Here is a 284,345-nt window from a genome sequence, read left to right as displayed (position 1 = left end):
GCCAACCAACGTCGACCCTAAGGGTTTTAGCAGAGCTCTTGGGAAGTTGTTGCTTCAGCTTCTAAGCAGGTAACACAGAAGACTGTCCCTGTAGCGGGACAATTTTCCCACCATGGAATAGGTCAGCACAGAGGAAAGAAGAGCTGAGAGATGGAGGAAAAGAAAGACACTCACGATGTCTTGAGGTCCAGCCACTTCTAGACGTTTCAGCTGAGTCATCTAACTGCTCTCTGGGATTCCGTCAGCATCTGCAAGGCTTCCATCGCTTGTCACAAACAGTCCTAACCCCCTGCTCCCTGCTCCTGCTTCATCGCCCGCTCACGCCTCTCCATTCTCCCCCTCTCGTTCATTCTCACCTCCTACCGTGAGGCTCCTGAGTATGCAGGTGGAGGGGAACCAGCCTCTCACCACCTGCTGCGTGAACTTGGTGGACAGCGACTTGCTTCCCTGAGCCTCTGTCACCTCATCTGTAAACCGGGGCTAATGACACTGACCTACAGGTTTTGCCAGAAGGTGAAGTGAGGCCCGTACGCCAAGCGCCTGCCACACAGTGCTGCGTGCTAAGTCGCTCGGTCGTGTCCGACTCTTCGCAACTCCATGGTCTGTAGCCCACCAGGCTCCTCCGCCCATGGGATTCTCCAGAAGAGAACACTGGAGTGGGTTGCCATCCCCTGCTCCAGGGTGTCACACAGTAGGTTTTCCATAAACATATTACTGCTGTTTTTAGATTTTTTTTAATGTTGACCATTTTTAAAATGTTTATTTTTTTTAATTGATTGATGATTGCTTTACAATACTGGTTTGATTTCTGTCCTACATCAACAGGAATTAACCATGTGTACATACGCCTCTCCCTCCTAAAGCTCCCTCCCACCTCCCACCCATTCACACCCATCTAGGTTATTCGGTTCAGTTGAGTCGATCAGTCGTGTCCGACTCATTGTGACCCCATGAATCACAGCACACCAGGCCTCCCTGTCCATCACCAACTCCCAGAGTTCACTGAGACTCATGTCCATCAAGTCAGTGATGCCATCCAGCCATCTCATCCTCTGTCGTCCCCTTCTCCTCTTGCCCCCAATCCATCCCAGCATCAGAGTCTTTTCCAATGAGTCAACTCTTCACATGAGGTAGCCAAAGTACTGGAGTTTCAGCTTTAGCATCAGTCCTTCCAAAGAAATCCCAGGGCTGATCTCCTTTAGAATGGACTGGTTGGATCTCCTTGCAGTCCAAGGGACTCTCAAGAGTCTTCTCCAACACCACAGTTCAAAAGCATCAATTCCTCGGTGTTCAGCTTTCTTCATAGTCCAGCTCTCACATCCATACATGACCACAGGAAAAACCATAGCCTTAACTAGACGGACCTTTGTTGGCAAAGTAATGTCTCTGCTTTTCAATATGCTATCTAGGTTGGCCATAACTTTCCTTCCAAGGAGTAAGCGTCTTTTAATTTCATGGCTGCACTCACCATCTGCAGTGATTTTGGAGCCCCAAAAAATAAAGTCTGACACTGTTTCCACTGTTTCCCCATCTATTTCCCATGAAGTGATGGGACCGGATGCCATGATCTTCGTTTTCTGAATGTTGAACTTTAAGCCAACTTTTTCACTCTCCACTTTCACTTTCATCAAGAGGCTTTTTAGTTCCTCTTCACTTTCTGCCATAAGGATGGTGTCATCTGTATATCTGAGGTTATTGATATTTCTCCCGGCAATCTTGATTCCAGCTTGTGTTTCTTCCAGTCCAGCATTTCTCATGATGTACTCTGCATATAAGTTAAATAAGCAGGGTGACAATATACAGCCTTGACATATTCCTTTTCCTATTTGGAACCAGTCTGTTTTTCCATGTCCAGTTCTAACTGTTGCTTCCTGACCTGCATACAGATTTCTTAAGAGGCAGGTCAGGTGCAGAGCCCCAAAATCACTGCAGATGGTGACTGCAGCCATGAAATTAAAAGACGCTTACTCCTTGGAAGGAAAGTTATGACCAACCTAGATAGCATATTAAAAAGCAGAGATATTACTTTGCCAACAAAGGTCCGTCTAGTCAAGGCTATGGGTTTTCCAGTAGTCATGTATGGATGTAAGAGTTGGACTGTAAAGAAAGCTGAGCACCGAAGAATTGGTGCTTTTGAACTGTGGTGTTGGAGAAGACTCTTGAGAGTCCCTTGGACTGCAAGGAGATCCAACCAGTCCATCCTAAGGGAGATCACTCCTGGATGTTCATTGGAAGGACTGATGCTGAAGCTGAAACTCCAATACTTTGGCCACCTCATGGGAAGAGCTGACTCATTGGAAAAGACCCTGATGCTGGGAGGGATTGGGGGCAGAAGGAGAAGGGAACGACAGAGGATGAGATGGCTGGATGGCATCACCAACTCGATGGACATGAGTTTGAGTGAACTCTGGGAGTTGGTGATGGACAGGGAGGCCTGGCGTGCTGCAATTCATGGGGTGGCAAAGAGTCAGACACGACTGAGCGACTGACCTGAACTGAACTGATGTGGACTATTTTTAAAGTCTTTATTGAATGTGTTACAATATTACTTCTGGCTTATGTTTTGGTTTTATGGCTCCAAAGATGTGTGGGGTCTTAGTTCCCTGGATGGAACTTACACACACTCAGGATTGGAAGGTGAAGTTTCAACCTCTGGACTGCCAGGCAAGTCCCCAGTGTATTACTATTTATTACTATTATTAAGAAAAGTAATTATTAATAGTTATTATTTCTTAGCATTAGTGGCCCAAGAGGTGGTGTTTGGTACCAGAGCTCTGCACAGGACCAACCCTTCTGTGCCATGTCCGGGTGAAGGTGTCAGAGTTGATTCATGGGTCTCCCTGGGATGGCCAGCACACTGGTCCATGTACCCCGACAGGTGGGAGCAGTTGGAGAGCAATTAGCTGGGGTTGAGGGCAAGGGGGCTTGGAATCATCGGCGATAAGCTATAGTCCTCCCAATCACCACGTCAGCCAAAGTTCCCAACCTGCAAAAAGCACAAGGATCAGCTGAGAATCTTGTCAGTGTGTGGATTCTGACCCAGGTGGCCCTGCAGGTTCGGGAGCACCGGTGTGGGGCCTGAGATAGTTCGTCTAGCTGGCTGCCAGGTCCTTGGACCACACGTTGAGTAACAAGGGCTCCCAAACACGTGTCCATATTTGGCTTCGTGTTGGAATCACCTGCGTGCATGCATGCGTGCTCAGTCACTGCAGTGCGCGCGTGCATGCTCAGTCACTTCAGTTGTGTCCGTTTCTTTGCTACCCTACGGACCGCAGCCCGCCAGGCTCCTCTCTATGGGAATCACCCGGGAACTTAAAAAACTACTGGTGTCTGGTTGTGCCCGAAAGGGCCTCCTCAGTTGCTCTGGGGTGTGGCCAGGGCCCCTGTATTTGTTGAGGTGTGCTCAGGGGCAAGCGGGGATGGGATCCATGTTCCTAAAGGAACTGCGGTCTCTTTCCCCACACGTCCTCAGGCGAGAGAGATTTGCTTTAAACACCAGAGGGGGAAACTGACTTTTTAAAAATCCTTCTAGTACCCTCCCCCGCCCCCCCCCCACACACACAAGAAGGAAATAAGTGACTCATAGCTTGAACCGTCACACACTGAAATATCAGCACAGATGACACATGCAAGTCAAGCAGGAAGGCCGTGCAGAGCCTTTAACCTGATTAAGATGCCTCAGTGGTCCCGGGGCAGGCGAGGTGCAGGCCGTGAGCTCTGTTCAGGAAACAGAGCAGTGACATTTCACTTGGGGAGAAGAGAGCGCCTCCCCAAACCGGGGCCTCAGCGAGGCTCGGAGTACGTTCAGGGAGCCTTGAATGTTAATGTATGCGCGCTGGAAATGTCTCGTTCCCAGAGAAATGTTATCCCTGGCCCTCTGGGCTTGGAGGTGTCCCTTTGTTTCTGGGGTCCGACGTGGGCCCTGTCGCTCTCCTTCTCGAGACCCTAGGATCCAGCCTCTGTGCGGAGCGCGGTGAGCCGAAGGCCAAGCCTGCCCTCGTCCTTGCCGCAGGCAGAGTGGGGTCAGCCCCCGGGGCGAGAGTCACCTCACCTGCACTCAGCTGTCACCCCCGTGTCGGCCAGAACTGGGAGCGACCGCCCTCAGGGTAACAGGAATGAGTGGAGCCTGTATCAAGAGGGCAGATTCTTCCCAAAATGTCTGCCTGAGACCGGGGTTTCCAAAAGCTCAGCGAGAAGACCCTGTACCTGATGACAGAAATCAGGCCGGTTAAAATAGAGCACCTTTGCCTCTCACTGGAGTCACTCCAGGGAAACACTGCTCAGCAGGGAGCAGTGAAGTGCTGGCCGCCTGCTGTACGTCTTTGATTAATGTTAATAATTTTTAAGTGAGTTCCTTATTTCTCGAGTAACACAGCACAGGGGGCCTTTGTCTTCCATTCCTCAGTGGGGGTGTCTTCACCCCTAGGATCGCTCTGTCCTTAAACTTCTGTCTACACCGGTCGCCCCGAGATGCAGAGCTGAGGGGGAGCTAGCTCATTTCTGTTCTGTACAAGAAAAACATCTGTGGGCCTTTTCCCCAAAAATGAAAAGGAAGACGTTATCTTGTGATGAACTAGTTTCCAGCTTTTGTCTAAGTGTTGTTTAAGAAGACCTTCGTGGGAAACGGCGCCAGCCGCTTCGAGTGGAGTGTTCGCAGGTCTTCTGGCTGAGGCTGAGAGAGGTGCTGGTAGGGCCCCCGTTGCTATGGAGACGGTGAGGAGGTTCATTATATGTAAATTCCAGGCAGACGGGAGGTTGTGCGGGTGAGTTCTCTCAAAAAGGGGGAAATTTCGGGAGAAATAGGGAAGCAAATTGGCAGAGAAACTGTGATTGGAGAAACTCAGTCTCAGGGGCTCTGTTCTCCAGGGAGATGTGGACGGAGGCAATCATATTTCTCTTTCTCTCCCCAGGGAAGTAGTAAATTCTCATCTAAGCTTTTCTTCTCATAAACCAGGGGTCCAGGCAGGGATGTCAGATGGGATAAAAATATTTATGCTAAGAAAGAGTTTGTTTGCCTGAAATCCACATTTAGTCTGGTGATCCTCAGTCCAGGGGACCACAGCCTGCCCTAGAGCTTTTTCAAGACCACACCAACACCCCACCTCAAGTCCCAGTGTCTGCTCTCAGATCTTTATGGAGTTAACTCGTGTGTGTGTGTGTGCATGTACACATACGCATGTGCACACAAGCGTGAACTGGAACATGACAGAGTGTGAAACTGACCAGGGCATGAATCGGCCTTGTAAGCATGGCGTGAGTCTGTGTATTCTATGCCTCATACAGTATAAATCACATTTCAGGGAAGACAAGACAGGTACTAAAGAACAAAGATAAGCCTAGGACACCACCACCCAAAGAAGCTGACCTCTGTCAGGGCACTTTGGAGTGGGCACACTCCCACCGCTCTGACCCCGGCCCCCTTCCCTCCCACCACTCTGACCCCAGCCCCCTTCCCCACCCCTGCACAATGGTTTTTTTCCACCTTAAGCCCCCAGCTTGAAGCTGCAGCTTTTCTTCAGATGGTCCGTATCACTCAGCTGATTTCCTGCCAACTAGCCTGGAGCCCATCCACCCAGGGCTGTGCTCCCACATCCAAGCTCAAGTGCTCTGCCCAGCAGAACTTGAAGGAGGCCACAGATGGTCCCCAGCTTCTCAAGCCTGGGTCCCTGCTGTGCTCTTTACTTCTATTATTATTACATCAGCTGCATCTCAGCTCATCAGGCAGTAGATCCCAGAGGTTGGGGGCCTCTGAATGTTTTAAGGAAAGGCAAGAGAATCCCACTTGGCTGGGTGGATGGGTGGCCCTGAGGAGAGAAGGGACATGCTGTGACTTCCAGGAGGGAAATTGATCTAAGTCACTAGTGGGCCAAGACAGAAGCTATAGAGTTCTATCAAAGCCTCAGGTCAAAAGGGCAAGCTGAAGCTAGAGACAGAAACACAAGCCGTGGGTGATCAGTGAGTTCAGATGCTGGAAGAATTCCAAACAAGGTGGCGGGCGGGAGGCGGGGCTGGGAGAAGCGCAGTTCAGAGCCCGAAGTCAGTGAACCTGGAGAAAACGCTGACATGCCCTTAAACGGAGGGGGTGTGGCCAGATGCAGGGCTGGGTGTGCCAGCTAAAAGGAGCCTGCGAGGCTGGCCATGTGTCCTGGTGCTTCGCCTCGGACGCTCATCCTTCTGCCCCCTTGCTTTGTCCTTTCCCAGTCTGGTCCCACACTTTGATTCTCAAGCAGCTCTCAGCTGCTGCCCTGCCCACGTTCCCGACTCCACCACCTTCAGCCCCACTCGCCACTCTCTAATATAGAACTGAATCATTTCCTTACATTTAGAAAAGAAACACCCTCTAGAGAAATGCCCCCGTCCTCTCCACCTCCACCCGTTCCAAATAATAAATCTAGAAGATAAAAACTGAGCCCATCAGAATAAAGTCACTTGCTGATGAGCTCTGACTTGGGAAAGCTAAATATTTATGGATAGAAGGGCACAGGGGAAATCCACTTGGGGGTAATGATTTCTAAAGTTTGCTGTCTACTTATGGCCTTAAAAGTTTTCAATTTCTCAAGTTGCAGGAAAAGATCAATCGTGGAGAGGTAAAAATTTGTTTTGGAAAAGCCGTGAAAAATGTCTTTGCTCTGACATGAACTAACAGAGTTTTGTCTCGTGTTCCTGGTGGGCATGGTGAGGAAGATGGGGCTAAGATAAAAGACGGATGGTGCTGGTGGCTTATGTTGCTGACACATAGTCTTAAAGATGATAATCAGCTCGCCTGGGAGAGCTCAGGGGAAGAAGGCTACGCGGGTAGAATGAACACGTATGATCTATTAATAGGACACATGCTTGAGAAGCCGTTCTCTTATCTGGAGGCAGGCTCGCGTCTGTTCCTTCATTGAGTCTGCCCGTTAATGGTGTTGCTGGAGCTTCTATTAATCTAATGACTGTGCTTTGGAATAATAATGCTTCTCTCCTGGCCTGTCTCTCCCATTTGACGGACAGCTTGGATTCATCAGAGAAAGGGCCCGAGAGCTACATCAGTCATTATTAAACACAAATCGATGGAGGCTGTTCTGTGAAGGAAGCTGCGGGTCCGTGATAGGCGGCCACATGTTACCTCTCAGCTGCCAGGTCCGGTCCAGCTCCCGAGCACCAGGGCCTGGTGAGGCCACGCTGGGCCTCTGGGGCCTGGAAACCTGTGCGTGGTCATGGGAAGTTAGTCCTGCTAAGAGGGCAATCGGGAAGGGATGCAATGTCAGTGATGCTCCCAGCGGGGAGCTCATAGGCAGCCCTGGTTCTGAGCTCCCCAGGTGGGCAGAAGTCAGCCTGAATCCTCAGCTCCAGGCTGCTCGGTGCCCATCATACACCCCACACACCCACTCTGAACCAGCACAGTGGGAAAGACTACTTGGACCCCCAAATGGAAGGAAAACCAGGAACTGTTGGTCATCTGAGGGTCTAACAGCAGGGGTCCTGGGTACTTGCAGAGTCACAGAGTCACTGACCACCAGCCGGGCTGGCTCCTCCCCACACCTGCCCTTCCTCTCTGTTGTCTTGGCCCCAGCTTCCTCCCGGCACAGTTAGGGGAGGGGTCCTTCCACTACGCTGATGACCAGAGAGGCACTCATAACTGCACGTCCTCCCGTGCATCAGCGAGCTCCCCAAGAACTGGAGGAAGGTGTAGGTGTCCCCAGCTCCGCTCCATGTTGCTGGTCCAGGGCTGGCACCCAGGCCTCGGCCGGGCTCACCCATTCCTATTCAGACAGGTGGCGCGTGTGCGCATGCTCAGTCGCAGACAGGTGGCGCGTGTGCACATGCTCAGTCGCGTCCAACTCTGCAACCCCACGGACTGTAGCCTGCCAGGCTCCTCTGTCCATGGGATTCTGCAGGCAAGAATGCTGGAGTGGGTTGCCGTTTCCTTCTCCAGGGGATCTTGCCGACCCAGGGATCAAACCCACATCCCTTGCATTGCAGGCGGATTCTTTACCGCATGAGCCACCAGGGAAGCTGCCAATGAGTATGTATGATCCCTGCAGAAATCGATGGTGGGCTACAGTCCATGGGTCACAACTCCCAGTCTGCCACTATGACCTCCGTTTCCAGGACAGGAAAAGAGACTTACAGAAATGAAGTAGCTTGAGCAAGTTGGCATGGAGAGCATCACGGCCACCGCTCAGCCCACGTGCGCAGAGTGTGATGCCCGTGTCCACCTCCACCACGGCAGTGACCCCCGTCGTTCCTATAGTTCAGGTCCACTCCCTCTGCTGGCCCAAGGCTGACTTCTGTCCTCCACGCTGCAGTGCAAAGCCCCCGCCTTCATCTAGCCTTTATGCCTGAACCCGCCCAGAGCTGTGGTCACTCTGGTCAAGACACAGATCTGAGTGATGGACCCCTCGCCTCTGCTCTGTCGCCACCCCCTACAGCCCCACCACCCTGGGTTCAGAGGGTGTATGTCTCTCATGGCACCAGGCACAGGCTTGGCGGCTGCAGACGGAACAGCCTCTTCTTGGTCAAAAGATGCGCTTCCTCTGAAAATTGTGCCGGAGCCCGATCACGTTGGTGCCGGAGTTTCCCTGAGGATTAGGACTGACGAGCCTGGGCGCAGGGCCTGGCAGAAGCTGCTGGAGGGGTAAGTGGATCAGGGGCATGGGGGCCGTGGTCTTGGCTCATTCAGATAAGGCAAGTCCTCTCCCGAGAAGAGATGCTGGTTTAGGGATACCAGCCTGAGCTGGGGAAACTTCCTGCTTGTAAAACTCAAGGGCTCCCACGATAGCGCCTAACTAATTAGCCAGTGGTTCTGTGTAAATTTGCCTTTTATCAATTCAAAAGACCAAACTCCTTGGACAAAAGTCCAACCAAAGTTCAGTTTTAAAGAAAGTCTCAGAGAGAGTATCTAGCTGGGTTTGTTTAGACTTTTATTAAAGAAAGATATACAGGGGTTCCCTGGTGGCTCAGTGGTAAAGAGGCTGCCTGCCAATGCGGGAGACACAGGTTCAATCCCTGATCCAGGAAGAGCCCATGTGTCATGGAGTGACTAAGCCCGTGTGCCACAACTACTGGACCCACATGCAGCAAACACTGAAGCCCACGCACTCCGGAGCCTGCACTCCACAAGAGAAATCACCGCAGTGAGAGGCCTGTGCACTGCCACTGGAGAGCAGCCCCCACTGGCTACAACTAAAGTCTGCACAGCCCCACATATAGAAATAAGTAAAAACAAATGGGAAAATTTAAAAAAAAAAAAAAAAGAAAGAAAGATATACATATCCATATATATGTATATATTAAAGATATATATTATGCATCATACTTTACATATATATTTTACATATATTAAAGCCTTATATATACATGATATGTCTGTATCTATGTATGTGTTCTCTGCATGCTCAGTCATGTCTGACGCCTTTGCGATCCATGGACCCTGCCATGGGGTCCCCTGCCAGGCTCCTCTGTCCGTGGGATTTCCCAGACAAGAATACTGGAGCGAGTTGCCATTTCCTCCTCCAGGGGATCTTCCCGACCCAGGGATCAAACCCGAGTCTCCTGCATCTAATGCATTGGCATAGATTCTCTATCACTGAGCCATCTGGGAAGCCCATCTATGTATATACACAGACCATCTATATATCTTGTATATATAAATAGATCTTCAGTCTATGTTGAACTTCAAACACGACGTTCAATGAATTTTCACCACCTGAGCTCGTATAATCAGCATTCCCATCACGAAGAGGAAGATCTCAGCTCCCCAGAGTTCTCCTCACTTGCCTCCCAGTCACTGGCTCTCCCCTCGTCCGATGTCTAATACCACAAATTAGTCAGGCAGAGGTCATGTGAGTGTCATTTTTAATTGAACTATAATTAACACACATTAAAATGCACAGATCTTAGGTGTTTGGGTCGATGAATTTTGACAATTGCATACACTCAGGGACCACTACCCAAAACAAGAGTCAGCCCAGCACCGCTCAGTAGCAAAATAACAAGAGCCACACACGTCATTTAAAAATTTCTAGCAGCCACATTAGGAAAAGTAAAGAGAAACAGGCAAAATCAATTATAATACCATATATTTTTATCCCAACACATTAAAAATATTATCACATCAACATATAATGAAGATTAAAATTATAATTAAAAATTTTACTTTTTTTGGTAGCAAGTCTTTGTAAGTGTATATTTTGTACTTAGAACACGTATCAATTCAGATGCTACCTTTTTAGCTGTTAATGTGAAACACCATCCTACCAAACTATGGGCTTCCCAGGTGGCGCTGGTGGTAAAGAACCCACCTGCCAATGCAGGAGATTTTGATCCCTGGGTTGGGAAGATCCCCTGGAGGAGGGCACGGGGTATTCTTGCCTGGAGAATCCCATGGACAGAGGAGCCTGGCGGGCTACAGTCCATGAGGTCACGAAGAGTTGAACGTGACTGAAGCGACTTAGCACACGCACACCAAACTACAGCATTAACAGCGTATTGCACTGCTTCAGTGTTAAATTTCACTAAAGTTAAATCAGATTTTAACTTCATTTTCTCGCTTGCACTAGCCACAGTTCAAGCCACGTTTTGTGTGGCTCATGGCCTCCACACAAGAGTGAATGTGCTTCGTTGTATAATAAACGGCTCGCCAAAGGGATGGGACCGTCTCACACTTGTAACAGCAACGTCTGAGAGTGCCATCTTCTCCGCATGTTTGCCAGCATTTGCTGCTGTTCATCCTTTTTGTTTTAGTCTCGTATCTACTGTGCTTATAATTTGCATTTCCTTGGGACTACGATGTTGAGAAACGTTGATGTATGTATGGGCTGTATTCTTAGACCTTTGGTGAGGGGTCTGATCAAGTCTTTGGTTCTTTTTGAAAACTGGCTTGTTGTCCCTTTGTTGTTCATTTGTAGGAATTCTCTACGCGTTCTGGATACAAACTGTCTGTCAGATATACGTGCTGCCAATATTTTATGCATTCTGCACCTGTCCTGATGGTGTCTTTTTATAAGCATTTTCTGACCACAGTCTTGTGATGAGCAGAAACTTTACATTTTCATCATATCTAATTTACCCAATTTTTAATTTTGTGCTAGTGCTGTTTGTGTTCTAACAAGAAAACCTTTGTCAGGGTCATAAGATTTCCTCCTAGGCTTTGATAACTCTCGGAGTAGATCCAGCCTAATGCCTGTGCTCAGATGGCTTATGAACTAAGCATGATTTTACATTTTTTAAATAGCTGAGAAAAAAAATCAAAAGTAGCGTTTTGCTACATGCAAAAACTATATACGCGATTCAAATTTCAATACACATAAAGTTTTATTGGAACACAGCCTCATCCACTTTTATGGGCTGCGTGTGGCCCACTTTTACACCACAGAGGCAGAGCTGAGGAATTGTGTCCTTGAGACCTAAAATAGTTGATATCTGGCTCCTTATAGGAAAAGTCTGCCCACCCGTTCTAGAAGCTCCTATGGCTCTGGGTTTCGGGTTTGGGTCTATGATCCATCCTGAGTGAAGTTTTGTGTTTGGAGTGAGACAGTGGTCAAGTTGCATTCATACAGATACCTTTAAACGGTTGTTTGAAATATGTGACTGATCTGAAGACTCAAGGATGCAGCCCAAATTCCTGGACCTGGCAAAAAGCACCTCCTTCCGCCCCTCTGGCAAGGGGCCATGTGCCCTGCCCTCCTCACCTTACCCCCTGGCTCCCTAGGGTCTGGTGTCCAGGCTGAGGACCCGGTGACAGGGTCTCCTCTGGGCCTCTCAATGCCCAAAGAAGCTGACTTAGAACTGGCACGGCTTTCAACGCCTGTGGGTTTCTCCAGATTACAAGAACCACTTCAAGTCTGGGTTTTTTATATTAAAATTGCACTCCTCTTTGTGGTTGCCCACCGTTCATTTCCTCCCTGGTGTGACGTTCCTCTCCAGATGGGGATCACGGCCTTACGAGGGCTCTCAGCAGAGCCGAGAGGCTCCGCGGCAGCTCAGGTCCCGGGCATCCACCCGTCAGCTCCCACTTTTCTCAGCCTTTTATCTCGCAGAGCGATCTGCTGCTGCTCTATAACCACAGGAAGACGCAGTGGAAGCCTCGCAAAGGCTAATAATTAGTTTGAATCTCTTTATAGCCTGTCCAAGTCTGCCCCAAGAATGGAGTTCAAAAAGTCACCCCGACTCACAACCGCCCAGAAATGTTTGCCTGTCGCTGAAAATTCCGCCGCTCTCCGGGGCCGCCTTGCCTTAAAGTGCTTGTTATGCAAAGCATTTGGAGATGAAATTTGACTTCAGCGTTCGGGGAAGGGCTACGGCGCATTTATTAACCGGCTTTGTTTGCTTTGCCTCTCGGGTTCCGCGCTCCATCTCCTCTTGTTATCTTTCGTGCAAGGCCAGGGCCGGTGGTTTCTTTGCCTTTGTAAAGCCTGTTTTTAATAGAAAGCGCACACGCGCGCGCGCGCGCGCACACACACACACACACTCCTTAGGTGTGAATCTAAGGCAGCAGGCGCCCTGCCAGCCTCTGCCTCCCCACTCTGCCCAGATGACGATCATCTAATTATGATAACACTCTCCACCCACGTGCCATCCTTCATCTACAACTGCAAAGGCTTTCCCAAGCTGCCCTATCAGGTCCTTCCAAGAGGAGAGGCCAAGCTCCCCACTGCCCCGGCCCCCCACCGACCCCTGAGACATTTCATGTCACTGACCACCTCCCACCTCGCAGGGCTGCTCCAAACCCGTCCCTCCGCCCTGAAGGATCCCGACGCTACCCACCACTCACCGTTCTCAGCGTGCTGGGCTCTGCTCTCAGCGCCTTTCAGGATCCAGCACAATTAATCTTCGCTACACTTCGTACGCCCGTGTGTCACGTGGGGAAAATGAGGCACTGGGAAGGCTTGGGAAACTGCCCAGGGTCACCAGGCCAGTGAGAGGCAGAGCTGGAATCCAAACCCAGGTGTGTGTGTGTGCGAGTGTGAGCATGTGTGTGCATGCTCAGTCGGGTCCCACTCTTTGCAACCCCATGGACTATAGCCCACTGGGCTTCTCTGTCCATGGAATTTCCCTGGCAAAGAATACCAGAGCGGGGGACTTCCCTGGGGATCCATGGCTGAGATTCTGCGCTCCCAATACAGGAGGCCTGGGTTCGAGCCCTGGCCCAGGAACTCGATCCCATGTGCTGCGACTAAAGGACCCGCACGCTGGACCCGCACGCTGCAGCGGGTAGGAGCTCCTGTGCGCCACAGCTGAGTCCTGGTGCAGCCAAGTGAGGAAATAATTAAAATAAATATGTATATAAAGAAAGAAGACTGGAGCGGGTTGCCATTTCCTCCTCCAGGGGATCTTCCTGACCCAGGGAATGAACCCATGTCTCTTAAGTCTCCTGCAGAGTCAGGCAGATTCTTTACCACTGGCGCCACCTGGGAAGTCCAAGTCCAGGTAGGGGAGCACCGAAGACCACGCTGTCGTCCGCTTTGTCTCACACGGCAGACGGTGCCGTGTGGTCATGACTTGCCCTCCTGGGGAGGAGACTCAGGTGACACACAGCTGGGGGCAGGCATCCACATCCAGACCTGGAGACTGCCTGAATGCGAGCGATACACGGGCCTCATCTGCTCGGCCGCGTTGTCCAAGGATTTCTCTGTGACTCAAGGGAAAATTGAAAATGCAGGTTTTCACTGGGTGTTTTTTAATTTGCTGTATGTTGGGCACAGTTGACTTACATCCTCATGTTTGTTTCAGGTATTGTTACTGTTGTTTTTTAGTTGCTAAGTCATATCTGACTCTTTTGTGACCCCGTAGACTGTAACCCACCAGGCTCTTCTGTCCAGGCGAGAATACCAGAGTGGGTTGCCATTTCCTTCTCCAGGGGATCTTCCCGACCCAGAGATCGAACCCTCGTCTCTGGCATCAGCGGGTGGGTTCTCTACTGAGCCACCTGGGAAGCCCCTTTACTGAGCGTTTTGAAATCATAACTACACTCCAGGGCGCCTCACCTAAGAGTGTGTGGTCAACTCTGTAGCTCGCTCTTTGTGAACAGAGCTTCAGAAAGAAACGCAGTGGAGCAAGACGGCTGTAAAAGTGGTGGCACGTCAGTTTCACATTAAAATAAGTATGTGTTTTCACACGCAGGTCCTCAATCTGTATGCAAAGCGGAATGAACCCCACATCGAAAATTTTATCTAGACTTTTCCCTGCCTTAGCACACAATCCTCCAAGGATTTTTCTGTGAAGACAAGTAAAATTACAAGGTTGTTTTTTTTTAGTGAAGTCACAAATTATAGTAGTATAAAGGGCACTTAAAAGGCCAATGATCGTTGTGGCAAATGAACATTTATTAACACTGGAGGACAGAGACATGGCACAGGAAGCTGCCGACGCGGGGCTGTGTGAACGACCTTTCCTCCTTGCCCCCAGTCCAGCTACTGAGACAAGTGCACTTCCCGTGACCTTGGGGACGGGAGGAGATGGAAGGGGAGTCACAGACCCTCCCCCAGCCCTCCCAGCTCACGACATCTTCAGGCTGGAAATGTTTCTGAGACTCTGCTCCTAACCTCTTGGAAATCTGTCGACATCTTTCACTTATTCAACAACATTTAACAAAGGTCTGAGCACCTCCAACATGCCAGGCTCGGTGATACGATGGTCAAAGACACAGGTGGGGTCCCTGCCCTCCCAGAGCCTGCATCTGGTGGGGAGAGCTCTGCAAGTAGAGTGTCCCAACACAGATGAGGAATTCAGGGACCAGTCAGGAACGCATCCACTGCAAAGAGCAAATTCCTAACTAGAGAGGCTCAAACCAAACGAAGGTATTTTTTCCACATAACAAAATGTGGGCGGTCCAGGTGGGCGGCTGTAGGTATTGGTTCAGCCACTCAGTGAAGTCAAAATCCACATCTTGGCAAGTATCTGGGCCTTTGCCTCAGGACCACAAGGTGGCTGCTACAGCTCTAGCCATCTGTTCTCGTCCTCGGCAGAAAAGGGAGGCAATGGGAGTGCACTGTTCTCTTTCAGCAGGAAAGCAAAAGCTCTCTCAGTACCCTCAGTGGCATCACATGACCATCCCAGCTGCAAAGCAGATCAGAAGAGCCAGTGTTTAGCGAGGCACATAGCCAGTCCAAACAAAACCAGAATCCTCTTACCAAGGGGGAGGGATGGGCAATGGGTTTAGGTAGCCAATTGCTTCAGTTGTCTATTGCTGTATAAAAACCACCCAGACATAAGCATCTTTTCTGACCACGGTGATACTAAACTAGAAGTCAACTACAAGGAGAAAGCTGGAAAATTCACCAACCTGTGGAGATTAAACAGGATCACAGACTCGATGGACATGAATTGGAGCAAACTCCGAGAGGTAGTGGAGGACGGAGGAGCCTGGCGTGCTGCAGGCCACGGGGTCGCAAAGACTCAAACATGACTTAGCCACGGAACAAAACAGCAGAAAGAAAAACAACCAATGGGTCAAAGAAGAAACAAAAAGAGAAATGAAAAAATATCTTGAGACTGAAAATGGAAACACAGCGTACCAAAACATATGGGATGCAGCAAAAGCAGTTCTCAGAGGGACGTTCATAGCCACAAACACCTACATGAATAAAAAATGAATGTGGAATCGGCTGCCCTTCACGTGTTCTTTTTTATTTCAGTATAGATGATTTACAATATTGTCCCCATCTCTGACATACAGAAAGTGACTCAGGTATACACCTATACACACACACACATACACACATACACATCTATCTATACACACATATACACATCTGTGTGTGTGTGTGTATATATGTTTTATATTCTTTTCCATCATGGTTTATCACAGAGTATTAAATACAATTCCCTGTGCCATTTGCTCTTTCCGTGTTCCTCAGTGGACTTGGAACACCTATGACGATAACGACTTCACTTTTCTGCAGACCACCCAACGACCCCGTGGTGGGACACGCCGGTTTTCCTAAACGCAGACAGTAAGCAGCGCCCCAGCCCCACCCACCCCAGCGCCGCGCAGCCTCACCCAATAGCAGGCGCCCGGTGCCTCCTAGACGCTAAGCGCTCGCTGCGTTTTCAAATGTCCTTTTTGACGGGAGGGAGAGTCTGAGAGGCAGGACGTGCTCGGGGTAGCAGATGAGGTTTCATTTAACACGTTTTCATGTAAGGCTGGTAATGCAGTTTCCTCTCATTAAAGATGGTTTGTTCCTAGCAGCGCACCATTCAAGCGGCGTTAAATTTTAAGACCTAGTTAAACTTGTATTTCTTCAGGCTAAGTGGAAACTCGGGTAGATTATTTTTTCCCAATTAAAATAATAATAAAACTGATTTGGAAAAAGATAAAATTAAACAAGCTTGAAGAGATCTAAACATATCTGTTTGTCAGTTTTACCATTACAAATAGAATTAGTCCAAACATTTAAGTGGCTTCCAGGAGCCTACCTCCTATGGGTTCCCTCTGTGTATATTCTCCATGCAGAATGTTATTAGCTATAATTTATCCTCCACTAATTTATTAGATTATGTCTATATACTGCTGTACTTATTTTAACAAAGAGGTTTTTAAACAAATAGAAGTAAATGTAGATTTAATTTATTTCACCAGGCAAGGAATTCTCCAGAAAATCAATTTTCATTTGCACAGGTATTCTGGTTGCCTGGCACTGCCCTCCCCCCACCATTATTACCCTTCTGGTCCTTCCACGCTGGCGTTTACATGACAAATAGCTTCATTTCTCTGCCATGATTCTATTACTTACAGGAAAATATGTTTAAGGAGTATTAAAGGTCTAAGTTAAACTGACAGAAGTCACCAAAGCTTGTGTTGAGGCTTTAACTTACTTGGGTGAAGGGGAACTTCGGGGAAAGGAACACATCACCTCTGATGATGGGAGTGCGTCTGTCTTTATTTGCAGCCCCCCATGTTTTGTTAACTTATGAAAAATATTTAAGGCTTTCTAAATGGAAGAGAATATTCATTGGAAGGACTGATGCTGAAGCGCCAATACTTTAACCACCTAATGTGAAGAGCTGACTCATTGGGAAAAGCCCTGGTGCTGGGAAAGATCGAAGGCAAAAGGAGAAGAGGGCAGCAGAGAATGAGACAGTTAGATGGCATCACAGACTCAAAGTGCATGAATCTGAGCAAACTCCAGGAGACAGTGGAGGACGGCAGGGCCTGGCGTGCTGCCGTCCACGGGATCGCGAGTCTGACACGACTTGGCGACGGAACAACAGCAAGTAGAAGAGGGGTCTCGGACCAGCATGGGAGCGTCTGAGAACGGATTTTCTCTCTTTTCTCTGAAACTGTGCTTCTCAGAACCAGGGTGTGTGTGGGGTGCCCCTGCCAAGGTTCTAAGGTGGTTAGGTCTTAGGTCTACTTCTAAATGCTACATACAGCTCATCCCATTTTTTTTCCTACCCTCAGGGCTCATTGACTGACATAAATTAGATCATCTTTTCTGTCCTCTGCCCAAAACCCTTCTAACAGTTTTCCATCTTCCTTTCCAAACTCCTTACCGTTGCTCCTTATTATGAGTGAGAGAGCTGGCTGGTACCCCCTCTCTAGAGCCAGACTTGCATCTCTTTCCAGTTCTGCATTTAGGGTTCACCTTGGTGGATGACATCAGCCAGGATGTGAGTGTTTACATCGTGGAAATTGGCAAACACTGCAAATTGAGACTGTAGGGGGTTAGGGGAGGAGGGTTAGTTTTGTTTTTTTTTAAGAGCCAGCTGAAAATATTGACCACTCCATCACTGGCTCCCCTTCCTCTGATCCCTGCATTCCTCACAGTGTTCTGACCACACTAACCTCCTGGAACTCCTCCAGCATTTTCCTCCAGAGTGTCAGGCCCCCGGCACCCAAACCTCTCGCTCTTTGTGGCAAAGGCTATGGCTTCCCTGCTTATAGCCCATTCCCTTCGCCCATCTGTGCACAAGCCTCCCAACTTCAAACTTGCAGCACACGTTTATCCCAAGGATGTGCTCTGTTCACCCCTGGCTGGTGGTAGAGACAGCCTCGCTGCCAGGAATTGAAGCACCAGCCCCAACCCTAGCACTGATGAAGGTGAGCAGGGGTCAGTGGGTCCACAGCCCGGCTCCCTGGCCCTTGAATGGGAAAGGTCCGGATGCACTTTCTACACACGTGTGCCCGTGTCAGCGGCTCCTCTTCCCTGTTTCGCTTCCCCAACCCTCTGTGGTCTTTCCCAGGATCGCCTCCTAAAATAAACTTCTTGTACTTTCATCTCTGTCTCGTGGTCTGCTTCGAGGGGAATCCAAACTAAGATCCTCAGCTGGGTTTCTCAGGTGGCTCAGATGGTAAAGAATCTGCCTGCGATGCAGGAGACCCAGGTTCAATCCCTGGGTCAGGAAGATCCCCTGGAGGAGGGCATGGCAACCCACTCCAGTGTTCTTGCCTGGAAAATCCCATGGACAGAGGAGCCTGCTGGGATATAGTCCCTGGGGCCACAAAGAGTCGAGCATGACCGAGGCAACTGACATAGTCACTTTCAACTGTCCCCTGGCTGGCTGCTTCCTCCCCTTCAGATGTCAGCTCAGCTTTCTACTCCAGGAAGCCTCTCCTGATTACCAACCCATCCAATGCCTCTCCACCCCCACCCCACCCCTCATCAACACCAGGGCTGGTTTTGAACTCAGACCTCTGTGGCTCTCAGACCAGGGACTCCCAGAGTTCCATCTCCCGGGGAGGCTGTTAAAAGGCAGCTTACTGATTCGTAGCTTTCCAGCAAGGTCTGGGAATCTAGAACCTATATTTTATTTTTAACATGTTTTCCCCCAAGTGATTTTTATTCATACTAAATAGTCCCCAGAAGAGAGCTCTCAGAGGTGGTTCAACAGTGAAATGCAATGTCTTTGTAGAACTACTTTATCATGTAATTTACTGCATATTCATTCACTCAACACGTATTTGTGGAACTGAGGTTACGATGCCTAACAAGACAGGCGTGGCTCTCTCTCTGTGTGGAACTTCCATGCACACTTGTTCTCTTGTGACTGGAAGAGGAACTCAGTCTGTTTGCAGTTCAGTTCAGTCGCTCAGTCGTGTCTGACTCTTTGTGACCCAATGGACTGCAGCACGCCAGGCTTCCCTGTCCGTCACCTTCGTTGTCTGTTTACAAAGAAATATTAAATGTACAGAAACATCTGTCAATTGAGGGAAGGAATGGTCACTTTCCTGGGCCGCCCATGGGGGCTCCCTGCGTCTGGTGCCTCCTCCAGAAGCCTGCCCTCTCCAGGGCTGACTAGCCAGCACTTGGCAGTGCTGCTCGGGCAGCTTTCTCCAGGCATTCCCACCAGCTCATCTCCCTTCTCAGAATCAAGTTGTCCTCCTGATTACGACCCACTGCCCACTGCAAAGTGCATCTCTTAGAATGTTGGTCCATCAGAATGTCAACAAGCATCACAGAAAGAGGTTCCACCACCGAGTGACTCTGGAGGACGTGGTGTCTTGAGAAGCACAGCACAACGGAGTCCCACCTTGGAGATTCACAAAGCACAGCTGGGCATTAAAGGCTCTGAGAAGTCCTGCCGCGAAAACAACAAAAAGTCAAAACGCCGTGCCGCTTCATCTGTGTCTCATCCAGAGCTGCTTTGTGAATCTCAACAGGGAAAGCTCACTGTCTCATCCCAAACTGGCCTCCAACTCTCAATCCAGGAACGTTTATTGTAGGACCTGCTTCATGCCATGCAGCACAATGTAGGCTGGGATCCTGATAATGAAAGAAATGGACACAGCCCTCACCCTCAGGGATCTTACATTCAGCAGGGGAGATGACCTGTCTATTCAGTTACAGTTGTTTTCTGGGCAGTGATGGAAAATTCCAGTGTGGTGAGCCTGCAAGCCTGTCCATGGATATAAGCTCAGACTCAGCACTTGCTTTGAGGAACAGGGCAGTGCTTCTCAGCCTTCTTTAGGGGACCCTTCGGTTGTTGAAGGACGTGACAGTCCGCCCACTCCATTCTCTGCCATTTCCATGTTCTTCTAGAAGAACGTTTTGGTTGTTATGACATACAAAAAGCAACACTCAGATGAGTATTCATTTATAGGCAAGTCATTTCACATCAGAAACGAACAAAGCGCTTGCAAATTATGATTGTCACAAAGTCTACTTGAAGATGTTTATGGAGTACAAAGTCTGAAGGTCTGAGAATCCTGGGTTTAAACCATCCATGAGTTTCCCAAAGTTTCTCCGGTGTCCCGCTGCTGAATGGATATAATCGCATTCCTCCTCCTTCCTGGTTGAGATCTTCTGAAACAAAAGGAAGCAGATTGATGTTCTCAGCATCCAAGACCCCCTATATAATCAGTCACTCTTATGGGGGACTTGAGTGGTTTCCCAGCTCTTCCCAGGCTGAGACCCTACCCTGGAGACCCCAAAATTTGGTGTGGAGCAGGGTTGGGGGAGAGCTTCAAGTCAGAGACCCAAAAATAATAATGAGAGACTGCTCTGGAGTGGGGAGTGTCTCAAATTCAGGAAATCAGAGACCAGTCTTGTGGCATCCCTGTGGTGGTAACCTCCCTGGAGGCCATCTCTGGGCCCTGACTTGGACATCTGTTGACCATGGGGCTTTAGTCCATGCTAGGTAGGTTAACCACGTGATTGACGGTGGGGACTTTGGGTCACAAGAGGTCAGTGACACGGGGAGTCAGCCATGACCGCGTGATGCAGCCCAGTGGGACATCAAGGGGGCCACTCATCACTGCTGGGAGGGGTCAATGCCATCCATATTTCCATCTTACGAAGGGTACAACTGGGAGTGCCGTGTGGGGACCCCTCCTGGACTTTGTGCCCTTGGCTGATTCTAATCTCTATCCTTTGCTGTAATCAACCATAACCATCAGCATGAGCTCTCAGGAATTATTCTGTGGTTATGCATCAAAACTGAGAGTGATCTTGGTGTCAGAAGTGAGGAGAGTCTTCTTGACTGCCCACTCACGTCAAAAAACCCCAAGTGGGACTTCGCTGGTATGCCAGTGGTTGAAAACCCACCTGCCAGTGCAGGGGACACAGGTTTGATCCCTGGTTTGGGAAGATTCCACGTGCCCAGGGGCCACTGAGCTCATGTACCACGACTGCCGAGCCCAGGAGCTCCAGAGCCCACGCTCAGCCACAAGAGAAGCCCCGCCCCCATAACCGGAAAAAGCCCCGTGCAGCAACACAGACCCAGGGCCACCAAAAAGAAGCGGAGACCCCCGAGCTCCCAGGGTCACGAGCCCCTTGCCCCTTCCCAGACCTCAGGGCCCCCAGCCGTGGCCGCTCCCTGGGACACCGCCTGCTCCTGATGGACTCCATGCCGTTCGCTGCTGGCCTGTGCAGCCCGAGTTCCCGACCTGCTCCTGGCCCCCACCCCCATGTCAGTCTCCCCAGGCCATCCTGCCTTTGTGCCTCTGCCTTTTGGAACCTGGCTTCTGTCTCCCCCGCACCCGTGCTGGATTTCTCCCCCATGAACAGGGACAGGGGCATCTCCATGGGTCCCAGCCCTGCCCTTCCATCTCATCTCCTCCCTTCAGCCTAGAGGACAGCTGAACTGACCTCCCGCCCCTCCTGGTAGCGCCATCCGAGGTGCCATGAGACAGAGACGTCTGCTGATTTGGGAAAAGCCCAGCGGGAGCTTTCTCTCTGGATTTCCTGGTTCTCTGCACCCAGGGAAGGTCTCTCTAGTCCCAGACTGAACCTTCCATTTCCCGCTTTCACAGAACAAGCTTGTCCAATGTTTTTAGCCTCCATGGGCTCCAGGGGTGAGGAGATGCCCTTTATCTTGTCACGACCACGGTTCCCTCTCTGGGCATCAATGGAGACCCTCGGGTCTCACGGTCTGCTTTCTGGAGGGAGCACAGAAGGGTCTCTGTGTTGCAGTCCCAGTATGTTTCAGACCAGGCGACGCTTGAGTCTTTCTCAGCCATCCTCCTGGGGCAGCTTCTTGCTGACATGAAAACAAAAATGAAACCCAGGCTTCCCTAAGTGGGGATCACGAGAGAGAATCTGTCACAGGGTCTCTTGGAAATTAATTAGGCTTGATTGTGCTTTAGATCTTTGCTAAGGAGCAGCCGTGGTCCTCTTGACCCCAGTACGCCCCGCTCTGCTCCCACATGGGTTCCCGAATGAGGCTTCATGGTCGGCATTTACTTCCCAGGTTAGAAGGGTCGTGGTTCCGGCAGTTCCGAGCCAGCGCTCTCACGCCAACTGCTGTAACTGTCCCACTGCCAGGCTTCCGGATCCCTCTCCATGAGCTCAAATTGGCTCCAAAGGTTGGAGCCTCTTTCCATCAGCACCATCATGGCGCTCCGTTGTTTTTTTGTTTTTTTAAAGAGCTTCACTGGGTTATCCATCTCATGGAAATTGGAACAGGGTGTTGACTTCTTGCATCATGAATGGCGCTGTTAGACAACTGATTCTGTGGGCTCCGTCTGAGCACATCTTTAACCACCGGCCTCACGCATCTGATTCCTTTTGGTCAGGATTTGTCGCTTTCTCTGAAGGGTGCACTGGGGCTGAGTCCAGGGCGGTGAAGGGACCTGACGGGGAACACCCTGACTTATCTACTTTTAGCCGGAGGCAGCAGCAGATGCTCTTGGTCCACTCCACGCCAGGCCGTGGAGATAAGTGGACCTTCCATCTCAGGCCAGGCATTTCCCAGTGACACACCCACAGGTGAGGCCCTGATTCCCTAAAACCTCAAGCTCTTCATCTGTAAAATGGGGATAACCACAAACCTCCCTTCCAGAGCCGCTGGGGGGCTTAAAGGAAATACCGACCCGGCAGACCCGACGCTGTGTCTGCCCGGGGTGGGCACCAGCCAGTCTCCACCCCTGCTAAGCCCCGGCCCCTCACCCCCTAGGCATTTCCCTCTTTGGTCTGATGTCTGGGGCCTTTGCATATCTGAAGGGCGTGATGTCAATCAAAGCATGGTTATAATTAAAAGCATCCAGCTTGGAGCTCACCTGCCTTAGCTACATCCGATTCTTAACCTGTGAGGACTCATGGAGCATCGTTAGAGAAATAATTGTGTTGTCAGACGGCAGTCGTCAAAGCAAGACACATTCACCCTGCCTGCAATTCTTCAATCGTCAGCAAAAGCCAGAGAGAGAAGTAAAAAATGTATGAGCACTAAATGAATTGATTTTCATAAAATTAACATTATATCGTATAATAACATTTCCCAGTGTAAAGACGTTTTCCTATGAATATTTATAACCTGGGATTAAATCATACCTTTGTGATTGTTTAATCTTTTTTTTTTTCAACTTTATTCTGGTTCAAAGATAAGAGTTAGTTATGGGTATGTTTTGGGGTTGAATTTTTTGTTTTTTGGCTTTTATCTTCAAGAATGTTCTGGTGACATTCTGTGTTCTTCCAAGATCTTGTACCTATAATAACAGTCATGAACATCACACACAAGAATCTGTCTTGGAGTTGGTGGGACTGAAAACTCGGCCTCAGTACCCAGCTTGAAATAGCTCTTCTTTTTTCCTGTTTCATTTGCAATTATGTCCCTCCTTTGCCAGGGAGAGAGAACCAACATGCTGAGCCCAGCCGCCCGCTCCGCCCCGACCCGGGGGTCCTGCCCTCCGGGCGTGGGTCTCAGGCAGAGTTGGGGAGCAGAGGTGAGCAGCAGTTCGGGCCAGCCGACTCCCGAGCTGCGGGCGCAGGAACTGCGCACCAAAGCCGCAGGCAGAGCAGGAAGTGGGCCCTGCAGCCACATCCCGGGGCCTCGAGGAGGGGGAGCCGCCCCTTCTTCCTTTCACAGCAACAGATTTTTTTTTAAAGCATCACTTTTTAAAAAAATCTCAAACTCACCGGTATTTAAAGTTGGGGCGTCCTGTGAACACGTGAGCTCGTCACTCGAGCTGAGTGATGGTGAGAGTCACACGGTCTACCCAGCCACGGGGAGAAGCCGCCACAGGCTAGGTGGTCCCAACAGCAGACGCGCAGCGTCTCCGCGTTCTGGAGGCCGCAAGTCCGAGAGCAAGGTGTGGGCAGGGCTGGGTTCTCCTGAGGCCGTGAGAGAGGGTCTTCCCAGGCCCCTCCCAAGCTTCTGGGGTTTGCCCGCATTCTTGGTGCTCCTCCGCACGGCCGAGGATCGCCCTGAAATCTGCCCTCACCTCCACGTGGGGCCCTCTCTGTGTGAGTCTCTGCGCCAAACTCCCCCTTAGTGTAAGGCCCGCACTCCTGCTGGATGAGGGTCCACCCTAGTGGTCTCGTCTTAACTTGATCCTCTGCAAAGAGCCTATTTCCAAACAAGGTCCTGTTCACAGATGCTGGGGTTAAGACTGCAGCATATTTTATGGGGGACATGACTCAACCCAATACCACTCCCCCACCCTGCCCTCCCCACCACAGTGCAGACCACCAGCTCCCTGGCCTGACCTAGGGAGCTCAGCCCTTCATGATGCACCCTCTCTGACCTCTTTCCACCCCTAACTGATACCATCTCCTCCTCCAAGAGGCACTTCCTCAAAAAAACCCCCACCAGCTCCATGGTCAAGTCAGACTCTCTTACAATAGGATGTCAGCGCACCATGCAACTGCCCTAGGACACACATCTGCGACTTTACATTCGTTTAGGTGATTATTTGGTTATTTTCTAGTTCCAACTGAATTGTAAGTGCCTTGATGATGGGCACCAAGTCTGGGTTTTTGGGTTTTTTCCCCACCATTGTTTTCCCAGAACCTAGCGCAAGCCTGGCAAGCTTCCCTGGTGGCTAGTGATAAAAAGAATCCTCCTGCCAATTCTGGAGACACAGGAGATGCCAATTCAATCCCTTAGTCGGGAAGATGCCCTGGAGGAGGGCGTGGCAACCCACGCCAGGTCTTGCCTGGAGAGTTCCATGGACAGACGAGCCTGGAGGGCTACAGTCCATGGGGTCATGAAGAGTCGGACATGACTGAGCGCTAGAGCACATGCATACACGCGCACACACGCACACGCACACACACGCACACACACGCACACACACAGCACAAGCCTGGCACATAGTAGGTACTCAATAAAACACGTATTGAATGAGTGAATCACTTCACTCACAGTTTATTAACATAGAATAGTCTTCACACTGTAATAACACTCATGAATGAATGAATGACTATATGCGTCCACTCATCGGTGACCAAGTCCCCATAACGGAGGATTTCAGGGGAAACCTGGGAGCCATTCACGTTCTCTGTCAAAAAGCAAAAAGAAAAGCAAGCACTGGCGGTGTTCGGGTCCCTGAAAGCTGTGAGAGATCGGCTCTCCAGCAGGTTAATAAACAGCAGTGGGCCCTGGAAGACGCCAGGGAGCTGTTTTTTCCGCTCAAGGACACGATTCATCGCTTGTGGGGATTTAGTAAATGGCCCCCCAGTGGACTGAACTCGAATTTGCTTTCCCAAGTTGGGCTTGACCCGCCCCCTCCGCGGGTCCCCTGACGGAGGCGGGGAGGGCGGATGCGGCTCCCTGCCTGCATCCCAGAGTTCTTTCCCAGCAGGTTTACAATCCTGGCTGTGTAGGTCCTTCCTGGCGAATACACCCATGCCAGAGGGAGACAGGCCCGAATAACGGGCCTTGGGGTATTAGCCCCAAATATCCACAAGGAGTCCCATTTGTGCATCTCCACTGGAGTCGGACGTGACCTGGTCCACTGGCCGAGAAGTCGCCCTCTGCTCTGGCCCCCTTTCATCGGCATCTTTTCCATTGTCACACCCCGTTGTTCCTGCTTCCTGGGGTCCCCACACCCTCCTCTAACATCAGCAGCCCCGCGTGGCCTGCACTGAGCTCCTGAACGCGCTCTCTCATCTTCATGGTGGCAGCAACCTGGTGAGGTACCCACTGTACACATGGGGCAGCTGAGGCTAAGCCATCTGCCAGGGCTTGGGTTCCGCCTCAGCCCAGGGTCTCCCCGCAGGTCCCACGCAGACAGTGCCGAGCACAGGGTGGGGACGAGAGGGTCCAGGAGAGGGTCTACAGAGAGCAGAGACAGGTGGGTCATCCGTGGCTAACACCTGCCCTTGGCAACCGTGTGCTTTCCCAGGCCTCCTGTGGGGGCTGAAAGGGGTGTTTGTCCTTCTGCAGAGACCTAAGACGTGAGGCGCTGAGTTCTTGGCCATCGGGCTCGCTGACCCCGCAAAGGAATCTCTCGAAGTTCAACTGCACCCAGAGCACCCATCAGCTCCTCCTGTCCTCACTCTTCATTGTTGCTACACTGAGACCAACAGCCCACCAGCCCGTTGGAGGAAATGGGTCCCACACCAGGCCCGGGAGACTGAAACCAGCCCCAGACGGCCGCCTCGGCGCTGATCCTGGCCCCGGAACAGAGCTACAGACACGGAAAAGCGCCTCTGGAGCCCGGAGTGTCTTCCTGGCGTCCGCGTCCTAAATGGCAGGTCAAACATGGGGACCACCTGACAGGCGGAAGCAGCGCCCCGCGCCTACTGTGGCCTTCTGTTCCCAGCCCTGCGCCAGAAAGTAAATGTTATGCAGTAAATTCTTTCCCAGCACGTCAGCAGTGCATGACCAGAGCATTCTCCCCCACCGACAGGATCATCCGTCAATGCCAGGAAGCGGGATGCAGGTTTCCGAGCTCCCGGCAAGACGCGGCAGCTGAAAGCACACACCTGTCTCAGGGTGGCTCTGCCAGCCCCGGAGGATGACAGCCTCGCCGAGAGATTTCCACGGAGGAGAGCTCCGAGTCTGAGCCTCTCCTCCGCCAGGTGAAAAGAAGGGTCGCTGTTACCCTGGAGGGTGACCTAGGGCTCGCGAGAGCTGGGTGAGGCTCCTGGTTCTTCGGGGGCTTCACGGACTGAGTGCCACCCCCAGGGTTAAGGTCAAGCTGTTTCCAGGTCAGGAAACCCCCTCCCTCAGCGTGCCTGGGTCACCGAGCAGAACCTGCACCTCCTGCAGCCCCGTGGGTATCACCCCAACAGCCAAATGGCTGCCTGCACCACCGCTACCCCGCCGGGGTTTGGAAAGCAGGTCGTCTCCCTGGAATCTGAGACGCCCTGTCTCGTCCCGGGGAGAGAGGCAGCCACAGCTAATGAGAAAGCATGCTAAAGAGCATCTGAAACACCAAATGAAAAATGACACTCTCCGGCTCAGCAAAACCAAGAAGAGAGACCACTCCCGAATTTCTCTGAAAGCTGGCTTTGTAGCCTCCAGGCAAGGCTGTCATTTTGGACTAAACTCAGCCAAGGAGAAACGAATGCTAATGGTTTATCATTGGCTCCCAGCTCGCCTGACTTTGCCTTGTTAATACATCCTAAGTAATTCCCCTCCACCGCACCCCCCGCCCGCCCCTGGCCCCCACCCTGAGTTAATGATGGCTTGTTTCCTGCCTGGGCACTTTGCAGGCATGACAGTGAGAATCTTGGGAGAAGGTTCCACTGTCGCCATTAAATTAATAAATAAGATGAAATCGTCCACTTTTCCTGGCCCGAAACCCCATCTCAAAGTATTAAATCCCTTCCTGCTCTTCAAATATATGGCCAGCATCCCTGTCTGTGTTTTGTAAGGACAAAATAGTAAATATCACCTCTCTTCTCTGGCCATCAGCTGAGAACGCGAGGCAGAGAGCATCGTAATTCTTCTCCTTATGAAGGTGAGAAGCATAACCCCGAGGACATTATCTGAGCCTGACCCGGAGTCTCGAGTGTTTCTGGCACGGCCGGCCTTCCAGCCATTGCAGAGAGCCTGTGTTCACCCCCGGCTGGTCTGGGGATACCCTTGGGCTTATGTCTGTGAATCTCTGAGCATCTTCACCCTTTCTAAAATGAAAACAGGCTAAACTTAATAGGAGTCTAAACTATGTGGGCCTGAAGTCAGAATCTAAAATAAAATAACACCAAAATAGAAAGTGGGGGAAAAAAGTCATCTCCCTGGGCTTCTGTTTCACTTTGGTGTGTTCTCGTTCTGTTTCCCTGGGCTTCTGTTTCACTTTGGTGTGTTCTCGTTCTGTTTCCCTGGGCTTCTGTTTCACTTTGGTGTGTTCTCGTTCTGTTTAGTTTTGGTCTACGAGATGCTAACATCTGCCTGATGTCCTCCATTACCTCCAGGACGCTCTGTGTGCCCCAGGGTTTTACATGTTAACTTCTGTTTTTGCTTTCAGGGAGCTCATTTTGGATCCATGTGCCAGACTCACACTGGAAGCTGTTTTCGTCTTGGGAACGCTGGGTGTAGAATCGGGGACCTGGATTCCCAGGGCAGCTTTGTAATGGTCTTTCCAACAAGTCTCCCCATTCTGAGCCTGCATCCCGAGGACCCAGAGTCCTTCCCAAACACTGATGCTCAGTTTGCTGTTCTCACCCAGCACCTGGTGACTCCAGGACCCCACCAGTGTCACCCTCGAGTGTCCTTCAAGTGTCGTCAGCTGAGACCCCCTCCCCAGCTTCCTCTTCTTCTGGGTTTGGGTGTAACCCACCAAGCTGGGTCCGCTAACCCTGACTCTCCACCACCGCTGGGGGCTTCTCTGACACAGCCCGCCCTGGTCCTCTCTCCCTGGAATGTCTCCACGGCTGGTCCCCCATCCCGGGAGCCATCCACCTCTCCATCTTCTGCTGGACACACGCATGCTCCATCTGCTGCCACCATAAACCTTTACAGCTTCTCCTCCACATCAGAATTTCAATCAAAACATCACCCCTGGCCCCTGAATTGCCTCTGGGTCCCCACCCATCCCCAGACAGGACTGGTACTGCTTCTTCTGTCCTGGTCAATCGCCACATGCCCAGTCCTCCCCAGGGCATCTCAGCCCTCAGGAACACCCAAGACCCCTCTGGCCCCGACAGGTCTGGGTGTTCCTGGGGGGCTTGCAGCTCCTGGTTAGTGGCGCCATCAACCCGCTCCTCAGCCTGAATGAAGCTTGGGCCCGCTGCCCGCGTCTGTGGTTGCCCTATGACGTTTTCCGATTCCATGCGTTTGATGAATTGTGTGCTGCGGACACAACTGTGTGCTGCCTGTATTTGCACAGAGTCGGTAATTAGCTGTGGAGGGTTTTGTTAAACTCCCATGTGCGAGATACTGGAGAGAAATAAATTGCCTCGGGTCGTCTGTCACTCCTGAGCCGCCCCACGCCAGCCTCTCTTTCCTGCTTCGTCACCGCCCTGAGCGTTGCTAGTCCGGTCTTGACGGCTGGGTCTTTCCAGCCTTTCCAGCCTCAGCATCCATTTCCCCGGGCTCAGAGCAGTTCCTACCAACTCCATCCTTTTTTTCAGAAGGGTCTTATTTACCAAAGTTAATTCCACTCATATTGCGACGTGCTTGAAAATAAGTATGAATCTTGTTTATTTTCATTTGCAGTGTTCCACCAGCGAGTGGCAATTGGAACTAAATTACACGTGTTCAAGGAATGTGCTCGCATATTTCCAAGCTGTTGAGAAACATCTTGCTGGACTAAGCTGGGTTCAAACAGAGCCATAAACCAAACCATTGTTAGCTTTAGGACACCCCAGAGAGCGGGGCCGCGGGGGCCACGGCAGGCCTGGCGGGGGTGTCGTTTGTTTTACTTGCAAAAGCTGGTCACAGTTTTACCATCTGTCTCGCTCACATCCCTGGCAGGCAGGCTGGGGATGGCATCAACTTAATGGTTCCTAGCCCATTAGAAATGCAAACCTTTTTATTTCCTTGTAAATAAATCTCTGCTTATTTCCAAAGCTGCCCGTAAGGAATGCGGCTGCCAAGGAAGGACTTTGTACTTTCTCAACAAGGTTATTCTCCGTTTCTTCCCGGGAAGCTGCGGGGAGCGGGGTACGGGGGAAGGGAGGGGGCGGCAGGAAGTCCAGCAGCCAGTCTTTTTGGTGGGCTTGCCATGAGCTGGGAAAGCAAGATGGGCAAGGTCCCTGCCCCCATGCGGTTTGCAATCTAGCAGGTGAGGAAAGTGCTAGATTGCGGGGAACAGCCAGGAGCCCCAGGGAAACCAGAGTGGAGACACCTCTTCAGGCTTTGGACCCAGACAAGGGCTTTCTGAGAAAGTGATATTTCAGCCAAGGTCAAAAATCCTGACTCTAGCAGCCAAGTTCGGGGATTTTCTGTTGGACTCCAGCCAGGGACTCCCACCAGCTTCATCACTTAATATGTGTAGATTTCCTGGGGTGCAGTATCAACTTGGAAAACCACGTCCCTAGAAATGTGTGGAAAGATTCAGATTTTTCCATCAGCCTTAACGTCAGGCAAGCTCATCGTCATCTCTGACTGACGGCTTCATGCCAAGGACCCTTAACGCTTATTTCGCAGTGTTTCTGCCCCTCCTTGTTGCTGCTCTTCGGTCGCTAAGTTGTGTCTAACTCCATGGACTGAGGCACGCCGGGCTCCCCTGTCCTCCACTGTCTCCTGGAGCTTGCTCAAGTTCACGTCCATTGAGCTGATGATGCTATTTAACCGTCTCATCCTCTGTCGTCCCCGTCTCCTCCCGCCTTCCATCCTTCCCAGCATCAGGGTATTCTCCAATGAGTCAGCTCTTCGCATCAGGTGGCCAGAGTATTTTTAACCACCCCCAAAGTACTCAGACTTGAATCTCAGGTTTTTATACTCAAAATAAAATGTTTAGTGACCCTCTCAGTTGATGACAAAAATGACCCCATTTCTTCGCCCTTCCTGAGACCTAACCCCTTCGCCTCTAGCTCCGCAGCATCTCCCAAGGGCCTAGTTCCCCGCCCCTTGAAGCGGAGCTGGTCATGTGGTTTGCTCTGGCCAAGGGGATGCAGCAGGAGTGATGGAGTGCTTGTCGGGAGCCCAGGCCTCAAGGGCCTGGTGCACAAGTCCTCTCTCCCCTTCTGTGTCCCTCGCCCCTGCTGTTGCCATGACGACACACCCAGGTTCCCTGCCGGAGCGTCGGAAATCCCAAAGCAGCACGGCCGCGTCACTGCTCTCCCAGCTAGGGCCCCTGAGGACCCGCTGCCAACCACGCGCCGATGCATGGGGCCTCGGCTGGGACCACCCAGCCCACCTACAATCATAAATGGTTAGACTGGGCGGCTTAGACCACAGAAGTTTATCTGCTCACAATTCCAGAGGCTGGGCGTTCAAGGTGCCAGCAGGGTTGGTTTCTTCCCAGGCCCCTCTCCTTGGCTTGCAGGTGGTCGTCTCCTACTCATGTCCTCGCCTGCTCTTTCCTCTGGATACGCTGCTGCCATGCTGTGTGTACTCAGATGTGCACACAGACTCTGCAACCCCATGGACTGTGGCCCAGCAGGCTCCTGTGTCCACGGGATTCTCCTTTGGAGAATTTCCTCCTCCAGGGGATCGTCCCCACCCAGGGATGATGGAATTCGCGTCTCCTGCCTCTCCTGAACTGGCAGGAGGGTTCTCACCAGAGCATGTGGGAGCCCTTCCTATGTAAGTGTAGTGTCTTAATCTCCTCTTCTCATAAAGACACTGGTCATATTGAATTAGAAGTCTCTCCTAAGACCTCATTTTACCTTAACCACCTCTTTAAAGACCCCATCTCCGTGTATATTCTGAAATCCAAGAGGCCGGGATTCTAGCATATGACTTTGTTGTTGGTGTTCAGTCGCCCCTCATGTCCAACTCTTTGCAACCCCATGGACTGCAGCTCGCCAGGCCTCACTGTCCCTCACCATCTCCCAAAGTCTGCCCAAGTTCATGTCCATTGCATCGGTGATGCCATCCAGCCATCTCATCCTCTGATGCCCTCTTCTCCTTCTGCCCTCAATCTTTCCCAACATCAGGGACTTTTCCAGTGAGTCAGCTGTTCGCATCAGATGACCAAAATACTGGAGTTTCAGCTTCAGCATCAGTCCTTCCAAAGAGTATTTGGGGTTGATTTCCCTCAAGATTGACTGGTTTGATCTCCTTGCTGTCCAAGGGACTCTCAGGAGTCTTCTCCAACACCATAGTTCGAAGACATCAATTCTTCAGCGCTCAGCTTCTTTACCATCCAGCTCTCACAACCATACGTGACCACTGGGAAGACCATAGCCTTAACTATCCCCTGAAGCATATGACTTTAGGGGAACATAATCCAGCCCATCACAGCATGTCTTGTTTCATAGCATTATTATGGCAATTAACAACACAGATGTCCTCAGTAAGGACCAGGCACTGCATCTGCACTGGGATTATAAACGAGCACAAGAAAGGATTTGAGCCCTGCCCAGCAGCCCACGGTCTGTTGCTTTTCTTCATCTGTCACCCCGTATGCAGAGCCAGCCACGGACACGCCCGTACACACATTCTAGCCTGCAACCATCCACTGTCGGCTGGCAGACTCTAGAAACACGGGCGTAGGGAGAGAAAACACTAGACTCCCCTCGTACCCTCACATTCAGTCACATAATAAGCAGTTACATTTTGCTGCCCCAGGCAACAGCGTGTTCTGTTTTAATTAACTTGCCTTTTATTGAATTTCCATATCCGTCACCAAACGCCAACACACCTTCACACGCGTCTGTAAAGTCAGCGATCACAGCACCAGGCACTCTGGGGCACGGGGACCTCCGATCCCGGGGAGGAAGGGTCTGGCCAACACCGGCTAGTGTCTTCACGGTTTGATTGGCGCGATTGGGGTGGGTGCAGCAGGAGAGGGTGTGAGAAGGAGAGGAGGGTCATAGACGACGGGGGAGGCGAGGTCAGGGCCATCCGCAGTGGCCCAGGGAGCAGAGCATCTGGGGCTCGGTTACGATGCATAAAGGATGAGACCCGCCTTGCGCTGGCAGCTTCATGGAACATGCACTTGATTTCCGCTTGTAAGAGCAAGAAACCTGAGGCAACAGGGAGAGGTACCAGGCACAAATCAAATCTGCACTGAGGAGTGCCTTCTCCAGTCTCCACCCGGGCCTTGTGGGGATAAGGCTGTACTGACAACAAAGCAGAGAACAGCACCATCGGAGCAGATGCATAAATTCCACCCCGGCCTGGAAAAACCTCCCCTTCTGTGGCCAACCTAGACAGCATATTAAACAGCAGAGACATCACTTTGCTAACAAAGGCCCGTATAGTCAAAGCTATGGTTTTTCCAGTAGTCGTGTACGTATGTGAGAGTTGAACCATAAAGAAGGCTGAGCACCAAAGAGCTGATGCTTTTGAACTGTGGTGTTGGAGAAGACTCTTGAGAGTCCCTTGGACTGCAAGGAGATCCAACCAGTCCATCCTAAAGGAGATCAGTCCTGAATATTCTTTGGAAGGACTGATGCTGAAGCTGAAGCTCCACCTGATGCGAAGAGCTGACTCATTGGGAAATACCTCGATGCTGGGAAAGACTGAGGGAAGGAGGAGAAGGGGCTGACGCAGGATGAGATGGCTGGATGGCATCACCGACTCAAAAGACGTGAGTTTGAGCCAATTCCGGGAGGCAGTGAAGGACAGGGGAAGCCTGGCGTGCTCAGGCCACGGGGTCACAGAGTCAGACACGACTTGGCGACTGAACAACAGGCCAAATGGAAGGATGCCAGCCCCACCAGCAGAGGGTTCTGCCTGTTGGCTTCACTGCCCCACCCCCAGTACCTGGGAACAGGGCTTGGTACCCAGCAGGCACCCAGCAGGTGCTCAGGGAATGTTGATTTCAACAAAGGCACGCGACCGCACCATCTCTTGCTCCTCCCATCACGTGGGGCCTGTCTTAGGTTGGGTTTCCCTGAAGCAGATTCTGAGATGAGGGTTTGAGTGGTGAGGGGGTGAGTGAAGTGGGTGGGGAGAAAGAAATTTTCCCAGAGGAAGACCCCAAGATCTGGTGGGGAAATACAGATGGGAGGAACTTTTTAAAAATTGAGGTAAAATCGGGACTTCCCTGGTGGTCTAGTGGTTAAAACTCCACGCTTCCACTGCAGGGGCTAGGGTTCAATTCCTGGTGGGGGAAGTAAGATCCTGCAAGCTGTGAGGTGTGGCCAAAAATACTAAGGTGAGATTCTCGTAAGATTAATCATTTTAAAGTGAATGATGCAATGCCGTGTAACACATTCACGGTGTTGTGCAACCATCACCTCTGTCTGGTTCCAAAACATTTCTATCACCTCAAAAGAAACCGTGGACCCATCAAGCCATCACTCCCCATTCCTTTCTCTCCCCGGCTCCCATCCCCCACCAGTCTACTTTCTGTTCCTGGCGATTTACCTACCCTGAACACTTCATATAAAAGGAACTGTCAAATAGGTGACTACTCGTATCTGGCTTCTCTCACTCATCATCACGTTTTCAATACCTCCTTCCTTTTATGGCTGTGTAGTACTCCATTGTATGGATATACCACAGTTTTCCCATCCGGCCACCCACTGACGGACACTTGGGTTGTTCCTATCTCTTGGCTCTTGTGGACAGTGCTGCCACACACACTCACAAACACGTGTGTCCGTTCAGGAGTTTATTTCTGAGACCACACAGGCAGCGAGAAGCAGATCTTAAACCATCTAGGTTCCCTGGCTCCCGACCTAACGTGTACCCTTGGACTGGGTTAGACTTGGATGCAGCCAAGAGATACAAGGAAGGAGGCAGGCAGCCAGGTCCTGGCTGTTTCAGAGGTGATTTTAGCAGTGAATCAGAACCAGAAAATTGCCGTAGAGTCGGATCCTTCCCAGATGTTCAGACAAGTCTAATATCGTACAAATAAAGCCACCTGGCAAAGAGGATTCAGAGAACCAGAGAGGGTTTGATCTTATTCTTTCCTTTAAGAGCTGAGCAAGCACATGTGCACGCAGGCACACACACACACACACACACACACACACGCTCCATCCTGCCGTATGCTGAGCCCTTGAAACAGCCCCAAACATTTTAAATACTTGGACTTGATCCTCAAAAGATTCTTCCCCTGTAAAACCCATTCAGGATGCTCCTTTGAGCCTGGGGATTTTCTTTCATCTTCCCAAACCCAGGAGAGATCCTACAGTAAATGACAGCTGCTGAGGAAAGATGAGCATTGTCCCCAGAACAGAAAGAACCCGGCATTTCCAGCTTTAAAACCTCTGCATTTCACGGGTCCCTGGCACTGTCTTTGTGGCTGTATTTTGAAAGAAGCATTATCACCCCCAGGGGCCGTGGCAGGTTGCAGGCTTTGAGTTACGGCTTCAGATCTCGCTATATGTTGGTTGTTATGCAAAATTAATTATCTTGGTCATTTGAATGTTTTCCCCTAAACATAATATAATCTCATTACAGACTACTCCATACCAGAATGAATCTTGAGCCAAATTCCATTTAGGAAATTGAAGGTAATTTAGAGTTATATGATTTGCAAAAAAAAAAATAGGAAGAAGAAGTCCCTTTCTGTGCTAAATGCTAATTTGCTGTCTCTGTAATGTCGAAGTGACATTCGTTTGTTGGGGAATTGCTATAATGTAGGGGACTTGGGCAATGGGTGGGGCAGCCCAGAATTGTGGAGTGAGTTCTCTGGAAGTAGCCTGTGCAGAATTCTGGGATACAGGCTGCAGAGTACAGAGGCCACCGGGCTTCCCGGGGATGGCGTTTGTCAGCTGGGGAGCCGGCAAGTGCATGGGCAATGCCGCCCTTCCAGCGGAGACTGCTGGGCCGGCCTCGCTTCAGCTGGCACCGCGGGGGTCAGTTTGCAGGGGCGGGGGAGGCTGAGCTGCCTTAACAAAGTACCACCCACTGAGCAGCTTAAACAGCAGAAATTCCTTTTCTCACAGTTCCGGAGGCTAGAAGTCCAAGATCTAGTTGTGGGCAAGACTGGTCTTTCCTGAAGCCTCGTTCCTTGGCTGCCTTCTCCCGGTGTCTTCACGTGGTCGGTCCTCTGTGTGCGTTGAAGTCCTCATCTCCTACTCCTGTAAGGACACGGTCAGATTAGGTCCACTCTTGCACACGTGCGTGCTAAGTCGCTTCAGTCGTGTCCGACTCTTTGTGACCCAATGGACCATAGCCTGCCAGGCTCCTCTGTCCATGGGATTCTCCAGGGGGGTTGCCACGCCCTCTTCCAGGGGACCTTCCCGACCCGAGGACTGACCCGAATCTCTTGCGTCTCCTGCGTTGGCAGACACGTTCTTCACCACTAGCAGCACCGGGGAAGCGCAGGTCTACCTTCTAACCTCATTTTACATGAATTACCTCTTTAGAGACCCCATTCTCCAAACACAGTCATATTCTGAGGTCCTGGGGTTAGGTCTTCAACACACGAATTCACGGGGGACACAGTTCAGACCCTAAAGGACTGTGCAGCCAAGGCCGTCCGTCCAGCCATGAGCTCATCTCGTCAGACACCCAGGAGCCGAACCTGGCTTCCCTGCTCCCACCCTCCCCTGCTCCTGATGCTTTCCGCATGGAGTAGCCCGAGTGAAGATGCTCTTAATACATCTACTAGGTCATGACCTCCCCCCGTCCTCAGGTACCTTCCCTTTGTGTTGTGAGTAAATACAGACCCTCCAGCAGCAGGGTCCCCAAGCGGCCCCTGCCTCACTCTCCAGCTCTGAGCTCCGGTCCCTGTGCTAAGGGCGCCTGCACCGCATGTCTCCCCCTTGAGCTCCTGAGCACTTTCTTCTCTGCCCCAGGGAGACACCTGTCTCTGCTTATCGTCTAACCAGCTCGCTCCTCCTAACCTCTGGAGTCCCTGTTTAAATATCACTTCTGCAGAAAAGCCCTCCAGTCTCCCCCATCCTGACTGAAAGAAGCTCTTCCACTGCCTGAAGTTGGGGGAGCAGGCACCCCATGGAGACTGGCCAACAGAAGAGAAAATGAAGACCCAACATAGTCCCCAGCAACTTCACTCCTGGGCACATATCTGAAAAAAATAAAAACTCGAATTCAAAAAGATTCATGCAGCCCAGTGTTCATAGTGAGTGAAGTCGCTCAGTTGTGTCCGACTCTTTGCGACCCCATGGACTGTAGCCTACCAGGCTCCTCCCTCCATGGGATTTTCCAGGCGAGAGTACTGGAGTGGAGTACATTTCCTTCCCCAATGTTCATAGCAGCACGATTTACAACAGCCAAGGTACGGAAGCAGACTAAGTGCTCGTCAACAGATGAATGGACTGAGAAGTGGCGTGGAATACTACTCAGCCATTTAAAAAAGAGTGAAAACTCGCTGCTTGAAGAAGAATGGATGGACTTGGAGGGCAATGTGCTAAGTGAATTAAGTCGGACAAAGGCAAATACGTGTGGTATCGCCTCTATGTGTAATCTCTTGTGTGATTGGAAGAGGGTGCTTGTTATGACCAGTGCATTGTCTTGGCAAAACTCTATTAGCCTTTGCCCTGCTTCATTCCATATTCCAAGGCCAAATTTGCCTGTTGCTCCACGTGTTTCTTGACTTCCTACTTTTGCATTCCAGTCCCCTATAATGAAAAGGACATCTTTTTTGGGTGTTAGTTCTAAAAGGTCTTGTAGGTCTTCATAGAACCATTCAACTTCAGCTTCTTCAGCATTACTGGTTGGGGCATAGACTTGGATTACTGTGATATTGAATGGTTTGCCTTGGAAACGAACAGAGATCATTCTGTCGTTTTTGAGATTGCATCCAAGTACTGCATTTCGGACTCTTTTGTTGACCATGATGGCCACTCCATTTCTTCTGAGGGATTCCTGCCCGCAGTAGTAGATATAATGGTCATCTGAGTTAAAATCACCCATTCCAGTCCATTTTAGTTCGCTGATTCCTAGAATGTCAACATTCACTCTTGCCGTCTCTTGTTTGACCACTTCCAATTTGCCTTGATTCATGGAACTGACATTCCAGATTCCTATGCAATATTGCTCTTTACAGCATCAGACCTTGCTTCTATCACCAGTCACATCCACAGCTGGGTTTTGTGTTTGCTTTGGCTCCATCCCTTCATTCTTTCTGGAGTTATTTCTCCACTGATCTCCAGTAGCATATTGGGCACCTACTGACCTGGGGAGTTCCTCTTTCAGTATCCTATCATCTTGCCTTTTCATTCTGTTCATGGGTTTCTCAAGGCAAGAATACTGAAGTGGTTGGCCATTCCCGTCTCCAGTGGACCACATTCTGTCAGATCTCTCCACCATGACCCGCCCATCTTGGGTTGCCCCACAGGCATGGCTTAGTTTCATTGAGTTAGACAAGGCTGTGGTCCTAGTGTGATTAGACTGACTAGTTTTCTGTGAGTATGGTTTCAGTGTATCTGCCCTCTGATGCCCTCTTGCAACACCTACCATCTTACTTGGGTTTCTCTTACCTTGGGCATGGGGTATCTCTTCACGGCTGCTCCAGCAAAGCGCAGCCGCTGCTCCTTACCATGGAAGAGGGGTATCTCCTCACCGCCGCCCTTCCTGACCTTCAACATGGGATAGCTCCTCTAGGCCCTCCTGTGCCTGTGCAGCCACGGCTCCTTGGAGGTGGGGTAGCTCCTCCTGGCTGCCCGCCCTGACCTCGGATGCGGGGTAGCTCCTCTCGGCCGTTTCTGCACCGCCGCAATCTGGCACTCTCGGCCGCTGCCCCTGACCTCAGACGTTGGGTAACTCCTCTTGGCCGCTGCCCTTTGGGCATGGGGTCCTCCCAGCTTCTGCCCCTGACCTCGAATGTGGGGTAGCTCCTCTCGCAGCTGCGCTTAGCGCGCTGGTCACAGCCACGAAATTAAAAGACACTTACTCCTTGGAAGGAAAGTTATGACCAACCTAGATAGCATATTCAAAAGCAGAGACATTCCTTTGCCAACAAAGGTTTGTCTAGTCAAGGCTATGGTTTTTCCTGTGGTCATGTATGGATGTGAGAGTTGGACTGTGAAGAAGGCTGAGCACCGAAGAATTGATGCTTTTGAACTGTAGTGTTGGAGAAGACTCTTGAGAGTCCCTTGGACTGCAAGGAGATCCAACCAGTCCATTCTAAAGGAGATCAGCCCTGGGATTTCTTTGGAGGGAATGATGCTAAAGCTGAAACTCCAGTACTTTGGCCACCTCATGCGAAGAGTTGACTCATTGGAAAAGACTCTGATGCTGGGAGGGATTGGGGGCAGGAGGAGAAGGGGACGACAGAGGATGAGATGGCTGGATGGCATCACTGACTCGATGGACATGAATCTGGGTGAACTCCGGGAGTTGGTGATGGACAGGGAGGCCTGGCGTGCTGCAATTCATGGGGTCGCAAAGAGTCGGACACGACTGAGCGACTGAACTGAACTGACTGATGTATAATCTAGAAAGTACAGTGACCTGGGGCTTGGCTCCCCTGCAGCTTGGTGGTAAAGAACCCACCCGCTAATGCAGGAGACATGGGTTTGATCCCTGGGTCAGGAAGATCCCCTGGAGAAGGAAATGGCAACCTACTCCAGTATTCTTGCCTGGGAAATCCCACGGACAGAGCCTGGCAGGCTACAGTCCTTCGGGTTTCAAAGAATTGGACACGACTTAGCAACTAAACAATGACAACAAGAGAACGTAACAAAGAAAAAGCGAACTCACAGACACGGGAAGCTAACTAGTGATTAGCAGCGGGGAGAGGGGAGCAAGAAGGGGCCCAGCAGGGGTGGGAAGCAAAGGGGTTATTACAGGATTACAGGGAATCGTGTGTGAAACTTCTGGAAATTGTAAAGCCCTATAGAATTTAACAAATTTTTCATTAATTAGAGAAAAGAGAATGAATGAGCGAGTAAGTGAACGAACGAACAAACCTCCAAACACAGTATGATAACTTTCGCTCCAGTGAAAGTTGACAGCGTCAGCCATGGGGTCGTGATCTCAGCGCTGGTGCAGAGGAAACACCCTCGGGAACTCAGGGGTGTTCTCGCCCTTGGCCACCCAATGGGGCCTGCCAGGAGGAGCTCACCTCTCTCACTTCTTTTCCCCTTCAACCCAGTGCAGGTGAAAACCCACAGCCTGGAGAGCCCTGGGACCTCCACCCAAACTTCCATCCCTGTAGAAATATCAACTTATAAATGTAAACCGTTGAGAGTGAAGCTGAGAAACATTTCAAGCCGCAGTGGGAGTCCCCTTTAGATTTCTCCCTGATTTCTTTCTCTGGATTATTATTACCTGAAAACCTAGTCAAGCCAATCTCTCCTTCCTCCTCAGACTGATGGCTGCGAGTTAATGAACAACCCTCCAAGAATGTAACATCCTTGTTCAGACTCGGGCAAGTGTAGCTGTTAGTGAACTGTGAGTAGGACATTAGTAAACGATTCCTGGAAAGAATAGATCAGAATGTCATTCCCTGGTAACTGACATGATCAGAAGTGTGGTCCTCACCCTGAGATGAGGAGGGGTCTGGGGCTCGTTTATTGGGAAGTTGATTCCAGGAAGAACTGAGGAAGAGAGGGTTCAGTGGGCTGAATCACACCACACTCCCTGGTGAGATATCTGAGTCCTATTTCCTGTGACCTGTACAGCGTGGTGAGGTTCAGGGTCTTGAGGCACAGAGGTTGTCCTAGATTATGTGTGTGCTCTTAACACAATCACGTGTATCCTTGTAGGGCTTCCCAGGAGGGGGTAGCGGTGAAGAACCAGCCCGCCAATGCAGGAGACATAAGAGACGCAGGTTCCATCCCTGGGTCGGGAAGATCCCCTGGAGGAGGGCGTGGCAGCCCACTCCAGTGTTCTTACCTAGAGAATCCCACAGACAGAGGAGCCTGGCGGGCTACAGTCCATGGGGTCGCACAGAGTGGGGCGCGACTGAAGCGACTGAGCACACGTGCACATATCCTTGTAGGAGGGAGGCATATGGAGATTTGACTACAGAAGAGAAGGCCGTGTGTTGGCAGAGGCAGAGACTGAAGCGATGCAGCCACAAGCCGAGGATCCTGGCAGTCACCACACACTGTGGGAGAGCTGTGTCTGTTGCTTTTAAGTCAACAAGCCTGTGGTCATTCATTATGGGAACCAATACTGTGTGGAACCAAGAAGCTTCCTGCTACGGGCAACTGGGGCTCAGTCCATGGGCCCATCCCAGATCCGTCCCAGCTGGGGGATGAGCAGCTGGGCGACTGAGTCACTGTTGCATCAGTCATTGGGGGAAGCCCATTCCTGGGAGGCTCCCCTCTGTCCCACGTGCAAACCACGTGCCAGCAGCCAGAGAGAGTGCCCAGAAAGAGCTGCAGCTACCACAGTTACAAGCCAGCCGTGGGTCAGACTGCACAGAAATGAGGAATGCCAAGGGCTCACGGGTGGGGCGCCGACAATGTCTACTACACGCAGAAAATAAAAGAAAAACTCAAGAGTGAAAAGCCAGGGACTTCCCTGGTGGTCTGGTGATGAAGAATTCGACTTCCAATGCAAGGGACATGGGTTTGATCCCTGGCTGGGGAAATAAGATCCCACATGCCATGGGCCAACTAAGCCCATGTGCCACAGGGATTAACAGAGAAGCCCACACGCTGAGAGGAAGACCCAGCGCAGCCACACACACACACAAAAAAAACAGTGAAAACCCAAACTAGGGCACAGTGTTGAACCTGCACCAGGACGTTCTTCAGCGAACACACCGGGACGCTGACTGAAGCTGAACACCAACCCGCAGCTCCAACGTTACCTGTTACAACATCCCGGGATGGCAAAGAGAGCTAGCGCGGGTTGAGGGTTTGCCTCGTCTTTTCACTGACTGGACCACGGTTCTCTTTAAAGGGCTAGGTCAGTTTTCTGGGGCTGCTGTAACCAATTGCCACCAAGTGGATGGCTGAAAACAGAAGTCTATTTAGTCCCTCGTTCCGGAGACTAGAAGTCCCCGACCCGGGCACTGGCAGGGTCAGCGCCTTCTGGAGGTTCCAGGGGAGGCCCCACTCCGTGTCCCCCTCCCCTGGCTCCTGGGGGGTCGCTGGAGATCCTCGGTGTTCCTGAGCTGGTAGGTGCCTCCCTCCAGCCTCTGCCTCCATCTTCGTGTACCCTTTCCCTGGGCATGTCTCTCTCTGTATCCTCGCCTCTTCTTATAAAGACACTCATCCTTGGATTAGAGTTCACCCCAAACCCAGGATGATCTGAAGACCCTTAACTAGGGACTTTGCTGATGGTCCAGTGGTTAAGAGTCTGCCTTCCCATGCAAGGGGCTCAGATTCCGCCCCTGGCCGGGGAGCTGAGATCACACCTGCCTCAGGGCAGCCAAGGCCACATGCCACGACCGCTGGGCCCACACTGCGCAGGAAGCACCCCGTGCTGCAGCCAGCAGACCCGAGGAAGCGAAATTAGAGAAATGAAATGTCCTCAACTGACTACCTCTGCAAAGGCCCGATTTCTGAATACGTGCGCATTCTGAGCTTCCAGTGGACATGAATTTAGTGATAGTGAAAGTCGCTCAGTCATGTCTGACTTTTTTCGGCCCCGTGGACTATACAGTCCGTGGAATTCTCCGGGCCAGAATACTGGAGTGGGTAGCCTTTCCCTTCTCCAGGAGCTCTTCCCCACCCACAGATAGAACCCAGGCCTCACGCACTGCAGGTGGATTCTTTACCAGCTGAGCCACCAGGGAAGCCCAAGAACATTGGAGTGGCTAGCCTAGCCCGTCTCCAGCAGATCTTCCTGACCCAGGAATCGAACCAGGGTCTCCTGAACTGCAGGCAGATTTTTACCAGCTGAGCTATCATTTACCCACTATGAGGAGTTACCAGTATTGGCATTTTTATGGACAAGGGAACTGAGGGTGCCCAAGGTCACAGAGTTCGTGTGTGGAAGACAGATGGTCTCAGCCCAGGTTTCTAGGACGTGCACATGCTCACGGCCTCACTGGACTGTCGCTAAGGAGGCTGTGGAGCTCTGGAAGCTCCGAGAAAAGGCTCCTAGCAAAGCAGGCTCAAGGTGGACCAGGCGCAATGCAGGCTCGGTCAATATTAATTGCACAGCTGGAATGAACGTTCCAAACGGGCCCCAAATTCCAGGTTCTAAACACAACTAGTGCATTTCCTTCCTGCCTCCTGAGGCTGACTTTGCCCTGGAAAACCAATGGCTGCGGAGTGGGGGTGGATGGGTGGGCGGCATGATCTGGCCAAGATCAATGGTCCACAGTGTGGACTTCTGTCCACCGCCGTTGTCCTTGGCATTAGAAAAACCCTCGGCGGCAAACCATTCTGTATTTTATTGCCTTTCTACCTGGTTCTCAAACAGTTTCAAGCACACTGGCGCATCTTTTATCCTTAATGATCTGTCCTCCCGAAATTTATTTTTGGAAACAAATGAGTAAACGAAACCAAACCCAGCTTGATCCCAATAACTCTGAACCAAACAAATTGGGTCTTCTTCCTCATTTCTGTGCCGCTCGCAGGGCTTTAAAGGGTCTTACGAACCATTAATTTGTTGGCTCCTGTGGAAGTATTTATGCACAGCCATTAAGTAGCACAAACTCCGGAGGACGGTTGGGATTCTTTATGCATCGGCCCCTGCCCCTGACTGCCTGTCTCCTCTCCAGAGAGGAAACACAAACAAGACTTTCAGCCGTGGGGCGGCCAGTTCATCAGAGCTGGGTTTTCCATCTCCAGACAGTCACTTGCCACCCTTACCCTCCTCTTCAGTCAAAAACAGCAGACTAAACACAAAGGCTGAAGGTTTTCTTAGGGGAGAATCTAGGTGCTTGAGTAATGAATTAGTCACACACTAAAAAGTGATTTCCCCACCCAGAAACGGCAAGTTCGCATCTAAATGGTATCCTCTTAGTCGTGGTACGAGGAGGAAACTCTTACAGTGCAATTCTGACGCCGACAGCGGGCGTGGCGTTAAATGCGACAGGCTAAGACTGTGGTCAGCGCAGACACTGACGTCTCAGAAGTCCCCGGGCCACCTGCACTTCCTTTATTTTTCTTTATTTCAGTTGTATTGCTAATTATCTTTTTTATAAATATATGATTGATTGATTTTTGGCTGCGCCATGGGGCATTCAGGATCTAGTTAATCGGCCAAGGGTCACAGCTGTGCCCCCAGCAGTGGGAGCGTGGAGCCTTAACTCCTGGGCCACCAGAGAAGTCCCTACCCGCACTTCTGACCATCTGGCTACAGACTCAGGGCCCCTACCACTGCCCCAGGTTTGATGATTCACTAGAATGACTCCAAGAACACAGGAAAGTGATGTACCGACTATTATCTTTTTTTTTATAAAGGATACAAATGAGGACCAGTCGAAAGATGAGACCCGAGGGTGAGGAGTGGGAGAGCCCCAAGGGCAAGCTTCCGTGTCCTCAGACACTGCACACTCCCCAAACATGCACACCCGATTACCAACCACTAGAGCAATGGGCTTCAGTGTCCAGAGCTTTTCCTGAAGTTTCATTGAAAAGGCATTATTCTTTGAATCATCACATATGTGACTTAACTCTCTCTCAGCCCCTGACCTGCCCAGAGGAGCGGCTGATGTCACCTGTCACCTCAACTCCCTAATCACAAGGTTGGTCTTTCTGTGCGGCCTGTCCCCATCCTGCATCATCTTTCTGGCATGAACTCAGGTGCGGTCTGAGGCGCCCACCAGGAGCACCAGACTCGCCTGTCATGAAGCCTCCCCCCAGGAAGCAAGATCAATTAAACTTATTCTTTTTTAGTATTTTATTTATTTATTTGGCTATGCCGGGTCTTAGCTGCAGCATGAGGCATATTTTTAGTTGAAGCACATGGGATCTAATTCCCTGACCAGGGATCGAACCTGAGCTGCCTGCTTTGGGAGCATGCAGTCTTAGCCACCCGACCAACAGGGAAGTCCCCAGACTTACTCTTCTGCTGCTGCTGCTGCTGCTAAGTCGCTTCAGTCGTGTCTGACCCTGTGCGACCCCATAGATGGCAGCCCACTAGGCTCCCCCATCCCTGGGATTCTCCAGGCAAGAACAATGAAGTGGGTTGCCATTGCCTTCTCCAATGCATTAAAGTGAAAAGTGAAAAGTGAAGTCGCTCAGTCATGGACTCTTAGTGACCCCATGGACTGTAGCCCACCAGCCTCCTCCATCCGTGGAATTTTCCAGGCAAGAGTACTGGAGTGGGCTGCCATTCAATACAATTGATGGGGTCCAAATTAGAAAATATTCTCTCTCCTCTTGAACTGATAAAAATCTGTTGTCACTGGGTCAGTTTTCCAGTGCCTAAAGAGAGGGGATTCTTGCTTGCTGGAATCTGATCTACAGGACAGGCTGGAAAGGGTGGGAAAGGCTCCTGGAAGCCAGGGCTTGGGAAACAGTTGTTGGGGCATGAGTGGACAGTGGAGGAATGGGAGTGGGGGGATTGGGGCGTTGAAGACTGCTCAGCATGGCTTTAGCTTGGACTCCCCGTAATATGTTTGGAGAAACATAACACAGGAATGAAACTCATTTGGATTTCTTTTGACTGTGGGCCCGTGCTTTTAAACATCTTCTCCCTGCAAAGATTGAGCTGCAAGGCAGATCCCCCTGGGATGTATCATGATTCTATCCATATATAGATCTTCTGATGGGGACATTTTCCCCTTTCACGTGACAAAGCCTCACCTTACAAATGGCAGCCTGTGCTTCGGCCTTCAAATCCAGGCAGGAAGGGCGTGAGCCAGGCCTTGGGGACCAAGGATGAAAAGGCGAGGCCCTGGACCCAGGGACTGGTGGTTTGGTCATGGACGTTAGTCGTGCTTTTTCCTGTATGACTCAGTGCCCCCTGGAACTGGAGGGGAGACTGGCCTTGGGGAGGGTTGGAGGTGGTTCAAGTGGAAAAAAGGTGGTGAAGGAAGTCACCAGGGGTGGGGCCAAGGCAAGAGGAAAGGGCGCCACCTAGGGGTGGGAGGAAGAGGTGCCAGAAGAGTAGCCGGGAACCGAGGTCAAAGTGGAAGTAGCTCAGTTCAGTTCAGTTCAGTTCAGTCGCTCAGTCGTGTCCGACTCTTTGCGACCCCATGACTCGCAGCACGCCAGGCCTCCCTGTCCATCACCAACTCCCGGAGTTCACTCAAACGTCCATCGAGTCAGTGATGCCATCCAGCCATCTCATCCTCAGTTGTCCCCTTCTCCTCCTGCCCCCAATCCCTTCCAGCATCAGAGTCTTTTCCAATGAGTCAACTCTTCGCATGAGGTGGCCAAAGTATTGGAGTTTCAGTTTTAGCATCATTCCTTCCAAAGAAATCCCAGGGCTGATCTCCTTCAGAATGGACTGGTTGGATCTCCTTGCAGTCCAAGGGACTCTCAAGAGTCTTCTCCAACACCACAGTTCAAAAGCATCAATTCTTCAGCACTCAGCCTTCTTCACAGTCCAACTCTCACATCCATACATGACCACAGGAAAAACCATAGCCTTGACTAGACGGACCTTTGTTGGCAAAGGAATGTCTCTGCTTTTGAATATGCTATCTAGGTTGGTCATAACTTTCTTTCCAAGGAGTAAGCGTCTTTTAATTTCATGGCTGCACTCACCATCTGCAGCGATTTTGGAGCCCAAAAAAATAAAGTCTGATACTGTTTCCACTGTTTCCCCATCTAATTCCCATGAAGTGATGGGACCGGATGCCATGATCTTTGTTTTCTGAATGTTGAGCTTTAAGCCAACTTTTTCACTCTCCACTTTCACTTTCATCAAGAGGCTTTTTAGTTCCTCTTCACTTTCTGCCATAAGGGTGGTGTCATCTGCATATCTGAGGTTATTGATGTTTCTCCCGGCAGTCTTGATTCCAGCTTGTGCTTCTTCCAGCCCAGTGTTTCTCATGATGTACTCTGCATAGAAGTTAAATAAGCAGGGTGACAATATACAGCCTTGACATACTTCTTTTCCTATTTGGAACCAGTCTGTTTTTCCATGTCCAGTTGTAACTGTTGCTTCCTGACCTGCATATAGGTCATGTCCAACTCTTTGTGACCCCATGGACTATATAGTCCATGGAATTCTCCAGGCCAGAATACTGGAGTGGCTGTCCTTTCCCTTCCCCAGGGAATCTCCCCAACCCAGGGATAGAATCCAGGTCCCCCACATTGCAGGCAGATTCTTTACCAGCTGAGCCACCAGGGAAGCCCAAGAATACTGGAGTGGGTAGCTTATCCCTTCAACAGCAGATTTCCCCAACCCAAGAATCGAACTGGGGTCTCCTGTGTTGCAGGCGGATTCTTTACCAACTGAGCTATCAGAGAAGCCCAGAAAAGCAGAAGGATTGGCCAGCATCACCCACCCCAGGAGAACTGAGGTCTTCGTGCTCCTGAAGTTTTCATTCTTGTTCCATGTCAGTTGCTCAGTCGTGTCTGACTACTTGTGACCCCATGGACTGTAGCCCGCCAGGCTCCTCTGTCCACGGGATTCTCCAGGCAAGAATACTGGAGTGGGTTGCTATTCCTTCTCCAGGGGCTCTTCCTAGCAGGAACGAATTTCTCAGAGTCTGGGCCCCTGGTCCCTGGAATCTGTGTAGCTCTCTGCCTCTGGTGGGAAGGTGGGTCTAACACTGTCCCCACCCCCACGGTTCAGGTAGGAAAGGGGGACTCCTTCACCTAAACTACATTTTTTTCCTTTAAAAAAAAAACTGTTATTACTGTTATTTATACCACTTTTGGCATAAAGTTTAATTAACATCAGAGAAGCACTTCATATTTATAAACCGCCTTTCCTCTGACACTTGTCTGACACTTACCAAAGGCTCTGGGAACTTTAAAGAAGCCACATAGAGCTCGGCCTGACTCCACCCTCCTGTCAAAGGCAAGCGTGGAGAGGGGAAAGAAACGGACCACGGGGCTTACTCAGCATCCCCACCAACTTCCCAGAGCAAACCAGTGATGTGGGAATTATATCCCCTCCTCACAGGCACAGAAAGAGCTTCCCAGAAGCAAACTGCATGGATTCTCTGTGCAAGGTCGTGTGACCCAGGCCACGCTTTCCCAAAACACTTCCCACCCACACGGACCTATGAGGTCTCCAAATGAAGTTCACCAACACGTGCATTCTTCGTTCATCTTAAAGCAACCCACATCAATATCCTGCATAATTAATCCACATCTTTTTTTAAGTTTTTTTTTGGATATGGACCATTTTTAAAGTCTTTATTGAATTTGTTACAATATTCCTTCTGTTTCAGGTTTTGCTTTTTTGGCCAGAGAGGCATGTGGGATCTTAACCAGAGACTGAACCCGCACCCCATGACTCGGAAGGCGAAGTCTTAACCACTGGACCACCAGGGAAATCCCTTTTAAAATAAATCCCCAAATCACCTTGGGAGTTGCACAATTAGTGTCCTCATCACAAGAAAAACATTTTCTAACTATGTGAGGTGGTGGATATTAACTAAATTTATTGTGGTGACCCTTTGCTACATAGTCACATATCAAATCATTAAATTGTACACCTGATAGTAATACCGTAACATATGTTAATTCATGCTCAGTCAGTAAGTCATGACCAACTCACGGCAACCCCATGGACTGCAGCCCGCCAGGCCACTCAATCCATGGGATTCTCCAGGCAGGAACGCTGGATCTTCCTGACCCAGGGATCAAACCCTCATCTCCTGCGTTGGCAGGTGGGTTCTTTACCACTGAGCCACCAGGGAAGCCCTATATGTCAATATATCTCAATAAAACTGAGGGGAAAAGAACTTAGGTGAGATTCTCTAAGAGTAAACATCGGTCATGAAATCAGAACAAGTGATGACGATCCTCAGTTCACAATCTTTACAAAAACAGAGCTGCAGGGCGGATTTGGCCCATGGGCTGGTGTTTGCTGACTCCCTCCTCTGGCAGATGATGATCAATCAAGAAAAGAAAAACATGGACGTGGTCCTGGCCTCTCCTGGCTCCTGAGAGCCCCTCGTCAGCTCTCTTCATTTTGCCTTTTGTTCTGTCTTGAGTTGGGGACCTCAGAATGGGATCCTGAAACAAAGACTCGAGGGCACATCATTTATACAGAAGTGGTTCCCGGACTCCCCAGGAGGGCAGCGAGGAAATGAGATGGGAAAGAGAAGGCAAGGACTGAAGGGTCTGCCACTGACCCCGTTACCATGGTGAGCGGCTGGCGCTGGTCTCACTGGGACCCCTGGAGACAGAACACGCCTGGGAGTTGCCCTTCCAGCCCAGGCATGACTTGGAGTAATTACCCTCCAACCCCACCGGTAACTAGCTGGGCGCTGCTCCTATGAGTCTGCGAGACTGCCTGGTGGTTCCCCTGATAATGGTGGGGACTTTGTACGTGGAGTGTGAGGTACCAGGGGATGGAGTGGGACCCTGGCGGCATCGTCCGCTTTAGCATCTTCAGGAGCACACACTTCCTTCGCAAAACAATTCTCCTTTTCGCCCTGTAAGCAGCAGCTCTGAGTTACTGGGCTCACGTAAGGAAATGACACCCTCTCCATTTCCCCCTAATATGTGCAAAAAAAATGTAACACATCTTGAAATATATTTTGACAAGCTCAAGGCTGTGAGCCTCTGGAGAGCAGGAGCGATAGCAACAGGTCGCTTCGCCCTCTGGTTATTCACAAGGCCTCACTCCTTCGACAGCCACACCCCCTTTGCCTTCGACAGTGAAAGAGGGAGGGGGCTGAGGTGGTGGCGGCGGGTCAAGATCGCACCTTTGTCTCCGTTTCACGGAAGAGAAACCAAAAGAGCTGCAGCTGTGGGCCCAGGGCCACACGATGAGTAACAGCGGAACCGAGCCATCATCACAGGCCCTCGCTGCACCCGAGGGCTGCCTGCAGCCCCTGCAGCACGAGCTGCGCCGGGAGCAGAGCTGCGCCGGGGCAGAGGCAGGACAGACGGAAGGGAGACTGGCACTCAGCCGGCCCCCAGGACTGTCTCTGTCCGCTCGGCCACAGGACTGAGGGGTCTTCCGTGTGCGGAAATGGACGCCTTAGCCCAGGCCTGTGCGTGGCCTGCCGCCCACACCAGACACAGAGCTGTCCAGAAGTCGTGATTGGAGACTGGGGGCCAGCGGGGAGGGCACCGGCTCACCAGGATTGGAGGCGTGGGAGCGTCCATCCTGGGCGCAGGTGGTAGCGGGCATGTGCCCCACGAAGAATGGCAAGGTCACAGTAAAACCAGCTGAAAGTGGGTGCGTTTCTATTATCAAGGTGCCACCACTGTTCGACACGACACCAACGATAAACTCCTCTTCCTTGGAAAGTATCTTCCGTTGGTCTAAGTTCTAAACAGTGGCTGTGGTTACCGGTTGGGTATTTTTCAAACTGAAGTATAATTGATTTACAGTATCAGGTAAGTTTCAGGCGTACAGCACAGATTCTTTCCCCTTATAGGTTATTATTTAGCACTGAGATACGCCCCTGTGCTGTACAATAGGTCCTTTTTGGTTACCTATTTTATGAGTAGCAGCTCGTATCTGCTAGTCCCAAACTCCTAATCCATCCTTCCTCCACGGCCCCTGTCCTCCTGGGTAACCACAGGTTTGTTTTCTGTGCCTGTGAGTCTCTTTCTGTTTTGGAAATAAGTTCATTTGTGTGCTCTAGTTTTCTTTTTTCTTTTTTAGACTCCACATATAGGTGATACCATATGATATTTGTCTTTATCAGACTTATTTCACTTACAGTGATCATCCCTGGGTCCAGCCGGGTAGGTGCAGATGGCATTATTTTGTCCTCTTTTATGGCTGAATAGAATCCTGTTGTGGGTATGTGTCACATCGTCTTTATCCATTCAACTGCCGATGGACACTTAGGTTGCTCCCACGTCTCGGCCGTTGTGAGCAGCGCTGCTGTGAATCCTGGGGTGCAGGTATCCTTTCGAATTAACAGTTTTCTCTGAGCACATGCCCAGGCATGGGATTGTTGGATCATATGGTAGTTCCATTTTTTGTTTTTTAAGAAACCTCCTTACTGTTCTCCATAGTGGCTATACCAATTTGCATTCCCATCTTGGGTTTTAATAATACATATGTGAGCCTTAGATTAGCACATTTTTATTACTTGAACTTTAATAAATGTTGTATTCTCCTAGGGAGTTAATTTAGTTCTGCAGTCTGCCCCCAACACACTCCAACCCAGCGACACAACAGGCTCGTTTTAAAAGTCGGTTCCTGTGAAACGAGACAAGGACACCTATCCTAGGCTCTTCCACCAATGGGACCGGCCAAGGCAACTGGGCAAAAAGAAGAAGAAATACAAGGCATCCAGATGGGGCGGGGGGAGTAAAACTACCTCTATTTGCAGATGATATTCTCCTGTACATAGAAAAATCCCAAGGAATTCCCTAAAAAATCCTGTACATAGAAAACTCCCAAGGAATTCCCTAAAAAAAAAAAAACCTGAAGTACTAAGGTCAACAACATTGAGATCAAGATCAACATAAAAACCAACTGTAACCCTATGCACTAGCAATAAACCATTTGCTAACAGAATTATGAAAAACATTTATAATTACATCAAAAAGGAATAAAATACTTGAGACCAAATTTAACAAAAAAAGTGAAGACATACACTGAAAACTATAAAAACATCATTGAAAGAAATTAAACAAGATCTAAATAAATGGAAAGACACCCCATGTTCACACTCCTCAAACTGATGCATAGATTCAACATAATTCCTATCAAAGTCTCCTTTTTTGAAGAAATTGACAAGCTGACCCTAAAACTCATATGGGAATTCAAGGGGCCCAGAATATCAAAGAATATTTCGACATTCTTAAAAATGAAGAACAAAGTAGAAGAACTCACACCTCCCAATTTTAAAACTTAGCTCAAAGCTACAATAACCAAGATGTGGTGGTAACTAGCATAAAGTTAGACAGAGATAATGAAATAAAATTGAGTCCAAAAATAAATCCTAATTTATAGTCAATTGATTTTTGACAAAAGGAGCCAAGACAATTCAATGCAGAAAGAATCGCCTTTTTAATTACAGTGTTGGGGTGAAAAGATATTCTGGTACAAGAGAATAAACTTGAACCCCTACCTCATACCATATACAAATATTACATTAAAGTGGAATATAGACCTAAATGTAAGAGCTAAAATTATGACCCTCTTAGGAGAAAACATGGGAGTAAGCATTTATGGCCTTGGGTTAGCCAATGATTTCTTAGATATTTCACCAATATGGTGAACCCCGAAAACAATTTGCAAAGTGAAAAAGCCAGATACAGAAGTGCACACGATCACAAGCTGTAATGTTTTTCGGGGCAGGGAGGAGAGTAAGTATAAATCTTGGTTCATATATGAACTATTTTCCTGAATTTGAACACTATCTTTAAAACTGAAATTCACTTCTTATAACTGATAACTGTTTTAAAACCAAAATACAAACAAATAATGATTGGTACTGACTCTTGATACGGGCTTCCCTCATAGCTCAGTTGGTAAAGAATCCGTCTGCAATGCAGGAGACCCCGGGTTGATTCCTGGGTTGGGAAGATCCGCTGGAGAAGGAACAGGCTATCCACGCCAGTATTCTTGGGCTTCCCTGGTGGCTTGATGCAATTATTACTGAAAGTAACTCTGAAATATAGAGGAGATAGGTAAAAATGATCGGCTCCAGGCATCAGATATGCTGGTTTCCTGGGTGTCGCATGTGTCATAAATAGTTGGAAAAGCACACTTTAAAGAAACCAGTTGTACCCAGAGTAATATGGGTATTTAAGTCCAATGGATCTTCATAGTTATCAATAAGATATTGATCTATTTCAGGTACCTAGTCAAGTACTTCAACCTTGTATGGACCATTTCCACATCATAATTTAATCTCCACACCCCCAAATACAAAAGCCAATGCTAAAAGAGACAAATGTGTATATATGGAATACATAAGTACGTGTGTGTGGTTGTTCTTATTTGGTTTGGCTTTTATATATTTTTTTTATTTTGTCTATTTTTTGGCTGCACTGGGTCTTCGTTGCGGCACGTGGGATCTAGTTCCCTGACCAGGGATCGAAGCCCAGGCCCCGTGCATTGGGAACGTGGAGTCTTAGCCACGGGACCACTGGGGAAGTCCTTGTTTGGCTTGGTTTTGATTTTGCTCTTCCTATAGCAGCTCTCAGGGTGGGTGGCTCAGACAATACGCCAGAGGAGGCCCTTCCACATGCACAGGGATTAGGGTGTTTATTTCGTGTGTTTATCTCGCGGCCTCAGTCCTCTGGGCTGAGTAGTTTTGAACCCTGTAGGTTCTTCCTAACATTCGCTTCTGTCTGATCAACCCTAACGTGGTTCGTTCTTGCTCTCACTTCCAATCACTCTTTCCTTTCTTCAAAGAAGCAAAATTTCTTTCATCCTCCCTGGAAAGGCTCCTCCCCTCCTCTTTGCTCTCTCCCTGACCCTGTATCAGCAGTGGTAGCCTTCCTCTGGGTTACACAAAGAGCTCTGCCGTGTCAGTAGAAACATTTCCCACGGACACGATTCTCTGATAAAGAAAATCAAAGGTCAGAGACACATATCTCCCGAACACTTCACGCACAGTTAAGTTCCAAGCAGATAACAACGCACTTAATTTTACAGAATGTAAACAATTCGAAGGTTATGCTGAAAGGATAGCATACGTACATGCACAGACGTGTATAATTCTTCTAAGTGGTCATAACAGGACTGTCGTGCGTAGGTGTTGACACCGACAAAGCGACAGGCGCTTTTCACATGAGTTGGGAACGGATGACGTCCTCCTGGTTGGCTGGAGTGGTCTTGCGAGTGCTGTGCCCAGCTGGACCCTGGGGAAATACACTGAAGAGAGACACGTAGGAGAACCCGCCAGATGCTCCATAAACACCCCGACTACTATAGAACAGTTTCAGAGCCACTGGTGTGTAGACGACCGTGTTTAAAGTGGCCAATTCTATAAGCTACCACGTTCATATTTTTAATGAGCCCTGACTTTCCTGCTCAAACGCTGTGTGTTGAAAACAGACATAACTCAGAGCCATTTACATTGCTTGGGTGTTTCTAGCTGCTTTCTCTAAAAGCAAAGAGAAGGGAGGGGGGGAAGCAATTGGCAGGCATGGTGATTGATGAGCAGGGCAAAATATTTTCCGTTTTCAAACAGAGAGACCTAAAGCAAGCATTGAGCCACGGTTAAGTTCTGTGCAGAGAGGAACAGACTCCCAACTTGATGGAGCACCCTTCAGGCCTCAGGTAACCCAGAGCGCTCCGAAGCCTAATCAGTTACACGCTGGTAATACAGCCCCTGAAGACAAACAAAGCATCCATTACGTGCTCAATGCAATCGCTCACATGCACTTCTGGTCATTACTGAGATTATTCATTATTTATGTAGAGCCGCCAGCGCATACACCGCGCTGTAAAATGGATGTAACGCGCCCATTACCCTAATGCTGATTAACTGAGAAGGAAACGGTGGTCAGCTTTCAGGGACTGTCGTCCGTCCCCTTGGAGAGGAAAGATGGACAGGACGCGGCACGCGCAGTGATGGAGCGAGCCCACGTTTCCTCCACACGTGCCTCCTGCAAGATGGCGCCTCCACGGCCCATCACGAACCCGGCCTCCCAGGCGCGGACCAGAAAGCCCTAAGCTCACTGCAGCGACGGGCCCACCGTCACCTTGCACATTTCATGCAGAAATATCTCTCCGCCGGTACTGTTTTCAGAGCGGAATTCAAGGTATATCTTTTCCTCCCATGAGATATATAGATGGCTTTCATCATATTTCATAATGCAAGCAATTGGAAACTATTGAACACACATTACCAGCCTATAGGTGGGGAAGTTTTCCTCCTGGATTGAAGCCATGCTTTCTGAAAGAATTAAAGGGTCATTTAAGGTGCTCAGCATACAAGAAAGTAAATGAAATTTTCAGGGGGTGTTTGTTATTGTTTTTTAATGAGGGATAATGGATACAACTGACGCCTTTCTGGAATCATCTAAGGGAGATGGCAAAAATCAACCTGAAAGTAAGAGGAGTGAGCTTGAGGGGCAGCGAGAACAATACCAGCATAAAAGTATAAAGTACGTAAAACATAATTAAAAGCCTGGTAGGTTGCGGTTTGCTCCTGATACTACTTTGGGGGGTTCACGTACATACAGTGGCAGTGAGGCGTGGCGTCTGGGAAAAAAGCAATATATTAATTCTCAGGTCAATAGTTTGTGAAATACCTTTTTGCTGTCCCAAGAGTGTGACGGTTTCCCTGATAAGGAATGATTCTCTGGGAGGTGAAGGCAGGTTTCACTGGAGGAGCCTGCTCTCTGGAGGGGAGGGGGGGGGGTTGGGGGGTCAACAGCAGAGGAGAGGTCATTTAGGAGCTAGGATCGCATCCTCCCCGGCTTCCCATCCTTAATCCATTTTGTTCTCAGCACAACACAAAAATGTCTCAAAACACATCGCCGTGACCGGAGCTGAGATCCAGCTCCAGGTAAAGCCCTTCTCTCGTTTTTCCCACTTCTGACCTCCTCCTGGGGCTCGGGAAACCCTGAAGCTGCCTCCTGCACCTACAGTTTTTCGGGGAGGAGCTCAGAATTGAAGATGGGGACCGCTGGCAGACATGCTGAGACCTGCTGCAGGAGACCAAGGGTGAGAAAGGGGGCCCAGCAAACAGCCGGCAGACCATCCGGGGAGCAGGAGGAATTCCGCGCCCCGCTTCTGACCACGCAGCTCTGACCCGGGCCTGCTGGTCGCGCCCTTGCCCTTCCGTTTCGAAGCCTCACACCTCCCCCCGCAGCCCACAGGCGGCGGTTAACCAACCCCCGCTCCAGAGCTCCCGGGGATCAGGCTGGACCCCAGCCGGGACCACCTCTGGTTCAGCACAAAGGGGGCTCAGGGGGGACGCTGACAGGACCAGATGCAGGGCCGGGGCTGCCCCGCAAACCTGAGTGCCGCAGCCTGTCCCCGGGAGAGGGGCTGAAGCCCGGCTTCCCCAAGCTCATCCGTGCAGTAGATGGTGATTGAGAGCCTGCTACAATACACACACACACACACACACACAGAGATACACACACAGACACACTCACACAGACACAGACACACACACACTCATATACACACACACACTCACATACACACAGAGACACTCACACAGAGACACACACACACAGATACACACAGACACACACACACACAAACACACACACACTCACATACACACAGAGACACTCACACAGAGACACATACACACAGATACACACACAGACACACTCACACAGACACAGACACACACACACTCACATACACACACACACTCACATACACACAGAGACACTCACACAGAGACACACACACACAGACACACACACAGAGACACACACACACAGATACACACAGACACACACACACACACAAACACACACACACTCACACACACACACTCACATACACACAGAGACACTCACACAGAGACACACACACACAGACACACACAGAGACACACACACACAGATACACACAGACACACACACACACACAGAAACACACACACAGACACACTCACACAGATACACACACACACAGACACACACACACACAGAGACACACACATACAGACACAGTCACACAAAAACACACTCACACACACACTCAGACACACACACACTCAGAGACACACACACACATAGACACACTCAGTCACACACACACTCACACACACACACAGACACACTCACACAGAGACACACACACAGACACCCAGAGACACACTCACACACACACACAAACACACACACAGACACACTCACAGAGATACACACAGAGACACACACAGACACAGACACACACACACACACACACTCACATACACACAGACACACTCACACACAGACACACACATACAGACACAGTCACACAGAGACACACAGACACACTCACATAGTCACACACACACAGACACACTCACACACAGACACACACAGACACTCACAGACACACACACACACGGACACACTCACACACACACAGACACACACACACAGCCTGCTACCACACACACACACTCACACACACAGCCTGCTAACACACACACACTCACACACAGACACACTCACACACAGACACACACACACACACAGACACACACACACACAGACATAGACAGACACAGTCACACACTCACACACAGAGAGACACACTCACACAAACACACTCACACACACAGACACAGTCACACACTCACACAGCCTGCTAACACACACTCACACACACACTCACACACAGCCTGCTAACACACACACACACACACACACACACGAGGCTGTAGAAACCCCCAGCAGAGCCCACAGGGTCCTCAGGGCTGGGCAAGACCATTGCAGACGCTCGCCCAAGTCAAGAAGGAGGCAGCCCAGGAGCCCTGCAGAGGCTGGAGGCCAGCTCTTGATTCCCGCGGCCGGAGAAGGAGACGTCTTGCTCGTGGTCCCCAGGGCCTCGGAGCCCCTTCCCACCCCCACCCTCCGGGACTTCCTGAGGGGAACACGGAGAGAGGGGCAGCCATAGGAGAAACTGAACATGTTTATTCCAGAAAACCTGATAGGACTGCTGTGTTACTGGACTGGGTGACATTTGAAGGCAGATAGAGCTAAGGTTTCATTTGTCCTCCTGACGGGTGCCTTGTGTATACAGCAAAGGATTTCTCTGAGTGACCCTGTGACCCCAGCAGGTGCTCAGATCGTGATGACTTGGACGCAGGGAGAGACGGGAGCTAAACGGCCTAGTTCCTCCCCACCTCTCCTGCCCCTGTTTCTTGTAGAAAGGATTTACTTTTATTACAAAAGAATTGCATGGCATGGAAATACACAGTTTCTGCTATAGAAGGATATCCAGAGAAGACCATTTTGACCCTCCTCACTCCTTCCTGATTCAGCCCCTTAGAAATGACCATTTTTGACCAAATAAGACTTGCAGATCCATCTGATGTCATACTGTCTCCAATCCAGTAATTTCACAGTGCTTTCCAGTTCTTTGGAAAGCAAAAATCTAACTGAAAATTCAGATACATCCTGACACTTTTTTTTTAGGTCTCCTGAATAGTTACTGGGGCTTCCCTGGTGGCTCAGCAGTAAAGAATCTGTCCGCAATGCAGGACACCTGAGTTCGATCCCTGGGTCAGGAAGATCCCCTAGAGAAGGGAGTGGCTACCCACTCAAGCATTCTTGCTTGGAGAACCCCACAGACAGAGGAACCCGGTGGGCCACAGCCCGTGGGGTCGAAAAAGAGTCGTACACGACTGAGCGACTAACACACACACTTAGCTGTTACGCTTCCTTTTCATTGTTCTCATGGATTTCTTTCGCTCTTCCCTGGATCCCACGTCTTCCTCTTTCTTAGATTTCTTTTTCATTTCGTGGTATTAATAGTACCTTCTCAAGTAACTGCTTTTTCTCCCCCTGCCCCTGCCACACGCATAGCCACGCCCATCATCAACCACCCCCAGCACAGCGGTAGGTGAACCCTCATCAGCACATCATAATCACCCAGGGCCCACGGTACACATCCCTGCTCCCCCTGGCAGGGTACACTCTGTGGGTGAATGTGTTGATTTTTACGTTTTCTTTCCTCCCCACGTATATACCTGTATATTTACAAGTGAAACTGATATTTGGGATGTTATACAAAACAGTCTGGGGCTGGAGAAAAGGATGGTGGAGCAGAAATAAGATCGGTCATGAGCTGATAATTAAAACCGTCTTAGGGTTACATGAGACTTCATTATATCATGTTCTCGGTTTATTTTTGAGACTTTCTATAGAAAACAATTTTTTAATACTAAAAAAATGAGAAAGCAATTGTGTTTCTGGAGAAGTGCTTGGGAGGTAGTTTCCCAAAGCCCCCGCATGTCTAAGAATGTGTTTATTTTACTCTCATATTTGATCGATGATTTGGTTGAATACAAGACTCTACATTTAAAGGAAGTTTCGCTGAGAACACTGAAGCAGCCCTTCATTATCTCCTCGCTGGAAGGTTGCTGATGAGAACCCTGAGCCCCATCTGATCCTCAGCATCAGCGTGCTTTTTCCCCCGTCTCTCGTGGACTTCAGAATCTTCTCATTATCCATCTTTCCCTTTTCCTTCCTGAAATTTCGTGAGGATGTATCTAGAGGCGGATGTTTTCACTCATCACATTGGTTCTCACCAGACCCTCTCATTGTGGAGAAGGAGGTCACTCTTCAGCTCCGGCAAACATCATCATCATTTCATGGCTAACCCCTCCCTCCAGCTTCTCTTTTCCTGCCTGCAACGCTCTCTACGTGGACAAGGATCTTCTCGAGTTAATCATTTGCGTCTCAGCTCTCTGATTCCCTTTTCCTGTCATGGTGGGCTTCCTTTGTTTCGGCTTCCAGCCCAAGAGACACACTATACAGACATCTTCCAGCTCTTCTATTACATTTCATTTATTGATCCTATCTTTTGGCAGTTGTATTTTTAATTTCCATGACCTGTCCTTTCTTCAGGCAGCCCATTTCGTAGCAATCTGATCCTATTTTTGGGTGTGATTTCTGCTCGCCTCTCTCTGAGGACACTTATTAGAGAGTTTCTTGGGTCACTGTGCTCTGATTCCTCCCTGGCTCTCCCCACTTCTCCACCCATGGTAGACACTTGTCCTATCTGCTCAGCGAGGTCCCTCACTCTCAAGCTGCTGATTTCTGCCCATGTCTTCGAAGGCCCAGGGTGACTGCTGCTTCCCAACCTCCCCATCGAGAGCCTGGCTGGGCTCTCAGGGCAGATGCAGTGCCCAGCAGACGGCCCTCCCTCCAGGGAAGCATCTCTGAAAGTCTGGCCCACCGACCTGTGTCCTCCCATGCACCAGTCCCTGACAAGCAATATAAGAACAGAAATCAAGACTGAGCACTTAAAAACCTTTACAGCTTTTTAACATTTCTACAATGACCGACTATGATCAGCGGGCCTGTATCTTGAGCGTCTTATTTTTTTAAATCCCATTTTCTAAATTTATTGTTGTTATATTACCCAGAAGTATCAGTTTGTAACAGATCAGAAACTTTGTTTAAGGTTGGGGGTGAGATGTCTTTTACTGCAGATAGTTCAGAAGGCACTACCCTGGGGGGGTTCCCGGGGGGTGCTGAAGAGCCCTCCTGCCAACGCAGAAGACATAAGAGACACAGGTTCTATCCCTAGGTTGGGAAGACCCACTGGAGGAAGGCATGGCAACCCACTCCAGTATTCTTGCCTGGGAAATCCCATGGACAGAGGAGCCTGGTGGGCTACAGTCCATAGGATCACAAAGAGTCAAACATGCCTGAAGCAACTTAGCACACACCCATGCAGGGGGCCCAAGCAGGGAGAAGTCCAAGCAGGCTGCCCCTCTGCTAAGTGTCCCGTGGGGAGCGGTCTCTTTGGGCCGCTGCCCCTATTCCAAGAGCCCTTGACCCTCTGAGCAAGTTTCCTTAGACATATTCCTCTGGCTTCACCTGGGGGAGAAGCTGAAGGCGCACAGGAGGAGGTCAGAGGCGGGAGTGACCAGGGAACTCTACATTCAGCAGTTCCATCCAATGTCACGTAGCGTCTGCACCTCCATCGACCCCTCTCCCCTCAAGCCTGCCAGATCTGAAGGGCTCCCGTGAGAGGACCACCCCCATCTTTGCTGCCTCCTTCTCCCCTGCACACTCCGAGCTGGGGCTTCTGTTCACCTGCCTCCTATTCCCCTGTCCTGGCACCTCTGTAAGCCCATCACCTGTGCTTCTTTGCTGTCATTCCTGCTTTCCAAAAGAGGAGGTGAGTGTTTGCATTTAGTTCATAGTCTTGAACTGGAGTCCTTCGAAGACGTTTGAATTACCTTCGTCTTGGGGTCACAGAGGAATCAGGTTTTTAAATGGCATGCCTGGGCAGAAGGGAACTTTCTGGCTGATGATAATGGTCTACCTTATATCTACGCTGTCCCATGAAAAAGGAAGGCAATATTTTAAATTTCTAGTAGCAACATTAAAAAAGAAATGTGAAATTCATTTTGATAATGTATTTTATTAAACCCAACTTGTCCAGCATATTATCATTTCAACAGGCAATCAGTATCAACATTAGGAGTGAGATGGTCGGCATTCTTTTGCACACACCATGTCTTCAAAGCCTGCTGCAGTTTTTACACGTACAGTGCCTAGTTTTCCTAAAAATACTTCGCATGTATTTAGCTTCTGTAAAATTTGCAGTTGGAAAAGTAGATGAATATTCTCAAGTTGCTCCCAACATACTTACAAGTTTTCCAGTGACAGAATCAAGTATCTGTTTTTTCAGTTCAGTTCAGTTCAGTTGCTCAGTTGTGTCTGACTCTGCGACCCCATGAATCGCAGCATGCCAGGCCTCCCTGTCCATCACCAACTCCCGGAGTTTACCCAAACTCCTGTCCATCAAGTCAGTGATGCCATCCAGCCATCTCATCCTCTGTCGTCCCCTTCTCCTCCTGCCCCTAATCCCTCCCAGCATCAGGGTATTTTCCAATGAGTCAATTCTTCGCATGAGGTGGCCAAAGTATTGGAGTTTCAGCTTCAACATCAGTCCTTCCAATAAACACCCAGGCTGATCTCCTTTAGGATGGACTGGTTGCATCTCCTTGCAGTTCAAGGGACTCTCAAGAGTCTTCTCCAACACCACATGTTCAAAAGCATCAATTCTTTGGCGCTCAGCTTTCTTCACAGTCCAACTCTCACATCCATACATGACCACTGGAAAAACCATAGCCTTGACTAGACGGACCTTTGTTGGCAAAGTAATATCTCTGCTTTTTAATATGCTATCTAGGCTGGTCATAACTTTCCTTCCAAGGAGCAAGCGTCTTTTAATTTCATGGCTGCAGTCACCATCTGCAGTGATTTTGGAGCCCAGAAAAATAGAGTCTGACACTGTTTCCACTGTTTTCCCATCTATGTCCCATTAAGTGATGGGACCGGATGCCATGATCTTAGTTTCCTGAATGTTGAGCTTTTAAACCAACTTTTTCACTCTCCACTTTCACTTTCATCAAGAGGCTTTTTAGTTGCTCTTCACTTTCTGCCATAAGGGTGGTGTCATCTGCATATCTGAGGTTATTGATATTTCTCCTGGCAATCTGGATTCCAGCTTGTGCTTCTTCCAGCCCAGCGTTTCTCATGATGTACTCTGCATAGAAGTTAAATAAGCAGGGTGACAATATACAGCCTTGACGTACTCCTTTTCCTATTTGGAACCAGTCTGTTGTTCCATGTCCAGTTCTAACTGTTGCTTCCTGACCTGCATACAGGTTTCTCAAGAGGCAGGTCAGGTGGTCTGGTATTCCCATCTCTTTCAGAATTTTCTACAGCTTATTGTGATCCACATAGTCAAAGGCTTTGGCATAGTCAATAAAGCAGAAATAGGTGTTTTTCTGGAACTCTCTTGCTTTTTCCATGATCCAGCGGATGTTGGCAATTTGATCTCTGGTTCCTCTGCCTTTTCGAAAACCAGCTTGAACATCTGGAAGTTCACGGTTCACATATTGCTGAAGCCTGGCTTGGAGAATTTTGAGCATTACTTTACTAGCGTGTGAGATGAGTGCAATTGTGTGGTAGTTTGAGCATTCTTTGGCATTGCCTTTCTTTGGGATTGGAAAGAAAACTGACCTTTTCCAGTCCTGTGGCCACTGCTGAGTTTTCCAAATTTGCTGGCATATTGAGTGCAGCACTTTCACAGCAACATCCTTCAGGATTTGAAATAGCTCCACTGGCATTCCATCACCTCCACTAGCTTTATTCATAGTGATGCTTTCTAAGGCCCACTTGACTTCACATTCCAGGATGTCTGGCTCTAGGTGAGTGATCACACTATCATGATTATCTGGGTAGTGAAGCTCTTTTTTGTACAGTTCTTCTGTGTATTCTTGCCACTTCTTCTTAATATCTTCTGCTTTTGTTAGGTCCATACCATTTCTGTCCTTTATTGAGCCCATCTTTGGCATGAAATGTTCCCTTGGTATCTCTAATTTTCTTGAAGAGATCTCTAGTCTTTCCCAATCTGTTGTTTTCCTCTATTTCTTTGCATTGATCGCTGAGGAAGGCTTTCTTATCTCTCTTTACTATTCTTTGGAACTCTGCACACAGATGTTTATATCTTTCCTTTTCTCCTTTGCTTTTCGCTTCTCTTCTTTTCACAGCTATTTTTAAGGCCTCCTCAGACAGCCATTTTGCTTTCTTACATTTCTTTTCCATGGGGATGGTCTTGATCCCTGTTTCCTGTACAATGTCACAAACCTCCATCCATAGTTCATCAGACATCCTGTCTATCAGATCTAGTCCCTTAAATCTATTTCTCACTTCCACTGTATAATCATAAGGAATTTGATTTAGGTCACACCTGAATGGTCTAGTGGTTTTCCCTACTTTCTTCAATTTCAGTCTGAATTTGGCAATAAGGAGTTCATGATCTGAGCCACAGTCAGCTCCTGGTCTTGTTTTTGCTGACTGTATAGAGCTTCTCCATCTTTGTCCGCAAAAAATATAATCCATCTGATTTCAGTGTTGACCGTCTGGTGATGTCCACATGTAGAGTCTTGTCTTAGATTTTAATTGAAAGTCAATGGAACTTAAAATTTGGTTCCTTATTCACAGCAGCCACATGTCAATCCCACGTCAAGCCACATGTCAACGGCCCAGTGTGGGTGGTGGCCGCTGTGCTGGGTCACACAGTTCTGTGTCTTTACAGGGTTACACGGTGTAGCTGCTGCTTAGTCGCTTCAGTCATGTGACCCCAGGGACTGCAGCCCGCCAGGCTCCTCTATGGGATTCTCTAGGCAAGAATACTGGAGTGGGTTGCCATGCCCTCCTCCAGGGGATCTTCCCCACCCAGGGATTGAACCCGGGTCTCCTGCATCGCAGGCAGATTTTTTTTTTTACAGCCGAGCCACCAGGGACGCCCTACATGGTATATACATTTATCAAAACTCATTGCATCACATTGTTAAAACCTGTATGTAAATTTTACCTAAAAAACTATCTGGTTAATGATATGCCTGATGAAATATTTAAAAGTGAAATATGTTGATGTCATCAACTTTTGAAATGCATTTAAAAAAAGGATTGATGCCTAGGGGAATAGATGGGTATACATGTAATAAAGAAAATATAGCAAAACATTCATTATAGAGTTCGGTGGTGGGATACATGGGGTTCAGTCTACAATCCTGCTAACTTATGAATGTTTAAAAAGTCTAATGAAGTGTTGGGAGACAAAAAGAGACAACATGTCTTCGACAAGCCACACCTGCATGTAATCCCATCACTCAATCCGAAACACGTGATATTGACAAAAAGCAGCCCGATTCAGAAGAGAAGCTATGAATGGCTCCATTTATATGAAGTTTTTGGACTTCAGAGGCAAAGGATTTGCTTGAGGTCAGAATGTAGTTTATTCTTGGCAGAAGGGGGCTGAGAACTGGGAGGTGCGTAAGGAGGGGTTCCGGGGTGCAGACAAAGTTCTATCTTTTGTTAACTTGAGTGTGTTCATGAAAATTCATCATGCTTTTTGCAGAATTTTTGCAGTTTTTGTTGATTTAAGGCCCACCTGCCCTTGATATCCTGCATGAGGAAAACCAGTGTTCCTCTTTAAAACCACACAGCCTGATTCAAAGGTTCACCGAGAGCAAGAGAGATTCTACCCTGGTCCCGGGCGGGCGGGTCACTGGGGACCGAGGACCAGGCTGCTGGCAGTACTGTTCTGTATTTTAGGAACTTTCTCTCTGCGGCTCCTGATGACTTGGTTTAACATGCTCTGCAGAAAGCAAACTTATGTCTGCCTTCCTGCCGGGTCCATGTGCATCCATCAGCCGTGTTCCTCAAACCGCGGGGACTCCGCTTTCTCCTGCGCCTGGACCACCGCAGCATTATGTCTTTCTGCTTAGTTGCTTCATTTCTTGAGTGCCCTTCCCTCCGGGAACTTAAGGAACTTTACTCAGAGAACTTACAACACTTAGAACAGAACAGAAAGTTCTCCAGCTGTATCCCCTGAGAATCAAGTGGTTGGGAGGAGGGAGAGAAGGGAGGGGTAGACTGAGGCAGCGGAGGGGGAGCTGGGGAAACTGCAGCATCCGCAGCGGGCAGACTAGAACCCAGAGTTCTCCGGACCGGACCGTGCTGGGTTTGCCCAGATTCTTAAGTTCACGATTCAGAAACACCCTTGGGTGGGAGAGCAACATACCCAGGGGGCCTGTGTCACAGCTCTGGGGGTAAATGATTAAACCGGTGGCATCCAGAAGTCACAATTTCCCCTCCAGGTGTTGGGTCTGAGAGCACGAGTGGGGGATGGGTTGGCGGAGGGCGGACTCTGTCACCAGCCAGTGTCCAGGCGGGGTGGGTGTGTGCTGACCGGCCGGTCCGGGAAGCTTCCAGAACTCTGGCTGAGGGAGGAAGGGCCCCGGGGGTGCCCTGCTGCCCACTCTTGCGTGGAACCAGCCCTCCCTCCCCCACCCCAAATCGCAGCGATGCCTCTGGGACGTCTTCGGAAGGGGCCTGGCGCCTGGACCGCTCGCCTTGAGCCCCGACACCCTCCACGGGGCGTCCCTTCCCACGGCCGCTCCTGGGCTCCGGGCGGGGTCGGCAGCCTTGGGGTCGCAGCTGGGTGGGGGCTGAGGCCCAGGCGGGGGTCCAGCCTCTCAGACCGGAGTGGAGCGGGCAGGGCCGCCCCAGGCCTGCGGTGGGGCGGGTGCGGGGGTCTCCTGGCAGCCCCGGGGGCCCAGAGCCCACCCAGCGCACCCCTTCGCGCCCTCCTACCCCGGCGGCACCCAGGCCCCGCCCCTCCCCCTCTTCCTTATCTCTTTTCTAACCTTTTGCATTTTTTTAGTCTCATTTCCTGTCGGGTTTTGCATTTCCCTCCCCCTTCCAGCCTATGACACACTTTCTCTCCTTTTTTCTCTCTTTTGCCTCCCTTGGCCTCCGAACTCCTGCCCGGGTGGCGCGCAGCAGCCCCTCCGCCCTGCAGCCCCTGGGCCGGCTGCGCCCCTCGGACGGTCCGGGCGGCGGGGCCCGAGGGCCGGGGCCCCGGGAGGAAGCCGGAGGCCTGCGCGGAGGAGGCGCCGCGGCTGGCGGAGCATGAGCGGCCCAGGTAGGCGCGGCGGACGCGGGGGTGGGGACCCGGGTTGGGGACCGGGGAGGTTGGGGGGGGGGGGCGGGAGACACCCTGGGGCGGCGGCCGGTCCAGGTCGGGGGCGCGGTCGGGGTGGGTTGGGGGCGCCGAGGGGGTCCGGAGTGGCTTGTTTCTCACCCCTCTGGCTCCATCTCCACCTCCCTCCGCCCGCCGAAAACTTCTTTCTTCCACTTTATCTCACCTCTGGGTTTCTCTCGGACAGTACGTCTCTGACTGGCCCCGCCTGGCGACGTCCCCCACCCCCGGGTCCCCCGCCCCTCCGAGAACAAAGGGATGAAAAGAGGGGGTGGGGGGCGGTGGTCGGGGGCAGGGGGGCTGGCCGGGCGCCCCTGGGGGCCCCAGAGGGAGGAAAAGAACCTTTTCTAAGACCTTAAAGGACAGGAAGTCTCCAGACCACAGCCAGGCCTGACTCGCAGGCTCCTGAGAAGGTGGGGCCCCGGGGAGGGGAGCGCGGGGAGCGAAGTGGGGCCCGGGCGCCCCCGCAGAGCCAGGATGGGTCCCTAGAGGCCTCACGCCTGGAGTACCCGCCTCCTGGACACCGACCTCCCCAGGGCGCTGAACGGGCTGGAAAGCCGCCCCGCTTCACCCCTCAGATCCCCGCCCGCCAGGGTGTCCTGAACCCTCCCGGGGCGGGGAGAAGGGTTCTCTGGGGGAGACAGTTTTGGCGCAGGGAGCGGGGCCTGCTTGCGTGTGTCTGGGCTCCCAGCTTCCTGGCACCTGCTGGGCAGAGTGCGAACAGAGGGCGGTCGGCTCAGACCTGGTCTTGGGCCAAACCCATCTCTGCCCAGCCTCTGATCTGTAGTAGGAAAAGACCCCTCCTGACGTTTGCCGCCTCTGCTGAAGGTGTAAGGCTGCTGCCGCTGCCCAGGAAGGAAAGACACACTGGTCCAGCCCCAGACGGTTAGGGGGTGCCTCCCCTGTGGTTAATGAGCACCAGAAATCTCAAGCCCTGGGTTAATGCCGGGGCAGGAGTTTAGCTAATATGCTGCCCTCTGTCTTTGCCCTGAGTCTGCACTTCCCTCAACCCCCAAGGCCAGGTAAAGAAGCGCGGGTCGCATTTTGGGCTGTGGGCCCTGGCTGACCAGCGGGCAAAGGGAGCCTGGGACTCAGCCTCCCCCATCCCGGGCAAAATGGTTTGGATGTCTGTGCATTTTAATTAGCACCCAGATCAAAAAGGAAGTCTGGTGGCCCCACCAGCCCCGAGTCTGTTCCTTTGTGTGATTTTTTTTTTAATTGTGGTAAAATACACATGACAAAAACTTTGCAGTCGTAACCACTTTTAAGTATACAGTTCAAGGGTAATAAGTGCCTTCATGATGCTGTACAACCGTCACCACCATCATGTCCAGAACTTTCCATCTTCCCAAGCTGAGCCTCTGGTCCCTGTAAACACTGATCCCCCACCTCCCTCCTCCAGCCCCAGGTACCACCCTTCTACTTCCTGCCTCTCTGAATCTGACTCCTGGGGGGCGGGGGCTCCATCTGGGTGGGATCCCACCTTTGCCCTTTAGTTCACTGGGCATCATGTCCTCAAGGTTCCTCCAGGTGGTAGCAGGTGTCAGAGTTTCTTTCCTTCTTAAGGCTGAATAATACTCCGTGGTAGGCATGGACTCTGTGTTGTTTATCCATAAATCCTTTATGTGATCTTTTAAAACGACTTGTAAACCTGACTCTTGTTCTCAAGGTGACAGCCCTGGATTGAGTCAGTTAGTGGGCACCTTTCGGGACACAGCAGAAGCAAGGTGGAACCCAGATGTCCCCCTCTAAGTAGTCCAGGCCGTATGGTTGTGCTGCCGTGCCCAGGGGCTGGTGGAGACTCAGACTAGAGGGGGAGGATAGAGAGGAGGGTAGATGGCAGAGGGCGAGCGTGGGACCCACCGGGGATCAGTAGAAGGTTCGGGCCGAGACAGCGCTGGTGGGTCCCGACTCCCTTCTCCACCTTCCGACATGCGTTTCTCCATCCTCCCGATGGAAGCCTTGCTTTGCGGGACTGGAGGCTGTTTCTGGTTCGGTGATTATGGTGCTTCATGCATGAAAAGCCACATCGAGTCCAGTGTTCAGATGATTGTGATGCAAAGGGACCCAAGGCTGATAAACGGAGCTCCTCCTGCCAGTTTAAAGCTGCTGTCCAGCCCCTCTTGCTTTGCCCTACCCTTGGCCTTGAAGACAGTGCCCCCTGGCAGTCAGGACGATGGTGAGGTCCCACGTGGGTCAGGTGCCCAGATGACCACCCCAATACCAAGTGTGACCAGATCTGTGAAACGTGTTAAAAAGAAGTCAGGTCAGTGACTATGCTGGCAGTCCAGTGGTTAAGACCCAGCGCTTCCACCGTAGGGGTTTGTTCGGGTTAGATACCTGGTGAAGGGACTGAGATCCCACATGCCCTGCGGCCAAAGATTAAAATGTTCAAAAATTTCCGGAAGAATCAGATTGAGTAGAGAGGCAACAGGAGGTCCACGGTCCACTCTCTGTGTCGGGGGCCTAGTGGCAGGTGGGAAGGAGCCTCGGGCTGTGGCCCAGACGTGGCTTCCAGTCATGACTGCCCACCTGTGCCGGCCCGCCATCACTTCAGCAATCTGGGAGTCATTTCTTCCCGATGAAATCAGGGTATTAATGGGATTATTTTCAGGCCTGTCAGCTACATTAACCATAAAACGAGAAAGCACGAGATGTACATACAGCGACCTTTGCCGTTGTTATTCCTGAGATTCAAGGGGGAAGAGAGGATGGGTGCCGAGGTCGGGGCCTGGGGGTGGAGTGTGGCTTCCCCCGCCCGCGCTGGGTGGACCCGCTTCCTTGGTCTCCTTGTCCGCAGTCCCCATCTTGCAGGACAGCCATGAGCATGAAGGAAATCTACCCTGTGGACACACTGCGCTATCCAGTAAGTCTAGAACATTCTGTCCGTGGAATTCTCCAGGCAAGAATACTGGAGTGGGTAGCCTTTCCCTTCTCCAGGGGCACCTTCCTGGCCCAGAGAGCAAACCTGGGTCTCCTGCATTGCAGGCAGATTCTTTACCGTCTGAGCCACCAGGAGAAGCCCTAGAACATTTTGAATGGATTTAAATATGGAAACAGAAAGAAAAAGAAAAGACAGCTGTCAAGGAAGCCCCTTAAAATGCTTTTCTGCTCAAGAAAAATTGCATCAGCGGATTCTCAGCCACCGTGCTCGGGAAGAACAGAGCTTGTGGGCATTACATGCAAAGAACACACCGGAGCAGCATCCCCCGAAGTCTCCTTGAGCAACTCCTGCCTGTGGGTCGGTGGTTTTACTGGGGTGACTATTTTCAGCAGGGTAGCCCCTTCGGTTGCGATTTGTTCAGGGCCCTGAGGTTATAATGGTTGCTGTCACGTTGGTGTGATGGTCAAGCGCCGAGGGGTGATGAAGGTTCTCTGTTCCTGCCTTCTCTGGCGCGCGCTCTTTGCCGGTCCAGCCCGGCAGTCCAGCTCCGCAAGCTCATCTCTTCTGTCACGGTCCTCTGGTCCTCCCCAGTCCCTGCTGACGGATGAGGGATGAGCCAGAGCGAGGGCTCCGTTCTCCCCGGGGGGTTTCTGTGTCGAGGCCGTAACCTTCCTTCTCACCCCACACCCACCTCTGAAACGTGCGTCCTCGCACTCTGGAGCGCCAGGGGCGAGACGGGGCCCCGAGCTCTGTCCACGCATCTCCCAGCCTGCAGGTGCCCCTGCAGCACCCGTCCGACTGCTGTGTACAGTCAATGCCTCCCCGGTGCTGGTCCGGCCTCCAGCGAGAGGCCAGATCCTTCAGTGGAAAGATCTAGGGACGTGGAGCCGGCAGAAAGGGCGTCCATCCCGGGTCTGCCGCGTACTAGCTGCGTGACCTCGGGGAAGTCACTGAACGTCTCTGAGCCTCAGTTGCCGCATGTGCAGACTGGGTGTGGAAGTACCACCCCTAAATTAACATAGACCAGAGTGTTTCCGAATGAGAGTGCTTCTGCTTTTAAAGGCTCACCTGTGACTTGGCTATTTCTGACAGAGTTGCGGGTGGGCGGTACAGCAGAGTGAAGAATTTAACCCAAAACTGAACTCTCGTCGGACGGATCTGTTTCCTTAATCTACAGAGACCTCTCAGAAAAAATCAGGGAGATGCAGGAATCAGCAAACTTCTTCTGTAAAGGCCCAGGTAGTAAATATTTGAGGCTCTGACAGCCAGAAGGTCCCCGTGGAAACGGCCCAGCGCTGTCCTTGTAGCGTGGCCAGTGGGGCAGGGTGGCCAGTGCGGGGGGTGGGGGCACTCCATCGTAGTTTGCTGACTTCAGAATTCGGGAACTGGACCCAAGAGAAAAATGCTTGAAGGGTGTGAACAAACAGAACGTGAATGGACCGATCAATTTACGATGAATAAATGCAAACTAGTACAACAGAGATACGCCTTTCTTCACTGTCGGACTGGCAGAGGTTAAAACACTGGAAAGGGGAAGCAGGCAAGTCTCATACGCCGTGGATTTGACAGTGTTTACTAACATGGTAAGTGAATAAACCCAAGAATTCCGCTTCTAAACATTATCTCACAAATAGACGCGTCCATCTTTTTTTTGCATGCAGATGTTAGTTGTACCATTGTCTGTAATGGGGAAAAGCTTGAAACCACACAGTTGCTCTTCAAAAGCAAAGTCCATCCATACGGTGGAATTCTGTGAGGCCAGGAATGAGATGGGGGCATAAGGGGTTTTCTAGAAGAAAAAAACAAAGCAAAACCGTAGCACGTAGAAGAAACTGCATCTAGACACGTCTTGGTGAGATTTCAGAACTCCAAGGATAAGAAGAAAATCCCCAGAGACCTTATAAAGAGTAAGGAGTCAGATCAGATCAGTCGCTCAGTCGTGTGCGACTCTTTGAGACCCCATGAATCACAGCATGCCAGGCCTCCCTGTCCATCACCAACTCCCAGAGTTCACTGAGACTCACGTCCATCGAGTCAGTGATGCCATCCAGCCATCTCATCCTCTGTCGTCCCCTTCTCCTCCTGCCCCCAATCCCTCCAAGGATAAGAAGAAAATCCCTAGAGACCTTATAAAGAGTCAGGAGTAGGTCACCTATAAAAGAAGAGTAAAATCAGTCTTGTGTCAGCACTGCTGAAGGCAGAGAAGCGGTGACTTCAGGGAGTTGGTTTTGGAAAGTCAAATATTAGACTAAAAACCAAAACAAAAAACATAAGAAAAAAGAAAGAAACTGCTCTGGTGGGACGTCTGGGGAATGGGGGTTGGGGGATGGAGGGGAAAGTTCTAGTTGTCATTTTGTGCCCTTTTCTTTGTTTGTTTTACCTTAGCAACTGTTATCCTTCTGATTAAGGAAAATAGAAGGAAAAGCCGTGTTTGGAAGAGCCAGCAAGGGTTGGTGTCCCCCTCTGCTCTGTCCAGCTGATCCTAGCCCTCCTGGTTCCCACCTGGATGGACTGCAGGAAGAAACCACCTCTTGCGGTTCTCAATTCAGTTGTGTCACAGGAAGGGAAATCAGAGGGCCTCCCCGGCCCTGTTGAAAGGCAAAATTGATTGGTTTAAAAAAAAAAAAAAAAGAGGATTGGTTTTCTATTAAGGCATAGCACGCACATGGTCCCTGTGGATGGCGTCGCACACACACCCACGTAGCTGGTTGCCCAGATCAAGACTCGGGTCCTTTCCAGGCCTGGGGTGGGGGGCATCCTCATTCTCCTTCCCAGTTGCCAAGCCCCCAGCCCCTCGCCTGTCCTTGACTGTCACACGCACGGCCTCGCACAGAGAGTGCTCTGGTGTGTCAGCATGATCCATCCGTGTGCGTAGCAGCTGGGTTTTCCTCCCTGCGTAGTTTTATGCTGTGAGTGTTCACCACGATTGTGTCCATCCTGCCGTGGACGCGCTTTGTGTCATGTGCAGCTTCGGGCTACGGTGAGAGGTCCTATGAACACTCTTGGAGGAGTCTCGGTGGTGATGACCCACTTTTCTTTTTTAATCTGAGGCCAAACAGAAAGCTTGAGCCAGCATCATTGGATGTTATGTCAGTAGATGAATGTTGATAGGAAGTAAAACCGTGTTGCATTGACATTGGTGCTTTGTTTCTTGCTTCTGAGTAAGGATTCGGTCTTTTACGGAAGTTTTCTAAGAAGAAATGGCCTTTAAAAAAGGGATTCCAGAGGAGTTGGTTGGGGGGCGGGGGGAGCGGGCGGTTGAATAATAACGATACTTCGCCCTTTTCTCTGAGTCTCCCGGCTTCGGTTCTCAGATGCTTTTCAAAACCAGCTTGTGAATCTGCATGGCGCCTGGGGGTGCTGAGGTAGCAGAGGGTAGCAGGTAGCAGAGACGCACGGAGATTCCCGATTCCTCCGGGAGTGTCCTGCAGCCTCCACAGTCCCGTGTTCCGTTCTCTCCAGGGAGGTTTTCTCACAGGTCCTGGAGTCACGTGGGTTCCGGGCCTGCGGAGGTTTGCGATTGTGAAGGAAAGGGGCCTGGCGGGGACAGGGCGGTTTCCTCCAGACGCTCCAAGTAGGGGAGACCCCCCCCACTGACTGCGCCGAGCGGAGGGCTGCTCCTGAGGAAGGGGCCAGTCTCTTTCCCCTCAATTTTGTGTAGAGACAGTCCACGATCAAGGCGTGGGCAGGGCTGGCGCCTCGCGAGGCCTCTCCTGGGCGTGCAGGTGGCCACCTCCTGGCTGTGTCCTTACCTGGTCCTCCCTGTGTGCGAGCCCCCCCGTGTGTCTCTGGTCCCCTCCCCTCTTCTCGCAGGACGCCAGCCCCGCTGGCTTCAGGCTCACCCTGACAGCCTCATTCTAACTCACTCTTCAAAGGCTGAATCTCCAGCTGCAGGTGGTGGGGCTGGGGTTTCACCATACGAGTGTGCAGGGACGTGACTGAGCCTTGCACACCTTTGCCGAAGGTCTCTGTGAGAGTGTTGTCTGCACTGTCCCCAGTTCTGACCCCTTGTCTGTCCTGGACCCGCTTCAGTCAGGCCTTTGCCCGCAGCCCTGAGTTTAACGACCCCTTACCAAGGTCACGCAAGCCCAGGTCCGCTCGCAGTCCTCATGGGACCTAAGACGCTCGTTCAGGCTGGCCGCTGGCTCAGCTGCTCCGTCACTCCTTGGAATGTGGCATCAGTTCCCTGCCTTGGTTTTCTCCTGCCTTTCTGGCCGCTCTTTCCCAGTCTCTCCGAATGCCTCCGTGTCCCCTGACCTCTGAGGTCAAAGGGCTCGGCCTCTCCCTCGGGGCCCCTCCCTGGTGGTCTCAGGCAGACTCACGGCTTGAGAGCCGTCTCTGTGCTCACACCCCAGGTTTACCCCGCCCTCCGAGCATCCCCTGCTGAACGCTGGACTTCGGTAGCCAGTGGTCCTGACTGCCCGGACGTGGAGTCGACCCACAGCTGAACTTCGGAGCCTTCCATCCCTAAGTCCTCTCTTCCATGCAGCTGAGTGCTCAGGCCTGAAAACCTGGGGGTGGTCCTTGGTTTCCCCATTGGGACTAGGAGTGTGTCCACTTGCTCAGCACAGAGGACCCAGGGGATCTGGTTGGGTCCCTGAGATGGTCATTCCCAGGCCTTCTTGCTGCACCTCTCAGGGGTTACTTGTTCCCCCAGCCAGTGGGGCCACACCACCGTGTGCTGGGGAGACCCGTGGGGTCAGAACAGGGAGGCGAGACTTGGGTCCTGGGCCACCAACCCACTGGGCCATCTTGGCCAAGTCCCTTCTCCCCTCCGGGCTCAGTTTCCTCACCTGTGAGAGAGGAGACAGGGCCTGGGATGACCAATGGGTTTCACCTTGAGGGCGAGCTCCGGGCAACTAGTACTGGCTTGCTTGAGAAAGTGCCACCCCCCGCCCCCCAGCTCTGCGGAAGAGAGTAGCTCTGTGATCGATTGCCCATGTCTGCTGTGGGTGTGAAACTGACAGCTGGAGCCAGGGGTGCCCCCATTAGTCATTCCTGCCCCTGCTCCCCTAGACCAGGAACCCGCCAGCTTTAAAAACCTGTGATCGCGCCGTGACCTTGAGCAAATCACTTCCCTGTCCCAAGACTTTGTTTCTTCACCAGCAAGATGGAGACAAATAACCCCTGCCTTCCTACCGCACAAAATCGCTCTGAGGAGCAGATGAGATAGTCCGTGAAAAATGGCTTGGAAAATAACAGACCGCTATATAAATGCAAGGTTTCATTGTTATTAATTGACCTCTCCCAGCCACGACTTCGTGTTCGTCACGCCTCCCTTGGAGCCATCTTCCCGGGCTGGGCGAAAAGGCTTTGCTTTCGTTTTTGCTCCCCCTTGGGCAAGAGAGCACCATTTGGATTTTCCTGGTGATGCTGAGAAAGGGGATTAATATGAACGCTGGGTGTGGGGGTGTGCTCTTTCTGTGCTTAGGAGACCGCGGCATCTTTCACAGCCTCCCGGAGGGTGAAACCGAGAGGCCTCTGGAACCTTTCAGCGGCTTGGTGCCTGCATCTTACCACCCCACCACTCTGTGAGGCTTCTGCAGGACGGGTGTGGAAAAACCCTCCCTGAGTAAATTTTTGTCTCCCTCGAGGGTTCATCCTTATAATCCAAATCTCTGGAGTTAAATTAATTCTCCGGTTGGGCAGTCAGGAGCGGGGGGTCTCCCCAGAGTGCCACCGAGGATGGCTCTGCTTAATTTCTGGAGGAGGCACGTGCCCCGCAACCCATGGGGATCCAGTGGAGATATCCAGATATATCTCTTTCTGTTCCCTGATGAAAACCACATCCTTCCCCACAATCCACAAGCCTCCCCTCTTTCACCTTGAATGTTGTTAATGCCCCATGTTTTCTGCCAGAATCCCAAACAGAGTCTCTGTTTGCAGCTTCCCAGAGACCCAGGGGAGCCATCTGTTCTTACATTATTTGGTTTAAGCAAAGCTTTAGGGCATATCTTCTTGCCAGTGGTGTATCCCGAGTCGGATTCATTGCTCAGGCTCTTATTTATTGGCGAGTGTGTTTTATTGTAATGCGGTTCATTTCCTTCTGTCTTTTACTTTGGGCTTCTTCCTGCAACTTTTGTCGTGAACAATGTTTGGCGCGGTATGAAATGAGACGCATTCAGAACTTTCTGAGCCATAAAGTTTTGATTTTCTTTTTTTTCTGGTTTGATTCTTTTTTTTTTTTTAGTGGCAGAAAAATAAAGGACTCGTGTTTCCGGTAGGCCTGGAAACGGTGAATCAGATTTTTGTTTTGTTTAAAACTTGAGAACCTCAGGCAGGGGTTGAGAGTCGCTGGACGGAGCTGAATGCTGTGTTTCGGGTTTGGGCTGATGTCCCTTCCCCACGGGCCATTTCTCGGGAGAGGGGGTGGCCACCCACGGAGGCTGACTTGAGACGGGCCAGGAGGGCTGCCTGAGTCACAGCTGCCCCGGGCCAAGTGGGCACTCACAGTTCCTCCCTTGCCTGTTGTGCTCCCTGAGGCGTTTGTGATTCAGTGCCTGGTGTTGTTCACAGACTCACCGGTGCAGTTGAGTGTGAACTCTGCCTCTCCCAGCAGGCGACCTTGGACAAGTCACTGAAGCCATCGGTGAAATGAAAGTAAGACAGCACCCTTCCCACAGGAAGGCAGATGCTGCTGCTGCTGCTGCTGAGTCGCTCCAGTCGTGTCCGACTCTGTGCAACCCCATACACGGCAGCCCACCAGGCTCCCCCATCCCTGGGATTCTTCAGGGAAGAACACTGGAGTGGGTTGCCATTTCCTTCTCCAATGCATGAAAGTGAAAAGTGAAAGTGAAGTCGCTCAGTCGTGCCCGACTCTTAGTGACCCCGTGGACTGCACCCTACCAGGCTCCTCCGTCCATGGGATTTTCCAGGCAAGAGTACTGGAGTGGGGTGCCATCGCCTTCTCCAAAGGTAGACGATTGGCATCTACCAAATGCCGTGCGGCGGGCACAGCGTCCAGGCAGGCTCGGTCGGGACAGGTGTGCGTTCATGATACACGTGCGCCCTGCTCGTAGGCCGGGCGCCCTGGAGCAGGCTCTGAAGGGCCCCCGCCAAACCGAAAATCTAGCATGAGCCATTTACTTTCATTCCTTGCCTGACTCCTGTGCATTAATACTCACTACTGCCGTTATCCAGTATGCACCTTAAGAGGTAGCCAGCACCCACCACTCTCAGGCACTCCACAAGGTGCCAGGGATAAAAAGAGGTAAAGGCGGGGCTCCCCACCCCTCAAGCCTGTGGTCTGGTGAGGAGGCAGTCAGCTGGGAGATAAAAGAGGCCCTCTTTGAGGACAGGTGGGAGAGAGCAGGACACCCGGCTCTGCCCGAGGGAGACAGAGTGACCTCCAGGGCCGACCGAAGCCGAAATGAGACTTGGGAAACCGCAAGGCTTTTTGCAGGCAGAGAAGCGCGGAGGGCCCTCTGAGCAGAGAAATGGAGGTGGGATGAGTGTCGGTGTTGGCAAAAAGACGGGAAGGTGTGGGGACGGGGAGGAGGGGCCCCCTAGCTCCCCGGAAGCTGTGCCAAGGAGGCAGATGCTGGCCTGTGGGCGCCGGCCAGCTGCTGGGGCGATGGAGCCGTGGCCGGCAGCCAGGATGGATGCGCGAGTTCGAAAGATCACAAACAGCGGTGCTGAGAACAGATGGGAGACTCGGGGCAAGAGGCAGGGAGGGCCCCTCTGCCGGGACGCGGGCCAGGATTAGCTGTGTCTTTATTGTAAATAAACTTTGCATGGAAGCGTAACAACATTCATACAAAGAGGCATGCACAGATCCTAAGTGTAGCGCGACGGATTTTTGCAACATGAACGCACCGTCTCCAGCACCCAGACCAAAAACAGAGTGTGGCCAGTTGAAAATCAGTATTTTAATGAAGAATAGTAATGGCTTTTCACAGAACAGAAGTTTTAAGTAGGAGTATATCCCCAATACTACATGGGACATTCATGTTCTTCAAAATTTGTCTATTTATTCAAGACACAAGTCGAGCTGGGCGCCCTGTTTTATCTGACAGCCGCAGCTGCATCCACGCTGTTGCAAGTGGCAGCTAGTGCTGCCGTGTCTGTGTTGCCAGTAAGAGTCTGTTTGAAGACTGTTTCACGTTTTATCAAGACCGCCACTGATGGATACCTGGGTGGCTTCCAGCTTGGGGCCGTCAGGAGTAAGGCTGCTCTGAGCATTCTTATACTTACCTTCTGGAGACATGTGCCTTTATTTCCACCCAAGAGTGGACCTCCTGGATCTTCGACTCTGTTCATGTTGAGCTATAGTAAATACCGCCAAATCGTTTCCCCCGAACGTTGTTGCAGACTGCACCCCACCTCGGTAACGAATGGGGGTTCCAGCGGGTGCACATCCCTTCTCACAGCGTCTCGCAGACACAGCGTGGTCTGCCTCTTCATTTTAGCGGTTCCGACCAGAGTGCAGTCAAAACACGTTGGTGTGGTTTTAATTTGCGTTTCATTGGTGACTGAGTCGAATGCTGTTTCACATGCTGGTCAGCCATTTGGCTGTCCTCCTCCGTGGACCGTCTGTCCTAGTGTTTGGCCTGTTTTCCTATCGGCGTGTCTTTCTCTTGTTGAGCTGGAGTGGTTCTTTATGTATGACAGGTAGGAGCCCTCTGTCAGATGTGTGTCTTGCAGAGAGCTTCCTTACGTTTACAGCTTGGCCCTTCCACTCTTACCATGAGTCTGCTGACGAGCGGAGGCTTTAAATTTTACTACAGTCCAATTCACATGGGCTTTTCCCCTCATGGTTCCCTCTTTTTTGAGTCCTGTTGAAGATACGCCTTAGTAGTTTATCCAGTTTTATTACATTTCTTAATGTAGCTACTGCGAGGAGATCAAACCAGTCAATCTGAAAGGAAAACAACTCTGAATATTGATTGGAAGGACTGATACTGAAGCTGAAACTCCAATACTTTGGCCACCTGATGCAAAGAGCCGACTCTTTGGAAAAGACCCTGACGCTGGGAAAGATTGAGGGCAAGAGGAGAAGGGGATGACAGAGGATAAGATGACTGGATGGCATCACCAACTCAATGGACATGAATTCGAACAAGCTCCAGGAGATGGTGAAGGACACAGAAGCCCAGGGTGTTGCAGTCCATGGGGTCGCAAAAGAGTCAGACATGATTTAGCAACCTAACAACTTAAAAATTAAAATTATATGTGTTGTTCAAAAAAAGAGAGAGAGATGCTCACCCCACGGTGTGTGTTTACTCCTAAAACCTTTGCTGTTTCATCTTTCACGTTTAGATCTATAATACATCTAGAATGGATTTTTCCTTTAATAAAGGGTTATTTACGTACAATAAAACACACCTATTTAGATACACAGGCCAATGAATTTTGATAAAAGTATATGTCTGTGTAGCCACAACCACCATCAAAATAGAAAAGATTTCCATCACCCCATAAAGTTGCCTCATGTCCTCTTGCTTCTCAGAGTGTGGTCCGTGGACCAACAGCCTCTGCCTCACCGGAGATCCGGTTAGGAACACACACTCTCAGGCCCCACCCCAGGCTGACTGAATTAGACTCTGCATTTTAACAAAATTCCCAGCTACTTTGTATGCACACTAAAGGTTCAGAGACAGTCTGAGTTCCTTTGAAGAAAGATGACAGGCAAAAAATGCTGTTTCTATTGTTATTAATGGCATAGCCTGAAGCAAGGCAAGATAAATGAGAGATTATTGAGTTCCGGGGGGAAATGAAAGAGAAAGGGTTGGGGGGAATTTGAAGTCGTTGAGGAAGCACTCTCTAGTCCCTGGACTACTTCCTCTTCTGGAGGCCTGACCCCATAATGTCCTGTGAAGCTAAGAGATAAGATTTGCTGCTGTGGGGGCTGTGGGTTCCCGGGCCAGCTGCTTCCTGGTCTGTGCCCTGGATCAGCATGAAGAAATCCTCATGACCAAGTCCACAGACACCTTAATTTTTTGCTGTTATTTAGTTGCTAAGTCATATCCAACTCTGTGACCCATGGACTGCAGCATGCCAGGCTTCCCTGTCCTTCACTGTCTCCAGGAGTTTGCTGAGATTCATGTCCACTTAGTCAGTGATGCCATCCAGTCATCTCAGCCTCTGTTGCCCTCTTCTCTTGCCTTCAGTCTTCCCAGCATCAGGATGTTTTCCAGTGAGTCAGCTGCTCGCATCAAGTGGCCAAAGTATTGGAGCTTCAGCTTCAGCATCAGTCCTTCCAATGAGTTTTCAGGGTTGATTTCCTTTAGGATTGGTTGGTTGGATCTCCTTGCAGTCCAAGGGACCCTCAAGAGTCTTCTCCAGCACCACTGTTTGAAAGCATCAATTCTTCAACACTCAGCCTTCTTTATGGTCCAACTCTCACGTCCATAGATGACTACTGGAAAAAAACATAGCTTTGACTAGAGTGATCTTTGTTGGCAAAGTGCTGTCACCGCTTTTTATATTTGTATTGCTTTAAAAAGGCAAATACTTCCAAGGGGCCTACAATAAAACACACACACACACACACACATCGGTTCTCCAGCCCACCCTCCCTACTCTTCTGATATTTCAATCATCTACTTTTCAGATGGGCCCTCACCCTTCGCACCTAGAATTCAGTTTTCCAGTGAGTAAACCTTTCTTCTGCCAGGGCTGGGAGAGAGTCAGGGGGTTGAACTTCATCTGCAGCTGATTCTCCTGGTGTGAACCTACCCTGCACGACCAACCTTTGTGGTCCAAGACGCCTGTTTTCTGGGCGTTTCTGGGGTTCTACAGAGCACATCAGCTTTGTTCTTTCCCGCTCTTCTATCACTAAGCACTTAGGTTTTATCCTTTTCTACTCCAATCGCTGGGCTTCCCAGGTGACACTGCTGGTAAATAAGCCTGCCTGCCAGTGCAGGAGGCGTAAGAGACGGAGGTTCCCTGGGTTGGGAAGATCCCCTGGAGAAGGGCGTGGCAACCCACTCCAGTATTCTTGCCTGGAGAATCCCTTGGACAGAGGAGCCTGGTGGGCTGTGATCCATAGGGTCACACAGAGTAGGACACAATTGAAGCAACTTAGCACGCGTGCATGCACTCCACTTCATTAGACATTTTAAAATTATTCGTTGTTTCCTTTAAAAATCAAGCAAAAGAATGTATACATATATTAAAAAGAATACTAACAAAAAGGCTTCATATTTCAGTCTATGGAATTTATTATTGTGAATGGTTTGAAATCCAATTAAATACGTCAAGTTAAATTGAATTTCCTCCTGAAGGGCTGTCCCATCCCTTTCCCTCTGAGCTGCAGGGGCGAGTTTCTCGTGTATTGTTTCCTTATATCCTGGCACTAAAGCTGAGCTTACTGTTCTGTTCCTTAGATCTGTTTGTCTTTTGCCAAAAAAATACCAGGCTGCCTTTTCCCTCTTTGTTTTTGCATTCTCGGGTTTTAACAGAGCATTTCATGGTCCCATTTTTACCTCCTCTCTCAGCATAGCGAGTGTTTAAGTTGTTTTTAGTTTAGAATGTACATTTTAACAAATCCGAGTCTCCAGTGAAATGACTCCACGTGGCGGACACCTCATGACCGAATGATCCGCATCCATCCCTCCCAACCTTCTGAGATTCCTGTCTATCATTTCAGTCACCCGTGCGCTGCAGTTACCCCAGACGCTGTTACTTTGATGACTTTAAAAAAAAACGGTAATCATGCAGATCAATTAGGAATAAGAAAAATAGGGAAATCCCGGGTGGCCAGTGGTTGGGGCTCGATGCTTTCACTGCCGAGGGCCCAGGTTCAGTCTCTGGTCGGGGGAACTAAGATCCCACAGAAAAGGAAAAAAAAAAAGACGATCTTATTTACTTTTAATTATTCCTTCTCCAGTGCCCTTCCTTTCTGTATGTTGTTTTTCTTCTGCCTGAAGAGCCTCTTTTATTGACAGCATATCTTGCCTGCTGGCCATAAATTCCCCCTGTTTTCTTTACTCTGAGAAAGTCTTCATTTCTCCTTCACATTTGAGGACAGTTTGGCTGGAAATTGACGTCTGGGCTGGTGGTGTTTGCTTTCTTAATCTGTGCAGTGTCTCACCCCATCCCTTCTTACATGTGTGTCTGTGGTAGGGAGTCCAGTGCCGTTATTATTTCTGCAGAGGACAGGTGTCTCCCCTCTCTGGCTTCTCTCAGGATTCTCTGTTTGGTTTTGGATTCCTGCAGTTTGGATCTGATATTCCCAGGTGTATTTCTCTTGTTATCTGCCCTGCTTGGTATTCTCTGAACTTCCTGGATCTGTGGGGTTTCGTCACAGTTCCGTTATTAATTCAACTATTACTAACATTCTTGAATAATGAAAGTGTTAGTTGCTCAGTCACTTCCAACGCTTTTGTGACTCTCATGGACTATAGCCTGCCAGGCTCCTTGGTCCTTGGAATTCTCCTCCAGGCAAGAATACTGGAGTGGGTTGCCATTTCCTTCTCCAGGGGATCATCCCAATCCAGGGATCGAACCCGAGTCTCCTGCATTGCAGCAGATTCTTTACCATCTGAACCACCAGGGGGTTCCTAATAACGTTCTTGGCCAGTATTAACTCAACTATTTCTTTTGCTTTCTTCTCCCCCTGCTCATCCAACTATGAATATCCTACAGTTTCGATGGGCTTCCTAGGTGGCTTAGTGGTAAAGAATCCACCTGCCAATGCAGGAGATGAAGGTTTGATCCCCGAGCCAAGAAGATCCCCTGGAGAAGGAAATGGCAAACCACTCCAGGATTCTCGGGGAAATCTCATGGACAGAGGAGCCTGGCGGGCTACAGTCCATGGGGTCACAAAGAGTTGGGCACGATTGAGCAACTACAACAACACTTTGGGTATCACCCAGTAACTGTTGCTTATTCGGTCCTGTTTTCCTTTCATTCTTTTTTCTGCTTACATTTCAGCTTCGAAGTTGTAATGACTTATACTCCAGCTCAGTGATATTAGTGAGGGTCAGCTACCCTGTGTAACAGACGCCCAAATATCAAGGTCTTAAAGAGCAGGTGATACATTTTTTTTCTCATGGAAGAACAGGGTGGGTGCAGGTAAACAGGGTGGCTTTCTTCAGGCAGCCCTTCGGGGACCCAGCCTTTTCCGTGCGGGCCCCTCTGTGCCTGGACTTCAGTGCTGTGCACATCCAGGCAGCAGGAGGACAGAAGGGTGCGCGCTGGGAGGTGTACTACAGACCCAGCCGGAAGCAGAGCACGGTGCTTCTGTGCACATCGCACTGAGAGCTCAGTCCTTGTGCCCAGAATTTCAGGAACAGCTCCCATCCTTACCACTTACGGCTTTGCTTCAGATCTTAAACACTCTGTTGGAATTTCAGTCGTATTGAATCTGTAGATCAGTTTTGGGGGAGACCGGCATCTTTATGATAAGTTTTTTCACCTGCAAGCTTGGTTTACCTCCTCGTTTTTAAAGTCTTCTATAATGTCTTTCAATAAAGCTTTAACATCTCTATAAAAGTCTTGCTCGGTTTTTGTTCAACTTATTCCTAATATCTTTCGGGTTTTACTGCTGTTATAAAGAATATCTTTTAAAACTTTGCATTTACGTTTGTTACTAATGTAGAGAAACACAGTTGATCTTTTTTATATTTAACCTTGGATTCATAACTATACTAGATTTTTCAATAATATCTAGTTTTTTGGGTTTTTCTATGTAGATACTATCATTTCTAAATTATGACAATGTTTTTTCTTCCTTTCCACTTTTTAGATCTTTTTATTTCTTTTTCTTTTCTTCATTTATTTTTTTCACTGTGCTGGCTAGCATCTCCAATAAAGCATTGAATAATAGCAGTAATCTTGAGCATCTATGTTTTGGCCTCAATCTTGAAGAAAAAGCTTTCAATGTTTTACCTTTAACTATTGTGTTTGCTAGAGGATTTTTGTGGATATACTTAACTAGGTTAAGAATGTTTATTTTCTTTCCATTCCAATATATTTTGTCAGGAATACATGTCGAATTTTATCAAGTGCTTTTTCTACACATCTTTTTTTAACAGAAATGGCTATACAGACGCACCTTAGACATACTGAAGGTTCAGTTCCAGACCATCTCAGTAAGCAAGTCATATGAATTTTTTCATTTCCCAGTGAATATAAAAGTTATGTTTACACTATACTGTGGCCTGTTTAGTGTGCAAGAGCATCATGTCGAAGAAAACAAAGTGAAAGTGTTAGTTGCTCAGTCATGTCCGACTGTTCTCAACCCCATGGACGGCAGCACACCGGGCTTCCCTGTCCTTCTCTATCTCCCAGAGTTTGTTCAAACTCATGTCCATTGAGTCAGTGATGCCATCCAACCATCTCATCCCCTGTCACCCACTTCTCCTGCCCTCAGTCTTTCCCAGCATCAGGGTCTTTTCCAATGAATCAGCTCTTCCCATCAGGTGGCCAAAGTACTGGAGCTTCAGCTTCAACATCAGTCCTTCCAATGAATATTCAGGGTTGATTTCCTTTAGGATGGTCTGGTTTGATCTTGCTGTCCAAGGGACGGACTCTCAAGAGTCTTCTCCAGCACCACAGTTCGAAAGCATCAATTCTTTGAAGCTCAGCCTTCTTTGTGGTCCAACTCCCACATCCATACGTGACTCTTGGAAAAGCTATAGCTTTGACTGTACAGACCTTTGTCGGCAAAGTGACGTCTCTGCTTTTTAATACGCTGTCTGGATTTGTCATAGCTTTCTTCCAAGGAGCAAGCGTCTTGCAGGCGGCTCACGCATGCAGTGAGCACTGAAGGCGCTGGTTGGCGCCTCGGGCCTCACCGGGGCCCTCCCACTTTCCGTCTCTCCTCTCATCCTGCCGCCCTGCCCTTCTCCACCTGGGTCCCTGATAATCAAGCCAGGATCTTAGGCGCAGAAGTCCTCAGCCTGGAAGTTAGCGGGTCAGCTTAGAAAGAACAACACCTGAGCCACACCAGCGCTAATTACATCCTTATTTGGGGCAGGGCTCTGAGCTTGGGGTCATAAAACCTTCATAGGAGGCACGAAGGTGCACCCAGGAGATGGCGAGAGACAGTCCTTGACCTTGAGAGGCTCTCAGCCTGGGTCTGAGAGGACATCCTGGAGACTCAGGAATGGTCCTGGGGGGTAAAGAGTAGATTCCTGCACGTTTAATGCCGATGACACGGTGTTACCTAGCACTGTGTTGTTTCACAGTCAGATGCCTGGACTAGTTGAAAAAGCCCCGGAACTTTGACTTGTTGGGATCCTGGATTCAGGTGAAGCTCCCAGTGTTTTTCTGGCCTAGCTTAGGCCTCAGGGGACAATGTCATCACACTCAGCTCCATCCCTTGGTCCAGGAGCTCAGGGGGACCCTGGGCTGACAGGAGGAGACACGAGACAGTGACGCCGTGAATTCCATTCCCCCGATCTTTCTCCCCAGACACTCGAGTCGTGTCCTCCGAAGCCACATTTGATCTCAGAGGTGGAGGGGTCCACCCTTCCATCCCAGGTGAAGTGAGGTGGGTGAAACAAGACGGGCTGCCTGACATTTCATTTCCTTCTCCCGCTGCATCTTGGTTTTACTTGTTTCTAAGAAACGGGCCTTAACGTGTCCGAACATTGCTAAGTGGAAGCCGTGCGTGCAGAGCTCGGTTCTCCAGGACTGTTGCTTTCTCATCGGCCAAGTGGATGAGTCACCTCAGGTTCCACCAAGACGCTGTGAGTTCTAATTAGCGGTGCTGTGAGGGTGGTTTGACACTCCGGTTGCAGCCTGTGGTGAGTCAGCGCCTGCTCTTGTTGTTTTAAGCTGCAGGGTCTCGATACCCTGCGTGACTTCCGTAGACACATTCTGGAACCCGAGTCTGGAATTGGCGTCCAGGCCGAGTGACCTGGTCAGCCTGGGGAGGAGGGCCTGGCCTGGGAGCCGCTCCATGCCCCAGGCCCCCCAGGCCCCCAGGCCCCCCAGGCCCCCCAGGCCCCCAGGCCCCCCAGGCCCCCCGGCCCCCCAGGCCCCCAGGCCCCCGACCGGTTGACTGTTGTGGACCCAGTAGTGTTCCCCGCCCTTCAAACTCATATGTTAAGATTCTTTCTGTGAGTCCCTCTAGCTGTGGGTGGAGCTGGGGTCTTTACAGAGATGATTAAGGTAAAATGAGGTCTCTAGGATGGCCCCCATCCAATAGGACTGGTGTCCTTAAAAGAAGAGGAGGTCAGGACACAGACTCACACAGGGGATGCAGGGGGGTGGCCACCTGAGGACGCAGGGAGAAGGCGGCCGTCTTTAAGCCAAGGAGGGAAGTCTCAGAATGAGCCCACCTTGCTGACCCCTTGAATCTTGGACTTCCAGCCGCCAGGACTGTGAGCCAGTAAATCCCTGTTGTGGAAGCCTCCAGTCTGTGGTCACGGCAGCCCCCGCAGACTCATCCAGGAGGCTGACCCTTCTCTGCCGTGACTCCCCCCGCTACCCCAAGGCTTTGTGCCAACTCAAGGCGGGGACCCAGGAGCTCCCCCTGGGCACCAGAGACCACGTTGTTCTTATTGAGTCGCTCAGTCGTGTCCGACTCTTTATGACCCCATGGACTGCAGCACACCAGGCTTCCCTGTCCTCCACGAGCCCAGAAATCACAGTACAACGGTAAACACTGCGCCTGGCTGCGGCACAGACTCCTGGGCTCAGCAGAGCCCTTTCTCACCTGCAGAACCCTTGGGTCCCGGAGCAGAGCCGGAGGCTTAGCTGCAGGAGAAGCAGTCAAGGTTCCTGCTGTTCCCCGCCCCACCCCCGCCGCTGGCATTCCCCAGTACTACAGGGCACCTCAGTGGGTGTGGAGCTCAGCTAATTTTTTTTTTTTAATTGGCTCGCCCGACCATCTGTGGGAGCTTCTGGGAGTTCATTTTAAAGTCGGAGAGAGGAGAAGCAGGAGCTGGCTAATTCCCTGATTCAGACGATGCTGCCTCCAGTTTGGTACCTTCCCCACTTGGCACGTCTCTTTTATGACAGTTGGAAGCTGACAGATGAGAGCTCTGGGTGCCCTGCCTCTGCACTGAGGGGTCAGGACCAAAGGATGACATTACGATGCCCACCGCCCCCCTCAGTCCGCTCTGCCTCTTACTGCCGGTCTTTCATTATCCACCCAGAGGCAAAGGGGCACCATGCCACATGCCCGAGGCCGCCTCTGCTAGCGGACGCTCAGAGCGCTGGTCAGGTGAGCTTCCCAGACTCGATGTACCCAGTTCGTCACCCAGCCAGAGGGCCCCCTGCTCTCACCTGCCCCCACCCCCCGTGCCCCCTGCCTGCTCCATTGTCAGCCCGAGCACACCCTCCTCGTCCTGCATCTACTCAAGCCCAGGAAATCTGTTCTGCCTTTTCCTTTGCACTCCTGCCCGCCTTCTCTGAATTTCTAAATCTTGGGGACTTCCCTGGTGGTCTAGTGGTTAAGACTTCACCTTCCAATGCAGGGCATGCAGGTTCAATCCCTGGTCAGGGAACTAAGATCCCACATACTTTACGGCCAAAATATCAAAACATAAAACAGAACCAGTATTGTAACAAATTCAATAAAGGCTTTAAAAATGGTCCACATAAAAAAAGAATCTTAAAAATGAAGCGTGGTGGGAATGTAAGATGGTGCACGTGATGTGAAAAAGCCTTGACAGTTCCTCAGATGGTTAAAGATAGAATTACTCTGTGACCATCATCAGCTCAAAGGACATGAGTCTGAGCAAACTCCAGGAGATAGTGAAGGACAGGGAAGCCTGGAGTGCTACAGTCCATGGGGTGCTAAGGACCTGGCCACAGCTGAGCGACTCAACAACCATGTGACCCAGCAACCCCGCTCCTAGGTCGGTACCAAAAAGAATGGAAAACAGGCATGCAAACAAATCCTGCACACACAGGTTCACAGCAACACCACTCGCAGAGTAGTGGAGAGGCCCAGAGGCGGAAGGAACCCAATACACGTCAGCAGGGGAAGGGACAATCCAAGTGTGGCAGAGCCGTACCACGGACAGCCATTCAGCCATGGGAAGGGGTGTTGTGATGACACGAGCTACCATGAAGAGAAACCATCGCGCTCGGTGAAGGAAGCCAGACACATTAGACTGTTTGCTATAGGATCCCACTGATGTGAAATGTCCAGAATGGACAGCTGCAGAGAGGCCGAGAGAAAGCAGATGAGTGGTTGGCACAGGCTGGGGGAAGGACTTGACTGCTGATTGGGTTGGGGTCTCCTTTAGGGACGATGAGCGTGTTCAGAACTAAGCTAATGGTGACGGTTGCACAGCATTGTGCAGTGTGTTAAATGCCACTAAGCTGTACACTGAAAATGGTTAATGTTATATGAATTTGACCTCCTGTAAGAAGGACGAAATCATGGATTCTTAGAGCTGGAAGGAACTTTGATCCAGTCCAACCTTGTAGGGATGCCAGGAAAACTGTAGTGTTGTGTGTGTGTGTGTGTGTGTGTGTGTGTATGCTCAGTTGCTCAGTCATGTCCAGCTCTTTGCTAATCTATGAACTATAGCCCGTCAGGCTCCTCTGTCTGTGGAATTTTCCAGGCAAGAATCCTGGAGGGCATTTCCATTTGCTCCTCCAGGGAATCTTCCCAACCCAGGGATTGAATCTGCATCTCCTATGTCTCCTGCATTGGCAGGCAGATTCTTTACCACTTCGCCACCTGGGAAGCCCCAGGAAGACTCTGTAGGGTTAGGGTTATATCTTATTTATTTTTATTTCTAAAAATTCATACATGAAAACATTTCTTTTAAATCTTTCAAGTAATGTAGTGAAGTGAAAGTCACTCAATCATGTCAGTCCAGGAATTCTCCAGGCCAGAATACTGGAGTGGGTAGCCTTTCCCTTCTCCAAGGGATCTTCCCAACCCAGAGATCGAACCCAGGTCTCCCGCACTGCAGGTGGATTCTTTACCAGCTGAGCCACCAAGGAAGACAACTGTAGACAAAGCTACTAAGCTTTCCTTGACAAACGGATCGATGCCGGTCCACTCTTGTGGCTGTGGTCTGGTGTGTCACCTTCCAGACCTCTCTCTAGGCACGTGGTAGGTAGTACAGGAGCGTGTTTGAGTTCTGTCGTCGTTGCTTTCCTGAGTAGCATCATTCAGTACTTAACTGTTCCACAACTTGTTTTCTTCCCTTAAAAATGCGCCTTAGAGACTCTCCCATGCCAGTGTTCACTCCAGCTCATTTTTATCGGCACCCACAGGGTCTTGCACCATCTAAACGCACCATGATTAATGTAATCAATCCTCATTTGATGAGCATTTAGGGGTTGTTCCCCCTGATCTTTGGTCTTCCTTGTCTGCACACACCTCCTTTGCAGAGAGGGAAATGCTTCTCTAGCTTAGGTGCCCACTTGGGATTGCCAGGTATCCGTTGCTCAGGCGCCGAGTCGTTGCAGCCCCTTGGACTGCAGCCCGTCAGGCTTCCCCGTCCTTCACTGTCTCCTGGACTTTGCTCAAACTCACGTCCATTGAGTCGGCGATGGCCAGGTGTAGAGTGCATACATTGTGTGTGTTCACGGATGTTGCCAAATTGCCCACAAAAATGGGCTGGACAAGTTTATATTCTCACCAAGACAATGTGAGAGTATTTTTTTCTTCACACCCTTGCCAAAACTTTATTTTTACCAAGACTGAAATGTTTTGCTGCTCAGATTATTGCAGTGTGCTAAAGCTGATCGTAGCTGATGCCTGTAGATTGTTGACTACGTTCCAGGCACCGCCCCAGGGACTCCACTTGTTTGCACTGTTGCATCGACTCATTTAATCCCATAACAATCTTACGAGGTGCCGTCCCTTGCTGTTCTGCTTTACAGCTGACAAAACTCAGGTGCAGAACAAAGTCTCCCGTTTCAGGTTTTCCCTCGATTATTCCCGAGCTGAAGTATTGCTTCCTGTTTATTGATCACATAAAATGCTATGACTTGCTGGTCCATCTTCCTAGTTTCCTCTCCTACCATATTCCTTGCCTTTTTCGTATTGTCGTTCTGCACATTAATCTTTATTTCACGAATCACAGATGTTTTCCTAGAACACAGCTTACACTTTAACTTTGTGGCACTATTTCCCATCACACAGAAGTTTTAAATTATGATGCACTCGCGTTCATCAATCTTTTCCCCAATGACATTAGCATATTATGGCTTGTTTAAGAAGGCCTGTCTTATCCCAAGGTTATAAGCATATTTTAGACTCTGTATCCTCTAAAACCTTTGGAATTCATTATTTCATTTTTAAGTCATTAATCTATCTGCAAATTATCTCTGTAAAGGAGCAAAGTGGGAATATCATTCTCTCCAAATTGTTAGCAGGTTATCCCAACAGTTATTGAATACTCCTTTTATCTCTGTGCTGCTTTGAAACAAAACCCTAATCAGGCATTATTTTTCTGCACATAGGTGAGTTCACCAGGCTTCTGTTCGTTGTTCTGCTTCTCTGCTGCTGTATCACTGCAGCCTGTTGCTTCTCAGTGTTTTAATATCTGGGGAGTTTTAAGTTGACTTCTGTAGCCACCTTACTGAGCTCATACTCTACCAGTTTATGGTCTCATTATTGTTGCTTTAAAAATAACTTTTAATTTATGTTTTTATATTTCTTTGGTGTATAGATTGAAGATGGTGTTCTTTTGTAATTTTTAAAAAAAAATTTTATATTTCCATCAGCCAATATGCCGCATATTATTTCTGCTTTTCATTATTGCTTGAATTTCTTGTGGCTAATACATGGTGAATTTTTGCAACATTTCCACCTGTATTTGAAAAGAGTTTTTCTAACCTATCTACAGAGTTCTGTAGAGCCATTAGAGCAAACATGTTAATTATTTTGAATCCTCGGTAACCTCAGGATGTCTCCGGCTGTGACGGTGACTTTGCCAGTTTCTTCATGTTTCTCTCAGGGTGGCTTTATGTGCTTCAAAGCTGTATTGTGAGGCCCAGAAACGTTCATGGGAGCTGACAGTTCCTCTTAATAACATACAGTCCCCTTTGTCCCTTTTAATGCCTTTCCTCTCAATTTTCTTGTTAACCCTTTTATATTTGTTGTAATTTATGACTGGCTTCCCTGGTGACTCAGTGGGTAAAGAATTGGCCTACAATGCAGAAGACCTGGGTTCAATCCCTGGGTTGGGAAGATCCCCTGCTGCTGCTGCTGCTGCTGCTGCTAAGTCACTTCAGTCGTGTCCGACTCTGTGCGACCCCATAAACGGCAGCCCACCAGGCCCCGCCGTCCCTGGGATTCTCCAGGCAAGAACACTGGAGTGGGTTGCCATTTCCTCCTCCAATGCATGAAAGTGAAAAGTGAAAGTGAAGTCGCCCAGTCATGTCCGATTGTTAGCGACCCCATGGACTTCAGCCTACCAGGCTCTTCCATCCGTGGGATTTTCCAGGCCAGAGTACTGGAGTGGGGTGCCATTGCCTTCTCCGGGAAGATCCCCTAGAGGAGGGAAATTTATGACACATGGGACTTATTCTTAATACCTTAATCTGTATTTTTATTTTCCAAAGGTTTATTGTGATCTTCCTTTTTGCAGAATTCATCAAGATCTCTTTGTTCTGTTTTTTTTCTGTTGTGGTCTGCTGATCATTATTTTTTTACTGACCATCTGTCTGGTTGTTCTATTCATTATTAAAAGTGGGTTATTGAAGTCTCCAAGTATTATTGTAGAACTGATATTTCTCCCCTTAATTCTGTCAATTTTTGCTTCATATATTTCGGGGGCTCTGTTGTAAGAGGCATATATTTGCGTAATTGTTATTTGAATCGATAGATTGACCCTTTTATCAACATATAAAATCCTTCGGCTCTTGTAATATTTTTAACTTAGACTCTATTTTGTCTGATAGCAGCACAGTTACCCCAGCTCTCTTGGGTCACTATTTGGGTGGAATGTCTTTTGCCATCCTTATTAGGACCCCACCCTAATGACCTCTTTTTAACTTAATCACCTCTTTAAAGACCTTGTATTCAAATAAAATACACTTACTCCTGAGGTACAGGGCATTTGGCTGTCAACCTGTAAATTTGGGGAACGCAGTTCAGATCATATCAGGTACGTATCATTGTTTCTTTTTTCTAAATTAAGAAATACTTACGTATCTATGTACCTGTTTGTGTGTTTGGCTGCATCGAGTCTCAGCTGTGGCACACGGGGTCTTCGGGCGTGATGTGGGATCTCTCCCTGCAGAGCGAGGACTCTGTAGTTGTGGCACGTGGTGTGCAGAGCGTGTGGGCTCCGTTGCTTCGCAGCACGTGGAATCTTAGTCCCCCAGACCAGGGAGCGATCCCTTGTTCCCTGCGTTGGAAGGTGAATTGTTAACCGCTGGACTACCAGGGAAATTCCACTATTGTTTCTTATATCCTAATTTTTCCCCTTGGAATTTCTTTCCTCCTTACTGATGTGCATCATTTGGTGATTGTTTAATTAAAGGTCGGTGGATGGTAAATGTTTTGAGTCCTCGCATGTGTGAAAAGCTTTTGCCTAGTTTACACTTGAGTCACTGTTTAGCTAAATATAGATTCTAGTTTAAAAATAATGTTTCCTTGGAACTTGAAAGATAACACCCCCATACTGGTATCTGTATTGGGTGTTGCCAGTAGTCAGTCTGATTCTGTGTCTCTGTAGGCAGTATATCTCGTCCGTCTTTCAGGGCTTTTCCTGTGAACCTTGTGTTCTGAGGCTTCATCACGTTGTGAATAGATGTGGTCTTTTCTCTCGTATCTTCCCGGCACTCCTGTGTGTCCTTTTAAGCTGAGGAGGCATGTCCTTTTCCAATTCTGAAAATTATTTCCTTAGAACGTCTTTGAGTGTGTCTTCTGCATTCTTTTCGTTCCCCCTTCTGAATCACCGCTAGGAGAAATATTGGAATGTCTGGACCCATCTTCCATTCTCTCAACTTTTCTTTCATTCTCTCTGGCCTCTCTTTTTTATCCCCCCCTGGATCCTGGGAGAATTTCTCAATTCCATCTTCCAGCTCAGTGATTCAGTCGTGGGCTGTCTGCAAATACAGTCCCCCTGCTGATTTCCATTCCAGTGATCTTTTAAATCTCCATTGGCTGAGCCCATATCGCATGCATCTTTCTGGGGATGTTACCTACGCATGGTCTAGAGGTTTGTGCTGCTGGCTCTGTGGGCCGCTTCCCTGGCACGGCTTCCGCTTGTTGTGTGTGGTGGTTTCTCTGTAGTGGTGCCGGCTTTCCTTGAAGGTCTGGTGCCTCTTGGGGTGGGGGCTGTATTGACATTGGACATTGTTCAGAGCATCCCTTGGACAGCAAGGAGATCCAACCAGGCCATCCTAAAGGAAATCAACCCCGAATATTCATTGGAAGGACTGATGCTGAAGCCGAAGCTCCAATACATTGGCCACCTGATGCGAAGAAGTGACTCATTGGAAAAGACCCTGATGCTGGGAAAGGCTGAGGGCAGGAGGAGAAGGGGACGACAGAGGATGAGATGGTTGGATGTGTGTCACTGACTCAAACATGAGTTTGAGCAAACTCTGGGAAATAGTGGAGGAGAGGGAAGCCTGGCAAGCTGCAGTCCATGGGGCTGCAAAGAGTGGGACGAGCCTTCCCGACTGACAACGATTGTTCTCCATAACCTGTCTGCCACGGCTGCATCTGTCCACTGCAGCCTTTTAGTGTGAGAGGGATGAGCCCAGGTGTGTTGTGGGGAAAGATGCTTTGCTCGGCTCTGAGGCTGCCTGTTCCTCCTGGCTCTCACCTGCGAACCCATCCCTTCTCCCAGCCGCTCTCCCGCCTCTCTGCCCACCAAGCCCAGAGTCTCAGCTCTCACCTGTGGGAAGACGGCCCCCGAGTTTGCAGCCTGGCTGTGGGAGGCGGAGGGGGTTTGCAGGGGGTCGGCCAGCCTGGCCACACCTGCCCTGGGCTGGGCTCTGACAGCACGCTAGGCCACTCCTGTGTCTGGCCCTCTCAAGCTTGGAGGTGACCCTTCTCTGCTGCCATTTGGGCTCACCTGTTCTCTTTCAGTCTCTGTGCTGTGCTTAGTCAGTCAGTTGTGTCCGACTCTTCGTGACCTCATGGACTGTAGCCTTCCAGGCTCCTCTGTCCATGAGATTTCCCAGGCAAGAATACTGGAGTGGGTTGCCATTTCCTGCTCCAGGGGATCTTCTCAACCCAGGGATGGAGCCCAGGTCTCCTGCATTGGCAGGTGGATTCTTCACCGCCAGCGCCACCTGGGAAGCCCCTTTCAGCCTCTAGTTATCAAAAGATCCTTCACAAGTTCTCATCCACTGGGTTCGGCATGGGAGGAAAGGGAGAAATTGCATCACATACAGAATTTCCTTTCTTCGTACAGGTTACACTTTTTGTTGTTTAGCCTCTAAATCATGTCTGACTCTTTGTGACCCCATGGACTGTGGCCCATCAGGCTCCTCTGCCCATGGGATTTCCCAGGTGAGAACATTTCCTTCTCCAGGAGATCTTCCCAACCCAGGAATCAAACCCATGTCCCCTGCATGGGCGGGTGGATTCTTTACCACTGAGCCACCAGGGGAGCCCCTAGTCTTACAGCTTTTAAGGGCCTGTTTTACATCATTATGTCACTTTGAACATTAAGTTAATCCAAAAAGCCCAAATGTTTTTTGTGTGGTTTTTTTGTTTTTTTCCCACAAGCCTCTGCCATGCCAGCTCTCCCTTTTCCTGTCCTTGCACATTTTTGAGGCAAAATTCAACACTTTGCACGTAAGTCTGCTGAATTCCATCTTGTGATTTGGGCCATATAGTCTTGCCTGTCAAATCTCTGAATATTGATGAGCACATTTATCATATTAACTATCTCTTCCAACTCTGTGTGCCCTTCGGACCCGATGAGATCCTCCTTTATGTCTCCACTCACTTCGTTGCCAAAAGCATTGCACACGGTACAGCCAGAGATGAGCTCTTTGGTGTCGCCGCTTGAGACCTCACCCAGGGTTTGTTTATTTATCCAACAGACCTTTATCAAGTCGAGTGGTGGTCAGTACCCTTCATGTAATGGCTCAACGATTTGTGAGTTCACCTATCAGGAAAAACAGTTGATCCAAATTCTGTTATCTTACCCTCAAGGTTATCATGAAAAATTAGTCAGAAGCCACCACCAGGATGTGCTGGTCGTTAATCCGAGCAGATTAGCGCATAATCGTCTTCCTCTTTCCTAGTTGCTCTGGGGTATCCGTTTGCCTCCCCAGCTGGAGAGTGAGTTTCTTGTCAGGGGAGGGGGATGTCATTTCCTTGCGGGGGGCAGGGGGGGCGGTGGTGCTGTTATGCACACATAGACATTCTGGCCTGGACGTCATCACAGTCAATGCTGTATGAATACTAATAACCGCACCAGGCTCGGGAGATGTTGCGATTTCAGTCTTACAGATGCACAAGATGGGGAAATACCTTGCACACATTACCCCACTGGTCATGGTGGACTTGACTGTCTGTCTCCAAGCCTCGGCCTCTGCTTTGCACACACATCCTTGCCAAGCATGGCCTCACCCCCCTTGCCCGTTCCACAATTTGGGACGTGGTTCAGAGAATGCCCCCCTCGGAAATCCCACCCGACAAGAATTGAGGCGACATGAATGGGGTGCCCACCCAGCAGAGGTTCACCCACGAAAAGGGGAATTGAACTGGGTTGCTGGAGTGGCTCATTCGCTGACTGGTTCCTTCGCTCACCTCATCAGCAAACACCATGCCAAAGTGTAACCGAATGCAAGGGAATGTCACTCACTGAGCGTGTCTGTTAGTGATATGGCCCCACAACAGAAGTGGGGTGTTCTCATTTAAGAGTAAGAACTGGCCACATGCTTTTTACCTGAGCTGCCTTGGGCAGGCGGTGGCTTGAGGCCACTCACACGTTCCCGTCTCCTGAACAGATGCAGAAAGTCCTAGAGTGGCCATGAGTTCATCAGGCTTCCCCAGGTTGGTGGACGTGTGTCCTGAGACGGTGTTTGTCAAAATGTGTGCGGCAGAAGACTAGCCCTGCGGGTTGATTCATGAAACAAAGATTCTCAGACAGCGCGGGGAAGGCTGAACACTGCATCGCCCTTAAGGAGGGAGATACACACGCAAAGGCTCTGAAGAGTCCTGCTGTGGCCCAGGCTTCCAGTCAGCTTGACCACATCCATGCTGGACTCCTCACCTGTCTTTTGTTGGCTAAACACACTTGTTGTTCAGTTGCTAAATCGTGTCCACCTCTTTGCGACCACATGGACTGCAGCACGTCAGGCTCTTCTCTCCTCCACTGTCTCCTGGAGTTTGCTCAGATTCATGTCCATGGAGTCGGTGATGCCACCCAACCATCTCATCCTCTGCCGGCCCCTTCTCCTTTTGCCTTCAGTCGTTCCCGGCATCAGGGTCTGCTCCAATGAGTCAGCTCTTTGCATCTGGTGGCCAGAGTGTTGGAGCTTCAGCATCAGTTCTTCCAATGAATATTCAGGGTTGTTTTCCCTGATTTATGAATCAGCCCCATAAGAACCCAGTGGCCCAAATGACCCAGAATGAAAGGGAAAATATGAAATTCCTCAAGCTTACAAAACAGCTGCACGTCCCAAGAGGAGGATGATCCCATGAAATCGTCACCAGCTTCCTGGTCTCTCTGTGGAGATTTCACTTACCCTCCCTGTGGTCAAACTCTCCTGCCAAAATAGACCCGGCCTGATGCTAGGCATGCTCGGGCATGCCGTAGACAGCTGCGGAAGCAACCATTGAGATCAGCAGACGGGAGTTGTTACCTGGAAAGGCCTGTGGGGTCTCCAGGGCAGGCTGAGAGCTTCAGGGGAGCTTCTGGCCTCCCTCCCAGCACATGGCTGTGCTGCACAGCTGGAGTCTGATTTCTTTGGCTTGCTGGAGGCTGGCTCTCGGTTATCCTTGAAACGCCCGAGCTGCCCTGGGCCCTGCACCCTCCCAGCCAGTGACCCCCGCTGCTTCTCCTCTTGCAGCCTCTCTTGCAGTTTCTTTCCCAGCCCGTTTGGAGCTTTGATATCCCCACCCTGGTTGGTTCCCGGGTCTTTCAGCCCCTCATCCTGTAACTGTCATTTGCCCGGGAACTCTGAATGTCCTGTCCCCAGGGGACCCGACATCCCATCTCCATGGTAACCTGCAGAAACTTCAGGATGCCCTGGGACCTGGAGCCCTTGGATGTGGCCTCTCCCCACAGGGACCCCCGGTGGGGAAGTGATGGGGGGTGGGCAAGAGGAGGTCCCAGCACCTTCTGGGGCCGAATGTAGACAGAGGCATCCATTCCTGTGCCCTTCCTCACTCTAGGTTCTTACCAAAGGCACATCACTGAGTTGATGTGATAGTGGATTAAGGCTACTGAGAGGCCCCTTCAGGCAAAGATTCATTATTAATCAGCCAGGCTGTGATGATTAGTTAGGCCGGAGAACAGCACAGCACCTGGGGAAGCGCGCGCAATCTGCTTCAGCGCGCTCGGCCTCCAGGTGACTGGGCGGGGGCTCAGCCCCGGGCGGGGCTCCGTCAGCACCCGGTGGCTGTTCATGGGGCATGGGCCAGGCGCAGGGACCCAGGCTGAGGAGACTGACATGGTCCCCGGTGTCAGCAGCAGTCACACCCTGTGCGCACGCCAGCCCGTACCCTGTGAGGGCCCTCCTCCTCCGTGGAAGCGGGCAGCCCTCCTGTGCCCACTGCCAGCCCTGACCCCCAAGGCCACCACCGTCCCCCACCTCCCAGGGTGTCCCCTCGCCTGTACTCTTGCCTCCCAGAGTCTGTTCTCCATCCGAGCCTCTTCTGTCTGTTTCACTGCAAACCACATCCTGTCACTCTCAGACCCAAAACCCTCCTGCAGCATCTCCGGGGTCCTTCCCAAGACCCTCAGGACCCCCACAAGCTGGCCCTGCCACTCTCTGTGATGTCACATCACGCTTCCTCTCCCTGTGGTCCCAACACTCCAGCCCCACTCACGCACTCACAGGTCTTCCTCTCCGCCATCCAGCATGGGGGCCGCCCCCCGCCCCCCCAGTGAGGCGCCAGGCATGTGAATATACTCTTGCAAACAAACCAAGATGTGCTGGACGCGTGAATAGTCTCCGGGCTTCAAAGTCTTAGGATGAAAAAGAAAAACGATGCAGGAGATCTCATCAGCATTTTTTTTTTACACTAATCAGATGTCCAGAAGATCATATTTTGGATATATTAGGCGAAATGTTTGACAATATATTATTAACATTAATTTCACGTATTTCTTTAGACTTTCCTTGTAACATGGCTGATAGAAAACTCAGGGGACGTCTATGGCCCGCAGTCCCAGCCGGCGTCCTCCTATCAGGGGTCTCTGTCCTGGTCCTCTGCAGGGCTGTTTATTCCACGTCTTTGCACCAGGATCCCTGCTCCCCTGATGCTCCGCTTACTTGGCTCCTCATCATCTGGGTCTTGAATTAAGACTGACGCAGGCCCCCCTGACCTCCTCTAAGAGCCTGCCCCTCTGGGCAGCTCTCTCAGCACCTGCCTGGTTCTTCCTGGTGCTAATCACGCGGTGCAGCTGGTGCCGTTTATTGTCTGCTCCCCACGCACGCTGTGTGCCAAGCTCTGTGCTCAGGCTTTCAGGTGTGTTCACTGGCTAAAGCCTCTCCACTGCCCTAAGAGAAAGAAGTTTCCCATTTTACAGTTGGGAAAACAGAGGGATTCCCAACCCAAAGGCCTGGCTTCAGAGCCTGCTATTCTGACCCAGTGAGGGCAGGGACCTCGCTTGCCTTGAGTGCCCATCTGGCACATGTTGGTGCCAAATAAGTATTTGTTGACTATCCAGTTGTTCATCGACAGATGGAGGGACAAGCGAAATGTGGTCCATTCACACGAGGGACTACTACTCAGCCAAAACAAGGATGCAGAGCTGATGCGTGCTGCAACGGGGAGGGATTTTGAAAACATCACACCAAATAGAGGAAGCCACTATTGAAGCCACACTGCAGGCCACATATTGCTGGGTTGCCCTGATGTGAAATGTCCACAGAAGGAATCCACAGAGACAAAAAGCAAGTCAGTAGTTGCCAGGGCTGGGGGAGAGAGGGGATGGGGAGTGACTGCTGATGGGTGTGGGGTTTCCTTTGGGGGTGATGTAGAAGATCTGGAATTAGGTGATAATGGTATGGACCTAACAGAAGCAGAAGATATTAAGAAGAGGTGGCAAGAACACACAGAAGAACTGTACAAAAAAGATCTTTACGACCCAGATAACCACGATGGTGTGATCACTGACCTAGAGCCAGACATCCTGGAATGTGAAGTCAAGTGGGCCTTAGAAAGCATCACTATGAACAAAGCTAGTGGAGGTGATGGAATACCAGTTGAGCTCTTTCAAATCCTGAAAGATGATGCTGTGAAAGTGCTGCACTCAATATGCCAGCAAATTTGGAAAACTCAGCAGTGGCCACAGGACTGGAAAAGGTCAGTTTTCATTCCAATCCCAAAGAAAGGCAATGCCAAAGAATGCTCAAACTACCACACAATTGCACTCATCTCACACGCTAATAAAGTAATGCTCAAAATTCTCCAAGCCAGGCTTCAGCAATACGTGAACCGTGAACTTCCTGATGTTCAAGCTGATTTTAGAAAAGGCAGAGGAACCAGAGATCAAATTGCCAACATCTGCTAGATCATTGAAAAAGCAAGAGAGTTCCAGAAAAACATCTATTTCTGCTTTATTGACTATGCTAAAGCCTTTGACTGTGTGGGTCACAATAAACTGTGGAAAATTCTGAAAGAAATGGGAATACCAGACCACCTGACCTGCCTCTTGAGAAATCTGTATGCAAGTCAGAAAGCAACAGTTAGAACTGGACATGGAACAACAGACTGGTTCCAAATAGGAAAAGGAGTACGTCAAGGGTGTATATTGTCACCCTGCTTATTTAACATATGCAGAGTACATCATGAGAAACACTGGACTGGAAGAAACACAAGCTGGAATCAAGATTGCCGGGAGAAATATCAATAACCTCAGATATACAGATGACACCACCCTTATGGCAGAAAGTGAAGAGGAACTCAAAAGCCTCTTGATGAAAGTGAAAGTGGAGAGTGAAAAAGTTGGCTTAAAGCTCAACATTCAGAAAACGAAGATCATGGCATCCGGTCCCATCACTTCATGGGAAATAGATGGGGAAACAGTGGAAACAGTGGCAGACTTTATTTTTCTGGGCTCCAAAATCACTGCAGATGGTGAATGCAGCCATGAAATTAAAAGACACTTACTCCTTGGAAGGAAAGTTATGACCAACCTAGATAGCATATTGAAAAGCAGAGATATTACTTTGCCAACAAAGGTCCGTCTGGTCAAGGCTATGGTTTTTCCTGTGGTCATGTATGAATGTGAGAGTTGGACTGTGAAGAAAGCTGAGCACCAAAGAATTGATGCTTTTGAAGTGTGGTGTTGGAGAAGACTCTTGAGAGCCCCTTGGACTGCAAGGAGATCCAACCAGTCCATTCTGAAGGAGATCAGCCCTGGGATTTCTTTGGAAGGAATGATGCTAAAGCTGAAACTCCAGTACTTTGGTCACCTCATGCGAAGAGTTGACTCATTGGAAAAGACTCTGATGCTGGGAGGGATTGGGGGCAGGAGGAGAAGGGGACGACAGAGGATAAGATGGCTGGATGGCATCACTGACTGAATGGACGTGAGTCTGAGTGAACTCTGGGAGTTGGTGATGGACAGGGAGGCCTGGCGTGCTGCAATTCATGGGGTCACAAAGAGTCAAACACGACTGAGCAACTGAACTGAACTGATGGTCACACAGTCTCCTGAATATGTGGAAACGCACTGAATTGTACGCTTGAAATGGTGACTTTTATGGTGTAAGGGGACGACAGAGGATGAGATGATTGGATGGCATCACTGACTCGATAGACATAAGTTTGAGCAAACTCCAGGAGTTGGTGATGGACAGGGAAGCCTGGTGTGCTGCAGTCCACGGGGTCGCAGAGTCAGACACGACTGAGTGACTGAACTCAGCTGATGATGTATGAATGAGAGCTCAATTAATATAAACAAATAGATTTTATGTTAGTAAATGAATCCTCACGGAGCAAATGGGAAAAGCCGGGATTCACCACCTTTCTCGCAGGGCCATCCAGGAATCTGTTTGCAGATGCGGAGTTGCACCTGAGTCACTTATTCATCCTGCATCTCTCCTGCATCTGCAAATATGCTGGGCACTTTGCCAGGCATCACGTTGCTGCTTCAAGTGAGACAGGAAGGGTTCCTGACCTTTGGGCTCCTTCAGGGAAGTCAGGGGGTTCTGTGAGTGCTTACAAGGCAATGGGAGGAGTGGGACCCGGGGCTGAGGCTTCTTACCCTGGAGCCCAGGCCACCACCACCCACCCCAGCAAATTTACATCGTTATTTTCTCTAATGGAAATCTGCCATTTCCTTCAATGATGAATTCAGGGGACAAGCCATCACACTATCAGAGACAAGACTTTTAACCTTGTCACCAACAGAAATCACAATTACTGGACTGGCCAAAAAGTTCACTCGGGTGTTTCCATCACACGTTATCGATAACTCAAATGAACTTTTTGGCCGAACCGATATTTTCATATCCCTTTATGGTTTTTGCAGATGCCTCAGAATATCGTTGGCCTATCCCTATCTCAAACTCAGGGCATCAATAAGAAGGCACACATGCTAGAAAATCACAGTTTTTAAAACATTTGATAATTCTGTTTCACTATCGCTTGTAATTCTCTGTATGTTATTTCATGTGTTTAAAAACATTATTCTGGAAGTGGCTCCAGATACCATATGGATTCCAGACAGTTATGAGCCGCAGCCCCTGGGGGACCGGCTCCTTGTTCAGGAAGGGTCCCTGTGGTTCCTGTAACGGAGGGAGGAGGCAGGCCTAAAAGGCAGCGGAACGGCAGCTGAAGGCTGAGGTGGCCGCACCACTGACCAGAGGGGTGACGCTCACTTTCCAAAAGTGGCCCCAGGGCAGAGCGAGCCCAAAAGGACCTGAGCTGCAGTGTGCTGCCAAAGGACAGGATGGCCGGAGGGTTCCGGGGTCCTCAGACAAAGCACAGCTCCTTCAGCAGGAAATGATACTTTTAGCCCGCCTTGACTGGTCGAGTTTGGCCTTTGTTGCTTGAAAAACGCTTTGAGGCCGTGTAGACGGAGATATGGCAACCCACTCCAGTGTTCTTGCCTGGAGAATCCCAGGGACAGGGAAACCTGGTGGGCTGCCGTCTATGGGGTCACACAGAGTCGGACACGACTGAAGCGACTTAGCAGCAGTAGCAGCAGCAGACGGAGATATCTCCGAGGAGCTTCCTGAAATACCCCCAGTGAGGGTTGGGGAGCCCTTGATACCTCACTCCAGCGTAAGAGGGGAGTCTCCGTGTCAGGATGGCGCTGAAAGGAACGCACATTTCTGTTGCAGAAACAGTCAGAGGCAGGCACGTTACGGATGGCGCGTCGTCCGCTAACTGTTGGTGTCTTGGTTTCATTGGCCTGTGTCATAACCCTAATGTTACTTAAATGTAGTTTGGTGGTATTTTTTATTCCGGTTTCCCCCTCTTCTCCCCACAGCTGCTAACACTTCCTGCCTTGCTCCCCGCTGTCCCCTTGTCGCCCTTTATCCATTACTGTCAGCGCCCTGCCGGGATGTCCTTGGAGAGGATTCTTAATGGAGCTGTCCTGGTTAAAGAAATTCAATGTGATTGAACTGCAGCGAAGAATCAAAATCCAAATATCTGAAAGGGATGAATAATAACTAGGTATTAAAGCATATTGGTTATTTATTACTGGCAGAAGGCAGGAAAACATTAGCATGTAAAAAGCTGTAAATTAATCACGGCTGGGGATAGGAAACCTGAAAAGTCACCTCTATCTTTGTTAACTCTGTTTTGTTATTCTTGATGTGTTCCCGCGTCCCCACGCCTGCCCTTCCGTGATAGATTTTCATCCCAGCTGGCTAGCTGCAGGCACAAAGCGGGGAGATTAAACCCCCCCCAAAAAATGGTTAATCTCATGTCACCCTGTGGTTAAAAGAGGGCGGCCCGGGGAATGTGCACCCGTGGGCTGATCTAGATTGAGACCCTGGCCACGCCGCTCGCTAACTGTGACCTCAGACCAGCCACCTGACCTCTCCAGAGGTCTCCAGTCTCTCCGGTGCAGATGACCAACGCCTCCCTCGTAGCGCTGTCATGGGGATTCAGTCAGACACCGCCTTCACGCGTTTACGGCCGTGGCTGATGGTGGCTGCTGGCGGCAGAGGGACAAGGCCCTTGCCACTCAAATCGCTGTCAGTGGTCCGCAGCGTGAAAAATGCAGATTCCCAGGGCACACCTCTGGCCCCTGCTTTAGGCTCTGCCTTCGATAAGATTCCCCAGGCGAGACAGTTAGACATTAACGCTTGAGGAGCCCTGACACGGTGTTCTGATACATATTAACACAAGGGAGCTTTTAGTGAACTGCAGAAAAAGATGTTCCGTTTTATGATGAAACCGAGAAAAAGACTGTTTACGTTCAAAGAGTGTGTTGACTGTTTGAGCTGGAAGGTACGTTGGAAGGCTTTGAATCCTGCTGTCTTTGGCACTGAGGACTCTGAGGTCTGGAGAAGTGAAGCGTCTGCCCGAGGCCACAGAGTTGGTGTTCTGGTTAAGTGCTGCTGCGTAAAAACCACTCCAAAACAGACTAGCTTTAAACCACTCGCTCACGAGTCTGCATGTTGGGCTGAGCGTAGCTGGATGCTAAGCTCATGGGTCTGTTCCATGTGCCATCAGCTTGGAGGACCAGGATAGCTCACTCCATGGCCATGGGCGGGGATCTGAGTGTGACGCCTGGGACCCTCCCTTCCTGGGTGTGAGGGCCTCTCTCGGCTGCTTCCACCCTCACAGCATGGTGACTGGCTGGTCATGAACCCCAGGTGGCACTAGTGGGAAAGAACCCACTGGCAGCCCACTCTAGTACTCTTGCCTGGAAAATACCACGGACGTAGGAGCCTTCAGTTCAGTTCAGTCGCTCAGTCGTGCCCAACTCTTTGCAACCCCATGGACTGCAGCATGCCAGGCCTCCCTGTCCATCACTAACTCCCGGAGTTTACTCAAACTCATCTCCATTGAGTCAGTGATGCCATCCAACCATCTCATCCTGTTGTCCCCTTCTCCTTCCTGCCTTCAATCTTTCCCAGCATCAGGGTTTTTTCAAATGAGTCAGCTCTTCGCATCAGGTGGCCAACGTATTGGAGTTTCAGCTTCAACATCAGTCCTTCCAATGAACACTCAGGACTGATTTCCTTTAGGATGGACTGGTTGGATCTCCTTGCAGTCCAAGGGATTCTCAAGAGTCTTCTCCAACACCACAGTTCAAAAGCATCAATTCTTCTGCACTCAGCTTTCTTTATAGTCCAACTCTCATATCCACACATGACTACTGGAAAAACCATAGCTTTGACTAGATGGACCTTCGTCAGCAAAGTAATGTCTCTGTTTTTTAATATGCTGTCTAGATTGGTCATAGTTTTTCTTCCAAGAAGCAAGCATCTTTTAATTTCATGGCTGCAGTCAGCATCTGCAGTGATTTTGGAGCCCAAAAAATAAAGTCTCTCACTGTTTCCATTGTTTCCCCAGATGCCATGATCTTAGTTTCCTGAATGTTGAGTTTTAAGCCAACTTTTTCACTCTCCTCTTTCACTTTCCTCAGGAGGCTCTTTGGTTCCTCTTCACTTATGCCATAAGGGTGGTGTCACCTGCGTATCAGAAGTTATTGATATTTCTCCCGGCAATCTTGATTCCAGCTTGTGCTTCATCCATCACATGATGTACTCTGCATATAAGTTAAATAAGCAGGGTGACAATATACAGCCTTGATGTACTCCTTTCCTGATTTGGAAAATTCTAGTATTCTTGCCTAGAGTACTAGAAAATTCCACAGACAAAGGAGCCTGGTAGGCTACAATCCATGGGATCGCAGTCGGACAGGACTGAGCGATTTCACTTCACAATGAGTGCAGGAGACATAAGAGATGAGGGTTCAATCCCCCGGTCAGGAAGATCCCCTGGAGGAAGAAATGGCAACCCACTCCAGTGTTCTTGCTGAAGAATCTCATGGACAGAGGAGCCTGGTGGGCTACAGTCCATAGGGTTGCAGAGTTGGATACTACTGAAGCGACTTATCACACACACGCACATTATAAATTGCACAATAGAATAGTGTGAGCTTTGCTTTAAGCCATTAAAGCAAATTTTATAAGTTTTTACACTTTTCTCTTTCTCCTCTCCTTCTAGGACTCTAATCACATTAGCCACTTGTTTTTTGAAGGCTTTCCCTCCTGTTTGCCTGTATTTTTTTTTTAATTTTTAATGGGAGGAAAATTGCTTTACAGTGTTATGTTGGTTTCTGCTATACAACAACATGAATCAGTCATAATTATGTATGTACAATATATAATATATCAGAATATATGTAACATAGTACAGTATATTACCCCCTCCCTCTTGAGCCCCGCTCCACCCACCACCCCACCCCTCTAGGTGTTCGCAGAGCGCCAGCTGGGCTCCCGTGTTCTGCAGCGTTCCTCACGGGGTGGTGTGTATGCGCCAAAGCTGCCCTCTCGGTTCTTCCCTCTCCTTCCCCCGCTGTGTCCACAAGTCCTTCTTCTGTGAAACACTCATTATTTTTTTAAAGAAACTGCAAATGGAAGAAATTTTATCTTAACTCACACGTTTGCCATGTTGCACTCTTCAGTCCTTCATGCAGATCCTAGTTTCTGTCTGGCATCATATTTCTTCAGTCTGAAAAATGTCATTTAACATTCCTTACACTGCAGGTCTGCTGGTGATGGAGTTTTTTCAGCTTCTGATTTCTCAAAGAGAGAGGCTTTGTGTCATCTTACTTTTGAAAGATATCCCTGGGCCAAGAATTCCGAGTCGCCCTTTTGTTTCACGGCTTTAAAGGTCTGGTTCCCTGTCTTCTTTGCATTGTTTTTTGAGTGACCATTATTTTTATCACATTCATTTTATGTAGTGTATTCTTTTTTTTTTTTTTTTGCTGAATGCTTTTAAGATTTCTTTTAATATTTGATTTTCACCAGTTTAATATATACTTATGTATGTTTTCATGTTTATTTTGCTTAGAGTTCGTGGAATTTCTTAGATCTGTGGGTTGATATTTTTATTAAATTTGGGGGAAGGGAATTAAAGTCATTTTTCTTCCACATTTTCTCTTTCTCCTCTCCTTCTAGGACTCTAATCACATGAATGTTAGACCAGTTTCCACAATCCACTGATTTTCTGTTCAGCCTTTTCTACCTTTTTTCATCTCCGTGTCTTAGCTGTCTAGTTTCTATTGCCCTTCCTTCAAGTTCACTGAATTTTTTTTTTTCTGTAGTGTCCAAATGGTTGTTAGGCCCATGTATTGAATTTGTAATTTGTACATTCTAAATTTTAAGTCTAGGATTTTCATTTGGTTATTTCTTGTTTTGTATCTTTTCCCTTCTCCTGCTCATATTTCCTTTAAGTCTTTGGCATACTTATAATAGCTCTTTCAAAAGGTTTGTATGCAAATTCCAACATTTCTGTAATTTCTGGGTCTGTTTCTATTGACTGGTTTTTCTCCTTGTCGGCGTATGCACGTATGTAGTAAACATTTTTTTATTGAGTTCTGGTCACTGTGGATGCCAAGTTTCTGGATTTTGTTGTTTATAAGTTGTGATGAGTGTTTATCTGGCAGATAGTTAATTTATGTGCGAATAGGTTTGATTCTTTTGAACTGTACTTTTTAACACTTACTTTTATTTGGAGGGTGATTGCTTTACGATGGTGTATTGGTTTCTGCTGTACAGCCGTGCGAATCAGCAACAGGTGTACACGCCCCGCCCAGTCCCACCGCCAGACCTCCTTCGCACGCCCCGCCCAGCCCCGCCCCTCTGGGTTGCCGCCCCGCTGGCTTCGGCCTCCCGTCTTCTTACGGCAAATCCCACTGGCTCTCTGTTTATACACGGTAGTGTGTGTTTCTTTGTTCGTTGCGTGTAGACTGGCCCTCATTCTGGAGTTGGGGTAGCCCTGCTCGTCAGGTGTGGCTGTCCTGGTCTCTGAACTTGCAGGGGGCGCGGTGAGGTCCCCCGGTCTGGCTGATGGGAGCCCCACCGTTCAAGCCCCAGCCTTGTGTCACCTGAATCGCTCGGTTCACAGCCCCGTAATGCTTGTTCCCGGCTCCGCTCGCGGCCTCCCGCGTGTGCCTCGCGGTGTAGTCCTGAGCCGACTCGTTCTCTCGGGCTTCCCTCCCCTTGGTGCCCTTCCTCCCAGACTGCAAACCCCGGCAGCCCTGTACCTGTCTGTCACCTCAGTTTGGGCTCCACCTCTCTGCCCCGTGGTATGTAAAGTCCTTCCAGACCAAAAGCCAGCGATCATGAGGCTTGTTGTTGTTCAGTCGCTCAGTCGTGTCCGACTCTTTGCGACCCCATGGACTACAGCACACCAGACTACTCTACGCTCCGCTATCTCCCAGAGCTTGCTTAAACTCATATCCATTGAGTCGGTGATGTCATCCAACCATCTCATCCTCTGTCGTCCCCTTCTCCTCCCGCCTTCAATCCTGCTCAGCATCAGGGTCTTTTCCAATGAGTCAGCTCTTCCCATCAGGTGGCCAAAGTATTGGTGCTTCAGCTTCAACATCAGTCCTTCCAAGGAATATTCAGGGTTGATTTCCTTTAGGATTGACTGGTTTGATCTCCTTGCAGTCCAAGGGATTCTCAAGAGTCTTCTGCAACACCAGAGTTCGAAAGCATCCATTCTTCGGCGCTCAGTCAGCTGAGGCTTACTCAGTCAGTTTGCCTTCCACAGGGTTATACTGAACCTCCTGATGTTCAATGTCCACAAACATTTGTTTCAAACACGTTCTCCATTTTATAGTTGCTCAGTATTTTCACTGTTTTTCATACCGTATTACTTTCCACAAACCTCACAACTGATCTGAATTCACCAGGCCAGATAAGAGGCTATCGTGAAAGACTGGCAATGAAGGATCCGTTGTTGTAATTAGGATACATTGGGCATTCCGTCCCCAAATAAGACTTCGCATACACCCTGAATTCTTGTTGTATGAAATATTAGATTTTTATAGGAAATAATTGTGGGGCATAATTTTTACTTTGCAGAAGCCTTCATTTTATAAAAAAGGCCTAGCTGCAAGTAAGCAGTGTTCTTCCTTAGCCTATTTAAGAGATTGGAAGATGACCGTTGTAAGCAGAGCTAGGTGATGGTCAGCAGAGCCCCTGAGCCTCGAGTCCTGGCAGTGGCTTCCAGGTGGAGCCGTCAGTCAGAAGCAGAGTCAATGCACAGGGAAGTGTCGGCGTGTCCGGGCACCCGGGACGCAGTAGCCAGGTGAGGGCACTGAGGGCTGTCGTATGAAGACCTGATCCAACTTGGGACTCGGTTGCCCCAAAGGATCTTGTGTGTCTGGAGCCAAAAACGCCAGGCAGGGTAAGAGCCAGAGAGTCCAGCGTGTGTCTAGAAGGTTCTAGGAGTTTAGATGGGGCAGACAGGTAGGTCAACAACCAGTGTCTCGCGAAGAACTAGAGCCGTACTTCTCCGTGTGTGGAGAGCCTGTTCAAATGCAAGCTCTGCCTGAGGAGGTCCAAGGTGAGGCCTGAAATGCTGCAGGTCCAACCAGCTCCAGATGGTGCTGAGGCTGAGGGCCACAGACAATCCTCCGGCTGGTGAGGACCTTGTGAGCCAGAGCAGCTCCTTCTAGGGAGTCAGCTGTTACTTGTGGCCCAGGGGAGACCTCAGTGCTAGACTAGTAGATGGAGAGAAGAGGATCTGACTTACATAAACATTGCTCACCTGTACCATTTCACCCTGACGTTTCCTGTACCTGTTGGGGCTGGCAGTTATACCTGAGGGACGCCAGAAATCCCAGCCATGACCCCAGGAGAACTCCCCGAAGAGCCAGAAGGAGACACACTTGCCCTTCCTTCTTGTCCAGGAGCCCAAAGGCCAGCAGGATGGCAATAATCTTTAATTTGAAAAAAACAAGGAAGGGCTTTCCTGGTGGCTCAGTGGTAAAGAATCCCGTCTGCCGATGCAGGAGAGTGGGCTCGATCCCAGATCCGGGAAGATTCCACGTGTTGCGTGGTAACTGAACGCCTGTACTACAACTACTGAGCCTGTCCTCTGGAGCCCAGTGTTTACAAGCGTTAGTCACTCAGTCATGTCCGACTCTTTGCGACCCCATGGACTGTAGCCTGCCAGGCTCCTCTGTCCGTGGGATTCTCTGGGCAAGAATACTCGAGTGGGTTGCCATTTCCTTCTCCAGGGGATCTTTCCGACCCAGGAATCAAACCCAGGTCTTCTGCACTGCAGGCGGATTCTTTATAGTGTGAGCCCAGGAGCTGGAATTACTAAAGCTGGTGCATCTGAGAGCCTGTGCTCCCAAGAAGAGAAGCCCCCACACCCCAAACTAGCGTGTAGTCCCCACTCTCTGCAACTGGAGGAAAAGCCCTCGCAGCAACAAAGACCCAGCACAGCCAGAAATAAATAGTTGTGTTTTTTTTTTTTAAGTTAGCAAGAAAGCAGCCCTCAGACTCTCTTACCGTCTGCCATAAACGTTTTTCTTGAGTATGATCGCGTGTGCCTGGAGCACAGACTGTCTGAAGCTGGATGCTGCGGGCTCCGTCAGGACAGAATGTGGCCTTTTCTCACGTCTAATGGGACCTCGTGTTTGGGGAGTCTGTGCGCCTGCTCCCCTGTGTACACGTGGGGTGTGTGCATAGCAGGGGGGCTCTCCTCATGTAGGGGTCACATGTCACACCATCCACACACGCTTGGATTTAGACACGGATGCAGAGCACACGTAAGGCGGTGTTGGCTCTATTTCACCAGCGACCATGTGGTCTGGGTTTTGTTTCCCCGTCAAGTTTTGGAAATTAGCAATCACATTTTAACCTTGGCTTCTTAGATAATGCGTGGAATGGTCCATTTCTGATTAATAGGACTTAAGACGTCAGTAAGTTCTGGACTTTGGGTTTAACTACTAACCTCATGCATGGAGGGTGATGAAGAAAGCTCCCGTTAACTGAGCATCTGCTCTGCTCCAGGCAGGCTCTTTAGAGATGTGTTCAGTCATCACTAAAGCTCTGCCAGCTGTGGGCATTACGATTCCTATTTTATAGACGAAGCTGTTTATAGATTATTTATGGGTTCCTATTTATAGAGGAACTGAGATGGGGTAGTTGGAGAAACGGGGTGCGTGTTGGGTCTGACGTGTTTTGTGAAACGTGGTTCCCACAAAGGCACTCACCCACCAATGTCCAGAGTCGAGGAGAGGAACTGGGCTCCCAGGCTCTAGTGGTGTCTCCTTCTGCTTCTGGACAGAGGCCCCATTTCTTCCCAGCCCCTTCCCTCTGCCGGGAGACAGAACCAGGGCTCTGACAGGGCCAGCATGCCCGGGAACTTCTCGCAACCCAAGCAGGGGCATCCCAGCCAGAGCTGCGTCCAGGCCTCTGCCTGAGAGAGCGCGTGGCTCCCGTCCCGGCCTTTCCAGGCCCAGGTGTCCGCTCTGCTCCAACCCTTCGGGGACGAGGGAGGAAGCAAGAGGGAGCAGGAGCCGGTTCTGTTGTCCACGGGCTGCTCTCTTCCCCTCTCTGCTTCCATGGCGACTTCATTAGCAGCAAACTGCTAATTGAACTTCGTATTTATGATCAGAAAATAAAATCATTGGACCTTTTTGAAGCAGAATTTTATGAGTCTTGACTCTGACAACTGAGTCAGCAGTGAAGGGCCTGTGCTGTTGAGAGTTGTGGTTTCAAGGCAGAGATAAATAAGCAGACAGCGCGGGGAGGAGGCCCACCCCAAGTCCTTGGGCGGAACCGGACCTCGGCGGGTCGGCCAGCGGGACAGGCGGGCCCTGGGCCGGGGTTCCTGTACCGAAGCCACCAGTCCCCCCCTCACCCGGCCGTGGGCTGTTTTGTCTCTCAGGTCACCGAGCGCCCGTGGGGCTGTTCCCGTCGCAGAACCATTGGTTTTTGCTCCGTCTCCTCCTCGCTGAACAGTCCTCCCCGCGGGCTCAGACGCGCGCCTCCCGGGGCGTGTGCAAAGGACGCTCTCGACACCACTTCCTCTCGTGTGATGCTGCTCCACCTAGGGCTCTTGGAGCTCCCTTTCCCCCTTGGCCTCGAGCAGCCCCTCCTCCTGGGAGGATTCAGCTCCTCGGCTCCTGGGATGTTGGCTTCATCCCCCTCGTGGACCCTTGACAAGGCCCGTGGGGATCTCTTCACCCAGCCGTGGGGGAAAAAAAACAAACTTCTGCTATCCGTGTTTGGTCTCTCCGACAGGGCGTGTTTCAGAATTCAGAAGGGACTTGAGGGCTTCCCACCCTGGAACGTGGGCAGACGCCCTCTGCCCTGAAACGCCCCCATGAACGGGACAGCTTCAGGCAGCATCGTCCTTGCTGCTTGTCGCCTGAAACTGGAAGCATCCGCTTCTCTGAGGGGAGGGGAGGGCGGGGGGTGATGAGAGGTCAGTGTGCGGGGGCAGAAGACCATGGTCAGCCCCTGCTCTCCCCTACCCCTGTGGGGGGTCCTGGGCCCAGCGTTCAGCACCTTCTCCTGCAACAGAGCCTCTTCTGCAACACGGAGGGCCGCGGGCCCTGGTCTCTGGGATACCTGCTGTGAAGGGCGGGAGGAAACTCAGAGGAGGGCCCAGCAGGGTCCGGGCCGGGCGGGGATGCTGTAATTCAGTAGTGCTTCAGCTCACCGAGGCCCCTGTGCTCCCTTGACGGTGCGTGGCCGCGCCCATGGCTGAAATGGCACCCAGGCCCCCTGCCAGCCCCGAAACCCCATTACGGTGTGCTCTGACCGTGAAGATTGCATCTTCACGCTGTACTTCCCTGCCATCGATTGGTTCGGGGAGTCGTCCCTCCGCTGACAGCGTCGTGGCAATGCTCACGGCACAGCAGGTGACGAGGGGGCCCCCCAACCCCGCGGGAGGCACACGGAGCCCCCTGACCCCGCGAGGAACCAAACCGCCAGCACGGTCCAGCGCTTCTCAGAGCTGCGGGCTGAACCCATGGAGGGAGGTATGGCCTTCGGGTGAGATGGGGGTTAGACAGGGTCCTGGGTGGGGGCCTCCTGATGGGCTTAGTGATCTTGGAGGAAGAAGAGACAGCAAAGCCCCCAGCCCCCACGAGCTTACACTGAGGAGCCGTGAGGACAGAGCGAGAGGGCGATGCCTGTGAACCAGGGGAGGCACTCACCAGACACTCAGCCACCAGCACCCTGATCGCAGCATCCAGCGTCCAGAGCTGGGGGGATCGACGCTGGTTGAGCGCCTTCGGCACTCAGCCTCTAAGCGGACCGAGACCCCACGTGACCTCAGGCAAAGCCTGAGGGTTCTCTGAGCCTCGGTCTCCTGGAAGAACAGCATCAGGACGGCCGGGAGGCGGTGCGGGGAAGGGGGCTTCCCTCCGCCTGCTCCTGCAGGAGGGCCAGGAATGGGGGGAATAAGCACCCAGCGTCTCCAAGAGAGCCTCCTTAGGAGGCTTTAAGGCGGTGCCCTGCCCAGACAGGGGAGGGCCCACTTCCTCCTCCTCAGTTCAAGCAGCAGTTAGGCCATCAGCACCTGGAACGTGCGTGGACGCCCGCAGACCACACGGCTCCCAGGCCCCGGCGCCCACCGGCCAGCCTCCCAGCGTCCAAGCGTCTCCATGCCCGCGTGCTCCCCTGTGAGCTCAGCTCTGACACTGTCCCCACGGACAGAGGAGACACCCAGGACTCGGGAAAGAGGCCGGAAGGCCCCCGTCTGCCCTGCAGACTCACCCCCACTGCTGTGCCCATAGGCTGACCCCGAGAAGCCCGTCCATGGCTCCCTGACCTTTGGCCTCTCCCATCTGACCAGTGGGAGAACACAGGGAGGGCAAAGGTCAGGTGATTCATCGTCTGGCCCCTCCCTGGGGGCCGACTTGGGGTTTGCAGAACCCACTACCCCCACACACCCGCCCCTTCAGGCCTGCGGGAACTGTGGTGGTGCAGCCCAGGAGACTGCCCTCTTCCCAATCTGCCACTGACCTCCACAGCTTTGCAGATTATCTGTTAACCACACTCCGCCCAGACCCAGCTTTGCCACATCTGTGTCCTGCCGGCCCCTGACCTGCCCAGGGTCACCCAGCTGGTCAGTGGTGGCCACAGCATCCTGCCTGTAGCCACTGTGGGAGTCCTGTCTGGAGGTGCCTAGCAGGGAGGAGATACGTGAGGTGAGGGCAATCAGGGAGAGCTTCCTGTAGGAGGAGGCATTGGTGAGGGAGGGCCTTGAGGTCGGATAGGAGTTTGGGAGACATGATTCGAGATGCTTCTGGGTGTGTTTGTGTCCTGAAGCTGCCGTAACAGATTCCCACAGTAGGGATGGCCTCAGACGAAAGAAACGATGTTCTCAATCGTAGAGGCCAGGAGTGTGAAATCAAGGCAGGGCCGTGCTCCCTCCAGGGAGGACCCTTCCTTCCTTGGAGTTTCTGGCGGCTCCAGGTGTTCCGTGGCTCGTGGCCTCCTCGCTCTGTCTCTGCATCCCACCGTCACGTGGCCGTCTTCCCTCTGTGTCTCTGTTTGCGTCATTGGGTTTAAAGCCCCCCTAATCCACGCTGACCTCGTCTTCATTTAGCTACATCTGCCAAGACCCTGTTTCCTAAAAGGTCATATTTTAAGCTTCCAGGCAGACATGGCTTTGGGGTCACTGTTCAGCCCAGTCCACCTGGGAGACAGAAGAATGAATGGCCCGGGTGGAGGGAGACCGGGAGGGGTGTGAGGTGGGAGGAGTGGGCTGTGCAGAGCGAGACGATGGGGTCTTTACTCAGCCAGTCGGGAGTAAATCTAAGGGCCGGCGCTGGCGGGGGCGGGGGCAGGGTGACAGGGCCACTTTGGGAGACGGAGTGGGGTCTCCTTGCAGAGTTCAGTGTGCACCCGCCCGGTGACCTGCAGTCTTTACTCAAAAGATGTGACAACATACACCCTCGTGGAGGTTCCTACAGGAATGCCCCTAGGGCCAAACTGGGCCACGACCCAAATGTCCGCCAGCAGGTGAATGCATAAACCATGGCCCACACGTCAGTGGCCAAGGAGGGACAAGCCAGACCCTGGAGAGCCGGCCAGGCTGCTGTACTTTGCTGAGGTCCAGAGAAAAGGCAAGACTGTGAGCACGGCCGAGCTAGCCTCTGGGGTGGGGGTGGGGAGGAGCACGGGAAGGGCCGTGAGCGCCCTTGCTCGGGTGGCCGCTGGGCCCTGCGTCTTGGTCGGGCTCTCGGCGACCGGGTGCTTTGTTTTCAGACCGTTCATTTAAGACGCACGCAGCTGACTGGTCATCCTGCAGTTGTGTAGACAAGGAAAGGGAGCAGAAAGGCTGGGAAAGAGAGGAATTGGGCTGAGCTGGAGGTCTGGGCTCTGTGTGGCGTGGGGCCAAGGAGCCTGGCGTGAGAAGCTCCTGTCTGGTGGCCGGGGGACCTAGGGGGCCTCCTGGCTTCCAGGAAAGTGGCGGGCCGGCCTTTCGTATCCTCCTAGGCCAGCAGGCCAGGCCGTCACGTGTCACCTCCGTCTCGCTCACAGTCTCCCTAAGAGTCTGCTGACCCGTCCACTTTTAGGGCCTCCCGGGGGGTTGGGTGGTCCCCAGCCCGCTGCAGCCCTCAGGGGGCAGTCCAGTGGGACTGGGCAGAGAGAGGTGGGCACCATGGTCAGAGGAGCTGAGTCAGCGTCCAAGGAGGATGTTGGGAGGAGAAGAAAGCGTAGTGGGGCGCTTGGCTCTGGGCAGCCCCGTATGGGGCCCCCGGAAGCATCGTCCATCCGGGAAGGAAGGTTCTGGGCCCCACGCTTCCCATCAGCCAGCCTCCCGCCTCCACGCAGCTGACAGTCAGGACCGTGGCCTCCTGGGTGAGGTCCATACAGCTGCAGGGGCCCCAGGAAGGATGGGCTGAGCTGCTGCCCCTTCCCCTCCCCTCCTGTCCCCCATCCCCGCCGCCCCACCATGGCAGACACAGCCCTCTTGCTCCACAGCGCCCTGCCCACCCCAGGAGCCTCAGTCTCCTCCTCTCCCAGCCTCCCCCTCTGCGGAAAGTCACCCACAGCCGCTGCTCAGAACAAAAATAAAAAGGGAAGTGTGGCAGCCCCCCAGCCCCCACTTCTGCCCCTGCTAAAAATAGAGGCAGCCTCTGAGGGGTTGTTGAGTGCGGGCTTCCGGGGGGGGGCGGGGTGCAGTGCTCTCTGCAGCCTCAGCATTTCCTGGGGGCCTGGCAGTCACTGCGCTAGAGGAGAGGGAATTGGAGAGGACCACGGAGAGACACCCCCGCCGGCCACACCTGGGGCTGAGCTGGTTTGCAAACCCGTGAGTATATTTCCAACCGGCCGGTCCTCTTACTCCGATGGGTGTGCGCCCAGCTCATGAGCCCACATCCTCGGTCAGGGAGCATCCTTTGGAGCAGGCAGGGGCCACTATGGAGCCCCTAACCCCCTCACCGATCCGTCTGAACCGTGAGCTTGCACGGCTTCATCTTAATTTCCTAAACAATACAGGAGACTCGACAACAGGTGTCGGGCTGCTGTTTTAGGCTGTAGCTTTGATTGCACAGAGCGTGGACTAGAGCCCAGGGAAGGCTTTGAATAAATGCCTGATGATCAATTGGGACCAGAACGCTCTCATTTTTACGTGCTGGTGTTCGTTTTTTTTTTTTTTAAACCTCTTCTTCCGAGGGAGCACCGTGCGGAGGGCCAAGGCATGGGGCTGGGTGCCTGGCGTGTGCTCCTATTGAAGGAGGGAGATGCCTGCAGCCCAGCTGGTGGAGAGGAAATGTGCAAACATCTGTCCCCAGAAGCTGGGGCCTCGCCTTTATCTGCGGCTCACAGCCCCACCGCCTTGCCCTCCCTGGGGTTCCCGCCCTCCCCGGGGAGCACCTTTCAATCAGTTCCTCTGAGGTGTGTGAAGATTCCGTGTGCAGAGAAGCCAGCCTGTTGCTAAACGTTGGCCAACCGCTCACCGGGGTCCAGCGCCTGCCCGCAAGCAAAATGGAATGAGAGAGGGAGACTGCAGAGCTGAGCTGGTGGGAGACCTTTGATCCAGAATCTGGGGAGGAAGGGCGTGATGTGCGGTGAATGGCGTCCCAGGGAAGCCGGGGGACTGGGCCCCTGGGGGGTGTCGCCCTCACGGAACTTCCCGGATGCATCTCAGAAGGTTCCCCATTTCCTCACGCAGAGCTTCAGGAATCCGCTGAGTCCTGGGGGAGTGGAAGAAAGCTTTGCAGCAGCCCCTGGGGGTCTTTGGCTTATTAGAGATTGGAATCTACTTTTAGGGGTCCCACTGGTTTGAGGGAGTCAGCTGGATCGTGGAGGCGTCCTTTCAAATGAGAAAGAAGGATGTGTCCGCCACACAGCAGATTACGTCCTGAGATGCAGAAATGTCACCGCCTGTCGGATGAAGCCCAGCCGGCTTGCGAGGCTGGGCTCGTTCAGCGATCACAGAGGCAGCCGTGCTCTGCTGATGGGACTCGTCCCTGGGGATTTCCTTGGTGGCCCAGTGGTTAAGCATCCACTTGCCAATGCTGGGAACACAAGTTCAGTCCCCGGTCCAGGAAGTTCCACGTGCTGCAGGGCAGCCAAGCCCACGAGCCACAGCTGCTGAAGCCCACGCACCCTAGGAGCCCGTGCTCTCCAGCAGGGGAAGCCTCCGCAGTGAGAATCCCGAATGCAACTGCAGAGTAGCCCCCGCTAGCTGCAACTAGACAAAGCCCATGCACAGCAACGAAAACCCAGCCAACACCCGGCCAAAAATAAATAGTGATTCGTGTGCATGCATGCTAAGTCGCTTCAGTCGTGTCCGACTCTTTGCGACCTTTTGGATTGTAGCCCGCAAGGCTCTTCTGTCCATGGGATTCTCTAGGCAAGAATGCTGGAATGGGTTGCTGTGCCCTCTTCCAGGGACCTTCTCAACCCAGGGATCGAACCCATGTCTTACATTTCCTGCATTGGCAGGCAGGTTCTTTACCACTAGTGCTGCCTGGGAAGCCCCAGCGAATAAATTAATTTAAAACAAAAACTTGTCTCTCAAGTCCATACCCATGTACAGTGTCTGGGTGCAGATTTGATGGCTGCCTTAATTATTGTTGATTATGTCATGTGGCACAGGCAAAGAAAAAAATCTTTCTGGTTTGCACCTGATTCACAAGCTTTCACTTACATGGTGAGAAGCTGGAGATGATCTCTGAACGTCAAGATTCCCAAATTCCCATCACTGTTCCTTTCAAACACTTGGTCAAGTTATTTCTAGCATGACTGTGTGGGAAGGATGAAACGTCAGAAAAAAAAAAAACACAGGCTCATATTTGCCGGTGCCTGGTGGCAGAGAAAGTGAAAAAGAAACGCCCTCCAGCCTCCAGCCCTGCCAAATTCAATCAGAGACACCTTGACATGGCAGTCCCTTGAGAGGCGGGCTTCAGCTGCTGGGGAGGAAAGTCCGCGTGTTTGGAGGTGTTTTGCGACCTTGTCTTCCTGACTCCCCTGACGTGGAAAATGTGAGTCTTCGGCGTTTGTATGTTTCGAGCTGGCGGGTGGCTTTAAAACAGGTGAGCCGGATTACAGGAAATCACTCAGGTCCGGGTGCCAGGTGCCCACGGTCTCGGGAGGTTTCAGAGCAGGCGTGTGATGACCGGGAGGCCGGGTCGGGAGCCAGGCATGCATCCCGGCCAGGCTGGCGTGCCCCCCAGCCCTCCCCGCGGCCCGGCGCCCCTGCCGCCCACTCTCCTCCCTTGACGGCCGTCTTGCTTCGTTTCTCTGTCCTGTTCTCACCCCGCACCTGCGGCTACTAAATAAAGCTCCGAGTTCCTGTTCCCTTTTCTCTGTCCCCATCTCTTCTTCATACCCTCACCCGCCTCCCTCTGCCTCTCTCTCCGTTTCCTGGACACAGAGGTTCTCATCGTCTGCTCCTCCGATCCCCAGGCTTCCAGAGCCTGAGGGCTGAAACGCCAGGGGAGCAGAGCACGTGGCTGTCTGACACCCCTGCCCACCCGGGTGTCCCCCCACCCCCGCCTCAGCTCCCTTATCTCTTCATCAGAATCGGTGATGCCTTCGGCAGGGCTGTTAATGGGTTCCGGTTAATCTTGGTTGTCAACCTGGTACCTCACATGTGCTCGAGAAACTGTTGCTGTTTTCGTTGATTTGCTTTGATTCGAGGTGACGTGGGCATCACGAAGCCCACCGTTTTAATGTGACCAGTCCTGCAGCGTCTGGCCGCTGCCACTTCTTCTAGTTCCAACCGTTCTCGTCACTCCCGGGTAAAGCCCCGTGCCCATCAGCGGCCACCCCCTCCTGCCCCCGCCCCAGCCCCTGGCCGCCGCCAACCTGCTTTCTGTCTGTGTGCACCGCCGCTGTTCAGCACTCTGTACCGACTGCCTAACAGCGTGTGGCCTTTGGAGTGTGGTTTCTTTGCTCAGTTCGATGTGTTCGACGTTTTTGTCCGTGTTGTGGCATGGATCGGTCCTTTGTTTCTTTTTACAGCTGAATAGTATTCCATTGTGTGTGTAAGATGTCTTCCTTTGAAGGGTCACTGGTGGTGGGGGTTCGAGGCTGCCAGGACTGGAGAAGGAAGTGGGAGACACGGGAATGTGGCACGTGGCCCTGCCCACTCCCAGGGCAGTTCTGTCCCATGGCCGTGACAACTCCGTGCCACCCCTTTGAGGGCCAGGTGGGAGAAGTCTGCCGTTTGACTCTGCTCCTGATGTTCTAGCAATCAATGACAGCCAGCCTCGATGATCCAAAGGAAAAGGAAGCTGGAATAACAGAAAGCTAATTGAAATGAGGCGGCAGGGAGGTGGGAGGCAGGGAGCGGGGCCCCGTTCCATGAGAGAGCTGTTTATTTGGGGGTTCATTCGGAGTCGAGAGACCCTTTCTAAGCATCTCTCCCTCTCGAGAGCCTGATGCTTAAATGGAACACACAAGCCTATTTCACTCCCAACATGGTGGATGTTCCATGCACGCATTGTAACTAACTTACTCAACGCCATCTCTTTGGCAGAACATCTCGGGATAGAAAACCTGGTTTGAATTTCACTTCCCTCATATGGAAGTGCCCTTGTTATAATAATGGTGGCAACGCGCACACTATATTCTTCTAAAAATGTGTCCGGTAAATAGGGTTGCTGCCACGAGACCCAGGGAGGAAGGGGAACTTGGACAGATCCAGCAGCGGGAGCCACCCCAGGCTCGGTCGTTGGTCCCAGGATTGGGAGGTGGTGGTGGTTGCAGTTCTTGGCTTAACTCAGTCCTGTTCAGACGCTCTGAAGAGTGAGGCGCGTCTCTTGTTTTTCCTGCACAGTTAAAAACTAAAACTCGCTCCTGTGTCCTGTGGTTTTCCAGAGCTGGTACCTTGATAATTCCGTTCTTGGAGTGGGTCTGGAGTTGACTAAATTACGTACTGATCCACCACACGGGACTCACGGAGGACAGAGTCCCCCGCTCTGCGCCCGACGGCGGTCTCTTCTTAGACCTGCCTGCTCCACCCTCGCTGTTCGCTGTGGGTTTTGTTACTGAGTCATTCTGCGCCCTCCTGGGATCTGGATGCCACCTCCGACCCCCTGGGTGTCTCCGCTGCGGCTCAGCATTTGTCACGCAGCTGGCCCAGCAACGTGCCTTCTGAGGGTCAGCCGGGGGGAGGTCTCCGCAAACCTCCTGTTACCTGCCACACTGAGAATGTGACATGTTGGGCTGACACCCCCCACCCCCGCCGCCAAATGCCGGCCCGTGGTGGGTTGTCCATTCTCAAAGTGTTAGGATTCCAGCAATGGAACCCCAGCGCCCCAGTGGCTGACTTGGGCTCTGCTTTTGTTTGTTCTTAGTGTTTATTTATTGAGAGTGGCGGGGCCTGCGAACGCTTAGCTGTGGCATGTGGGATCTGGTTCCCTGACCAGGGATCGAACCCGGCGGCCTGCATTGGGAGCGTGGAGTCTTAGCCACTGGACCACCAGGGGAGTCCCCGCCCCACTGACTAGAGTGGGGTGTCCTTGAAAATGCAGCGTGTCCTTCAGACTCCGGGAGGGCCCCAGGGAAGCAGCCCGTTGCAAAAAAGCGGGGGTTGCCGTCACGCTGATGCGAGGAGCTGGGGAGAGTGGAGGCCGCTGAAGGGTTCTCCGGGCAGGATGGGGGACCTGTGGCTTTTCTGCATTTTCATGGTTTGTGACAAGACGGCTCTGCCCCCAGAGTCAGAAGCTGGAGGGAGGTATATTCTAGACTGCCAGTCCACGACTGATTGGGACTAGAAGATGGATTGGCACTTAGATCTGAACTGCAGGCCCAGCGAAACCCGTGTGAGCCCGTCAGGCGGCTGTCATGTGCAAAGCTCCCCACCCCCGCGAGGGAAAGGTCTTTTCACTGAAAGGAGGAAAGGATAACCAGAGAGCCAGCGCGTATCCATCAGAAATCGACCACTCGATTAATATTAAACGCCTATTTGTGAAAGATCCTTGCTAGCCCTCGGGGGGCACACAGGGAAAGCAGGAGATGGCCCTGCCCAGAGGGCTGTAAGCGACGTGGCACGCAGGAGCTCACACCACTGGGCATGAGCAAGCAAATCAGAAACCCAGATGGCAGGGCTGAGGACAGGTCTTTAAAGTTTCCTCTAAAATCTGTCTGGTGTGGAGGCCATTATTCAGGACGCCAGGGTAGAGGTGGCTCTCCACCTGGAGTCTGCTGAAGACTTCTGAAAGTGTGGACTAGTGAGATTAAGTGCCTCGTATGTGGGACTTCCCTGGCAGTCCAGTGGTTAAGACTGCTCTTCAGATGCAGGGGGTGCAGGTTCCATGCCTGGTCCGGGAGCTAAGATCCCGCGTGCTGCCCAGTGAAGCTGAAGATAATAATAATAATAATGCCTTCCATGTGCATTGCAGCAACCCTAAGACGTAGCTGCTGTGTCCAATTTTGTTGTTGTTTAGTCACTCAGTCATGTCTGACTCTTTTGTGACCCCAAGGACTGTAGCCCGCCAGGCTCCTGTCCATGGGATTTCCCAGGCAAGAGTACTGGAGTGGGTTGCCGTTTCCTTCTCCAGGGGATCGTCCTGACCCAGGGATGGAACCTGCATCTCCTGCATCGGCAGGCGGGTTCTTTACACTGAGCCACCCGGGAAGCCCTGTGTCCAGCTTTACAGAACAGTAAATGGGGCTCAGAGACGTTAAGCAATGTGCCCGAGGCCACACAGCGGAAAATGGCAGAATCCAGGACGATATCCTCTCCTCTGGAATAGCAGTCTCCAAGCTTTCTGGCAGGGACCGGATTTGTGGAAGACAGTTTTCCCATAGACCCGGGAGGGGAGGGTGGTTCAAGTACGTTTCACTTGTGTGTTTTTTCCTTTGTTGTTATTACATCAGCCCCACCTCAGCTCATCAGGCATTATTAGACCCTGGAGCTGGGGACCCGGCTTTGGAACATAGGGAAGCAGAAGTTGCTGGTGTTGTCTCTTGGGGCTAGGATTACTTGGCTTGACTCTCCTTTTGTTCGACTCGAGTAAAATTCCTGCAAGCCTTCGCCCCACAGCCTCTATCTTTGGGAGGAGGAGGTCCGTGACACTTTCTACCCTCAAGCACGATGTATTTTAAGCTCTGGAGAGCAGGAGCCACCTCTTTGTGGGGGCCCTGCCCATGGAACCCCAGCCCCCCAGCTTCCTGAGCCGAAAGTGGAAGGAGTCACTCTCTCCCAGCCCTCAACCCTCCTCCCACTTTGCTTTCCTCTGCTGCCCGGAAATCTGCCCAGGGGACTGAGGTCTGAGAAAGTACAGTTCTGACCTCAAGCCTCGCACACCTCGGGGTGTTCATGAGGTCTACATGAAAGCCTGGCCTGCTGCTTCCTGCACCAGCATTTTCGACCAGCCCTGGAGGCCTCTCTAGAAACAGCTGCTGGGAGCCCAGTGCAGCTGGGGAAAACCAGAGCCTCGAGCCTCCCGCCGGCCTCCCTGCCGCGGCCGGGCCGTCCTCCCTGATTTCAGCGGTGGGTGCTCTCCCTGGGTGATGATGGGGGATTTAAGAGAGCTGGAGGCAAAAACACCCCACCACCACTCCCGACACCACCGCCCTGCACCCGTATAGGAAAACCTGACGTGTGCGTTTTTCTGGATACTAACCTGGTTGATTGAAGCCTTTGGCAGGCTTATTTCCAAACACATGGAAACGTGTTTAGGGGTGTTACTGCCTTTACCTGTTCCCCATGACATTTCAAGAAATAGCCGGCCCCACAACCAGAAATGCATTTTAAATTGATCGCCGCATCGATCCTAAGTAGGTGTTCAGGGTGTCTGATAAAACGCAGCAGGAGAGACCCGCGCTCGCTCTGCGTGCAGCCCGCCCACTGAGGCCTCAGAGGACGCGGCTCTGGGCCCTGGAGATAGCTCGGTCTGAGCAGCTCGGCGACCTGCAGCCCCCCGCCCCGTGCCTGGCTGGCGTGCCTTCTCAGCTGAAGCTCGGCTCTGTGACGAGGGCCGGCCAGCTGCGGTCCAGGCCCCTCCTCCTCCTCCTCCTCCTCCAGCAGCCTCTGCTCCCACCTTTCTGTCACCCCTCCTTCCGACGAATCTGCAAGGTTTTCTTACCTTCGTTCCTTCAAGTTTCTGTCTCCGCCTCCTTTGCTGTGCTCTGAACCTCCCTAAATGTGTCGCTCGTGTCTGATCCTCACTTGTCCTTGTCTCCTTTCTCCTGAACCTTCTCAGAGTCTCTTTTCTTGGTCTTCCGTTGTCCCAGGCTCTTAATGCTGTTGAATCCACTAGATGAATGGATGGGTGACTGGCTGGCTGAGTGACTTGGGCTCCGCAGGTCGACGCTGACGTATTCTCATTACCAAACTCTGCAGACCTTACCCCGCTCCCCGCCGCAGGCGTCCAGAGGCCTCGGGCCCCGCCTGGCCCCCTCTTGTCACCTTGTCCCGGGCTCCCATGGGATTCCCGTGCAGCCAGGCGAGGCGAGCAGAAGAGAAAGGGGAAGATTCACGTCTGCACATGGCTCCCACAGAATCTTCGAATTCTCATTCTTGCCTGCTCTCCGAGTGGGGCTCTGGCTTGACGATGCTGGTGACCTTTCCTGCGAAAGGCAAGGACCTAGTGTTTTTGCTTAGAAGGTTCTCGGGGCCTCTGGGCTCATTGCGCACTCATCCGCCCGCCCGGGAGACTCGCGGCAGCAGGCCTCTGCGGGTCAGAGCTTGCGTTGAGGACTGGGCCTGCCCCGGGTCCGGTTCTGTCCCTTCCAGAAGGCCTCCCCGAAACCCTAGGCCGGACAGGAGCTCGTGGTTCCCCCCCCTCTCCTGTGCTAGAATTTAGCTTAGATGACGCTCAGGGTCTCACAGAGGGCTCCAGAATTGGAACCAGCCTGTAGTTTCCATGACTTGACAGACCCCCATGGCCGAGGCGGGCTTGCTGACCAGGCCCGGAAGGCGCCCGCAGGAGGGAACACTGTTCCGTCACCGTCGGGGCCGCCCCTGAGCAAGACCGCGCCTCCCGGGAGTGAGAGAGGGGACCGACCGCATGCTGCCGTTAGGGTTTGGCAGAGGGATGTCCCGCTGCGGCTCACGGAGACCCTCAGAGCTCTCACTGTGCCGTGTGTGCAAAGCTCTGGAATCCAGACAGGGCGAATGCTCATAAAGAGCCAATGTGATGAATTGATACACATTTCAGAACAATTTAAATCTGTCATCCCTAATTGCGCTTTTCACAAAAGCTTCTCTGCAGCGGTGGGAGAAAAATGAGAGCGGGCGGGCGGCGAGGGCAGAGCGTACCCACCGGTCATGCAGGAGGCATGCGCCCTTCCCAAGTGCTCTGCCCTGCTGGCTGCCAGTCAGACGCCACTGCAGAAGTCTGGGTGTGAGGCGGGGCCTGCGGGGCGGAGGCCGTGCTTGCCGCGTCCCCCCACCACCCCCAAATCCTGGCTACCCACAGATGCTCCCCGCTGTCCCCAAAGCTACCAAGCTGAGACCTTCTCGTTCTGTAGAGGCTGTGAGCCCCTTGCCCGGGTCACCTGGGTAGAGAACCCCGATGAGCGTCCGGTGGAAACAGTGCCGGAGGGCCGGCTGGTGGTGGGCAGCGCCCTGGGCTGCGGGGCAGGATGAGCCTGGGGTGACGGCTGAGAAGTCTGGCTATAACTCGAGGTGGGGGGTGTTGCATATGAACTAATGTGGAGTAAAGAGAAGAGATGGACTCCAGCGGAGGCGACGGAACCTGGAGACGTGAGCAGAGACCGGCTGAAAGATGAGGGCACGGCTCAGGACTTGAGGCAGGACCCAAGAGTGGGATAGATCAGTCGTCCTGCCCGTGCGCCACAGCGGTGGGGTATTGCTTACCGCCTCCCAGGCCGTGCTCCATCTCCTAGGAGGTCTCCCTCCGAGTCACGCTGTTTCTGTCCTCTGCAGGCCTTTGTACACGGGCAGTACTTAGTCCTTGTTGATTTCGTGCTTACTCTGGTTTTGTATTTAGGGGGAAAAAAGGAGCAGGAACAAATAGATAAAGAACTTGCTCAGACTGTAAGACTTACAAGTCTGTGGCTGGCTGGAAGCTATGTGATTTTCTCAAAAGGCTTGGGTCTTGTTTGTTATTTGTATCTGCTAGGACGATTGTTGCCTGCAACAATTGCTGACTGCAAGTTTTAATAGAAACAAAATCAGAGTTTTATACGTGCCAGGAATTTTATTCGTCTCATGAACAAAGAACTCAAAGGTTAGCCTGGACCCAGAGTCCTTTCAGCGTCCTGGGCGGCCATGTTCGAGCGTGACCTTCACGCTCACGAGACTGCTGCTCTGCTTCCTTGCGTTGCACCTGCATCCAGGCAGGAAGACAGGGGCAAGCGAAAAGTGCTCCTCACCTGACTCTGCCCCCTCTCCAGACCCTTCCAGATGTGTCATCTGGAAACTTCCACGTGCAGCTCATTGGCCAGACCTGTCACACACCCACAATTCCAGCTGCAACAGAGGCTAGAAATGCAGTTTTTTAAAGGTGGGCACAGTAATGCTCCAAACAAAACCGGGGCTCTGTTAATAAGAGAGAGAATGGAGAGACTTCCAGGTGGTCCAGTGGCTAAGACTCCATGCTCTCAATGGCAGGGGGCCCAGGTTCGATCCCTGGTCAGGGAACTGGATCCCACGTGCCACAGCCAAAACCCGGCACAACCGTGTGTGTGTGTGTGTGTGTGTGTGTGTGTGTGTCTGTGTACATCAGTCACTCAGTCATGTCTTTGCGACACCAGGCTTTGTAACCTGCCAGGCTCCTCTGTCCGTGGAATTTTTCAGGCAAGAATACTGGAATGGGTTGTCATTTCCTCCTCCGGGTGATCTTCCTGACCCAGGGATTGGACTTGTGTCTCCTGTGTCTCCAGCGTTGTGGGTGGATTCTTCACCTGCCAGCCATCAGGGAAGCCTATATATCACACACACATGTACTGAAGGGCTATTTATTATTAAAAAAAGAGAGAGAGAGAATGGATATTGGGTTGGCTGCTGGCAGTGTCTGCCACTCCACTGTGAATTTAAAATGATAATTGCTGCTTTCACAATATGTACCAGCGAAGCTCTCCTGATTGCTGTACACATGTTAATTCATGGGAAGTATTATCATCCCAATATTTCAGTTGAACGAGCTGAGACAGACAGAGGTTAAAAGTTAACTGGGACGCCAGAGAAGACTCCTGAGGAGGAGTTTTCTAGCTGCCTCTCTCGGTGCCCTTTTTTGCAGGAATGAAAGGCCTGGCAGGGCAGGAGACCCAGGAAGGGCTGCTTCTAGTGCTTTTCCATTAAGCTTTCACTTCCAGGCTGCGAACACAGCAGACAGTGTGGTGAGTCCCCAAGTCTCCAGCCCGTTCTCCCAGGCCGTAGATTATCCTTCTCAATAATCTTCCCCACCGCCTTTTTTTCCTCTTTTTTTTGCCAGAAGTCCTTTCAATGAAGTGGAGGTTTCATTGGAATAATTAAACCTTCCATTTCAAGCCTCTCGTTCCAATCATCCAGGCAGATCAATTAACCAGAGGCACATTCATCTAGCTGACTGTTGACCCCTTCTCGTTGCAGACTTTTGCGCTGGGGCGGCTCACAGAGAGGGAGAGGCGTCTGTCCCTCTTTCCAAAGGGCTTGACGTCTGATGTGGTAGCAGCCTCGTTGTTTATTTTATTCAGGATCTGATTTGTATTTTTTCACCCAACAGATATATATTGAGCGCTCTGAAGAATCAGGCCCTGGGCTGAATGAGGGAGGTGGGGCTGTGGTGGAGGGTACACAGGGGAAGCAGACGCAGTCCAGGTAGCTGAACCCCATGAACCCGTTTCCTCTTCTGTGAACTGGGGCCAGTGGTAGTAGCTACCTCACAGGGTGGCTGTATCAAATGACATCATCCACATGCACCACTTTTCTCTTTAACTTCACTTCAGTTCAGTTCAGTTCAGTCGCTCAGTCGTGCCCAACTCTTTGCGACCCCATGAACTGCAATCACAGCAGGCCTCCCTGTCCATCACCAACTCTCAGAGTTCACTCAAACTCATGTCCATCGAGTCAGTGATGCCATCCAACCATCTCATCCTCTGTCGTCCTTCTGCCTTCAATCTTTCTCAGCATCAGGGTCTTTTCAAATGAGTCAGCTCTTTGCATCAGATGGCCAAAGTATTGGAGTTTCAACTTCAACATCAGTCCTTCCAATGAAAACCCAGCACTGATCTCCTTTAGAATGGACTGGTTGGATCTCCTTGCAGTCCAAGGGACTCTCAAGAGTCTTCTCCAACACCACAGTTCAAAAGCATCAATTCTTTGGCGCTCAGCTTTCTTCACAGTCCAACTCTCACTTCCATACATGACCACTGGAAAAACCATAGCCTTGACTAGATAGATGGACCTTTATTGGCAAAGCAATGTCTCTGCTTTTCAATATGCTATCTAGGTTGGTCATAACTTTCCTTACAAGGAGTAAACGTCTTTTAATTTCATGGCTGCAGTCACCATCTGCAGTGACTTTGGAGCCCAAAAACATAAAGTCTGACACTGTTTCCACTGTTTCCCCATCTATTTGCCATGATGTGAGAGGACCAGATGCCATGATCTTAGTTTTCTGAATGTTGAGCTTTAAGCCAACTTTTCACTCTCCTCTTTCACTTTCATCAAGAGGCTTTTTAGTTCCTCTTCACTTTCTGCCATAAGGGTGGTGTCATCTGCATATCTGAGGTTATTGATATTTCTCCCAGCAATCTTGATTCCAGCTTGTGCTTCTTCCAGCCCAGTGTTTCTCATGATGTACTCTGCATATAAGTTAAATAAGCAGGGTGACAATATACAGCCTTGACCTACTCCTTTTCCTATTTGGAACCAGTCTGTTGTTCCATGTCCAGTTCTCTAAATTACTTATTTTTAATTGGAGGCTAATTGCTTTACAATATTGTCTCAGTTTCTGCCGTACATCAGCGTAAATCAGCCACAGGTATACGTATGTCCCGCCTCCCAGCCCTCCAGGCTGTCACAGAGCACCCAGGCCTAAGCGCCCTGTGTCATACAGCAAATCCTGCTGGCTGGCTGTTTTACGCACGGTATGTGTGTGTCTCCATGCTATTCTGTCCATCCGTCCCACCCTCTCCTCCCTCACTGTGTCCACAGGTCTGTTCACTTGGCTGCGTCTCCGTGGCTGCCCTGCAGATAGATTCATCAGTACCGTCTTTCTAGATTCCATATCTGCATTGATACACGTTGTTCACTTTTCTCTTTCTGACGTACTTCACTCCGTATGATAGGTTAGAACTGACTCAGATGCATTGTTTACGGCTGAGTAGTATTCCATTGTCTGTATATACCACAGCTTCTTTATCCATTCATCTTTTGGTGGACATCTAGGTTGCTTCCATGTCTTAGCTATCCGGAGCATTTTTTTTAAGTTTTGGTGTTTTGTTTTGTTTTTTTGATGTGGACCACTTTAAAGTCTTTATTGAATTTATTACAATACTGCTTCTGTTTTATGTGGGGGCTTTTTTGGCCATGAGGCATTTGGGATCTTAGCTTCCTCAGCAGGATTTGAACTTGAACCCCCTGCATTGAAAGGCAAAGTCATAACCACTGGACCCCCAGGGAAGTCCACACGTGAATTTAGGCAGCATCTGCCTATAGCAACTGCCGTGTGCCTTTTCCTGGAAGGTATTGGAGGATATGCTCCAGCCAAATGAGGGAATAGGATGTGGAGCCCAGGAAGCGAGGAGTCTGATTGGTTAGATTGGATGCTATGCTTTGTAAGTGTTAGCTGTGGTCGTGGCTGGTTTAATTAAGATCAGATGATGCTCAGTTGGTGAGGGTTGCATTGGAATCTTAGTGGTATGAGGTCTCACCGGGTTATTTAACTCTGATCCAACTTCCTCATCATAAAATGGGGATAATAAAACTCATCTTAGCAAGCTCCTGCGAAGGTTAAGCCCGGTGGCATCTGTGAAGTGCCCTGCACACACTCAGTGCATCTGATTTATGAAGGGGTGAGCTGTCCGAAGTTTTACAAAAAGTAAAATATAGTAAGTGTGCAGAGAATGGAGTAACTGATTCCTTATACTTAAATGCCTGACCCATATTTCCAACAGTTGACATATGTTATTTTTTATTGTTTTTCAACCATGGTAATACATATGTCAAGCAGAGTTAAAGACTAAAGTAGCAGTTGTTGTTCAGTCACTGAGTCGTATCCAATTCTTTGTGACCCCATGGTCCTCTGCCTTCACTCTCCCGGAGTTTGCTCAGATTCATGTCCACTGAGTCAGTGATGCTATCTCATCCTGTGCCGCCCCCTTCTCCTTCTGCCTTCAGTCTTTCCCAGCATCAGGGTCTTTTCTGATGAGTCAACTCTTTGCATCAGGGGCCAAAGTATTGGAGCTTTGAGCATCAGTCCTTCCAATGAATATTCAGGGTTGATTTCCTTTAAGATCGATTGCTTCGATCTCCTTGCAGTCCAAGGGACTCTCAGGAGTCTTCTATAGCACTGCAGTTCGAAAGCATCAGTTCTCTGGTGCTCAGCCTTCTTCATGGTCCAACTCCCTTTCACCACCAGACACATCCACAGCTGAGCATCGTTTCCGCCTTGGCCCAGCCACTTCATTCTTTCTGGAGCTGTTAGTAACTGCCCTCTGCTCTTCCCCAGGACACCTTCCAGCCCGAGGGGCTTATCTTCCAGCGTCGTGTCTTTTTGCCCTTTCGTACTGTTCATGGGATTCTCCTGTCCGGGTTGCCATTTCCTCCTCCAGCGGACCACGTCTTGTCAGACTTTTTCACGATGACCTGTCCGTCTTGCGTAGCCCTGCACGGCATGGCTCATAGCTTCAGTGAGTTAAGCAAGACCCTTCACCGTGACTGTGATCCATGATGGGGAGAGAGTGAAATAGGCTTGTCATAAAAAAGCATCCATCTGTCCCCAGTGCTGATCCCCAGGGGCAGCCACTTCTAACCCTTCTCCATTTTGCTTTCTTCTGCTCCTTACGTCCTTATTTCTAAGTAATGTGCTTACGTTGCTATTTAGTGATGTGTCGGTTTTAAGACATTATTTGTCGACATGCCTTTAGGTAGATGATAATTTGTCTCCCTTTCCTAGTCCCCACTCCATGCACTTACCCCACCATCGTCTTGGCACACTCTGACCAGTTTACCTGCTACTCTATCATGACCAGGTAAATATTGTTCAAGTTGAGGCAAATTGTATGCTGGGATTATGTTTCCTTCTTACCTTTTTATTTTGTCCAAAGTTAATATTGCCTCTCTTTTCATTGGCTGGGGCTTTTTTAATCATAAAATGAAAGTGAAAGTGAAGTCACTCAGTCATGTCCGACGCTTTGTGAGCCCGTGGACCGTAGCGTACCAGGCTCCTCCATCCATGGGATTCTCCAGGCAAGAATACTGGAGTGGGCTGCCACTCCTTCTCCAGGGGATCTTCCCGACCCAGGGATCAAACCCAGGTTTCCCGCATTTGAGGCAGATGCTTTAACCTCTGAGCCACCAGGGAAGCCCTTTTTTTTTTTTATCATACCTGTCCTCAATTTTTTTCTGTCTGACTCTCACACCTGTCATTTGCCCAATGATGTCTAAGTTATCAAGGATGTCAGATAACCACTCATTACTCCCCCTGGCCCTCCATGGTCCTGCTGCAGTCTTGGCCAGCTTCTCTTTGCTGCATCCCTGTCATCCTGGAACACTCCTTGCTGCTCTGTTTCCTGGCCTTAATATTTTTGTTTTATTCTCTCATTTTGCTGGCGTATATCCTACAGTAGCTTCCTAAGAAAGGATGCATGGAAGCTGGATGCTTAGAGTCCTTGCCTCTCTGAAAATAGCATCATTCTGCTTTCGCACACAATAGTTCGGTAAGGTATAGAATCCTGGGTTTAGAAGTATTTTCCATCGGAAACGTGAAGGTGTCATCTCACTGTCCCCCACTTTCCAGCATCGCTGTTGAAAGATCTGATGCCAGACTTACTTCTAGTCCTTTGCACATGGCCTGATGTTTCCTCCCAGGAAGATTTTAGGGTCTCCTTTTATTCCTCAGTGCCCTAAAATTTCAGGATGATACTCTGAGAAGGTTCTTCTCCACTAATTTGTATTGAGTGCTCAAAGGACCCTTCAAAACTAAATACTCATGTTTTTGCATGTGGAGAATCCTCTAATACTAGTGTCTCTGATAATTTCATCCCGTAATTGATACTGTATCCCCACAAGACATACAAGAAAGGAAGCATACTTCTGTAACCTCTTTCTAAGATTTCGCGTTATTGGATATTAGACTTCCTAAATTGACCTCATTCCCCCTCCTCCTTTCTTATTTTCATTCTCTTTAACTTTTTATTAACTTTTGGGGATATTTCCTCAACTTTATCTTCTAACTTTTCTATTGATTTTAAGCTTCCACTTACTTGATTTTAATCTCTTAAGAACTTTTTCTTGTTCTTTGATTATCCCCTTGTCAAAGCACCCTGCATTGTTCTGTGGCCGCAGTATCGTACCTGCTCTCTTCATGGATTTTAATTATTGGATTTTTTTTTTTTTTTCAGTTTTCTCTTGTGTGCGTTGTCAGCTTCCTGCAGCTTCCTTGTGGCAGTTTGCCTCTTTCGATCTCTTCCTTTCACATGGAGACTTTTCTCGAACATGGAGAGATCCTTGGCTGTGTGTTTATTCTTAAGCGACAGGCAACACAAACTGTGCTCCAAGCTCTGCTTGCGTCGTGGGCTTCGCTGGAGGGCGAATAATCGCTGGCTGATTGTGCTTGAATAACGCCGACGACAGGAAGCTCATAACTCACCAAGCAATTGAGTCCTCCTTTAAGAAGCAAGAGCTGTTTTGAATCCTGAGCCAGTATCTGCTCTGCTATCTTAAGAGCTTGGTTTTAGTTCTATCTTATGCTTGTTAAAGTGATATTTCAGGGACATTTTGTACATACACCTACTGGGTGAAAGTGAAAGTTGCTCAGTCGTGTCCGACTCTCTGCGAACCCATGAACTATATAATCCATGGGATTCTCCAGGCCAGAACACTGGGGTGCGTAGCCTTTCCCTTCTCCAGGGGATCTTCCCAACCCAGGGATCAAACCCAGGTCTCCCGCATTGCAGGCGGATTCTTTACCAGCTGAGCCACCAGGGAAGCCCAAGGATACTGGAGTGGGTAGCCTTTCCCTTCTCCAGGGGATCATCCCGACCCAGGAATCAAACTGGGGTCTCCTGCATTGCAGGGGGATTCTTTACCAACTGAGCTATCAGGGAAGCCCCACACCTACTGATGAGAGTCGTTTAAAAGGTGAACTTTTTTTTTAAGGCAATTCTAGGGACTGTATAGTAGTGATTTAAAGGAAGTCCACATCCTGCCTTCTGCACTAATGATGACTTTGAACCTGTCCAAGGCCTGATTTTTCTTGGCTGTACTGTAGTGATGATGGTGGTGATGATGGTCATGGTGGTGGTGGTGGTGGTGATGTTGATAGTGATAAAACCACCTGTCTCAAAGAGTTCTCCAGCAGTTAGGCTTAGCCAAGTGCCTGGCAGAATAAATAGTCTGCAAGCACAGGGATGATGTTTCCACCAGCTGAATGTTAAACCGATGAGTCAGTCTCTCAGGAAACATATCCTCTCTCCGACCTTAGGACCAAGTTGGTAGTTGGGTGGGTGTGTGCTCGGTCGCCTCTGACTCTGCGACCCTGTGGACTGCAGCGCGCCAGACTCCTCTGTCCATGGGATTTCCCACGCAAGAATACCTGAGTGGGCTGCCATTTCCTACACAAACCTGCTTTCCCTTTCCTGCAATTAAAACCTGTCTTACAATTAATTTTCTTAAAGGTTTTTCTTCTGATTATAAGAGAGGAAAAATGCAAGTGCATTCTTCTTTTTTAATGCAAATACAGAGAAGTGTCATTTCCCTGGGCGGGGTTGTGGGGCAAGGCCGGCCCTGCCCTGAGGACGGTGCTGAGCAGACCAAGGAGACGGTGACCTCCAGAGAAGCCCGTCTCCCCACCCCCACCCTGGAGCTGAGGGTCTGTGACAGCTCACTCCTATCCAAGCTGACACCCGACAACAAGAGCTTCTGTCGGCCCTGGGAGATCTGGTGTCACCTGTGATTAATCCTCAAAGCCAAAACCCAGCAAGTTTCTGATTAAACGATGGTGTCCCGGGTCCCCGTCACCTCCGAGTGGAGCTGTGGGAGTCGCCACCAAGGGACCCCAGCAGCTCTCAAGACAAGCGTCTGCCCCTCCTCACCTTCCCCCTCCCCAGCTGCCCTTCGCCCCAAACCCACAGCCCCAGCTGGGCCCCTGGAGGGCCTGATGGACAAGACGGCCTTGCCGGTCACCACAGGGAACGGGGAAGCACCGTCATGTCCCTGCCCAAACCCGCAGGGGTAGGTGCCTGAGACGTGACTCTCAGTGAAGGGAACCCTTCTGGACTCAGGAGCATGGTTTGCTACTTTTGACCTGATGAGTTAGCAGCTGATTAGAACCGCTCTGCTCTGCAGATGCTTCAATCAGAGGCTTCTGACGGGCTTGCACTTGGCCACAAGCAGCCCCATGGTTACCATCTGGCCTTCTCTCCACGCCCGAGTGTGGGGACCCGGGGCCGGTGGCCTTCCCGCTGTCTGTGGGTGCGAACCAAAGCCCTTGTCCTGCAGCAGCTCCAGGCCCCGGTCCACGGCGTGTCCATCCCCTGGAGAGATGAGGGCTCTGGGATCATTTCATTCTTTCCTTCCAGAGCAGGGCCCCCCTTCGCTGTTTGAGAGGTTCTCTGTGCTAACTCGGACCATCTTCCCCCTCACAGATCCTGGCCCGCACGACTCCACACCCAGGAGATTGGCTGAGGGCAGGCCCAGCCCCGGCTGGGAGGAGTAGAAAGAAGTCAGACGTCAGTGACGGGCAGGCACGTCCACCTGCCAGGCGCCGACCCTATGCCAGGTATGTCACATCATCTCTTTTATGTAAAATAAATGTAAAGCGAGGGTTTCCTGAGACTCACCAGGGGAGCAGAGAGGGGTGGTTTCCAGGCAGAGGGAGGCGCAGGAAGCAGGCGCTGAGCGAGCGGGCATCTGGCGGAGAATTGAGGTCAGTCAGCTGGGATGTGACCATCGGGGCTGGCGGGAGGCTTCAGCTTGGAGGTCGAGACAAAGATGCTAAACTGTGCCATAGCAGAGAGGGCTCCACACGATCCATGTTTCCAGTGAATGAGGAAGGGCCGTGAGGCCAGCAGCTGCCACGGGGCTGTCCACTGGCCGGCAGTCTCCTTGGCCTGTAAAAAGGTGAGCAAAGGACTTCCCTAGTGGCCCAGGGGTTAAGGCTCCACCCTTCTACTGCACGGGGTGTGGATTCAATTCCTGATGAGAGAACTAAGATCCCACATTCTGTGTGATCAAAAAATAATAATAAAGAACTTTAAAAATAAATAGGTGTGCAAAATAGCCCTTCCTGTAGAACGTGGCCTGGGAGCCTTGAACATGTTCTTCAGCAAGTTTCTTTCAACCACAGCAGGTGCCTGTAGGTGAGTACCCAGGAGGCAGCACTACCAGAGACCCAGGGTCTTTCCACTTCTCTGCTCTGCATCGTGAGGGTGTTAGTTTTGTCCTTAGAGGAGTCCTCAGGTCACATGATGGCTGCAGCAATCCCAGCGTCACACACACCTTCACACGCCAGCACCCCAGTGCTCAAGGACTGTATCCCTTCCTTGTGTTCCTATCAAAGGTCAAGGAAGAGCACCAGAATTTCCCCCCAGCAGACTTCCTGCAGGTTCTACAGGTCATAAAGACTTCACATACTTAGTCTGACATCAAACAAGACTACCTTGTTATGTAGAGACCAAAAAAAGATCCACCTCTTGCTCAGAAGTTGCTCCCTGAAACATGAGGCCACCTGGTTCCTGAAGACAATAGGGATTCCACAAGCAGGAAAGGGGGATGAACGAAGCAGTGTTCGCCCACTTAATGACTTGCTGAGTCAACTTCTTAGGATGTTGACTCTTTAAAAATAGTGAAGGTGAGTGTATTTTCCTTTGTGAATGGAAAACTATCATGCTGACGCATTGTCAGAGTGAGTGCTTGTAGGAGATGTATTTGTGTTGCACTGAACCACGAACTCTCCCCACGTGACCCAGGTGGCCAGTGCTTAGGATACGAGCAAAAGGGCAAAGGTCATTGGATGGAACGTCCCCATTTTTCACCTCTGTAAACCAGTTGTTGCTCATAATAGCACATAGATATTTTTACTCAAGGTGCTTGGGTTGTTCATAGCAAAAGCCCACTTAAAACAGCTCAGATTAATGGGGAGATTCTTGACGGAACAAGAACCAGACATTACAAGTGGCCAAGGCTCACAGGGCTGGGAAGTAGAGTGGTACACTCAGAGAGACGATGCCAGCCGCTTCTCGAGGGTCCTCGGGGTCTCTCACTGCAGCTCCACCAGCAGACGTACTTCCTCCGCCTGCCTTACACCATCTCTGCCTCCGCAGCCTCAACCTGCCTGGGCGCTTTACTGCAGCCACATGCAGCCCCCAGCCACTCCGATGCACCTTCTAGCTAATTGCCCCCAGCACACTCACCCGCCCCACTCTCTCTTTCAGTCAGTTCAGTCACTCAGTCGTGTCCGACTCTTTGCGACCCCACGGACTGCAGCACACCAGGCCTCCCTATCCATCACTAACTCCTAGAGTTTACTCAAACTCATGTCCATCATGTCGGTGATGCCATCCAACCATCTCATCTTCTGTCATCCCCTTCTCCTCCTGCCTTCAGTCTTTCCCAGCATCAGGGTCTTTTCCAGTGAGTCAGTTCTTCACATCAGGTGGCCAAAGTATTGGAGTTGCAGCTTCAGCATCAGTCCTTCCAATGAATATTCAGTACTGATTTCCTTTAGGAGGGACTGGTTGGATCTCCTTGCAGTCCAAGGGACTCTCAAGAGTCTTCTCCAACACCACAGTTCAAAAGCATCAATTCTTTGGTGCTCAGCTTTCTTTATAGTCCAACTCTCACATCCATACATGACTACCGGAAAAACCATTGCTTTGACTAGATGGACCTTTGTCAGCAAAGAGATGTCTCTGCTTTTTAATACGCTATCTAGGTTGGTCATAGCTTTCCTTCCAAGGAGTAAGTGTCTTTTAATTTCATGGCTGCAGTCACCATCTGCAGTGACTTTGGAGCCCAAGAAATAAAGTCTCTCACTGCTTCCACTGTTTCCCCATCTATTTGCCATGAAGTGATGGGACCAGATGCCATGATCTTCGTTTTCTGAATGTTGAGTTTTAAGCCAGCTTTTTCACTCTCCTCTTTGACTTTCATCAAAAGGCTCTTTAGTTCCTCTTCACTTTCTGCTATATGGGTGGTGTCATCTGCATATCCAAGGGTTATTGTATTTCTCTCAGCAATCTTGATTCCAGCTTGTGCGTCATCCAGTCTGGCATTTTGCATGATGTACTCTGCATATAAGTTAAATAAGCAGAGTGACAATATACAGCCTTGAAGTACTCCTTTCCCAATTTGGAACCAGTCCATTGTTCCATGTCCGATTCTAACAAACAGCTGACAAACAGGTGACGCGGTGATAAAGAACCCACCTGTCAATGCAGGAGACATAAGAGGTGTGGGGGTTCGATCCCTGGGTCAGAAAGATCCCCTGGAGAAGGAAATGGCAACCCTCTCCAGTATTCTCGCCTGGAGAATCCCATGGACAAAGGAGCCTGGTGGGCTACAGTCCATGGGGTCACAAAGAGTCAGACACGACTGAGCGCGCATGCACAGACATCAGATCTGTGGCCATCTGAGGACGGGAGTGGGAAGGCAGATATTAGATAGTGGTGTCTCTGTTGCCCTAGACTGGGCTGTCATCTTTGTTACTGATTCTTTTTTTCTTTTTTCAAAGTATGCAAGTAATACGATGAAACGTGTGTGTTGTAAATAGTACTGATAACATCCAAGTTGTCCTGCCCAGTAACCTCAGAATTCATCCTGCGTCTTAGATAGAATCAGTGTAATCAGAGCCTCTCAAACCTCCCCCTCCCTCCTTCCCCTCCCCTCCCCTCTCCCTGTTTCTCGCTGGCCTTCTCTTTCTCACACACACACACACACACGCACACACACACACACACACAGCCCTACCTCTGTAATTACAGGTGTTGCCTTACATGAGTGACTTTACACTGCACTGTGTTATTTTTCCGACACCAAATGTGTGATGTTTTCCCGACACCAAGCACGTGTCATATTTTCCACAAGTTCAGTTCAGTTCTGACACTGACTGCCCAGAGGCAGCCAGGCCACCACAGGCCCAGGGCTCGGCCCTTAACGCCTGCCCCACCTCGGACACTGGCCCCGCCCCCTGCCCCACCTCGGGCATTGGCCCCGCCCTGGGCCGCCTGCACTCTGGCTCGGCAGCCGCAGGTCAGGGTCTCCCGAGCCTCCTGGCCAGGTGCTGTGTTTGCTGGCATGACTCACAGAACTCGGGAAAACACTGTACTTTATTACGACAGTTTATTGTCAAGGACACAAATGAAAGCACCCGCGAGGAGCCCCCGGACACAGAGGCGTCTGTTCCCTGGCTTTGAGATGGCACCCGTGCCAGCAGGGCCTTGAGTTCAGAAACTTGGAAGCTCTTTGCGTCGCGTTGTGCAGGGGTTTTTATCAAGTGTTATTACGTAACCATGATTGATTAACTCATTATCGGAATGGTGATTGGACTCAATCTTTAGCCTCTCTCCCTTGAAAGTTATAATCTTATAATCACTTGCTTGGTTTTTCAGTTCCCATCCTGAAGCTCCTGGGGCCCCTTACCCAAGAGTCATCTCATCACCATCCAAAAAACAGTCTTATCCCTCTGGGGGATATCCCTCTCGGAATCCTGGAGCTCCTTGCTCAGAACCAGGGGCAAAGACCAAATATATGTTTCCAATTGTATTTACTTATTAATTTCGCCTGCACTGGGTCTTCCCTGATCTGTGTGGGCTTTCTCCAGCTGCGGCGAGCAGGGGCTCCTCTCTGGTCTCATCGCGCAGGCGTCTCATCGCGGTGACTGCTCTTGTTGCAGAGCGTGGGCTCTAGGCTGTGGTCCTCAGTAGTGTGGGGCACAGGCTCAGTTGTCCCTCGGCATGCGGAATCTTCCCAGACCAAGGATCAAACCTATGTCCCCTGCTTTGGCAGGGAGATTCTTAACCACTGGACCACCAAGATCAGATAAGATCAGATCAGTCGCTCAGTCGTGTCCAACTCTTTGCAACCCCGTGAATCGCAGCACGCCAGGCCTCCCCCAAATCCATTTTAAATTATACAACATGTATGAATATATGCATGTATTTACTTTTTAAAAAACAATGTCTTGGAATCTTTTTTATGTTACCACATATTTTCAAATGTCATTCCATAATGCAAAAGGATCATAGAATATCTACTGAAGAATGTCTGGATTGCTTACATTTTTTCTAACTACAAATAATGTTAAATGTTCAAATAAAAACTTGGGGGGAAATTAAATATCCATTTTAGAGAAATGAAGAAATAAATTACGGTATATCCTGGCAATGGAATAATATATACAGCAGTTAAGAATGAATAAACCAATAGAAATTAAAGGATTGTCAGATTAGATTTAAAAAATAAGATCTCTTATCATCTACAGGAGAAAAACCTTATATCCAAAGGTACTGGGCTAGCCAAAAGGTTCGTTTGGGTTTTCCCATTTTACTTTGAGGCAAATGGAGATGCAACATATTGAAACTTAACCAGTGTCACTAAAGCAGCACTCAGAGGGAAATTTATAGCTATACATGTTAATATTTTTTTTAAAGATCTCAAATCAGTAACCTGACCTTCCACTTTGTGAAACTAGAAAAAAAAGAGCAAAGTGAACCTGAAGTGAACAGAAGGAAGGAAGTAACGCATATTAGGACAAAAATAAATGAGTTAGAGAACAGAAAAGCAATAGAGATAATTAGTGAAACCAAAAGTTGTTCTTTGAAATATCAACAAACCCTGAGCTAGACTGACCAAGAAAAAAAGAGAGATGATTCAAATTACTAGATCAGGAATAAGAGAAAGGACACTACTACTAACCTTGTTGAAGAAATGAGGCAAAAGAAAAATAAAGGAAAAATACGAATGTTGTTTCCAATAAATTTGGTTACTTACCTGAGATGGACAGATTCCTAGAAAGACACAAGCTATTGAAACTGACTCAAGAAAAACAGGAAATATGAGCAAAGGTACAGCAAGTGAAGAATTAGTAATCAAAAACCTACCCACCAAGAAAAGCCTCTACCAAACAAAGACAAAACATGCCTGCTCTTCATTAACTTAACCAAAAAGTAGAGGAAGGAACACTTCCTAGTTTGCTCTATGAGATAAAAATTATCCTGATGTCAAAACCAGTTGGACATCTTGAGGAAAGAAAAGTACCAACTAATCTCTCATAGCTATGGATGCCAGAAGGCTCAAAAACATACTAGCAAACCAAGTCCAGCCAATCTGTAACAAACTGGGATTTACAGCAAGAATGCAAGGTTTAATGGCTGAAAATCAGTTAATGTCATATATTAATAGAATCAAAACTAAAAACTATATGGTAATCTCAATGAATGCAGAGAAAGCATTTGACAAAATCAAGCATCGTTTTTGCAACAAAATTACTCAGGGAGTTTCCTCAACCTGATGAAGGATGTCTGAAACACACTCACTGAACCCGGTGACGTTGTACTTAATGGTGAGAGACGATGCTGTTCCCCTGTAGTCAAGAACAAGACAAGGATGTCCATTCCTGCCCCTTCCGTGTAACACTGTGTTAGAAGTGCTAGCCTGCGGAATTAGAGAGGGGGGAAAAAGAAAAGGAAAGGCATCCATATTGAAAAGACAAATAAAATGAAGACTATAGCCCACGTTTATAATGCCATCCAAAAGAATAAAACACTTAGGAATAAATTTAGCAAAAGAAGTGTACACTGGAAACTACAATGCATTGCTGAAAGAAATTAGAGACCTGAATTAGCAGAAACACAGTCCATATTCTCTTTGCGACCCCATGGACTGTAGCCCACCAGGCTCCTCTGTCCGTGGTATTCTCCAGGCAAGAATACTGGAGTGAGTCGCCGTTCCCTTCTCTAGGGGATCGTCCTGACCTGGGATTGAAGCGGCCTGTCTTACCTCTCCAGCATTAGCAGGTGGGTGCTTTACCACTAGCACCACCTGGAAAGCCATATTCTCGAAGCATAACATGTAACTGGTAGAGAGTATTACTGTTCAAATTAATCTACATATTCAGTGTATTCACTGTCAAAATCCCAGATTTTTTTTTTTCAAGTATTGGCAAGCTGATTCCTAAAATTCACATGGAACTGCCAAGGGCCCTGAATAGACAAAACAGTCTGAAATGGGAGGAACAAGGTTGGAAGACTCACACTTCCCAATTTTAAAACTTAGCTATCCATCTACAGTAATGAAGACAGATCAATGGAATTGAATTGACAGTCCAGAAATAAACACTTAAACTTTTATGGTCAATTGATTTTTGACAAAGGTGCTAAGACCATTCAATGGGGAAAGAAGAATCTTTCCAACAAATTGTGCTGAGACAACTGAGTGTGTGTGTGAGTGTGTGTGTGTGTGTGTGTGCGCGCGCGTGCACGTTCAGTCACTCAGTCGTGTCCGAATCTTTGCGACCCTTTGGATGGTAGCCCGCCAGGCTCCTCTGTCTGTGGGATTTTCCAGGCAAGAACACTGGAGTGGGCTGCCATTTCCTCCTCCAGAGGATCTTCCCCACCCAGGGATGGAACCCATGTCTCCTGTGTGTCCAGCATTGGCAGGCAGATTCTTTACCCACTGAGCCATCAAGGAAGTCCCACGACAACTGAATATCCACATGTAAAAAACAGTTGGAGCCTTACCTCACACCGTACACAAAAATTAATTCAAAAATGCATCATAAGCCTGAATGTGAGAATTAAAAGTATAAAACTGTTAGAAAACTAAGTAGAAGTAAATCTTTATAACCTTGAGTTAAATAAGCAGTGGTTTCCTAAATACACACCAAAACCAGAAGTGAAAAAAGAAATTGGACTACATCAGAATTAAAAGCTTTTATGCTACAAATAATACCTTTAAGAAAAGGAAAAGATAACTGACAGGAGAAAATACCTGCAAATCATATCTGACTTGTATCCAGAACACATAAAAAATCCATAATAAAAACAGTGCAGCTTAAAAACGGGCAAAGGATTTGAACAGACGTTTCTCAAGGCACAAGTGACCGATACACACAAAGGATGTTCAGTCGTTAGTCTTCAGAGAAATCAAATCAAAGCCACAGTGAAATACCAGTTCCCGCCAGCTCAGACGGCTACAGTAAAAAAAAAAAAAAAGATGGACAGTAACAAGTGTTGACAAGAATGTGGATAAATCTGAACCTCGTATGTTGCGAGCAGGAATATAATAGGGTGCAGCCACTTTGAGAAACAGTTTAGCAGTTCCTCAAAATGTTAAAACAGAGTTACCATATGGCTCATCAGTTCTACTTCTGCCTATCTGCCCAAGGGAAATAAAAACGCCTCTGCAAAAAAACTTGCATGTGAATCTTCACAGCAGCACAATTCATAATAAGCAGACAACCCGAATACTCGTCGATGGATGGATAAACAAGGTGCGATATAGCCAAACAATGAAGAAGTGTTCCTCAGTAAAGAGCAGTGCTGAAACATGCCGCATGCAGCACTGATGAACCTTGAAAGGGAGCCAGTCAGAAAAGACCAGGTACTATGTGATCCCGTTCAAGTGAAATGGCCGGAAGAAGCAAGTCTACAGGTTCAGTAGGTGGGTGACTGCCTAAGGCTGCGGAGGGGCGGTCTTGGAGGCAAGTGGAGAGTGACTGCTACCCTTGGTAGGAAGTTTCTTTGGGGGGTGATGAATATTTTCTAAAATGAATTGTGTTCTGGGAATGTACTAAAAAGCATTGAATTGTACACTTTTAAAAAGGTGAATTATATGGTACATGAATTGTATCTCAGCAAAGCTGTTTTTAAAAATGAATGGATTAGGTCTGTATGTATCAACTTAGGTAAATCTCAATAAATGCATAAAGGAAAAAAACAAGTTGAAAAAGGAAACAAGAAAGCATATAGTATGACACCGTTTATGTGAAACTGTAAAACAAAAAGTATAGTGTATATTGTTTTCCGAAAGATAAATTCTTAGTAAGATATAAAAACTTGGATGGAAAGGATATACACCAACTGCAAAATTTCCCCTTTCTATAATTTTTCATTTTATGACCTATTCATCCATTGTTTATGTTTAGCACATAAAGAATTATATTGTCTGTATTCACATGCCTTTCTTTCTTAAATAAAAGGTAAAATTCTGTATATTCTTTTCTCTACCTTCTTTAACGGTAGATCCCGATCTCTCCAGAGGTGATAGAGCTCGTCCGGCGAGGCTCTTTGATTAACGGTGTTGGGGTTTGTGTCTGGAAGGAGGAGCGCCCGAGATGGACGACTACATGGAGACGCTGAAGGATGAGGAGGACGCCCTGTGGGAGAATGTGGAGTGCAACAGGCACATGCTCAGTCGCTACATCAACCCTGCCAAGCTCACGCCCTACCTGCGCCAGTGCAAGGTCATCGACGAGCAAGATGAAGACGAGGTGCTCAACGCCCCCATGCTGCCGTCCAAGATCAACCGGGCAGGTAACCCCGGCGGGTTCTCTCCAGCAAGCAGCAGCAATGTGAAGTTTCCCTCACTCCGGGGTTTCTTAACTGGAGTCCACACACCTCTGGCCACCCCTGGTCCCCCACCCAGCTGTCCATGTGCAGAGCAGATCTGTGAACTTGGACAGGGGGATGGAGACGGTGCCTCTGTATTTACTAACCTACACCAAGACTTAGCATTCCCTCCAGTTATGAACATAGCCGAGCAGTAGACCACAGTGATTAGCAGTACTTGTGACCTTGTCAACAGTGAGCATTCCAGATAGCTTATCACATTTCAGCTATTAGAGATATTCCAAAATACCATTTATACTCATCTCTCCCTTGAAATTATTGCAGTTATTAGACCTGCTGAGAGATTGAGTTATTTAATGCATTAATAAAGAAGCACATTTATTATGGAGCCACAAATTTAATATTTGTTAACTGTATCTTCTTATAATTGATTCCCTTTATAATCCAATATATTTTATCAGTTTAAAAATAGTATTTTGATAAAGAGTCCATAGGCTTTTCCAGACTGCCTAGGGGTCCATGACACTTTATTACATTCATTAAAGGTAAAATAAGTGTGGTCTGTAAACATTGTTCTGCTTTTATATACGTATGTGTGTGTATACACATATATGTTTGTAACAAAATACATCTTTGTGTGTAAGCATGTGGTCACAATATAAAATACATTTCTTTCTGTGGTTCCCAGTTTAAGAGGCTTGAAACTCACTTGCCCACAGTATGATGGGCGATGAGTAGCTTGCAGGCTGTGCTTCTCTTTTGCTTATATGACAGACATCACTAATCACAGCAAGCTTTCCTGCTGAGCTTGGATGTAACTTTAGAACCCCTCTCAACACAGTGCTCCAGGTAGCTCTGACAAACATCAATTGACATAAGATGAAGTTTATTTATTAAGTCTATCCTAGGGGAAGTGTAGAGTTTTAGGACCTCAAAGGAAGAAATAACTGAAAATAAAATGTTTAAGGAAGGGTCAAGAAATGGAAACAGTAAGTGGACCCAGTAGGATAAACACTGAAAACTGCCAAGGAAATTACACTTAAAGATATTTCCAGACTATGTGATAATCCCATTGAAGAACATGGAGCTGCCCTGCTTTCTATGACTTTTCCTGGGTCCCCATCCAAATACTGGTCTTCCAGATCTGAACCCCAGAGAGCCATAGATTACTGTGTAATTGCTGCTGCACCTCCATCCTCCTTCTATCATAGATGAGCTGTTACCTGTGTGGTTAATTTTAGCCCCATTCAGTTGGGAAGCTCTTTAAAACCGCTGGTTTCCTATGGCTACAATTCCATTTATTCTGGTTCTACCAACTCCTTGTAGAAAGGAAAGTGTTAGTTGCTCACTCATGTCCGACTGTTTGTGACCCCACGGACTGTAGCCCACCAGGCTCCATGGAATTCTCCAGGCAAGAATCCTGGAGTGGGTTGCCATTCCCTTCTCCATGGGATCTTCCCCACCCAGGGATTCAACCTGGGTATCCTGCGTTGCAGGCGGATTCTTTACTGTCTGAACCACCAGGGGGCTCAAAATTAGCTGCTTTGCATACTGCACCTGCCTGCTTGCATGCTAAGTTGCTTCAGTCATGTCTGAGTCTCTGTGACCCCATGGACCATAGCCCGCCAGGCTCCTCTGTCCATGGGATTCTCCAGGCAAGAACACTGGAGTGGGTTGCCATTTCCTCCTCCAGGGTGCCGGGGACCAGCCCCGGCTGATCCAGGGTATTCGAAGGAGAGACGATCGAAGATCAGGAGACAATTGCTTAATTAAACGTTAATTAAGGATATAAAGAGTAATAGAATGAGGATAGCTCAGTAAAATTCAGTGAAGAAAAGAGGCTGAAATAAGGATAGCTCAGTGAGGAAATTCAGTGGAGAAAAGAGGCTGAATAATTCAGCCAGAAGGTAAGAGAAAGAACGACATGGTGAGACCAAGTTTCGGTGAACAAGGCCCGCACTTTATTTTCCAAAGTAGTTTTTATACCTTAAGTTATGCATAGAGGATAATGGGGGAAGGGGTAGAGTCAGGCAGCAAGCCAGGCTTTCTTCCTGCAAACTTATCATATGCAAAAGCTTAGGTGATTTGCATCATCTTCTGGCCCGGAGGCCTGTTAACATTTTAAAACTTATTTTTCTCTAAAGGTGATTGGTCAGGAGCCACCCTCCAAAAGCATTAGATAAAGTTGCATTCCTACAGTGCAAAGGTGTGGTGGGCTATAACAAGAAAAAGAATTAACTCAAGGGTCCCAGGTTACAAACATTAAAGCTACTACTTAAACCAATTATATTAATCAATACACTGCCAGGGACACAGCAGGTAAGGGATATGGAGACTTAGCAGCAAACATTGGCCCAACAAGTGAAAATTCCTTCACCAATACAACTTCTAATCAATCTTTTAACTGCTCAAAGGAATCTGTATTTAGACAGTTTAGAACATCTCCTGCCTCTCACAGTTGGGAGGCTCTGAACAATCACATGTGGCTGGAAAAACCTATTCAGGCAGGCTAGAGGATTTCCAAAGGAGTTTGTAGGTTAAACACTGTCACACCCAGGAATTATTAACTGGAGCTATAAGCTAACTCTTTTTTCAGAGAGGTAGTGGGGGACAGCCCCCCGTAAAGTCAGAGGTGTAGGTGAAAGCACAAAGCAGAAAGTAGGCAGACTCTGGTTTTGGGGGTATATGCTCGAGAATTCCCAGGGAGACTCCTGAGGCTTGATCCCGCCTTTGCGTATGTCAAGCCTCCTTCCTCATGACCTTTGCCACGGGCGGAGCTCGCTCCCCACACCAGGGGATCTTCCCAACCCAGGTTTCAAACTCATGTCTCTTATGTCTCCTGCATTGGCAGGTGGATTCTTTACCACTGGTGCCTGGAAAGCTCTGGAGAAAGGAAACTAACACTGAACCCCTGCTGAGGGCCTGGCACTTTGCTTTACGTTGTCTGGATTGTAAGATATAACTCAAAGTGACAGAAGATGGAGACCATCTTCTTAACAGTGTACTGATGGATATGAGCCGGTGTAAGACTGGGTCTGGAGACTTGCATCCAGTCAGACGTGTACTCTTCCCTCTAAGTGATCTGATCTTTCCTCTAGGTCGACTGTTGGACATTCTACATACCAAGGGGCAAAGGGGCTACGTGGTTTTCTTGGAGAGCTTGGAATTTTACTACCCAGAATTATACAAACTGGTGACTGGGAAGGAACCTACTCGGAGGTTCTCTACCATCGTGGGTAAGTGGCTTTGCCATCAGCATTCCATCTGTGGTAGGAAGGGTGTGTGTGTGTGTCCAGCAGTGGGACAGCTGTCAGGTTATGAAGCTGTGATATCAGGATGGTGCCCTGGTGGCACTTGTGAACTGTCAACCACTTATTTCTGCCTGATGGTGAAAGGTAGGTGACACCGGTACAAACTGAATCAAGAGCCCAGAGAAGTGGATGTTCACTGAGCTTCCCCCAGGAGTGCTGGTGGGTAGAGCAGAAGCTAACCCTCTGGATCTTGTCTGCTTTCTTGCCAGCATCACATGAAGCAGAGCCCATGGTCATCTTGTTGTCTTAATTCTCCTTCCTAAATATTCTTGAGTCAGTCTTTTCTCCATATACACCACTACCCTAGTCAAGACCCTTACAAACCTCATCAACCCTTTATGTCCATTCCTGCGCTGCTCCAGTGATTTCTCTACTCCCCATGTTACCCTCCCCCACGTAAAACCATTCGGTGGCTTTCCAGTGTTTTCATTTGAAGACCCAAGTGCGGCCCACAAGGACCCTGCATGGTCCAGCCCCTGATGATACTCCCAGCCTCACTTTTCCGCCTTTCTGTCTCTAAGCTCCAGCCACCTGGGTCTTCCTTCAGTTTCCGAAATGTACCAGGCCCCTCCTGCCTTCCCTTAGGACCCTGGCAATGTTGTCCAGCCTTCCCAGAATGTGTTTTCTCTCCTCAAGACTTCAGCTCATTCATCAAGTGCCTTCTCTAACACTTCGGTCCACTCCGCTGGATCTGGTTCCCCTGTTACATGCTCTCATGGACCCCTATACTTTGTGAAACCCTCTCAGTCTGTAGTTATATTTATATGTGATCATTTGCTCTTTTTTTTAACGTCTATCTTCCTTACCAGACATAAGCTCTCCCGGGACCAAGGCTGTCTCGCTCACCCTGAATCCACAGTGCCCAGTGGGTAGTAAGCGCTCGGTAGAACGTTAGGAGTGAATGAGTGAACTTACGACCGCGGCCGCACGTCTGGAACCCCTTCTTGCCCTCCCCAGCCCTCAGGCCTGACTGAGTGCCCCCTCTCCACAGTGGAGGAAGGCCACGAGGGCCTCACGCACTTCCTCATGAACGAGGTCATCAAGCTGCAGCAGCAGATGAAGGCTAAGGACCTGCAGCGGTGCGAGCTGCTGGCCAAGTCCCGGCAGCTGGAGGACGAGAAGAAGCAGCTGACGCTGACGCGGGTGGAGCTGCTGACCTTCCAGGAGCGGTACTACAAGATGAAGGAGGAGCGAGACAGCTACAACGACGAGCTGGTCAAGGTGAAGGACGACAACTACAACTTGGCCATGCGCTACGCCCAGCTCAGCGAGGAGAAAAACATGGCGGTCATGCGGAGCCGAGACCTCCAGCTCGAGGTGAGGGGCGCGCGGCGGGACCCCCGGGGCCCCACTGAGCGCAGGTGAAGCCCTGGGGCGAAGACCACCAGGCTGGCAAGCGCAAGGTGTAACGCCTGCCCGGGTGAGGGAGCCCGAAGGCCACTGTGCGCGTGCGCGTGCCTACCCAGGGAGGCTCAGCGCAGTTTAGCCTCGCCCCATCCACCCACCCACCAGGCGCATGTCTGCACATTCGCGCACGGACCTGCTGACTAGGACTTCCTGCTCCAGAGCCCGTGGAGCCACTGTGCACATGCGCAGGCATCCACGTGTGCAGACATGCACACCTGGAACCGGTGGGGCTTCCCTCTTGCTCCGGGACCAGACCCAGCAGGTGCATGTACCAGACATGCTGCACACGTGTCCTGAATCACACTGAGGGGAAGGTGGAGGACGCAGGGATCTGCCCACCTCAATGGCCCTTAGGAAAATCATCAAGGATACGAGCACAGCACCTGTCCTCTGGAGTCGTGAGGTCCTTGAGGCGAGGACTCTCCCCTTCACAGCTGTATCTCTGCATAGCTAGGCGTGACACAGTGGATATCAGTGAACAACCCAGTAGCCAAGTGATGGACGTTGTTAATAAGTTTACCTCCAAAAGGGAGATGGAGAAGGGAATTGGCTTAACTCATTCATTCCTTTTATTTATTGTGCACTGCCTTGCTACCAGGCTCTTTTCCAGGAATACATAACTCACGACCAAAGCCCTGCTGTCAGGGAGCTCACATTCTAATCAGAAAACAAATACATCAATACCTGGTAGTAATCAGTGCTATTAAAAAGAAGGAGAAAAGAATTTGGGGAAAGTGAGTGAGGGAATCCTGTTTTAAATAGGATGCTCAGGAAGGGTACCTGAGAAGGGGACACAGGAGCAGAGACCTGAGGAAACGGGGGGATCAGTCATGCAAGTCTCGGGGGGGAAGAGCAGAGAGTGAGTGCAAAGACCCCAGGTAGTGCGTGCTTGGTATTTTTGAGAAACAGCAGGAGAGCCAGCAAGGCTGGAGCCAGATGAGCAAGCAGCTTGAAGAGATGGCCAGGGTCCAGATCATGGGGGCTTGGTAAGAACTTTAGAATTTATTCCAGGAGTGATGGAAGCCACTGAAGGATTGAGAGCTGGGAGTGACAACTGATTTATATCTAGAAGGATCACTCTGTCTGCTGGGCGGAAAATAGACTCTTGGAATATTTATTAAGCACCTGCCATGTGTAAGGCACGGTGCTAAGCACTGCGGGGGACATAGGGATAAATAACCTGATTTCTGCCTGGGTCACTTACAATTTAGTTGAAGCAGACAGATCAGTAAACAGCCCACTGGAGTTCGGGCGAACTGAGTCAGTGGCATAGCAGGCAAAGAGCATGAACGTGTAAGTCCTTTGGATTCAAGTGCGAGACCTGCTTCTGGCTTTACCACTTGATTGGTCCTTCGCCTTGGTTTCCTCATTTGTAAATGGCAATTACATGAAAATGAAAATAAAACCTACGCCCTAGGATTGCTCAGTACTGAAATGTAAGTCTTTGTCAAAACGGCTGACCCAGTAGTACCCACTTCATGTCTACTCGAATGGACCTGGGGCACTTAGGTTCATCTTCCAAGATAGTGAGGATGTTTTATTTTACTTTTTGCATGACCAGGAGGAGAGGCTTCCATGCTGTATTTGTCTAGGATTTGAGGGTGTCGAGATTTAAAACTTTCTCTCTCTTAGGACTGTTTTATGTTTTCCTGACTATAGAGTAATAGCGAGAAAGCATCTCAGAACTTAAAAGAACTTTTCTCTTTGGTTGAAAGAATATCTGGGCAGCTGAGTCCTAGGCCATTTCTCAGGCCACAGGGGTGCAGCTGGGGTCCCCTCCTGGCTAAAGCCACCACCCTCTACCTGCCAGATTTCTAGAGGTGTTCTCCCCAAAAGCCTAGAATTGAAAAAGGACACACGCCCCTAGGTGGTCTCTTCCTTGCAGCACTTAAAAGCAGTCTTCTTCTTAGGTGTTTTGCCAACACTGATCCCTTTGGGGAAGCAAACAAACACAGTCACAGGGGTTTAAGAAGTCTTCTCCTGGCCCCAGTTCCTGACACTCACTTCTTGAGTGTGAAGCTCGCACATCGCCAGTTGTCAAAGTCCCAAGAACAATAACTGCCTCCTCCAGGAAGGCAGTCTTTCTTACACTAAGTCTGGGCAGATCCTTTAGGCCAGAGATCCTGCCAACCTGCAGTCCAATGAGTCTCAAGCTGTTCTTTTAGCAGTGGTGCCATTTTTTCAAATAAAATCTTGGATGAAACCCACAAGGCCAAATCACGTGCAGGCAGAGCTGCGCTGGGGCGTGAAGTCAAGATAGAGCCCGAATTCCCCTCACCCCATCTCTGCCCCCTTCTGAAACACTAGGGTTCTTCAGGAATCTTGTCTTCTGAGGATCTGAGTTTGAAACCTGTCAGAAAAGACCTTTAAAATGGAAAAGTGTACCTCAGGGAAACACCAGCTTGGGAACCTCTCATCCTAACCTGTAACCTGTTCCACACCCATGACGATTGCCCGAGGAGGCTTTCTGAGGACTGTAACTGCTCTAGTCCTATCTAAACTAACAGACAAGGACCTCTCCTCAACAAGGAGAGAGTGGTTTGTTTCACTGAAGGAGTATCTTTGAGCCCTTCTGTGTCACCAGCTGGAGGAGGAGAGAGGGACAGAACACGGCTCTTGCCGGAAGTCCAGCAGGCTGCGGGGAGGCAGTCCCTTTTCTGAATGTTTCCCTGCAACCTCGTTCTCTCCTCGGCCCCCCGGGGGTGTTTCAGATTGACCAGCTAAAGCATCGGTTGAACAAGATGGAGGAGGAATGCAAGCTGGAGAGGAACCAGTCACTGAAACTGAAGAATGACATCGAGAACCGGCCCAAGAAGGAGCAGGTCCTGGAGCTGGAGCGGGAGAACGAGATGCTGAAGACCAAGATCCAGGAGCTGCAGTCCATCATCCAGGTAAGGACAGGGACAGCACGCCTGCCGGGGCGTCCCTTGCTGACCGCAGGACCACAGAGAACTCATGTCATCATCCTTGGCCACCTTAGTTCCTCCTCTGTCAGCAGGGGTGACCGCACCACCCACTGCTCAGACATTATGTGAGGTAACACTTGTGACGTTGTTTCCTTGGTTGAATCATTTCACGAAAATCAGTGTCCGGGGCACTATGAGGAAAGTACTTTGGGGAAAACCTTCTTGCCGTAAAGATTCCAAGAAACTCAGCTCTCAGCTGTGAGGGATTTGTTAAAGCTTTGAGGGCCTCTCTTTCTTTGTCATCACAGAGTCATCTGTGGGTACAGAGGATAAACATCCCCAGATACATGTGCAGGGGAGGAAGGAAGGCACCCGCCCCCTCCCCCAGAAAGAATGATGCCCCCCAGGATCATTGCCGCCTGGGGTGGAAGGCCTTGGTTCAGAGCAGAGACTAGGTCCCGGTTTAATTGGAGCAGATTGATTGATGTTTCAGGGGAGGCATCTGCAAGGCAGATCAGCCCCGTCTTTGTCATCACCTGTGAAATGTTTGGAGACACTGCACAACTGCCTCTCTGGGCTCTGATAAGAGCCGGGGCAGAACAATAGGCATCAGGATGTTTCTGAGCAGAAGTGGGTTTTATGCTTCTTTCCAGGTGATAAAATTCATAAGTAATAAGCCGCTTAAGGGCCCCAAGAGACAGCGACTCTTGCCTCTGCTTCCCTGGCACAAAGCCTTCCGCTCGCTGTGTGTCTGTCTCTGGCACTTCTGTCTGCTGCCTTCCCAGGCCTTCTTGCTCCCTGTCCCGCGCCCCCCAGCCCATTAAGCATGCCCCCCACACACATACCACCCCCCACCTGCCCAGGCCGGGAAGCGCAGCCTGCCAGACTCAGACAAGGCCATCCTGGACATCCTGGAGCACGACCGCAAGGAGGCCCTGGAGGACCGGCAGGAGCTCGTCAACAAGATCTACAACCTGCAGGAGGAGGTCCGCCAGGCAGAGGAGCTGAGGGACAAGGTGGGCCCTTGGACGGCTGGGGCTGCAGCTCAGGCTGGGAGCCCCGGGCCCCCGTGTGTGTCTGCAGAACCTCTGGGCCCCCCACTCTCTTCCAGGACCAGGTCTGAGCCCCGGTGTGATTACCTGTGTGTCAGCACCTGGCATTACTTGTGAACTGTTCTAAGTGTCCGCATGGCACTGGTCTTGCTCCCTGGCTGAACGCTGCAGCCACAGGAGAGCACACGCAGTGTCCACCCTGTCCCCCACCCCACCCTGGCCGAAGGCCACAGGAGGGCACACGCAGTGCCCACCCTGTCCCCCACCCCACCCTGGTCGAAGGCCACAGGAGGGCACACGCGGTGCCCACCCTGTCCCCCACTTCCCCCGCACACAGTAGGTCTGCATCAGATTGCAGCTGGTGGCTGGCCTTTTACCACGGTCCCTACTCGTCAGAGCGCTGACTCTCAGAAGGTCAGGCGCCGCGGGGAGGGGCAGGCTGGCCCTGGGAAGCCGCGGCTGGAAACCAGCTGTCGGCCCTGATTTGTCAATGGCTTGATGCGAGTATTGATCTCTCCCTGTGCTCGCAGTACCTGGAGGAGAAGGAGGACCTGGAGCTGAAGTGCTCCACGCTGGGGAAGGACTGCGAGATGTACAAGCACCGCATGAACACCGTCATGCTGCAGCTTGAGGAGGTGGAGCGGGAGCGGGACCAGGTACCGGGCGGCTGGCCCAGGCTCCAGGCCGTGGGGGCCGGTGGGGTATTGTCAGGGTAACGCCACCAGCTCTGCAGGAACCACTCAGGAGCCCACCTTTCCTGCTTTCCTTCCAAAAATGAATCCCATCCCAGCTGTGTCACTGGTGTTTAAAAGCAGGGCGGGGGCCAGAATGGGACTCCAGTGTCCTGGGCTTCAGAGTCAGACGGCCAGGTCCAGGCCCTGTCCCTCTTCAGACGTGTGGCTGCACGCTGTCCCTGCCTGGAAGCCTTAGTGCTCTTGTCTGTGAAGTGGGAATAAAATAACCGCACCGCCTCGTAGGGTAGCGGTTGGGCTCTGCCTCGGACCTCTTAGCCCAGCAGTGGGCGCACAGCTGGGGTGAACTCAGGAGGGGCTGCAGAGGACGGTAGCAGTGGAAACGCCCAGGTGTCAGATTCCGGAAAAGGGCCGGAGACGCAGTGGCTGACACATGGGCTGGGGGGCGGGCGTCCTGGGTCTGATTTGGCGGGGATCGGGGGGCGGGGTGGGGAGGAACCCAGCGACCTTGCCCTCCGCCTCCCGGCAGGCCTTCCACTCCCGGGACGAAGCGCAGACCCAGTACTCCCAGTGCCTGATCGAAAAGGACAAGTACCGGAAGCAGATCCGGGAGCTGGAGGAGAAGAACGACGAGATGCGCATCGAGATGGTGCGGCGGGAGGCCTGCATCGTCAACCTGGAGAGCAAGCTGCGGCGCCTCTCCAAGGACAGCGGCACCCTGGAGCAGGTGGGTGGGGGCGGCGCCGGATGCCGGGCAGGCCCCCAGCGCCCCGCCCCCCGCCCCCGCAGAGGACAGCCGTCCCGACCACGCCCCCGGAGCGCCCGCCCGAGCCCGTGAACCCTTGGGTGTCTGTGTTGTGATGAACAGACCAGAGCGCTCATTTTATTTTGTTTAGCTTTTTATTTTGTGTTGGAGTTTAGCCAGTTAATGATGCTGTTTCAGGTAACAGCGAAGGGACTCAGCCATACGCATCCATGTGCCCCTTCTCCCCCCACAACTCCCCTCCCATCCCACTGCCTCGTGACACTGAACAGAGTCCCAGGTGCCTAGGGGAGGGTGGACTGCTCGTGTGAAAGCTAGAAGAGGCGGGACAGGCGCCTGGCCTGGCCACCTGCCGGCTGGCCAGGGGTCTCAGGCAAGTCACTTCCAAGTTAGAACTGCAGCTGCCTCTCAGTTCGCCTCCCACTGGGTTTCCTTAAACCCATGTGGGCAGGCACTGGGTTTAAGATGCCCGGCTCCATTAGTCACTAGGGCCCGTAAAGAAAGCATCACGTATCTCGATGGGAAGTTCAAGTGCATGTCACAGCAGGGCCCCAGGCGCTCAGAAGTGAGTGACGCCCATGCAGGCAGCTGAGACTGTCTCTCACGGCTGTGGGTTCTGCAGGTCCTGAGCCAGTGCCTTCTGTGCCGTATCTGCTTTAACCCACAGGACTGTCCTTCCAGGACTGTGAGACCACTGTCTCCCTTCCCCAAGGGTAGAACTGAACACAAGCAGCTAACTTGCCCAAGGCCATCACTAGCCAGTGACCTGTGGGAACCAGGATAAGACCCTCCACCCCTCACCGTTTGCCCAGAGGACTCAGGTCTGATGCTGGAGGCGAATTCAGGAACATGACTTTTCAGCACAAATGCTGTAAATGATGAGTTGAAGGGGTGCTGTGAGTGCCCAGGGGAGGAGGCCCCCCTTCTGTCCAGGTTCCTGGAAAGACTCCCCACAGGAGGGGCGGGCCTCGGGGCCTCCATTGGGGATGTTGTCCCTGGACTTCACTGGCCAGGTTCCGTCCCCCTTTTGGGTTTGGCAGAAGCGTCACTTCCTTGGCTAGGCGATCGGTGGCCCCCATCGTGGAAACCAGGAGCCTCCGGGTTAGGGTCTCCCTTTTGAGCATTTCTCACAGTTTATAATTATGGAGAAGTTCTGTGTAGGCCCCTCTGTGTGTCCAGCACGTAGCACAGTGCCAGGCATGGCTGCACCCTTTGGGAAACATTTACGAACCGACACTGTGGTGTCGCCGGGCTAGAAGAGAGAAGGTGGGGCAGTATTCCAGGCCACAGGGACACCACGAGCAGAGACCCGGGGGTGTGACACCCATGGCCTGCGGTTGGCAGGCCGCAGTGAGCAGTTCTGTCGTCCTCGAGTGGCCAGCGGGGACAGGCGGGAGGTGGGCGGGAGCGGGGAGCAGCAGGGAGCAGGGTGAGCCTGTCTGCTAAGGAGCTTGGTTGGGAGTTTTTCCTGGACCGTGAAGGATCTGGGGCCGGGAGGAAAGGCCAGGAGCTTTGGGTTTGGCGGCAGCGTGGCTTGAGGATGTTACATGGCTATGGGGGATCAACCTCAAGGTACTTAATACTCGACAGCTCAGCCTCAGATCACGGATGCGAATCCCTTAGGACAGTAGCCCTCTTACTGTGGTTCGGTCGCTCATTGGTACTTTCTGTGCTTGTAACTGAGGCACAGGAGTAGAACATGGGGGATCTGGTGGTGGCCGAGGGGCAAGCGGCCGTGGCCAGCAGGGAGGCGATCCCTTCACTGCTGGAAAGAACGCCAGGGCCTGAGAGGAGGAGAGAGGGGCGAGGATGACAGAGCTTGGCCTCGAGGTGGACACAGGGTTCAGGAAGGAGGGGCCGCCCCCTCCCCTCCGCCCGGAGCTCCAAGCTTGGTGCCGGGGAAGGTGAGCAATGGCACTCCGAGGTGGACACAGGGTTCAGGAAGGAGGGGCTGCCCCCTCCCCTCCGCCTGGAGCTCCAAGCTTGGTGCTGGGGGAGGTGAACGATGGTGCCGTTAGCAGAGCCGTCTCCCCATGCGGTGGCCGCTCTGGGCGCTCATGGGGCGCGGCCTCTCCTCGTCTCCAGAGTCTGCCCAGGAACCTGCCGGTGACCATCATCTCTCAGAACTTCGGGGACACCAGCCCCAGGACCAACGGTCAGGAGGCCGACGACTCTTCCACCTCAGAGGACTCGCCCGAGGACAACCGCTACTTCCTGCCCCACCACCCGCCCAAGCGCAGGATGAACCTGAAGGGCATCCAGGTGCCTGCACACAGCGCGGCGGGCGGGGGCGGGAGCCGGGGCCCTCTGCAGGCGGGCGGGTCTCAGACCCCCGACGCACCTGGACCTGTGAACCAAAGTCGCACCAGCTTGTGCTTTCGGCTGGTTGTTCAGCAATTCTCTCCTCCTACGATTGTGGTGGAAGTTAAGAGAGAGAAGGGAGAGAGTGAAATAAGCGTGATCTCCAAGTTCACTTGTTTATTCCACAATGGGTATTGAGTGCCTGTTGCGTGTTTATTGACGTAACTGGCTTGTGATGGCAGCTGGCGGCAAAGCACTCGTCCTCCCTGCCTTGCTCTGTGTGCAATGCAGCCCATCAGCTGAGGAACGAAGGAATGTGAGTGAGTGTGCGAGCAAGTAAATGAGTGAGTGAGCAAGGGAGTGAGTGAGCAAGAGAGTGAATGAGTGACTGCGAGCAAGTGAGCGAGTGAATGAGTGCGTGAGCAAGTGAATGAGTGAGAGAATGAGTGAGTGAGCAAGGGAGTGAGTGAGCAAGAGAGTGAATGAGTGAGTGAGCAAGTGAATGAGTGCGTGAGCGAGCGAGTGAATGAGTGAGTGAATGAGTGAGCCAGCGAGTAGTGAATGAGTGAGCAAGGGAGTGAATGAGTGACTGAGCGAGCAAGTGAATGAGAGAATGAGTGAGTGAGCAAGGGAGTGAGTGAGCAAGGGAGTGAATGAGTGACTGCGAGCAAGTGAGCAAGTGAATGAGTGAGCGAGTGAGTAGTGAATGAGTGAGCAAGGGAGTGAATAAGTGAGCGAGTGAGTGAGCGAGCGAGAGAGTGAGTGAGCAAGTAAATGAGTGAGAGAATGAGTGAGTGAGCAAGGGAGTGAATGACTGCGAGCAGGTGAGCGAGTGAGTGAGTGAATGAGTGAATAAATGACTGAGTGAGCGAGTGAGTAGTGAATGAATGAGCAAGGGAGTGACTGAGCGAGCAAGTGAGTGAGTGAGCGAGTGAATGAGTGAGCGAGTGAGTGAGAGCATCTCCACGTGGCCCGCCTGTGCTCTGCCCTGCCCAGTTCATACCCAGGGAGTGGGGCGGCTCAAGCAGCGCCTCCGAGGCAGCCGGGCACCGCCGGCACCTCGCCCTTCCCTGAGAAGTGCCCCGAGCCGAGCGCCAGGTCCTGGCCCACTTCGCAGCGTCGCCTGGTCCACTGCACTCCCAGCTGTGGGAGGGTCCGAGCCACATGGCACCGCCTCCCGCGCAGGCGGTGTGTGAACCGGCAGCTGTCTGCTCGGGGCCGGGGAGCCATGGCCGTGAACACGGGCGTCCCGCGCCTCCCGTGGTCCTGGCAGCCACGTGACGAGGGCGACGTGGCCTTGCCTCAATTTATGTCTTTGCTTAGCGTGGGTGACGCGCCGGGCCTTGCTTGATTTGCATCTTCTGCCTTTCCCTCCGCTCTGTCTCTTTCAGCTGCAGAGAGCCAAGTCCCCCATCAGCCTGAAGCGAGCATCAGACTTTCAAGGTTAGCGAGACGCCTGGATCCCTGTCCTGTCTGTCACGCGGACTCTCGGTCCATCTGTTTCCCCATCATGGGCATCAGTCCTGCGAGGTTAACCCTGGAGTCTCGGGGTCCCCGGGGCCCGGGGTGGCGGGGTGTCCAGATGGTCATTACTGTTTGCTGTCGGTGGAGGGGGCCGGAGCCCCGACCACGGAAACATCACGTCTGAGGCCCCCTCCCCGCGGGTCCGCCTGGAGCCCCTGAGCTTGGCACTCAATGCTGCTGGCCAGTCAGCCAGAGGACTGCTCCTGTCCACACAGTCCCAGGCGTGGGAGGCCCCCAGCTCTCCTGTAAGCCCCTGGTTTTCTGAGACACACCATCCTGAGACTGCCCCCTCACACACCCTTGGCGTGACCCTGGAGCGATGGTCGGCCAGCGAGGGTTTGTCCCGGGTGAGCCAGGTGCCCGCGGTCCGCGTAGACTCTTCCAGAGCCCAAGGCCTCGGGCAGGGCCGTCTGTGAGGAGGTGGAATGCCGTTCGGACGGCTGCGAGAGTGGTTGCAGGAGAGTCAGAGGAGGACCTGTCGAGAAGGGAGCATGTAGACAGAGGGGCCGGGAAGGGGGAGAGAGAGGCCACTGGGCACGGCCCCCCGGGTCGGAGCCGGAAGCGGACACACAGCCGTGCAGCCAGCACAGTGCGCAGGGCTGTATGCCCCCTGCCTCCCGGGAGCAGAGCCGACGGTGTCAGGAGCCCAGGGGCCTGCAGAGGCTCGTGGCCAGGCCCGGGTTCACGGACTTCAACCCCCTGAGGAGAGCAGGGGAGCCGAGGGGTCTAGAGCTTGGCTGGGCCTGGCAGGAGCTGGGGAAGGGGAGCCCCGAGCTGGGGGCCGCACCAGCTGTGGTAGGGACCCCATCCAGGAGGGGCCTGCAGGAAGCAGACAGGGCGCTCGTGCCAAGAAGCGGGAAAGGGGTGCAGGAGGGACGGAGCCCTGCCGGCTGCCTGGGGTGGGGCCTGGGCAGGAACACTGACGTGGCTGCGTGTGTGAGGCGACTGTACACGCGTGTGCACACGCACACAACAGGGTGTGGGGCCACCCGTGCTGTGAGACGGGGGCCAGACGGGTGTGCGGCAGGCCTCAGACAGCCCCAAAGGAGCGCGGCCCCCCGACTCCCATCAGCCTGGCTCCCCATAGGCCTGGTTGGGGGTGGTGTCGGGGTGTCCGGGCGGGCAAGTTCCCGCCCCAGGTCCTGCTGCTTCACGCCGAGCACCCGTGGGGATGCCCACCGTGGTCCCCAGGACAAAGGGCATCGTCCTGGCTCGAAGACACCACCCCAGACCTGGCTGCGGGCCCTTCGTCCAGGGGGAGGGGCGAGGAGGCCACCTCCTACCACCCACCCCGGAGGACGTGCTCCCCAGACGGGACGGCCCCCAGGGCGCAGAGCTCTCACAGTCTCTCCTCTCCTTCCTCCCCCCTTCCCCGCCGCACCCCTGCCCGGCCCACTGAGGACAGGAAGGGGACAAGAAGAAGACCTCATGGACGCCAGCCCCAGCTCCTCCCGCTCCCTGCCCATCACCAACTCCTTCTCCAAGATGGTAAGCGAGGGCCCCACCCACCGCAGCCCTGCTTCCAGCCCAGGACATGGCCCAAGTCCCCCAGCCCCCGCCACCTTGGCCCCCCAGCTGGCCTCACCCGCTCCGTGGGCCCAGCCCTGCCTCCTTGCCTCTGCCAGGTCTGCGGCCCAGGCCTCCTTGTGTTTATTTAAAGACATTTCCTGGCCTCACGATGTATTTACAGCTTCTTACTGCCTCCTTTCCCAATTTAACACTCGGTAGGAGGAAGAGACGGGCCTCCACGGGGCTGTGGCACATTGCACAGGCAGCTGAAGACCCCGCCACCGCCCCTCAGCCCCTGGCGACTCCGGCAGCCGGAGCGGGGTGGCCGGCGGGGGCTGCAGCAGCTGGAGCCGCCCACGGCAGGGCAGGGCCAGCCGGGCACACCTGTGCCTCCTTCCAGCCCACCCGGGAGAGGCAGGCAGGGTCCCTGCACCACGGCAGTGTCACCACCCACCCCCGACCCCCACCCCCCTCAGGGCCAGGCAGCAGAAGGCCTGCCATTAGAAATTCTAACCCCGAGGAGAAGCCCTGGGAAGCTTGTCAGCTCAGCTTCCAAAATCAGGCCCTAGGGGAGGCAGAGATTTGATAACGAATGACTCCTGTCTGAGTGCGGCTCTGGGAGGTGAAATCCAAGGCTCTTATTTCAGGCATCCCTTGCCAGGAGCCGCCAGGGCTTATCCCACAGGGTCATCCTGCAGCAGCAGCTGCGCTGTCTGCAAGGGCATCCGTGGCCTGCTCCCACCCCAACCCCACCGGGCCCAGAGGTCTCCCTCTCGTCCCCTGCAGGTACCCACGGCCGGGCAGCCCTTGTGGCAGAGCTGAGCCTATGCCAGTCACACGCAGGGCACCCCCCTCGGATCCCCACCGCCTCCCCTGTCCCGCTACCCCGGCGAGCAGATGGACATGCAGATGGGCACCGGGCCCCATGGCTCTGCCAGCCCTAGGCTGAGCACAAGCCTTCTTTAGCCAAGGTCGCCGCCGAGACCTGGCTTGCCGGCCCACACTGCCTGCGTAGCCTCTAAGTTAGATTTAATCCCCGTGTATATAATATTTATGCCTGCCGAGGCACAGCCTATGAATACCCAGCTCATCCGTAACGCATCGGCGCGCGTGTGTTTGAAGCAGCCCCATCGGAGCCGTTCCAGCATCATGTCAATCACGGCCGAGCCCCCAGGAAACGACTCCATCGTCAGACGGTACAAAGAAGACGCGCCTCATCGGAGGTGGGCGACGGGCCGAGGGAGCGGGTGGGGCTTTTTCCCGGTGCTGGCTGACTCAGCGGGCCTCCGGGGAAGCTGGAAACCCGGGCGGGAGGGTGCCTGTTTTACAGATGAGCAGCCTGAGGCCCCAGGAAGGGAGACGGCTTCCCCAGGGTCATCCTTGCAGCCAGCAAATGATAAGACCTATGCTGCTTTGCTCCCTGCTACCCAGAAATCAGATGTCTCCTTCCCGTGGTTCCAGAGCGTGGCTTTTTCTGCCCAGAGAGGGAGAGACCCTGGGGACGCCCCCTCCGTTCCCCCTCCCTCTCCTCCTTCCTGACCATCAGTGTCCCCAGGGTGGAAACCACAGTAGGGATAGCGCCCGGGCATCCAGACATGCCTCGTCAGCCGGGTATTTTACATTCCGAGTCAGAGGCTAGTGGTGGTGCCCGGAAGGGCCAGAGCAAGGCATGGCTGGCGGGACTGCGTTTCCGTCTCGGGTCGGGCCGGTGACCTGGCCTGGGCCTCATTAGTCCATCGCAAGAACCCCAGGGGAGCAAGTGAGGAGTCCCAGAACACACACCTCACGCCCGCCAGTCCCATCTGATGGAGGCTCCGCTATTCTGGGCCCGTCACGCCAGGCAGCCCCCTCCGCGTATAAATGGTACTAAGCACTCTGCGTCCAGGCAGAGAAGTGAGTGGGGCATGGCAGATGGGGCCGCCGGGCACTGCACTCCCCGGCCCTTCAGAGTCACCCTCATCCCCGCTAACAGGGCCTCTGCAGGCTCCAGGGCTGCCCTGCCCTCCCGGCCGTGCACCCAGCCACGTGCAGGCCTCCCGTGGCACACAGCCCTCCACGCACCCGCAGAGCCCCGCCTCCTGCCCACCTTGCCCTCTCAGGACCAGAGCCTCTCACACGGCCGGAACATTCCGGAAGCTCCCCTCTCCTTTAACCACCTGCACACAATCAAGAGAGCCCCCCGCCCCCCCCCCAATTGTGTCTTGCAGCACAGTTGAGGAAGACAACGACAGCGGTGGCTTCGATGCCTTAGACCTCGATGGTAGGTGCCTAGCAGATCTGAGAGGCGTTCCAAGCGCGGAGGCCACTTCGGCCATTTCCTTGCCTGGGGCAAGGCCTCACATACGGGAGGGCCTTAGGAGACGTGTGAAGAGCAGGTTCTGAGAGTGCACACGGAGGACAGGCCCCTGAGCCAGGATGCACCCCGGAAGCCCAGCCTCTGTTTTGTGGACGGGGGAAGCAGGCCAGTGCTGAGTGCAGGATCAGTGAGGTCTGCGTTTTTAAGAAAGCATGGCTCCCGCAATTGTAGCCAGGCACCATGGTCCATCCCAGTGTCTGTCAGCAGATGTTTGTCCAGCTGCTTTTGTTCTCATGGTACGATTGGAGAAGCAGAGTCTTAGGGGGACCCAGGAGCAGCACGCTAGAGGGTGGACTGGAGGTGGGGGGCCTCTTAAGAGTCTGGGCGTAAATTAAGCCGTTAACCCACCTCAGCAAGACGAGTAGCAGGTGTGGGGTCCGGGGCCCTAGGATGGAGGTGGGGCGGCTGTGAAGGCTGGTTTTCACCCCCTGAATTGGGGGCGTGGGCCAGGCGAGCACCGGGGAGCCTGGGGGTGCAGTCACCCTGAACCAGCGCCCGGGCAGAGCTGTATGATGGCGGGGGGGGGGGGTGTTCCCGTGGCCCAGCGCATGCCACGCAGAGCCAGGCACAAGGCCTCCGTCACACAGAGTGATAAGCTGCTTGTGGCTCCAGCCTGCGCCCTGTACAGCAAGGAGGCTCAGCACACGTCCAGGCCCCCAGCATCTCCAGGCCCTGTTCCGAGTGTCCCTGAGCTCTTGCCGTGGCACAGACCGTAGTGCCACAGCTGTGACCCGGTGGGGAGACCAAGGCAGGTTTGCAGAACCTGAGCTTCTGTCCGAAGGGACAGGGCCGAGAGGAGCAGGCAGGGTCTGGCATCTCGGGTGGTGGCCTTGGGCTGCCAGCCGCATTCTCCGGCCCCTCCAGAGCTGGCAGCCTGGAGCCTGGCTCAGAATCCTCTGGGTGTGGCCCGCCAGCCCCCTCAGTTCCAGGGCTCCCCCAGCCTTCATCCATCCCCTCGCCAGCTCCGGCTGCCGGCAGATAAAGTGAAAGATTAGTGGCTGTCCTTAATTGGGGACCATCAGAAGCTATCAAGTGTTAAAGAGAGGTCAGCACCTAATCGAGGCAGGGTAATGGGAAGAACTTGAGGAGTTTGCAGAGGGGAGAGCTGGGGAGAGAGTTCCGGGCAGCAATCCAAAGCGTTCTGCAGCGTCGGGACAAATTCCCTCTGCAGAGCGGCCTTTGTTATCAGCCAGGAGCAGGGCAAGGCTTGCGGCTCTCCCATCCAGGCAGCCTGAGCTGTGCGGGGTGGGTGTCTTCCTCTCCCAGGAGGTTGGGGTCCCACTGAGCTGGGAGGAGAGGGGGCTTCCTACCCCAGACAGTGCTCTTGCAGCCCCACCCTAACCCCATCGGGGCTGTAGTTGGTGGTGAGACCTGAGGACCGCAAATGAAAACACGGGCCCCGATTTGAAGGGCTTCCCAGGTGGCACTAGTGGTAAAGAGCCCACCGGCCGATGCAGGAGACACGAGAGATGCCAGTTCGATCCCTGGGTCAGGAAGATCCCCTGGAGGCAAAAATGGCCACCCACTCCAGTGTTCTTGCCTGGAGAATCCATGGACAGAGGAGCCTGGCGAGTTATGGTCCATAGAGTCTCAAAGAGTCGGACACGACTGAAGCGACTGCCAATAACAAAAGTCTAACAAGCGCTGCTGATAGAGACCCCTTTCCAGAGTCTCCGCCTGGAGGCAGGGGAATGGCTGTGCTGAAGGGGCTGCCAGGACTGGACCCTCGATGCCCCAGGGCCTGAGGCAGCAGCTGACTGAGGCTGCCCCCTCCCCAAGCTCCCTCATCGGTGTGGGGGGTGGGGAGATGTCCCAGGAGGCAGGCAGGCAGCGGGGAGCAGGGGCAGGAGTGCCCGGCCTGACCCCCGCAGCCATCCCAGCAAGCCCAGGGGCCATCTCCCTGCCCCGGGTCCACTCGGGGGCCTGAGGGTCCATCTGTCCTTCGCAGATGACAGTCACGAGCGGTGCTCCTTTGGGCCCCCCTCCATCCACTCCTCCTCCTCCTCCCACCAGTCTGAGGGCCTGGACGCCTATGACCTGGAACAGGTCAACCTCATGTTTAGGAAGTTCTCTCTAGAAAGGTACTGGGGTCGTGGGACAGGGGAGGCTGGGGGCGGGGGTGCTTGGGGGCTGAGAAGGGGGCAGGGAGGAGGTGAAGGCCACTTGCCCCTGGATCCCTACAACGGGGATCTTCCGAATTCCTAGACTGGACTCTAGAATCGGTCCAGGGATCACAGGGTCCCAGAGTTGGGAATCACTTCCCCTGACCCCTCCTCAGACCCAGAGAGGAAGGGGCTTCCCGGGGGTCACGGCCTGGTAGAGACCAGGAACAGGACTCTTGATGTCCCACCGGGCCCAGGCCCTGGGGTGACTCCCTGAAACCCGGTGAGCTGTGCCCTGGGCCTGTTGGGGTGCGAGGAGGGCGGCCAGCCGTCATACCCAATGTGCACGCAGCAGGGTGCGTGTGGCGCCAGGCTCATGGCGGCAGTGTCCCCGGGGCCCCTGCTTCTGGTCTGTGCCACCCCGGTGGGAGCCGCTCTCCAGTTTCTCCTAAGGTGTCTGCTCCTGCGACCTGGGCCCCTGCTGAGTGTCCCGGCTGGGGATTCTGACCACAGCTGTCTTCCCCCCCCGGCCCCCCCAACCCCTCCCCGCCGTCTTCTCTCCTGCCCCAGACCCTTCCGGCCGTCGGTCACGTCCGTGGGGCACGTGCGGGGTCCTGGGCTTTCGGTGCAGCACACCACGCTCAGCGGCGACAGCCTCATCTCCCAGCTCAGCCTGCTCGGGGGCAACGCCAGCGGCAGCTTCGTCCACTCCGTCAAGCCGGGCTCCCTGGCCGAGAAGGCCGGCCTCCGCGAGGGCCACCAGCTGCTGCTGGTGAGGGGCTGGGGGCCCGGGGAGGCGGCAGCTCTGTTTCCTCTGCCCTGAGCCAAGAATGCCTGGCCTGGAGCAGGGAGCGGGGAAGGGGCAGGCCCGTCAGCTCCTCGCCGGAAGCCCCCTCTCTGAGCCTGTCTCTCCTCCACTGTTGGCTCGAATGTTTCTAGAGCCTGTGCACATGCACACGCACGCTCCAGGCAGTGGATGGGAGGCACATGAACCCCCTTTCAGTGGGGGGCTTCCTGCCCTCAGCAGCACTGAGCAGGTCTTCGCTGGGGGGACTTCTACTCGGGTGGGTGGGGCAGCCTCGCGCTCGCAGCTCTGCCCACCTCGCTGCAGAGCCCGAGTCGGACCGTGTGTCTCTGACATCCAGCTGGAAGGCTGCATCAGAGGCGAGAGGCAGAGCGTCCCCCTGGACGCGTGCACGAAGGAGGAGGCGCACTGGACCATCCAGCGATGCAGCGGCCCGGTCACACTGCACTACAAGGTCAACCAGGAAGGTGAGGGCCCGGGCGGGGCAGGGCCGGGCACGCGCCCCCCACCTCGTCTGCTCTGCAGGAGGTCTGCGAGAGGTCGGGAGGACTGAGCAGGGCAGCTGTGGGGCAGGGGTGGGGAAGGGCGGACATGGAGACCCGCGTGCGCACACCTGCCCTGACCTCCCTGGGCTGCTGACCAGCTCTCAGGAAGACAGCATGTCCAGCCCCAAGCAGACTGCTGGCCGACAGCCACGTCACTGCCTGGACACCCCCCGCTTCCCTGCCAGACTGAGGTTTGCTTCTCCCGGGCCTCCCGGCCTTGACGTGGACGCTGACTCTGGGGTGGCCACTCCAGCACCAGCAGGTCCACTGAGCCACACCGCAGCCAAGACAGCCCAGCCTCACCCCGCCTCTCATGTGGCCCGCAGCCCTCCTGGGCAGTGTCTTCTCTCTCCCAAACTCTGAGTTCCTGTTCTCACCTCTGGGTTTTTTCTCCTGCATGATTATCTCTGCAGCTGGATCTTATTTTTAACCGCCAGGGCTCATGAATGTTTCAACAGAGCATAAATAGCCACTCTAGCCGTTCCCCACTGCAGCCTGCCTGCCTGCGCTCCTTCCCGGCAGCGCCGGGTCCATGCGGAAGATGGTAATGATGCTCTGTCCCCAAACACGGTGCCAGCCTCCGGCTCCCGCAGGCGGGCAGGCAGGCTCCTCCGCTCTGCCAGGCCTGGCGTCCCAGCCCAGCAGCAAGTCTGTGGGCGCGGCCCTGCCTGCCGGCCCCAGGGTCACAGGGTGCGGGGTGAGGCGTGCCTGGCTTGTGCAGCAGCAGAGCCCTGCAGTGAGAGCATTCCCTCTGGCAGGACCCCATTTGGAGGGCCTGTCCTCCCTGGTGGGGCTGCTGTCACCTCCTACCAGGGCGGTGGGAAGGGCCCGGGTGGGGACCCCCATCTCCCCAAGAGATGCGATCAGATAGGCCTCCTGGCCTGAGTCTCCCTGGCGTGTGAGGTGCGGGCATTTGGCGAGGTCCTTTGGGGTCTGGCTGTTAGGACTGTTTTAGCTTCTGCTGTGTTCCAGCTCTCTGCGTGTGGGGCCAATTTCAGGATTTATATTATGGATTTATGCCTTGGACATTCGCGGGAAGTTTACTGCATTTATTGTATTCATGGCGTTATGTCCTGCTTCCTTCCAAAGCATTCATAAAATTTTACACTAAAGGACGAAGGTGTTAACTAAGGTTTAAAACACGTGCCATGGTCTTACCACTTTGGAAAACCATTTGGCAGCATCTACTCAGGCTAAATGTGGGCTTCCCCAGCGGCCTAACGATACAGAATCCACCTGCCGTGCAGGAGATGGAAGAGATGTAGGTTCAGTCCCTGGGCTGGGAAGATTCCCCTGGAAGAGGGCATGACAACCCACTCCAGTGTCCTTGCCTGGAAAGTCCCATGGACAGAGGAGCCTGGTGGGCTACAGTCCATGGGGTCACAAAGAGTCAGACACATCTGAGCCCACACGTGCACTAAAGCTAAATGTACAGTCAGTGAGCTAGTGATTCTGCCTCTCTGTATACGGTCAAGGGAAATGAATACATCCATCCGCAGAGGTATCAGAGCACTCGTCACAGAGTTGTCCATGATAGCCAAACTCTGGGAACGGCACAGACGTGCACACCAGAGAAGGGAGGAGGCAGCAGCCCACGGAATACTCTACAGCGATGAAAAAAGCATCCCACAGGCGTGACAGCACACAGAGGACGCCAGACACGGAAGAGCGTGCCTGCTTCCGCTTATGTGACGTGAGGCAGAGCTGGCCCGTGCGCTGGCAGGCGGCATGGTGGTTACCCCGCAGGCTTCTGAGCGGTGATTACCCAGGCGTAGGGATTTGTGAAAACCCGTCATGCCGAATACTTAAGGACGATGGGGTTTTCTGCATATAAGTTACGCTTCAATTAAAGAAAATATGGTAAAACACAAGCCCAGTGTACGGCTGGTGAGGAACAGAGATCATAGCACATCTGAGGGCCCTCCGGGTAGGGCACCCAGCGCCCACCAGCTTCCTAGGTTTGTTACAACTTGGGTACAAAATTTTGCCCTGAGCTTCTTGGCAGCCGAGGCAGAGGGAAGCGCACCAGTGACTCAGCTGCTCACTCCTCGGGGAGGACAGACGTCTCCCTGACCGTGAGGCCTAGGAGGCCCGCACCCCGGGGCGTCTTCTGGGGGTGGCCTGGCAGCAGGAGGCCCTCCGCCGACAGCTGGAACCCCCTCCTCCTCCCGCAGGGTACCGGAAGCTGCTAAAGGACATGGAGGAGGGCCTGATCACGTCGGGGGACTCCTTCTACATCCGGCTGAACCTGAACATCTGCAGCCAGCTGGACGCCTGCTCCATGTCCCTGAAGTGCGACGACGTGGTGCACGTCCGCGACACCATGTACCAGGACAAGCATGAGTGGCTGTGTGCGCGGGTCGACCCCTTCACGGACCACGACCTGGACATGGGCACCATCCCCAGCTACAGCCGGTGAGGCCGGAACCGGCGGGGCGAGGGGGCTCAGGGGAGCCTGTGCCTGCTGACCGGCGACCCCCCCCCCCGCCGCAATTCCCTCCTCCTCTGTGAAGCCCTGTGTGCCTCCAGAAGGGCTTCCCTGGTGGCTCAGTGATCAAGAATCTGCCTGCCAATGGAGGAGATGTGGGTTTAATCCCTGGCTTGGGAAGATCCCCTGGAGAAGGCAATGGCAACCCACTCCAGTATTCTTGGCTGGAGAATCCCATGGATGGAGGAGCCTGACGGGCTACAGTCTATAGAGTCACAAAGAGTCAGGCACGACTGAGCAACTGAACAGCAACTGCCTCCGTGGACGTTGTTTTCTTAAATCCTGCTGCTTCACCGATTCCCAGAACACCCTCTTTCCATCCTTGCTGGACACTTAGAGCCTGAGTTTATGCTTCTCCATCTCCCACCTCCCCAACATCATTCCGTAATTATACAGCAGTAGCCGCCAAGGGCTGAGCATCATCGTCCCCCTGGTCAGACGTCCCAGGCACCTGTAAATTATCAAGAGACTCCAGCTCTGTTGCCCAGGCCAGCCCTGCAAGGCCAGCAAGAGTAGACCCAGTTTACAGATGAGGAAACTGAGGCTCAGAGAAGTTAAGCGCCTTTACCCAGGCACCAGGATGAGTCCGTGCCTGAGAGGGTTCAGACCCAGATGTTCAGTGCCCAGTCCTCCCTGGGGCTCAGAGCTCACAGCCTGCAGAGAGCCCCCTGCCCCGGCCAGGTCCCTGCCGGCTTCCCGGGTCCAGCCCCTGCCCCGGCCAGGTCCCTGCCGGCTTCCCCGGGTCCAGCCCCTGAGGCTCTGCCCTCCCGTTGCCTCCCCAGGGCCCAGCAGCTCCTCCTGGTCAAGCTTCAGCGCCTGATGCACCGGGGCAGCCGGGAGGAGGCCGACACGGCCCACCACACGCTGCGGGCCCTCCGGGTAGGTCACCCGCGCCCCGCCAGCATCACCCCGCCTCCCGGGGCCTTTCTGGAGGGGATCCCAGGCAGGAGCCACCAGTCCAGCTAGGATGATGGACCGCAGGGGACTGGGTTCCTCAGGAAAAGGGGGGCCCCCCAGAAGGAGGCCCACGTCTGTGCCCTCACCCAGCTGTGATCTCTGCTGGAACAAGTCCTCAGGCCCCTCTCACCCCCAGAGCTCACTCCTGCGTCCGGGACGCTTTGATCCACGCTGAGCACCTGCCCGCGTCTGCCCAGGGTGGGGCTGGGCAGGAGGGGGGCCGTCTCCTGCTCTCACCAGCCCGTGGGAGGCTCTGACCGGTCTATCACTGGTTTCAGAACACCCTGCAGCCCGAAGAACCGCTCCCCACCACGGACCCCCGGGTCAGTCCCCGCCTTTCCCGAGCAAGCTTCCTGTTTGGCCAGCTCCTTCAGGTAAAGCGCTCACACCTGCAGGCTTCTCGGCACCTGCACCGCTTGCCCGGCTCTCTCCTGCCGAGAAGCGGAGGCTATGTGTCCACCGCACCTCACGTCCCCTGCCCCACTTCATCCTCACAGTGACGGGTCGGGGGACTACTCTGTGCCTGTAGGAAACAGACCCCGTGTCCATAAAAGACGGAGCACGCTTAGGGCTAAAAGAAGCTTGGACGCCTTAGTTGTTCAGATATTCATAGAAAAGTCAGGAGGAGAGAGACCTTCCAGAGATCCTGGTCAGTTTAGTCTGTCAGATTCAGCATTAAATTGATCTCTGAGCATCCCAGTAGCCCAGGAGAAAGGGGATTTCCAGCAGATTCTTTAACTCTTATCTGACGCCAAAATGTTTTAGCTCTTTGTGACCAGAAAGAATTTTTCCCTCACACTTGATTGTAAAAGGTTTTTTTTCGGGAGGGTGCGTGGATCATTACACGAGGAACAATGAACAGCCTGTGGGTGGCATGTTCCGAAGTGATCTCATATGAACGTAAGCATCTGTGCAGCCTTTTTCTCTATCGCCGGTCGGCAAAAGCCAAGAGTTCTGTTACGAAGTCGTCCCGCGAGGACGTTCCTGAGTTGGCGCTGTGCTAGTTAGGCCCAGTGGAGCCAGCACGTCACTACACCGCTCCGTCCTCGTGTTGCAACATAGGAAACCCAGAGAAATGGTTGACGGTGTGACCCCGAAGCCCAGGTAGAGGCGGATAGGTAGCAGAAAGACACTCACGGAGGTGGAGGGGGACCCTGGTGAGGTCAGAGTCACAGGGAGGCAGGGCCATGTGAGGCCATGCGTTATTGTGGCCGCACGTTACACAAGTCCACACCCCTGAGCTTTGGGGTGACCTGCTCAAAGGCTGGTTAATAACCAAGCGGGGCCGACAGCCCAGGGCCCTGGCCTTTGCTTCCTGCAGAAGGAGGGCGTGAAGGGATTCAGAGCAGCCTCCGGGACTCCATTCTGAGTCGTAGCCGGGCGCAGGCACCCCCCAGAAGACTCGGGGACCCCGGGAGGGAGGTGACGTCGCCTGCACCCACCCTCCAGGTGGGCCGTCTGAGCCATCCTGCCAGTGGGGGCTCCCAGACACGGGCCTTGGGCAGCCGGAGCGCGCCAGGCCCCGCAGTGCCTGCGGACCCCCAGATGTGGTCAGGATTGTAGGGGGCTCCAGTGAGGGCCTGCCTGGGACCAGCGCCCCGGCAGGTCTCGTCCAGCCAGGAAGGCGGGCGTGGGCATGTATCTACTTACTTGCCCGCTGACTGCGTCCCAGACGCTGAAGACCTTGTGCTGCTGGCTGGGTGTCCCCTGTCTTCGGTGGTGGGGCCCAGGCCCTGAGGCAGAGCTGGGATCTGAGCGGAGGTCTCCCGAGCCGGGGCAGGCCGTCCCCACGCCCTCCCCTCTGTCCCCAGTTCGTCAGCAGGTCCGAGAACAAGTACAAGCGGATGAACAGCCACGAGCGGGTGCGAATCGTCTCGGGGAGCCCGCGGGGCAGCCTGGCCCGGTCCTCGCTGGACGCCACGAAGCTCCTGACCGAGAAGCAGGAAGGTGCTGCGTACCCGGCTGCCTCTGGGTCTGGGTGGGCCAAGGGGGTCCCCGAGAGCAGGGCTGTGCCGCCCGGGGAGGAGCCACCCTGACGCGGCCGGGAGGACCAACAGCCTCCTGGGCAGCGTCCTGCCGAGCTCCCCCACCACTGATGCCCCCTGCAGCTGGTTGGAGCCCAATCGTTGTTTAGTTACCAAGTCCTGACTCTTTGTGACCCCGTGGACTGCAGCTCTCCAGCCTTCCCGGTCCTTCACCATCTCCCAGACTTTGCTCAAACTCATGTCCATTGAGTTGGTGATGCTGTCCAACCATCTCGTCCTCTGTCGTCCCCTTCTCCTCCTGCCCTCAATCTTTCCCAGCATCAGGGTCTTTTCCAGTGAGTCAGTTCTTTGAATCAGGTGGCCCAAGTATTGGAGTTTCAGCTTCAGCTTCCAGTGAATATTCAGGACTGATTTCCTTTAGAATTGACTGGTTTGATCTCCTTGAGTGCAAGGGACTCTCAACAGTCTTCTCCAGAACCACAGTCCGAAAGCATCAGTTCTTTGGCGCTCTGCCTTCTTTATGGTCCAGCATCTGTACATGACATGACTACTGATAAAGCATAGCCCAGACGCCCATGTTAATTGGAGCTGTTTGCTACGGAGCCTTGACTTACTGATTCCCGTCTGAGCGCCTCCTGCCATTTATCCCAAAGCCGGCGAGAGGCCGCTCGGTGCACAGTCCCCCGGGGCAGGCCCTGCTGGTGGGGCCCAGGCCTCTCACCCGCCTCCTGGGGCCAGGGTGGCTCTGGCGCTGGTGCTTCCAAGGGCCAGGGCACCTCTGCAGTCCAGCCTCAGTCCAAGGCCCTCCCTGGAGAGCTGAGCAGCGGGAGTGTGTTCCAGGCTTGCTGTCCGCCTCCTGCCACCGCCGCCCCTCCTGGTCCGTGGGCTGGGCCGTCTGTCTGCCTGGCCCAGCGCTGTCGCCCCAGCTCCCAAAACGGCCCTGCCCTCGGGTCAGGCCTAAACTCTCCTGGTGGTGGAAGGCCATCCCGGGCCTCGGGCGTGCGTCGCTGTGTGCCTTGCTTTTAAGATGTCCTCCTCCAACCCCCAAATGGTTTTCAAGGCTCTGTGGGGCCAGGAGGGCCCCCGGGTGCCCCGGCCCAGCCATAACCAGCCCTTGCCTGCCCCCTCCCAGAGCTGGACCCAGAGAGCGAGCTGGGCAAGAACCTCAGCCTGATCCCCTACAGCCTGGTACGCGCCTTCTACTGCGAGCGCCGCCGGCCCGTCCTCTTCACGCCCACCATGCTGGCCAAGGCGCTGGTTCAGAAGCTGCTCAACTCCGGGGGCGCGATGGAGTTCACCATGTGCAAACCAGGTGAGCCCCCGCGGCAGCCCCGCCCCCTCCTCCTGCCCACCCTCGTCCCTCCTGTCCCTCCTCCCCTCTCCCCCTGCCCCTCCATCAAGGGCTCCAGAGCAGCTGGAAGGGTGCAGACAGTGGGCTGCCGTGGAGAGTGTAAAGTGCGTTCCCGACCTTGCCCTCGGTTGAGAAGCTTCAGGGTCTAAATGTGGCAGAAAGGGACCGACAGGCAGGTCCGTGGAGCCCAGGAAGCAGAGCAGAGCCCCGAGAGGACAGTGGGCCTGAGACCCCCGAGCTGCCCTCAGGACTGGCCCCTCCTCCCGCAGATGTCGTTACAAGAGACGAGTTCCTCAGGAAGCAGAAGACAGAAACCATCATCCACTCGCGGGAGAAGAACCCCAACACCTTCGAGTGCGTGGTCCCCGCCCACATCGAGGCTGTGGCGGCCAAGGTGAGGAGGGCTGGAGTCTGGCGGGGCTGGGGGCCGCAGGCCTGCTCCCCTCCCGCCCACCCCCGGCCCGGCAAATCTCGTCCTCGCTGCCTCTGCCACGTGCAGGCTTCTCCAAGCCCTGCTCCCCGGCTCTGACAGGCACTTACATTTGGAACCCCCTTCTATTTATGTCTTTTTTTTTAGTAATTTTATGTCTGTACTTTCGTTCGTTTATTGGCTGTGCTGGGTCTTCATGCCTGTGCAGGCTTTTCTCCAGTTGCAGTGCTCTGACCTGTCACTGTGATGGCTTCTCTTCTTGCAGAGCACGGGCCCTAGGGCACCTGGGCTTCCGTGGTTTCGGCTCCCAGGCTCTAGAGCACAGGCTCCCGTGGGATCCTCCCGGATCAGGGAGCGACCCCCTCTTCTGCATTGGCAGGCAGATTCTTTACCTCTGGGCCAGCAGGGAGGCCCTCCCCTTTCTCCTTCCAATGGCTTCCTGGTGCTGGTCCTCTGGTCCACGTTGTTCTGGGATGTGTGTGCGCCTGGCTCTGATAATAGGGGCTAGGGGTAGCAAGCGAGCGGGCAACAGGGACCCTGTTCTCCAAACCGGGGAGATGGACCATCAGGAGTGTTGTTGGCAGGGGTGCAGGAAAGCTGTCTACAGGCAATTTGGAATCTTCTGGACTCGGGCTTCACGACCCTGGCCGGCCCTGAGCACAGAGTTCTTCCTCAATCTGGGTCTGAACAAAGGCGGGGCTCTCAATCTCTCTGGGGCAGTGACTGGGGGCGGCAGGAGCAGGCATCCAGCCGGGAACTCTAAATTGTGCCATCCAGCTGACGGTCACTCCCGTGCCCTGCCGCCTTGTCACACTGATCAGAGCTCGAGCAGAGCTGTCAGCCAGCCTTGAACAGTTTGTTGGGTATTAAAGTTCAGGGAACTCTGACAGCTGGGGTGGATGGGAAATAGTGGGTAGGGTTGGAACAGAGATCGTTTCCTCTGCAAAGGAGATTGCATTCAAGAATCTGTGCTGTTAGGAGTCCAGGAGTGGCTATGCTGTTGAGACAGGGGAGCGGTGACCGGAAGGGCATGGGGGCCGGGAGATGGCCATCTCTGCCGCTGGACCTGGGGGCTGGTTCCACCGGCACGCTCAGTTTGTGGCAGTCCACTGAGCTCGCCCCCAGCTCTGCCCCATAGAGCCTGGCCCTGCCTCAGGCGCCCAGGTGGGCTGGCATGGCGGTGGGCCCCCGGTGACCGCCAGCCGCTGTACCTGCAGAACAAGCACTGTCTGCTGGAGGCAGGGATCAGCTGCACCAGAGACCTGATCAAGTCCCGAATCTACCCCATCGTGCTCTTCGTCCGCGTGTCAGAGAAGAACATCAAGAAGTTCCGGTAGGGCTCCAGGACCCCCGCCCCCGGTCCCCCACTCCCCAAGCTCTGGTGTTCCCAGGAAGAGCAGCTGACTGTGTCCAGCACACCCCCACCCCCTGAATATCCCTTTAGTGTCTGTCCTAATCCAGGGGGACATGGCCCTTGCCCCAACAATGAAGACAGTAACACACACACACACACACTCACATGCACACACTCCCGGGAGGGTGAGCACCAGGGGCCCCAGGTGGTCTGGGAAGCCAACACCTCCGGAGCAGGCGCACCACAGCGAGGCCAGGCCCAGACCACACCAGGCCGTGTGGGACATGATGTTCCGTGAAATAAGCCAGACAGAGAAAGGCAACTGCTGCATGATTTCACTTGTCTGAGGGCCCTCAGGAAGTCAGACACAGACAGAAAGTAGAAGGGTGGGTGCCAGGGGCTGACAGGGAGGGTGGGGAGTTTCAGTTTTACATGAAAAAGTTATGGAGATGGAGGCACATCCATGTGAATCACTTAACCACTGCTGAACCATACCCTTAAAAATAGTCAAGATGAGAGATTTTGTTTTCAATGAACTGGATCACAATTAAAAATTAAAATGGACCTATTTTTTGAAAAAACAAGGCCGCACCTCTTAGAATTCCTTGATGAAGAGAATAAAAGGGCACAAGAGACGGTGCAGAAACCCAGGGAGGGCGGCGGGGGCGGGGGCGGGGCGGTGGGGCGGTGGGGCGGGGCGGGGCGGGGGCGGGGGGTCGGTGCGGCGGGGCGGGGCGGGGCGGGGCGGGCGCGGCCAAGCCACGCCCCTCAGCCTGGCCCACCCGGTGTGCGTCTCTCCCCTCCCGCTCCATCTGCAGGAAGATGCTGCCACGGCCCGAGACGGAGGACGAGTTCCTGCGCCTGTGCCGGCTGAAGGAGAAGGAGCTGGAGGCGCTGCCCTGCCTGTACGCCACGGTGGAGGCCGACATGTGGGGCAGCGTGGAGGAGCTGCTGCGCGTCATCAAAGACAAGATCGCCGAGGAGCAGCGCAAGACCGTCTGGGTGGACGAGGACCAGCTGTGAGGCGGGGCCACCGCCGAGTCTGAGCGGGACTCGGGGCCGAGTGTCCGGATCCCGAGGGGCAAGGGACACCCTACCGCCTCCACGGCCTGGGGCGGGGGGTGCTCCGTCCTCCGGGTTAGGGAGCCCCTCCAGGGAGCGCCGGGGGCAGGTGTGTCTCCGAAGGGAGCAAGGAGCCAGTCTTCTCCACCCGGCGCTGACCTGCTGAGTCGGCCAGCCAGTGCTGGCCTGAGCGGGGAGACAGGACTCCCCCAGGAAGGACACAGAGCCCAGTGGGAAGCCGGGACAGCAGTTGAATGTAACGCGTGGAACAAGAGAGCTGCCAGTTGGGTGGGGGCCGGAAAGCCAGGCGTCCCCCAGCCCTCTGGACACAGGAGAGGCGCATTCCCAGGCAGAAGGGGAGTGTGCCATGCTGTTATTTTTCTTGCATTAAAATGTCTCCATGTCCTTATTTTCAACCGTTTGATAGTTTGCTTCCCTGGTGGCTCCGCTGGTAAGAAATCCATCCACAATGCGAGAGACCCGGGTTCCATCCCTGGGTTGGGAAGAACCCCTGGAGAAGGGACTGTCTACCCACTCCGGTATTCTGGCCTGGAGAATTCCATGGACTGTTATAATCCATGGAGTCCCAAAGAGTCAGACACAGCTGAGTGACGTTCACTTCCACTTTGAGGGACTTTCAGCTCTTGCAGCCTTCCTAGCTGCAAACCACCCCCAGCAAGCTCAGTTCAGGCTCCGAGTCATGTGCAGGGTGAAGGTGGGGTGACGACGCACCCCAGTTTTCCCAGGACACCTGATTTACATCTGGGTTGGGGTTAATAACGAATAGCACCCTCTGACTAAGATGTGTCCTGATTTGGACGATGCGTCATACCTGGGACGGGCCCCTCTTTCACGGGCTGCCTAGAAGGTCTCACTGTCCACACCCCTACGTCGGACATGACTGAGCAGGCACGCGCGCACACACACACACACACACACACACACACACCACACAGCAAGAGCCAGCAGGCAATGCTTCCTCCAGAACAAGCCCCAGAACCAAGTTGGATGTGCCGGGTTTGGAGAGGCCATGATTCCAGGGGTCCCACTGAGATTATCTAGGGCCAGATAAGCTGCCGCACGAGGAGACGGGGAGCTGGAGGGTCTTCCCCTTCTATCTTGTTAGAGCTCTATGAGAAACAGTAAATTTTCCCCAAGCCCGGGCAATCGTGTTTCCACTTAGAAACCATTGCCTCCTCGTAAGTACTTAGAGCCAACGGGGACAGACGTGACTGGAAAAGAGTCCCGGAGTAAAAGGCCTGCTGATTTATTTATATTATTTAACTGCAGAATTCTCAGGCTTGTGCAGAATAATCAAAGCGGCAGCTTGCATATAATTGGGGATGTGGGGGCACGTGGACAATGCGGGTGAAGACAGGCCACGCTTGAAATACCTGAGCGAATTTGTAGTGGGTCTTTTCCCCAAGTAATCTTCGCCAGGATGCCGGCTGCAGGGTTGTGTGTATGTTAATGAGCTGGGATGGGAGGAGAGGAGAGAAGGGTGAGTCCTGTGGTCTCTCCCTGGGTGAAAGCAGACGAGGCTGGGGTTTGGTCCCCTGGGGAGTTGGGCCCCGTGAGGATTTCCAAGGAGACCCCTGACATCATCTGCTCAAGCTCTGGGCTCCCGTTTGTCAGCTGCCAACAGCTCAGCAAAAGGCAGCTCCGCTAGCTGCCTGGGAAGGAGAGAGGGGTCTGGGGGTCTGGGCAGTGGGGGTGCTGTACTGAGCTCTCTCTGAAGCCTGGCTGCGACTCAAATTGTCAGAGCGGGACCTGCAAACGGAGTGTTCCCTTTGGAGCCATCCCAGGAGTCAGGAAGGCTGCCTTGAACCGCACAGAACCACACAGTGGGGCTTGCTGCCCACCCAGCGAGCCCGAGCCCCAGCCTCTGGGAGGGGCCCTGTGCTAGGCAGGTAACACCAGTGCGAATGCTTGGTCCACCTCCAAGGGCACCAGCCGTGCAGCTCAGAGCCCCGGAAAGTGTGTTACTTGTGTACACCCACACTTTTCTAGGGAGAATTCCAGGCTTCTTCAGATTCCTAAGGGGTCCTGTAATTCCTTCCCCCCAGCCCCTCGCCAAATTAAGAACCATCGCTCTTGAGTTGGGCGAATATTAACAACTACTTTTGAGCTCCTGCACTGTGCCAAGCACTTTATAAACGTTCTCTTGCTTACTGTCCCCAAACTCTTCTCCATGTTATACAGAAGAAAATTGAGGTTCAGAGAGGTGAAGTCACTTGACCAAGGTCACACGGCTGACAGCCGGAACCCCGCCCAAGCCTGGCTGATTGGCTGCCTGCAGGCCCTAGTTGGATCTTCCAGTTCAGAGGTCCCATCTGGGGCCCTGGTGGCCTCAATGAGCTTCTGCTCCGCTCCTCCAGCGACTGGGGAAGTGGTGGGCGTCCAGGGCAGTATCTGGACTGGGGCCAGGCCAGCGGTTGGATCAAGAAGACGTGGGCTTCCTCTTGGGGACCGAGGCAGCCTTCTGCCCTGCAGTGCCACCTGGGCTGGCCTGGGTGTCTGCCTCCCCAGGCCGCCATCTGGGGACACTAGAGGGGGACGCGGGAGGCGTGTGTCTGGGCTCCGGTGTCGTCACGCTGCCCTGAACGCCGAGGGCCTCGCTCCTCCTGTACGTGTGTCCCTGGTTCCCTAGCCCCCTGCCGGGGTCTGTCCCTGCTAGCCCCGCCGAGTCAACCAGGATGCTGAGGCTGCTTGACTGATGGGATGGCCCGGCTCCCGGCACCCTGCCCCTACCCCCTTTCACCCAGAATCTTCTGCAGGGGTTCCAGCAACTTCGAGAAAGCCTGGCCCCAGAGAAACCAGATTTCCCCGCTCCAGCTGAGACTGAACCCCAGCTTTCCGTTTCAATTTCAAACTCCAGGAACCCAAACCGAAAGCAACAGGAAGTGCCCCCCAGCCCCGCCCCCACCGTCTTGGCTCCCAACCCCCTCACCCAGGCCCGATCCTTCTGGAGTCACCAGGCTGTGTGTTGCTGGGGAGACAGAGCCCAAGAAAAACTCCATCGTCCTCAAGGGGCCATGAGCAGCTTCAAGGAGGCCGCAAGTGCAGAACATCTCCCAGCCCGGCCCGAAGCGGCCGTGGGTCACGGGGACCATCCCCTGCAAGGGACTGGGAGCCTCAGAAGGGAGAGGCTTTGAGAAAGACGTGTGGTTCATCCTTGTTTCTAGTCTGGAATTTTTGTACCTGTTTTTAATAAAGCATTCAGAGGTCAGAAGCCACACATTGTAAGAGGCCATTCTTACAATTCTCAGCTCTGCCGGTCCCCACCCCCCTACTCACAGGAAACCGCCCTTCTTGGGTCTGAGGTTCCCGGTCCTCACGCACAGACAGGCAGGACCCGTTCCTAGCCCCCCTCTGTTCCACGACCCAGAACACATTATTCACACTGTTCTCTGCTCGCTGTATTTTTTTTCCCCCTTTTTACTGAAGCATGTGTCTGGGGACACTCACAGCTCTCTAGTGTCCCTGTCTGGACCCGTCATTTCCTCGGCCTCCCACATCAACGACCCCAGGAACAGCTGTGCCCTGCACCCCGATACCCCGAGTCCCCGCAAGACATGCTCTCCAGGGAGGGGTTTGCAGGGGCGGCTTCCCTCCCCCGGGGCCACACCGCCCTCCCCAGGGCGGTGGGGGGGGCTTCCACTGCTGACAGCCCTGCTCTCTGCTCCCAGACCCATTCCATTCCAGCCCCCCCAACCCGCAGGGGCCTCTGGCATCTGGGGGACCCTCTCGACACCACCCTCTAGCCGGGGCCACAGTCTGCAGTCCCGACACCCTTACGTCTGGTGCTGCTCTTGCCTGCAAAAGGGTGTGTGTGCTTTGTGAGCTGTGAGCGCTCCCAGGGGCTCAGGGGTGGCCTTCGGTGCTGGGACCCAGGTCCATCTCCACGAGACACACACTGACCCCGCCCCCATCCTCTCGAAACAGTCGTCCACACAGGCCCCAAACCGAATCGACCCCTTCGCCCACCCTCCCCCTGCCTCGGCCACTCAGCCAGACACCTGGCTCCCCTTCTCTGTTTCGGTCTCTGTCTCTCTCTCACACACACATCACCACGTTCTCAGTCACTTCACCTTGTTGATTAAACTCTCTACTCCCTGCCAAATCGGCTGGCCTCTCCCGTGTCGCACGGCCACCATCCTGGTCCAGGTGGACCTCATCTCTCCTGGGACGACGAGGACACCCCCCCCCACGTGACACATACCACACCGAGCCACGCCAGCCCTCTGGCATTTCCTCTGGATGCTGGGGCCTCACACACTGTTCCTCTTCTCTGGAGCACTTCCTTGCCCTCTGCCTGACCGGCTCCCACTCACCCATCAGGTGTCACCGAACCACCTCGGGGAGAGGCATCTCCCTTCTACACCCCGTCACCCTCTTCGTCCAGCCTTTGGAATGACTCTGTCGTCTGTCTTGACCTCTTGACTGTGAGCTGCTCAAGGGCAGGGAGCACGCACGTCTCATTCACTCCTCGCCTCCAACGCCCCGGGGCTGGCAGCCTGCCAGGATTGGACACACAAGAAAGCAAGTCGTTGCATTCCATCAGAGTTTTCCAGGGTCCAGCCAGGATGTGATGGGCTTCTCGGGTGGTGCTAGAAGTGAAGGATCTACCTGCAATGTGGGAGAGCTGGGTTCAATCCCTGGGTCAGGAAGATCCCCTGGAGAAGGAAAACGGCAGCCCACTCCAGTATTCTTGCCTGGAGAATCCCATGGACAGAGGAGCCTGGCGGGCTACAGTCCAGGGGGTCACAAAGAGTCGGACGTGACTGAGACGACTTGGCATGCACGCAAGCAAGGATGTACAAGAGTGATGTGGGCCAGAGTAAGGCAACGGCGGGGACCGTGGCAACCGGGGAAACACAATCCATCTAAGGGCGGCCGCTGGGACTCAGCCCCCGTTGCTTGGTTCCACCTAGGAAGCAAGCTCTGCTTGCCAGATCCTCTGATCATTCAAGCGGGGTGACTCCCAAGTTCCTGCAGAGTCTAGACCAGCCTGAGTCAGGTGTCCGCCCTGCTTTGACCAGCCATGGGCACCGGCAGGCCGGGGTTGGGGGACTTGCCATTTGGAGAGGGGTCGTAAGTGGGGGTCCCTCAAAGACCCTGCCCACTCTGTAATTCCGGCTTTCCTCATGGCCTTAGGCTTTGGAGGAGAAAACAATAATCCAGGAAATACACCAGAGATCATTTACCACGTGGGCCGCTCACAGACGCAGCTCAGAGATGACAGTAAGCCGCGCACAGCTGATCCCCTCCGTGGCCCTCCCTTGGCTCACAGCTGACTTTTCTCTGGATCCAATCGTGTTGTTGAATTTTTATGCATCTTTTTTTTTTTAATGTAAACTGAAGGCAGAGGTCACTTTTGCTCTCGAGGCTCGTGGGGGTCTCCAGGGAGCTGCCCCCACCCCTGTGGGCTTCTCCTAAAGGGCCAAGTCCCGCCCCCACAGGCTGGGGTCGGGGTGTGGTTGGCCAGCCCAACAGCCCCGGCCTCTCGTTAGCAGAGCTCTGTTGATGGATGAAGTGGCAACAACAGGGCTGGGGAGCCGCGGCCACGCCGGCCGGCCTTCGCCCACATCAATGCCCCATCACCTCCCTTTAGTTATCTGCTTGCGCCCACCTCCAAGCCTGGTGGGGATAGCCGCTTTGGGGGGCCTAGACCTCCGATCTCAAAAAAAGACCCTCCAAACTAGCCAATGAGTGCCTCCCTGGGACCAGCACGCCTACTGTGTACTGGGCACCTTCCCCTACGTCATTTCCAAACCTGGCATCCATCTGTGCCCACAGGAAATATCACCCCGTTTAACAGATGGGGAACCTGAGGCTGGGAGGGGCCTTGACGCCACCCCCCCAGCTCGGGAAGGGGCGGATCTGAGACTTGAAAGGGAAACCTCAGCACTGGGGGGCGGGGGCTTCCAGCTGTGGACTCACCCGGAGCTGACATCAGGCTCCAATTTAGGGGCAGGGGTCAAGGTCAGACAAAAGTCAGGAAGACTGGAGTGCTTGTGGGGGAGCACCGAAGAGAGAGAGGGCTCCCCTCTCCCCTGCCCAGGTCACAGGGGTCGCCGAGATGCAGGTGGGTTTACCTCCGTCTGTCTTGTCCCCTCACCGGTCACCCACCCATGCTGACCCCACACCCCTCACCCCCTGCACTGGCCCTGGTACCAACAAAGCCCCCCGCCCCCAGGAGCACCCGGGGGCCTGGGTCCCTGGGTCCGGGCTTGCCCTCCCCGGCGGAACTGTGCGGGCAGGAAGTCTGGGCCTCTCAGGCGTAGGGGGAACCACTGCGCGGCTGCTGCCCGGGAAGGGGGTGAGCAGAGAAGGGGGCGTGCAGGAGAAAGAGGAGAGGAGGGTTTGGGCTTTCTGGTTTGTTTGGATTCTAAAATTAGCTGCTGGCGAGTGAGGGGGCCGAGGGCTCACACCCGCTGTCAGCCCAGGCTGCCGCGAAACCCCAGGTGCTTGGCTAAAAATTGTATTGAAAGTTTCCGAGCCAGCTGGGGTGACTGGAAATGAATCTGTAATACAGGAATTTCTTTCTTTCCTATCACATGTCGTGCTCGGTTCTGATCTTGTTTTGACCGACGCGGCGTGTCTCCCCCAGCCTTTGTGTCTCTGGACTTGAGTGTAGGTGGGAGGCTGCGAAACCGTGTTTGCCTCGGGGTGGGGGTGGGGGTGGGGGCAGACGGGGGGAGGTGGGAAACAGAGAGACAGACGGGCAGAGAGACAGAGCCCGAGGCCAAAAGGCCATCAGCTCCTCCAGAACGAGGGCCGCTGTTGCCCTTGGGTGCCCCCAGCCGAGGTCCAGCGCCGGGCGGGCACCAGACATCTCAGAGACAGGTGTGCTCGGGTGGGCCCCACAGGAAGGGGTCCTTGTGCATTTGTGTGCTGAACAGGCAGCCTCCCACGGGTGCCATGGGGACACCTAAGTGCTAAGATAACTTTCTGGGGCTTCCTGGGGGTACGGTGGATAAGAATGCACCTGCCGATGCAGGAGACACGGGTTCGATCCCTGGTCCGGGGAGATCCCCCATGCCCCGGAGCAACTAAGCCGCGTGCACCAGAACCCTGAGCCTGCTGTAGAGCAGCCCCTGAAGCCTGCGTCCAGAGCTGGTGCTCCACAGGAAGAGGAGCCTCCCCCCCGCCAGCAACGAGGATCCAGAACAGCCAAAAGTAAACAATAAATGAGCAAAATTATTTTTTAAAAAGATGCCTTTCTGTAACCCACCTCCCTAGGAAAGGCCGTCTGTAAAATGAAGCTATAAAACCTGGGTGACGTGCTCACGGGGTAACCGTGAGGCCCAAGCGAGCACGCACAGGGACCCCGCCGGATTGGCAACTCCAGCCCAGCTGCTGTTAATCTCAGGTCTAGTGAGACCGGGGCCCCTTGGCTTCTCCAGTGGGGTTTGCCCACAGTAGATACTCAAACCAAAAACGTGCCATTTCCCCCCAAATCCTCTTCCCCTTCCCCCCTCGTACATGCCATCACCCCCCACCAATCACTCAAGCCGGAAGCCTAACCCTCTGCCCCACTTCATAACCTCCAGTCCTCGGTCTCTCTCCAGCCCAGACCAGGGCCAGCCCCATCGACCGGATCATCCCCGACTGGTCGACCCGACCTGCAGCGACTCATCCGTGTTTGTGCCACGAACCCCCTGGACGCCTGGAAACCCAGGGACCCCTCCTCAGAACATCATTGTCCACGTTGAAGTAGGTGATTTACCGCACGGTGTCAGTCTCAGGTGTACAGCAAAGGGATTAATATTTCCTCAGATTCTTTATATGCTTCATATCTTTTATGATATGTACTGTGGTTTAGTCGCTCAGTCGTGTCCAACTCTTGGGACCCCATGGACTGTAGCCCGCCAGGCTCCTCTGTCCATGGGATTCTCCAGGCAAGAATCCTGGAGGGGGTTGCCATTTCCTTCTCCAGTGATATGTTTTAAGATACGTTTGTGCTATGCTTCATATCTTTTATGACATGTTTCAGATATGTTCGTGTAAGATGCTGCATGTAGTTCCCTGGGCTTACAGTGAAGGCTTGTTGTTTCTCTGCTTATATATAGCAGTATCTGTTAAACTCCTAATCTATTCTCCTCCTTTCATCTTTGGCTACCATAAGTTTATTTTCTACCTCTGTGAGTCTGTGTCTGTTTTGTGAATAATTCCGTTGTATGATTTTTCAGATTCTACACGCACGCGATATCGTATAATATTTGTCTGTCTGACTTGCTGCACTTCGTGTGGTGATGTGCAGGTCAGGCTCTCACGTTGCCACGAGTGGCAGTGTCTCATCCTTCTTTACGGCCGACTAGTACTCCGTGGTCTATGAACCACATCTTCTTATCCATTCCTCTGTCGACGGGCATTCGGCTTGTTCCCACGTCTTGGCTATTGTGAACAGTGCTTCTGTGAACATAGGACTGTGTGAATGTTTTTGAATTATAGTTTCGTCTGGATATACGCCCAGGAGTAAGCTGGCTGGGTCATATGGTAACCCTGTTTTTGGTTTTTAAGGAGCCCCAGTACTGTTTTCCACAGTAGCTTCACCCACTCACATCCCCGCCAACAGTGTAGGAGGGCTCCCTTTTCTCCACACCCTCTCCAACATTAAAATAACATTTTTAGATGCATAAAATAAAATTCATAGGCTTGCAAAGGAAGCTGTCTTTGTTGAAATACAGTTATCAAAATATTTAAAGAGCAAGCCCATAATCTGGTAACTTATGTGCTTTGCCACAAAGGTGTTAAATAACAATATTCAACAAGAAGACCCAGCGATGGGGCGACCACTGTCATTATCCCAGAGGCGGGACGAGCACAGGGGGTCTCAAGTCTCCTGTGACAGCCGCAGGGGACCCGGGGACGCTGGGCTTCTGTACATCAGCAAGTCCCAGAGGCTGTGCCCACAGCCCTGAGGCCACCGTGTCCATTCACAGCGGAAGGAGAGACTCACTTTCAGTCAGGGGTTCAAGAAAATGAAGATGTAATTTTTCCAGTCAAAACTCACAGACCCCACCCACCCCCCAGATGTTGTGCACGGATCCAAGGGCAGAACCCCCAGCAGAGGGGGGTCTTCCTGGAACACGACTGGGTCACCTCACTCCCCTGCCACAGACCTTCCCACTGGGAGGTGCAGGGGGTGGATGAGAATGACCGACCCTGGCTTAGCAGCCAGCCCCGTCTGGTCCCTTCCGGAACCTTGTCCTGCCCGCTCTCCACATCCAGCCAGGCTAGACGTGCCCCTCGGGGGCACCTCCCCCAAACTCTTCCCGTCTGAGGGCTGCAGGGCTACTGCTCCTCTGCTGCGGGTAGGTCCCCTCAGCCCTCTCTAACCCTCCTTGTCCCACCCGAGATACAATGAAGACCTAACCCCCATACACAGGCAGGCGACCTGATTTGGAAACATGGTCCTTGCAGATGTGATCCGGTTAAGATGAGCTACAAAGCTTCAGGTACGCGAGACGCAGGAGTTCTGGGAACTGACAGCGCGGTGAGACTGGGTAACAGCACAGCATCGTATGAGTGAGCTTGCTGTGAGGATACATCTTAAATAGAGAGTTCTGGGACTTCCTCGAGCTCCGGTGGTTAAAACTCCACACTTCCAATACAGGGGGTGAAGATTCCATCGACCCCTCGTTGGGGTCACCTAAGCATAAAACAGGAGCAATAACTGTAACAAATTCAGTCAAGACTTTAAAAATGGTCCACATCACAAAAGCCTTTAAAACAAGAAGACTTCTCACCACACACGGGCTTCCCTCATAGCTCAGTTGGTAAAGAATCCGCCTGCAATGCAGGAGACCCCGGTTCGATTCCTGGGTCGGGAAGATCCACTGGAGAAGGGATAGGCTACCCACTCCAGTAGGCTTCCCTGGTGGCTCAGCTGGTAAAGAGTCTGCCCGCGATGTGGGAGACCTGGGTTCCCTCCCTGGGTTGGGAAGCTCCCCTGGAGAAGAGAAAAGCTACCCCCTCCAGTATTCTGGCCTGGAGAATTCCATGGACTGTATAGTCCACGTGGCTGCAGAGTCGGACACCACTGAGCCACTTTCACTTTCACTCACCACATGCGCGAGCACACACACACACACACTGGCAACCACGCAAGGGGATGGATTGGTTAACTTGACTGTGGCATCTTTTCACAATGAATGCATATACCAAAACATCAAGCAGTGCAACTTTGATGTTTATAAATTTTATATGTCAAAAAACTCCTCTGAACACAACAAAGAATCGATGAGGTCATAGTGGACAAAGGGTGTCTCTAATCCAGTGACCGGAGTCCTTAAAGGAGAAGCAAGGAGGAGAGTTGGATACAGAAACTCAGAAAGAGCATGACCCTGTGAGGACAGAGGCAGGGGATGGGGTGATGTGGCCACAGGCCAAGGAAAACCGGGGGCCACCAGAGCCGGAAGAGGCGGGAAGAACCCTCCCCTCGAGCCCTGGAGGGAGACCAGCCCTGCGGCCACCTTGATCGCGGACCTCTGGTCTCCAGAACCAGGACAGAGGATGTTTCTGTTGCTTTGAGTCACATGGTTCAAGGTCATTTGTTACAGAAGCCACAAGAAACAGACCCAGGATGTAAACTCCAGCAGAGCCAGGGTGCTTTCTTGGTCACCTGGTCACACGCATGGCATGCACTCGGTGCTCAGTGTTCGGAAAGACTGACTGCATTCCCCGAGATGTCAGCCTCTGTCCAGGTTGGGGCGCACTTTCATCCCTGACGGCACAGGCCCCCAGGCCTCATGCCTACCTCCACCTGGACTCAGGCTACCTCCCTGCTGGGTCTGCAGTCGGGGGCGGGGGGGGCTCGGACGCTCCCCACACCCCTGGGACCCCTTCCTGGGTCTCTGTCATCCTTCTGTCCCCAAACCTGGGTCACGCAGGGAGTGCTGGCGAGGAGCCAGGGAGCCAGCCTGCCTCCAGGGTGCAGGAAAGACAGACAGGGCCGGTGTGCTGGGAGGGGCTGAGGACAGAGCACGGCCCTGCTCCTGGAGCCCCGGCAGGGGTAGGCCAGACTCACGGCGGAGGCCCCGCAGTCTCCTTACGAGGGCCCTGAGGCTGCGTCTGACCTTGAGGGTGTGTCTGACTTTGGGCGTAGCTGGGCACCAAAGAAGGAAGGAAGGCAGACCTTCAGACAGAGCCTGGGCCAGGGAGGCTGGGCCCAGAACTCACCCCAAGGAAGTCCACCTCCCCCCCTGGCCCCGAGGCCCTGACCACTTCAAGCAAACAACTCCCCAGACTTCCCGGTGGCCGCGTGCTCCAGAGGAGAGGGAGGGGGAAAGACAGGCTGCCAGCATGGGTGCAGTAAGAGCAGCTCGAGCTGCCCCTGGTTCTCCCGGAGCGAGGGCGAGGGGCTGGGCCGGGCCCACCCGGACAGGGGAGTTCCCACATGGCCACACCTGCAGAAACCACTTCCAGGTCGTGAGCGGGAAGCGGGGTGGCCAGCTCAACCCGGGGTGTTGCCGTCTGAAACACGATTTCTGATGCCCACCCCCACACAGCCCTTAGTGGTGCAGAGAGAGTGGAGGAGGGTGTGAGAAGGAGGTGCCCAGATGCCCCGAGCCTGGACGAGGGGCCGAGGAAGCCGGTGTGCACGTCAGGAGACATCTCAGTGCGGTCTACTGACCTGGGTTGCTGTTGTTTAGTCACTCAGTCGTGTCCGATTCTTTTGCGACCCCACGGACTGTAGCCCGTCAGGCTCCTGTGTCACGGGATTTCCCAGGCAACAATATTGGAGTGGGTTGTACTTCTTTCTCCAGGGATCTTCCCGACCCAGGGATTGAACCCGCATCTCTTGCGTCTCCTCGGTTGGCAGGCGGATTCTTTACCGCTGAGCCACCAGGGAAGCCACTGACCTGGGAGGAAAGCATTAAGCATGCCTGCTAATCTGGCCCAGCCCTCGTTCACGCTTTGTTATTATCAGCCTCCGGATTTACAGCCATCGTCGGCTTGAATTACCATCAACTGCTATATTTTTTCAGACGTTTTCTATTCTTTTTCTTTCTATCCTTTTTTTTTTTGACTGTGTGCATGTGTGTGCATGTGTGTGTGTGCGCGTGCGCACGCGTACATTCATCAGTTTCAGCAAATGAGTTTCTAGGCTGGGAAGACTTCTAGTACCCTCTAGTGGTGAGAATGTGTGTGCAAGTGTGTGTGTGTGGTGTGTGTGTGGCTGTGTGTGTGGTGTGTATATGGTTGTGTGTGTGTGGTGTGTGTGGTTGTGTGTGTGTGGTTGTGTGGTGTGTATGTGTGGCTGTGTGTGTGGTTGTCTCATTGTGTGTGGTTGTGTGTGTGGTTAAGTATGTGTGGCTGTGTGTGGGTGTGGCTGTATGGGTGTGGTGTGCGTGTGGTTTTGATGTGGTTGTGTGTGTGGCTGTGTGGGTGTGGTGCGTGTGTGGTTTGGGTGTGGTTGTGTGTGTGGTTGTGTGTGTATGTAGTGTGTGTGTGGTATGTGTGTGGTTGTGTGTGGTGTGTGTGTGGCTGTGTGTGTGTGTGGCTATGTGGGTGTGGTGCGTGTGTGGTTTGGGTGTAGTTGTGTGTGTGGTGTGTGTGGTGTGTGTGTGTGTAGTTATGTGTGGTGTGTGTGTGTGTGTGTGGCTGCATGTGTGTGGTTGAGTGTGGTGTGGGTGTGGTTGTGTGTGTGGCTGTGTGTGTGTGGCTGTGTGTGTGTATGTGTGTGGCTGTGTGTGTGTGTGGTTGAGTGTGTTGTGTGTGTGGTTGTGTGTGTGGTTGTGTGTATGTGTGGTTGTGTGTGTGTGTGGTGTGTGTGTGGTTGTGTGTGGTGTGTGTGTGGTTGTATGTGTGTGGTGTGTGTGTGGTTGAGTGTGTATGGTGTGTGTGTGTGGTTGTGTGTATGTGTGGTGTGCGTGTGGTTGTGTGTGTGTGTGGTGTGTGTGTGTGTGTGTGGCTGTGTGTGTGTGTGTGGCTGTGTGTGTGTGGTTGAATGTGGTGTGGGTGTGGTTGTGTCTGTGTGGTTGAGTGTGTGTGGTTGAGTGTGTATGGCTGTGTGTGTGCACACGTCTGTGTGCATATGGTGGGGTATACGTGTGTGTGTGTCCATGTACACACACGCGCATCTGCTCATGCTGGGTGGGGGGTCAGGTTGGTGGTGGCGCACATGTGGGTGGAGACCCCGCCCCAGTCGGTGGCCCAGCACCCTCCAGGCTGGCTGCCACCTGGCCCCCAATGCCCCTCGCCCTCTTCAATGTCTCCCAAACAGGCAGCTGTCCGCTTGGCAAACCCAGTCCCGCGGACCATCCCCCAGGCTCGCTGTCAGGGCGACACAAGTCTCCCTGGATCCGCAGGGAAGGGGCCTGACCTGGACAGCCCGAGCCACAGACCTCCCGCGCGGCTCCTGGAGCGGGAACCAGGGGCCTCCCTCCTGGGCAGCAACGCAGAGCAGAAAGGGAGAGCTCGTCCCCCTCCAGCCACCTGGGCCCACTGCGGCCTTGCACCGCCGGGGAGGCCCCCAGACCCTAAAACCCATCCCGACACATCCTGCACCCCCATCGCTGGCCCAGGGTGGCCTGTGTGAGAAGGAAGTGCTCTCCAGACGCCCCGGGCTTACTGACGCCCCGGGAGCAGGCTGGCCCTCAGGACCACGGGACTCGAGAGCTGTCTCCGTGTTCCCAGCTGTGCCCTGGGCACGGATCTGTGTGAAACACACCGCGTGTCTCGTACACGGTCTCCAACATACATGGTAACAACGTACATTCGTGCAACACGGAGGTAAACGGTCAACGGGGAACCTGGCTCTTTCTTGGGAGGCGGACGGGAAAGGACCAGGGCAGGGGTCACGGGGTTGGGGGCCCCACCACCAGGGTCCATCTCTTTCATAAGACCCCCGGGAAAGACCTGCACAGGGAGCAGAGGCCTCCACGGAGCTAAGCAGGGTACCCGGCTAGGGGGCACCCGTCTCATGTAGCTTCTCCCAGTGGCCTTCTGTGTGCTGAACTCTTCACGAGAAGACAGTGCAATGAAGTGGGCTATTAAGACCCCTCCGAGAGCTGCTGGGGGGTGGACGAAGCCCCTAGCCCAGGGCCGGGGTCTCACTCAATGCCCAGCTCACACCATCCCCACCCCTTACAGCCGACACCTCCCCTCCGGCCAGCCCTGACCCGGGCCGCACTCTCCTCCCCAGCCCCAGCAGAGCCAGCGTGGTCAGCGATCCTCGTGAGTGGGTTTGCTTGCTCTCGAGCTGTGAACGTTTTAGCAATACAACGACCAGACCCTCGCCTGAAAGAACTCAGCCACCCACTCAGACAGTGGGGTGTTTTCAACACGCAACACATGTGATCTGAGAGGTATGGGGCTTTTTTTTAATAATACAAAATATACTATAACATCATATATGTGGTGTATAGAAATAGCATCTATATACACATGCATACATTATATTTGTGAGCTACATGATAATACTACACGATGTGTTGGAGACACTTATTTTGTTGAGAAAACAGTGCTGGCTTCCCATAAGTCAGGACAATGCAAGACTTCCTTTTCTCATCAATTTGTGTATATCGGAAAAAAAAAAAAAAAGATGATTTAAAGAAAGATGCGAGGACTTCCTTGGTGGTGCAGTGGTTAAGAATCTGCCTTGGAATGCAGGGGACACAGGCTCGATCCCTGGTGGGGGAACTAAGATCCCACATGCCTTGGGGCAGCTGAGCCTGCATAATACTAGTGAGTCTACATGCTCTGGAGCCCAGCGAAAGACCTCACAAAGCAAAATGAAGATCCCGCACGCAGCACTAAGAGCTGATGCAGCCAAATAAATAAATAGATAAAAAAAATTTTTTTTAAAGAAAGATGCAGCTGGGGTCAGGAGGGTGTGTCTGTGCTGATCAAGACCCTTTGTCCCCCGCCAGAGTCCACGTGGGGCTAACATTCCTGTGCCCACTTAGCAGGCCACCCTGGCCGGGGTCAGCCAAAGGATGGGCATCTTTTTCTGTCTCTGAAGGAACCATCCAGGCACCAAAAATTGTGAGGGTGGAAGTTGATCTCTGGAAGAGAAAGGGATGGCGGACACTCAGCCTCTTTTCTGCCTGATGACTCAGGAACCACCTACCTTTTTCCTTCCCCTCCAGTCCACGGGGCCTACAGGCCTGAGGACGCCACACCCGGTCCATGCCCAGGTGGCCCGGGCTGGTGCCAACTCTCTTGCTCTCTTGCTGTGTGCTCTCAAGGACCCGCCCCGGGCGGGGATAAGCCCTGCTCCCAGGATGCCCACGGGCCTTCACTCCTGTGTGATGCCCCCCTTCTCACTGGGTCCAAAAAAGACCCTCTTATCATCTAGGCCACAGGGGTGGGTGCTGGGGGCACTCGCCCTCCAGGCCTGGCCCCCCACCCCAGTGAGACCTGAGCAGCCTCTAGGGAGGCTCCGTGAAGAAACGGCCTCCACTGAGAGCCAGACACTTAGGAACACGACCTGCGGAGCCCCCGAGGCCCCTGGGGGGAGGAGCTCTCATCGCCTCCGGCTGAGGATGGGGGCTGGCGGCCGGCCTGCGCTCAGCGGGCCGTGATGATCCAGGACGGGAACTGCAGGCGGGCCAGCCTCCCTGCACACGTGTGACCTGTGCACCCCACAGAGAGGCCAATGCCCCTCGGAACTCAGGTGCCCACGGGGCGGGCGCCCCACGCTCAGCAGGCCTTCCAAAATACTGCGTCAGCGTGGCAACCAGCAGCAGCAGTTGGAAAGTGTCATCTTTGGACACGCGGGACAGGTGAGTTGGAGATCCCCCAAAGAGCTCCCTGAATCTTGAACTCTCCTCTCCCCCCTGGTCTGAGCACCTCATGTGGCTTCCAGCACCCATGAAGGGCAGGAAAGGACTTGCTGGAGGTGGGCACCTGAGCTGGGCAGGTATGCCCAGATGGGAGGAAGCTCAAGGAGGTCCCACAACTTTCCAAAGCGCCCCGGGTGGCAGGTCAGATGCCACCACGGATGCCCATCATCCCCTCCTGGAGTATTTGGCTGCAGCCCACCACCCCTTATAAAGGAGCCCCCCCACCCTGGGGCTGAGCCCACTTCTGCCAGGCACGCCCCCCCACCCCCATCAAGGGCTGGGATATAAATTAAAATTCAATTTCATTAAGCCAGTGAGTAATCAATCCCTGGCTCTGGCTAACAATGCCGGGCAGGGGGCCTCACTTCCCCGGCGGCCGTAATTCACCCGGCCTCCCCCGCTCTTGTTCGCAAACTGCTAGAGCTGCACTTTCTGCCCAAATTTATGGCGCTGACAGCGTCTGGGCCTGAGTTACAGCTGCAGGTTTGATCGGGGACTGCATTATTCTGCATCTAATCCTCACGCCCTGACAGCCAGGGAACGGCCTGCTGCTCCCCCAGCACTGGGCATTGTTCTCCGGCCGGCCCGGAGCCGGGGGCGGCCCGGATGCTGGGCCCAGGTCCGAGCCACCCACGCCCAGGCAGAGACCTGAAATCAGAGAGCCCAACCCACGTGGGAGCAAACAGCTGCTGAACACTCACCCCTAGCGTCCTGTGAAGGAGGGCGGGGAATCCCATTTGTCAGATCAGCAAACCGAGGCACAGAGTTAAGTCACCTGCCCAGGAGATCTGGGCCTCACTCCTCAGCCACCGAAACACCCACCGCAGTGCACACTGCAGTGCAGTGTCCATAGGTGCCCACTGCAGCCTTGCTTGTAAATGCCCCCCAGAAGAAGAATTCAGCAGGCCACAGAGCACTAAGAGAACCCACGGAATGCCAGGCTCGTAAGTGACCAAGGCAGTCCTGTATGTCCAAGGTACACAGATGGCCAAGATGTACTGTCCCGTGGAAGACACTGTGTGTGATATGTGGGCAAAGCACGCAGACGTCCACGTGTGCAGGCTTGCGTGCGCACAGGACACCCGGGCTGGAGATGCCACTCGTCAGCAGGGCTCACCTCTGGGTTTAGGGACGGAGGAAGCAGGGCGGGGCTCGCCTCCTGCCAGGCACAAATCTGAGTGCTGCCATGAGCACATAACACTTCTGCAAGGTAAACACCATAAAGCTTTCCTCAAGATCCACATTCTTGCCCACAGAGCGTCTGGCTGCATCTGGAAGTTTGCACACCCCCATCTGGGCGTCAGGTGGTCATGCGGATCCACGGGAGGAGGGCTCAGCAATTCACGCCCCCCACAACACCCCACTGGAACCCCTGGTCACCTCCCACAAGGACGGGGGCACCCAGCCGGCCTCCCTGTCCTCTGACCACCCCGGCTGGCTTTGTGAGGGGGAACACCAATTCGGGGACTGCAGAGTCTCAGGGGGATGTGGGATCGGCCAGAGGCGGAAGCCCCACGCGGGGAGGAGGCAAGTTGGGCCCTGAGGGAGCACCTCCCAACCTCTCTCAGAGATGCTGGGAGCCCTTCATCACCGTTTCCGCTCCAGCTGCCCCGCCGGGCCTCTGCTCCCACCTACAGCCTCTCAGAAGTGGGCTGATGGCTCCCACCATGTCAGGGAGTTCTCAGAGCATTGCATGCCCAACTTTGGGGGTCCATAGCACGTGGTTCCTTTCCCATTTCCCGTTTTTCTGTTTGGAGAACCTGTATTTAACAAAAGCCTCTTTTGCATCCCTGAGCGCCACAATTTCCAGACAGGATCCCTGCCTCCGGGGACTCAGGGCTCAGAAAAGAAGCAGAACCAAGCAGGTGGAAGGTCATGCCAGGGCGAGCCCATGCCAGCCTGGGCAGAGGTCCAGCCATCAGTGTCCCGGGGCAGGAGTGCTCCGAGGAGGGTCTCGTGATGGGGGTGCCACGCACCGTCCCTCTCTCTCCATCGTGGCCTCCGCCCGCCTGAGTCCAGGCCACCATCACTTCCGGCTAGACACAGCAGGGGTCTCCTGCCCACACCAGCTCCCTCCACCCCGCTTTCCTTTCCGACGTCTCCGGGGTCCTGTGTGTCCTTCGGAAGGAGGGGCAAACCTCATCCTCTCCCCAAGAGTGAAACCCCCGGTAGGGGTTGGGAATGCTCCTCGCTTGCTCACAGGGCTTCTTTGTGAGTTGAAATGTATTTTTCTCGTTCCTAATTAACTCCCTGCCACCCCGCTTGCAGGAAAGCCTGATTTATTCCAGCCTTTCTATATGCAGGGGACGGGTCATTTAATCTCAGGCAGCGCGGACTCCGACACACCGTCTCCATGAAATGCAGATCCCTCATCCCGTTAGCATCCTGCCAGCTCGCTTCCATCTTCCCAGTGTCCACAAGCCCAGCCGTCCCGGGCCGCCGCTGCTGTAAATCACACAGTCTCTCTTTTCTAATAGCACCCTCTGCCCTTCGGCGCACCTGTCAGCGGGACTCTGAAAGCAACAGCTGGGTCCTCACGCCTGTGGGGGCCCCCGGCGGCTAATCCCCTGGGAAGCCAGGTGTTCTCCCCAGTCTGGCCTCACAGCCACGCCCAGATCACCAGAAGGCACATACCTTCCGGAGCCCTCCACCTGGGAGCACCAGCCGCCCAACTCCAGGGCTGGCCAGAGGCCGGAGGTGGCTTGGACCCTCAAACAAGGAGCAGCATGAGCAGTGTGGTGAGTTGGGAAGAGAAGGAAAAAAAAAGAATCCTAATTTGAAAGGTTCCCCAATTTCCGTAAGGTCACTGCTCCTCTCCAAGCTTGGCCTCGGCCAAGCACCATGCTGCTGATGAGGGCAAAGTTGAGAAGAGACACCCACTGAGTCTCAAAGACTGGTCCACGCTAGCTCCAATGGGTGGGAGGAGGTGGGGGTACGGTTTGAGGAATGTTCCAAAAGGCTCACGAAGGTCCACCACCAAGACTGAACCCCAAAGCCCACAGCTGTGAGCCCCTCAGCTGTGAGTTGAATTGTGTCCCCCAAAAGATAGGCTGACATCCTAATATTTGGAGCCTGCGCTTGTGACCTTATTTGGAAATAAGGTGTTTGCAGATGGTAATTAGTTGAGATGAGGTCACTCAGGCGTAGGGAGGGCTTGAATCCAATGACCAGCATCTTCATAGGAGGGAGACGGGGCACACAGAGAGGAAAACACCACGTAAAGACACATTCAATGGCTCATCCAATCCAATGAGTGGCATCTTTACAAGAGAGAAACTGGGGCACAGGGAGAAGGCAAGCCATGTAAAGACACGGTCACTGGCCCAAGTGGGAAGAAGGGGACATTTGGGCTGGGTATGAAAGGTAAATAGGGCCCTGACAGAAGAGGAGGGGATGGCAGGCTACGTCTCCAGGAGAGCGGGGACAAGCCCGGGAGTGCCAGTAACTTGCACAGCAAGTGTTTAGCTTGTTTCAGAAATTGTATGCAGGGCAGGATGGTCTTGACCAACGCATGCCGTTACCATAGCACCCAGAGCAGCATCTGGTGTTGCATGAACACCCTCCCCTGACTGCAAACAGATGGATGGGTTTCTTTTCTGGAAGAATGAGCCTCTGAGCTCTATTTCATGATGACAACCACCCAGGTGGTTTTTGACAAGTTGTAAGTTGGGTCCCCCAGACAAATTTTTTTTTTTCCCAGAGGTGTTGAACTACATTCTTCACAGCCCAAAGGCCCGATACACTTTCTGGTGCCACTCAGCCACCCTCCAGAAGGTGAACCCAGACCAGGCCTGTGGACATGAGTCCCCACACCTGTGAAATGCAGATGCCGTGGGTCAGTGATGTTTCTCGGACTTGACTGGGCATAAGAATCACCAGGAAACCCCGAATAACACCGATCTGGACTCTGTCTCCAGGATTCTGATTCCACCATGGGACCCGAGATTGTGCATTTCTCCAAAGTGCCCAGGTGATGCTGGTTCTGCTACACCACAGATGGCGTTTGGAGTAGCTTAGGACTCCAGTCCTACCCCCGGTTCCTGCCTGGATGTTCTCCAAACCCCACCTGGAAGAGAAGGTTCTTAGACTTCATCAGCAGCTGTGCCACCACACACTCCTGCCAGCAGGGGAGCCCCACAGCGCTGCCTCCTGGCATCACTCACACTGTTTCGCAGTTTCCACCCTAACAGGCGTGTGTCTCCTGGCGTCTCCATCTGCCGTTCACTAATGGTTAACGATGACGAGTGCCTTTTCAGGTCCTGACACGACATCCAAACGTCGGTTTTAGGAAAGTGTCTGTTCAAATCTTCCACCCACTTTTTATGAGGTTGTTTGTTTTCTTTTTCATGAGTGTTGAGAGCTTTTTGTATATTCTGGATACAAGTTCTTTGTCCGTTCAATGTTTGGCTGCAACCTCATTTCCTGAGGATGGTTTTTCTAGTAGTCATGTATGGATGTGAGAGTTGGATCATAAAGAAGGCTGAATGCCAAAGAATTGGTGCTTTTGAACTGTGGTGCTAGAGAAGACTCCTGAGAGTCCACTGGACTGCAAAAAGATCAAACCAGTCAATCCTAAAGGAAATCAATCCTGAATACTCATTGGAAGGACTGATGCTAAAGCTGAAGCTCCAATACTTTGGCCAACTGATGCAAAGAGCTGACTCACTGGAAAAGACCTGATGCTGGGAAAGAGTGAGGGCAAAAGAAGAGAGTGACAGAGGATGAGATGGTTGGATGGCACCACCAACTCAATGGATGTGAATTTGAGCAAACTCCAGGAGATGGTGAAGTACAGGGAGGCCTGGCATGCTGCAGTCCACGGGGTTGCAAAGAGTCAGACACAACTTAGCGACTGAACAACATCTTCAGACAAAGGCCCAGGACCCAAGGGTTTGTCTCTGGATACCTCAAAGTCACAGTCATTTATTTTAAAACAAATCTGCACTGGCGACCACTCAGTGGTGTGGTCAGAGCACTGAGGCCGGGTCTGGGGAAACTGGAAGAGCCAGTAGGGCGGAATCTTGGGCATCTGAGAGGAGCCCATGAGTCCAGTTTAAGAAGAAAAAGGAGCGAAAGCGCCGGGAGGAGAGGACACTGCGGCCCGCTCTGTCCAGGGCGGCAGTCGCCGGCCCCAGGCGGCCAGTGAGCACGCGGCCTGCGGCCTGTGAGGCAGGAGAACCACGCTATTTATTTGACCCCATTTTAAACTGATACAGGATTCGATTACTGGGCACCTTTAGTCAACTTGTGCATGCGAACCTACTTTTCCAACTGTTTTGTCAAGTCTAAACACAAGTCAGATATTGCTGGGTAAAAGTCCAGGTTGAGATGCGTTGCACTTGTAAAACACACACCATATTTCAGAGACTTCACAGGAAGAACTTAAGCTAAGTCACCCACAACTTTTAGACCGATTCCATGTTGAAATGATGACATTTTGCACCTATTGGGTTAAAATAAATACATTTTAAAAATTCCTTCCACCTGTTTTTTTAATGAGGCGAGGAGACAGTTTTAGGTTAACTATGTGGTTCACAGGACTTCCCTGGTGGCTCAGACGGTGAAGAATCTGCCCACAATGTGGGAGACCCAGGTTCAATCCCTGGGTCAGGAAGATTCCCCTGGAGGAGGGCATGGCAACCTACCTCAGTATTCTTGCCTGGAGAATCCCATGGACAGAGGAGCCTGGCGGGCCGCAGTGCGTGGAGATGCAGAGTCAGACACGACTGAAGCATCTGGGCACGCACGCACGTGGTTCACGCTAGGGTACTCTGAGTCTAAGGTCAGATCTGCTCTACGAGCCGGAGCAGAAGCCCAGCGTGCTCACAGCGTGTGCTCACGGCCTGGCACACACCTGCCCCAGCCTGGGCGTCCAGAGGTTAGGAAGGCGGCCACGCCCAGTCACATGGAACAGGTGCCATTCAGGCGGACTGGGTGGAAAGACTGGGAGCATTAACACCCCTGATGCGCATTCACACACACACACACACACACACACACACACACCTTCTTCAGACCCTCCCTGTTGGGCAGGCAGCTGTCCCCTCAAGGCAGAGAATGCAAAATCTCGACCATTTTTTTTTAATGTGGTTCTAGAAAGATGTGGGAAGAAAATCAGGTCCTGAGAACACCCCAATTCTCCCCGCTCCCAAATGAGACGGAGCTCCTCCCGCGGGGGGGTAGGCGAGGCCCAGCGGAGGATGTGCCCGGGGTTCTGAGAGGGGTCCTGCATCCCACCCTCCTCGGGCAATAAGGGCACAAGAAGCCCCGAGAGGCTGGACACCTGAGGAGAGATGGAACCCAGGGAGCGGGTATGTGGAGGCTCACGGTGCTAACAGGGAGGAAGCTGGCAGCGGGGCAGAGGTTAGACCATGCCGCGAGCCGACCGACGCAAAGGAAACACTCCCCATGAAGGACGGGCACCTCGGGGACGGGCACCTGGAGGAGAGGGGTCAGGAGTGACAGTTCCCTGCAGGGACACCGGTGTTGGCGTGGGGCAGTGCGTACCAGGTACCTCCCCAGTGTGGTAAGTCCCCACTGTCATTGTTCAATCACTAAGCCAAGTCCAACTCTGTGACCCCGTGGACTGCAGCCCACCAAGCTCCTCTGTCCATGGGATTTCCCAGGCAAGAATACTGGAGTGGGTTGCATTTCCTTCTCCAGGGCATCTTCCTGACACAGGGATCAAACCCCCATCTCCTGCATTGGAAGGTAGGTTCTTCACCATTGAGCCACCAGGGAAGCCTGTAAGTCCCCATAAACCCCTAGAATGTAGCTGCCACTTCAGGTGGAAGGAAGAGCAAAGGGACATCCCCAAACTGTGTGAGTTCAAATGACCGTGTTTACCTGGAATTGGCCAAGACGACATTATCTGCCAGCAGTGAGAATAATGGCTCCGTGGACAGGGCTGAGTTACAGAAACACACAGGCCTGGTTTTCTTCACCTGAGTCTGAGCAGTAGGAAATGCATGCCCATGGCCCGGGTGACCACTTCCTCCCCACAAGGCCAGGAAGCTTCCAGATCTCAGCCCTGTGGCTGAAGGCAGGAGTGGCTGGACCCCTGGGGCTTAGAACCCCGAGTTAAGTAAGACCTCACACAGGGAACAGGGCCAGCTGCCTTGGAGGTGTGTAGGAAGGTTGATATCACTCCTCGGGGCCAGCTGAGTGTCCAGGGAGGGCGGCCTGGGCGGGGGGCATTGGGCGGCTGATGAGAGCCCTTGCACAAGCAGCCTTCCCTGAAAGGCCAAGGCCAAGGCTGTGGGCAGGGGCAGCGGGCAGTGGCAGGGCTGCTGGACGAACGGAAGTGACGGTCACAGACCTCCCAGATCTGGCTCCAGCACCCATTCCCCAAGGCCATCCTGCTTCCTCACCTACAGCTGCCCCTAGCTACAGAAGGAGGCCTCTCAGCGTAGCCCTCGACGCTGGGCACAGCTGTCTGGTCCTGGAGGAGGGACTCCGGGCTCTAATGAGGACGAATGGTCGCCTGGAGATCCCGTCTCTGGCTCACCGATGACATTGCCCCCGCCCTCTGCGACTGCAGTTCCGGAGCCCCGCGCTGGGTTTCCTGGTGTGGTGTGAGCGACACCTGGTGGTTACAAGCGGGAACTGCAAGTCATGTTCTCTGGTGTACCAGGGACCACCCCCCCAGCGGGGACTCTATGGGCCACTGTGAGACCACCCCTGAGCACCTGCCTGAGGACTTCGCACAGAGGCAGCAAGGGGACCACACCTCCCACTCAGGTGGCATTCATTCACCACCCCCCCAAACCCATATTCATGTCCTCTGCATGCAGGGCATCTGGGGTAGAGGTGTGCCTGGCTTCACGGCGCTCACACCACCTTGGGGGAGGTAGAGAAGCATAAAGTCAGGGCTTTTTCACATGCTGTTCCCTCAGCTGCAGTGTCTTTCCCACCTCATCCCCCTGACAAATCCCAGAGACCCTTTACAGCCAAACTCAAGCGTCACCTCTTCCATGAAGCCTACCTGGATACTCCAGGGGCAGAATCGGCCCTCTTGCCCCTCGCCATGTTACCCACGCACCTTGTACGGACTCTTCCAGAAGGAAAGGCGTAGGCTGAGCATGAGCACTGGACCTGGAGCTCGGGAGGCCTCGTGTCCGGCCCCGACTGCCGCTTCCTGACTCTGCCACCTTGAGTGCCTTTCCTACCCTGTCCCCTCGCCAGTGAAAGACGGGACTGTAGTAGCACGCGTCTCCTGGACACGAACATTAATGCTGTCTTGTCAGCAAAGTGCTCAACACCAAAAACCACCTAAGTGTAAGCTGCAGTGGGTACTGATCTCGCTGCTGCTGTTGGTATTGGTATTGACACTGGTATTGCGTCCCGAGGCCAGACAAGCCTCAGCTTACTGTCTGGCTTCCCTGTGAGACTCCGAGAGTCTTATGTGCCTTGTCTCATGGACAGGGGCCTTTACCTGTTTCCCCACCAGTTGTGGCCTGAACCTCCAGGCTAGAGGCAGATACCCCCAGGCAGCAGCAAAGGGGGTGAGAAGTCTTCTCAGGGCTGAAGAGGCGGCCAGAATGCTGTCCTGGACCCCCGCCCCCGCCCCCGCCTCCATCTGCCCTCTCCCTCCACCCCCCACCCCTCCTCCGCCCACCCCTCCACCCCCTACCCTCCCACCCCTCCCCCACCTCCCTCCACCCCCTCCAACCCCCCACCCCCCACCCCTTCCAACCCTCCACCCCCAACCCCCCGACACCCCCACCCATCCCTCCACTCCTCCACCCCTCCCCCACCCTCTCCCCACCCCTCCCCCACCCTCTCCCCATCCCCCCTCCTCCCTCCCCCCATCCCTCCCCCCATCCCTCCCCCCCTCCCCCTCCTGTTCCACAGAGAGGGAGGAGGAGAAGCCCCGCCCCCCCACCCCCCCACCGACAAGCACAGGGCAAGGCCTGGCTGCTCTGCAGGGTCAGGATGAGTGTGCGACTGGATTTGAGGCTGACGTTGTGGATTCAACCAAACGGGCCTTTCCATTGCTCAGAAGAACCAGGGAATGACGGAGTCTGCCCTAGGAAGGGACAGGAAGGGAGGCTGGAAAGAGCAGGCTGGAGAGGGTGAATCACAGCGGGGAAAGACGGAACCATTTCCTGTGCCTTCCCGACAGGCGGCGAACGCTCGGAGCAAGCTGGTGCCCGACCCGTCTCAGCGGAGGCCGGCTCACGCCCCGCCCCGCCCCCCCCCACCCCGGGCCTCCCCTGAGGCGCTTGGCCGTGGACGCCCCCCCCACCCCCCCCACCCCCGCCCCGAGCCCCTGCACAGAAGTGCTTGGTCTGAACCTCGGCCGTCCCCTTCCCGAGACTCTGAGGCCTTTGCAAACAAGGGCCCCACATTGTCCTGTCGCACTGGACCCTGCAAACCGTGCAGCCCTCCGGAGCCGGCTCCGCCTCCGAGGTCACAGCCGGGGAATGAACCCACCCCTCCCGCCCCAGGGCCCCCCGCCCGCCGCTCCCCACAGCACCTTGTGGGGGGTGGTCCCTGAGGCAGCAACAAGCAACCCCAGAATCTTTCTTTTTTTTTTTTTTTCCCAGAATCTTTCTTATTGTGATGCAGTAACAAACAAATTGAACACACTGGGCTGAGTTATTTAGAAGGTCCCTGTATAAGTTTGGAGTTTTCAGAAGACGTATTTATGTTGCTGCTAAGCTGTTAAGTCGCTTCAGTCGTGTCGGACTCTGTGAGACCCCATAGACAGCAGCCCACTAGGCTCCTCTGTCCCTGGGATTCTCCAGGCAAGAACACTGGAGTGGGTTGCCATTTCCTTCTCCAATGCATGAAAGTGAAAAGTGAAAGGGAAGTCGCTCAGTCGTGCCCGACCCTCAGCGACCCCATGGACTGCAGCCTACCAGGCTCCTCCGTCCATGGGATTTTCCAGGCAAGAGTACTGGAGTGGGGTGCCATTGCCTGCACTACAATCAGAGCATGTAATCTATATGACACCAAGTCTTTAAAACGTGCTGAAACTTATTTTATGGTCTACTATGTGATCAGTTTTTTAAAATGTTTCTTGAATTTGAACATAATATTCTCTAATTATTGGATAGATGGATAGATAGATATAGAAAGAAACTTATATATAGATCTATAGATATAGATCAGAGAAGGCAATGGCACCCCACTCCGGTACTCTTGCCTGGCAAATCCCATGGACAGAGGAGCCTGGTGGGCTGCAGTCCATGGGGTCGCTAGGAGTCTGACACGACTGAACGACTTCACTTTCATTTTCATGCATTGGAGAAGGAAATGGCAACCCACTCCAGTGTTCTTGCCTGTGATCTCTCCAAGGGCTCTTTCTCCAGGGGATCTTCCCAACCCAGGGATTGAATTCGAGTTTGCCTGGAGAATCCCAGGGACGGGGGAGCCTGCTAGGCTGCGGTCTATGGGGTTGCACAGAGTCAGACACGACTGAAGCGACTTAGCAGCAGCAGCATAGATATAGATATGCATGCGCGCGTGCTAAGTCACTTCAGTCGCGTCCAACTCTTTGCGACCTCATGGACTGTAGCCCACCAGGTTTCTCTGTCCATGGGATTTTCCAGGCAAGAATACTGGAGTGGGTTGCCTTGCCCTCCTCCAGGGGATCTTCTCTCCCAGGGATTGAACCTGCTTCTCTTATGTCTCCTGCATTGGCAGGTGGGTCTTTACCGCAGTGCCACCTGGGAAGCCCATATGGAGATATACGTACATATAATTGTTTTAGGTCAGACTTGTTCCTTGTTGCTTCAGTGATCTAATGTGTATAACAAGCCACTTCACAACTTAGAGGATTAACGCATTTTATTTGGTTGTGATTTTGCAGCCTTGTCCTTCTGTGGCTGGGTTCGGCTGTATACTACTGAGGGCTTGGCTCAGTTGGGGTGGCAGGGGCTCTTTCCAAGTCACATGGCCTTTATCTTTTACTGTGGCCTCTGCAGCCACCGGAAAAGCAGCTGGGCTTCTAAACTGGCAGCCCAGGACTCCAAAAACACAAAGACAGAAGGCTTTCTTAAGGCTTAAACCTGGAACTGGCGGGATATCACCTCTGCCAAACGAGATTCAAGCGGAAGAAGAACCAAGAGAAGTAGTTCATTTAGGTGCTATTAATGTGGTAGACTGGGCTTCCCTGGTGGCTCAGACAGCAAAGGACCTGCCTACAATGCAGGAAACTCGAATTCGATCCCTGGGTTGGGAAGATCCCCTGGAGAAAGGAATGGCAACCCACTCTGGTATTCTTGCCTGGAAAATCCCATGGACAGAGGAGCCTGGCGGGCTAGTCCGTGGGTCACAAAGAGCTGGATGCGACTGAGTGACTAACACACACACACACACACACACAATACAATGGATTACCACAACTGTATTCTTCAACTGCATCAACCATTAATTACTAAAAGAGGCCTATCTAACCCACACCTGAATCTCAGCAATCATGGTGGATTCCTCAGTTTCTCCTTGAGATTTGGTCGATTTCTTCCCTTACATATTTGAGGCTATGCATTTCTTTAAAATAATTTTATTTATGTATGCATTTCTTGGGGCTGTGCTGAATCTTTGTTCCAACGAGCAGGGGCCACTCTCTAGCTGCAGCCCGTGGGCCTCTCATTGCAGGCTTCTCTTGCTGGGGACCTCTGGCCTGAGGGTGCTCGGGCTTCAGTAGCTGGCGCTCCCGGGCTCTAGAGCGCAGGCTCAGCAGCTGTCTCATACGGGCTTAGCTGCCCCGAGGTGTGTAGGATCCTCCTGGACCAGGGATAGAACCTGTGTCTCCTGCGTCTCCTGGAAGGTGGATTCTTTATGACTGAGCCACCAGGGAAGCCCCACCGTTCCTTTTCGTATCCCAGTCCTTCTTTTGGGGGTCATTTTTGCTTCTTCCTGAAGGACATCAGATCACCTGGGCTGCCATAATAAAGTGCCACAGACAAGGGGGCTTGACAACAGAAATGAATTTCCTCAAAATTCTGACAGCCAAAAGTCTGAAATCAAGGTGTCTGCAGAGCTGGTTTCTTCTGCGGCCTGTCTCCCTGGCTTGTAAATGGCCATCTGCTTCCTGTGTCTTCCTGTGGTCTGCCTCTGTAAGTTTCCTCGTCTTATAATGACCTCAGCCATGTTGGATCAAGGCCCATCCTAAGGACATCATTGTAACGTAATCACTCTTTAAGGCCCCATCTCCAAGTACAGCCAGCTTCTGAGGCCCTGGGGGTCAGAATCTCAACATGTGTATTTCAGGGAGGAGATACAGTTCAGCCCATAACATACATTTGTAGTATAAAATAATCTTCTACTTTTATTTGTTTGAAATGCCCTTATTGTCTCCACTTTCTCAAAAGGTATTTTTACTGGCTTTGCAATTCTAGGTTAATGGTTATTTTTCCCCCTCAATGTTTTTAAGGTATTATTTCCCCTGGGACTTGCACTTTGGTCCTGAGGTATCAGCTCTTCATTTATGTTGTTTCTGTGAAGATTCCAAGAGATAGTCCATGCACAGTGCTTAGAACAGTGCCTGGCCCCTGGTAGCTAGTATATAAACAGCAGCTATTGGAAATTCCCTGGCAGTCCAGTGGATGGGACTCCGCACTTTCATTGCTGAGGGCCCAGGCTCAATCCTTACTCCGGGAACTAAGATCCTGCAAGTCACGTGGTGCAGTCCAAAAAAAAAACTGGCTATTATAACTTTCTCTCTGGAAGCCTTCAAGATCTTCTCTTTGTCTCTGATGTCCTTGAATTGAACTCATGGTGGTGTATCTTGGTCTGGATTTCGTTTTATCAAGCTAAGCATTTCATGGCATGTGTCAATTTAAAATTCTCAGCCATTATCACTTTAAATATTGCCTCTTCCTCACTCTCTCTATCCCCGTCCGGGACTCTAGTAGGTACACGTTCAATATTCTTCCTTTGTCTTTCCTGTTTCTCTCGTATCCTGTATGTCTTTGTCTGTGTTGGATTCAAGGTAATTTTTTCAGATTTATATTCCAGTTTATTCTCTTCATCTATTTCTTAATCTGCAACATATCTATTAAGTACCTATTTAAGTCATTATATTTTTAATTTTTAGATGTTTTATTTGGTTCTTTTTCACACCCACCCGAACATTTTTAATGCTCTCTTATTGTTGCTGTTGTTGTTCAGTCACTAAGTCGTGTCCAATTCTTTGTGACTCCTTGGACTGCAGCACACCAGGCTCACCTATCCTTCCCTGTCTCCCAGAGTTTTGTAAGATTCATGTCCATTGACTTGGTGATGCTATCTAACCATCTCATCTCATCAAATCTTCAACTGACTGTGTGCGTGCTGAGTTGCTTCAGTTGTGTTCGACTCTTTGGGACCCTATGGACTATAGCCCACCAGGTTCCTCTGTCCATGGGATTCTTCAGGTGAGAATATGGAGTGGGTTGCCATTTTCTTCTCCAGGGGATCTTCCCAACCCAGGGTTGGAGGGCAGGTTCTTTAATGCTAGTGCTACCTGGGAAGTCCACCCCAACTGGGTACCATAAGCTAAAGACAACCAACCACGAACAGCTAACTAGACTTTAAGCTGTAGCCAATCAAACAATTTCTTTGCTTCCCACTTTCTATGTTTCCCCTGGCTCCCTTCTGCAGAGTGCCCCGCACTGGGTTGACACGGCCCTATTAGAATCGGCTTTTGCTCAGATCCTCTCAATTTTTTTTTTTTTAAATATGCCTTCATTTATCTTTTAATAGATCATGGCTCTCAAAGCCCACCAATCACCTGGAGATCAAGAGATACCTGAGCTCCTTCCTGGAGGTTTGACTCAAAATAGCTCTGGGACTGGTAAGAGTAATAAGATCAGCTAACACTTAGCAAGAACTTGCTTGGGTCCAGGCACGGTGCTAAGTGCTTTACAAGTTCAAGTTCTCAGCTTACATCTTCACAATCACCGGAGATAGTTGCTATTTAAGGGCTCTATTTTATAGAGGAAGAAATTAAAGCTAAAAATGGAGGGAGGAGGGGGGGAAGCTGCCTAAAAGATTATGTAACTAGTAATGGGTCGACAGGAGATTCCATCTCAGACCCAGCAATTCCAGACCCCATCACTGTGCTACATGGCTTTTTCTGGGGGGCGGGGGGGTCCTGGTGATTTTGATGATCAGCTAAAAAGTCGCCCCGAGGCCCACGACACTCTTTAAAAGATGCTATCTGTTTGCAAAGTTTGGCCCATCCCCCCCCCCCCCCCCCAGTGTTTCTGGAAAGCACAGCTTTCTCTCTAAACCTAAGACGAGCAGCTGGACCTCTTATCTACATTCCCCAACGTTCATGCAACGCCGAGTGCGCTTCGCGAGCGTTTGGGTCTCACAGGTTGACCCAGTCTGGGAACCCAAGACACACTCCCTCTGTACACCTGGCACTTCTGGTCCCGCCCAGTTTCGCGACATCGCCAATCCCAAGCCCGTTCTTCGTGATTGACGTGGCCCCAGAGCAGTTCTAATTCGCCATGGCGGGCCGCCGCTCCGCCCCCTCGACGACCCCGCCTCCCTTTCATTCTGAAAGAAAGAACCTCGGTCCCGGGAGCCCAATGAGAAGCGCCCCCACCCCAAAGGTCCCGCCTCTTTGGGCGCCGGCCCCGCCCCCAGGGCCGGGGAGATGCCCGCCTCTCAGAGCACCGCGGCCCAATCGGAAGGCGTCACCGTCCGGACGGACGGCAGCCGGCCCAATCCCCGGGCCTCGGGCCGCGTCGTCCCGCCCCCGCGCCGGGCCGAGCGGCAGGCGAGAGCGGGCCTCGGGGCGGCGGCGGCGGCGGACGCGGCCTGAGGGAGCGGCCGGCTGCCGCCTCGCCCGCCGCGGGGTCCATGGCCTGAGCGGCCATGTCCGGCGTGGTGCGGACCCTCAGCCGCTGCCTGCTGCCGGCCGAGGCCGGCGGGGCCCGCGAGCGCAGGGCGGGCGGCGGCGGGGCCCGCGACGCGGAGCGCGAGGCGCGGCGGCGCAGCCGGGACATCGACGCGGGGCTGGCCCGCGAGCGGCGCGCCGTGCGGCGCCTCGTCAAGATCCTGCTGCTGGGCGCGGGCGAGAGCGGCAAGTCCACCTTCCTCAAGCAGATGCGCATCATCCACGGCCGCGAGTTCGACCAGAAGGCGCTGCTCGAGTTCCGCGACACCATCTTCGACAACATCCTCAAGGTGCGCGCTCCCCGCCCGCACACCTGCGCCCAGGTGCGCGCCGGCGCGGCCCCCGGGCCTCGGCGCCCCGGCGGGGACCCCGGCCCCGGCCGCCCTCGGCCCCCGGCTTCTGGGGCGCCGGCCGAGGATGCGCGCCGCGTCTCCCCGACGGCCCAGGGGCCTTCGCCTCTGCTCTCCTGGGGTGGGGGGTTCGGGGGCTCTTGAAGGGGAAAGCCGGACTCCTTGTGGGGCGTCGGAGGGGCGAGGGCTTCAGAAGCTGGGAGGGCCTTTCCTGGGCTCGGGGTGCCATCCTTGCCCCGCCTTCCCAGTTAAGTTCAGAAGAGCACTGTAGACGGGGCAGGAAACCGGCCGCAAGTCTCTCCTTTTAGACTGTTTACTAGGAAAATTTCCAACATATACAGCGTAGAGAAAAATAGTAGGGACAGTGGGTCCCCGGGCCCCCTCCTCAGAGCTTCAGCAATGTCGATGGAGTCAGTGCCCCTCCCGGTTTCACCTGTACCCCTCCCTGTTCCCCCACCCCGGTGATTTTGAAGCAAATCCCAGACGTTGTATAGATTCATTAGAAAAGGTTTATTGACAGAGCTCAAAGACAACCATCCGGTGGTTGGTTTGCTCTTTTTTTTTAATGGTGTTTTATCAAACTAAAAAGTAAAAACTCCTTAATATGGTCAGATAGCCAGCCTGTGTGCAGATATCCTACGTTACCACAGAACCGTCGTGTTTGTGTGAGGGTGTAAGTTAAGTCCTTGCCTTACAGTTATTAAGCTGTCTCTCAGGTGGAGTTCCGTCTCCAGGTGCTTCTGTCCCTTGCTGCATTTTTATGGATTGCTGTCTGTTTGGAGGGGGGGGGGGGAGTGTACAGTTGACCGAGTTTCCCCTCTATTTGTGTTCTGTGTGAGCTTGTGCTGAAGGGCCCCGAAGGGATTCTGGAGAAAACTGATGACAAGGGAAAATAGTCTCCCCTGTACCTAGACTAAGGTCATTTCCTTTTTTTCCCCCCTCATAGTGTCTTATTCTACCCTCTTTTTGCCCCTTCACCTACCCGTTCCCCGGCCCATTTTGGGAGAACCAAATCACAGGTATGAGGAGAGTTGTCTGAAAACAGAGGTAGAGGGAGACTTGTCCCAGAATCCTCCCTGGAGACGCTGGGCTCTAAATTTAGCAGAGAACTGTAGAAACCCATTGGCACACATCTTTCACTTCACCCACGAGGACGCCCCAGGCCTTGAGGATGAGGGGCTCCAAGCCGAGCCCTGGAAGCCGGGGCTCCCCGCCTCCAGGCCCGCACCAGTGGTCTCGCATCAATGTTCCCACGTGATGGATTTGTTAGTAAAACGTCTCTTGTGGATAGAAATAGCTCTTTTAGGGTCCTGCCGGGAAGAGAGTCATTTGAATGATAAAACATGCCTCTCCTTTTCACCTCTTTCAAAAGCCTCTCTGTGAGTCAGAGCTCTGGCCCAATACTTCATAAACTTTAAAGGCTAGGTGCCCAGTATGATTCAGGGGATTAACTGTGTTTAAAATTCTCCTCATCTTCTGGGGTAAAGTGCACTTGATTGTCTTTGTCACAGAGCTCGATTTTACTTCTGTGGCTTTTCAGACCTCTGAACCAAGTAGGTTATAAGATTTGGCTGATGGACTCCCAGTTTCTCGCGACTCGGGAGGCAGAGAAACTGCTTAGAAACATAGAATCTTAAAATCTAAATCAGTGTATTAAGTGTCTTTTAGAAAACTCAGTTTTAGCTTTTCCCAGTACATATAAACACTAACTTTTACAAACTTCCTTATCAACAAGAAACAGAATTTGTTAAGCAGCATCCTGTTTTCCTTGTCAGTTTTTTTTTTTCTTTTCTAATTGTAGTTCCATATTAAACTCACTTCATTTGTTTTGACCATTTCAGTAAGTAGTTAGCAATTCGTCTTTCACTCTAAAACCAGTAATTACCACTACTCCCCCCCCCCCATTTTTATTTGGAAAGATCACTTTGCGAAGGGACTTTTTAAATAAATTGCTTTGTAGAGGCTCTAGTAGCAGATATTTGAATGATAACTCTTCAGAATAATATTTGTGTCTACAAATAGCGTTCATGTTAACAGGCTGTTTTTAAAGCACTAGCTATGTGCTGCGGAGAAGGCAATGGCACCCCACTCCAGTCTTCGTGCCTGGAAAATCCCATGGACGGAGGAGCCTGGTAGGCTGCAGTCCATGGGGTCGCTAAGAGTCAGGCACGACTGAGCGACTTCCCTTTCACTTTTCACTTTCATGCATTGGAGAAGGAAATGGTAACCCACTCCAGTGTTCTTGCCTGGAGAATCCCAGGGGCAGAGGAGCCTAGTGGGCTGCTGTCTATGGGGTCTCACAGAGTCGGACACGACTGAAGCGACTCAGCAGCAGCAGCTATGTGCTGGGTCTTCTCATATATGTCTTTTAATTTTCATAATGCTTCAATGGCACTGTCCATTTAGCCAGTGGGGAAATTGAAAGCAGAGTTTGAAATCTACATGAAGTTAGGTACCTCATTAACAGGTGGCAGAGCTGGGAACTGAACCCTGTCTTTTTTAAATTAAACTTTTAATACTGAGATAATTGCAGCGTCCTGTCAAGAATAGCCCCTGCATACCCACTAACCAGCTCCCCCAAATGGTGAGATTTTGCAGAACCAGTACAGTAATAGCACAGCCGAGAAACCGATGTTGAGAAAGTGAAGATGCAGAACGTGCCCATCACAGTAAGTCTTCCTCCTGTTGTCTGTTCTAGTCACTGCAGCCCTTCACCCTCTCCCTGACCTGGCAACAACTGGTCTTTTCTCCAATTCTGTGATTTTGCTATTTCAAGAATATGATATAAATGGAATCTTGCAAGACGTGACCTTTTGGAATCATCTTTTATCACTCAGCGTAATCCCCTCGAGTTGGTGTGTGTCCACGATTTATAGTCCCTGCCCTTTGATTGCGTTGAGTAAAGAACCTGCCTGCCAGTGCAGGAGACACAGGAGATACCGGTTCAATCCCTGGGTCAGAAAGTTCCCCCGGAGAAGGAAATGGCAGCCCAATCTAGTCTTCTTGCCTGGGAAATCCCATGGGCAGAGGGGCCTGGCGGGCTGCAGTTCACGGAGTCAGACACGACTGAGCGCGCCCGCACCCATGGGGAGGGTTTGCCCGGTTCCCCGTTTGACCGTCTGCCTTTGGAGGGCATCTGGGTTGTTTCCGGTTTCTGCCTATTGTGAATAAATCTTCTATGAACATTGTGTCCGTGTTTTTTGTGAGCATAAATTTTCGTGTATCTGGGATAAATGCCCGAGCGCAGCTGCTCAGCCGTGTGGTAAGTGCGTGTTTAGTTTTATAAGAAACTGCCAGACTGTTTCTGCAACGGCAGGCTTGCTTTGGGCCCGGCTTTTCTGCGTCCTGGCAGCGTTTGGTGGTGTTGCTCCTCGTTTCAGCCGTTGCGATGGGTGTGTAAGTGCTGTATCACTGCCGTGTCATTTGCGTTTCCCTGATGCCTAATGATGTTGAGCATCTCTCCCGTGCTCGTTTGGCCTCTGTATGTTCTCTCTGGTGAAACGTCTCTTCATGCTTTTTGTCGTCGTTGTTTAGCCGCTCGGTTGTGTCCAGCTCTTTTGTGACCGGATGGACTGTAGCCTGCCAGGTTCCTCTGTCCATGGGACTTCCCAGGCAGGAATACTGAAATGGGTTGCCATTTCCTCCTCCCGGGGTCTTTCCAACCCAGCGATCGAACCTGCATTTCTGGCACTGGTGGGCAGATTCTTTACTGCTGAGCCTCTGTGTTGTAATTAGGTTCCTTGTCTTTATGGTTGAGATTTGAGAGTTCTTTATGTATTCTGGATACTACTCCTTTGTGAAATATGCGGTTTGTAAAAAGTTTCTCCCAGTCCGTAGCTTGTCTTTTCATCCTTTTTAACAAAGTCTTTCACAGAGTAAAAGGGATCCCCTGGTGGCTCAGTCAGTAAAGAGTCTGTCTGCAATGCAGGAGACTTGGGTTCAGTCCCTGGGTTGGGAAGATCCCCTGGAGGAGAAAATGGCAACCCACTCCAGTAGTCTTGTCTGGAGAGTTCCATGGACAGAGGAGCCTGGTGGGCTACAGTCCATGGGGTCTCCAAAAAGTCGGACATGACTGACTGACTAACACTTCCACTTCTCAAAGAGTTGAAGATTTTAATTTTGATGAGGTCCAGCTTATCAGTTTTTCCTGTTTATGGATCATGCTTTTGGTGTCATCTAAGAACTCTTTGCCTAATAATCCTAGGTCCCAAAGATTTTCTCCTTTTTTTTTTTTTTAAATTTTGTAGTTGTACATTTTACTTTTAAGTCCCTGATCCATTTTGTGCTAATTTTTGTATAAGGTTGAGGTTTAGATTGAGGTTTTTTTGCTCTCTGTTCTTTTCTCTGTGGATGTCCAGTTGTTCTGGGATTGTCTGTTGAAAAGACTGTCTGTCCCTCCTCCACTGAGCTGCTTTTGCTCCCCTTTGAACAGTCAAGTGGGCATCTTGTGTGGGTCTGTTTCTGGGTTTTCCATTCTGTTCCATTGGTCTGTGTGGTGCCTCTTCTCCCAGGGTCATTCCATGCTGATGGCAGTAGCTGTATAGAAGTAATAGCAAAGCGATTTCTCCCACCTCATTGTTTCAAGATTGTTTGAGCTATTCTAGGATCTGTACCTTTCCTATAATTTTAGAGTAAGCTTTCCTATGTCTGTTACAAAAAAAAACCTTGCTGTGATTTTGATCGTATTTGCATTAAACCATGTATCAGTTCGGGGAGAATTAACATGTCTCCTATATTGAGTTTTCCAATTAATGAACATGTTATGTCCTCATTTATTTACGTTGTCTTTGATTGTTTTCATCAGTGTTTTTCACTTATCGACAGACACGTCCTGTACATGTTTTGTTACCTTTATACGTAAGCATTTCATTTTCTTTAGAGCCGTTGTAGTGATACTGTGCTTGTATTTTCAGTTTCCACATGCTCATCATTAGTATATAGAGTAGGATTGATTCTGTGTCTCAATTGTGTGTCCCGTGACCTTGCTAAATACACTTAGTGGTTCTAAGAGCTTTTCTATAGATTATTTGGGATTTTCCATGTACAGAAACGCTGGGCTGGAAGAAGCACAAGCTGGAATCAAGATTGCTGGGAGAAATATCAATAACCTCAGATATGCAGATGACACCACCCTTATGACAGAAAGTGAAAAGGAACTAAAAAGCCTCTTGATGAAAGTGAAAGAGGAGAGTGAAAAGTTGGCTTAAAGCTCAACATTCAGAAAACGAAGATCATGGCATCCGGTCCCATCACTTCATGGGCAATAGATGGGGAAACAGTGGAAACAGTGTCAGACTTTATTTTTCTGGGCTCCAAAATCACTGCAGATGGTGATTGCAGCCATGAAATTAAAAGACACTTACTCCTTGAAAGGAAAGTTATGACCAACCTAGATAGCGTATTCAAAAGCAGAGACATTACTTTGCCAACAAAGATTCGTCTAGTCAAGTCTATGGTTTTTCCTGTGGTCATGTATGGGTGTGAGAGTTGGACTGTGAAGAAGGGTGAGAACCGAAGAATTGATGCTTTTGAACTGTGGTGTTGGAGAAGACTCTTGAGAGTCCCTTGAACTGCAAGGAGATCCAACCAGTCCGTCCTAAGGGAGATCAGTCCTGGGTGTTCCTTGGAAGGAGTGATGCTAAAGCTGAAACTCCAGTACTTTGGCCACCTCATGTGAAGAGTTGACTCATTGGAAAAGACCCTGATGCTGGGAGGGATTGGGGGCAGGAGGAGAAGGGGACGACAGAGGATGAGATGGCTAGACGGCATCACTGACTCGATGGACGTGAGTTTGAGTGAACTCTGGGAGTTGGTGATGGACAGGGAGGCCTGGTGTGCGTGATTCATGGGGTCTCAAAGAGTCGGCCACGACTGAGCGACTGAACTAAACTGCAAGTTATCTGCAAATAGGGGTACTTATGTTTTCTTTCCCTATAGGTATGCCTTTATTTCTTTTTCTTGCCTTACTGCAGTGGCTAGAACTTCAAGAGAGCTGAGGGTAGTCGTGGCTTCCGTTTCTCTCCTGGTATTGGCGATCTGTGTTCTCTCTCTGTTTTTGTCAGCCTTCTTTTTAGAGGCTTATCACTTGTACCAATTCGTTTTTCCCCCAAAGAACCAGCTTTTTGTCACTGATTTTCCTTCTGTTTCCAACTTTATTTATTTCTGCTTTTTAGTATTTTTTCTTCTACTTCCTTTGATTTTATTTTGCTCTTTTTAAAAATTTTCTAGAGGTAGAGATTTATTTGAGACTGCTTCTCTCTGCTAATGTAAACATTTTAAGTGCTGTACATGTCTCCCTCAGCACTGCATTAGCTGTATCCACGTAGTCTGATATGTGGTTTTTAAATTTTTATTCAGTTTCATGTGTATTTTTACTCTTTTTGAGATAGGTTCTTTGGCCCACAGGTTGTTGAGAAGTGTGTTACAGTTTCCAAGAGTTTGGAGATTTTCCCGTCAGCTTTCTGTCCTTGATTTCTGTGACTCCATGATGGTCAGAGAATGTACCTTGGATGGTTTCAGCTCTTGTAAATTTGTTGAGGTTTGTTTTATGACCAGGGTATGGGCTGTCTTGGTGTATGTTCTGTGGGCATGTGTCGGTGAACGACCCACGGGTACCTGGGAAAGCAGCGTCTGCTGCTGTTCGGAGTTTTCTGCGTGTGTTGGCCGCTCGGTTGGTTGATGGTGGTGTTGCGCTCTGTGTCGTTGCTGATGCTTCTTTTTAGTAGTTCCGTCCCTGCAGAGTGAGGCGTTCAAGTCGCCAGCTGGCATTGTCCATTTCTCCTTCAGTTCTGTTGGTTTTGCGTCCTGTATTTTAAGAGTCTGTCGTGTGGCGGGTGGACACTCAGGGTGACTGTGTCCTCCTGATAGACTGCTCTTCTTATGTGTAAGGTCCCTTTTGGTCTCCAGTAATTTTCTTTGCTCTGCAGTCTGCTTCAGCAGCTGTTTTAACATAGCCACTCTATTTAATGAATGCTTTCATGGTATGTGTTTGCCATCCTTTGGCTTGTGTTGCTTGATCATGACTGACTCTTTGTGGCCCTGTGGACTGTAGCCCACCAGGCTCCCCTGTCCATGGGATTCTCCAGGCAAGAATACTGGAGTGGGTTGCCATTTCCTGCTCCAGGGGATCTTCCCCACCCAGGGATCGAAACCTCATCTCTTGCATCTCCTGCATTGGCAGGTGGATTCTTTACCAGCTGAGCCACAAGGGAAGCCCTTGTGGATTCACCACCTGGGAAGCCTTGTGGATTCACCACCTGGGAAGCCCTTCCATCCTTTTAGTGAAAGTGAAGGTCATTCAGTCATGTCTGACTCTTTGCAACTCCGTGGACTATTGAATCCGTGGAATTCTCCAGGCCAGAATTACTGGAGTGGCTAGCCTTTCCCTTCTCCAGGGGATCTTCCCAACCCAGGGATCGAACCCAGGTCTCCCGCATCGCAGGTGGATTCTTTTACCAGCTGAGCCACAAGGGAAGCCCAAGAATACTGAAGTGGGTAGCCTATCCCTTCTCCAGGGGATCATCCCGACCCAGGAATTGAACCAGGGTCTCCTGCACTGCAGGTGGATTCTTTACCAGCTGAGCTATCAGGGGAGCCCCTACCCTTTTATATTTTGGGTTTTGTTTCTGCTGTTTCTTGCCTTCCTGTGAGTTATTTAAATATGTTTCAGGTTTCCATCTTGATTGGTTTTTGAGTGGGTCAGTTTTGTACCGGTATCACTTTCTTGGTGTTTGCTCTGAGTTTACAGTAGGCATATGTAGCTTACCCTAATCTACTGGACACTGTTCTACAGCTGTAAGTGAAGTGTGGGAACTTCATTCCTGTTTAGATCCCTCTGCCCTCCCACTTGTAGGATATCAGTGTTCTTACGTGTTTCTTGTACTTTGGGCACCTCATCAGATGGTTTTACTCCAGTCATCAAGTATGATTTAAGAAACTCGCGAGAAGTAGAGTGGTTACGTTTGCACTTGTTTTTACCTGTTCTGTGTTCTTTGCTTGCTGAAGTCTCCTAAGCCTTCTCCTGTTACCCTCTCCTTTCTGTTTGGAGAAATTTCCTTTAGCCATGTAAATGTGGATTTGCCTGCAACAAAGTCTCTCAGCTTTCTTTGTCCAAGAATGTCTTTATTTCACCTTTAATCTTGAAGAATGTCTTTGCTAGCAATGGATTCACAGCTGACACTTACTTTCTCTTAGTACTTGAAAAATGTGCCACATTCTTCTGGCTTCCATGGTTTCAGACGAGAAGTCAAGCCTTTCGGGTTACTGTTCCCCTGTCAGTACACGCCTCACGACTCTCCAGACGATTTTAAGATTTTCTCTTTGTCTCTGGTTTCCAGAAGTTTAACTATGATTTGTCTGGACATAGGTTTCTTTCAGCTTATTGTATTTAGGGTATGCTCAGCTTCTTAGGGCTTCCCTGGTCGCTCAGTGGGTAAAGAATCTGCCTGCAATGCAGGAGACCCGGGTTTGATCCCTGGGCCGGGAAGATCCTCTGAGGAAGGAAATGGCACCCCACTCCAGTATTCTTGCCTGGAGAATCCCATGAACACAGGAGCCTGGCCGGCTACAGTCCATGGGATGGTGAAGAGTTGGACACAACTGAGCGACTGATGCTTCCAGCTGCTTGAATCTGTATATTTATGTCTTTTGCCAAATTGGGTTGTTTCTCATCATTATTTCTTCAAATACTTTTGTCGTCTTACTGTTTTTTCCCTTCCCTCTGGGACTGTGGGGATAGGTGTGTTAGCCCTCATGCCTGATGACCAGGTCCCTGAGGCCCTTCTGCCTTGTGGAGTGGGGTTCTGACCTCAGCTCTCCCTAGACCTGGCTGACACCAGGGAAGCAGGAGTCAGTAATGGCCATCGGCCCAGCTCCCCACGGGGCCTGGTTGGGGTGGAAGCTTAGCTCCCCACCAGCACTGCCCTGCACGGGCGGGGGTCAGAGCACCTCCTGGGTGTCTCGGCAGGGCCGGGGGTGAGGTTCCCCTTTGGCCCCACCAGCAGCTCTTCCTGGTGGCTGCCTGGAATGTTCGCCTGGTTCCCAGGAACTGGAAGGGGATGTGGAAGGTCACTTCCCTCTCAACCCCACTGAAACCCCCGAGGAGGACGTGAGCCGTTTTTCTGTTGGTTTCTGCCTGGAGTCGAGTGGGTGTCTTCTGCTGTAAGGCCACCTTCTTCCTGGCCCTTTGGCCGGGGACACTGGCTGCCCGCCTACCTCTTGGCTTTTCCAGCTTGGGGGTGCCTGCAGCCCCCTGTCCTGGGTGGGCGGGGACAGTTGGGACACCTGGGGGCTCCCTGCCGCATCCCTCCTCAAGTCTGGGGCCCCAGGCAGCCTGCCGCCTCCTTCCCCCGCTTTCCTGTGTCGCGTCTAGAGCGTTTTTTGCGTGTAGTGGCGAGGGCCCGAGGGGAGCAGAGCGCCTGTCTCGGCCGAGCTGGAGTCCGCACCCTCCTGGTCTTCCCGTGCCGGGTGCGGGGCTCTTCTTGGCGATCACAGCTGTGCCTGAATCTGATCCCTGTCCCCATGCTATGGGGCAGTGCATGATCTGAACCTACTAGTTGCTTTGACTTCTGTAAGTGCTACACGTAAGACTTCCTCATCTTTCTTGTTATTTTTATAATCTTTAAGATGCTAATCTGTCACTTCCCGAGTGGGCTGTCCTAAAAGTTCGGGTCATCAGTGTTTCGGAACCTGCGCAGGCACGCCTCTGGTGCTGGCACGCACCTCGGTGGGTGTGTGGACGCCCTAGACCAGCGTGGCTTTATCTCACCCTGCTTTCCACCCCCTCATCTGTGACTTCAGGAGCCATTTTTAATTGCTGGATTTCACGTCCAGTTAGAGGTGAATACCGTGTGTTAGCTGTGTGAAGATCCTTTGTTCCATGGGACTGGGAATTGCACAGAGTCCCATGTGTGTGCCATCTAACTGCACAGAGGTGGACCTTCCTTGTGCGTTGCACGTCGGTGGTTTTACCTTCTGAAGAACGGCGTGAGGAGGGCCTGCGGCCTTTCTTGGCACTGCTGCAGGAGGATGCGCTGCAGCCAGTGGTCTGGGCTGTGTACCCGAGGGTTTGTGCTCCACGCTGGTGGGAAGGGAATGTTTAGTGACGGGCTCTGTGCGGGCCTCACCGCGCAGGCCCTCTTGAGAGCCGGGGAGACGGTGCTCTCGTGACTGGCGTGGAGCGTGAGGGACTCGTGGGAGGCGGCCCTGCACTGAACAGGGCAGGTGAACTCCGGCTGAGGTGTTGGGAAAGCCTGCCATGGAGGTGTGATGTGAACTGGCCCCTGAGAGCCCTGGAGGATCCCAGCAGGTGGAGAGCTCACCACTGAGACTGTCCGCGTGCGCTCCGTGGGTCTGTCCGTTAAGACGGAGTTCTGGTAAGCCGAGCTGTTAAAGCACGAGTGTGGCAGCGAGAGAACCATGTAGTGCCAAAGACTACTCACGATGTCAGCCCGCTGGAAACCGAGATAGCTGAATGCTAACCCTTCTTGCTAGAGAATTCCTTTGTGTGCATACAGCTTCAAGGAGCCCCTCAGACGTGGTAGGTCCCAATCGCGGGTCGACGTACGCTCTATGGACTCCAGTTCAAGAACTTCTGTTGAGGAATGAATGCCGAGCTTGCGTCGCATTTTGGGAACCTCTTATTTTCATCATTAGAGGCTCGATGTGTTGTGTTTGCCCTTCTGTCGGGGCCGATGGGGCTCTGGAGAAGCCTCCCCTGCTGTCCTGGACTTTTAAGCTCCTCGAGACTCCGGGCCTGTAGTCTCTGCCTCTTGGCTTCAGAAGCACCGGTCGGGCTTGAAGCTGCAGTGGGTCTGCTTGAGAGCAGGAACCCAGATGTGGTTCTGGGCTCTGGAGGAACAGTTGGGTTTTTTTGCTTTGTTGGCAAGTTGCACTTAAATAAGGAAGTTCACTTTTGTATGTGGACACACATGGTTGGTCCTTTAGCGATGTCAAAAAAACAAAAACAGCAACATCATCCTCCATTGGTTAAAAAAAATCCAGCGATGCCCCTCTGGCCGTTGTCGGAGGCTTCAGAGCACATGGACAGTGGATTTTCCCTGCCTGTTTTCAGGACGCAGTGTCTGAGCTTCAGCCACCAGACACGTGCGGTTTGGGAGACAGCTGTTGCTTGTGCCAGATCTCGTTCTGTCAGCAGCTTGTCATGATTTTTTGTTGTTGTAGTTGAGAGTGGGGACGTGGATCTTATCGGTTTTAAATGGAACTGAAGATCTAAACTGAAGCCTTAGCTGGAGATCTAATTATAGGGTGATCTTCAAAGAAGCTAATGTTGTGTACTGGACGTGATGCCTCCCTCACGTTACCTGAAGGGCGGTGCCATCCCTTAAAGACAGGCTGGTTTAGTTCATGTTGTAACTACTGTAGTTTGTAGTTAAACAAAAGCAACCCAGTCCTCTTCGCATCTTGTCAAGTGTGCTGGAGAAGGGGGATGCAGAGGATGAGATGGATGACGTTACTGACGCAATGGACATGAATCTGAGCAAACTCCTGGAAAGAGTGAAGGACAAGGAAGCCTGGCGTGCCGCAGTCCATGGGGTCGAAAAGAATCGTACACGACTTACTGACTGAACAATGACCACAGAGTGCTGGACAAACAGCTGCCTGGTTTGAATGCGTCACCCTCTTAGAGGACCAGGATACGAAGAACAGTTGCTGGCATGGGACAGATGTGTCTTTTTGAGTCTATCTTTTGTGCAGTAAGATATCTGTCTCACCTGGGGACACATATTCAGGTAGGTCCAGCTACTTTGGTTTGTGGAATGGAAGACAGTTTGCATGCTGCCTTAGCATATCAGGTAGAAAAGCCGCTGCTTCTGGGTTGGCGTGGTGAACGGAATCGTTGGAACACGTGCTTTGGAGGTGCGGCATCAGAGGGCCATAAAGGAACAGTTGTCCGTCCTGAGAGTGTTCGAAGGTGGACAGAAGGGAGCAGGGGAGCAGCCCTGCCCTGTCCCTGGCGCCAAGGGCAGGGAAGTGTTCCCAGCCCCGCTTTGTTCAGGAAGTGCAGGCCTAGCAGACAGCCCCTCTCTCCACACCCAGGCATCTGCTTTACTGTCCAGTCTGAAAGCCACTGGCCACTGCCCCAGCTTTGTCAAATGGCCCCGTTAGACTCAGCACAGGATACAGGGATCAAGATCATCCCCATGGAAAAGAAATGCAAAAAAGCAAAATGGCTGTCTGGGGAGGCCTTACAAATAGCTGTGAAAAGAAGAGAAGCGAAAAGCAAAGGAGAAAAGGAAAGATATAAACATCTGAATGCAGAGTTCCAAAGAATAGCAAGAAGAGATAAGAAAGCCTTCTTCAGCGATCAATGCAAAGAAATAGAGGAAAACAACAGAATGGGAAAGACTAGGGATCTTTTCAAGAAAATCAGAGATACCAAAGGAACATTTCATGCAAAGATGGGCTCGATAAAGGACAGAAATGGTATGGACCTAACAGAAGCAGAAGATATTAAGAAGAGATGGCAAGAATACACAGAAGAACTATACAAAAAAGATCTTCACGACCCAGATAATCACGATGGTGTGATCACTCACTTAGAGCCAGACATCCTGGAATGTGAAGTCAAGTGGGCCTTAGAAAGCATCCCTACGAACAAAGCTAGTGGAGGTAATGGAATTCCAGTTGAGCTATTCCAAATCCTGAAATTTGATGCTGTGAAAGTGCTGCACTCAATATGCCAGCAAATTTGGAAGACTCAGCAGTGGCCACAGGACTGGAAAAGGTCAGTTTTCATTCCAATCCCAAAGAAAGGCAATGCCAAAGAATGCTCAAACTACCACACAATTGCACTCATCTCACACGCTAGTAAAGTAATGCTCAAAATTCTCCAAGCCAGGCTTCAGCAATATGTGAACCATGAACTTCCTGATGTTCAAGCTGGTTTTAGAAAAGGCAGAGGAACCAGAGATCAAATTGCCAACATCTGCTGGATCATGGAAAAAGCAAGAGAGTTCCAGAAAAACATCTATTTCTGCCTTATTGACTATGCCAAAGCCTTTGACTGTGTGGATCACAATAAATTTTGGAAAATTCTGAAAGAGATGGGAATACCAGACCACCTGACCTGCCTCTTGAGAAATCTGTATGCAGGTCAGGAAGCAACAGTTAGAACTGGACATGGAACAACAGACTGGTTCTAAATAGGAAAAGGAGTTCGTCAAGGCTGTATATTGTCACCCTGTTTATTTAACTTATATGCAGAGTACATCATGAGAAACACTGGAGTGGAAGAAACACAAACTGGAATCAAGATTGCCGGGAGAAATATCAATAACCTCAGATATGCAGATGACACCACCCTTATGGCAGAAAGTGAAGAGGAACTCAAAAGCCTCTTGATGAAAGTGAAAGAGGAGAGTGAAAAAGTTGGCTTAAAGCTCAACATTCAGAAAACGAAGATCATGGCATCCGGTCCCATCACTTCATGGGCAATAGATGGGGAAACAGTGGAAACAGTGTCAGACTTTATTTTTCTGGGCTCCAAAATCACTACAGATGGTGAGTGCAGCCATGAAATTAAAAGACGCTTACTCCTTGGAAGGAAAGTTATGACCAACCTAGATAGCATATTCAAAAGCAGAGACATTACTTTGCCAACAAAGGTCCGTCTAGTCAAGGCTGTGGTTTTTCCTGTGGTCATGTATGGATGTGAGAGTTGGACTGTGAAGAAGGGTGAGCACCGAAGAATTGATGCTTTTGAACTGTGGTGTTGGAGAAGACTCTTGAGAGTCCCTTGGACTGCAAGGAGATCCAACCAGTCCATTCTGAAGGAGATCAGCCCTGGGTGTTCTTTGGAAGGAATGATGCTAAAGCTGAAACTCCAGTACTTTGGCCACGTCATGTGAAGAGTTGACTCATTGGAGAAGACTCTGATGCTGGGAGGGATTGGGGGCAGGAGGAAAAGGGGACAACAGAGGATGAGATGGCTGGATGGCATCACTGACTCGATGGATGTGAGTCTCAGTGAACTCCGGGAGTTGGTGATGGACAGGGAGGCCTGGCGATTCATGGGGTCGCAAAGAGTCGGACATGACTGAGGGACTGATCTGATCTGATCTGACTCAGCAGTGAAGACTGGCCTTGATGAGTAGTCAGCACACCAGGCCAATAGTGGTCAGATAACTGGGTAACCCTGAGTGGAAGCTGTAAGCCATGGGAACACACAGACTCGAGAATTTGTGCCAATATTGTCATTACTGGAGTGTCGTGGTGATCGTGCGTGGCGTGGATTCCGCTGAGCCCTCGAGTGCTGTCTTGGGCCGTCAGTGGAGGTGCCTGCTGTGTCCGGGAAGGTGAGGTTAGAGGTGTGGGCCACGAGAAGCCTGCACCCCTCACTCCAGGCCGAGCCCTTTGTGCCACATGCCTCACGGCAAGTCCTCCGTTCATGGTGTCTCTCTACTTGGTTGTTATGTGGGGAGATGGGAAGCCCAGGGGAGGGCAGGGCAGGAGAGGGGACATCACTACTCAAGTCACCGGAAGGACCCGGAGTCCCAGCCCGGGTGGAGGAGGCCGCCGGGACCAGCCACAGGTCGTGTGATGAGATTCGTCTGCACGAGTGTGGTGGGAAGCATCCTGACGCCACTCAGGTGACTTAGACCACAGAGACGCTGTAGCGAGCCCCCACCCCGGTCACTCATGCACGCCTGTGATCAGATTGCATTCATTTCCAAGGTAAAGTTTTGTGCATCTCTGTACAGTTTTACAAGCAAAAGACTTGACATTTACCAAGAAACGGAGTGATTATTTAAAGCCTCACCTGACTGCTGGCTTCCGTTACAGGTGACAGGGGACAGCTGCTTCAGGGCTTCGTTTTTGGAATTTTTATAATGCCGATCAGCAGGATTTTTAATCTGTGTTTTCCACTGACAGTCATTCTCCATCTACGGTTGTTGGCACCCATGCGATGACCCCAGAACTGTTTATACTTTTTGTGGCCACTTAACGTGTTGCTGCTGTTGTTTCTTCTTCAAGGAAATGAAGTTCCCTAATTTTAAGCTGGGGAAAGGAAACGTTTTCCCCAGGAGTCTGATGACACGATTAGACTCATGGAGTTTGAAAGCTGTGTTAGAAGTGTGCAGTGACGTGGAGCCCCGGTTGGGGGGCTGGGGAGACTCCCGAGGTGAGCCGATGAGAACGGCGCAGTGGCAGGCTGGTCATCCAGCTCCCTATCAGTACATATCTGATGCAGCCAAAAAGTGATGGGGATGTGTTTTTAAACAAACACGCCGACGCTCCCGGGACATACTAGTTAAGGCTGACGTCTCATTAACAGCGGTCGTCTAGGGCAGCCACGTCAACAAATCCTGAGTGTGTGTTTGGGTGCTGGGTGCTGTCTCCGCCAGAGGCTTCTCCGTGTCGGGAGCATCTCTCCTGTGTTTGTGGTGCTGGCGCTGTGACCTCACCGAACTCTCAGTAGCCTTGCCGGGCTTCCTCTCTGATGGGAGGGACTTCCATTTTCCTGCCGGAGTCGTCCCCTTCTTGCTCCTCTCGTCATCCCCCGTGCCTCTGAGGAGGAGAGGACGTCGGCTCGAGCCTGCTGCCCCCGGCGGGCCGGACTCTGGGCTTTGGGCGTGGTCCCGCCTGTGTTTGTCCAGCTGTGCCAGGGAGCAGAACCTACTTGGCTGCAAATCGCAAGCCAGACTCTCCCATCTGGCTTTTATTAGTAACAGAGCCGGTGTTTTTGATCTCCACCTATCTATCTGACTCCTGTTTTGATCTCCACGCTGATTCTAGACTTGGGAGCGGAAGAGAGACAGGCTCACTGAGTGTGCGCGTGCCCGAGGTCACCCACTGGGCGGAACCTCCCTTGTCAGCGTGTCCATTTGGGTCTTTTTCTGCCAAGAGGAAATAGCAAAGTGATCATCATCTTAGGAAGAAATGTCGCTGCACCAGAAGGACACCATCACTTTCTGTTTTCTGGTAGGAGCTCGCTGGGCTCCCTGGCTTATGTGAGGTGTTAGAGTTGGACAGACCGAGGAGAAGCTGCGTTTCTAACCTCCCACACTTCACGTCAGGGAACTCGCCTCCCAGAAGATACTTCGGTGGCTCAGACAGACCACCTGGGACCCCCTTGACATCAGGGTCTATGGGGCAGCACGAAGTACAGACCCTCCTCCTGTGAGGATTAATCCACCTTCCTTGAGTGAGTTTACTAAGTCAGCAGGCACCGATACGGTGAGGAGTCCTTACCCCCGGTGAGGAGTCCTTATCCCCGCGGGAGAGCTGCCCTCAGCCCCTGTTGCATCCTAGGGGGGCGATCTGTAACCTGCAGGTGAGAGCTTCCAGAATCCTGAAAGGGTGTGAGGGCACATCCCGGTGGGGAGAAGGATGGGTGGGAGGTGGGAGGGGAGCCTGGTCAGGCCTGGGCGCCTTCCAGTCCCAGGTGACTCCAGTGGCAGCGGGAGACAGGACTGAAGGGCTTCCAGCAGAGGGTTGCCTTGATCTGCATTTTTAAAAGATCCATCTGGGGAAATACGTCAGAGCAGGGTCAGAGGACCTTCTCCCATCCCCTTGTGGGATAGCTGTATACACATAAACAGCCGTGTATGTGTTTTAAAGATGACCTTACATGTGAGTATAAAAACGTTCAGCAGCAGTCATCAGGGAAGGAGAAAGAGCACTGGTCCACATGTAGGTTGAGTTGTGTGAAGTTCTGATATTTGTCCCTTTTTGACTGACAAAAATGGCAGGTATTAATTATATGGGCCCCCCCCCCCCCCCGCAACATTTCAGAAACACTGCAGCCAGGAACAAAAAGAGACGATTCTAGGGCTCCTCCTTGCCACGTGTAGCCATAGTGACTGCTTCCTGGGAGGGTGGGTCACAGTTTTCAAACCCCTTTCACGTAATCACCTGGCGAGTTACCTGTGGCCGCCTTACAGTAAGGAGAAAGGCAGGGCTGGGGCTCCGGCTGCTGAGAAAACAGGCAGCCCACCTCCGTGACAGCGCCTCTGCCTGCCGGGTGTGGGGGCCGGGGACCAGGGCGGGGTGCTCAGGCCCACACTCTGAAGAGATGGGAGTATTCCTTACGGGGTGGTGACATTCCCAGTCTTCCTGTGCTGCGACGTCAGCAGTGGACGTGGGAACTTGGCCAGCAGAGCGGTGACTGGTACAGGAGGGCCCTACCACGTGGGACGTGGTGCAGAGCTCGGAGGGAGACAGACTCACGCTCTCGCACCGTCAAACAGTACCTTAAAAATACATCAGCAGCATGACAAAATAAGTGTTTATTTCTATGAAACACGAACTTTAAAAAAATATATATACTTTCTACAGTAAATGTTATTTTAGAGGCCGGCTTGGTAATAGTTATTTTATGAGTCCTTAGGAATATGATTTAATAGTGCGGGAGTGACGGTTTAATGCCTTTTTACATACTTTTCTGCAATTACCAGGACATTTTCATTTTGAATTGTAGATACGTTTTTGTTTTTGTTTTTTTTTTAACTTAATTTGTGGTTTGAATCTTGCTTTAGAATTTTTGTAATCTTGAATATTTTCAGAATGTGTAAATATTTGCTGAGGAGACCACAGCATCTGTAGCATTTTAAGTGGGAACTTGTTTCCTAATTCTTGGTAAATTTAGGAAAAGAGCCACCAGGTTGCCTGAGCGCTCTTTTATCTAGTACAAATTAAAACTCTTCTGACAGTAAATTGCCCTTTCCTAGTCTTTCACACGGAGAAGGCAATGGCACCCCACCCCAGAACTCTTGCCTGGAGAATCCCATGGACGGAGGAGCCTGGTAGGCTTCAATCCATGGGGTCTCGAAGAGTCGGACACGACTGAGCGACTTCACTTTCACTTTTCACTTTCATGCATTGGAGAAGGAAATGGCAACCCACTCCAGTGTTTTTGCCTGGAGAATCCCAGGGACAGAGGAGCCTGGTGGGCTGCTGTCTATGGGGTCGCACAGAGTCGGACACAACTGAAGTGACTTAGCAGCAGCAGTCTTTCACAAATTTTAAAATAATAACATTTCTAAAAATAAAGTATTGGAAATAAGGAGAATGTTGTAAATGTAGGCATTTTTGAAGGAGATTAAAAGACAGATTTTCATTTTGTTGACATATAGCGTTGATTTACAATGTGTTAATTTCTGGTGCTCAGCAAATGATTCTGTGTGTGTGTGTGTGTGTGTGTATTCCTTTCCATATTCATTTCCACTATGGTTTATCAGAGGATGCTGAATGGCCTTCCCTGTGCTACATACACAGCAGAGCCTCGGTGTTCACCCGTCCTGTGTGTGACAGTTTGCGTCTGCTCATCCCTCCCCCGCCCCGCCCCTCCCCCACCGTGGCAGCTGCATGTCTGTTCTCTGTCTCTGTGAGTCCGTCTGTCCCACAGATAAGTTCGTTTGTGTCGTATTTTACATTCTGCATATAAGGGATATCACAGGTATTAACATTGGCTTTCTCCTTCTCACTGACTTCCCTTGGTGTGACAGTCTCTAGGTCCGTCTCTATACCTGTAAATGGCACGTCATTCTTTCTCGTGGCTGAGGAATATTCCACTGTATGTACGTAACACATCTTTAAAGACTGAAATCTTGAACCTTCTAAAACAACTTCGTCCAATGTTGAAAGTTAGTGATATAATAACTATACCTAAATTATTTTCTTTTGTGTTGTTTTTACAATTACTACTCAGGCAGCCATTTCCTTGAATGTCACCTTTTTTCCCCCAAATGGTTTTGACATTGATCCTGTCATCTGTCTATATAAATGACATGAAGACGACATCATTTAGTGCTCTGTTGTAGATAACAAGATGAATCCCTAGCAGTTAGAGTGCCTGAAGTTGTCTGGGGGACTGAGGAAAAGTTCTCCTCTGCGAAGAGACATTCTAATTTCAGACTAGATTGAGCCGAGACTGCCAGCAACTAATCTAATAACTCAGCGATGTTCTGGAGATTCTAGTCAGTTAAAAGACAAAAGAAATTAGGTGTATCTACTGGAAAGGAAGGAACAAAATTAATATTATAAATAGTAGATCCAAAAGATCATCCAAAAAGTTACTAGAATTAAAAACAGTTACAGGAGTGGCTGGACACAACGTAAATGTCCGTAGGTGAACTGTGTGCATCTGTGTGTCTTCCTGTTAGAAAAATGCCCATTTCTAACGCCAGCGATAGGGATGACATACCCAGGAATAAGGAAGATGTGCTCACATACGGTCTATACAGAGAAAGTCCTAAACCATTACTGAAGAACGTAAAAATCCTGGAAAAGCTGCTGCTTTTGGTGGGGGTGGGGGGGGGGGGGTAGGAATTGTTGCTGTTGTAAAAATGCCAATTTAGGAATTGAACACAACCAGTCAAATCCCTATTTATTTTTCTTGGAACTTGACAGAGCTATGCTGAGGTTTGTGTGATGAGTAAATGTGTGATGATAAGTAACACAATTCTGAGAACATGCATTGTTTGGGATAGTTATCATGAGAAGCACTGTGTTCCCAGCAGCAGCCTTGAGGGTTCCAGCTTCTCCACACCCTCACCAGCTCTTGCTGTTGCCTTTTTGTCTCTTTCATAGCCACCCTTGTTTGAATGTGCACGTCCTGATGGCCTGAAGATCTTTTCATGTGTTTATTAGTTGCTATTGTTCTGTGTCTGGTGAAGCTCTTTCTTTTGACTTCTTGTTTATAATCACTTCTTCCTGTTTATAATCAAACCTATGTGAGGATTCATCTTAGTTTTATAGTGATCCTATGAGGGCTAATGACCGTTTTTGCCCGCAGATGTCAGAGAATTGGAAATACCCAGTGATTTTTAAAACGTTTTCAAGAGCATGCTGGGAATGTGGAATTGGAATGGCAGCGCCTCGGAAGTCCAGTTCCTCTCGCTGTCATCAGCAGCTCCTGTGCTGGTTTATCCGCCTGTCATGCTTCCTCCCCTGTGTCCTACACGTGACTCCAGCTGAGGGTTTCTAAGCCGGTTTTCCGTAAGATGTTTTTCATCATCCAGCTTTCCTTAATCTCCCCTCCGGATCAAATAACTTCCAAGCCAGGAGTGACCACCACGGCTGTGTGTTGCCCCAGAGCCCTCCCGCTGCTGCTGAGAGGGGTACCTTAAGTCGTGTTTTACGTTCCTCCCGACTCGAATCGCAATACCATCTCACAGAATGAAAACACCGCCCTTGCTGCCCCCTCTCGCCCCGCCTCTGGCCCCTCCTCGCCCCGCCCTCTGCCCCCTCTCGCCCCGCCTCTGGGCCCTCCTCGCCCCGCCCTCTGCCTCCTCTCGCCCCGCCTCTGGGCCCTCCTCGCCCCGCCCTCTGCCCCCTCTCGCCCCGCCTCTGGGCCCTCCTCGCCCCGCCCTCTGACCGCAAGGCCGGGCAGGTTTGGTGCCCTGGCCTCTGATGGGCCCGAGTGGGGAGGGCCTGGGATGAAGCCGTTTGTGCTCCCGACGCGCGTCCTTGCCACACGCCTCCTTGGTCCGCACCCCTGACCCAGGGGGGCCTGCGTATGTTTCTTTTCGGGAACAGGGTGACTTAGGGCGTGGACGGGCGTGCTCTCTCTGCTGAGGGCTGTCCGATGACTGAAGGTGGTCATGAAAGCCCGTGCCCCTTGCAGGGGGCAAGCACGGCTCCGGTGCCCCAAGGTTGGGGGAGCTTCCTGGGCGTGTGCTGGGCTCGCTGACCGCAGCCTCCCGATCCAGGCGCCCATGTGTGCCGGGGTGCCTGGCTGCCGTGGGATGCAGATGCCAGCTCAGTAGGCCAGAGGGGGCCTGGGATTCTGCATTTCTGATCAGGCTCAGGTCAGGCTCTGAATAGTGAGGGCAGGCATCAGTGTGATTCGTGGTGTTGCCAACACCCCGTTGGCCTGCAGGTGAGTGGCAGCAGTGGTGGGCAGCTCACGGCCAGGATCGGCTGAGGTCCTGGAGCCCACCCTCCCGCATTCAGCTGCTCAGAGAACCTCAGCAATGCCCAGCAAAGCCCTGTTCTGCCAGAGGTGGCCTTCTGTGTGGGAAACAGACAGGTGGGGTGGCTTCTCCAAAACATCAGAGGGTGCACAGTACCGGTGGGAAGGAAAAGGGGCAGAGGGGAGGGAGGAGACACCTGGCTGTCAGGTGGCGTCTGAGTGGAGGAGGGGGCCGCTCGGGCCAGCACTTCCCAGGGAGGGGTACCGGGAACCAGGGCTCTATGCGAGGTTAGAAGCTGGGACTCAGGCTCCACCTGGGGCTGCAGTGACCCCACCTACCTGGACACTTGGGGTTACTGGTGCCCCTGCTGGAGGGAGACCAGGGTGTTCGGGTCTGGAAAGGCTCGGAGGGTTCTCATGTTGAAAGTAATATTTCTGAGACCTGGAAACATGGTTGTCCTGTGTTTAATTGAAAAAGAAGTGAGTTTGATTTTGGTTTTAGATCCAAATTTTGAGTATAAAAAAATAAATGGGGTCAGGGGCATGGTAATGATTTTCACCAACATGTAATAAGCACTTATCTCTAATTAAAGGGGACTTATTTTTAATTTTCCTACTTATGTAAACATGTACATGACTTTTATATAAAATAAAAACTTTTCCCTGTTTCTCTGTGTAGTTTTACTGCATGTCCTTTATTCCATCAAGATCTTTCATTTGCACTGCATTTTATAGTTAATAATATGCAGTTTGTACTTTACTGTGTCCACGAAATGCCTCTTCAGTGTGTCTTTTTAGTTAATTGTATGTCCGGTCAATGAGAACGCAAGATCCTTTGAAGTCCAGCATTCATTTTGGTTTTCGCTCTGCTCCATCTTGTAGCAGATGCTTCCTGACTCTTACTGAGTAAATTGTTCTGATTTTTTCGAGCAGTGACTGGGCCTCCTCCAACAGTTTCCCTGTGCTGGGTCTGCAGAGATGTGTCATTAGCGAGGCTGAAAGGCCAGGAATGTCTGTCGGGTTCCGGGTCGTCTTCTGTTTCTGTCCCCTTCCCAGATACGGTCCCTCTTGGACCATTAGGAAGTTTTCAGTGTGAGCTTGTAGAAGCTGCCGTCACAGAACTCACCCCCAGATACGGTCCCTCTTGGACCATCAGGAAGTTCCCAGTGTGAGCTTGTAGAAGCTGCCGTCGGAGAACTCACTTTTGGCCTTACAGCTGCCAGTGTTTCAGTTAGATAAGTAGTAACCTTGTGCGTAAACAGCTCCCTCTTGTCGCTGCATAGCTGTAGGAAGGCCGGTCCCTTGGGGTTGATTGTGTGTTGTATGTGGTTGGGGGAGGGGGAGGACCCGTCCACATGTGGGGCTGCCTCTGGGCTGTGTGGACCAGGAGGTGTGGGAGAAGCCCCTCCAACAAAGCCTGCTGTGGATGCCTCCGACCCAGGTTGTTAGAAGTAGGTATGAGTAGTCCATAAGAATTAGTTAGAGTTGGAGAAGGAAATGGCAACCCACTCCAGTATTCTTGCCTGGAGAATCCCAGGGACAGAGGAGCCTGGTGGGCTGCTGCCTATGGGGTCGAACAGAGTCGGACACGACTGAAGTGACTTAGCAGCAGCAGCAGCATAGCAATGATTGGTAATGGCAGTGTTCCTAAAAGACGTGTTGTTTCTAATCTCTAAACCACATTAAATTCAGGTAAATATGAGGTCAGGAAATGGACATTAGGAGCCCTGATGATAAATTCCTATAGCATCGTTTAAGTCCATGCCTTCAGGAATATCTTTAGCAGACCACCTTGGAGGTTAAGAGGGTTGAGAACTTTAGTTTTGTTCCGCTCCTTGGCACGACTCCGTCTCTGATCTTCTCTAAGGCCCGAGAAAGGGGCGCCAGGCCTCAGGCCCCGTGACTCAGAATTACATTCTTGGTTCCTGGACACTCAGCAGATGCTGGTTGGGCGGGTGGATTGCCTGAATTCTGAGGATGTTGTCCCAGTGGAATCTGGGAAGGGAGACAAGCCCACAAAGGAGAACATCTCGAAGGAGAAGTAACTTCAGAATTTGTCACTTGAGTACAGCGTCCTCAGAGCAGAGAACAGGAAAGCTGAGTAAACGCATTCTAATCTTTTTAAACTGAGTTGGGAAATCTTGGTGTCAGTGTGCACCTTCCTGTGTGTGCTTCATTTGTACAAGGTTCTGGTGGGTGCGCCTGGACAGGCGTGCAGGGACCCAGTCGCTCGTGTGCTCGTCTCTCTCAGGCCTGGCATAGCACTGGCGCATAGTAGGCTTTCAGATATTTGTTGGATGTGTGAATAGGCACTTTAACAGGAAAAACGTCTAAAAGAACTTGGAAACCAAACGTTAATTTTGCTGATCTTGTAAAACAAAAGATTTTTCATGTTCTAAGAACAGGAAGGTCAGGATTCTCCTGAGCAGGAAGGTAATCTAACCCTGTGTTTCCTGGCAACCATCCCTGGGCCGGGAGGCTTGCCAGGGGAAGACAGACAGGCTACCTGGTGCCAAGGTGGAGCAGAGGGCTCAGGAAATAGCGCAATTGGAGGACTCGCCATTATCCCGGGGGGCGGGGCCTCAGGGTGCAGCGTCCTGCTCCGGCCTCCCAGTGAGTCAGTCAGGAGTTGCAGCTCTGTCTCCATGTGTGGAGGCGTTCACATAGTCTGGGAGTTCTGAGGGCAGCAGATCTCCAGTCATTCTTCTCTGTAACTGAAAACACGTGCTCTGACTTCTCCCTGCACTCAGCTGGGTCCTGACACCCATTTTCTCACACTGGAGTGTTTACGGCTCTGAGCCGGATGGTTGGTAGGTTGGTTGGTTCATTCATGTGATTGTCCTGCCTGGAGGCGGCGCGCGCGCACACACACACACACACACACTCAAATGATTGTCCTGCCTGAAGGCAATACACACACATGCCTCTCCCTGGACAGAAACACACACACACAGTCACATGATTGTCCTGCCTGGAGGCGGCACACACACATACACACACCCCTCCCAACACACATATACCTACACACACACACACACACACACACACACCCCTCCCCGGACACACACACACACACACACACACCCCTCCCCAGACACACACATATACACACACCCCTCCCCGGACACACACACACACCCCCCTCCCCGGACACACACACACACACACACCTCTCCCTGACACACACACACACACACACACACACACACACACACACACACACACACACACCCCTCCCCGGAAGCACACACACCCCCCTCCCCGGACACACACACACACACACACCTCTCCCTGACACACACACACACACACACACACACACACACACACACACACACACACACACACACACACACACACACACACACACACACACACACACACACACACACACACACACACACACACACACACACACACACACACACACACACACACACACACACACACACACACACACACACACACACACACACACACACCCCTCCCCGGAAGCAGAGGGTTTCCCACTGTCAAAGGGAGTCTGTTCTCTGAGACACAGTCGGAGTGATCAGAGTCATTTTATTTTTCAGCCTGTCCTTGCAGAACTTCTGTAATCTAAGAATCTTCACAAAAATTCTCAAGCCTACCATAAACGGGCTGTTACTCAGAAAGTCAATCAGCATCTTTCACTTACATGGTGTTTCTGTAGAATGCGAATGGGCCCCATGGGGTTTTGTCTGTGTGAATTAAAATGTGCCTACGACTCCCTCTTTATAAAGTGGTAAGCAAGAGGCCGTGGTGGCCCCCCGCACCGGGAGATCACAACTAAGCGTGGGAGCAGGCCTGGACATGAAGCAGCTGGCAGAGACCCCCAGAGGAAGCGCGCCGCCCACCCACCGTCCGGGGAGAGAGCGCTCCAGGCAGAGGGAACCAGGCCTGGGGGGCCCCGAGGCTGGGGTGTGCCCGGGGACAGCGTGGGCGGGGTGGCGGGGAGGGGGAGATGTCACAGGGTCCTGTTGGCTGTGCTGAAGGTGTACAGTGAGAAGCAAGACCACCTGACTCGAGGTTTTAGGAGGATGGCTCTGGTGCTGAGTGGGAACACGGTCGGGGCTGGGGTGGTGGGGGATGGGCTGGAGTGGGCCGGGGTTCCCGGGAGGACCGAGGGCATCCAGCACGCTGTGTCGGATGTTTGGTGAGGTGGGCGTGGTCCTTTGTCATCCGACCAGCCTCGGTCTCACCCCCGTGAAGGGGAGGTGGTTGTGCCAGCTCGCAGCTGTCTTAGGACCTGCAGGCTTGGTGCCCACCAGGTTTGTGCCCAACATGTGAGGGTTCAGTTCACACTCACCCCATTTTTATTTCAACTGCTGTTGCTGCCTTTCTCCCCAGAGGCACCGCTCTCGTGAATTCCGTATGTGTTTAATCTGTGGTTTTATAGTTTTACTGCCTGTGTTTATATCCATAATGAGTATACAGAGTTCATGTGTTTTTTAAAGAGTTTATTTAAACGGTGCCATCTTTGGGTGTATCGTTTAAAACACTGGCTTGCTCAGCAGTGTGTTTTTGCGTTCCGTGAGTGTTAGTACCTACACATCCAGCTGGTTCATTGTAACCCTCGCAGTCATTACCGGTGTTTGTAACCCACTCCCTCCTAGCCCACGCTGGGTTCCTTTTTGTTTTCACTGCGACTGGCAGTGCCTGTCTAGTCCGTGTCTGCAGTGCCCAGCAGCCGGAGTGTGTGCTTGGGTGTGGACTTGCTGGGTCACTCGTATGCTTCCCTACTGGATATCGTTTATCCCAGCCTTACTGGAGCGATGCTTCTCAAATGTGTCCAGTATTGCTTCTCACCAAAGTCTTACTGAGCCGGGAAACTGTGGTCCTTACTTCAAATAATGACAAATCGCCATATGCGTGTCCGAGTAGACGGGTTAGTGGGACCCGCTGAGTGCGTGCTACAGATGGGAGCAGAGGCAGAGGCACACGCCCAGGGTCTGCTTTAATCAGGAATCTAGAGGCTCCCAGACGGAACGACAGCTGTGAAGGAAGACGGCTGCCTGACAGACCCCCAGGAGCAGGAGGTTCTGCCTGGGGTCCGGGGAGCACCGGGGTCCGTCTAGAGGGGGAGAGAGCAGGAGAAGCCTGGTGGAGCTTCTCCGGGGTGCTGCGGGAAGGAGAGGGTGAGGCAGGGCAGCAGCCTGGGCCAGAGGGTATGCTGGGCGCCTGCTGTGGGCCGTCCTGCTCGGGACCAGTCCAGACCTGAGGGCTCCTGCCACCTGGAAGGTAGGAGCAGAGGCGGAGCTGGTTCTGGGCTGCTGGTTTGCCCGGGATGGGGACTGGGTTCACCCAGGAGGGGCGGTCTCTCCAGGATCAGCACGGCTCCCGAGATGTCAGAGCACCGCCTTGCAGAAGGTAGAAGACATGGATGACACGAGAAGTCACCCGGCAAGGACTGTGCCCTGGGCTGGCGTGCCGAGACGGTGCACCCGGGCGCCCCTCCCCGCTCAGGCCAGCAGCAGGGCCTTCAGAGGTGCCACGTCAGGCTCCTCCCCGGAGGCCCTGAGTGCAGGGGTGCTATCAGCCTGGGCATCAGGATGTGCGTGGACCCCGGGTGACGGACAGCAGCCCAGCCCGAGAAGCAGCGATGTGGGAGCCAGGACTCTGATCCCCGCTCGGTTCTCAGCGTCAGACGCAGGGCCTTGCGGGGGGGGCACCAAAGCCGGAGGATTCGACCAGAGACTGGAGCTCCGGGGTCACAGCCAGGGACACCATGTAGGTGCCCGTGCAGCGAGAGAACTGACGTCCACCAATCAATTTCGTTGATAAGTTCACAATACTAGAACACTGACAGTTGAGTAAAATTTTTTACAATACAGGTAACTGTTGAAAAGAATGGGATTCCTTTGTGGGGGATAACGTTTCACTTAATAGAGTTGTGTTCTCACCATTGAATCAAATGCACATACTCATCTCTGAGAGCCACCCGCAATCAGGAGACGGGACGGATCTGGCCTGCCCCCACGCTCCCCCAGCACTGACACACAGGCCGGGTATCCGCCTAGGCCTGCTCCAGGGCCAGAGGTCTGCACTCAGGCCGGGCAGCGGTGCCTCCCCCAGTGGCTCTCAGACGCGGGAGGAACTGTGACCCTTGGTCCTGTGACGTGCAGGCTGCCCACCAGAGTGCATCTTCACGAGAATATGGGGGCCCCAGGGGACCTCAGATGAAGGTGAATGCCGGAGCACTCAGTTTGCCAGCAGATGGGAACGGTTTTCTGAAGTCTGTCTGCTCTCTGCTGTGTGATGAGGCGCGTGTTAGCAGAGTCCTCCGGGCCGTTTGCTTCTTGACCAACTGTGGAAGAGCCTCACCTTTAAGCATGGGTGAACTAACCACCCAGAAAGCTACCGTCCCAGACGGGCCATTTCTGAGTTGACCCTGGCAGATTTTCAAAGATGTTTGATAAAAAATGACACTCTGTCATTAAATTTCTCCTGCCTCTGAACTACATTTTATAATCAAACTGCAGTCAAAGAGGAAACCCAAGCAACCCCCATGAAGCCTCCCTGCCCTGCTCACCACTGACCTGACGCCCTCGGCCTCACCCTGCCCCTCGCTCACCACGCTCCACAAACCTCTGATGTTGAGTTTCTCAAAACTGCGACGCTCAGGGCCCCCGCGTCCTGTCCACTCAGATCACTCACCCTGCCGCTTAGCGAGTGGCTGGCCCATCCCTGTGGTCAAGTCAGCATACGTGGCTCCTCAGCAGCCTTCCCCGTCAGCCCTGCTTACACAGCCTCCTTCACCTTCTCTCCACGGGGTATTTCTTTCCCTTAGAGCCCAGAGTGCAGGGCTTTTTCACTTCTCTTTGTGTGGGAAGCATTTTAGGATAGTCCTTGGCTCACAGGAAGCTTCACTCGGGCAGGGACCCAGCTGTCCCATCTCTGCCCTGTCTTCGGTCACCCCCACGGTGCGGGCACCGGGTGTCTTGGGATGAACGGAATGGGCTGACGGGCCTGCAGCAGGGTAGAAACGGTTTTCTGGCAGAGGGTAGGGTGTTCACCGTCTGTTCGGCTCCAAAAGTAAAAAGTCACCGGCTGTTCTTGGCCTCCCGGGGCCACCTGAGGTGCGGGTGAGCCCCGTCAGGGATACGGGAAGGGTGAGTCAGGGACTCCTCCCCAAAGTGTATCACACAGCCTGACGATCACGTGGGGCTGGAAGGCTGTTCATCACAAGGACACCACGTCTGGAGGGTGCCCGATGCAGCCCCCTGAGTTTGTTCCAGCTCCGACCCTGAAATTCGGACCGTGAAAGCGGTACGTAGAGGAATTGAGTTTTGCGGTGGGGGCTGTGCTTCCCAGCAGGGTGGTCAAGGGAGGGCTCACTGGGAAGGTGACCCTTGGGTATTAAAGACTTTCTGTTTGCAGAAGAAGTCCCCTGGAAGCTTCACGGTGTAACTTCTGAAGCTTCTTACCTGTGAACCTGCACACAGTCTCGAGGGGTCTTCTGCACCGCGGATCGTCTTGAACTCGAGTATGCGGGGCTCCTGAAGCTGAGCGCTGGCTCACGCCCGGTGCAGCAGAGGGGAGCTGCCCGTCCCTGCGTTCCGAGCGCAGGCTCGCCGCCAGCCTGGGTGCGGGCTGCCCCCTCAGGCCCGTGGATGGGCAGGTGCAGCCGGGGCCTCGCCCCTGGGCCGGAGACTCCCCTCCGTGTCCAGCTCCCCAGCTCTGCGCCGCCCGCCCGGGCCCGCGCACCCGGGCCTCCGCCGTCTCCGTCCAGCCGGGCTCTCTCCAGGCGCAGCAGCCATTGGTCTCTGTGACCCACGTGCTCCGTGTGCACCGGACCGGGGGCTGCCTGGTGCCTGTGACTCAGCACGCTTCGCTGACCGGGGCGGCATGTCCTCTGCGATATAAAGCGTCATCCTGTTGCACAAGGGCGTTCTCTTTCACCAAAGCTGATAAATCTTGGTAGTTTTAAAACCTCGTTTCTTAGAGCTGTGCCCTCTTCTTACTTGGGACGAAGCAGTTGCACATTTTTGTTGTTTTTGGTTTTTAATTGGAGTGTAATCACTCTACAGAGTTGCGTTGGTCTCCGTGTCCACCAGCGTGAATGGGTCATGACTGTGTGTGTGTCTCCTCCCCTCGCGCCTCCGCCCCCCCACCTGCCCCACCCCGATCGGTCCTCACTGAGCGGCAGACCGGGCTCCCCGCTAGCTAGCCATTTTATACGCAGTCTGCACAGATGTCACCGTGGCTCTCAGTGCCCCCGTCCCCTTCCCCTGCATCTCTTCGCTGTAAATAGGTTCATGAGTCCTGTTTTTCTAGATTCCATATAGATGCGCTAATATGCAATGTTTATCTTTCTCTTTCTGTCTTATTTCACTCTGTATAACAGGCTCTAGGTTCACCCACCTCACTACAGCTGACTCAGATGTGTTCCTTTTACGGCTGAGTACTGTTGCATCGTTTGTACGTTCCACGCCTGCATTCATCTGTTGATGGACATCTAGGTTGCTTCCGTGTCCTAGCTGTTGTGAGTGGTGCTGCAGTGACCGCTCGGGTGTGTGCGTCTGTCTGGATTGTGGTGTTCTCGGGTATGTGCCCAGGACTGGGACTGCTGGCTCATGGGACAGGTTTATTCCGAGTTTGTTAAAGAATCCCCACACTCTTCTCCACAGTGGCGCACCAAGCTCGCATCCCTACCAACAGTGCCAGAGGAGTCCCTTTTCTCCACACCTCATCCAGCATTTATTGTTCGTAGTTTTTTTAAGTCTTTATTTATTTGGCTGCTTTGGGTCAGAGTTGTGTCAGGAGGGATGTCTGTGGCCTCACGTGGGACCTTCCCTCATGGGGCAGAGACTGTCCAGTTATGGTGATGGGCTCAGCTGGCAGCACTTGGGCTGTGTTGCTCCGAGGCGTGTGGGAGGGATCTTAGTCCCCACCAGGGATGGAGCCTGCGTTACAAGGCAGCTTCTTAACCACTGGACCGCCAGGGAAGTCTCTCTTGTTTTTCGATGATGGCCATTCTGGTTGGTGTGAGGTGATACCTCACTGTAGTTTTGATTGTAACGAGCAACGTTGAGCATCTTTTCATGGGTTTATTGGCCATCACAGTTACACTTTAAGGATACTAAGTTCTTTTGATTTTTATGCGTGTTATTTATCCTTAAACCCACCTAAAAATGTTGAGTAACTATTTAATTTGCCAACTTTATCATTAGTTGCGAGGAGAGGTTTTGTGGGCATTTGCCTTTTTCTGTACTCCCCCCTCATGATCAGGGTGGAGCTGGACGCTGCTGATAAATGACTGTGCATTTGTGTGACTTTAGTGGAGGTCGTCGACCCTGGGAGTGGCTGATCGGGGGCGTGAGGTCCCCTGGTCTTAGCCAGTTACCAAGGTTTGAAGACTCTCTTGTAGTATCTAAGCAGCTTTACACAAAAAAGAAAATAAGCTAAGAAAAACACCGTCTGAATGATTTATCATAATTCTGAGGAAAAGCAGATGTGGGTCCTTAAGGAAGTATTCTTCCTTGAAAACCGAGAGTAGTTTTTCCCAGAATTAGTAACAGAGGGGTTATTGGCTCCGCTTGCAGGTTCCTGGCAAAGAACGCTCCGGACCGCCGGTCCTCCTGGATGCTGGGGAGCCGCGTTGTTTCCTCACGACGAGGGGGTGTCGTGTTGCTGGCGGAACTTCCAGGAGGTTCTGTCCCACCCTAAGTAGCCGGTGCTCTAGGGGTTAAAGGTCAGATCTCGTTTGCTTTTTCATGTGGAAGCAAAATGTGACCTCACCTGGTCCTGCATGGAAGGCGCTTTTAGGAAGTGGGCCTGGGGTCGGGTGGGACCTGCAGGACTGTCCTTGAGCCATCAGCAGAGTCCACGCGACGGAGCATCTGCTTTGTGCCTGTACTTTCTTGACCAGAGTCAGACGCCTGCCTTGCAGCCCTCGGTGAGGGCTGGCGGAACAGAATCGAATCAAGTGTGGCTCCTTGGGAGCCCATCGAAAGACGTGAGGTCTCAGTTTACAGTCTCCTTTGCTGCTTTAGAGCCTTTGGCGTGTGGGCGGCGCACGTTCCGGTACGTGCATTGTAGGTGGCGGTCTCGCCTCAAATGCCGTTTTGAGAAGTCTGTTGGTGAACAGAAGTTTGGTAATAGGCACTGTTCACAGTCGTCTGTAAAGTCTGAGCGCTGTGAAGCTGCCCTTGAGTGCTGAATGGGGCCCAGGCTGTGTCCCTGAAGGGTGTGTGACTCACCTCTGAGCCCAGGCCTGGCACCGTGAGGCTGGGGGATGGAAAGCAGCACCGGCGGGAGCTGGGCCTCCCTTTCAGGGTCTGTCGGTACTGCCGGCCCGGGGACTCGGGCTGCGCCTCCTCCAGTTCTAGCCTCCCGCGGCTGTGGATGGGGGAGCCCTCACCCGCCTGCACGAGAAGCCCTCTTCCCGTTCCACACCTGCTGTTGACGCAGGCTGGGCTGCTGCCCCGTCCCCGTGCGTGGCAGCCTCCAGGCCCGCTGCCCCAGTTCTGTTTTTTTTCCTTACTGTCTTTCTAGCGATCGCTGGGATCTGTCGTGTCAGATGCAGATTCTTCTTATTCCCCATGGGACCCTGAGCCAGGCTCCTCCTAAAGGAGGCGACGTGGTTATTGTTACGCCTACCATTTGGCCTTCGCAGCAAACCCTGAAACTGTGAGCTCCATGTTTCACGAGGGGTCCCCTCCGCTTCTGGGGTTGATCCCTTTCTGAGGTTAGAACGTCTCCCCGCAAGGACGGGACGCCGCTTGTCATGCCTGCTGTGGGAGCTGGCCTCGTGCTGGAGGCTGCTCCACATCCAGTGAGCTTTCAAAGACTTGCTTTTGCCTTATGGCAGCACCCGTGCGCTGTAAGAAAGCGGCACACGCGGGTGAGACGTGTGCTTCTGTTTAAACTGTCGCTCTGCAGGTTTCAGCGGCTCCTTACAGTCATTTAGGCTGTTGCTTTGGTTGAAATTTTCCTCTGAACAGGTTTTTCTTTTTATCTTTGATGTACCAAAATGAGCTAGTTTTAAAAGGAACTTTCCAGACCCATTTTGTAACTAAATTGCTTTCAAATAAAGAATGGGCCAATATTAATTTATTAACCTCAATGTTGATTGCTCACGCGTGAGATTTCCCGTGAGAAGGGACTTGGAATGACTAGTGATGTTCAGTTTGCGTCTTTTTTTAGACCAGTTTTGGCACAAGGCGAATCTGATTGTTGGCATCCAGTATCTATTGCCTCAGGTACTCCTTGCTGCAACGTGAGACGTAGGAAGGGTTGTTCATCCTGGCTTAGCAGGACAGGAACCCGAGACCACTGAGCTCATACATCTGTGTGCAGCCCTGGGGGTTCCAGGTGAGCAAACCAGACAGAGGAACCTGTCCTCAGGGGCCGCTCATTCCAGTGGGGGAGAAACAGAGCAACCCAGGCGGGTGAGTAACTGTCGGGCCCATTCGCTGGGCAGCAGTAAAGGCTCACGAAAGAGAAAGCAGGGGAGGTTGGGAAGGGCAGGCGCCGCATGGCTGCAGGCAGTGGTTAAGGTAGAGGCTCGGAGGAGACAGGAGCGGGCCCTGTGCATGCCTGGGGCAGGAGGGTCTCGGGCGTCGAGACCCAGAGGTGCTCAGGCCGCAGCGTGGAGCAGGAGGAAGAGGGGTCGGGCCTTCTGGGCTTTTCCTGTAATAAGAAAGGGCCCTGTGGGGTTGGGCAGAGGGCACCGTGACCTCATTTTGAGAAGAGACTGATGGGGACACATGTAGATGTGCAGGCCAGTCGGAAGGTTTGCCGTGATCCAGGTGAGAGATGCTGGTGGCTGGACCAAAGCCATCTCCGAGGGAGTGGCAGGAAGCGGTGGGGGTGTGGGCCTGTTTTTAAGGCAGCACCAGGGCGCCTGCTGACAGCGGGGCGGGTGGTGTTTATTCCTCCCAGTGGAGGCCGGTGGCCAGGGTTCCAGCGCTGTCCAGCGCACCCCCTCTGGGCCCCTTGTGAATGTGGGCCTACCGGGGCGGGTGCCAGCCTGCAGGGGAGGCGCGGGCTCCTGGGGCAGGCCGGTGTCTTAAGGAACTGAAGCCACTTTTCACAGGCACCGAGGTGGCAGAGCCCGCGTCCTGCCAAGGCTGCTGCTGAGCTGTGCCGCTGTGCGTGGCCTCTGCACCCGTGTCGGAGGCCACGGCGTGTCCTGTCCGCGTCTGTGTGAGTGGGAAGGAGATGCATGAATGTGGAGCGTGCGGTGCAAAGCAGTTTAATTCTAGCGTGTGCACACAAACAGTGCTGTCCAACAGAACCATGACGCGAGCCACTGTGCACTTCAGATTAGCCACATTAAGCAGAGGAGGAGACACGTGAAGGCGACTTTATAGTTACACTTGAAGGTCCTCAACTATCCAAAACGTTATCATTTCAGGAGGTTCCTAACTCCCAGCTGTGTAATTTCAACCTGTGATCAGTATTAAAAGACAAAATACCTGGATCGTTTGTAGTGAGTTTCTGAAGTCCAGTCTCTGAACTAACACACCTCAGTTCAGACTGGCCATGGCCCTCTGCTCAGCGGCCACGGGTGGCTGGGGGCGCCTGTGTGGGGCAGGATGGCCACGGGCTGTGCCGTGTCTGTGCTGCCTGGACGGTGTGTGAGGATTTCCACTGTTTAGAGATTAAAGGAGAAGCTGAACTTACTCCGTGTCCTCTGATTTAGCCGGGCATGTGGCATATCCCATGCTTCTAGCTTAATTATGGCTTTAAAAAAAAAATTCTGGAGAGCACCAGAAATGCTGGGTCATGGAAGGTCAATTCAGACGGTTCTGGCCTCGGCGCCTGCTGTCAGCTGCGTGAAAACAGGCAGCAAACAGACACAACTTCTCCCTCGTGCCTCTCTGTGCCCTTATCTCCCCAGACACACCCGTAGAGGAAGAGAATGGAGGTGGAAAAACACGCTTCAGAGTCCCAGAGTCACGCTCGACGGCTGGGTGGTCGAGCTCCCGTTTTCCCACCTGTAAAGTGGGCACAGCCCTGCACACCTCACGCTGTCGCGAAGATGAGATGCGCTCACAGCACACCCATCCGTGGGGGTCTCTCCGCATATACGCATATCTGTCTTAACTGAAGCGGGGATTCTATGAGGCATTTACCCTTCCTGTTTACAATTTATTCAGGTATTTACCACTATATTTTTATTTTAAAAATTCTCACTAAATCATTCCATCCGCAGTGCTGAGTCCCAGCTTGACTCTGGATAGCCCTGAACACAGCATATTAAGCAGCGTTGCCTGTCTGTAGTGTTTACAGGCCTTTTTCCTCTTGGAATGACATTGAGTATTTATTTAGTCCAAAGTTTATTTAATATTTTCTGCCCTCAGCAAGAAGGCTTCACTCCCCACCGCGCCCCGCCGCTCACCTCTGTTTGTCTCTGTAACATTTAGTGAGACGTTTAGTCAAGTAGCTTCTGGCTCACACGCCTGGGCGAGTGGACGACGCACAGTGGCCGTTGTCAGCGTGTGGCTGCAGGAGTCGATTTCACAACCCCTTACGTCCTGAGGTCTGAAATTTAGCGTGGCTTTTCATGTTCCAGCTTAGAAGATCCAAGGAATTCTACACTGCTGTGGAATTCCTTTCTTTTTCTTTTCTTTTTTTTTTTTAACTTATAGGGGAACCAGCCTTTCCTAGGCAGCCAAAAAAAAAAAAAGCTGATGGTGCTAATTTACTTCTCTGTGCTAATTTACTTCCACTTTTACTGTGCTAATTTACTTCTACTTCCTACACCTGGAGTTTTCCTTTAATACGTCTATTTCCTGAAAACTTGGCCTTGGATATCCCATTGCCCTGTTAAATTTAATTTGTCATAAACTTATCCAAGCCTCGCCCCCTGCTAAGCCGTCCCATGCTCTCTGCCTTTGGAACTCATCTTGCTGTGTGTCATCTGTGCACAGGAGAGCCTGGCCGCCCCTCCTGACCGCCCTCCCCACCTGCACTTGCTCCTTCCCATCTCTGGAGTCTGGAGTCTGGAGGCAGAGCCCTGCCCTTGTCCCGCTCCTTCCCAGAGCCTTGCTTGCTCCCAGTGTCTCCCAGAGTAAATTCCAGACGTCTTAGCTCGCTGCAGTCTGGCTTAACCTGCTCCCCTCGCTGATGTGACACTTCCCACTGTCCCATGGCCTTTCTACCCCCTCCCTGACGGTGGTGGTGATCTCTGGCCGGCACTAAAGATGCTCTGGCCGCTTCTGTGACAGTACTGCGAGCTCGGAGCAGGCACCATGCGGAGTGCCCTTCTGGCCTGTCCCTGTTCCCTGGCACGGCCCTCTGCCAGGCAGCCCTCCTGAAGTAGGAGCATGGCGAGGGACAGGCTATGCCGTGAGGGCAGAGGTTCGTTCCCAGAGCTCACGGGAGGACGGGCCTGGTGGGCACGGGGCCCCGGAGGCCCGCCAGCTCTGTCCGGGGCTGACGGCACTCTGATGGGCCGCTTCCTGCACGCCCCTCCACCCCTGGCTTCTTCTCCGACCTCTAAATGAGAAGGTAACCTCCACTCCAGCCTCAGAGAAGGCAAAGTGCAGCCATCTGCCTCTGCTCGCTGGGCTCATTAACTTAAAGAAGTGCATCCTGTTTACGTTGCTGGCAGCGTTTCTTTTATTTGGATGCTGGCCAGAGGCAAACAGCTCTGCCCGTGGGTTTAAACCAACAGCGGGAGCACAAAAGCAGGGCTCTGCAGGCCCCGAGGGCTTCTAGTCGGGTGAGCGCGCAGCCTCGACAGGCTCCTCATGGGGCTCGGTTCTATAGGGAGAGCTCATTTGATCGAGCGCTTAATGTCTCTCTGAGCTTTAGTATTTATTGTGGGAAGATTTTAGTAAGGAATGACTGATCTAAAAAGATTTGGTTTGATTAGGGGCTAAACTAACAAAATCTATTTTGAAACAAGATAACAGGATTTGCGATTTTTGGTCTTCTTCCAGTAAAACTGAACCCCCCCACCCCCCCACCAAATCTACATCTCCAGCAGACAGGGGAGCTGTTCTTTGACTAGAAGCTGAAATTGCTGGATTTATAAGTTGTTTTAAAAATGTGTTCTTCGAATAGTTTAAAGTGTCATATAGTATTGAGATGAAGTCATCAATCTGCTTAGGACTTTAACTGCTTATGTTTGGGTGAGTGAATAAAATGCATGGTTACTGAACAAGTTAATACTTGAGTAACACTGTTACCGAAAGAAGAACTCCTAAAGTGACTGTTAATGAGACTCAAGTAAATTGCCTTCAGCCTTGATTTTCGCTTGTGAGTGTGCATGGGTTTTAGAATTGTCCTAGCCTTTGTGTTTTAGGAAACTGGCCTTTGACTGGAGAAGGCTAGGGCAAGATATTTTATTATTCAGTTATGCCTGCTAAGAACTTAGCAACTCTATGTCATGACAGGGAGATACATATATATGTATATAATTATCATTTCTTCAAAATAGAGTGTATGTAGCATTTCCAAAGGCCCTAAGGTCTTGCTAAAAATGTTCATCGCAGCATTGTTTATAATAGCCAGGACATGGAAGCAACCTAGATGTCCATCAGCAGATGAATGGATAAGAAAGCTATGGTACATATACACAATGGAGTATTACTCAGCTATTAAAAAGAAAACATTTGAATCAGTTCTAATGAGGTGGATGAAACTGGAGCCTATTATACAGAGTGAAGTAAGCCAGAAGGAAAAACACCAATACAGTATAATAATGCATATATATGGAATTTAGAAAGATGGTAACAATAACTCTGTGTACGAGACAGCAAAAGAGACACTGATGTATAGAACAGTCTTATGGACTCTGTGGGAGAGGGAGAGAGTGGGAAGATTTGGGAGAATGGCATTGAAACATGTAAAATATCATGTATGAAACGAGATGCCAGTCCAGGTTCGATGCACGATACTGGATGCTTGGGGCTAGTGCACTGGGACGACCCAGAGGGATGGTATGGGGAGGGAGGAGGGAGGAGGGTTCAGGATGGGGAACACATGTATACCTGTGGCGGATTCATTTTGATATTTGGCAAAACTAATACAATTATGTAAAGTTTAAAAATAAAATAAAATTTAAAAAAAATAAATAAATAAAAAGGAAGGAAAACTGGACTCAGATTTTAAGCAGATGTCCCACAGTAGAAAACTTCCCTGGAGCTTGGTTTTGCAGATTTAGAACAAAGTTAGTAGACAGTGGTTTTTGACTGGAATAATTCACAGTAAGGGCAAAAGAAAGCTGTCCTTTTTGTCTCTCCGCTTGCTGTCTTTCCCTCCAAACGAAGTGACTAAGACACAGAAGGTGGCTACAGCCGCTGGTAGCGTCCTAAGTCTGTCGGCAGTTTTGCCAGTTTCCCTGGATTTCTAAAAGAGAAATAAGGGGCCTTTCTTCGAGTTTGGGTGAAGTTAATCTGGACCGGTTCCAGCTTGCCTGGGTGGCAGCACGCAGTGGGAACACAGGCTGCTTTTGGATACACCGGGTTTTTTTTACAGCCAAACCTATGCTCACCCCAATAATTAGGGCAGGCCTGGTCTGTGCAGCGTTGAAAGCAGTCTTGGTAAACGAGCACTCAGGCCTCTGAGGCCTGTCTGGTTCCCTGCCTTCGCCTCCGACATCAGCTCCCGAGGGAGCTCAGTTGAACCCGCAAGTGGGGCCGTGCTCCTCGGGGAGTCGGAGCCCCGAGCAGACACCTCGTGGTCAGAGCGCATGTGCCGCATGGGAGTCCTGTGGGCAGGGCCGTCAAGGGTGGTGGGTGGTGTGGCCGCCTGGCTTGGGGCATGTGGGGGCTGGGGTCCTGATCCAGCCCCTTTCCGGCCTGGGGGAGGCTTTCTCTGAATCGCCCCAAGGAGCCTGACCCTCTGCCTGGAATCTCACCGGTGAAATCCCTGCTCCCAGCACGACCCAGGCGCTTGCTGAAGCGTCTGTGTCTCTGCAGGCGGTGGGGAGTTTGGGGTGATGTCTCAGAGAGTGCAGGGACGGGGAGGCAGGGAGGAAGGCCCCCGGGGGCCTGGTGTGCGTCCTGTTCCCCGCCCTCCGGGTGAGTGGGCTCTGATGAGCTGTGGGCACTTGTTGAAATGAACCGGGGCTTCAAAAACTCCTCTCAGGGTAGTGCTTTCCAGCCTCAGCTCTTCCGACCAGTCTCTCTTCCTATGGCCTCTAGTAACCTTCCCTTCCTACAGCGTGTGATTGGAACATGTATCTCTAATTGCTGGTTAACTGTTTTTTCTTTTTACTTGAAATACAGATTCTCAGGAAGTTGCGACCACACAGAGTGGTATCTCCGAGTTTCCCGCAGTGGTTACGTTTTGTTTAACTGTAGTGCAGCATCAAGCCCAGGAGACCGAGGTCGGTCCAGTGTGTGTGAGACGCTGACGCGTAGCATCACCGGTGTCCTCAGGACACAGACCTGCCCCAAACCCCAGGGAGCTCCTCCAGCTGCACGGCCACAGCCGCCCCCTCCTGCCAGTCCCCCGCCAGGAGCCACTAGGGTGCTTTCCACCCTGTGATTTTATCATGGCGAGAGCATTATATGAGCGGAAGCACACGGTATGCTTCTCTGAGATCCGTCTAGGTTGCACACATCAGTGCCCGTTCTCATCCTGAAATCGTGCTCCGTGGTACGAGGTGCCGCAGCCGGACGCTTGGTTTATTAAAGCATCACCGCGCCTAGGTTGTTGTGGTTTGTGGCTGCTGTGAACATCGCTGCACGGGGTTTTGTGAGGACGTACATTTTCGTTTCTCTGGCATAAATGTGAGATTGTATGGTATGCTGCATTGTATATAAAGCATGGGCTTAATTTTTCTTTTTTTTTTTTTAAAGAAACTGAAAACCTGTGTTCTAGAGCGGCTGCCGCGTTTCACATCCGCACCAGCGGTGTGTCAGAGCTCGCACGTCTCGGCCTCCTCGCTGCCGTTCTACGTTGTCGCTCACTTTTTGGTTTGGGCTGTTTCATAGATGTGTCGTGACGTCTTCTCATCAGAGCCTTGGTCTGCTTCTCCCTGGTGGCCAGTGAACTTGGACGTCTTGTCTTCTGCTTATTTGCTGTCTGCGTGCTTGCTGGTGAAACGGCTCTCCGTGTCTCTGCCCACTTCCCAACTGGATTGTTTTGTTTCTTTAAATTGTTGAGTTTTGAGCATTTTTTTGTATATTCTAAATACGAGTCATTTGTCAGATATGTGGTTGGCAAATATTTTCTACCAGTCCCAAGCTTGTCTTTTTATTCTCTTAAAGTGTTTTGGAGAGCAAAAGCTTTAATTTCCGTGAAATCCAGTTTATCAGTGTATGCTGTGTGTGTGAGTTGCTCAGCCATGTCCGACTCTGCGTCCCCACAGACCGCAGCCCACCAGGCTCTGTCCACGGGGATTCTCCAGGCAAGAATACTGGAGCAGGCTGACATGCCCCCCTCCAGGGGATCTTCCCAACCCAGGGTGCACACCAAGGTCTCCTGCACCGCAGGCAGCTTCTTCACCATCTGAGCCACCAGGGAAGCCATTTTTCTTCTTTGAACTATGCATTGTGTCCTGTCTAAGGCCTGTTCGCCTTAGACTTTGAAGATTTTCTACTCTGCTGTAGTTTTATGCTTTGAGTCAGTTCTGTATGAGGCGTGAGGTTTAGATCAAGGTTTTGTTTTGATTTTGTTTTTCCTTTGCCTATGGATGTCCAGTTGCTTCAATATCATTTATTAAAAAGGCTATTCTTCCTCTACTTAATTGCTTTTGGATCTTCAAAAAAAAATAGCAGTTGACCATAGTGCTTGTGTCTGGGTTTTGTTATGCCCCATTGATCTGTGTGCCTAGTCCATCACGGTACCACAGAGTCTTGCTTACGGTCGCAATGTAATAATACGTCTGGAAATTAGATTCCTCCCGCTTAATTTTTCTGTTTCAAAATTGTTTTAATATAGTGCCTTTCCATATAAATTTTATAATAGTTCTCTCTATATCCATAAAAGATCTTGCTGGGACTTGATAGAGATTATTCAACCTGTGTATCAGTTTAGAGAGCGTGTCATCATTATGTTGATGCTTCCAATCCATGAACATGGTATGCCCCGCCGTTTATTACATCTTTGATTTCTTTCACCAGCATTTTATAGTTTGCAGCATACAAGTCCTGTGTGTGTTTTGTTAGATTTATACCTAAGTGTTTCGTCTTTGTGCTTGTGATTGTTAATAGCACTGCATTTTAGATTTCAGCTTCTGGGACTTCCCTGACAGTCCACTGCAGGGGGAGCAGGTTTGACCCCGGTCACAGAACTGAGGCCCCGCACACCGCGTGGCACAGCTAAAGATTTCACGACTTTACATTTCAGTTGCCATGTGTAAATTTCTAGTACATAGAAAGACATCTTCCTTGTGTCAGTTTTCACACCCAGCAGCCTTGCTGAATTCGCTTGGATTCTAGGAGGTTTTCTATGATTGATTCCTTGGGATTTTGTACATAGACCCTTGTTTCACCTGCAAACAGGCTTAGTTTTATTTTCTTCTCTCTAATCCATGCACCTTACATTTCTTGCCCCCGCCTTGCCGTGGAGCCGTGTTGAATAGCAGTGGTGAGAGGGGGTGTTCTGGTCTCGTTCCCGTTCTTGCCTGAAGCGCTCAGTCTCCTACCATGGATTTTTGATGTTTGCTGCAGAGAGTTTTGTCGGTGTTCCTTAGCAAGTTAAAGAATTCTCTCTTCATAGTTTTCTGACAGTTTTTATTATTGGTAATTGCTCAGTCATGTCCAACTCTTTGCAGCCCCATGGACTGTAGCCCACCAGGTCCCTCTGTCCATGGCATTCTCCAGGAAATAATACGGGAGTGGATTGCCATTCCCTTCTTCCAGGGATCTCCCCCTGACCCAGGGATCAAACCCAGGTCTCCTGCATTGCAGACAGATTCTCTAGCATCTGAACCACCAGAGCAGCCCTCTTTTTCTTATTAACGGGCGTTAATCATCTACATCCACGTCTGTGTCTCCCGGGCCAGGCTCTGAGTTTCAGGGGCTCGGTCACTGCTTCGTCAGCCCTTTGTTTTCCTGCAGTGTGTATCTCAGTGCTCTGCCCCCAGGAAGCATTAAACGCGTTTGTGGATCAGAGGGACTGGGCATGGACCCCGAGGCAGGAGCTCACAGGGGCACTTCTAACCTGGCAGTGCTGGGCACCAGGTCTGGAGGGGAGGCCGCAGCTGCACTCTGGGTCACCGTTCCCCTTCGCCTTTCACCTCACCTTTGGTTGCCTTTCGGCAGATGCTCCAGCAGAGATCTGCAGGGGGCAGAACTGGTTGTTTCCTTTGCCCCAGGTTTTTAGAATAACTGCCAACTGAAAGCCACTGAGCTCTACACAGTCGATGGGGGGATTGTATGTTCTGTGACCGGTGCTCCAATAGAGCTGTTCTTTTTCTCAGAAAAGTAAGTGCCAGCTGAGCAGTGGTGTCCTGATGTCCTCTGTGCTGGGGGACAGGGGACTGCTCTCCATGTCCTGGGTCCCCCAGACCGCTCTGAGCCAGCCAAGGCCTTTCCAGATGGCGGGGTGGGGGTGGCTGTGCTGCAGCCCGGGGCTCACCCGGTGCTGGTGTGCAGGGAGCATTCAGCGGGTCCCCAGCAGAGCCCAGAAGCTTCTGTAGACAGCGCACTGATCACGCTCAAGCACGGAGCCAAGGGTGATGGACCGGGCCTGCTGCCTGCCCAGGGAGGCGTTGTCCCCGCAGCAGCATGTCCGCAGTTTGGCCGCCTGCCCGCATCCTGTTTTAGTTGAGGCCGCTTCTGCACCTCTGACTCTGTCAGTGAGGTGAGGAAAAGGCGGGAAATCCCGACTTTATTTTTAACTGGGAGGAAATCAGCACAACAATGAGACTGGTTCCCCATCCTCCCAGGCACGTCTGAAACGTGCCTGCTCCGCTGCTCCCCATTCAGTCTCCCGGCTCTGACCGCCTGTGTGTTTACTCCTCCAGGCGGGGTGTCCTCGGCGGTGCCGGAGCTGCCTGGGCTCGGCGGTGACAGGGCAGCGGGGCTGCAGCTGCAGTTGTCCTCAAACACGGGCTCTCCCAGCGCCGTGGTTCGCGCTCTTTTTCACACGTCACTTGGCACGTTTGTGGCCACTTCTTCCCCGACCTGGCGTCTCCCTCTCGGGACCTTTTCAAATGAGTGATGGCACAGGGCAGACCTGCCATGTGGTCTGTGTGAGCCTCCACCTTGATAGCCATGTCCCCGGGAGCGCAGCGCTCGTGCCGGGACAGAGCAAACCCAGAGACAGACGCTGGCTGCAGGCTTGGCAGCTCCTGAGCCTCCTGCTTCTACGACTGTCCGTGCCCACGCCACGTTCTCCACTGCGACTCAGCCTTTGCAGTGCCATGAAACCCTCTGTCTTCTTTCTTTCCTTTCCCAGGGCTCGAGGGTTCTGGTTGATGCACGAGACAAGCTCGGTATCCCATGGCAGTACTCTGAATGTCTTCTTTCTTTTCTTTCCCAGGGCTCGAGGGTTCTGGTCGATGCACGAGACAAGCTCGGTATCCCCTGGCAGTACTCTGAAAATGAGAAGCACGGGATGTTCCTCATGGCTTTCGAGAACAAGGCAGGGCTGCCCGTGGACCCCGCCACCTTCCAGCTGTACGTGCCCGCCCTGAGCGCGCTCTGGGGGGACTCGGGCATCAGGGAGGCGTTCAGCCGCAGGAGCGAGTTCCAGCTGGTGAGTGAGCCCACGTCTCGGCACCACGGCCGTAGGCCTCGTGGGGTTCCCCTTTACAAACTCTGAAAGCACAGGCGAACCGTAACTTGCTCTAAATGCTGATACTGAAGATCAGAAATACCCAATGCTAATTAAGCCATGTAAATGGTTCGAGAAGGAACGATATTAATTCATTCAGGCTAGATAAATGTTTCCATTCAAGGAAAATGAAGGATTCTTAAAATACTAAGTGTTGGCGTAACTCAAGGAGCTCGAACTTTCTAAGTATCGTTCTTCGTAGGAAATCGACGAATCCTTAAGAGAACGTCCCAGCTGTGACGTATGGGTCCTGCCCAGCAGACCATGAGTGGCCTCAGATCTGTGCCTGGGAAGCACACAGGAGCTCTTCCAAGCTGTTCGCCTAGGTTCTTCCCTTTCATTTTAAAGCCTAAAAGTTTCAGAAGGCCTAGTCATCTTCGTCACTTAGCTTCATCTAGGATATGAGTCTGTAAACAGAAAGTTTGGGGCGTTTAGCCTGTCTGCATTCCCGTTTTTTTCCTAAGTATCCTTCAACATTAACTGTCTGCAGAGATGGGTCTGGGGTTTCTCCTGTAACTGGAATGCACGCGCCCGGCTGCTGTGAATGCCCTCTCCCTGGGATGTGCAGAAGGCTCACTGCCCACCACACCCCTCTGCCCGCTGAGAACCGGGATCCCGAGTTTCACATCACCGGTCCTTTGCCTGTCTCTATGGTGTTGCCGTAATAGGTATTTATCTTTTAAAAACAGAGTCTTGAGTTTTCCCTGTTTCTACACTTCACATAAGCGGTTTCTCGCTGTATGTATTTTTCTGACTCCTGCAGTGCTGTGACGTATATTCAGGCAGCGTGCGTGGCTGTGGTTCTTGCTCGTTCACGGCCGTCTGCCCTTCTGCCGTGTGGGTGTACCGGATGCACCTGTTCCCTCGTGGGTGTACCTTGGGGTCGTTTTCCGTGTTTTGCTGTTAGAAACGAATGCTCCTTGACCTCTCCCGTGAGTCCCCAGGTGCCCGTGTCCGGGGGTCTCTGGGACATACACCGAGGAGGGGAACTGGCCAGTTGTAGGGCGTCTGCGCCTGCAGACAGACAGAATGTGTCCAGTCGTCTTCCAGAGCAGCTGCACCTGCCTGTGTCAGCAGCAGAAGCCCCCGTAGCTCTCCCCTAGGTGCTGTCCGACTTCAGAGGTGCGTAAGAACCCCCTCTTAGCCGAGGGAGCTGGGGTACACTGTGTTCCCCCCTAGTGTCTCCTTAGGGCTTAATTGAAATCTCCCTGAATTATTGGCTGTATGTTTCCTCTTCTGGGAAATGCCCATTTATGTCTCTTGCTAATTTTTTACTAGTGAGTTCTGTGCATTTTCCTCCTGTATTTGAGGTGTTCTGCACAGTCTGCCGGATAATCCTTTCAGTTCAGCTTCCGTGTACTTTTCATCTGATCCCCCACCCTCTCATCTTACACAGTCGTCTCGGCACAGCCAGAAAATTGATAGGGCCACACTGCTCTGAATTAAACTGGGGACCTCATTCAGATTCAACTGCTTTTCCTCGAATGTCCTCCTCACGAGCCAGGATCAGACTCAGGAGCCTACCCTGCACGTGGCCCTCGCGTCTCCTGCGTCTCCATCAGGGACAGCCCCTTGGTCTCTCCTGGGTCTTCGTGACCTTGACGCTTTGAAAGAGCACTAGTTAGTCACTTTGTAGAACGTCCGCCTTTGGGTCTGTCTGGGTGTTTTCTCACCATTAGGATGAGCAAGAAAACCTCTTCTTTTTTGGCAAGAAAACCACTGAAGTGACACTGTGTCCTCTGAGCATCCCATCGGAGGTGTGAGCTCCTGATGTGTCTGGTTCCTGGTGGTGGGGGCCTTGATTACTCGGTTAACGTGCTGTGTGCCACGTGTCTCCACTGTGAGGTCACTACTGTCCTCTGTTATTAAAAAATATTGGGGGGAGGTGCTTTGCGACTCTGCAGATATCCTGTTTCCCTTCAAGCTTTCACCCACGGATTTTAAAATCCATCGGTGGATCTGAGGGATGACATTTTTAGAACTTTCATTTTCACATTCATTCTCAACTTTAAAGTGAAACAGTCAAATGAACTAGGAGATATAGTTACCACAGAAAAGAATTGTTAATATTCTAAAGGGCATGACTATCAGACACAGCTGGAGAATACACAGACCCTTATGTGTGAAATTGGGGTTTAGATCCCCCTACCATGCGTGTGTGCTGAGTCATGTCCAACTCTCTGCAGCCCCGTGGACTACAGCCCGCCAGGCTCCTCTGTCCATGGAATTCTCCAGGCAAGAGTACTGGAGTGAGTTGCCACTTCCTTCTCCAGGGTATCTTCCCGACCCAGAGGTCAAACCTGCGTCTCTTGTATCTCCTGCATTGGCAAGTGGGTTCTTGACCACTGTGCCCCCTGGCAAGCCCTGAGGCTCCGCCCCCCCCACATAAACCCACAAACTGAAATGGTCTGGGAAAGAATAGTCTCTTCAGAGCGTGGGTGGAAATTGCCGTTATGAGTTGAGAGTGTACCCCGGAAGGAAACGTACGCTGCAGAGCTGAGTGTTACAAGCCGCGTTTAACGAGTGCTGCATCTAGGGTGTGAGTGTGCTGGGCGGCCTGTCAGGCCCTTGTCCATGCTCCTCGCTGGGCACACTGGTGGGTGCTCTTTCACTCAGCCTCACCTGTGAGCCAGGCACTCTGCTGAGGTCAAGTTCGGCTTTCCTCAAAAAGCTGGTAAGACAGATACGCAAGCACATAACTGCCATAAAACGTGCTGAGAAGTGTGATTGAGGAGTATCCAGCTACGCCGTGCATACAGGGAGAAGGCAAGCAATTCCGCCTGACAGGAGGGGCGGGGAGATGTTTGGGGGCCAACTGTCTCAGGATGAGGTGGGGATGAACTGGGCCCTGTTAGGTGTGGGGGGGTGGTCTCTGCAAGAGTGTGGGCCTGCGCGGGTGGGCGGAGGGGGCCAGAGAGGCGCCGCCCGGCTCGGCAGGCTGTGTGCAGGTCCCGCCTCCAGCTGCCGTACCTGGTAAAGGAACTTGGTTGGCTCAGAACGAAGTTCGGGGGGTGGAGGATGGGTGGGAGCTCTGTGTGTGGCTGGCACTGCTTCTCGCGTCTGCCCCTCCCTGGTGCTGGGTCAGTTCTGGCCTGGCTTCCCGGGCACAAGGCCGCACCACCACCTCCCGGAGCCAGGGACGCCGTGAAGGGAGATACCCCGTGGGGCGCCCGAGGCCTGGGTGCGCGTCCAGCCCTCACGCTCTGCTGTGGGACCGGGGGCAGTGAGCGCGACTCCCAAGACCGCAGACCTTGAGCTGCGTTTGGCGACTTCCTGTTCCGATGAGTTCGGTGTACCTGTTCTTAGAGGACTGGGCGGCTGTGGGGCACTTTGGTGCCTCTGCCGGAGTCCTCACCGAAATCCTCTTGACCGACTCTGACCCCGACACTTACTCGTTCCGATGTTTGGGGTCCAGCGCACACGGAGACCATGGGCCCTTCTCTCTGATGCTTTTTGCTTCACACTCTTGAATGTTTAAAAAAAGCAAAAATCAAAGTTCACTGTATTATGAATCATCTTTTTCCTTCCTCCAGTTCCTGTTTCCCAGTGGCAGGGCACGGTGCTTCCTTGAAAATGTCTTCATCTCTTCAGCTTTGGAAGATGGAATTGGAGATTCAGTTCAGAGGAGGGAAGTCTGTTTCTTGATTTCTGAAAGTCAAGCGATTCTCTAATTACAGAGACTTTTTTTTTTTCTTTTCTGCCATGCTTAGAAGAATTGAGTCTGTGTAACCTTATCAGAGAGCGCTGGATCGCTAGACGAGGCTCGCTGTGGTGCTGAGTTGTAGAACGACAGCAGAGCAGAGCCGTGCACCTCCGTGGTGTGTGTGGATGCTGCTGCTGCCTTAGAAGTGGACGGTGTGAGGTTCTAAGAGGAAAGTCACTCTGTGGCTGAGTGAGGAGCATGCTGAGTATAAGAAGAATCGAATCACCCGTCTCACGCCTGGCATAAACTCCACACGTGTTGTGCTCAGGCTTTGTGACATCTGGGGCTTCCATTACCCCGGGGTCACCGCATCAGCTCACAGGGTCCCCATGGTCCTCACCCACCCCTCACCTGATGGATATACTCTGTAAGGGCCAGAGAAACACGATTTGAAGTTCTCAGGCTTGGAATGCTTCTTCAGTGAGGCTCTGGGATAGAGTAGTCCCCAAATTCTCCTTTGCGTTCCTGAAACAGACGTCAGCTTGTGTTCTGTGGTGGTTACATCTTTTTAGGAAAAAAAAAGAACAAACCAGCCACTTTGCAGAAGGGCTTGACCCCACAGGTTACTGCTACCTTGGAAAGCTGCCTGTGCTTTTGCTCAGGTCAGTCGCTCAGTCGTGTCCGACTCTTTGTGACCCCATGGACTGCTGCACACCAGACTTCCCTGTCCATCACCAACTCCTGGAGCATGCTCAAACTCATGTGCACTGAGGCGGTGATGCCATCCAGCCACCTCATCCTGTCGTCACCTTCTCCTCCCACCTTCAGTCTTTCCCAGCATCAGGATCTTTTCAAATGAGTTGGTTCTTCGCATCAGGTGACCCAAGTATTGGAGTTTCAGCCTCAGCATCAGTCCTTCCAATGAATATTCAGGACTGATTTCCTTTAGGATTGACTGGTTGGATCTCCTTGCAGTTCAAGGGACTCAAGAGTCTTCTCCAACACCACAGTTCAAAAGCATCAATTCTTTGGCATTCAGCTTTCTTTATGCTCCAACTCTCATATCCATACATGACTACTGGAAAAACCATAGCTTTAACTAGATGGAACTTTTTTGGCGAAGTAACGTCTCTGCTTTTTAATATGCTGTCTAGGTTGGTCATAGCTTTTCTTCCAAGGATCCAAGCATCTTTTAATTTCATGGCTGCAGTTACCATCTGTAGTGATTTTGGAGCCCAAGAAAATAAAGTCTCACTGTTTCCATTGTTTCCCCATCTATTTCCTATGGGGTGATGGGACCGGATGCCATAATCTTAGTTTTCTGAATGTTGAGTTTTAAGCCAGCTTTTTCACTCTCTTCTTTCACTTTGATCAAGAGGTTCCTCAGTTCCTCTTTGTTTTCGGCCATAAGAGTGGTGTCATTTGCATATCTAAAGTTATTGATATTTTTCCCAGCAATCTTGATTCTAGCTTGTGTTTCATCCAGCCTAGCATTTTGCGTGATGTATTCTGCATATAAGCTAAATAAGCAGGGTAACAATATACAGCCTTGATGGACTCCTTTCCCAATTTGGAATCAGTCTGTTGTTCCATGTCCAGCTCTAACTGTTGCTTCTTGACCTGCACAGATTCTCAGGAGGCAGGAAAGGTGGTCTGGTATTCCCGTCTCTTTAAGAATTTTCCACAGTTTGTTGTGATCCACACAGTCAAAGGCTTTGGTGTAGTCAATGAAGCAGATGTTTTTCTGAAACTCTCTTGCTTTTTCTTTGATCCAGTGGATCACTACTCTACACGTGGACATCACCAGATGGTCAGTACCGAAATCAGATTGATTATACTCTTTGCAGTCAAAGATGGAGAAGCTGTATACAGTCAGCAAAAATAAGACTGGGAGCTGACTGTGGCTCAGATCATGAACTCCTTATTGCCAACTTCAGACTTAAACTGAAGAAAGTAGGGAAAACCACTAGACCATTCAAGTATGACCTAAATCAAATCCCTTACAATTATACGGTAAAAGTGGCAAATAGATTCAAAGGATTAAATCTGATAGAGTGCCTGAAGAACTATGGACAGAGGTTCGTGACGTTGTACAGGAGGCAGGGATCAAGACCATCCTCAAGAAAAAGAAGTACAGAAAGGTGAATGGTTGTCTTTGTGAGGAGGCCTTACAAATAGCTGAGAAAAGAAGAGACTCTAAAAGACAGAGGAGAAAGGGAAAGATATACCCATCTGAATGGAGATTTCCGAACAATAACAAGAGGAGATAAGAAAGCCTTCCTCAGTGATCAGTGCAAAGAAATAGAGGAAAACACTAGAATGGGAAAGACTAGAGATCTCTTCAAGAAAATTAGAGAGATCAAGGGAACATTTCATGCAAAGATGGGCACAATAAAGGACAGAAATGGTATAGACCTTACAGAAGCAGAAGATATTAAGAAGAGGTGGCAAGACTACACGGAAGAACTATACAAAAAAGATCTCAGTGACCCAGATACCCATGATGGTGTGATCACTCACCTAGAGCCAGACATCCTGGAGTCCGAAGTCAAGTGGGCCTTAGGAAGCATCACTATGAACAAAGCTAGTGGAGGTGATGGAATTCCAGTGAGCTATTTGAAATCCTAAAAGATGATGCTGTTAAAGTGCTGCACTCAACATGCTTTTGCTGGTGTGATTTTAATTGGGTTTCAGAATTCTTTGCCTGAGCTTTCTTAGGAAGCAGGCTGTGAGGCACTTGAGGGTGAGAGTAAATGGAAGATGAGGTGGTTTGATTTGTAGCCCCGATAACTTCTGTGACTTTGAGGCCACATGAAACAAAGTGACATATAGTGCACGGGTGGTTTGGGGCGTTTTCTGCCCCAGCTCCTTGTCCTTCTAGGAGAGAAGTCCACTCTCAGGGTTCGGCGGTTACTTTCAACCGCTGGAGGAACAGTGTCATGGTCGCTGGTTGATTGGGAATGAGTCCTGGGAACCGGAGGTCCAGTGGTTAAGACTTAGCCTTCCAATGGGGGGCGGGGTGGTACGGGTTTAATCCTGGTCTGGGAGCTGAGATTCCCACACGCCCCAGGCCAAGAAAACGGAAAACTGAAGCAATGTTGTAATCAATTCAATAAAGACAAAAAAGAAAGAACTCCTGAAGTCACCGCTTGTTTGAATGACAAGCGATGCCCGCAGGCCATTCAGGGCTGTTTCTTGGCTCCTCTGAAGGGGTGGAGTCCAGGGGTCTCTCTGCCAGACTCAACCGTCCCCCGGGCCCACCTTTGCCTCCTCCTCTTTTCTCTGCTGTCAAGATACCTACCCACTTGATGTTTATTTTAATGCTGTAGTCTAAAGTTTATATCAAAGGAAGACAGAAGAACCCCCAGAAAGTGCCGTGGGGGGGTGGGGCGTGCCTTTTCCCTGGAGTTACCCGTGGTACCTTCCGGAATGTCTCAAAGAATCTTTCCCACTTTCGAACGGTGGTAGCCCCTGCTGTTCAGTGGCCCCTGCTGTTCGTGGCAGGCGCAAGACTCCTGGGTGTCTGTACTATTCCCCGGAAGCTGGAACAGCAGGGACACTCCCTTTGTCTGTCACCTGAAGGAAGGGCTGGCAGGGCGGGTGTCTGTCCAGACCCTTGCCCTGTCCTGCTGCGTGGCTCCTGTTTTCAGACGTGGCCGCCAGGCAGGAGCGGGAGGAGGGGGCGGAAGGGAAGCCCACCCTCTCCTTCGGGAAACTTGACGCAGGCACCGTCCGGCCCGTCCCCCTCCTCTCAGAGGCCACCACTTGGGGAGGCGGCCGAGCATGGTTTTCGGCTGGCGGAGCCCCTTGGGGACCTTCTCCCTCTGGGATGCTGGCGGTGGGGTTCTGGTGTGTAGTGTGGACCCCAGGGAAGGCCGAGTCGGGGTGCTGTTCTCACGTGCTACACGTGGGCCGTGCCTCGCAGCTGTGCCTCCAGTCTTGCGCGTCTATTTTAGTTTCGTGGAATTCATTCATTCAGCACAGTTTTGTGGAGCAGCACCACGTGTCAGGCACTTACAAATCCTGGGAAAGCACAGTGAACAAACAGGAAGATCCCAGACCATGTGGAGCTGACACTCTGACAAGGGAGACAGACAGTAAATACGTCAGTAACAGGCGAGTGTGCGTGTGTGTGCACCACCACGTGTGTTAGTGTGTGCACGCACGCACGAGCTTACGTGTTGCGTGTATTCGGGAAACATAAAGCAGGGAACTGGGTGGAGAATGTGGGGGGGGCCTCAAGGGAGAAGCAGGGGTCACGGGGCGCTGCCATCAGGGCTCGCCGTCCTCCCCACCTTTCGTTTTCCCGTCCGTCGTGCTGGCTGAGCTGAGTGTGTGGCCATGGCCAGGCTGCAAGTCCTGCTCATCCTGGTTGGATGTCGCCATGGGAACAAGGTCTGAGACTGGCCCTCTGAATGACCGGGCAGTCCGCCCTGGCCTCTCTCCTTCCCACAAGCCGTCAGCGTTGAGCTGGGCGGTCAGCATGAACCACAGTATACACTGTGAGGACGCGGCATACCCTGCGTGGCCAGGGGCCCACAGCCGTGTTGTTTAAGCCTCTGTGCTTCGGCTCATGGTCCGAGCTGACGGAGCGCCCCAAGGGGCATGTGAGCACCCTCTGAAGAAGACGGGAAAGCACGCCCTGGGGTGAGGGGAGTGTTCTAGCCAGAAGAGGAGCAAGTGCAAAGGCCCTGGGGTGGGAACTGACATGTGTCCCAGTCTGCAGAGCAGAGAGGCTTATGGAGGCCTTGCAGGGGCCGCTGGAAGGACTTGGGGCAGAGGAGTGGGGCGGCTTGATTCCATCTTAGCCGGGTCCCTGTGGCAGCTGTGTGGATGATAGACAGGGAGGCCCGACAGAGGCTTTTGCGGTAATCCCGGTGACGGGCGTGGCGGGTGACGAGTGGTGTCGGGTCTGTGGACCTCAGGCCTGGAGAGGAATGTGCAGGTCGCCTAGTCTCACTGTCCACCCGGCTGACCAGGGCCCCCTGCACCTCAGCCTGACGGTCGACGGTGAGGCTCACGGGCCTGGCGCTGTGTGCTGTCTTTCGTGTTCAGGACTCGGGTGGAGAGCGCGCCTCTCGCTGTAGGCGGCTCCCAGGCTGCTCCGCGGGTCTGGACCAGCCCTCCAAGCACAGAGCACGTGCCGCCCCACTCGTCAGGACACGTCAGGTGCCTTCTCGAGGTCCAAGGCCTCTGCCAGGACACGGGTGTCGGACCAAGTGACCCTGGTCTTTCTGCAAAGACCAGTTCCCCTTCACCTCCTCAGGCCTTGCCTTGAGGAATGCCAGGCCTGATGGAGATGAGCAGGGCAGAGTTACAGCAGCTCGGGGGCCCCGCGCCCTCCCCGGGTGGGTCCGCCCTGTCCTGTGCCAGGCGGCGGGGGGCGGACGGAGGACAGGCTGAGTTCTCAGGCTCCGGCTTCTGGTTGGTTGGGGTCTCACTGGTGGCTTCCTGTCCGGCCAGCCGCGCCTTCTGCGTGCCGTGAGAGGATGTCCTTCCGCGCCCGCATGCGTATGTTTTATTCTTCAATTTTGACCAACCTGATAAGCGAGAATTCCCAAGATCAGTAGTTCTTTTCATGTGCTTAGTCACTCAGTCGTGTCCAACTTGGTCGCGACCGCATGGACTGTAGCCTGCCAGGCTTCTCCATCCCTGGGATTTCCCAGGCAAGCATGCTGGAGTGGGCTGCCATTCCCTTCTCCAGGGGACCTTCCCCACCCAGGGATCAAACCCAGGTCTCCTGCGCTGCAGGCGGGTTCTTTGCCGTCTGAGCCCCAGGGAAGCCAGGTGTTCGTTAGCCGTGTGTGTCTGTCCGCTGGTGAGTTGCTGCCCATCCCTTGCTGCTTTTTCCCCGTCGGACGCAGGTTTCTCTTGCTTTGTACCAGTCTCCCGCTAGATGCTCATTTTTTCTAACAGTTTTTTTTTTGGAAGTAGTTACAGATCCACAGGACATGACAAGGCCAGTACACAGGTGCCCCATCCTTGACCCGGTTTTCCCTAACGGTCCGGTTGCCTGTCACGTGACTAGTCTGATATCTGAACAGTGAGTGTGCATAGCTCTGTCACGCCACGTGTCACACAAAGGGCTGCGTAACCACCACCGTGGTCAAGATGCGTCTCCACGGAGAAGGGCTTCCTTCTGCCCCAGAGTCACCTTCCTTCCCCACCGCCCCTCACCCCTGGCAGCCAGCTGTTTGCTCTCTGTCTCTAAACAGTTATTATCTGGGGAGTATCGTACAGATGGAATGGTGCAGAATGCGGCCTTTCGAGGCTGACGCTTCTCACTCATCCTAATGCAGCTGAGACACACCCAGGTTGCTCCTGGATCAGTAGACATCTTTTCATTTCTGAGTCACATTCCATGGTGCGGAGGTGCCACAGCTTCTTAATCTATACTCAGATATACAGATAGGCGGGCTTCCCGGGCAGCACTAGCAGCAGAACCTGCCTGCCAACACAGCAGACATAAGAGACCCGGGTGCGACCCCTGGGTCGGGAAGCTCCCCTGGGGGACAGCATGGTAGCCCACTCCAGTGTCCCTGCCTGGAGAATCCCATGGACAGAGGAGGCTGGTGGGCTGCAGTCCGCGTGGTCGCACAGAGTTGGACACAACTGAAGTGACTTAGCACACGCATATACGCATAGACATGAAGAAATGCATCGATGCATCATTTTTTAACCTTACACTGTCAGAAATGTCAGAAGTTAGTGACTCATTTCTCGAGAAAGTGGAATTATCGGAGATTACTTAGTTTTGGTTTGATACTGTGCATGTGTGTGGGGAGGGCTTCCCTGATAGCTCAGTTGTTAAAGAATCCGCCTGCCATGCAGGAGACCCTGGTTCAATTCCTGGGTCGCAAAGATCCACTGGGGAAGGAGTAGGCTACCCACTTCAGTATCCGGCTGGAGAATCCCATGACTGTGTGGTCCGTGCGGTCGCAGAGTCGGACACGACTGAGCAGCTTTCACTTTCACATGTGTGTGAGTTTTTCCACCTTTCAAACTAAATTACCTTTGCCAGTACGATCTATATGGGGAATCTCAGCCTTCCTAAAACTTACTATTAGAGTCAGAGGGACTTGAGAAATCCTCTCACCAAATCCTGTTTGATATTGCAACAATTCGAGGCCTGGGGGTTGAAGAGATTTGCCTGAAGCTGCCGAACGGCCCAGCTGAGGTCAGGACGCGTCTCGGTGTGCTCAGCCCCGCCCCACAGAGGGTGGCGCTCCTATTTTCCCTCTGGGGTGGCTCAGGCCTGAGGGCGCAGAGGCGGGAAGCGGGGCATTTGCTATTCTTGGATCCCATGCTGGTGAGAAACTTCGTGCTCCTGCTTATGATGCTGGCCTTTCCCCTCGTCTCATTCATCACAATGAGTATTATATACTTACAGACCTCAGAAAACCTATTTTAATATAGGTCTTTGTGAAAAATGTTGCTGCAAGCCTTATTTCTGGCGCATTGTAAGCCAGTGACTGGCCCAGGATGGAAATGCGATCCACGGTAGATTTTAAAATGCAAGATGTTGCATGATAACAAGGCCAGAAACCCCGAAGGAAAAGAATAATGGTTTTGACTAAGTAAACATTTTTAACTTTCGTATGGGAAAAGTCAGCATAAAGTAAGGCAAAAGGCAAATAACAAACTACAAGAAACACAATCCTAAACATAAAACAAAGGTGTTTTTTATATGTCAGTGCATCAAACAGCTTCAGCCTGTGTGAGCAAGCTCTTGTATGTCAACAGAAGACCGAGCGAAGGAAGACAGCATTACCAGCCTTGCTCCTAACCACGGAGATGCAAATAGAAGCAGTGCCGAGGCAACTTTTGTCAGATCGGAGGTGATTGATACTGTCCTGGGTTGATTGGTGTCTCAGGAAATAGGTCCGTCACTCACTCACACAGGGGACAGGAGCATAAAGTGATTCAGCTTCTAAGTTGAAACGTGAAGTGCTGAATCCTCTGGTGGTAGTTCAGCTCCCGAGGAACTCATCCTAAAGCAGTAATTGCAAGATTTCCGGCTTCTAATTACAGTGGACTAGTTATCTAGAGAATCCTGCCGAAAATAACTTAAAATCCTAGATAAAATGTTAAAAATAACTTTATGAAAGCATATAAGCGCTGACAAGACCGTAAAGAATGACCAGGCCAAACCCTAAGACAGTTGAACCTTGAGCGATAAGCCGCCCCGAGCAGCAGTTTCTCCCTGAGAGAGCTGGTGATCTAAACGGCGAGCCCAAGCTGTGACGTTCTGCAGACTTCTCAGGGTCTCACCACGAGGGAGAAACGTTAAGATTGCCAAAGCTGAGGAATCTATAGGAGACTCTTCTGTCATAAGCTGGGACCTCAGAGGGTGAGGCCAGAGTGAGCCCAGAAAAGGAGGGGGAGAGAAGAGAGCTGGGCTTGGCTGCCAAGCCAGAGCAGGAAAGAGGCGAAACAACCCCCCGCGTTCACCCAGAACCCCAATGCTCTGAATTCAGGTTAAAGGGCCTCCAGACAGGTCGTGTGCCCAAGGAGCAAGTGGAAGCTCTCTCTGGGAAAGACAGCCTAATCCTAAGCCTTGGAGATTCCCCACAAAGGACGTTTTTAAGGACAGCAGGCGTCACGGAGCCAGCCAACAGCCTGCAATTCCTGGAACCAGAAGAGAGGACAGACAGCAGAAGCAGACCCTCCAGCTTCAGGCCTCAAGCTTGCCACGTACAGATTGTAACGCAGCTGTCCTTCACACCCCCGTCAAGTTGTCTGTGTAAAGTATGTGTATAAACAAGTACTCTTTCTACACATGTAACTTTATGTGTGCAGAAAGAAAGAAAATATCTCCAGGAAAAACTGGAAACTTACTAAAAAGTGGTATAACCTATTTTAAAAGAGCAAATTGGAACTTGTAGAATTGAAAAATACAAAAACTAAAAATAAAAACTTGGCAGTTTGTACCCCATAAAAGAGTATTAATAGTGTAGAAGAAATAGTGGAAGAAGGCTTAGGGTTAGAGGGTCTTTTCCAGAGAAGATTTCCGTTTGCTGCTTGGGCCCAGAAACAGATGAGAATGTAGAAGAGAGAGGCAAGAACAGGGAAAATACAAAAGAGGTTGAGAGGTACGGAGGATGGAGTGAGAAGGTCCAGTGTCCATTGAAGCAGGATGTACAGAAAGAAGACTGGGGCAGAGACCGCATTAGAACAGGTAACGGCTGACAAAGTGCCTCAGATCAAAAGGTCAAGAATTCCAGTGAATCCCAAGCAAGATTAATAGTAAAGCCCATAAGGAGATAAATCAGAACTGCAGAAAACCAAAGGCAGAAAAATCTTAAAAGTAACTACAGAAAAAGGTAGAGATGAGCTTTCAACGAGTGACATTTTGACAGCTTTCTTCCTCAAAGTTACAGCAGAAGCCAGAAATAGTAAACGATGCTTTGAGGTGGTGCCTATGAGAAAACACAACTCCTAAGCCAGAATTCTATAAAATTGAGGACGGAAAAGGGACACTTTCAGATGAAGTTTATCATCAGCAAATCCACCCTAAAGGAATTGTAAAGACTACAAGCAAGAACTGTGGTGTTGGAGAAGACTCTTGAGAGTCCCTTGGACTGCACAGAGATCAAACCAGTCCACCCTAAAGGAAATCAGTCCTAAGCATTCACTGGAAGGACTGCTGCTGAAACTGAAACTCCAATGCTTTGGCCACCTGATGCGAAGAACTGACACATTGGAAAAGACCCTGATGCTGGGCAAGATTGAAGGCGGAAGGAGAAGGGGATGACAGAGGATGAGATGCTTGGATGGCATCACCAACTCGATGGGCATGCCTTTGAGCAAGCTCCGGGAGTTGGTGACGGACAGGGAACCTGGCGTGCTGCAGTCCATGGGGTCGCAAAGAGTCGGACACGTCTGAGCGACTGAACTGAACGGAACAAGCAAGAGGAAAGGGATCCCAGATGGAGGGTTGGAAACCTAAGAAAGAACGGAGACTGACTTGTCTGGTTTTTCCTGTTTTTGGTCATGTTTTTGGCATCAAATCCAAGAACTCACTGCCAAATCCAAGATCTGGAGGGCTTACCCGCGTTTGCTTCCTGTGTTTAGGTTGCTGGACATGCTGCGGGCTCCGTGCATTCCGGGCGAGTGTCTGCACGTGGAGTGAGGCATGAGGCCAGCCTCCCCCTGCACATGGACACTCCTTGTTCCAGCACCGTGTTCTGAACGTCTACTCTTTCCCCACTGGGGGTCTTGGCACCCTTGACGAACGTCAGTTGGTGGGCGTGTCTGGGCTCATTTCTGGCTCCTCGATTCCGTCCCATTGGCCTGTGTATCTGTCCTTAGGCCAGGAACACACTGTTTTGATTGCTGTAGCTTTGCAGTGAGTTTTGAAATCCGGAAGCACGAGTCCCCCAGCCTCGCTTCATTTTTCTGACTGTGGTTTTGGTTTGCATTCTCCTGAGGATGGATGACGTCAAACAGTTCTGGAAGAAGAGTAAAATGGGAGGGACTTGTTCTTCATGGAGATCAGCAAGCTACTGCCTGCAGGCTAACTTTCTTTTGTCTTATTTTTATTTGAACCCCTAGTTTACATTTTGTTTGTGGGGTTTTTTTGCATTAAAAAAAAATACGCAGTAAAGATGACTACATGAAGTCCCTATAACCTAAAACATTTACCACCTGGATCTTTACAGAAAAAGTCTGTTAACCCCTTTTCTAATAAAAGGGGCTTCCCTGGGGGCTAAGATGGTAAAGAATCCACCTGCAATGTGGGAGACCTGGATTTGATCCCTGGGTCAGAAATATTCCCCTGAAGAAGGGAATGGCAACCCACTCCAGTATTCTTGCCTGGAGAATTCCGTGAACAGAGGAGCCTGGCAGGCTATATAGTCCATGAGGTCGCAAAGAGTCGGGAACGACTGAGCAGCTAATACTTTGACTTTCACTAACAAAACAGATACTAAGCTTTATTTTTTAAAACAATTTAATAACCACTACAATGGAGGTACTGGTACAGAATAAGATATTGTGAATTCTTGCAACTGTCAAATGTCTCAGTTTCTGAAATCTGGTGAGCATGTAATATCATTTCCTCTTCTCAGAAAGGCCTTTTCAAACCTTGGGCCCATTTTTCTATTGAATTGTCAAATCCAATAAGATAAGTAAATTGGTGGAACTGCACAGAAAACAATGAAGGTGGTCCTTGTACACACCCAGTTTTAACTGGATTAGAGACGTACAGGTGGAAGGCAACGCTGCATCTCCTAGGAGGCAACACAGAAAAATCTTCACGACCTTGGGGGTAGGGGAGAACTGAAGTCATTAACAACGACAAAGGGAAAGATTAAGACTTTGCCGTCAAGTGAAGATTTGTTCATCCAGAGAACATCTCCACCTCTAACCTGCAAGAAAAAAAAAATCGTGTCCAGAATACTTAAAGAACCTCTACAGACCTGTAAGAAACAGGCAATTCAATAGAAAAGTGGGCCCACGGCTTGAAAAGGCATTTCTGAGAAGAGGAAATGACCTGCGCTCACCAGATTTCGGAACCTGAGACATTTGGCAGTTCCAGGAATCGGCAAGAACGCGGAGTGACCGGAGCTCTCCTACAGCCTGTGCTGGGCGCGGGGGTGGTTGTAGATCGGGGCCCCCGATGTAGAAGACAGGCTGAGAAAAAGCAAGAGAATTCCTTCATAGGGTACGTGAATCAGTGTCTCAGTGGTTGTCGTCATCGAGTAGCATTCCGGTGTGCAGGTAAGCATTTCCTTGATCTGTCCTCCAGCTTTGTGATGGGCATTTGAGTAGTTTCCTCTCTTTGGCTCTAAGAATAATGCTCCTGTGAACGTTCTTATGCATCATCCTTCATGCTAGTCGCTCAGTCATGTCTGACTCTTTGCGACCCCATGGACTGTGGCCCGCCAGGCTCCTCTGTCCATGGGGTTTCTCCAGGCAGGAATACTGGAGTGAGTTGCCATTCCCTTCTCCAGGGGTACCTTCTTGACCCAGGGATCAAACCTGGGTCCCCTGCATTGAAGTCTTAAAGGAAATATAAATATACCAGTGGTACTTAAAAGAGGGTGGAAATTTGGCTCTCTTGGGGCGATTTCCACAGTAAATGATATTTCATTTTTTTCCCATCTTTCCTTCTTACCCAGCATTATTAAGACGATAGGAGGATCTCTTAATGATGGGGAGTTTGACGCTTCCTCTGGTGGAAGGACAGAGCGAGTCTGTCTGTCCAGGTAAACCCTGAGCAGCACTGTGCGTCAGCGGTGGTGACCCCCTGGGGGACACGTACCCCTTGCTCTCATCACTGCTTGCTGGGGCCCACTGAGGCTGGAACACCTCTTAGTCCCTGGGTTGCGGGCGGGCCGTACAGATCTCTCCTTTGGCTTCTCGATAAATATTGCCTCTTAAAAAGGCACTAGGTCTGCTCAGCCTTAGTGCCGAGTGTGATAAAATGTTGTGTCTTCCCCAGGTTCCAAGAAGCAAGATTTTGAAATAACCTACAATTCACCCTCTTATTTACTGAGCTTAAAAATTTTTTTTTTTTCCCCCCGGAAATATCAAGCAAAATTCCCCGTTGGAGACGCTGGAAAACATGTTGTTTTGAGAAGCAATTTATTGACAGCTTTCAAATGTCCCCTTTGTCCAGGAGGTCCCTGCTGCCCAGGCTGCGGGTGGCTTACGTCTCGTTTGGCTCTGCTCCTGAGCAAATCCCCGATGTTGTTCTAAGGAGGAACCCCGAGAGCCGCCGGGACTGGGGTTTCCACACCTTCATGGCCGCCCCACGGCAGCGCCCTCTGGGACGTGGCACTTGGCTCACAAGGGGCCCCGGGTCGAAGTCCTCTCTGGCCGGCTCTGGTTCTTGAGGGAAGAGAGCCAGCTGGATGTCTGCTTCACATCCCAGTTTCCACCGCAGGGGAAAGAGGCAGGGAGCTGACCAGGAAGCAACCGACAACCGGCCGCTGTCAGGCACTGACCGAGGGTGGGTGTCCAAAGCGCCCGGTAAATCCGTTTCACAGAGGAATGTCTTAAGACTCGTCCTCTGTCTTGAACCGCACGTCACCTTCATAGGTGGTTTTGACAGGCTGATCTGGGACTGAAACATCCTCTCCTTTGAATCATTCACCAGAACCTCAATAAACAAGATCATTGATTCAGCCTGATGTGCTCTGTAGCATAACCTTTTTAGCGTCAGAGGTTTACCGATGCGTGTTTTTTTTTTTTTTTTTAGGTTAAGAGTAGTTGGTGAAAGTGCTCAATTTTGCGCGACATGACCCAGTAATAAACACATCATGGGTAGCAGCCAGTGCCTGCTTCCAGAATCTTCTTCACGACATTCTTTCTGGGAAACGCACATGTTTTTGTGGCAGCTGTCTCCAGGTGTCTGGGAGAAGTTCTCTTTCGTCTTCAGCTAGCTTTAGGTCACAGGTCCATGTAGGGTTGAAGAGAAAGTCAGCGCATGTCTGCAGAGCATCACCCCGCTCCGCGGTCGAGGGAGTGTGGAGAAGCTTTTCCAGACGAGGCGTTTGCTCAGACAGTTGGCACGGCCAAAGGAAGAAGCCCTCTGTGGGCTCCCTGTGCTGGACTCCACGTGTTCTCTGCCAGATGAAGCAAATAAACGTCGGTGCTGAGCGCATGCCGGCCGGCCCGCCGCCATCCAGCCGTCTGGTGCACACCCCGCTCGGCTCCCGCCTCGAGTCGCGGGCCCACATCTCTCCCGTGAGCCTTCTTGGGCGCTTGTGCTGCCCCGTGTGCTCAGATGGGGCGTCTCTCCTGAGATGCTGCTCGCTTCTGCTCAGCAGAAGGCTAGAGGCTTGGCTGAGGGCAGAGAGGCGGCCCCCAGGAGCTCCGGTCCAGACGACCTGCGGAGTCGGGGTCCCAGGGCCAGACCTGCCAGCCACCGACGCGGCACAATGGCCCCTTGTGAGGAGCTGGGCGGCCCAGGAGCATCCGGGGCTCCCCGCCTCTGGCCTTCCCGCCGGCCGCAGCCCCGGCTCCCTGTGCAGAGCTTGCCTTTTCCTGCTTCCCAGCGCCAAGCGGCGAGCCCATGGGTGAGTCAGGCTTTGGCAGACAGAAGGCTGCTTTGAGCCCTTCTCTTCCCCTTTTGTTCCGCCCAGGAGGGGGAGGATGCGAGCGTCCAGCTGCAGGCGCCCTGACCCCGACACCGGGGCCAGGGGCGTCCACATGACGTCGTCCCCTCTGTCCTGCCGCCAGCTCCCCAGCCTTCGTGTCGGGAGTGGGATTCCCATCCCTGTGTTAACTTGATTTGTGGGAAGTGCACTTGAGCTCAGCCCCGCAGGCTGGTCAGTTACAGCACAGCCTTGTGCAGGACGCGGAGCCTGGCCTGGGGGATGAGCAGCTGCTTTGACCTCGAGCAAGTTAACATCTGAGCTTTGGTTTCTTCACCTGGAGAATGGGAATAATCCTACTGTCTTGCATCAGATAATAGGCAGCGATATGCACGGGTTCCGAGGGCCTGTTACTGGCCTCGAGGTCCAGCTGGCTGAGCGGTTTGTGCCGATCCAGCCACCTGCCCATCTGCCGACGGCTGGCACACCAAACAGCCGTGAGCCGTGTTAGCCAGCACTGCGCGGGCCCGGGACTCCTCCCAGGAACAGAAGCTCTGTTGAGACCACAGCTCTGCGGTGCCCAAATCCGTTTTTTGGCGTGTGTTGATTTCATGGGTTCCTCCGCTGCTTTACCTTGGTTGTTAGGGGCGGGGGTGGGGCCGGGAGTTGTGGTGGGGTGAGCACAGGCTCCGCACTTCGCAGGAGGGTGAGGCGGTCCGTGACGCGGGCTCCGGGGGCGGCTACGCTGCCGGGCAGCTGGACGGCCTCTGTTGCTCTCACACCCGGCATTTTGTTGGCTGACAGATGGGACAAGGTGGACTGAGTTGGAGCTGAATTTTAAATGGTCGTCCGGACACAACTGAGCAACTGAACCGAACTGAAGAGCTGGTCGGTACCAACCACCCCGAGGAGCGTGCGTGCGGTCCTCCAGCCGCTGTCTGTTCCCATCTTTATCATAGCCGTGCTGGCAGTTTGTTTTCCAGAAGGCCATTTTGGCAACTATCCACGATATTTTTTTTTTTTTAAGCAAATTCATGTAAACAGGAAAGAAGAACCAATAGTATCCAGATTGTAAATCAAGTGAAATTTGATTTGGGTTTCGGATCGACAGGCTTGTTTCGGAAGCACGAGCGCTGTAAAGCGGGGTCGTCTGTCCTTAGGAGCTAGATGATTCCAGGAGTCACAGGGTCACTTCCATTAGCTGAGGGGGGCACGCAGCCCTTTAAGCCCCCTCTTTCTCTGCAGCCTGAACACCATCAGGTAGAAAGAAAAGCTCCCTGGGTTCTCTCCTTTGCTTTCACTCCTGTGAAGTCTCACCTGTCACCAGCTCAGCCGTTCTGCAGCACTCGGGGGGCGGGGGGCTGGGCTCAGCCAGGGGACCACTCCCAGTGCAGAGCCGGGGCCTGAACTTCACGTGAACTCGTGAGCAGAGCTCGGAAAGGATTCCCACGGTCGATATCCAGGTGATGGGGGAAACCAGTTGGGTCTCGTGAGGTTTGTGCCCCACTGTGACTCCGTCTGAATTTTATAGCTTTGAGTCGAAACTGACAAGCTGTCCCAAGATGAGACGTGGACCGTGAGGACTGCCCGGGCTGACCCTGCTGAGACCGTGGACAGGGTAGGACGAGCCGGAGTGAGGGGCAGTTTGGACATCTCTGCCCCCTCCCTCCCAGCCCCCCTTCCTACCAGGATCTGGCAGCTGCTCCCCTTTGATTCTTCCGTGAAGCTAGTGCTGTGCTGCCAGGGCAGCCCCTCCTGCAAAGACATGGGCTGTCCCTGGAGGAAAGATTAGCATTCGGGAGCTAAACTTAGCTCCCCGGATAAGCTGCCTGTAGAAGGAAGTGGAGATGGATTTGGAGGAGGGGATTGGGAAGACTTAAAGGGACAGCGTCGGGCTTTGAAAGATGATTCTGGGGGACTCGTGGGACGCGTGTGCTGGGATGGCCTCTCCCAGACTCTCAGGTGGCGTCTGTGAGCGCGGTCACCCACCTGCCGTCATGGCAGAGGGGTGTCTCTGGAGTAGAGAAGTAAGGAAAACCAGTGTGGACTTCTGGGTGGAGAAGCTCTTGTGTTTCCCGTCATGTCTGGGAAAGACCGATAGGATTGATTACTTAGATTTATCAGTGAACAGTGCTGATAAGCACTCCGAGTCCCACTGTGTGCCAGAGGAGCCGGGCTTAACTAGGACGTTTCAGTTCAGTCCAGTCTCTCAGGCGTGTCCGACTCTTTGCGACCCCGTGGACTGCAGCACGCCAGGCTTCCCTAGATTCAGGGAGTGAGACACATGGACTTCAGAAAAGGCAGCGCTACTCAGATAAACCTGGATGATTTGGGGTAAAAGTGACGTCTCTTTTACTAGGAAATCCTGAATAAGTCATCATTTACTGTCGTCTGAGTCAGCCCTCAAGGGTTCTTGAGGCAAAACACGGATGATAGGGAGGAGCACAGGGGCCGCTCACCCTGTGCTTGTTTCCCGGCCGCGTGCTTCCGCTGCTGTGACTTGTGCAGTGTCGAGTGACGCCTGTTTTTCAACTTCACGTGCGCAGTGTAAGCCTCTCACGGCGACTTGTCTCCTCGCCCCCGTTTTGTTTGGAGACTCACCGTGTTGAGGCCCGTGGTGGTGGGCCTTTCCCGCTGATTCTCCCGGGACTTCCTGTCTTACACGATGCTGCAGTTTGCGTGTGCAGCCGGGGGTCGTCTCCGGCGTTGGCGGCTGTGCCACTCGGAGCATCGTGGCTGGTACACCGCGCCAGAGCTTTCTAGGGCAGTGGCTGTCAGTGTGGGCCGGGGGTCCTTCCAAGGGCTCCACAAGGTCAAAACCACCTTCATGGTGATACTGAGACATGACTCACCCTTCTCGCCCCGCATCTCCAGGGTGTGGGGCAGGGTTCTCCAGAGGCCTGGTGACACCATGACTGTTGTCACGGCGGCTCACTGGGTGGATGTTCGTATATCTTTGTATTTTTAAGTTCTCTCAGGTTTAATTTCTAATATGGTAAATATTGGTACTTTGGGAGCTGTTGTGTTTTGGAGGCTTTTTTCCTTTGGGTTATTTGAATAAGTTAGTGAAAATACAGGGCTTTCCATAAAAAGCCTGAAGAAACCAGATTCTGACTCATCCCATTTGTTTCGAGTTTAGCTAAGGACTACTGCCTAAGCAAGAGGTTTTTCAGACATTTATTAGGCTTTTAATGCTTCTATTTTATGTTGATGTGGCCGCCCCATTGTGAGGAGGAGGAGGAAGCATTTCTTAGCGCCATCCTGATGGCGGGGGAGGGAGGAGCAGATTTTTCTGTAGGCCCTCGATAGTAGACAGAGGTCAGGAACGCACTGAATTTTTAAAGGAAATAATGTTTAAGCTCATGTTAAGTTTCAGCTTCGAAAAAATGCACGTCTTCATTCACCGGCAGGCATTCAGTACCTGCTAACGCAGGCAGACCCACTGGGCACGTGGCCTTTCCTCTGATGGCTCACGGGGCTTTGCTCGAAGAAATGAATTATTAATGATTCACCTGCTGGGTGACAAGTGGTTACACTGCAGCAGCTTCAGACAACAGCACCGACGCACTGCCTCACGTGTGTGCTTCAGGACTCCTGCCTCCCAGAGCGCACGGGGCCCCGGGAGCACCACCCCGGGAGCACGTGGGGCCCCGGAGCACTGCCGCCGGGAGCACGTGGGGCCCCGGAGCACTGCCGCCGGGAGCACGTGGGGCCCCGGAGCACTGCCGCCGGGAGCACGTGGGGCCCCGGAGCACTGCCGCCGGGAGCACGTGGGGCCCCGGAGCACTGCCGCCGGGAGCACGTGGGGCCCCGGAGCACCACCCGGAGCACACAGGGCCTCTGCTCAGGTCTTACCAGGCTGAGCTCAGAAGTCAATGGGGCCGCAGCCTCCTCTGAGCTCCTCAGCTGTTCCCAGCTCCCCCATCTTCTGCTGCTGCTGCTGCTAAGTCACTTCAGTTGTGTCCGACTCTGTGCGACCCCATAGACAGTAGCCCACCAGGCTCTCCCGTCCTTGGGATTCTCTAGGCAAGAACACTGGAGTGGGTTGCCATCTCCTTCTCTAATGCATGAAAGGAAAAGTGAAAGTGAAGTCGCTCAGTCGTGTCCGACTCTGTGCGACCCAGTGGACTCCTGCCCACCAGGCTCCTCTGTCCATGGGATTTTCCAGGCAAGATGACTGGAGTGGGGTGCCATTGCCTTCTCCCACTCCCACCCCGTCTCTGGCAGGATGCATTTCCTCACAGCCACTGGCCTGTGATTTTTTTTGCTAGTTGTTGGCCAGGGACCGCGCCTGGCTCCCAGGACTGCCCTCAGCTCCCAGCGCACAGCCCTCCTCTCACAGCATGGCCGCGTGCCCCTCTGGCCAAGTGGCCCGAATGCGGACTGTGTCTCCGTGTGCCTGCCTGCCACCTGCATGTCCCCTTGGACAGACCCTGTTGGTTGTCATGGATACGACACCACAGTCGATTTTGGTTTTATCAAAACCCAGAGCTTTTGCTTTGCAAAAGGCCCTCTTACGAGGACGGAAAGACACGCTACAGATGAGAGAAGGTCCTCACGACCGCTTATCTAACGGAGTGCTCGCATCTGGAGTGTCTAAGGAGCGCTCGCAACTAACAGTAATACAGCAGTCCCAGGAGAAGATGGACAAAGGTACAAAGAGGTTTCGCCTGAGAGGACACGCAGACAGCAGACAAGCACACGAAGAGACGGTCGGCATCGTGACCCGCTGGGTCACCGCAGAGCAAGGGACACACGCACTCCCGATGGAACCTTGTTACGGTAGTTCTCAGAAGAGGAACGCTAGTGTGAGCACCGAGGGCTGGCGAGAGCCTGGAGGAGCTGGACGCCTGTACGTCACTGGAGGGAGTGTGCAGTGACACAGCTGTGCTGGGAAAGCGCTTCAGAGCTTCTTTAGAAAAGGACAAAACTATACTTACTGAACATATACTTACTGTAAAACCCAGAGATCCCGATCCTGGGCATTCATCCCAGAGAAATGAGAACTGTGTCCACACATCTGCGCGTGAATGTCAATAGCATCTTCATTTGTAATTCCCAAAATGTGGAAATCACCGAAACGTCTCCAGATCAGTGAGTGTAAATAAGCCACGGCTCATCCGTACCAGACGTCACTGCTCAGGAGTAATGAGACAGACTGTCGATACACACAGCAGCTGGTTTCTCCAGGCATTTTGCTGAGTTTGGAAAAAAAAAATTTCAAAAGGTCACTTGCTGCCTGATTCCACTTAAAGTACATTCTAGAAAAGGCAAAACTATACAGAAAACAAGCCAATGACTGTAAACCGTAGAGATGACCTGAGATGAGTGTCTGCCAGAGATGAGGGCTGGCAGAGGTGGGGAGGGGCACCTCTGTGTTGATGGATCAAATCTCTGTCTGGATTGTGGGGAGCAGGGCGAGGTGGTTGGGGGCATCACGGGAATCCACAGATGTGCACAGAGCCACACGCACACACGGACCAGCGTCAGTCCCTGACTGTGCTGTGTTAAGTTACGTGAGCTGGAGCCGCTGGGAAATGGGGTGACGGGGGCGCTAGGCCTCTGTCGGCCATCTCTGCAGCTTCCTGTGCAGCTGCGGCTATTTCAAAATACAAAACATACCCTGTGAAACAGCACAAAAATTTTTCCTAAATGTTTTATGTTAGTACCAAATGAAATTTTTTCAGATTTTAAATCCACTTATTTAAGGCTCTTCATATAAAGTGCACTTGGTTTTGCATACTGACCTTGTATCTTGTGAAGTTTCTGGACTCACTTCTTGACTCAGTTGTTAGCTTTTTCGTAGATTCTTGAGGATTTTGTATGCAGCTCTATGATCTGCAAATCCAAACAGTCTTATGACTTTGCTAATAGCAAACCTTGAGAAATACAAGCATCTGTGAGTCCATGTGGATAACAGATAAACAGGGGAGAAGGGAGGACTCTCGTTTACAGTGGAGAAGGTCCACCGCAGACCAGTGAGTGCAATACTGATTGGAAAACCATTTTGGTAAAGATTGGAAACGTCACAAAAGCTGCCACCTGGGGGGAGCCGCGGCGTTCTTCAGAAAGATCAGTGTTTCAGATTAAAGGAGGCGGGAGAGAGCGGACAGCTACATGCAGCCCTCGATTCCAGGCAGAAGCCGGTGCTGAGGAGGCCGTGCTGCCGGTGAGAGCACCACGCTCGAATCACCTCTCCCAGGGTCGCCGTGGGCATGGACGCAGGAGGCCCGGGGCCTGGGGCCTGTCCACTGAAGCTTTCAGGGGTAAATGGACAACTTCCTCTCAAGTGGTTTTTAAAAAGAAGTATATTCAATTAACCCTCGAACAGCTTGGGGGTTGGGGCGCTGACCCCACAAAGTCAAAGATCCAAGCGTAACTTTACAGTCGGCTGACCTCGGAGCACGTAGTATGTGTTTGTTTAAAAGAAAAAAAAAGTGCGTGTCAGTGGACCTGTGCTGTTCAAAACCACGTTGTTCGAGGGTCAGCCCTGAACTGGAAGGAAGAGCGCAAGGCGTACCGCGGCTGGCAGAGCGCAGGTGACGGGCGTCTGGGTGTTCTTCCTGCTCTGCTCGCATCTGCTTCACGTGCGCGTCTCATGGCCCCAGTGAGACTCGGAATTTGGGTTCTGGCTGCTGCGTTGCAGAGGCTACAATCCTGATGTGAATTCCCCAAAATGTAGAAAGGCGATAGGCAGCCATGTTCCATTAAGTGGAAGTTAAGTCTTAAGTTCAGTGTCTGTTAAGTAACAGGAATGAAACTCTGACCTTGAGAATAGTTTTTATGGTTCATCCCCAGGTGGCTCAGTGGTAAAGAACCCGCCTGCCAGTGCAGGAGCCGTGAGACACAGGTTCCATCCCTGGGTCAGGAAGATCCCCTGGAAGAGGGCATGGCCACCCACTCCAGCATTCTGGCCTGGAGAGCCCTGTGGACAGAGGAGCCTGGCAGGCTGCAGTCACATGGAGTTGTTTTTAAATATTCAACTGTTTTAAAATTTTGTCTTTCCAATTTATATCTAAATGAATGAACTAAATTTTCAAGTCCTCTCACTCACCATTGACAAGCCCTGTGATAAGAATTTAAAAATTAATTCCGCTGAATACAGGAGCATCGGGACAAGTCGCGTGTGGACAGAGGACTGGGACTGGAGAGCCGCCTGGCCCAGAGTGCACGTTAGGGGCTGTTTCTTCGGTAACCACTCCCAGGGCCTCCACCTCCACGCCTGTGCCCCGCCTAGCCCACCCCACCCGGCCTTGCCCTGTGCCCTGCACGGCCTCTGCCAGCAGTTCTTGACCCCAGTGGGCCCTCCTCCATGCACACACCTCCCCTGTGGCACTGACGGAGAAGACCAGATCTCAGCCAAGCGTGGGGGACTGGATCAGATCACGGCAGACAGAGGGGTTGTAGAAAGCCCATTTTCCACGTGTTCCTTTTTGTTAGCTCACGTTACTCCAGTAGCCATCCGCAGAAGACCTGGTGTCTTCCTGCCTCGTGTAACACAGTGTTCCCGTCAGGGTGCTCGTCCTAGTCCATTCCGGCTGCGGTAATAACGATACCACAGACATGAACAGCCGCCCGCTTTGAGGCAGTGAGACAAGCCGCCAAGATGATCAAGCCGACCATCCTGGTGGAGAAGGAAGCCATAAGGTCCTTTTATATTAGCGTCTGTTGTGTCGTAAGGTCCATTGAGATGACCCTGGTTTCAAGCTCAGTAGCTGGAAATGTTGAAAGTCAGACTAGGGGAGTGGTTCCCTTCCTTGCTTAGTACGTGCTTGCTTAGGAGCACGGGGCGTCTCCACATCGCACCCCTGTGGGGTTCTGCCCTTGAACCCACATCACAGCGTCCCTGGGGCATCGGTGTGGCCAGGACACTTCGTGGCCAGGCAGGCCGAGACACCCCTACCCCAGCCTGACTCAAGCAGGAGCGGCTGCACTATGAGCCGCCCTGCCTGCCTCCCCGGGCGGATGCGGGTTGGGTCGGGGAGCTCTCGTTGCGCCCCGAAGGCCCCAAGTGAGCAGTGGCAGGAGGAGAGAGATGGGGGTTTCGGGGAGGAAGGCGCCCTGGACCAGGTGCACTGGCCGGCCGCTGTCACTCCCCGGCTGTTTCCTGTCGGCCCGGGAGCAGGTGGGACGTGCGGACGGAGAAGGAGCTCGCTTGGCAGAAGGGGTGGCGGGGCGGGGCTGGCGCGTGGGTACCCACCCTGGCTCCCTGGCAGAGCCCGCCTGTGCCCCAGCAGCTGTGACTCCAGGGGCTGAGTGTGCCTCGAGCCCCGGTCTGTGCTGTCCCGGGAGAAGCGTCTGTCCCTTAAACACGTGCTCTCCTCCACGGCGGCCACGGGCCAGAAGTGGGTTCTTCACTAGAGGAAGTCCACCCGCGCTCCTTCCTTTCACATCAGAGACCCGTAGCGGGGAGGGCCCAGGGGCTTCCACATGGCGTCATACGAGCCCACGCTCTCATCTGGAACCTTTCCGACGAGCTTCCTCCTTCCGAGTCCAGGACGTCCCTGCTGTGCACGTGTGCGCGCGCGCGTGCGTGGCCACTTTCCACTGTCGTGAGTGCGCGGCTGGCGTGGCTTCCCCGGGAGGGCCCCCCTGCCCCCGCTGTCCTCACTGGGCCCTGTCTGCACAGTGGGGCTTAGACTGACTCCTGCAGGAAGCTGAGTCCTCTGGGCACACGGAGTGTAATTAAGTGTCAGCGTCCCCCTTTTTAAGGGGGGTTTTGCCCGTTCACTCACCACTTCCTCTGTTTGCTTCATTTAATCAACACTGAAGATCCTCTAAACCTTCCTTACGCTCCATGAGAGCCGCCGTGTCAGCTGACTCACTCCTCTGAGAACAGGACAGTGACCAATCCACACGGTCACTTCTAGCTAGCGATCAGTTTGTGTCGATGCGCAGTCCAGAGAATGTCCAGGGGCTGGAGAAGACTGGCCATCCGTCCACGGAAGTCTAGACCAGAGTCTCCTGGTCCTGCACTGTAAGTCAGGTCGTGCTAACATGACATCATGACAGAGCTTCCGCTTGTTCTATAAACTGGAACTTGTTCTGTCGTGTCTGCTTCTCAAATAACAGATGAGCCTGGAGCGCACCGGCCGGCCCTGCCGGGAGCGAAACCACCCACAGGAGCCGAGTCTCACAGCCGGCTCCCCAGCTGCAAAGGGAGGGACCTGCCTGGTCAGAGAGTCCGCGTTCTCGCAGTTGCTTTGAAAACCACAGTCTGAATTTAAACTTGGGCATCAGAGCTAGAGAAACTGCATTTTTAAAAAGCCTTTAATTTGTTTTTTATTTTGAAAAACACATACCCCCATTAGCCTTTTCACTTGGCCTTCCTGTTTACACGCAGGCAGGACAGCACTCACGCCACCGGATTGAGTTCTCCCGTTTACCACCTCAGGGTCCTCAGTCCAGACTGAATCGTGACTTTTTTTCTCCACGACAGGGCGAATCGGTGAAGTACTTCCTGGATAACTTGGACCGGATTGGCCAGCTGGTGAGTGAGTCCCCCTCGCCCAGAGCCTGTGACGCGTGCATGCGGCCCGGGGCAGCCCCCGCAGCAAGGGCTCCCGCTGCCCTCCCAAGCCCTGCCTCGTGTCCAGAGACCAGCACCATTGCCGCACTCATCCCTGAACACCAGCCAGCGTCTAGTCGGCTTCGAGACCCCGTTGTCCCACTCTCTGCGGGTGCTGCTGGCCTTCAGCAGCCTCGAGTCCACCCCGCGAAGTCGGTCCACGGCACTTGGGTTTCTTCAGCCCAGAGCTTTCTCCTTCCGTCTGTTTGTTTCTTTCAGTCTGTCTGTTGGGGTGGTTGGAGCATCTCCCCCGTGGGGCTTCTCCCATCTCCAGCGCTGTTGGAGACGTTTCCCTCTCCCCCGTTTACCTCACGGGTGGGTCGTTGGGCTGAGAGGCTTCCTCCCTGCTAGGGTTTCTGGCAAAGGTGCTCCCAGAGAGCTGGTGTGCAGGAGTCCCTGGAGGACTGTAACAGGGCAGGATCAAAGGGCTTCGAGTGACCACAGTTGCCGTGTGCTGCTGAAGACTTTAAAGGTTTCTCTAAGAATAACATACTAAATATATTGCAGGCTAAATTTAAGCAGCATTGCAAAACCTAAGTTAAGTCAGTTCAGAGTCAGGGTTTGGAATGCATGTGCTCTGGAAGTTGGACAAATAGAAAGGCAGCTAGGATGCAGGAGGAAAGTGGTGGGTGTTTCACGTGGAGAAGAGAGGAGACGAGGCCGCAGGCTGGGGCCTGGCCTGAGGGTCCTGCTTGTCGTTCCTCAGTCTGGTGAGCCCCCCCTTCATTCTGAAGCGAGCCACCTGGTTCCTTCTCTCTCTGCGTCATGGTGAATTTATATTCTTGTAAATGAAAGTTGCATCTGGTATCTGGTTCAGCTTCTCACAGAAGTCCCCGTAACTTTCCTTCCCCCGCGTCTGTTCATCCCCGTCTTCTCACGCCCTCCTCCCCCACGCCTCCTTACCTACTCTTACAGAACTACTTCCCGAGCAAGCAGGACATCCTGCTGGCAAGGAAGGCCACCAAGGGGATCGTGGAGCACGACTTCGTCATCAAGAAGATCCCCTTCAAGATGGTGGACGTGGGCGGCCAGCGGTCCCAGCGCCAGAAGTGGTTCCAGTGCTTCGACGGGATCACGTCCATCCTGTTCATGGTCTCGTCCAGCGAGTATGACCAGGTGCTCATGGAGGACAGGCACACCAACCGCCTGGTGGAGTCCATGAACATCTTCGAGACCATCGTCAACAACAAGCTCTTCTTCAACGTCTCCATCATCCTGTTCCTCAACAAGATGGACCTGCTGGTGGAGAAGGTGAAGACCGTCAGCATCAAGAAGCACTTCCCAGACTTCAAGGGCGACCCCCACAGGCTGGAGGACGTCCAGCGCTTCCTGGTCCAGTGTTTCGACCGGAAGAGACGGAACCGCAGCAAGCCTCTGTTCCACCACTTCACCACCGCCATCGACACCGAGAACATCCGCTTCGTGTTCCACGCCGTGAAGGACACCATCCTGCAGGAGAACCTGAAGGACATCATGCTGCAGTGACGGGCCTGCCGCGGGCCGGGCCTGCCGGGCTGTGCATGGTCCCGGCCCGGAGCCCTGGACATGCAGCTCGGGATGCGAGGCCCGCGCTCGGCTGCAGGGGGGACACGCGGATGTAGCTACTGAACCCCGGGGACTCGTGACACTACTGAAAGTCCAGCGGTCACTTTGATGTTAACGTGTGACGCCCGATAACACGCTTTCTCTCGTTACAGACACTGTTCCTTTTCTGACACAGTTCGATTGGGGACCACGTGTGATGTTAACGTGTGACGCCTGACAGCACAGCTCTCTCTTTTTACAGACACTGTTCCTTTTCTGACAGTTCGATCGGGGACTGCGTGTGATGTTAACGTGTGACGCCTGACAGCACAGCTCTCTCTTTTTACAGACACTGTTCCTTTTCTGACAGTTCGATCGGGGACCGCGTGTGTGTGTGCACACACGCTCTGTCTTTAGTGACGGAGACGCAAACACTGACGTCTCTGCGGGTGGCTCTTCTCTCCGACTAGTGAGTCCTTGGTGGGGGCATTGCCTGGCGGGGTCCTGGGGGTTTGGAGGAGGGGAAGTGTGGGCTGAGCTCGGGGGGCCCACCACCACCTCCCCGAGGAAGCACGTTGCCTTTTCGGTCTCTGGTGCCAGTTTCCCAAGAGGCCCCGGCTGTTAGGTTGGAGGGTGGGAGTGAGAGCCCGCGGGGAACTTGCCTTAACGCCCCAACTCCTGTGCCTTCCTCCCGCCCGTCCCATCGGCCACGGCCTGCGGGGTGGGTGTGGGCCGGGCGCTGCCTTGAATCCCCCTCCCCTCCGCACGGGGCCGGGGGTTGTGCCTGCTTGCCCTGTGCCCACCCCCGCCCCTCAGCAGAGCCCTCACACCAGCTGGCCTTGCAGACTGCCCTCCATCTCCCGGTCGTCTCACACGTGCGGTCAGCTCGGGGAGCCCACCGTCTCTGGGGGAAGCCGCGTGCCCCCTCCTCTCGGGGCCCTCTGAGAGCCGGCAGCGGGGCCGCAGCACCTGCCTTAACACCGCAGGCTCCGCTGCCTCCCTAGACGGCAGGTTCTCATCACAGTCCCTCGCTTCCACTAGCACACACAGCAGAAGCACGTTGGCCCCGGCCTCCTCTGGGGGCCGCTGCGGAGGCTGAAGTGGCGACGTGCGCCGTGAGCCCAACCCTCGGGGAACGTGTCCGGCTGCCCTGCCCAGGTGTCTCACTGTGTTTAAAAATACATTGCATTCCAAACCAAACCAGTCCCTGCCGTGTGTGACTCTGCTGGACAGTGCCCGGCGCGCTGAGGCCTCGTCCAGCGTTTAAACGAGGAAAGGCTTCCTCCGCCAGCGGCCCAGCCTGTGCCTGTGGCTCAGGGGTGCGCTGCTCCCCCCCGCGTCCCAGCGGGGTCCTGCTCCCCTTCACCAGCAGAGAAACGGATCCAGCTCGTGGCAGATGCGGGCCCAGGAGGAAAGGGAGGGGCAGACCTGCTTCTGAGTCATGCTTGTTGTCCAGCGTTCGATGAGGAGACGGCCTGAAATCCTGTTTCTCTCTGGGCCCTCGAGACTTCCTGTCCATGTTTGCCGGGGTTTGGGCTCTTTTTGGCTGGAGAAAAGTTGCTGTTTTTGTACTGCTTCCTGTGGCTCTTCTAAACCGAAAGGACATGCCTGGGATCAGGGCCAGTGACCGAGGTTTAAAGGAGAAAGAACCCTCTGGATGGACTGCGTCCGGGCGTCCTGAGACCCCACCATCCTCGGGCCTCGAGCGCCCCTCGCCCGTGGCTTCCCATCGCACACGTGTGTGCGGATCCACGCTCTTCCCGCCAACCTGGAAACCCCCCGTCGCGCTGGCGGAGGCCCCGAGGTGGGTGTGGCCGGCTTGTGAACGGCTTGCTGGTGAGTTGGCGTCCGCCTGGTCAGCGAGCGCGGTTTGTCCTTCAGACGGTCAGTTGTGGCTGCCGGCTCACTCTCAGACCCGGGAGCGAGCTCGTATTGAGTGGCCATGACTGTGCTGAGTGGCCAGGGAGCCAGGGCATGGCCCAGCCCAGGCCTGACCCACTTCCTCCCCTGTGGCCAGGAGCCATCCTCGCGCTGAGCTGAGCCGGCGCAACGGCACTCAGCCCTCCGCCCCAGGATCCGTGCTCATCAGAGATAGGGTCGGCTCCGCAGGCACCACTGAAACCATCGCAGCCTTTCCACACGTAGGTTATAGTCACTTCTCTCCCAGCCTTAGGCCTTTGTATTTTAATCTCACTGTTATCCTCCATTTGCTGTCTTTTATATTGAGATGTTGGAGCAGCAGGGGATGGTCTGCCTCATCTATTATTGCAAAAATGTAACAATAAACTTCCTCTAAGCCTTCCTCCTCGCAGTCACACTGTTCACACATAAGGACACGTGCATTTTTTTTACTATGTTTTTTTAACTTCAGTTTGTAGAGAAATTGTCTCAAAGATATTGCATTATAGCTTTGTAATTTATAGAGATCTCTAGACTCCTTATTCTTATAATTTTTTTACTTCTTTGATAAAAAAGAGTCAGGTTATTTCAACTCTTAAGATCAGGAAATCATCTTGAAACAAGATCCTTAGTTCTGACCGACTAACTCAGGCATCCTGGGAACAGACGCTCCCTGACTCGACACCATGAGCAAAAGCAGTGTCGGGACAAGAGTCATCGGAACGAATTGCTCACGGCTTACAGTATGCACAGCATTTCACCATCAGCAGGAGGGGCTGGTTTGGTGATCTGACCACCTTCGATCTCTGGATATTTATTAAAATAAATCCTTAGTTTTTCTTAATGAAAAATATCATTCAGCATTCAAAGCCAATGTGAAATTTTTCAGCCCCCAAGTTCAGAGCCCGTGGAGAACTCGAGCCCTGATGGTCCTTGAAGGTTCGCTACTTGTTGATCACAGTTCTTGTTTCCATGCTTGGGACACAAGGCGACCAGGAGAGCTGCCGCCAACACGGTTCTGTGTGGACACCTCTGGAACACGACTTCAGGACAGGGAGGGGCGGCAGGAGCACAGGCATGCATGTGTGCGAGGGAGACCCTGAGCCCACCTGCCAGCAGAGACCTGGGACGGACGTGGACGCGTCCAGAGACGGGAGGCCGGGGGAGCCCAGGGAAGGTGGGGCCCTTCTCCGCCACCCTGTGGGGTCAGCCTGCCGTCAGAAAACGGGAAACCAGTGACGCAGAGCGAGAGCGACTCCCAGTCACCAGAGCTCGCAGCACCCGATTCTTTTCTAGAAAAGGAAGGTGCGCAGTGTCTACGGCCGTTGCCCGGCGAGGCACTGCGTGCATCCGTGTGCGGGGCCTCAGCGGCCCGAGGTAGGCAAGGCAGCCCCCTGCCCACCCCAGAGCAGAGCAGAGACGCTGCCCGCCCCTGCAGAGAAGCGTGTGCTCCTCACCCACGTGCCTGGGGGCCCAGCTCTTTGGGTTCCGGTTTCCCCGTGTAGAGGTTGGACCGCAGGGTGACACGGGCACCCTGGGTCCACACCCCTGGACTCCTGGGTGGTTTCTCTGCAGCTGGGGTCACGAGCCATGGAGCAGAGCTGTGGAGGCCCCCCCAGGCCCAAGGTCGTGGCCTGAGTCCCCGCCTCACTGTGCCCATCAGGCCGCCTCGGGAGGACGGCGCCGCGGGCGTTCCGTGTGTTTCAAGGAGTCAGGGGTGGGTTTCCTGCTGGCCTCTGACAGCTCACCCCATCTTTTTGGCGCCAGCTTCTCCCTAAGGTCCATCAGGTGCGCTCCGCAGCCTCGCTCATGAGTGAAGCCTGGAAGCTTGGGGAGCGCCATGTGAAGGAAAAGCAGGGCCTGCTGCGAGGTTGGTGCCAGGCCTGCCAGGGGCTGGTGTTCTCTGAGGCTCCACGTGGCCCTGTGTCCACGCTGTGCTGGTGTCTCCTGGGTGCAAACCTGCTTCGAGGGACAACGGGTTGAGTACTGCCCGAAGCACCCGCGGTGCCCGCCTGTCCCTGCCGACCCTGATGGTGGTGCTGAGCCTGGACACCCTGCAGCCCTGCTCCACGTGGGGGCTCCCCGTGTGAAGGCTTCCAGCCCCACGATAGCAGGAGGAGCAGGGTGTCACCAGAACCCAGGAGTCCTCGAGTATCCCGGCAGGAGGGCCCTTCCGAGGAATCTGTGTCTGAGTATAGCAGGGGTGGGAAGTGGGGTGACTCAGACCACAAGATTCCTGCCTCGAAACAGCCCGCGCGGGGTGGCAGGGCCCTCCCCAGCTGATTGGGGTGTGGGGCTCTTCCTACAGGGACCCAAAGGCTCTGGGTATGGGGCAGCTCGTGGCTCGCCTCAGAAGCACACGCCTGGCTCCACCTGGGAACTGGGGTCCCCACTTCGGAGCTGGTTAGGAAGGTGGGGGTTTTCTTGTGTGGGGGGCTGGGGAGGGTAACACCAACCTGAATGAAACGCTGGGGCCTCTTCGGGCTCCTGGGCCGGCCCACATCTCCTCTGGGCCAGCAGCGAGCGGCCGGGCCGAGCCACGTGAAGTCCCCATCGTCCCGGTCTGTCCCTCGGTTCCAGGCTTCTCACTCAGGTGCCTTTTTACCAGTGGGGGATGCCCTTTCTCTTGTGCTTTCAAAAGCTGATCCCTGCAGCGAGCATGGCCCAGCTCTTCAGTCTGGGAGGCGACCTTCAGGACCGCGGGCGTGTGGGCCGCGTGTGCCCCCGGGAGCCGACAGGAGTCCATGTTGGGGCAGCTGAGAGCGCGACGCTGGGTCGGGGTAAACAGGCCCTCGCCTCCCTGCCCTGGTGCTCCCGGGGCCCGTTCAGGGGCTCATCCCTCCAGCTGGTTCCAGAATCCCTCTGCTCGGGCAGAGACTGGGAACGTGGTGCCCTTTCTATGGTGTGCAGCCTCAACCCTGACTGGTGACGGGTGGGGAACAGGCCAGCAGGGACCCACGGCAGCCTGAGCGCTTCGAGGCAGCGTCAGGGGTGAACCACGCAGGTGAACCCTCTGGCACGGGGGCCCCACCCCCTGTGTTCAGTGCCTGGCCCCTGGGGAAGCCTCCAGCAGCCAGGAGGTTTCCCCACCACCAGCTGTCAAGGTGCCCTGGAAGAGGTTGGCACCCGCAGTGGGCAGAGGGCTGTCACCCAGGTGGAGAGAATTCAGATCACAGGCTTGACTGAACAACCAGGCTGACCAAGCCTGTCCTCCACGGCTTCCCCGCCTGCCCCAGCCGCCTGCGGAGCCTGGGCGCCTTTCCAGGTTCAGCTGCAGCAGGTAGCTGGAACCTGCGGAGGGTCTGGAAGCCGGGGGTGAGGGCGTGCGGGCAGCCTGTGACACCGGGCCGCTCTCCCCATCTCCTCAGCTGTCAGACTCTTCAACCGGCTTCGGTATTGAGAAATTTGAAATAGATCTCCGTTGAGTTTGTCGTCTCTGAAATCTTACAGCACTACTTTTCGACCTGTTGACGCAAATCACAGAACATTCCAAATGTCTTTTCTTTTGGTCCATTTGAACCAGCTGAAAACGGGCCAATGTGGTATTCTCTGTTGACGCGAGAGCAGCCAGGGGGTCCCTGTCGTGCGCCCGCCCCCCATCCCACCCTCGGCTCAGCCTCCGCGGTGGACCCCACAGGGGTCCGGGGCCAGGACAGCGCCCGGCTCAGTGTCCCCCGGGGACGGAGCCCCAAGCTCTTCCAGGGTCTTTACACTCGGAAAAGAAATCCCTGGGGGTCGGGGCCCCTCGCCGGGCTGTCGCTGCAGCTCACGCCAGCCCCAGCACCGGCGGTGGGGACAGGCCTCTGCTCAACCTGTGTCCCGGCCTGAGAGACGTGTGGCTCAGTGTAAAAGTGTGCTGTGCAGCCACGGTGGCTCGTTGAACGTGTTTTGTATATATGACTTTTATAAAACGATTAAAACTCGCCTTGAACGACCTTCTCCTGGTGTGCCGCGTCTCTGCCGCCCGCGGTCGGCAAGGCCCGGGCCTTGGTCTGAGTGCAGAGGCTCGCCTGCGGGCCTCCTGGGCGCAGCCCTGCCCCGGCTCCGCGGGGACCCCGCTGGGCAGCATGTGCGGGGTCTGGGCCTCGGGCTCCGCTCCCCCGTCCCATCCCCGGCGTGCCCTCTACCTGCTTGGTGCCCCTCCCGGGAGGGGACCCACACACCCTGCAGTGTGGACACAGACATGTCGGAACTGCAGTCACGGCAGAGAAAACGTCTAGGTCATATTAGTACAAATAGAAATAATGACTCCCCCCACAAAAAACCTTTCATTATATCACATCAGAAGCATGAACCTTGACCCTGGGAAGTGTAGACATGGGGAACAAGCATCTGTGAGGGGACCCAGGTGGTGGATAAGGTTTCTTTCAACTCTGGGCAGAGCGATAGAACAGAAGGTATCTAGCGGGTGTGTGTTGCGTGCATGTGTCGTGGATGAATAAATAAAGACTCTTGCGGTCTGTCCTCATCAACGATGGCCCAGGTCTCCGAGAGGAAGCCCTTCCAAGGAGAGTAGGATGTCCCCTTTCTAGAAAGCACTGGCAACCCCACAAGTAGATCCCCACGGGCACTGAGCATCATTCCCAGTGGGAAGGAACGTCTTATCACATTCAAGCGACAGATTCTTTTCAGTTAGACTTCTGGAATTGCATCCTCTCCCCTGGAGATTCAGCTTGTATAGTGTTAATTTGGAGACTGAAAATGTGATGTCTAAGCATTAAAAACGTGAATGACACAGAACTCACTCTGCACATCAAGGCCATCTGTAATCCCTGTGAAGATGCCTGAAAAAAAGTGAAAGTTGCTCAGCCATGTCCTACTCTCTGTGACCCCATGGACTGTACGGTCCATGGAATTCTCCAGGCCAGAATACTGGAGTGGGTAGCCATTCCCCTCTCCAGGGCATCTTCCCAACCCAGGGATTGAACCCAGGTCTCCTGCATTGTAGACCGACTCTTTACCAACTGAGCCACAAGGGAAGCCCCAGTGAAGATGCCTACGTGTAGCTCTATTTCCACGTGGCCTCTGTACTTTTAAATGTAAGGACAAGGCCGATCAAGTTGTGACTAAAGCTCACAGACACGCACTGTCCCCGCCGTCCACTGAAGGGGACACTCCCCAAACGGAGGTTCAAGGGAACGGCCCTGGTCCTTCCCACACGGCAGGAAAGGACGACGGCTCGGTACCCTTTCCGGCTGTCGGGGCCCCTCCCTGCCCGGGTTGCTGCTGGCCCTTGTGGACGCACCTCCCTGCTTCCTGCCTGTGTCTCGAGTGCTAACCTCGGAGGAGCTCCTTCCCGCACCCACGGCCCCACGGGGCTCCCCCTCTCCGAGGAACCCCTTTGCCACCAGCTCTGGCCCCCCTTTAACCACAAGGGCAGGACGGCTGTCCCAGCGGCAGAGCTGCCCCAGGGGCGCCCCCGTCCCCGCTGACCACCGAGACGGACAGGAGGACAGGGCAGATGCAGCCCCGCGCTCCCTGCCCGCCCCCTGCCCCCGGTTCGGCTGCAGCGGCTCGAGATGAAAGGCCATCCAGTGTAGATGGTCAGTGACCCCCATTTGAAATCCATTCTTACTGTGGACAGGTGTTGGGAGATACAGGGTAAAGAAACCTCCTTTTGTGGCTCAGAGGCTGCAGGAGGGAAAGAGACGGGGCTCTGGCCACCCTGGGGGCCTCCCGCCAGGCCCCTGCCCTATCCACGCTGCCGGTGAGTGCGGGCCTGACTGGCGCCCCAGGGGCCACAGGCCGGTGAGAGGCCCTCACCTGTCCCCGTGGTGACTGCAGAGAGCCACAACAGCACGGTAAGTGTCGCTGGACTATCAGGGGCCCCTGGGGAACCACGGGGGCCTGAGGGGCCTTCCAGCTGTGCTGCAGCCGGCAGCTGTGTGGGGCGAGGGCGGGGCGGGGCGGGCAGCTGTGAAGGGCAGGGAAGGGCAGGGGCGGGCAGCTGTGCGAGGCAGGCAGCCCCAGGCGGCCCAGGCCAGGCACACAGAGAGCCCTGATGGAAGCGCGGGCTCATGGCATCTGCAGAGGCCTCACGTGGAGCCTGGCTTCGATTCTGGCCACTCTGTTGAGAGCCGGGGTCGTCCGGGAGGCCGTGCAAGGTGGGCCGGCCCTGAGGATCTGTTCTGGCGGCCCAGGGGGTGGGGGGCTGCTGTGTCCCCTCGCCTCTTTGCCCAGCGTGTCCTCGGTCACCCTGAGTCACTGAGGTGGGGGGGCTGGACCGAATACGCCGTGGCCCCAGGACACTTCTTGGAAATATCTTTTTAAAATAAACCCCCGACATAAGCTTGTTTTCGTTTGCCTCTTGACCCAAGAAGCCGAGTTCAAAAATAAATCTCAGTTATTCTGGGTTCTCCCCGATGACGAAGGTGCTGAGAAGGCAAGGTTCTGGGGGGGCTCCTCCCCACAGCAGCACACGTGTTCACAGCCTATTGTTCTGGAGCCCTAAACTCACTGTTTCCTGGGGTTCCCGGGGTCCTCTGTGCAGTCACCCCATAGCCATCAGGACGGGGCCAGCCCCGCTGGAGACCCTGGGAGCGGGCGGGGGTCCCCGGCGCCTGCTGCCCTTTGCAGCCTGGCCGGAGCCGGCCTGGATGAGGCCTCAGTCCACCCCCTGGCACACGGGCTCCAGCTCAGGTCAGGAGCGGCCCGGAGGAACCCCGGTCCTCCCGGCCTTCACCAGGGTAAAAATACTCCTGCAGGGCCTCGCCCGCTCTGTACAAACAAGTCAGCGAGGCCCCGGGACTCTGGGCTTTGTTTAAGTTGGCATCTTCGCCCAAGAGAGCCGGCCACCCACCCAGGCCGCTCCCCGCCCCAAAGGGCGGTGGCTGTCAGACAGCCTCCGGGTCGTCTTAGAACTCCGGGCGGCAGGGCAAGGGCTGCCACCGCGTGGGTAGGAGTCCGGGTACTGTGCCCCTGCACAGACTTTCCTGAGAATGCCCCGGAACATGGAGGATCAGGTCAGAGCGGACCTGGTCAGGCCTCAGCCCCAGCTTTGAGGCCTCAGGCAGTGACCACACACACCTCTCCGCTCCCTAAACCTTCAGATGCGATCAGAGTATCTGCCTCACAGGGACGAAGGAATCCCCTCGCGCCCACAAGGGCCGGCTCAAAGAGAGGGTTATCTGCAGGGACAAGTTGCCTGTCTTTCCCCAAAGGGGTGTGGGTCTGCCCTGCCCTGCCCTGCCCAGCAGGTCTACAGAGCAGCTCCTTGTGGCCCCGCTGGTGGGATGTGTGTGTGTGTGTGTGTGTCAGAGATCAGATCCTTGTGGCCCTGCCAGGTGTGTGTGTGTGTGTGTGTGTGCGCGCCCGCGCGCACCCCTGGAATGCTACAGCCGCTCCTTTGAACTTGGTGGGATCTAAATTTGGAGTCTTTGCTTTAATATTAGCTGCTGGCTAAGCTATTGTGTGTTTATTTTCTTAAGCCCTTTCAGAGATTGCCTCCCTCCCAGAAAGGTCTGAATCAGACGTCCCGCAGGACGGCATTAACAAGCTCTGGAAACGCGGTGCGAGGAGGGGCTCGTGGAGGGGGGAGGAGGGAGGTCAGGACGACTCTCATCAGGTCCCTCGCCTGATGACGAGCCCGAGCTTCCAAAAGGACGAGGGGCCAGCCAGCCCTTAGATGGACGCCGCCTCTCGCCCCCTCCACTAGGATGGTGTGCCTGCGTGAGCTGAGGCTGCTTCTGAGGGCAAGTGTGGGCATCCCAGCCCCGTGTCCACAGGAGCAGTGACACGCACGAAACGTCACGACCCCAGTGTATCTTCAGCTCCATCGAGCCCCTCCAGCTGGGCCCACGAGAGAGAGGGGGGCTCAGAGAGGGTCCGTGGGAAAGCTCAGACCCTCTCCTCTGACTCACAGGGCCTTTGACAGGAGATAACACGGACTTCATGCATCAGCAGAAATAAAAGCCAGGGCCCTCGTTTCTCGGAAACCATTATCTGCAGCTGTTTCAACTCAGCCCGTTAAGGTGCCCAGCGTCCGGGTCTCGAGCCTGGACTTAGCGATCCGAGACACTGATTCAAGAGATGGGGCTGGTTATGCCCCTGCCCCGCCAAAGCCATTCCCTGGGGGCCGTCCCCAGCTGCTCCCCACTCCCCGCAGGGGCAGGAGCAGAGGAAGGAAGCTGTAATCTCTGCTCCTAGAAGTTTTTTATTTTAGAAACGTCCCTCCCAGCAGCTATCTTCAAAGTATACTCTGCAGCTGGTGCAGGCCAAGGAGGAAGTGGCTTGTCCCTCCTCGTTTCAGGATGCTTTCTGGGGACACTCAGCACGGCTGGGAGCCAGAGGCCACGGGCACAGGTAGATGGTGCTGAGAACTTGGTAATGACCCCCCTGAGCCCCTGAGCCCCCGGCCCCAGCCTGAGCCAGGGTTCAGCTGAGCATGTGTTCTTAACGTCACTCCAGTCCTTATTTGTGTGTGCTGGGGGGCTTCATCGGGCTTTGCTGCAGCGCACCGGACCTGTGTTGCATCATGGGGGAGTTTTCATCACAGCACTCAGACTCTAGTTGTGGGTTATGGGCTCTAGAGCACTAGAGCTTAATTGCCCCGTGGCAGGTGGGATCTCAGTCCCCCGACCAGGGATCAAACCCGCGTCC

The 284,345-nt window shown here is 52.6% G+C and overlaps 3 protein-coding genes across 9 annotated transcripts in view; 2 read left to right on the top strand and 1 right to left on the bottom strand.

Moving 5' to 3' along the window:
- Positions 1–63,760: 63,760 nt before the first annotated feature.
- CARD11 (caspase recruitment domain family member 11) lies at positions 63,761–171,924 on the top strand. 6 transcript variants are annotated; one of them, XM_027527034.1, is made up of 25 exons: positions 63,761–65,610; positions 131,687–131,820; positions 140,282–140,572; positions 143,707–143,844; positions 144,911–145,236; positions 148,038–148,217; positions 149,096–149,248; positions 149,815–149,940; positions 150,506–150,703; positions 152,825–153,001; positions 154,432–154,483; positions 155,970–156,052; positions 157,199–157,296; positions 158,281–158,333; positions 160,378–160,510; positions 161,102–161,303; positions 161,677–161,803; positions 164,056–164,296; positions 165,152–165,248; positions 165,605–165,700; positions 167,138–167,273; positions 168,444–168,623; positions 168,932–169,056; positions 170,310–170,425; positions 171,265–171,924. In XM_027527034.1, the coding sequence occupies exons 3-25, from the start codon at positions 140,374–140,376 to the stop codon at positions 171,467–171,469; spliced, it is 3,441 nt and encodes a 1,146-aa protein (XP_027382835.1). In that variant the 5' UTR covers positions 63,761–65,610; positions 131,687–131,820; positions 140,282–140,373; the 3' UTR covers positions 171,470–171,924. The 6 variants fall into 6 exon arrangements, with proteins under 6 accessions (XP_027382835.1, XP_027382830.1, XP_027382833.1 ...); XM_027527029.1 differs by having other exon boundaries at positions 63,765–65,610; positions 140,360–140,572; positions 157,196–157,296; XM_027527032.1 differs by lacking the exon at positions 63,761–65,610 and adding an exon at positions 113,675–113,780 and having other exon boundaries at positions 140,360–140,572.
- A 30,126-nt stretch (positions 171,925–202,050) lies between these two features.
- On the top strand, positions 202,051–279,683 carry GNA12 (G protein subunit alpha 12). Of its 2 annotated transcripts, XM_027527744.1 has the most exons (4): positions 202,053–202,431; positions 244,778–244,993; positions 272,196–272,246; positions 273,240–279,683. In XM_027527744.1, the coding sequence occupies exons 1-4, from the start codon at positions 202,120–202,122 to the stop codon at positions 273,807–273,809; spliced, it is 1,149 nt and encodes a 382-aa protein (XP_027383545.1). In that variant the 5' UTR covers positions 202,053–202,119; the 3' UTR covers positions 273,810–279,683. The 2 variants fall into 2 exon arrangements, with proteins under 2 accessions (XP_027383547.1, XP_027383545.1); XM_027527746.1 differs by lacking the exon at positions 244,778–244,993 and having other exon boundaries at positions 202,051–202,431.
- Positions 279,684–283,881: 4,198 nt separating this feature from the next.
- AMZ1 (archaelysin family metallopeptidase 1) overlaps positions 283,882–284,345 on the bottom strand; it is a 22,836-nt gene continuing 22,372 nt past the window's right edge. Inside the window, exon 7 of the mRNA XM_027527743.1 lies at positions 283,882–284,345. This exon is cut by the window's right edge and continues 2,570 nt beyond it. The gene's annotated coding sequence lies outside the window, so the exon portion shown is untranslated.

This window comes from Bos indicus x Bos taurus, chromosome 25 (assembly GCF_003369695.1).
Source record: "Bos indicus x Bos taurus breed Angus x Brahman F1 hybrid chromosome 25, Bos_hybrid_MaternalHap_v2.0, whole genome shotgun sequence".
In the NCBI taxonomy this organism is placed as follows: domain Eukaryota; kingdom Metazoa; phylum Chordata; class Mammalia; order Artiodactyla; family Bovidae; genus Bos; species Bos indicus x Bos taurus.
The sequence above is the reverse complement of the archived record's forward strand: the minus strand, read 5'-3'. Positions and strand labels throughout refer to the sequence as shown.

Excerpts from the sequence above, each read along its gene's own strand:
- CARD11 (XM_027527029.1), top strand. Across the intron at positions 161,304-161,676 it reads AGGGCCACCAGCTGCTGCTG|CTGGAAGGCTGCATCAGAGG; the intron begins GTGAGGGGCTGG and ends TCTGACATCCAG. Across the intron at positions 168,624-168,931 it reads GTTCACCATGTGCAAACCAG|ATGTCGTTACAAGAGACGAG; the intron begins GTGAGCCCCCGC and ends CTCCTCCCGCAG.
- GNA12 (XM_027527744.1), top strand. The coding sequence starts at position 202,120 with ATGTCCGGCGTGGTGCGGACCCTCAGCCGCTGCCTGCTGCCGGCCGAG. Across the intron at positions 202,432-244,777 it reads TCTTCGACAACATCCTCAAG|GGCTCGAGGGTTCTGGTCGA; the intron begins GTGCGCGCTCCC and ends TTTCTTTCCCAG. Across the intron at positions 244,994-272,195 it reads GCAGGAGCGAGTTCCAGCTG|GGCGAATCGGTGAAGTACTT; the intron begins GTGAGTGAGCCC and ends TCTCCACGACAG.